The sequence below is a fragment of the Juglans regia genome, chromosome 9 (genome assembly GCF_001411555.2).
Source record: "Juglans regia cultivar Chandler chromosome 9, Walnut 2.0, whole genome shotgun sequence".
Classification (NCBI taxonomy): domain Eukaryota; kingdom Viridiplantae; phylum Streptophyta; class Magnoliopsida; order Fagales; family Juglandaceae; genus Juglans; species Juglans regia.
In genome coordinates, this window is record NC_049909.1 from 20,284,773 (window position 1) to 20,571,713 (window position 286,941).

At 34.5% G+C, this 286,941-nt stretch overlaps 27 protein-coding genes, 2 non-coding genes and 1 pseudogene across 40 annotated transcripts; 20 read left to right on the plus strand and 10 right to left on the minus strand.

The window, feature by feature from the left end:
* The first annotated feature begins 17,189 nt into the window (after positions 1–17,189).
* On the plus strand, positions 17,190–23,855 carry LOC108997095. The gene is made up of 6 exons (XM_018973210.2): positions 17,190–17,408; positions 18,844–18,987; positions 19,083–19,178; positions 19,964–20,080; positions 21,753–21,849; positions 21,990–23,855. Exons 1-6 carry the CDS (start codon positions 17,325–17,327, stop codon positions 23,681–23,683), a joined length of 2,232 nt encoding a protein of 743 aa, XP_018828755.1. The 5' UTR covers positions 17,190–17,324; the 3' UTR covers positions 23,684–23,855.
* Positions 23,856–24,477: 622 nt separating this feature from the next.
* Positions 24,478–25,642, minus strand: LOC108997093 (protein P21-like). Its single transcript, XM_018973208.2, has 2 exons — positions 25,314–25,642; positions 24,478–25,231 (listed from the first exon to the last, which is right to left on the minus strand). Exons 1-2 carry the CDS (start codon positions 25,558–25,560, stop codon positions 24,687–24,689), a joined length of 792 nt encoding a protein of 263 aa, XP_018828753.1. The 5' UTR covers positions 25,561–25,642; the 3' UTR covers positions 24,478–24,686.
* Positions 25,643–33,545: 7,903 nt separating this feature from the next.
* On the minus strand, positions 33,546–34,520 carry LOC108997094 (protein P21-like). Its single transcript, XM_018973209.2, has one exon. It carries the CDS (start codon positions 34,466–34,468, stop codon positions 33,734–33,736), a length of 735 nt encoding a protein of 244 aa, XP_018828754.2. The 5' UTR covers positions 34,469–34,520; the 3' UTR covers positions 33,546–33,733.
* Positions 34,521–41,805: 7,285 nt separating this feature from the next.
* LOC108997169 (protein P21-like) lies at positions 41,806–42,754 on the minus strand. Its single transcript, XM_018973328.2, has one exon. It carries the CDS (start codon positions 42,701–42,703, stop codon positions 42,026–42,028), a length of 678 nt encoding a protein of 225 aa, XP_018828873.2. The 5' UTR covers positions 42,704–42,754; the 3' UTR covers positions 41,806–42,025.
* An 8,343-nt stretch (positions 42,755–51,097) lies between these two features.
* Positions 51,098–56,333, plus strand: LOC108997066 (transcription factor MYB3R-5-like). Its single transcript, XM_035693995.1, has 8 exons — positions 51,098–51,177; positions 51,602–51,739; positions 52,227–52,281; positions 52,626–52,683; positions 53,146–53,240; positions 53,377–53,480; positions 53,767–53,895; positions 54,635–56,333. The coding sequence occupies exons 2-8, from the start codon at positions 51,612–51,614 to the stop codon at positions 55,830–55,832; spliced, it is 1,767 nt and encodes a 588-aa protein (XP_035549888.1). The 5' UTR covers positions 51,098–51,177; positions 51,602–51,611; the 3' UTR covers positions 55,833–56,333.
* Positions 56,334–57,589: 1,256 nt separating this feature from the next.
* Positions 57,590–60,735, plus strand: LOC108997019 (bifunctional UDP-glucose 4-epimerase and UDP-xylose 4-epimerase 1). The gene is made up of 9 exons (XM_018973095.2): positions 57,590–58,039; positions 58,327–58,376; positions 58,626–58,761; positions 59,058–59,159; positions 59,312–59,539; positions 59,735–59,816; positions 59,971–60,053; positions 60,122–60,213; positions 60,445–60,735. The coding sequence occupies exons 1-9, from the start codon at positions 57,845–57,847 to the stop codon at positions 60,527–60,529; spliced, it is 1,053 nt and encodes a 350-aa protein (XP_018828640.1). The 5' UTR covers positions 57,590–57,844; the 3' UTR covers positions 60,530–60,735.
* Positions 60,736–65,690: 4,955 nt separating this feature from the next.
* LOC108997065 (BON1-associated protein 2-like) lies at positions 65,691–66,757 on the plus strand. The gene has a single exon (XM_018973162.2). The coding sequence runs from the start codon at positions 65,882–65,884 to the stop codon at positions 66,467–66,469; it is 588 nt and encodes a 195-aa protein (XP_018828707.1). The 5' UTR covers positions 65,691–65,881; the 3' UTR covers positions 66,470–66,757.
* Positions 66,758–66,980: 223 nt separating this feature from the next.
* Positions 66,981–72,741, minus strand: LOC108997076 (E3 ubiquitin-protein ligase At1g12760-like). Its single transcript, XM_018973183.2, has 5 exons — positions 71,916–72,741; positions 70,618–70,740; positions 69,822–69,954; positions 67,987–68,151; positions 66,981–67,687 (listed from the first exon to the last, which is right to left on the minus strand). The coding sequence occupies exons 1-5, from the start codon at positions 72,482–72,484 to the stop codon at positions 67,514–67,516; spliced, it is 1,164 nt and encodes a 387-aa protein (XP_018828728.1). The 5' UTR covers positions 72,485–72,741; the 3' UTR covers positions 66,981–67,513.
* A 1,295-nt stretch (positions 72,742–74,036) lies between these two features.
* Positions 74,037–75,846, plus strand: LOC108997078 (60S ribosomal protein L24-like). Its single transcript, XM_018973186.2, has 5 exons — positions 74,037–74,164; positions 74,816–74,891; positions 75,023–75,124; positions 75,245–75,393; positions 75,484–75,846. Exons 1-5 carry the CDS (start codon positions 74,154–74,156, stop codon positions 75,638–75,640), a joined length of 495 nt encoding a protein of 164 aa, XP_018828731.1. The 5' UTR covers positions 74,037–74,153; the 3' UTR covers positions 75,641–75,846.
* Positions 75,847–79,851: 4,005 nt separating this feature from the next.
* Positions 79,852–83,438, plus strand: LOC108997077 (RHOMBOID-like protein 2). The gene is made up of 5 exons (XM_018973184.2): positions 79,852–80,381; positions 81,663–81,826; positions 82,154–82,317; positions 82,656–82,906; positions 83,086–83,438. The coding sequence occupies exons 1-5, from the start codon at positions 80,113–80,115 to the stop codon at positions 83,195–83,197; spliced, it is 960 nt and encodes a 319-aa protein (XP_018828729.2). The 5' UTR covers positions 79,852–80,112; the 3' UTR covers positions 83,198–83,438.
* Positions 83,439–84,126: 688 nt separating this feature from the next.
* On the minus strand, positions 84,127–84,200 carry TRNAV-AAC. The gene has a single exon. It is a non-coding gene; the product is annotated as a tRNA-Val (tRNA).
* A 159-nt stretch (positions 84,201–84,359) lies between these two features.
* Positions 84,360–88,389, minus strand: LOC108997075. The gene is made up of 4 exons (XM_018973182.2): positions 87,850–88,389; positions 85,967–86,173; positions 85,334–85,414; positions 84,360–85,247 (listed from the first exon to the last, which is right to left on the minus strand). Exons 1-4 carry the CDS (start codon positions 88,324–88,326, stop codon positions 84,495–84,497), a joined length of 1,518 nt encoding a protein of 505 aa, XP_018828727.1. The 5' UTR covers positions 88,327–88,389; the 3' UTR covers positions 84,360–84,494.
* A 13,040-nt stretch (positions 88,390–101,429) lies between these two features.
* On the plus strand, positions 101,430–106,289 carry LOC108997126 (plant UBX domain-containing protein 8-like). The gene is made up of 11 exons (XM_018973269.2): positions 101,430–101,630; positions 102,581–102,651; positions 102,782–103,337; positions 103,421–103,504; positions 103,587–103,702; positions 103,868–104,078; positions 104,220–104,420; positions 104,525–104,689; positions 105,491–105,634; positions 105,719–105,775; positions 105,975–106,289. Exons 1-11 carry the CDS (start codon positions 101,547–101,549, stop codon positions 106,092–106,094), a joined length of 1,809 nt encoding a protein of 602 aa, XP_018828814.2. The 5' UTR covers positions 101,430–101,546; the 3' UTR covers positions 106,095–106,289.
* A 2,482-nt stretch (positions 106,290–108,771) lies between these two features.
* Positions 108,772–112,189, plus strand: LOC108997020 (scarecrow-like protein 28). Of its 2 annotated transcripts, XM_018973098.2 has the most exons (2): positions 108,772–111,384; positions 111,466–112,189. In XM_018973098.2, the coding sequence occupies exons 1-2, from the start codon at positions 109,745–109,747 to the stop codon at positions 111,803–111,805; spliced, it is 1,980 nt and encodes a 659-aa protein (XP_018828643.1). In that variant the 5' UTR covers positions 108,772–109,744; the 3' UTR covers positions 111,806–112,189. The 2 variants fall into 2 exon arrangements, with proteins under 2 accessions (XP_018828643.1, XP_018828642.1); XM_018973097.2 differs by having other exon boundaries at positions 108,774–112,189.
* A 2,018-nt stretch (positions 112,190–114,207) lies between these two features.
* On the plus strand, positions 114,208–117,919 carry LOC108997100 (F-box protein PP2-A12). Its single transcript, XM_018973222.2, has 3 exons — positions 114,208–114,812; positions 115,418–115,536; positions 117,238–117,919. Exons 1-3 carry the CDS (start codon positions 114,474–114,476, stop codon positions 117,653–117,655), a joined length of 876 nt encoding a protein of 291 aa, XP_018828767.1. The 5' UTR covers positions 114,208–114,473; the 3' UTR covers positions 117,656–117,919.
* A 239-nt stretch (positions 117,920–118,158) lies between these two features.
* LOC108997099 (ribosomal RNA processing protein 36 homolog) lies at positions 118,159–122,786 on the minus strand. Of its 2 annotated transcripts, XM_018973216.2 has the most exons (13): positions 122,506–122,786; positions 122,330–122,367; positions 121,681–121,814; positions 121,379–121,542; positions 121,232–121,298; positions 120,369–120,421; positions 120,184–120,238; positions 120,019–120,093; positions 119,614–119,640; positions 119,441–119,515; positions 119,173–119,290; positions 118,798–118,844; positions 118,159–118,675 (listed from the first exon to the last, which is right to left on the minus strand). In XM_018973216.2, the coding sequence occupies exons 3-13, from the start codon at positions 121,774–121,776 to the stop codon at positions 118,565–118,567; spliced, it is 888 nt and encodes a 295-aa protein (XP_018828761.1). In that variant the 5' UTR covers positions 121,777–121,814; positions 122,330–122,367; positions 122,506–122,786; the 3' UTR covers positions 118,159–118,564. The 2 variants fall into 2 exon arrangements, with proteins under 2 accessions (XP_018828761.1, XP_035549914.1); XM_035694021.1 differs by lacking the exon at positions 122,330–122,367.
* A 2,989-nt stretch (positions 122,787–125,775) lies between these two features.
* Positions 125,776–125,883, minus strand: LOC118349514. The gene has a single exon (XR_004802471.1). It is a non-coding gene; the product is annotated as a small nucleolar RNA R71 (small nucleolar RNA).
* Positions 125,884–137,374: 11,491 nt separating this feature from the next.
* LOC108997125 (lysophospholipid acyltransferase 1-like) lies at positions 137,375–142,002 on the plus strand. Its single transcript, XM_018973268.2, has 8 exons — positions 137,375–137,676; positions 139,039–139,094; positions 139,501–139,721; positions 139,817–140,225; positions 140,355–140,440; positions 141,121–141,184; positions 141,278–141,387; positions 141,527–142,002. The coding sequence occupies exons 1-8, from the start codon at positions 137,375–137,377 to the stop codon at positions 141,665–141,667; spliced, it is 1,389 nt and encodes a 462-aa protein (XP_018828813.1). The 3' UTR covers positions 141,668–142,002.
* A 1,679-nt stretch (positions 142,003–143,681) lies between these two features.
* LOC108997012 (BAG family molecular chaperone regulator 1-like) lies at positions 143,682–146,091 on the plus strand. Its single transcript, XM_018973083.2, has 4 exons — positions 143,682–144,520; positions 144,643–144,899; positions 144,996–145,142; positions 145,256–146,091. Exons 1-4 carry the CDS (start codon positions 144,292–144,294, stop codon positions 145,508–145,510), a joined length of 888 nt encoding a protein of 295 aa, XP_018828628.1. The 5' UTR covers positions 143,682–144,291; the 3' UTR covers positions 145,511–146,091.
* Positions 146,092–163,154: 17,063 nt separating this feature from the next.
* Positions 163,155–165,104, minus strand: LOC108990833 (protein DETOXIFICATION 49-like). Its single transcript, XM_018964933.2, has one exon. It carries the CDS (start codon positions 164,984–164,986, stop codon positions 163,358–163,360), a length of 1,629 nt encoding a protein of 542 aa, XP_018820478.1. The 5' UTR covers positions 164,987–165,104; the 3' UTR covers positions 163,155–163,357.
* Positions 165,105–168,808: 3,704 nt separating this feature from the next.
* Positions 168,809–171,518, minus strand: LOC108990836 (sugar transport protein 12-like). The gene is made up of 4 exons (XM_018964935.2): positions 171,261–171,518; positions 170,792–171,117; positions 169,894–170,523; positions 168,809–169,773 (listed from the first exon to the last, which is right to left on the minus strand). The coding sequence occupies exons 1-4, from the start codon at positions 171,388–171,390 to the stop codon at positions 169,288–169,290; spliced, it is 1,572 nt and encodes a 523-aa protein (XP_018820480.2). The 5' UTR covers positions 171,391–171,518; the 3' UTR covers positions 168,809–169,287.
* A 5,944-nt stretch (positions 171,519–177,462) lies between these two features.
* On the plus strand, positions 177,463–178,778 carry LOC108990846 (ethylene-responsive transcription factor ERF027-like). The gene has a single exon (XM_018964941.2). It carries the CDS (start codon positions 177,611–177,613, stop codon positions 178,334–178,336), a length of 726 nt encoding a protein of 241 aa, XP_018820486.1. The 5' UTR covers positions 177,463–177,610; the 3' UTR covers positions 178,337–178,778.
* A 7,103-nt stretch (positions 178,779–185,881) lies between these two features.
* Positions 185,882–186,767, plus strand: LOC108990835 (dehydration-responsive element-binding protein 1A-like). The gene has a single exon (XM_018964934.2). It carries the CDS (start codon positions 185,954–185,956, stop codon positions 186,713–186,715), a length of 762 nt encoding a protein of 253 aa, XP_018820479.1. The 5' UTR covers positions 185,882–185,953; the 3' UTR covers positions 186,716–186,767.
* Positions 186,768–188,863: 2,096 nt separating this feature from the next.
* On the plus strand, positions 188,864–192,208 carry LOC108990847. The gene is made up of 3 exons (XM_018964942.2): positions 188,864–190,192; positions 191,139–191,247; positions 191,457–192,208. The coding sequence occupies exons 1-3, from the start codon at positions 189,410–189,412 to the stop codon at positions 192,071–192,073; spliced, it is 1,509 nt and encodes a 502-aa protein (XP_018820487.1). The 5' UTR covers positions 188,864–189,409; the 3' UTR covers positions 192,074–192,208.
* Positions 192,209–193,566: 1,358 nt separating this feature from the next.
* On the plus strand, positions 193,567–197,006 carry LOC108990841 (annotated as a pseudogene).
* Positions 197,007–197,966: 960 nt separating this feature from the next.
* LOC108990872 lies at positions 197,967–204,688 on the plus strand. 4 transcript variants are annotated; one of them, XM_018964978.2, is made up of 9 exons: positions 197,967–198,137; positions 199,364–199,512; positions 199,808–199,895; positions 200,528–201,074; positions 201,503–201,577; positions 201,865–201,962; positions 202,211–202,336; positions 202,998–203,087; positions 204,224–204,688. In XM_018964978.2, exons 1-9 carry the CDS (start codon positions 198,078–198,080, stop codon positions 204,356–204,358), a joined length of 1,368 nt encoding a protein of 455 aa, XP_018820523.2. In that variant the 5' UTR covers positions 197,967–198,077; the 3' UTR covers positions 204,359–204,688. The 4 variants fall into 4 exon arrangements, with proteins under 4 accessions (XP_018820523.2, XP_018820524.2, XP_018820525.2 ...); XM_018964979.2 differs by having other exon boundaries at positions 197,981–198,137; positions 199,369–199,512; XM_018964980.2 differs by lacking the exon at positions 197,967–198,137 and adding an exon at positions 198,265–198,341.
* Positions 204,689–211,338: 6,650 nt separating this feature from the next.
* LOC108990858 (DNA-directed RNA polymerase IV subunit 1) lies at positions 211,339–228,574 on the plus strand. Of its 5 annotated transcripts, none has more exons than XM_035693964.1 (20): positions 211,339–211,548; positions 213,631–213,752; positions 214,062–214,177; positions 216,027–216,147; positions 216,250–216,374; positions 217,546–217,599; positions 217,684–217,908; positions 218,587–218,742; positions 218,861–218,956; positions 219,057–220,994; positions 221,970–222,139; positions 222,250–222,316; positions 222,406–222,518; positions 222,874–223,019; positions 223,316–223,575; positions 223,681–223,854; positions 223,978–224,115; positions 224,634–224,899; positions 226,457–226,577; positions 227,736–228,574. In XM_035693964.1, the coding sequence occupies exons 3-20, from the start codon at positions 214,091–214,093 to the stop codon at positions 227,904–227,906; spliced, it is 4,428 nt and encodes a 1,475-aa protein (XP_035549857.1). In that variant the 5' UTR covers positions 211,339–211,548; positions 213,631–213,752; positions 214,062–214,090; the 3' UTR covers positions 227,907–228,574. The 5 variants fall into 5 exon arrangements, with proteins under 5 accessions (XP_035549857.1, XP_018820499.2, XP_035549858.1 ...); XM_018964954.2 differs by having other exon boundaries at positions 213,634–213,752; XM_018964955.2 differs by lacking the exon at positions 211,339–211,548 and adding an exon at positions 211,608–211,870 and having other exon boundaries at positions 213,634–213,752.
* A 3,195-nt stretch (positions 228,575–231,769) lies between these two features.
* LOC108990862 (SPX domain-containing membrane protein At4g22990-like) lies at positions 231,770–242,527 on the plus strand. 3 transcript variants are annotated; one of them, XM_018964960.2, is made up of 11 exons: positions 231,770–232,057; positions 234,151–234,209; positions 235,919–236,039; positions 236,824–237,135; positions 237,239–237,343; positions 237,493–237,947; positions 238,871–239,172; positions 239,514–239,698; positions 240,422–240,612; positions 240,823–240,956; positions 242,111–242,527. In XM_018964960.2, exons 2-11 carry the CDS (start codon positions 234,157–234,159, stop codon positions 242,347–242,349), a joined length of 2,097 nt encoding a protein of 698 aa, XP_018820505.1. In that variant the 5' UTR covers positions 231,770–232,057; positions 234,151–234,156; the 3' UTR covers positions 242,350–242,527. The 3 variants fall into 3 exon arrangements, with proteins under 3 accessions (XP_018820505.1, XP_035549870.1, XP_035549871.1); XM_035693977.1 differs by having other exon boundaries at positions 231,773–232,057; positions 239,517–239,698; XM_035693978.1 differs by having other exon boundaries at positions 231,773–232,057; positions 239,520–239,698.
* Positions 242,528–248,054: 5,527 nt separating this feature from the next.
* LOC108990869 (protein HOTHEAD-like) lies at positions 248,055–253,154 on the plus strand. The gene is made up of 7 exons (XM_018964973.2): positions 248,055–248,266; positions 248,363–248,569; positions 250,661–251,000; positions 251,130–251,431; positions 251,602–251,987; positions 252,243–252,808; positions 252,951–253,154. Exons 2-7 carry the CDS (start codon positions 248,479–248,481, stop codon positions 253,009–253,011), a joined length of 1,746 nt encoding a protein of 581 aa, XP_018820518.1. The 5' UTR covers positions 248,055–248,266; positions 248,363–248,478; the 3' UTR covers positions 253,012–253,154.
* Positions 253,155–274,592: 21,438 nt separating this feature from the next.
* LOC108990829 lies at positions 274,593–277,656 on the plus strand. Its single transcript, XM_018964926.2, has one exon. It carries the CDS (start codon positions 274,773–274,775, stop codon positions 276,720–276,722), a length of 1,950 nt encoding a protein of 649 aa, XP_018820471.2. The 5' UTR covers positions 274,593–274,772; the 3' UTR covers positions 276,723–277,656.
* Positions 277,657–286,941: the final 9,285 nt, after the last annotated feature.

Sequence of the window (286,941 nt, forward strand, 5' to 3'; positions counted from 1 at the left end):
ATCCACTACTTGGACATCCAAAACTGAAGATAATAATTCCTCTTGCTGAGAACTCTCGATAAGAAGTCTCCTCATTCCATAAAGGAGAGAGTCCAAATCTGATGACTCTGCTTCATCCACTTGTTGAGACTTTCTACTCAAAGCATCAGCGACTAGATTTGCCTTTCCTGGATGATACTTAATCTCACATTGATAGTCGCTAATCAGCTCTAACCACCGTCTCTGTCTCATATTGAGATTCTTCTGAGTAAACAGATGCTTTAAGCTCTTGTGATCAGTAAAAACTTCACAGGCTTCACCATACAGACAATGCCGCCAAATCTTAAGAGCAAAAACTATTGCCGCCAACTCCAAATCAACACCTATGCTACAACTTCTAAACCTCCATTGAATTCTACTTTTGGTAACCTAATAGCCACTTCCAAAGCTAACCATCAATAACAAATTGCACAACTAAATTATTAATCTCCAATTACAAGTATCTTGTCAAAATTCAAGTCACCACTAAATCCCCAAAATCAGCACAATCTGAACTCCTGACTACAACCAAAAATACCACGCTCCTGCTGCGCACTCTGATATTCGCAACATGCATAAAACTTATGTCCTCATGAAACTAACACCATCGAGTACAAGGTAGCTCCATTCCTATTGACCAAAAACTCTTATCACATCTTGGGAGAAAAATACTCCCTTTCCAAAAACCACGAATTATAACTCAAATTCCTCAATTAACTCTCGCAGCCTTAATCAAAATCAATTCCATAAAATACATCCACCTCATCTACGATAAGGAACATACCTTAAAATGCTCGATTTCCAACCCAACCAACCAATAAGAGCACCTATAAACTTCTACCTGACAATCTAAACCCAAAAGCTCATCACTTACATTCTGAACAACATCTAATCTAGCGGTGACTAAACTCACTAAGAACCACCATAGATTACACCAAAACATTATCAAAACCTTCTTGGTAACTCCCTCACTTATCTCTACTCCTACAAGCTAGCATTAACATAACTAGTTCCTTCAATAGTACATCACTATTAAACCTCAAGGCAAACCATACTGCTCAAATCTTCAATCCACCAAAAGTCATTGCAAAGCACCCAAGGATCCAAATGCTTTATTAACCGCATACTTGATCATCTTATCCACTGTTGATACCTAAGGTTCAACTTCGAAGATCTTATCATACACCATACATGATGTCCCAACAATCTCTCTTCCAGTTAAATAACAATGTCCTTAATTCAACCAAGTGGATGCTCAATTTCCAAAAGAAAGTATAACCTCAAAAATTTAAATTCCTAGATGAACTCAAGTCACAATTAATTCCTGAAGATAATCACAATAACTATTCCCAACCATGCTTCATTGAGTAACCCACTTCAACTGCACACTTCGATCAACTCACCAAAAACTCCAAGCCAAGGTCTCTTAAATTACCACTATTGTGTTGACTCCTCTTCAACACCTACCAAAGTCTCTTCCTCCAAACCAAAATGAGACTAGGACTTATACTCTCCGAAATCCATAACCACTCACCACTACTATACATCAATGTCACGCACCCTTAGCCAAAACCAATAATCCTCCCAACGTGCAGATGATCATCATTACCATTTCCATCACTAGACCTATATCCTCGAAATCAACAAGAATCATTTCCTACATCCACACCATCTATCATCCTTAAAATTGATATAGATTAAATCCTCAACCTATCACTGAAACATCGAGCTAAAAGCAATAATCTTTCGAATTAGATCAACATCCTCAATCCTCAGAAAATACACAAACTAGATAATCACCTTCAGTCTCCAAAGAAATTCTTTCTTGAAAAAAAATTCTCATATCAGTAACTCAACTCTCATCAATCCTATTTTAATTCAGTCTTTCAACTTTGTAATTCTAAAACCTTAAACAAAATAAAATCATTTTCCGAAATCCTTAAAATCGATGACCTCAAATCTAAAACATTCACCCTATAAAACTTGTAAATTCTAAAACCCCAAATGTTATCAAATTGCTTATTGAACTTACCACCTTAAATCTCATAACTTATTTCCTAAAAACTATAAAGCCTCAAACCTCATATGAACTTATCATAAATCTAACCTTGAATTTTGTTGAACTTACAACCTCCTATCCCAAAAACTCATTACATAAATTCTACGGAACCTAAGACCTTAATTATCCTAAGCAATTTAAAATTATTCCCCTCCTTAGCAGCAATTCGAATTCCTACTCCTAAAAGTTCACCCTGACCATGAAGTTCGAGCCTCGATATTAAAACAAACCAATCACCAAGAGTTCAAGCCTACTACATCAAATATTCAAGCCTAACAATGGCCTTCTCAGACATACTATCTTCCTGTCATAGCGTAATCCTTAACCCGCCTTTCAATTCCGAACAAAACAAAACAAAACAAAATCAAATCATAACAAATAAAATTTCATACATAAAATAGCATACGACAAAATGCATAAAATCAATGAAGTAGCTCACAATAAAATGATTAAAACAATAAAATAACATAACATAAATAAATCAATAAAAAAAATAAATAAACAAACAAGTAATATACAATAACTAAATAAAACCAATAAAAACCACAAACTTTAAATTAAATAATTTTCAAATCACAACTTTTAAAACTTTCTGGTACTGCACCTATGGGACATGTGGTTTTACCCAGAGCCGAACTGCTCTGATACCACCTGTGGCGCCCCCGACCCCCATGTAAGGAAAACACGGGAATCGAGACGTTGGGATGTGTGACCGTGTTGTCATCATCCCGGCGTCTCGATTCCCGTGTTTTCCTTACATGGGGGTCGGGGGCGCCACAGGTGGTATCAGAGCAGTTCGGCTCTGGGTAAAACCACATGTCCCATAGGTGCAGTACCAGAAAGTTTTAAAAGTTGTGATTTGAAAATTATTTAATTTAAAGTTTGTGGTTTTTATTGGTCAACTAAGTACCAGAATTTAAATACAAGTAAACATCAGTAAAAGGGTTTACAAAATTATACAGTCATCCAAAATAAAGTTAACACATGTCCCAAAAATACAAAGGGTAAAATAAATAACAAGCTAGTGATCCCAGATCACTCCTCGGGCGGAGCTGTCTCCTCAGGCTCACCCTCCTCCTCCTCATCTGCATCAAAATCTGCGTTACCACAGAATGGTACCGCAGATAAGTATAACCCAAAAATATACTCAGGAATATAAAATGCATTAATACCACCAACATGCATGCATATGAAGAAATATGCATTTTCCTCAAAAATATCATTTTCCCCGAAAATGATTAATTTATCAACACACGCCAAAATCCCATTTGGCCCAAAAATAATCCGTAAAACATTTTCCCAGAAAATGAATTACACAAAATCCAACACACGCTATTTTCCCAGAAAATAGTCCATTTAATCCGTCAATACCCTATGCACCATGGCCTCCCCTAGGGACCATCCGCACGTCCTGGCTTCGTAGCGATGCCCAGTTCCGCGCCCAGCGCGTTCATGGCCGAGCACCCACTACGCAACGAGCGATGCCCAGTTCCGCGCCCAGCGCGTACATGGCCAGACATCCTCTAGTCCCTGCCAGCAGAAGGACTACGGAGTCGGCACGAATCTCTCGTCCGATCCTATTGTCGCCCGGCGACAATCCAGGGGACGTTACTCAGTATATTCCGCTCCCGAGTAACCAGAGGAGCTCCACCGAGATAATGCCCCATCTCGGCTTGGGGTCGTGATACGCACGCACCCAAATTCCATTCTCACATGAAACCCCAGTTTTCATAAACACATGAACATGAATGCAATACACGAAAACCCAGTTTTCCTTTACAAACATGATCATGCATGAAATAATGATATGCACATGTACCAACACAAATCCACATTCCTCGATAACCAATAACCAATCTAATCAAACCAACCCAAACAACTCCAATCATAAATCCATCCGACCCCCGTACTCCTCGGACTCAGTCCGGCATGCCAAAAAATACAGTGAAATGCGTTAGTGCAAAAATACATTAAATTCACAAGAATTCTTTGGAGAAATACTTACAGTGCAATATAATAATTTCCGGAGGATCACGGAGTTGAAAAAGGCGTCGTCTGAGCAACACCACAGTGTAAAATACACTGTGGCCGTGGGTCACAAATACCCACTTTTCAACGGAGACAAATGAAGACCCCAAAATGGTAGGGTAGGGCCTAGAGAGGTCGGTGAAGCCAATGGTGGTGGTGGTTTGCCGTGGGTGGCGGCGCAAAGGGTGGTTTTAGGCCAAAAATGCTGAAATCGGAGATGGACTTAGTGTGGCTTCACCGGTGACGGATCGGAGCTGGGGTTGGGTCCAAAGGGTTGCCAAGAGGTCAGGGATGAAGTGGTAGGAAGATGGTGGCCGGAGGTGGAGCGACGGCGGCGCTGGAGCGAAAGGTGGCCGCGGCTTTGGAGGGTGCGTGTGGGCTACCGGCGGCGAGATAGGAGCTGGGATTTGGGGGGTGAGGTCGCCGGAGGGAAGGGGTGCTAGTCGGCCGGGCGGTGTCGCGCACGGCGGCGCGACGGCGGCTGGGCTGGGAGGTGGATGGACGCACGGGGAGAGAGAGAAAGAGAGAGAGCTCGCGCACGGGGGGAAAGCAGCGGGAAAGAAAGAAAAAGGAAAGAAAAAGAGAAAAAGAAAAGAAGAAAGAGAGGAAAGAGAAAAATAGAGGGAAAGAAATGAGGTCCAGTCCTCATAACTTGGGTCACGAAAATGATCCAACGGAAATGATTTTAAAACCACAAATTAAATAAAATAATTTAAACGTAATGGTAAAGTCAAATTGAAATAATTAAATCACCCATTAATTAATTTAAATATTAAAAGCAATTTAAATGCATAACAATAAATAAATATTAAAAAGCACATAAAAATAATTTTCATCAAATTAAAAATCCTAAAAATAACCCAATTAAAATCCAGTAATTTTAAAACAAAAGAATAATTTTTTGAATAACATAAAAATAATCCTTCAATAAAAATACACTAAAATACGGGATGTTACAGGGGAGGAGTAGGGGTGTCAAATCGTGTTAACAGGTCATGTTTGTGTCGTGTCAATACATGTATATTATACTATATAGGTCAACTCTAATCCGACCCGTTAAATATAGGTCAACCCTAATCCGACCCATTAAACTTATCGTATCAAAATCTCAAATCCTAATACGACCTAATAACATAACGGGTCGTGTCGTGTCAATTCGTTTTGACCTATTTATGTAAATGGATTGAAACAAATCCAAAATTAACCTCTTTAATCTTAGCATAATTTTATATAAATGTTAAAATCATAATATCTATAAAAAAAATATAAAACTAACTACAAGTCTAAAATTACAATCTAAATAATAAAAATATCGAAATTAAAATCTCAACAATTTTATTTTTTAGGTATAAGGGTATAATTATAATTTTAACTTTCTTAACGGGTCATAACGGGTTATAACGGGTCATAACGGGTTGACCCGTTATCAACCCGTTAAGCTATCGTGTCTTAACGGGTCAACTTATTTTGACTCGAATCCGTTAAAGATAAACCCTAACCTACTTTTATCGTATCGTGTTCGTATTAAATTAATGAGTCATGTCACATATTGACACCTTAGGAAGGAGCGCAGATTTGAAAGATCGTTTGTGAATGGTGAGTGCGTTGACTTTCTTTAATTGGATCTCTAATCTTCCCATTTGGGTTTTTATTATTTCAACTTGTGTCACAATTATTGTCGGCGACTGGAGAGATAGATTTATGGACACGTGCTGCACGATCAAAGTGACAAGTGGGAACTTTTTGTTGCTCCTGTATTAAAGATACAGATATATATATATATATATATATTTTTTAATTTTTTTGCAATTATATTCTAGACGGAAGATATTTATATAAAATAAAATTCTTTTAATATTTTTTATAAAATAAAATTACTAAATTTATTTATTTTAATATGACGGCCCTTGTTTGGAGCCGCCCCTGATACACGTCCCAGGTGAGCTTCACAAGTTCATAACAGCTAAGCAGATGCCTCGTAGGATTGCGTATTGAACAGGATAACCCAAAGAATATATGATTATCACAGGATCCCAATTTAATAAGCATGTTCTTCTACAGTGAGGCTAATTTCTTTGAGATATAAGAACCCTACGGTTGGTGAATTTGGTCATTTTGAAATATAATTTTGTGTAATTATTTTTATAGGTGAAGCATCTTGCATCTTTTGATCCACAATTCTGGTTGCAAAAACTTGAAAGTTTCAAACTTTGAGGTCTTTGCTTACTGGGTTGTTTGCCGCGTGAGCAGAGCTAAGTTGCTCGGACCATCTTCAGTGCTCTGATGTATTCATTCTTGGCATTGTAGGATGAATAATGAATGATAGTCAGCAGCTGCACAACTTGCTAATTCTGTTATAAACAACATGATTATCACTATGCATTATTGATTTCTGAATCAATCGAAAAATCACATCTGGTCTTTTCTTTGATTATTAGAAAGGTCACCGGATGTATGTGTTGTTTTGTCAGTTAACCATTCTATGATGATTTTCCTGGAAACTTCAGAGCCAATGTCTGAAATGATAGTTGTTGTCTTGAGAATATAAGTACTGTGTAATTATTTAAAAATAAATAAATAAGTATGAAATTTATATTAAAATTATATTATATTCTTTTTGAAAATAACTATATAATACTTACACACTACACGACTATATATAACATTACTCTATCTTTTTTTTATCATTTCAAATTCTTATGAGAAATTTCTTGACTCTAGTTTAAACAGATCCATGTATTACAATTTTTTTTTTTTTTTACAAGTGTCCCCTGGATTACAAATGGGAAACTTATGGGGACTGATAACCCAGAACCTTGCAATGCACACTTCATTATATACATCATAAAAGTGAAGGTTGTAGAAGTCATAAAAGGTCCACATTGAAAATAAGAAAAGATCATATAAGTTTAAGGTACTGCTATTTGCAGACAGCATCTCTGCACATTCAAAAGAGCAGATTCTGTGCACCTGTCAAGTTTAGAACTTCAATGATATGAATATCCTTGAAAGGATACATCTTAATGCCATATGAATTGACTATAAATGGAACTAAAAACATAACATTTCACCATGGAATTGACATTCAAATACAAAACTCAACAAAGCAAATTAAAATTAACCACCTTAAAGGTTAATACTTCAGAAACAACCTTATCAAAGATAAACAGTACATGGTTATGAAATGGCATGATATAATTAAATGAACAGTGATATCATTTATAAAGACATGGAGACGCGGTAAGTGACTATTAATCATAGCATCGTAAACTTTCTCAAGTCCCCAAATACTCCATATATAATAATGACGACATAATATAGCTACAAGCAACATCAAGCACTACAAACCTTGACCTAATCATGACACATTAACACTTCACCCTGGCACTCAAATTCATATTGCTACACATTAATCCTATAGATAGTTCATTTACCAATTTGATGTAAGGCTTCAGTTTCATGCGTAAGATCAATCTATTCCCCAACATCTTCAGATTTTTTTTTTTTTTTTTTGTCAGATAACCTCTTCAGTTTCATAAGTTGTTTATTATATTTTATGTAAAAACTTGTGAAAGTTATAAACATGAGATGAGATGAATTGATAGCCCCTCTCAATCCAAACCGAGCCGTCACATCATATTGGTGCATCTGACGCTGAAACTCAAGTAACGGAAGAAGATAAATGCCGAAACTCAAGCAACAGACATAAAGAAGATAACAGATGCCGAAACTCAAGCAACGGAAATAATGAAGAATGAAGTCTAGCATGCGGATGCGGAAATCTTGGGATATCAGTTTTTGTATTTCAAATTTGAATATATACGTTATATCTCCAATTGTATTATAAATAGCAACTCTTGTACACATATCAGTATAACAAGAATAGAGTATATTATCATCAATTATTCTTAAACTTCTATATGATATCCGACCAATAGACCAACGTCAACTATCTATTTCCTATCTTCATCATGCCTGCTCAACTTCCCCTCTTCAATCCCACCTCCTCTCTCAACATTACCAAACTCAGTCGTGCCAACTACCCTACCTGGAAGGCCACCATGCTTCCATATCTGAAAGGCCAAAAGGTCTTTGGCTACCTCGATGGTTCTCTCACGCCACCGTCAAAGGAACTTGTTGCCGAAAATGGCACCACAACTCTCAATCCTCTTTTTGACATTTGGGAAACTCAAGACAATTTAATTGTGAGTTGTCTTAATGCTTCTCTCACTGATGAAGTTATTGCTCAGGTTGCTCTTTGCACAACATCTCATGAAGTGTGGATTGCTCTCACCTCCTCATTTGCTTCTCAGTCCAGGGCTCAAATCATTCAAGTACAGACTCAACTCTCAACAGCTCGTAAAACCAATCAGACTGTCAGTGAATATTTCATACATATTAAACGTCTCGCGGACAACCTTGCAATTGCTGGGCAACCCTTAAACACTGATGACACAATCACTTATCTACTTGCTGGTTTAGGACCAGAATATGATTCTCTTGTCACTATCATCTCTGCTCGTGATGCGTCATTGACGCTGGAGGAGGTCTACTCTATGCTTCTTACTTGTGAAGCCCGAATTGCACACCATTCTCAATCTACTCTAACAATGAACGTGTCAGCTAATGTAGCTACAAGCCAACAGAACTTTTCCCCCTATCGTGGCCGTAGCAACTCCAATAGAGGACGTAGCTCTGGAAATTCTAATCGTGGCACTGGTAAAGGTAATTTCTCACTCCGTAATTCTGACTTGTGGTGCCAATTATGTGACAAATCAGGCCATACTGCCTCTCGATGTTATAAGCGCTATGATCCTCACTTTCTACCCCCACCACCACGTCGGACTGGACAAGCCAATCTCTCCACCAACCACTCAGCAGTCATCTTATCAAGAGTGGCATGTTGACTCTGGAGCAACGCACCATCTGACCAACAATTCCAATAATCTCAATGTACGTGGAGAAGACTATGTTGGCACTGATCAAATCCAAGTCGGTGATGGTTCAGGTTTGCCTATAACCCACACTGGCACCACGTCCTTATCCACACTTTCAAAATCTTTTGTTCTTGATAAAATTCTTGTTATTCCCCAAATCACAAAAAATCTAGTCTCTATTCAAAAATTTACTTGGGATAACCATGTTTATTTTGAGTTTCACAATGAATTTTTTCTCATTAAGGACTACTCGGGGAACGTCCTTCATAAAGGCCATAGCAAAGACGGATTGTATTGCTTTTCACCACCACTTCAACGTGCTGCCTCATCTGCTTTCGTCGGTGTTCGTATTTCCATCTCTGATTGGCATCGTCGATTAGGACATGCTAATTTTCGTACTGTCAATCATGTGTTAAATTCTAATAAAATTTCTGTTGAAGTTAATTAAAGGCAATCTGTTTGCCCTGATTGTGAGATGACCAAAAGCCACAATTTGCCATTTTCAAACTCTGTTAATCATGCAACTCGACCTTTAGAACTCATTTTTTCTGATGTATGGGGATCAAGTGCTGTTACCTCAAGCTATAACTCTCGTTATTATGTTTGTTTCTTGGATGATTGTACAAAATTTATTTGGCTTTTTCCCCTCAAACACAAATCTGAAGTTGAAAATATTTTTTTCCAATTTCAAACATATGTTGAATGGCACTTTGATACAAAAATTAAAGTGGTTCAAACCGATTGGGGAGGTGAATTTCGCCGACTCAATACTTATTTCAAAAATTGTGGTATTGAATATCGTATTGCTTGTCCTTATACTCATGAACAAATGGGTTCGGTTGAAAGACGTCATCGACAAATTGTTGAAATGGGTCTTGCTTTATTAGCTCATTCCAACCTTCCTCAATCCTATTGGAAAGATGCTTTTCAAACGGCTACCTATATTATTAATCGTTTACCAACTAAAATCTTGGCCAACCTCTCTCCATTTGAAAAAGCATATCACAAAAAGCCGAACTATGATTTTATGCGTGTCTTTGGTTGTGCTTGTTGGCCCAACCTACAACCCTATAATCGTCACAAAATTGATTTTCGATCCAAAACTTGCATTTTTGTAGGCTATAGTCTCTCACATCAAGGTTACAAATGCCTAGACTTATCAACAAGAAAAATATATCTCTCGGCATGTGGTCTTTGATGAAACTCTCTTCCCATATCAAAAACCAGATCTTCCCACTCTTAGTCACTCTCAGTTTGACACGGCATCCCTTCCTTTTAATTTGCATTCCACACGTCCGCACCCACTCACTTCACATACAAGTGCAGTGTCATCTCAACCTCATCCAGCGCCACTTGCATTTGATCTCATGCCATATGTCACTCCAACGGTATTGCACCATCCAGATAATGCCACTGCTCCAAACCCGCATGCTGCATCAAGTTTGACGCCTGCTGAAATTCCACTTCCCAGTACGTTGCCGAGCCAAGTGTCTACGTCTGCTACAACCCAGCGCATGGTCACACGATCACAAACAAATAACCTCAAGCCAAAATTGCCGTATGTTGGATACATCAAATATCCTCTTCCAACTGCACTTCTTGCTGAGGTAAATAATTCTTATATTGAGCTGAGTTGTTTCACCGAAGCAAACAAACACTCGCAATGGCGGAATGCAATGTTTTCGGAATTCAATGCCTTAATTCAAAATGGAACTTGGGATCTAGTTCCACCCAGACAAGAATACAATCTTGTTGGGAATAAATGGGTGTACCATGTCAAAAAAAAAAGCTAACGGCAGTATTGAATGATTCAAAGCCCGCCTTGTTGCCAAAGACTTCCATCGACAAGAAGGAGTTGATTTCACTGAAACTTTTAGCCCGGTGGTTAAACCAACAACAATTCGCCTTGTCATCTCTCTTGCAGTCTCTAATAATTGGCCACTACGCCAATTGGATATTCAAAATACATTCTTCATGCATTTCTTCAAGAGGATGTCTATATGCAACAACCACAAGGTTTTATTCATCTGGATTATCCTCATCATGTTTGCAAATTAAAAAAAAAAATCTCTATGGCCTTCGGCAAGCCCCAAGAGCATGGTTCTCTCGCCTCACGGGTCAATTGCAAATACTCGGTTTTAAAGGCTCCAAGGCTGATACCTCCTTCTACACTTTTCAGCAAGACAAAATCTAATTAATCATCCTCATCTATGTGGATGATATAATTGTTACAGGTTCGGACACTAAAGCTGTTGATCAATTAATTGGAACTTTAGCAACAATTTTTCCAATTAAAGATCTTGGGCCATTATCTTTCTTCCTTGGCGTTGAAACTTTACGTATGGGTGATGATTTATTCTTAACCCAACGTAAATACATTAGTGATTTATTACGGAAGACAAATATGGACAACGTGAAACCATGTGCAACTCCCATGGCAACCACCTGCAATATCTCTAAATTTGAAGGTGCCGACTTCAGTGATCCTCAATTATATCGGAGTACAGTTGGAGCCTTGCATTATCTTGGTTTTACACGTCCAGATATTGATTGCAGTGTTCACCGTGTAAGCAAGTTCATGCATCAACCAAAAGAACCCCACTGGCAAGCAGTGAAGCGCATCCTTCGATATCTTAAGCATACCATTTCATTCAGTCTTCATTTTTCCAAACAAACTAATCAAACTCTTCATAGCTTTAGTGATGCTGATTGGGCGGGAGATAGCGATGATCGTAGAAGTGTGAGTGCTTACTGTATTTTTCATGAAAAAAACTTAATCTCATGGAGTTGCAAACAACAACAAACTATGGCAAGAAGCAGCACTGAGTCCAAATATAAATCTCTTTCCAATGCCGCTGCAGAACTTCAATGGATTCAATCGGTTCTACATGATTTACACATCTCTCTTCCTCAATGTCCAACGTTATGGTGTGACAATATTGGTGCCACATATCTCTCATCAAATCTGGTGTTTCATGCCCGTACCAAGCATATTAAAATTGATTTTCATTATGTACGAGATCAAGTCCTACAAAAAAAGTTTCAAGTTGTGTTTGTCACTTCCAAAGATCAATTGGCTGACGTGCTCACCATAGCGTTGAATGCTCCTCGATTCACTATGTTACATGCCAATCTTCAATTGCAAGAACTACCATTTCGATTGCGGGGAGATATTGGTGCATCTGACGCCGAAACTCAAGTAACGGAAGAAGATAAATGCCGAAACTCAAGCAACGGAAATAATGAAGAATGAAATCTGGCATGCGGATGCGAAAATCTTGGGATATCAGTTTTTGTATTTCAAATTTGAATATATACGTTATATCTCCAATTGTATTATAAATAGCAACTCTTGTACACATGTCAGTATAACAAGAACAGAGTATATTCTCATCAATTATTCTTAAACTTCTATACATCACCTCTCTCATCCCAATCGGGCAGTTGTGACATCCAACCTCGCTCACATCTTCACCTTTTAAAAGGTCATAGTAACTAAACACATACTTGCACATTTCAACCGCAAAGTTGGCCGTTGAACGATACCACTCAGGAATGCATATAAATGCTATTACGGTATTTTAATGAATGAAAACACTGAATTCTTAGAAAATAAGTGGAGCTTATTATCAACAACGTCTAGCTCAGTAAAGAACATAACGAAGGATTGCAAGAGGCATGGCCAAAGATGCAGCTAACATACCCTCAAGGCAAACAGATAGAGCAGCCGCCTCCTGTACCCGTGTCATTTGAACATAACCAGCAGCAGTGTGTTGTGTGCCTTGACTGTCATTGAAGATATGCCTCATTCATCAAACCAGTTAGCACAGAGAAATTTCCCATTCAAAAACCCTGATAATCTATACATAATACAACTATACATCGGAAAGACAAATCTATCAATACTTCCTGTGTGGCAATTGCCTATTTATTTAATTCAATAAAATTTTATTTTGCCTATATATATAAAAAAAAAAACAAATCTCCCAAGAGATTAAAAAACTACAGTTTAATACGCCAACGAATGAAATACAGATAAATCTACGGGATTTTAATACAATTTAGTTTTTGTACCAGAAATACTGAGGGGGGTGCATACAAGGATCCCACCCATCCCAGTTCTCTCACAAAAAACACTCTCCTCTTCCAACAGCCGCAGCCGCACTCTTTTAGCGATCTTCATAGAGACGCACTGCTCCCAACCTTCCTCACTCCCCTCCCACCTCACATTCCAAATTTCTCATCCTCCAAGTCCTTTCCAACCACAGTCAGCCTTCCCCACAATTACCCGCGGAATACGTAGCCGACTCTCCCTCGAAATCCAAACCCAAATAATTGTAACTACAGAACCTTCTCCTTTGAACCAAACGTTTCACACTGCTCGAGTTCAAATCCTCACAATTTCCCCCCAAATTTTTTGCATAGGGCTTCGCTGGCTCATTTACTGGACCGTAATCCGAGTCTTCGTCCGAGGTTTCATTTCTCGAAAACGCCTCCGGCTTTGCACAGAATAATTCCTTGTATTTAAGGAATTCGAGTTTGTCAAATTCACATTTTCGCGCCCTTCCCATACCGGCTTCCTCAAGTCGATCAGCGATACGATCGATCATCTCTGTCTGTTCGATCCAATAAACCCTGACCATCCATTCGGTCCCCGCGGCGGCGAGGATTTCAAAGGACCGTCGTCTTCGTTCCATAAATCTTCCGCTCCTTCTTTCATGAAGCGATTGGCTAGGGCTTTAATGTGATCGGTGGTGCTCCTCGAGCCGCCACCGGTTGAAGGGTTCGAGCTCATAGGTGGGTCGGACTTACCAGAGAGTTTAGCCCTTATATAGGACCTAATTCGAGCCTGATAAAGCTCCTTTTCTTGCTCAATGCGTCTCATCTCTTTCGCTCTGGCTTGTTTCTCGTGCATGCGCCTCCATTGCCACTTAGTTACGCCACCGGGGAAGGTCCGGGGCCCACCGCCCATGGGTCTGGTGAATACGAGAGTGCATAGGAGCTTCGAGAAGGTTCTGGGACGTTCTAGAAGGGTCGCAGCGCCTGGGGACATTTGGTTTAGAGCGAAATGAGCGAGTGCAGGAATGGGGTGAAGATAGTACAAAGAGCTAGGGAAAGAAGATGGAGAGAGGAGAGCGAGCAGCAAATACGACCGTACGGTGTTTAAAAAGGACGACGAATATGGGTTTGGGTTTTCATTTAGGGTTTAAGGTGGAGTTATTGGGCCCATATGGGCCCTGATTTTGAGAGTCTCGCCTTTCTCAGTCCCAGCTTAAATATTTGGATTCGTTGGGTTTATAAGATTTTATATCTTTTCTGGCCCGTTTGTATATAGAGGTGTCCTCGCCCCATCTCATATCATTTTAATTAATAATTTTATTATTATTCACAATTCATCTCATCTCATCTCATCTTACTATCTAATCATAATTTTTTTTTATTTTAAGAAATGTGGACAGTATGCCTAAAAAAAATTGTGGACAGTATATTTCTCAATAATTCTTTTTCCTTATTATTTAATAAGAAATTATATTTACAATCGTAGAGCATGCAAACGTCGCGCAATCAAAGTGATTATATTGTATTTACGCATTCTACGACTGTATGTAATATTATTATTATCTAATTATTATTTTTATATACTCGTTATTCATTATTGTTTTTATTATTATTAGATACAATTTTATGGCTTTTTTTTTGTGTATTTATGGAAAGCTTCGAGAGGGTTATTTATTTTTTTGGATTGGGTTATTCGATCTCGTTATACAATAACAGAATAATTATATTTGAAGACTTTTTACATCGCACATCATCTACGTGGTATGATTGATTTTGAAGATAAATTTTAAAATTTAAATCTTATAAATCAAATTATATCACGTAGATTATATGTGGAGTAAAAGTCTTCAAATTACACTACTAGATAAGAATATTCATGCATAGCTGGTTGAATTTTATATTTTCTTTTTTGGTATAGCTCCAAACTTTGGAGTGAATATGATTGCTCAAAGATTTTTTCATATTCAGGCTTAGACAATGGTATGATTATGTACTGTATATTGTATATGAATCGATCTCGATTACGATTACTTTCTTAATGCCCATTACTTTGATGCTAATAATTAAATGTTGGGTGTAGATTATTATTAAAGACTACCCGTTTGAAAAATGATGATCATTATTTGAACTTATATGAAATGGTTTTGCAAGATTCGGCCAATTATATAGATCGCGATATATTATAATTTATTGAGAAATAAGAATCTATGTTTCAAGATATTTTGTGATTATTTCTAGCATGGAATGAATTAATCATCCATCACTCGTTTTAGGCGATATATTATAATTTATTGAGAAATAAGAATCTATGTTTCAAGATATTTTGTGATTATTTCTAGCATGGAATGAATTAATCATCCATCACTCGTTTTAGTTTTAATGTGTGCAAATCTCGAACGTTCCTTATAAAAAAGTATGTAAATCTAAAATTTAAATGAACAAATTATTCTTAATTATTCTTTTAATGATGAACGTTACTTTCCAAGGCAACGAGCGAAACTTATATTCCTTAAAATTTTATCTAATATTAATCTTTTAAAATTAGATTGGTGCTGGTTTGCTTCCAAGACTAAAATTTAAAATTTTGAAAACCTTTCATCTTATCATTACAACTTTTTCAAATCACCACACAAAATAAAATAAACAATTCAACTTTTTCAAATCTCAAAACAAAAATAATATTAAAAAATATATTCTAACAATATTTTATTCAACTTTTTAACTTTAATCTGGACTCATTTTATCTTTGAAAACAAACGGGGCGTCGAAACACAGACCGGTCGAAAATCGATCAAACAGGTCGCCAAAGCACAGAACCAGTGGATAACCGGTCAACTTGCGGCAACAAATAGAGAACCGATATCGACTTGTTCGGCGATGGTTCGAACCTGGTTCAAATCGCTGAACTGGCCGATTAAATAAATTATATATATATTTTGTATATATTTTGTACTCAAAATGATGTCGTTCTACTTAAATTTAAGTGAAACGACGTCATTTTAAGCATGTAGTTATGTTTTAAATACAACTAAAACGACGTCGTTTTATTCATAACATATTAAAAAAAAATTAAGTTCAAACCAAACGACGTCTTTTCAAAATAAAGTTGTCTTCTTCCTCCCCTCTTCTTTCCCAATTCACTTCTCGGTTCTCACACACTCTCTCTCTCTCCTCTGCAGCTCTATTAGACGAAGCTTGCCATTGAACCGCCAGAGAACTGCCGACTTCGAGACGACTGGTGTTTCTCCTCCGACCCGTTTCGACTGATTTGCTTCCCTAAAAATTAAGCATCGGTCGGTATCGATTTTGTCCAAAAATCCTGCCAAATGGGGAAATCCCTAATTTATAGGGAAGATAGATTCCAAATCCAGCAAAGTCCTGGAATTGGACTACTTAAACTTTTTCTGTTACATAAGACTTCGTTTGGATATAAAAACGATTTTATCTCATTTCATCTAATTATTACAATTTTTTTGAATTTTCACACAACATATACTAAATAATTAAATTTTTTCAAATCTTAAAATAATAATATTAAAAAATAATATTTTATTTAATTTTTAACTTTTATCTAAAACTATCTCATTTCATTATCTAAACGAGTACTAAGTTGAAGGTCAAATTTACCAAACTCCATGGTTCTCTAATGATGGCCATATCTTTCGTGGATTTAGATTTTGTTCCGATTTTATGAGCAACCCAGGACTTAGAACTATTGAAACACAAAAATAATTTTATAGTATTTATTCAAAATCATTCACAAATAACAATAAAAAAAACTTTGACAGTCGATTTTTCTCCGTTTTATATTTATAAAATGAGTGCTGATACACTTACAACACCTTATACAACACATTGTACAACAATGTGTTGTATAAGGGGTATTATGGTAAAATTACCTTATTACAACAATGTGTTGTATAAGGTGTTGTAGGTAAATCATTTTCCTTATAAAATATCGGCATCACGTATACATATCCGGAGACCACGTTAGATTCAGCTGTTTCATAAACGGTCCCAACTCCAGCGAAGCCTCTTTAATACACGTGGCCTCGCACGCCTTTCATCCAATTAGTATACACATTATTTCATTTTATCTCATTCTTTAAAAGCGCAGAGCTCTCGGAGACTTTATCGAGAGTGGGAGATTCAACAGTGAGAGAACGTCGGTGAAAGCTTCCCGTTCCGGCAAATTCTTACCTTAGAGCTTAGATTACGGTGCCATGGTGGCTCGGACCTCGCCTAACTGGCTCCCCTCCGGCTGGACAGTCCAATTTAAAGTCCAAAAAACTGGTCGCAAAATTAGGGTAATTTCTAACACTAGAGAGCTTAACTGTTTTTCAGTACTGTACCTCTTGCAGTTGTATCTTCACAGCTGAATATAATCACGACGATGTTAATCGCAGAATGATCGATCCCTTTTGACAAATATGTGTGCTTAACTGCTTATCTCTGTTAGACCTAATCTTATTTTTTTCAACTATATGGATCACGGTGCTTCTTTTATTTAGTTCATACAAGTTCTATAGGTTAGTTGGAATGTCCTCAATCATGTGATATTTGATGTTTTTCTTTTATTGGATGTTGGAAAATTTGTGTATGGTGAAAGGAAAGGGATTGCCTGTAGATTAGCGTTATGTAAACCAATAAATATGTATGGAAGTTTGGAAGTTTTTTGGATAGGGAACGCAATATAGATGAATTTTGGAATTTTTTATAAGCACCCTGCTTAGCTGGTTCTCTGCTGTTGTACTCAAGGGAGGGGCTGTAAACGAGTTCTTGTCTTCGCTTTTCTAGTATTAGAATGGAACTAGGTGTTTCTTTTGTATATTTCCTGTGTACTTGGACTTCGCCTATTTATTTGTGTTCAATAAAGTTTTTTAACTTATAAAAAAAAAATATATGTATGGTTCCGTACTAATTGCTTTCGCATCTGTAGTCTCGAGGGGAGTGTATGTTTTTGTACTAATTACTTCCGCATCTGTAAGGTTGAGGGGAGTTGCTGCCTCTGAATTTGTAGTCTGGCTTAAATAAATTCATAATGATCTTAGTCTTGCTTACTTATTAAAAAAAATGATCTTAATATTGCTTGTTCACTGTACAAGATATTTATATTGCTATGCTGTCGAAATAGTGAAGAGGATTGATGATCAGAAGTCTTTTCGCTTTTCAAAATCATGGAACGTTGGGAATCAATTACCAATTACACTTTCTCCTGTCAATAATTAGCATGGCATGGAAAACCTATACATGCATATAATATAAACAACAACTGTCAGTAGGTGGAAACAGCAATTTCATGGAACCTTGCCTTGTCTGTTGATTTTTTTAAACTTATAAACAAGATCTCATGTAACCATCATATACCAATTAATGTCTCTACACAATTATTTATAGCAACGTTTATGTTAGTCCTTACACTTTTCTGCCACGAAGTAGTTGAAAATCTGTTAATCTCTTAGTTCTGATAATGACATGCAAGATCTTTTCATTTGCAGTATATGTGGGGCTAAAAAGGAAAATTAGGAAGCCTTTGATTACGTTGGAGCTATATGTCCACTTTTACTCTTTCCTCTTGGCAACACTAAGGAGCAACAAATTTAGAACTCATCATTGGCTTAGAAAGGGAATAGGCAGCTATAGAGTGAAGAAAAAAAAAAAAAAAAAAAAAAAAACTAGGATCGGTTATCTGGTTATGGAATTGCTCTGATGCTTATGATATTTTTATTTCCACTCTTGTAGATTTACACAAATTTGGAAACTGGACAGAAGTTATTTTCCAAGGACGATGTTATCCACCGTATAAAAGTTAATAGCAGTCAAGGCAGAAAGCCTCTTCCAAAAAACAGGCACATCAAAATGCACTCTAGAAACAATCCCAAGACAGTAAGTATGAAATTGAAACATCAAACTGTTCATTAGTTTTTTCGCTTACCATATTTTTGTGTACTTTTATTCAGTCATTGTTTGGTTTTTAACAGCTTGCAGTAGAAACGAATGAGAATCCCGAATGGTTACCAAAAGGTTGGAACATGGAGGTGAAAGCCCGAAACAATGGTATGGGAGCAAAGTACAAGGTATGATATTCCTTTATTAAGTAATATTTTTGCATATTTCTTGCATGGAAATTTGGCAAGAGCGTAACGAGTGGACATTCAAAGACAAGGAGCAAACACTAGAGGAGCTTCGTGCTTTATTTTTTCGCACCTTATTTCATTGGGCCATAGCTGTAGATTTTAATGGCCTAAATGTACATGATTTTCTTTCTTCTATAACAACCTAGATAGGTCTTATCTCTTGCATAACTTCTTGTGTACTTGGGCTATGCCTATCCTTATTAATACTACCGTTTACCTATATATATATATATTAAAAAAAAAAAATCTTGCATGGAAGTTTACCATTTTATATTACCAACCCCCTTGCGTGTTCATGCTAGTTATAATACAGAATGACTGGTTCAATACTAAGATGTTACTCCATAGTGCATGAATGGTGCGGCAATGCTCTGGTTTGTTTGCAGTTTAATGCCACCTGTCTTTGGTTTTTAGGACACCACTGGTGGTTGATTTTTTTCCCCTTGTATTATCTATATTGTTGGTTCTAATGGGAACTTCTACCGTGCTGCTAATCATTAATTATCCATAATGGGTGTGTAAGTTGACATAATGTGCCCAGAGGAAAACAACAATGCATCAAGACTCCAGTGTTATGCTAATTAATTTTTGCAGTCAAATTTTATTACTTCTGTTCTTAACACTTCAATTAATTATTCAGAAAACTTAGAGCTATTTTTACTTGTATTGTGCCTACCAACGATAATGCTTTATCATGTTTTTATGCAACTACATTCTTGTTGCAGTGTTACATTGATCCATTGACGGGATGTAGATTCTATTCCAAGCCACAGGTGTTTCAATATCTTGAAAGTGTAAAGCGCAGTAGTCAGACATTCAGAAAGAGGAAAATAGATATTTTGGTGAGCAAAGTTTATTCCCATAACCATTCTCATGATTTGAATTCTATCTTTATTATGGAGTTCCTTTTCTATGTGTAATTCATTTTACTGACTTTATGGTTTTTCTCTTGTTCTCTGGCTACGTACTATAGAACATTCATCAGTAACAATGTTATGCCAAATTTGTAAGTTTTTGCATGTCTTATTATTATTATTATTATTTTGATAAGTTAGAAGACTATATTACTCAAAGAATAGGCCTAGCCCAGTATGTACAATAGGGAACCCTAACTAAGAGGGCGCTAGAGAGACAAGAAAATCATGAAGGGCCATGCCATTGAAATCAACAGCAATGACCCAAATACAAAGAGTGCTATAAAATGAAGCTAACAGTTCCTCTAGTGATCTCTCATTGTCTTCAAACGTCCGCGCATTACGTTCCTGCCCAGGCACCACATGATACACATTGGAATCATCTTCCAAACTCCTTTAATCTGATGCATACCTCCAATGTTTGGCCAACTGGCCAGCGCTGCCCCCACATTCTCCGGCATGACCCAAGCCAACTCAACTCTACTAAGTACCTCATACCACAAAGCCCTTGCAATCTCACAATGCAAGAGAAGATGATCTACCGACTCACCCCCACCCCTACACATACAACACCAATCTACTATAATAACCCTCTGCTTCCTCAAATTGTCATCCCTTAATAATAGACATTATGGACATTTTTCCTTGCTGGCCTTGCTGTAGCTGTTTCGTTTAGTAGAAGGCCAGAATTGGTGAATATGAAACAGTAGTATTAATAGAAAGACATAAAGGATAAGAAGTACAACCACACAAAAAGTTAAGAAAGAACTCTGCTACAAAGGTTTAAGATCTCAGGAGTCAGGAAACAAGCTAGGTGGCATCAAGCAAAGGTAAACATAGTCCACACTAAGATCAAACTTAAAACCACCAAATATCTTCTCAGAAAGAGAAAAGATGACTGTCGTGTGAGTTTCCACTATACTTTTCCTTTCTCTTGCGAGAAATGTCTTCCATTAATTGTACTTATAAAAAAAAAAAATGTCTTCCATTAATTGTGAGGCACTGGCATGCTAGTTCTGCTTATTTTGACTACTTTCCATTAAAAATATGAGCTGAGACTCCAGAAAGTATCTAGGGCATTGAGGTTATATTTATATTTTCCCGTTGAACTATAACAAAAATTATTTTTCCGTTGATGCCTTGCCACCTAGAAGCCAGGTGGCCGTGGTTCATATTTAGAGCTGATATGGAAAGTCATCTATAATCCATTTACCTTCTGCATCCTAAATATCACTAATTTGATTTTCCCCTTGAGTTTCCTAGAATCCTTTTAACTTTGCATCCTGAAAGCTCCTGATTTGGATAATATTGGATTGAAAAAATGCATGTTTGCTCCTAGGAACAGGAGAAGGAAAATGTATGTGAAGACCTTTTCTCAACATTGAAAGTTTTACTTAATTACAGATGGAGGTTAGCATGTCCAAAAGAATCAAAAGGGAAAAATAAAACACGTGGACCAAGTGTATTTTTTTCCCAAATGAAGCCTGATTTCCATTTATTATAACAATTAACCATTTTTTTTTTAGTTAAGACATTATTCTAAAGGATAATCCTGAGTTTATAATCTTGTTTTCTTCTTGGCCTTTTGTCCGTCTTATAGGCACCCGCTGCGGTTAAAAGGCAGAAATTAAATCACCCAGAAACGGTTAAAAGGCAGAAATTAAATCACCCAGAAACCAGACGGAGGCTTTTTGCAGGTGAGAGGTCATGGATGATGATAAATTCTCCCAACATGATTGACTGATTATGTTAAAAGTTAGTCCAGGTCAGAGTGGTACAATAGTGAACCAATTTATCTGATGTTTTATTACTTTCCGTCTTGAAACTTGTACTGCAGATAGAGGAAGGTTTATTAGGCGCGGCTCAGAATTAGCAGAAGCCAAGAGCTCAAAGAGAGGTCGAGGAAATAACGCATCTGATGAACAGAGAGATGCTTTTGCCCCCACAGATGAGATTGTCCAGAAGGATACCATTAAGGATTCTGCTGAAACTAAGGAAAATTGTGGTCCAAGAAGGTCAACATTGCCAAAAGCTGACAGCTCCAAGGGAAAAAGTCAAACAAAAAGTCTCCCTCCTAATAATGTGCCTGTTTCAACACCTGCAGTTGATATCCTGCAAGAGAATGATGACCTTGAGACTGACCTTGAGACTGTGAAGGAAAATGGCAGCACTAGGAAAAATAAGATTACCTCAAGCAAGTCCAAAAAGAAAAAAGAGTTTAACTTGCCTTGCCGTTCTTCAAAAAGACTTGCTGGTTTTGAACCTGAGCAGGTTGTGAACTCAGTTTCAAGTCAACAACCTTTTCAAGTTTTAAGAAGGAGGTTAAGTGAAAGTGGAGCAGGTCAAGATTCAGGTTTGGCTTCATGTGGTTTGCCAAATGGAGCATCTCAGCAGCTTGAGCATGGGCAACAAATGGTGAATGCACAGCATGGTTCTACAGATCCGAGCCATGCATTACATGGAGAGCCATCAGACGAGAGCAAAAAGCATCTTCAAAACAAAGCTGCTTCCGAAGGGCCACTAGAGATGCTGGAAACTGACAAAATGGATGATGAGGTACTAGAACAAGAGCACTGCTGTCCATTTGGGAATTCTTGGTCAGACCCATGCCTAGAGTTCGCTATCAGGACTCTTACAGGTGCATTACCACTTGAGGACACTACTAATTATGGGGCTGTATTGGCTCCTGCTGCCAATATCCAGCTTAAAGAGAACTCGCTTGAGGGTTGGATAAAAAAGAGTAGCACTAGAAAAACTCAGGATAGCTTGAAGAAATCCAAGAACGAAACAGATCTTAATTTGCCTCGTAGGTCTTCAAAGCGGCTTGCTGGGCTTGAACCTGAGATGGTGGCCAACTCCCAATTCAGCGAACGGGCTATTCAAAATGCAAGGAGTAAGTCTAGTGAAAGTGAAACTACTTTACCTGTGGTTTTGGCAGATGGAGCATCTCGACAACTTGAGGACGGCCTAGACATGGAGCTTGCGCATCATGTTTCTAACAACATAAACACCCCAATCTTTATTGGGGAGTCATCAAACAAGAGCGAAAAGCCGCTTGAAGTTCAAGTTGGTCCCAAAGAGCAACTGCCTCTTGGAGTCCAAAGTGTTCACAAAGAGCAACCGCATTTTCCTGAAACTGAAATAATAATGCCAGAACCACAGCTTGCCTTTCCTTTCGGGGATTCTTGGCCAGACCCATGCCTAGAATTTGCATTCAAGACACTTACAGGTTTAATACCAGTGGAAGATAATTTGGCAGTTCAAGAAAGCTTCCAGGAAGAACTTGACATCTCTCACACACACAGGGATAGTAGTTTGGCATTGCCAGATTTTGGCTTACCCAGCTTTTTCCAAAATGATATTTCATCCCATTTTGATTTACCAGAAAAGTCTATGGCAGGACATCAACCGTCCCGAAGTTCTTCATTCCTGGCCCCAGGAAATGTGAGTTTGCCGAGTTGTGGAGGAATCAGTTCTCGACAACCTTGCTCGGAGGGTGATAAGGATCTTCATGGAAAGGTTAACTCTTAGGATAAAGGCCAGCTAGTTGTCTGGGATAATCAGTAGTAATCTACTGTTTAAATCCCTAGCATGACGCTTTTGCTATTTATCTCTTGTAATATTTGTAATCAGAGCTTGATGCTTTGTATCTTCCGGTTAGAAGATCTAGTGGGCGGAGAGAGAAAGAGAGAGATTTCAGTCAGATACCTGTTGTAAGATTGATTATTTCGTTTCTTCTTTCTTTCCTGCTAAAATGGATAGATCTTCAACTTGTTATTCGGTGGAAAATTTGGTCTTGTCAATTATGTCTGAAATGAGAATCAGGCACCAAATCAGACTTGTTCATCCGACCCGACACAAAGTTCCGTTTCCGACCCGATCTGAAACATGAGTATCCGTTCAAACACCCGACCGTTCTACCCGATTGACTGACCCGAATTTTTCCTAAAAATAAAGACCTCGAAAAACCAATAAATAAAAGAAGGGAAAGATCAGCATCTTTGCATGCAAAATTTGCTCCTCTGAAAGATTACAAATTAGAGCATTATTTTATTTTATTTTATCTTAAAAGAACGCATGGCCTGTTTGGTAGCTGTGGCTGAACAATCCACACGAGCATAAAAGTAACTTTTTAATTTATGTCCGATGTTGCACACAAGGCGAAGGAAAAATTGAGTCAATACTGGCTGAGAAAAATCGGTGCAAGACTAAGAGAGTTCCATGAGTTTGGAAAATGAAAGGGCCTGATTCCTGAGTCCCCAAAGACACAGACCAAAAGGACGAGGATTCGAATTTAACCCCCTTTTTGCCTAGGGATCTCTGTCTCTCTCGCCAAAGCATTTCATATTTCAGCTTAATTATTTCATTTTTTCTAATACATTTGAGTCTTCCATAAAGATATTACAGCAACCTAATCTAAATTCAAAAATCAGTGTCTGCAGAGTGCATACTACAACTTGTGCTTGCCAAGTGCCCCTTAATTAAGTTCCCATCCCATCATAGGCATACTGCGGGATAGTTCTGAGCCAGTTCTTTAAGGGCAGAAGGTAACCTTGTAGTTAGTCCCACCATTGCATGTAAATGTGCTGGTTTGGTCATCTTTAGGGTAACTGTAAGCATCGGGACAACGTTCCTTGAAAAATCTGGAATAGTTTGTGGGTTTGCAGCTTCCAGAATTGCAACAATATTGATCGGTCTTGAATACAGTGCATGGATTGTTGCATCCACCAGGAGCGCTCAACTCATTGGGGCATTGCCCGTTGATATCTGCAGTACATCTTATCCCACGGGTGCACCCATTAGAGGTGGGACTAAATTCCATGGGAACATTAAATCCATCAACAAGGGAGATATCAAAGAAATCCAAATTGTTCATCTGGTTTAGTGCGTATTCTGCTAAGGTGTTTGGGGGTGCACCAGAGGCTTGGCAATGGAGAAGCCCACCGCAGTCACCGGTTTGGCAGTTGCCACGCCCACCATTACTGCACATTGTCGACGCTAGGATTCCAACATGGGAAGGACCCGATTCTTGGGAGATGGAATATGCTGCTGGTTTCAATTTTCTTCGAGTAGCAGTAGCTGGAGAATGTTCAAAATCATTTTTTTTTTTTTAAACTGAAGTGAATAAAAGAAAAGGATGAAACAAGAATTAATAATTTACCTTCGTTCAAATCGAGACAGCCAGTTCGTGCCCAGATTCGACCGCCACGGGTTCCAGATGATACATTAAGTATCCATGTTCCACCCCGTGGGTCGAGCTCCATGCCACCACCGGGTATAGCCGCAGCCCAAACTGTGTAGCTGCAATTGTTTGTTATGACAAATGTAGCCTCATGCGTCAGGGCAAAGCAGAGATTGATGATACAAAGGTAGTATAAATTGACGAAGAGGTTTTTGGAAGGGCTCATTGCTCGTTTTGGGGAGGGATGTTAACTTAACATCATGACATATTCAGTCTTAAGTTCTGTAGTTTGAGCTGGGCTTGCGAGGAAATTGCCGGTTCCGTAACACCCACGGTGTTCTTTGCGGACTCCAGCTTGTTCTTTTGGAGTCGGTCAGTTTTGTTGACTTGACTTGACTTACAAAGAGAGAAGTCAACAATTAGGAAAAAAAAAGCTTTTGAAGAAAAAAGGTTGCCGGTCACGCGGACTCTTACCACCAGCCTAATTTATGTAGGATAATGAGGCCTATGGATTTGGGCCGTATAGCCCAATTACAAACTTCTCTTTTAAGGCAATCTACAATGGGTAGCCCATAGAGGACACATGACCTGCTCAGCCTTAACCCATATTATTTTCGCAATGCTCTCTCATCCAAAATTATAAAGGAAGTTGGATTAATTATTATGTTGAGTAGTAATCCTTCTCTTTCTTTAAGACCGCCGACCGGCCCATATTACCTTAATATTTCTGAAAGTCAACCGGAATCCGATTTCGAGTATTAAACCTTGTAGTACATTTCTGAGTTCATTGCCATTGAGTACCTAATCTGACCAAAAGCTAGCTCGATCGTTAAAGTTTCCATGTGGGTCGGGTCCATATATGGAGAAAAGTCACGCATTCATTTACTCCCCCATTAATACACATGCATGACTTGCTTCATGATGATCTTTAACTCAACCACAACAAATAATCAAATTTATATTGAAACACGGGCGCTTAATAGCTAGCTAGCTTGGTTAAGCTACAAAAAAGTAACGAATTTAAAATTGTTATTTTTATAATATATATATATATATAGATATATGAAAAATATTTTATCCACAAATGAATTACACAAAAACAATCCTATAAATTGATGTGATTTGATGTGATTCGCCAGATTGTAAAATTACTTTTATTGTAAAGTAGATCTAATAGAATAAATGAAGTCGCGTCAGTTTATGGTATTATTTTATTTAATTATTTTATAAATGTAATTGTATTCTCTCTCTATATCTATAGTCAAACACGGTAACAGAGAAATTAAATATCGTAACCCTAAAGTTAGCTGGAGAATGTTCAAAATCATTTTTTTTTTTTAAACTGAAGTGAATTGTTTGTTATGACAATTCACGGTGGTAAATTATACGGCATAAGTACAACTGGCCAAGTACTATGACTAGTACTCATGTTCTCAAAAGGATTAAATCCATCTGTTGCCAACCCAAGTCTTACGTTACGCGGTTCTTCAGCAAACCATGGGTGTTCCTGATCAAATTCCTTCCACACCTTGGAGTCAGCAGGATGTGACAAAATATTCTCGTTTCTTACTCTATCTGATGAGTGCCATGTCATATCTACAGCCGTTGCGCGTGACATAAATAATCGTTGTAATCTAGGTATCAATGGAAAGTGGCGGACGACCTTTTGCGGAACATTTGCCTTGTCCGATGTCCATCTTGACTCGTGGCATATAGGATACTCGTTCAACTGCTCATTCTCTCGCCAAAATAATATGCAGTCATTCTTACATGCATGTATTACGTTGTAATCAAATCCGAGTCCTCGTTTCAACTTTTTTGCTTCATAGAAGTTACGAGGTAAAGTATCGTCTGTCGGCAGTGCCTCTTTAAACAGCTCAAGTAACATATTGACTGCCTTAATAGATAATCGACATATTGATTTTATGTGAAGCAATCTTACGGTAAACGACAACTTACTATGTCTTCTGCATCCTGGATATAGCTCACGCTGTGAATCATTCCACAAGCGTGCAAAAGTGTTATGGCCCCCATCATTTGAGCTTGATGTGTCCGTGTCACCTTCATCCATAAACATTCCCGCACCGATGTCACCTAACATTTCCTCCATATCCTCATCGTAATCATCTCCAACAATCTCTAGTTGTACATCTTCATCGATCTCTTCTTCTTCATGTGGAGCCTCAAATGAAGTTGGATATGGTTCGCCGTGTAAGACCCAATCAGTATAACCCTTATCAATACCTTTGACAAACAGATGCTCTCTCACCAAGTCTATCTTATGAGAACGCAAATTCCTGCATTCTCTGCATGGGCATCTGATACGCCCATCACTATGACATGTACCCAATGCAAACTCCAAGAATTTCTTAACACCTTCAGCATATACATCGTAATTCTGACCCAATCGATCGGTAACTCATCCAACTCTTATCCATGCCGACTATATTCATTACAAACAATATTGTAATGCATCAGCAAACAACCATGTATCATGTACCAATTAATGAGTATGCCACCTTTCACCGGGTAGTTGGTCCTATCCCGTTCGGGATTGTAAGATCATAGTCGCCAACCTATGATATATTATCTGTCACGTCCAACAAAATTTCGGTAGCATCTCCTCATAGTTCTCCAAATATGCTCGTTTCGTTGTGTGCACTGACGATTAACACGTCATTGCACCATCACCGAAACTGCATATCCAGAGAACAATGGATGAATCTACCAAAATCATAATGTTGGACGACAACAGATATAGTTCTATAGTTTGCGGGAATGATTTTACAATCCCAAACTGTCCACTCTGGACAATTCAAGAGTTATCAATCAAGCATTCATCCGGATTGATAACTCTCGAACGGGTCTAAGGTTTATTTTGATGAACAAACAATACAAAATATGCTAATATATGTCAAACAATAACAACATATTATTTACACAACAATACAACAAAAACATAATTAGTAGGTATTATTTCAAGATTTATTCCAGATTTTAATTTAAATATTAGTTTTACCTGTTTATAATTAAGTATTTTAATTTAAAGATTTAGTAGTATTTTAATTTGAATATTAATTTTATTAATTTATCTTTAAGTATTTAAGTATTATTAAATCTTAACTATTTCTATTTTAATTTAAAGATTTAGTAGTATTTTAATTTGAATATTAATTTTATTAATTTATCTTTAAGTATTTAAGTATTATTAAATCTTAACTATTTCTATTTTAATTTAAAGATTTAGTAGTATTTTAATTTGAATATTAGTTTTATTAATTTATAATTAAGTATTTAAGTATTATTAAATCTTAACTATTTATATTTTAATTTAAAGATTTAGTAGTATTTTAATTTGAATTTGAATTTTATTAATTTATAATTAAGTATTTAAGTATTATTAAATCTTAACTATTTATATTTTAATTTAAAAATTTAGTAGTATTTTAATTTGAATAATAATTTTATTTATTTAGAATTAACAATATTAAATGGTAGTAGTACATATAATTTATAACTATCCCAAACTATTTGTATTCTGTATACGTTATTGATGAAATGTCATTACCCGTTCGAACGATGATGCCCTATGTTCGAACAAAATGAATACGTTCGAACGGTAATCCTAATCCGTTCGAACGTATTCATTCCAGATTCCAGTCGTCTTCAACAACGCCGAAAACTCCATTAATTACAAACTCTAACAAACACAAACACCAATTTCAAAGTATACAACTTTCTAACATTGCAAAATATTAAGTTCAAATCATACATTTCTATTTTAAAAGAAATACCTGACATTTTGAAGATGAAAAGGAAATAATCCGAGAATAATCCGAAAATAATCACAAACTATCCCAAGTATTAATCCGAGAATAATGGAGTGAGATGAATAATTTTTTTGAGCTTAAGGGCTAGTTTGAGAAAGAATACCTCTGATATGCGAAGGGGTAATCTTCAGGCGACCACACGGAGCGACAGCGCAGGAGGAGAGAAACAAAATTGTGAGGTTCTGTAGTGTTTTTGAAGAACATTTCATGTTCGAACGGTTATTTACTAACCGTTCGAACGTGAAAATATTAAGCGGGAGAAAATTCCCTCCTAATTTTCACGTTCGAACGTATAAAAAGTATGTTCGAACGTTATTGATTTATTCCCGCTCGAAAATTAATCGTTCAAACTTTAATTTCTAACTGTTCAAACGGTATTGTAAATGTTTATTTATATTTTTTTTTTCATTATACTTTTGAATAAAAGAACAACATTAATATATGTAGACATATTAGATGATATTATAGTTTAATTGGCGGGATATTTTCCCACCACTGCAATAATCCGTTCGAACTATAACAAATTACGTTCGAACGATAATCCAGCTGTCTTTAATTGTCGGGATGTTTTCCCGCCATTTGCCTTGTCCGTTCGAATGTTTTATTTTACGTTCAAACGTTAACATATGTGTTCGAACGGTTTATGAGTACTGTTCGAACACATATCCTTTATGTTTAAATATAACTGTTTTCATCACTAAATGAAAAGTACTATAACATCATATTTATTAGTTATATATACTATCATATATAATGTAATATATACTATCATATATATAGTAATCTATACTAATTATATAGTATATATAGTAATATATATTATCATATATATAGTGACCTATACTATCATATATATTATTAAGATCATGTGTATTAGTAATATATACTCACATATATATATAGCCTCAAGTATACTAAGGTCACATAATAAAGTCTAGAGAAATTTATAAGATGATAGTATATTATAAGTAAGCTATACTCTATGTATATATGTTGTATAATATCATATATAACTTTAGTAGGTAAGTATAATGGAATATGTAATATGACATTTATTAGTTAAGTATAAACTCATATCATATAGTACTACATGCTATTATATGGTACTATATATATCTTAATATCTCATATATAACACTTTGATAGTAAAGTATTATGATATATTACTATTATACTATAAGAGAATATTTTATAAGTTATTATGCTTTCATTTAAAGTATTCTACTATTATAATATATATTATAATATTACATATATATTACAGTTTATATAATCTACTATAATAGTATATGTATTATAATAATTTATATGAATATAAATATAGTATACATTTAATATATTTTTTAATAAACTTACAAAACTTCCGTTCGAACGTGAAATAGTAACCGGCGAACAGTTTTATATTAACGTTCGAACTTTAACTATTAACGTTCGAACGGTTATGCACGTATAAGTTATCGCGGGCAGCGATTTCTCTCACCCCGCCGTCCCCACCGTTTGAAAAAGCGACAAAACGTTTGAACGCACTACATTCACCGCCGTCTGCCGTCGTGATCAGCACATACGTCAAACATTTTTCCTCCCAAGTAAAGGTATGTATTTTCAAACTCATTTTGCCGTTTATTTTATAATTTTATGGTTTTATTTGTTTTTTTTTTTAAATTACATTTTTTCATTAATAATTACTGTAGAACATCATAAATCTATCGTAGGATGTTTAGAAATGAAGAGTACTTTGTTTTTTAGTCGAAGAAACCACGGAATCGATTAATTTTTGAGTATTTTCATGCCCGCTGAGTTGACTCAGCCATGGCCGAGTTAGATCTGTTTTACGTTCGAACGGTATTAACCAGTTAGTTCGAACGGGTAAACCTATACGTTCGAACTTGATAGACACGTTCGAAAGTTATTAATTGTCCGTTCGACCATATATTTAGACGTTCGAACGCTAATTATTAAATTAAATCCATTAACATTTTATTAGCTTATTAAATTGTTTTCATCGTTTAATTGATTATATGTTCTATCAATTAATTTATTAAATTGCTATTAGTATATAATTTTGTAAATCTTTTAGTCGTAATTAGATTTTATCACTAATCTTGAATGTATATTTTATTTTTAAAATTGCAGGATCATAATAATGTCTTATCGGGGCCGTAAACGTGGTAGATCAGGAGAATCTTCCATCCAAACAGTTCGAGAGCGGACCGTTTTACTTGAGCGACAAGTAAAACTGTCTGATTTTGTCGCTCTTTTATGGGAGGGTCATTCCCTCCCATCAGTATTCAATGATCGTGGTTGGGCACCAATCTTAGATCAGCGAGAAGAAGGAATGGAGCTCGTTTCCTTCATTGAGATCGTTACTGAGTTCTATAAAGAGCTCGGTGCTGCTAGCCCAGACGATGGAGGGGCATATAGGATCTGTGTCCGAGGAGCTCCTGTTATATTTTCAGCGGATGGACTCGCTGCATATCTGGGTATTCCTAGGCTTCTTGATGCCTATCCAAACCTCCCGCCTAGAGAGTCTGGTCCTTCAGGTGATGCAGCTATGTCTCAGGACGAGGGACTAGATTACACAGATGAGATAGATACACTTGCTGATCACGAGGTCAGAGACTTGATTGTTGGTCCAGATGCTCCAGTGTACGATGGCTCCAAGAGTATTAGGCAGGCAGATTTATCTTCTTTCTTCAAGATTATGAATTTGATCATTGCCAACAATATTGACCCACGGCAGCACAAGACCGAGGTCGGCATGGATCGAGCGAGATTTATGATACGGGTCGCTCGTGGCATCCCGATCGACCTCGTTGGTTATATATTTGAGAGGATCCGATCAGAGGCACGGTTCATTACGATAGATATACTGTCGTTTGGGATCCTCATCACTCGATTTTTGCTACATACCGAGGTTGTGTCCGAACCTACCGAGCGTCCCCGATTTCCTATGGCACCGATCAACAGCACCACCCTATCACGGAGCAAGGGACACTCTAGATTTCGTTTTCGTGGGGCTGTTCCTGACAGGGCTGAGATTCAGAGAGATGGGCAGCCAGGAGATACTGGAGTATCGGCTGGTGAGACATATACACAGGCTGAGACATCACGCACATATATTCGCGAAGAGATGGCTGACATATTGCGTGCTGAGATCGGCGTACACACATCAGCAGTGATTGATGCAGTGCATACTGCCATGTCTGAGTTGCGTACAGAGATTATGGCTACCGTCTCTGGGTTACGTACAGAGGTTGATGAGTTACGTACAGCGATTAATGCCAATAATGCAACTCAGGTCACAGTTAGTACTCGACTGACACATGTAGAGACACAATTAGCTGCAGTCGAGGATGTGTGTAGAGACCTCGCATCACAATAGTTTTTATCTTTTATTTATATTTTCTTTTGTTGTAATTATGAACAATATATATGGCATTTTGATAATTTGCTTTATTTGGTTGATTAATATGTATGTGATTGATAATATTTATTTAACTAAAAATCTTATTTAATGTAAAAGAAATCATTAAAATATTTTAAAATTAATTACATAAAATTAATTAATGAATTTGTATATATGATAGATATTTTTTATATTTTAAGTTTCGTACCGAGATTAATATTATACCTTCGAATGTATAAATGTGGTACTTGAATATGTTCTAACTAAATATATTCCGTTCGAACGGTTTAGAAACCTTCCTGCCAGGATTTGCCACCAAATATTTTCCGTTCGAACACAACAAATTCTCGTTCGAACGTTTTTGAACTTTCCCCGCCATAATAAAGTAATTATCCGCCAAATTTTACTGAAAATTTTTTTGAGACGATTTAATTCGTCGCAGAAAATACTGTTCGATCGGTTATTTTGACGTTCGAACGGTTTTCTAAATTCATCGATTTTTTGGGACGAAATTTAAATTTCGTCCCAAAAAATGACTTTTAGGGATGAAAAAAATTTCGTCCCTAAATAATTTCGTCCCAAAATCTCAAATTTGTTGTAATGTTAATTCCTCGTACATCACCATTGTGGGTCCATTTATGGATAAAATTTACACGTTCATTTACGGCCATTAATCAATTATGCATCATGACTTGCTTCATCCTCAACCACAACAAAGAATTAAATATATATAGAAGCACCGGCTTAGATCACAGTACTTGAAAGTCGAATTTATCGCTCGCTAGCCAGCTAGGTTAAGCTACAAATTAATGGTAACGAGTACTTTAGAAACGTTATTTTATATATTTAAAAAACTATATAATTTTATTAATACTCACTCATTTAATCATTAAATAAAATAAAAAATTAAAAAAAAATCAAATACAAATTAAATAGTAAATAGATAGTAATAAAATAGTAACCATATCATTATTCTTATATATTTAATCTTTCGTCAAAATATTATTACAACCTGATAATCATCTCTGAGCACGAATTAAGTTTGGCATTTGCATTTTGCACACTACGGGGTGTGCTCACCAAGCAACATTAAAGCTTTTATTACATCATCACATAAATACTACGTAGGTAGGTACTAGTTCTTTTATGGCGCCAGCACTGCTTCAAGGGCAGAAGGTAACCTTGTAGTTAGTCCCACCATTGCATGTAAATGTGCTGGTTTGGTCATCTTTAGGGTAACTGTAAGCATCGGGACAACGTTCCTTAAAAAATCTGGAATAGTTTGTGGGTTCGCAGCTTCCAGAATTGCAACAATATTGATCGGTCTTGAATACAGTGCATGGATTGTTGCATCCACCGGGAGCTCTCAACTCATTGGGGCATTGCCAGTTGATATCTGCAGTACATCTTATCCCACGGGTGCACCCATTAGAGGTGGGACTAAATTCTATGGGAACATTAAACCCATCCACAAGAGAGATATCAAAGAAATCCAAATTGTTAAACTGATTTAGTGCGTATTCTGCTAGGGTGTTTGGGGGTGCACCATAGGCTTGGCATTGGAGAAGCCCACCACAGTCACCGGTTTGGCAGCTACTGCGCCCAGCCCCATCGAAATTGCACCCAGTCCTTGGCCAAATGCGAGCCCCTTTGGTGCCTGCGGCAACATCAAGAGTCCAAGTTCCACCCCCTGGGTTGAGCTGCATGCCACCACCAGGTACGGCCCCAGCCCAAACCGGGTAGGGACAATTGTTTGTTATAACAAATGTAGCTGCATGGGCAAGGGAAAAGTAGAGAACGTAATGGAAGTAGCAAGTGGACAGGGTTTTGGAAAAAATCATTTTGGAGAGTACTGAAAAGATATATTTGTTTATATACTTGGTGTTTGTGAGGTGCATGGTGCATGGGTTTATATAGGGCAAGCTCGGTACTAGTTGTTGAATGGTGTACAGACCTACTTCTAGGGCTGAGCAAAAATCCGACAATCCGACTCCGAATCCGACTCCGCTCTGGCTCCGCTTCGAGTCCGCTCCGACTCCGACAAGTCGGAGTCAGAGTCGGAATTTTTTTCCCTATTGGAAGTCGGAGTCGGAGTCGGAGTCGGAGTCATTGAATAACCGACTCCGACTCCGCCTCCGACAATCCGCCTTCGCCTCCGACTTGGTCCTCCGACTCCGCCTCCGATTTTATACATATTTTATAAAAATATGTGTTTTTCTATATATTAATCATTTAAATTTTATACAACTATATCTTATATAGTTAGTTAAACTCAATAATATACTAGTTAAATAATATATTTATACTATAATATATAGACTAAATTGACTAATAAATAAAAATAGTTTAGTATATGACTACATGTAAATATCATACTATTACAAATTTACAATATTACTACCATGTTACATGTAAGTTGTAGCACTAAATTACTAATGTATAAATATAATAACATGTAATACTAATGTATATATAATATACTATAAACACTAAGATGCATAATAACATCAACATGGAATACTAATGGATAAACACTAATCTATAAATTTAGAATAATATATAATACTAATGTATAATAACTAAAGTATTATTCATATAAATTTTATTTAACAATATCTTGTATTAATTATATTTTTTGACTTAATAAATTCTCAACATATTCCTTTTGATAAATATATTAGTAATACTAATATACATTAGTATATTAATTAGATTTATGGTCTAATACTAATACTATTAGTAATCTACTTTAAGTCTATATATAAATTACTATATAAATCACTATAGTATTAATTACTAATACTATATTACTATATGATACTATTAACTATAGTGATATACTAGTATTAGTATACTAATACTATCAGTGATATAGTTAGTATAGTGATTTATACTAATAGTATTATATAGTTATACTAAATTGAAATCACTATAGCAAATACTAATATATAGTTATGCTAATCTCTGAGCACGACTCTTGGGTTATTTTTAGGGTGAAGTTGAAATAATTCAATTATTTTTTTTCAGTGTTGTCTCTTTGAAAGTTGAGATTATTCATTTTTTTTTCAATTCTTTTAAGAATTTTCTTATTAATTGTCTTTTTAATTTTTTAGGTCTTCTTCCATTGTGCTAGCGAGTGGAAGAGCGTTTTAGGTCTTCTCCAATTATTTAGGTCTTCTTCCATCTAGAAAAAGAAGAGGAGCAGCGTTTTTTTTAAAGGATAATGCTGTTTGAATCGATAGATGACGATCGACTTTTGTTTGTTTTTTATTTTTTAATTTTTTAGTGATTAAGTAAGTGAATATTATTGAGTTTATGTAGTTTTTGTAAAAAAAAAAATTAAAGATATTAAAAAAATGATAAAAGAAAAGTAAAAGAACAAAATTCTTAAATGCACTTATCAATTGGACATCGATCCAATGGCATCGTCCTTTTTCGTTTATTTTGAGTAGACTAATATCATCTGACCACTAGTATCTAGCCGGTTCAATTTAAATTGAAATTTAAAGTGAAAGTTTCTTGTATGCTCCGTAATTATAATATAATAAAATATAAATTATTATATAAAATATTTTTAAAATTTTAATAAAATGAGATTTTATTTAAAATATTTATTTACAGATTTATATTTAATACAACAACTTGAATTAAACCTCAAATTAGCAAAATCTTAAAAAAATTATTTAAAAATATAAATAACTCATTAAATTAAATATTAAATTTAATATTATGAATTCTTGTACATATTAAAAAAATTTATATTATTTAAAATTTTATTTAATAAAGTTGTATTTACTTTTTTAAAAAATAATAAAAATAAATACCTCACTTTTATTTCTAGAAGGGAAGCTTAGGCAATGGCATAAATACCACTGAGCCGGCCCCGCCATTAACTACTATTGGAAGCATTTGAAGAATCGGATGAATGAACCGACACATTTTTTTGACAAGTGAACCGACACATTTTTCTAAAGGATAATGTTGTTTTAATCGATAGATGACTCATTTTTGTTTGTTTGTTTTTTTTTATTTAATTTCGTAGTGATTAAAATAATTGAATATTATTGAGTTTATGTATTTTTTGTAAAAAAAATATATATATTAAAGATATTAAACAAATAATAAAAGAAAAGCCTAAAAAAAAATGCACTTATCGGTTGGATTGTTGGTAGTGACATCGATCCATCATCCTTTTGCTATATTCCAAAGTTAGTACCGTTGCTTAGCTTCCAACCAGCTTTTGACTAGACTAATATCAAATCTGACCATTAAAGTCTAGGGGCGGCTCAATTCAAATAGAAATTTTTAGCGAAATTTTTTTGAGTTTATAATTATAATATAATAAAATATAAATATTTATATAAAATATTTATTTTTAAATTTATATTTAATACAATAACTAAAATCGAATCTCAATTTAAAAAGATCTTAAAAAAATTATTTAAAAATATTAATAATTCATTATATTAAATATTAAATTTAATATTATAAGGTCTTGTACACATTAATTTTATATTATTTAAAATTTTATTTAATAAAATATTTTAATTTTTTTAAAAAAATATTAAAAATAAACTCCTCACTTTTATTTTTAGAACCTTTTTTAGAACCTTCATGCAAGGTGAGACTTGGGCAATGAACTAAATACCATTGAACCGGCCCTGCCATTAACTACTATTGGAAGTATTTGAAGAACAAAAAATCTTTATAACCTCTTAACACTCCACATTTTATATTATTTTTAATTTTTATTATTTTTTTTTATTAAATATTTACTATATAAATAATGAATAAAAAATTTGAAATAATTTAAAAAGAATAAACTTAAAAAAAAATTTAAAAAAATATTAAAAATATAAAAAATTTAAAAATGAAGAATCGGATGAATGAACCGACACGTGAAGGTCCCATGGCTTAGAATATGCCAGTAGACTTGTCTCAAAAGTCATTCAAAGACAATGGAACCGAATAATTCCCAGCATCGCTTCAGCATCTGCACAAAGCCCAAGATCTGCTCGCGTCATGATATCAAAAGTAATGGCGGATGAATCTTGCATGTGCGCTTGCCTGCCTCTAATTTATTTCTAGTAATGATAGGTACAGGTTTGAAATGTGGAAGGGAAAAGTCTTCGAGTTTGCATCATAAAATCGCGTACCGATATGATATGTAAGATATCTATTTCTCTCAAAATCTTTTTTTTTAATAAAAAATTAAGTTGTAATTTTATAAAAAATAAAATGAGTTTTTATATTTTTTTACAGTAAAGTATATTTTTTTATAAAAAAAAAAATTATAATATTTATGCAGTTAGGATTTATGAAAAATGTTATATATTAATCATTATTTATTCTTATATCCCATATCTTCAGTTTTTTTTATAAGATGTGAGCGTATTATTTTTTATGAGATGATTCAATTTTCAATTCTTTTTTGAATTTTCTTATTAATTGTCTTTTTAATTTTTTATGTCTTCTTCCATTCCATTGTGCTAGCTAGTGGAAGAGCCGGCCGTGCATAGAAAAAGAAGAGGACCCGCATTTTTTCTAAAGGATAATGCTTTTTGAATCGATAGATGATGACTGATGATTAATCGATTCATGGAAAATGCAATCCTCTATTTTTTTTTTTTATGCATAGTTTGTTTTTAACAAATTTTTTAATTTATTTGATTTAATTATTACAAATTTTTTAAATTTTAATATAAAATAAAATAAATAATTTAATTTTTTCAAATCTCAAAATAAAAATATATTATAATAATATTTTATTCAACTTTTCAACTTTAATTTTTACTTATATTATATTAGAAAAATTTATTTACCTTCTTTCAAAGACAAGTCAACAAATAGTGAGTCAGGAAACAAAAAGCCATCGTGAATAAATTTTGGGTGCGTATGACTATGGAAACATCTCATATTATTATCTAAACAAAATAAAGAAACAAAATACGCTTAAAAAATGTTCTGTTTAAAATATATTTTCATTTAAAAATTATTATTCTTGCTTTTTAAGATGCAAAATTATCAATTAAATTTTTATATTCAAAATTTTCTAATATCTCATTTTGATCAATTAATAATATCTCCAACCAGAAGTGTAATAGTACATGTTTGAACACTATTCTCAATCTCTTTAATTTGTTGGGCTTGTTGTGTTTTACATTATCCCTATATCTCTTTTGTTGTATTTATTTATTTGTTTTTTTCTTTTTTTGATGTATTTCTTGATCATTTACAAATATTTCATCTAAATTTTCTGCTATATTTTGTTTACTCTTAGTAACAAATTTATTTAAAGATCATTTTTGCAATTCAATCAATTTTTCTTTTTCTTCTTCTTGTTGTATGTTTCTCATATCCAAATGCATATTTTCAATTAGACATATTTTTTAATAGAAAATACAGTATCTATATATAATATGAAATCTTATTATGCATATGAGTATTTTAGAATAAAATAAGGGCTTGTTTTGATAAACAATTAAGCTGAGATGAAATAGTTTAAATAGTAATAAAATTTTTAAATTAAGATGAGATAAAATAATAGGTATAATAAATAAATTTAAATAGCAAGATGAAATGATATAAACTTTAATTTTTGAGATTTCAAACAGGTGTGAGTTTCACTATTTTATCAATAATCCGAATTGTATACTGTTTATAGATTGTTCACCTATTTTCATTCAAGTAGTCAATTTTCACCAAGCGACATGTACTGTTTACATTTCAAGTCATTGTACTGTTCAAGTACTTTGTACTGTTTCAGTTACTGTTTACATTTTGATCGTGTCAATTTTTCATTGTTTATTTAAAGAGATATTGTTAAAATTTAAGCTATAAAATATTATATTTGGATAGTTAAAATTATTATATGGTCCAATCTTAAATGAGATGTTTTAACTTTTTATCGGTATTGACTAATCAAACCGAGTCATATATTAACATAGAACATGAATAAAACCTAATTTAGCAAATTAATGAGCTTCACTTTTTTATAGAAATATTAGCCTACACAGTAAAATAAAATTTCTTAATATTAATATTCAAAATAAAAAAAATAAATTATAAATTAGAGGAATTAAAAGAAAAAGAAAAACAAAGTAAAGAAGTGGAATATGTATTTAACAAAAAAAGAAAAAAAAAAGAAGTGGAATATGTGGCGCATGGGCCATGCGAAAGTTGATAGTCGATTGGAGAAGAAGAAGGAAAAAAAGAAAAGAAAAAATTTATTCATCATCTTAACTTCTATCATTATTTCATCATTTTATGATGTGGCATTAAATGATAGGTTTATAAGTGAAATATAATAAATAATTTTTAATCATCTAATAACACATTATGAGATGATGAAAAGATGATAAAAATTAAGATAATTAGTAGTATTGCTAAAAAAAGAATCACGAATTCACCGCGTTCAGCTGGCACTTTTATTGCCACAAAAGCTTCACTGTATATACAAATAGAAGGGGCAGATTTTTTTCGCCTTACATATGCAATTTTGGATACAAAAGTCTTCTAATCTAATTTATCTAATTATTATAATTATTTTAAATTTTTATATCAAATATAATAAATAATTTAAAATTTTTATATTTATAATAATAATATTAAAAAATTATATTTTAATAATATTTTATTAAACTTTTATCTCAGCTTATCTCATCTCAACTCATTATCCAGATTAAAATCTCGTTTGTTTTCGCAGATGATATGAGTTGAGATTAAAGTTAAAAATTTTAAAAAAATATTATTATAATATTATTTTATTTTAATATTTAAAAAAATTAAATTATTTATTTTATTTTATGTTAGAATTTAAAAAAATTATAATAATAAGATGAGAATAATTACGAAAATAAAACTATCCTTACAAACTAGAGACGGGAGCTTTTGAAGAAAAAGATTGCCGCTCACGCGAACTCTTACCATCAGCCTAGGTTATGTAGGAAAATGAGGCCGATGGATTTGGGCCGTATAGCCCAATTACAAACTTCTCTTTTAAGGCAATCTACGATGGGTAGCCCATAGAGGACACATGACCTGCTCAGCCTCTAACCCATATTATTTTCGCAATGCTCTCTCATCCAAAATTATAAAGGAAGTTGGATTAATTATTATGTTGAGTAGTAATCCTTCTCCTTCTTTCAGACCGTCGACCGGCCCATATTACCTTAATATTTCTAAAAGTCAATCGGAATCTGATTTCGAGTATTAAACCTTGTAGTACATTTCTGAGTTCATTGCCATTGAGTACCTAATCTGACCAAAAGCTAGCTCGATCTTTAAAGTTTCCTTGTGGGTCGGGTCCATATATGGAGAAAAGTTACACGTTCATTTACTCACCATTAATCAACATGCATGACTTGCTTCATGATGATCTTTAACTCAACCACAACAAATAATCAAATTTATATTGAAACACGGGCGCTGCTAGATCATAGTTGGAAGTTCAAAGTTTTAGCGCTTAATAGCTAGCTAGGTTAAGCTACAAAATGGTAACAAATTTAAAATTGTTATTTTTATATAATATATATATATGGGAAATACTATATCCACAAATGAATTACACAAAAATAATTTTATAAATTGATGTGACTTGATGTGATTCGTCAGATTATAAATTTACTTTTATTATAAACTAAATCTAATAGAATAAATGAAGTCACGTAAGTTTATGGTATTATTTTATGTAATTATTTTATAGATATAGTGGTATTCTCTCTATCTATTTATATATATAAATAGTCAAACACGGTAACAGAGAAATTAAATATCGTACCCCTTAAGTTATCCGAATTCATTGCTATACCTATTATATTGAAGTTGGGGGTCCTTATCTATGTTATGGAAAGAAGAAGAAAAGTACTATAGAATTAATGAGTGGTGGCTCAAGTTGACCAGCAAGCTGAAATTTACCTAATCTGACCAAAAGTTAGCTAGCTTGATCTCTAAAGTTATCATTGTGGGTCCATTTATGGTTCAAAGTCACATGTTCATATACTTGCCATTAAGCAGCATGATCACTTGCTTAATTCCTCGTACATAACCATTGTGGGTCCATTTATGGATAAAATTTACTCGTTCATTTACGGCCATTAATCAATTATGCATCATGACTTGCTTCCACCTCAACCACAAAAAAGAATTAAATATATATAGAAGCACCCACTTAGATCACAATACTTGAAAGTCAAATTTATCGCTTGCTAGCTAGGTAGGTAGGTTAAGCTACAAATTAATGGTAACGAGTACTTTAGAAACGTTATTTTATATATTTAGTCTTTCGTCAAGATATTATTACAACCTGATAATCATCTCTGAATACGAATTAAGTTTGGTGTTTGCATTTTGCACACTACGGGGTGTGCTCACCAAGCAACATTAAAGCTTTTATTACATGATCACATAAATACTACGTAGGTAGGTACTAGTTCTTATATGGCGCCGGCACTGCTTCAAGGGCAGAAGGTAACCTTGTAGTTAGTCCCGCCATTGCATGTAAATGTGCTGGTTTGGTCATCTTTAGGGTAACTGTAAGCATCGGGACAACGCTCCTTGAAAAATCTGGAATAGTTCGTGGGCCCGCAGCTCCCAGAATTGCAACAGTATTGATCGGTTTTGAATACAGTGCATGGATTGTTGCATCCACCAGGAGCCCTCAACTCATTGGGGCACTGCCCGTTGATATCTGCAGTACATCTTATCCCACGGGTGCACCCATTAGAGGTGGGGCTAAACTCCATGGGAACATTAAACCCATCAACAAGGGAGATATCAAAGAAATCCAAATTATTAAACTGGTTTAATGCGTATTCTGCTAAGGTGTTTGGGGGTGCACCATAGGCTTGGCATCGGAGAAGCCCACCGCAATCACCGGTTTGGCATCTGCCGCGCCCAGCCCCATCGAAACTGCACCCAGTTCGTGGCCAGATGCGAGCCCCTTTGGTGCCTGCGGCAACATCAAGGTTCCAAGTTCCACCCCGTGGGTTGAGCTGCATGCCACCACCAGGTACAGCCCCAGCCCAAACCGTGTAGGGACAATTGTTTGTTATGACAAATCTAGCCGCATGGGCAAGGGAAAAACAAAGAGCATAAAGGAAGCAGCAAGTTGACAGGGTTTTGGATAGAATCATGTTGGAGAGTGGAAAGATATATTTGTTTGAGTACTTGGTGCTTTGGAGGTGCATGGTGCATGGGTTTATATAGTGCAAGCTTGGTGCTAGTTGTTGAATGGTGGACAGACCTATCGACTTTATTTCCATGGAAAATACAATCCTCTATTTTGCTGTTTTATTAAAAGTCTTGTTAGTCTCACTTTCTTTAATCATCTTTGGCTTGTTTCGAAGACAATTCAACAAATAGGGAGCCAAGAAACATCTCATATTATTATCTTCCCAAAATAAATAAACAAAATATGCTTAAAAAATGTTTTGTTTAAAATTTATTTTCATTTGAAAATTCTTCTTCTTGCTTTTTGAGATGCAAAATTATCAATTAAATTTTTATATTCAAGTTTTTCTAATATCTCTTTTTGATCAATTGATAATATCTCCAACAAAAAGTAGTGTAATAGTACATGTTTGAACGCTATTCTCATATCTCTTTTATTGGGCTTGTTGTGTTTTACATTACCCCATATCCCTTTTGTTGTATTTCTTGATTTGTTTCTTTGTATTTTTTTTTTCCTATTTTTAGATGTATTTCTTGATCATCCACAAATATTTCACCTAAATTTTCTGCTATATTTTTTTTACTCGTTGTAACAAATTTATTTAAAGATCATTTTTGCAATTCAATCAATTTTTTTGTTCTTCTCTCTTTCTTCTTTTGTAAGTTTCTCATATCCAAATGCATATTTTCAATTAGACATATTTTCTAATTGAAAATAATAGTATCTATATATTATGAGCAATGCTAGATACAGTCCCCACTTGGGGACTGCATATGCAAGCCTAGGCTATTTTAACTTTAAAATTTTTTAAAATTACAAAATTATCCCTCCTAAATAATGTTTTCTCTCATTTAATAATATGCCTCCACATGCAGTCCCCACTTGAGGACTGCAAATAGAATTTCTCATATACAAATAGAAAGGGCATATTTTTTTCGCTTTACATAGACCCTTTTGGATATAAAAGTCTTCTGATCTATTTTATTTAATTATTATAATTTTTTAAATTTTTATATAAAATATAATAAATAATTCTATTTTTTAAATCTATAATGATAATATTAAAAAATTATATTTTAACATTATTTTATTTAATTTTCATCTCAACTTATCTCATCTAAATTCAAATGAGTCCATAGAATATATTTTTCTTATCTCATCTTAACTCACTATTCAAATTAAGATCTCGTTTATTTTTACAGATAAGATGAGTTGAGATTAAAGTTAAAAGTTGAATAAAATATTATTAAAATATATTTTTTTAATATTATTTTTATTTTAAAATTTAAAAAAATTGAAATATTTATTTTATTTTATATGAGAATTTAAAAAAATTATAATAATTAGATAAATAGAAATAAAAATAACTGTAAAAACAAATGAGTCCGTAGAAACTAGAGACCAGACTACGAGAGCATAAAAATGAGATAAATAAAATGAAATAAATTTCAAGTATAGAAAGATAGTTTTTGAGATTTTCATTTGAAAATTATTTTGAAATTTGTCATTTGATTTATGGTCAATACAGAGTCTCTAATAAATAATTTAATTTTTATTATACTATTTACAAATTATATCAATCCATCTCAACTTATCTCTAAATTCAAATTACTCACTGCCAATGAACTAAATACCATTGAACCAGCCCTGCCATTAACTACTATTGGAAGTATTTGAAGAATCGGATGAATGAAACGACACGTGAAGGACCCATGGCTTAGAAATGTGCCAGTGGATAGTCTCAAAAGTCATTCTACGACAATGGAACCGAATAATTCCCAGCATCGCTTCAGCATCTGCACAAAGCCCTAGATCTGCTCGCGTCATGATCTCAAAAGTAATGGCGTATGAATCTTGCATGTGCCCTTGCCTGCCTCTAATTTATTTCTAGTAATGATAGGTATAGGTTTGAAATGTATAAGGGAAAAGTCTTCGAGTTTGCATCCTAAAATCGCGTACCGATACGATACGTAAGATATCTATTTCTCTCAAAATCTATTTTTTTTAATAAAAAATTAAATTGTAATTTTATAAAAAATAAATGAGTTTTTATATTTTTTAACAGTAAAATATATTTTTTAAAAAAAAATTTATAATATTTATACAGTTAAGATTTATGAAAAATATTATATATTAATCATTATTTATTCTTACACTTCATATCTATAATTTTTTTATAAAATGTGAACATATTTTTTATAAAATATAAAATTTTTATAAAATACGAATGTGGTATAATAAATAATAATTGATGAAAAATTTTTTTTTTATAACTTTTAAATCATTTCTCTTGTTGTACAAAAACAAATAATAGCACTGCACTACTGGACTGGCTAGCTAGAAGCCTAGGAGAGGGAAATTGAACAGTATTGAACGGAATAAATCCCAGAATCATCTCAGTATTGTTCGTGCAATCAAGGTGTAATAAATGCATGAGGCCAAAAAGATTTGTTTAAACAAAATTTACGATCTATTATTTATTACGAAAATTATTATTTTTTATTAGATGATTCAATTTTCAATTCTTTTTAGAATTTTCTTATTAATTGTCTTTTTAATTTTTTGTGTCTTCTTCCATTGTTCTAGATAGTGGAAGAGCCGGCCGTGCATAGAAAAAGAAGAGGACCCGCATTTTTTCTAAAGGATAATGCTTTTTGAATCGATAGATGACGACTGATGATTAATCGTTTCATGGAAAATGCAATCCTCTATTTTTTTTTTTTTATGTATAGTTTGTTTTTAATAAATTTTTTAATTCATTTCATTTAATTATTATAATTTTTTTAAATTTTATTATAAAATAAAATAAATAATTTTTTTTTCGAATCTTAAAATAAAAATATATTATAACAATACTTTATTTAACTTTTTAATTTTAATTTCTACACGTATTATTTTAGAAAAATTTATTTAACCTTGTTTCGAAGACAAGTCAACAAATAGCGAGCCAGGAAACAAAAGGCCATCAAGAATAAATTTTGGGTGCGTATGACGATGAAACATCTCATATTATTATCTAAACAAAATACGCTTAAAAAATGTTCTGTTTAAAATATATTTTCATTTAAAAATTATTATTCTTGCTTTTTAAGATGCAAAATCATCAATTAAATTTTTATATTCAAAATTTTCTAATATCTCATTTTGATCAATTAATAATATCTCCAACAAGAAGTGTAATAGTACATGTTTGAACAATATTCTCAATCTCTTTAATTTGTTGGGCTTGTTGTGTTTTACATTATCCCTATATCCCTTTTATTGTATTTATTTGTTTGTTTCTTTCTCTTCTTTTTTTCTTTTTTTGATGTATTTCTTGATCATCTACAAATATTTCATTTAAATTTTCTGCTATATTTTGTTTACTCTTAGTAACAAATTTATTTAAAGATCATTTTTACAATTCAATCAATTTTTCTTCTTCTTCTTCTTGTTGTATGTTTTATGCATATTTTCAATTAGACATATTTTTTAATAGAAAATACAGTATCTATATATTATTTGAAATCTTATTATGCCTATGAGCATTTTAGAATAAAATAAGGCCTTGTTTCGATAAACAGTTAACATGAGATGAAATAGTTTAAATAATAGTAAAATTTTTGAATTAAGATGAGATAAAATAATTTGTAAAATAAATATGTTTAAATAGAAAAATGAAATAATATAATTTTTAATTTTTGAGATTTCAAAAGATGTGAGTCCCACTATTTTATCAATTATCCGAATTGTATACTGTAAATAGATTGTTCACCTATTTTCATTCAAGTGTCAATTTTCACTTTGAGTTATAGTAAATATATAGATTTTTTTAAATTTAAGTAGTTACTGTTCACTCATTAAATCTATTTTTTATTAACTTTTAATTTCTAATGATCTTTTTTATTCATGTTTAATCTTTAACTATCTTGTAATAATAATGTAAGAATTAAATTAAATTATTAATTAATATATGATTAGTATAATTATAAAATATGAAAAAAAATCAAATATTATTATTAAAAAATAATATTATATTATTATTTTAATAAATTTAATAACTAATTTAATATGAAATTATAGATAAGAAAGTTTTAAATATATAAAAAATATATACTTTTTATTAAAATTTAAAGATAAATTTAATAAATCCAATGGTAACGCTCTTATCGGTTGGATTGTTGGTAGTGACGTCGATCCATCATCCTTTTGCTATATTCCAAAGTTAGTACCGTAGCTTAGTTTCCAACCATCTTTTGACTAGACTTATCAAAGCTGACTATTAAAGTCTAGGGGCGGCTCAATTCAAATAGAAATTTTAAGCGAAATTTTTTTGAGTTTATAATTATAATATAATAAAATAATATTTTATTTAAAATATTTATTTTATTTAAAATATTTATTTTTAAATTTATATTCAATACAACAACTTAAATCGAATCTCAATTTAAAAAGATCTTAAAAAAATTATTTAAAAATATAAATAATTTATTGTATTAAATATTAAATTTAATATTATAGGATCTTACACACATTAATTTTATATTATTTAAAATTTTATTTAATAAAATATTTTTAATTTTTTTTTTAAATATTAAAAATAAACACCTCATTTTTATTTTTAAAACCTTGCATAAGGTGAGACTTCCTTATTTACATTCAAAACTCACATCAACTCATTTCAATTCATCTCATCTCATTTCATTTCATCATTACAATTTTTTCAAATTTTTACATAAAATATAATAAACAATTTAATTTTTTCAAATTTCAAAATAATTTTTTCAAATTCCTACTCAAAATATAATAAATAATTTAATTTTTATTATACTATTCACAAATCATCTCTATTCATCTCAACTCCTCTCTAAATTCAAATCACTCACTGGCAATGAACTAAATACCATTGAACCAGCCCTGCCATTAACTACTATTGGAAGTATTTGAAGAATCGGATGAATGAAACGACACGTGAAGGTCCCATGGCTTAGAATAATATGCCAGTAGACTTGTCTCAAAAGTCATTCTACGACAATGGAACCGAATAATTCCCAGCATCGCTTTGTGCAGATCTTGCCTGCCTCTAATTTATTCCTAGTAATGATAGGTACAGGTTTGAAATGTATCAATTTTGAACCATTTTTTTATAAATATGTAAATTAAACTTTTATAAAAAATAAAATGAGTTTTTAATATTTTTTATAGTAAAATCTATCTTTTATAAAACAATTGTATAATATTTGTGCAGCTAAAGACTCATGAAGAATGCTATACATTAATTACTATTCATTCATACACCTTATATTTATAATTATTTTATAAGGTGTGATCGTAGAGATATTTTTCATAAAAAATTAGATATTTTTTATAAGATGTGAGGTATAAGATTGTAAATAGTAACAGATGAGAATAATTTTTTAGCACTTATAAATCATTTCCCTATTAGTACAAAAAGAAATAATAGCAGCTAGGAGCCTAAGAGAGGGAAACTGAACAGTATTGAACGGAATAAATCACAGCATCATCCCAGCATTGTTCGTGCAATCTAATAGATGCGTAAGTCCAAAAAGATTTTTTTTAAAAAAAATTTATGATCTATTATTTATTACGAAAATTATTATTTTTTATTAGAATGAATTAATTCTAGATGAAAATTGTCGTCTTCTTGACAAATAACTCATAATAAATAATTAGGAAAATACTAAATATATTTAAGAAAAGCTTACAAAAATTTACTTTTTCAAGTATTAGTTATTGATACGTTGAAAATTATAAAATTTAAAATTTCAATTCAAAATAAAACTAACAAAATAAGTTTTATAAATAAAAGAGTAAATTAAATTTTAAGTGTATCATGTAGTACTACTCAAATAATTATTTTATATTTTTGGGAGCGTTAGGATTGGAGGGACAAAGTGTCATGAAATAGGAAGAAATTCAATTTGAGAACATTGGCATTGGATTGGTTATCTCAATCTTTAAAATTTGAAGAATATGTAACTTTTTAACTTTTACTTAATCACTTAACACTTAAAATCTACATTAAATTAGTCATCATATTCTCTATAATAATAAATTATTATTATTTTCTACTATTTATATTTCTTTAATTACTTTTTTATTTTATTTTTATAATCTTCAATAACCTCCAACAATTATAATCATTTTCATTTTCATTTTCACAATCCAGCAATCCATAATATAATAATCTCATATGTACATAGATGATAAATCTCATATGTAAATAAAAATCACATATGTACAATCTATAAAAATCTCATATCTAATATAATAATCTCAAAATATAACAAGATAACATATGAGAAAATGACATGACCACAAGCATATAACCAAAAGAGGGAAGAAGAAGAGCCACGGCAAGGGTGCCGAAATATAATAAAAAAAAATACATTTAGACTTGTTACATTTCATATTTGAAAAGAATAAGAGAATTACTGTAACTCACATTTTAGATGAAATTAGTTTGACTAATTCATGTTGGCCAAATATAAATGATATTAGCTAAATTTGAAGATAAAAATGCACTTGGCTAAATTAATGCCAATACTCTCAGTACTGCAATGGTTTTGAACTAATTTAGAGAAAAAGAAAAATTCTACTAATCATCCCTACATTACACATTATATATTATTTTTTTATTTTTTTCTCTTATAAAATATGTGGTGTATAGATGATGAGTAGAAGAATTATTTTAGTTTAGTAAAAAAAAAAAAAAATCAAGTATAATGTATAATATGAAAATGATGAGTAGAATGATTCAAAGTACCATAGAATATAATTAATTCATCTAGCTAGCAGGATAAAGAGTCAAATATGCATAGAAGCTGAGAGCAAGCATCCAACCCAGAATAATGAAAGCCTGCTAGCAAATAATCAAGCCAAGTACTGTACTAGTCGCTCAGTTTAATTAGCATATATGCATGCAGCAGGAGATCATCATATATAAGAATAATAAAATAAGAATCTCGCTCATTAAGCCTTCATATATGTTACTTTAACAATGGAGAAGTTTTATAAAAATAAACTTATAAATTAGTATGATTTGATATGATAAGTTAGATTGTAAAATTATTTCTATTATAAAATAAATTTAATTTATTATATAAAATTATGCCAGTTTGTGACTGGAAGTGATAAAATATACCAAGCCCATATAAATAGGCCCAACTCACCAAATGGCCCTCACTATAAAATAGTAGAAGAGGGAGAGGGGACAAGGGAAAGAGAGTGTAGGAGGAAAAGATGGGAAGGTAAGGGAGAAAGTGGAAAGGAGGAGAAAATGTCAGACACGCAAGGGAAAGACTGTCAATCACCACCACTCCTTAGGTGCATGCAGAAAGAGGGTTAGATAAAAGGAAATGGTCAGATGACTCTAGGGGTGAGGGACCTTTCGGCCAGGCTTCTCCTTAGGGGCTTCACTTCTTCAACCTCTCGAGAGGGACTCCAGTGATAGAATCTCCAGCAAAAGATAGAGCTCAGATCTCTACTGTATAGTGAGGACGAGAGACCATGAAAGACTGTAAATAAGCATATTATAGTAGACTCTCTCCTCTCCAAAACTCCAGTGAACGTAAGTTTTATGCCGAACCACGTAAATATGTGTCATGGTCTCTTTATCTTCTCTACACTTATTTTTGTTTTACCGCTATGGATGTAGGTACTGACATCGTAAAGTCGCACCGATCGAGGCCTGAATTGTCACAACGGACTGAGAATGAATCTCTCCCCTTCTGGTCTGTTGTGTCATTTTTAGACTTTAATAGTGAGTTTACTTTTATAATATCTCTTTTATAGCTGTAACACCCCTCTTTACTGAAATCTTAATTATTATAAACTTTCGATAATATTTTTCTTCGGCTTGAAAAACATTGCGGGAAGTACCAAATATTGTCTGGATTTGTAATTGCAAACAGGCTTTGTACATGTGGGTAAAAGAAAGTGAGACAAAAAGTGATCCAATGCATGTATATATCTGATTTTTCTTTGGGTTTGTAATCCAAGCCTGAACTAAAGGGCTCACAGACCAAATCAAGCCTGCTTATGGGTCAGGCCAGATTCTTCCCAACATGATCCGAGTCCAGCATCATGATTCTGGACCCGTCCGACCCGTATCCCAAATAACGAAGCTCCTGGGGCGAGTTTAAAAAGGAGCAGAGCCACTGCCAAAACCTCCTCCATGAGTATCCATGCACATTCACGAGCTCTCTGATCAGCCACAGAGCCTCGCTCTCTGCTACTTCGTGGCTTGCTTCCTCCCCAACGACGTCGCTGCTTTATTCTAACGTCTCAGAACTTCTTGCATTTCGTTCACTTCCTTTTCTTGTACTTTTGTTATTATATATTCGATGTCTCATTGGCTCGGGGGGTTACAGTTTCGGAGTCTCATTTAAGGAGGAGAAACCGCTCTGAGAAACTCTTCAAGCTTTCTACTCTCAGGTTGATTCGTTCACTTTTATGCATGATCACGTTATATTTTTTACTTCTGCTTTGTACTATTCATAATTGGACTTGTTTACGTTTTTTTTTTTTCTCATTTTTTTGGTTGATGTTTGGTTCCCGAGAAACGTAGGAAAATGACAGTTTTTAATCGTTCGTTTTCTAGGTTTTTTTCGAGTCTCGAGGAAGTCAAATATTCAAACTTAGCTCTAATTGCTTTTCGGTTACTCGGTTTCCCCGGGAAGCAAACATGATATCGAAGAAATCTGTCTGAATTTTCGTTAAATATGTCTTGCTTTAGGTTTCAGTGGCTTTGCTTGGTAATTTATTTTCATATTCCTTACATGCTGCTGGATTGTTTGCACTTTGTTTGATATTCGAGATCCGCTTTAATTTTGAGGGTGTGTTTGGCTAACTAATTCAGGAGAAAGATCATGGTAGAGATTAAGAATGAGAAGGAGTTTTCTATGGATTCAGATAAAGAATTTAGAGTCGCTTCTTGTTCTTCCTTATCCGATGGCAATTCTGATACCCCTGTTCTGAGAAGAAGATCTGTTGTAGGGTATGCTTTTCTTACTATAGTTCCTCTATAGTGATTTCTGAATGGATTATCTAGCTACCATACCATTTAAGAACAAAATCCTCGAGTGATTTTCTAACATTGAACATCGTTGAATTGTGAATACTAAATTCTTTTTATTGACCAAGCCACCTAATACGTAGTATAGCCACATTTGTAGTGGTGCGGCGGTGCCCGCGGCAAAAGTCAAAACTTGAAAAATGCTAGTCAAGCCATGACTTCTGTTGTTTAGAGATTTTCGAATAGAGACCATCTTCTATCACATGTAAAATGAATCAAATCAGCTTATGATATGGACATCTGTTTGTTGCCGGGCAATAAAAACCTTTGGGATGCGAAGCGGATAAGGAAGTTAATTTGACTAGTGCATTGTAGTGGAATTAGTTTTGATTATTGGTTATCAATGTCCTTTATTTCTGGGTGAAATCACTCCAGTTTGTATTTGATGTGAGTTGTTCTGTTATTGAAGGAGGCGGACTGGTCCAACTAAACGTTCAAGAAGAGGAGGCTGGACAGAAAAAGAGGTCAACCACTGGATATTCTAGTTGAAGTTTCTTTATGTTTTGTTTTTGTTTTTTAGTTTTGGTTTTGGTCTGCAAAATATACTGCCAGATGTTACAGATAGCCATATAAACTTTGTAATAATAACTTGGAGAATATTAGATCAGGGCTTTCACTTTTTGGAGGAACTGTAATACAAAGTTAGCCGGTTTATAAATACATTGCCAGTAGTTGTTAGGATTCGGAAGCATAGCATTTAATACTTTTGATGAGTGCACTTACTCCGATCATTGCTCTCTCTCCCTCTCTCCCTCTACAGCTTTTAAGGGTTTTCTAACGAAAATACCATTGGAATTTTGATGGACAGGATAATGTTCTATTTGAAGCAGTCAAAAAGTACAATGGAAAGAATTGGAAGAAAATAGGTATTGGCATGCATATTAGGCTTTTTCCTTGCTTTCAACTTTGGGCTTGTAGTATTTTTAAGTGCACTATCTACAGTCTACTGCTTCTTTTTGGATGCCAGCCATAAATCATTTATCTATGAGGAAGAAAGTTATAAGGGATAGTCATGACTGACCATTCATCTGGTTTCAGTTGGTTTGATCTGTTCATGACCCTGAATACTCTGGATGTTAGTGGCACCAGAGGTTTTGCAATCGTCCTGCTGAAGTTCTTTGTTTCATCATTGGATAAGTGTAATTAGGGTCAGTCTTTTTGGTGAAAAGTGTCCCTTGTCAATTTCCAGTTTGCCGGAACTTCCTTTATGGATGTTATTGTTGAATAAATTGCTATCTCTGACATAGGATGCAAACAGAAGTAGAGTGCATAAATTTTCATTTTCTTCTGCAAATCTGATCATATAATTGTTTATATTTCTTGTACAGCTGCATATCTCCCAGGTCGCTCAGATATTCAGTGCTTGCACCACTGGCAAAAGGTTCTGAATCCTGAACTTGTCAAGGGATCATGGACAAAGGAGGTACCAATCAAATAATTAAAACATCGAGTATTTTAGCATGTTTTGCTGGCCAGAAGAAATAATTCATTCATTTATATTTTCAATGTCATTGATATGCGATCATGGTCCTTTTTTCCTTTCGTCTTGGGACTTTCAGGAAGATGACTGTATAATGGAGTTCGTCAAAAAGCATGGTTGCAAGAGGTGGTCTCTTATGGCTAAGTTCTTACCAGGTCGTATAGGCAAGCAGTGCAGAGAGAGGTAGGTGCTGTATGTTTCTAAGTAGGCAATCAGTTTTGGAAGGCATTCTAATTGCTGTGCATATTTCCTGTATTTAAGTTCCCATCATATCCTTCTTGTGCAACTTGTTAGTTTTCCAGATACTGTAATAAAAACTTCACGATAGTATTTCTCAGGTCAAGCGTGCAAGCAGCTGAATGGGCCGAATGTTTAGTATCTAGTCTGTCTGCATGTTGTGTGGTGTATTAGTTTTTTTTTTTTTTTTGAGAGTGAAATTAGTTAATAGTATTATATATTAATATTTTAGGTGGCACAATCATTTAGACCCAGATATAAAGAAAGATGCATGGACGGATGAGGAGGAGTCAATTCTTGGTTATTACCACCAAATCTATGGTAACAGGTGGGCAGAAATAGCAAGGTTTCTACCTGGAAGGTATGTATCTAAGATCAATTTATCGACATAGATTACTACTCATAGAATGGTAACATTCTTGGAATACATATTATATAATTGCAACAATACAGTCAAAAGATCCCAATTGAGATTGACTATTGGATTTTGTGGAGTTTCAAAAGCAAACTATTTTGGACGCGTTTCTATAACAAAGGGAAACAATTCAGTTTATATAATTTTTGCAGTCATGCTAAAAGTAAATTATGACAAAAAATTTTCTGAAACAACTCAGTGTGGCAAGCGACTCTTGTTTACAAGTTAGCCAGTTTCGGTTGGAAATTTGTGGGAGCGTAACCTTTTGGTTTCTTGGATATTAGATTGTCCTTATTTAGGGACTGAGCAAGACAGGTATCTGCCAAAATATATTGATAAGGTGGAGAGAGAGAAAAATAACTGGATAAGTTATCTTCTAGGTAGGGATTACCAAATGATGTTGTTCGGCTCCCCATCTGCAGCAAGCTTCAAAAAAGTTACTACATTCGTCTCATTTGATCATTGATGAAATCTTATTGCTGAATGTTTGTTACTAAGATGTTTGGGCGAAAATTCAGTATTGTCATGTTCAATTGAAAAATGGGAAAATGCCGCATGTGTGTGTGCATTTGTACCATATATCAGTTCATATGTTTGCGTGCAATTATCAAATAGAGTAATCCATGCCTTTTAATGGACGCATTAATATTATAATCTTCTCATGGTTCATTAATGTAAAAATCAGCAGGACGGACAATGCAATTAAGAATCATTGGAATTGCTCGATGAAGAAGAAACTCAATTCACAATCTAGCGATGGTTGTCAATGGGATATGTTCATAAATATCTCTCCTGGTTTCTGCAGTCCTGAATCAAAACCTACATCTTCAGATTTCTTCAGTTCTAAAACTAAAGTTGAATGCATGAAGGTTAATGTGGAGGGACAGAGATTTGGAAAAATCTTCTCTCTTAATCACGATATGGGTTTGGGGCACAGTGTTGACACTTGTCCTACTGATTTGGTTCTTGGAAATGCTTATGGAAGAGAGATTTGTTCAATGGCAGAATCTGTAACTGGTGAGATTTCAGAAAGAGGGGAAAGTGAACCATTGGATCCACTAAATGGGACACTGTTTGAAGGAACAGGAACTGCTGCAGCTAGTATCATCACTGGATCCTTTGATGCATCTGCTTACACTAAACCAAGTTGTAATTCTGTTGAAGTTCTTCCTGTTGCTGGCAAATTATTTGAATCTCCAAAAAGGTTAGGGGATTATGCCTCAGGTGTAATGAATACAAGAGTGGGCAATAAATCTGACAATCTATTTACAACTTCGAGAACGTTGGAACTTGATGAGGACATGAGCCGTGTTTGCATTAAAAACAAAGTCCATAGTGATTTGCTGCATGCTGTAGATACAAATCATGGTTGCTCACCTTCTGAGCCACCTTTGCTGAGTGATTTGGTTAATGCCATAGAAACTGGTGGATTTCTAAATTCGAATGATTATTTGAGGCATCCGATCACTCCGTTGTGTTATTCTACTCCAGGTTCCGTTCAACAAGGTATATATGCATCTGGTAGCAGCCCAGAATCCATATTACGGAACTCAGCAATGACCTTTAAAAATACACCTTCTATAATAAGGAAAAAGAGTTCCACTAAGGCTGGTAATGATGTCACCTGCACACCTGAGTGTCGAGTCTCATCTATTCGTGGCGGGCGAGATGTCAATAGTACAGACTTCCAAAACATGAAGCAGGGTTTCAGCTCTTTCTTTCATAGACCTGAAACTTCAGTTGGTTTTGTGTCTCTAGGCAGATGCCTGGAATATGCATTTGACTTGGAAAAGGATTCAGTCCCTGCTAATTGTGGCCGATCAGTATCTGCAAGTGCGTCTCAAAATCCTGATATTGGTGCAAATACAATGTTGATACCTTAAAATGATTGGATTGTAAGTGATTAACTTTACTTCAGATTTTTACCCATTTATCGGCTATCAAACTGAGCCTAAAACCTGTATTGCAAAGATCTACTTCCATTACCAGGGACAGAGTAACTAAGATCTGATCGTATTGAAAAATTCCCAGTTTGTTTCTGTGTACACAGCATCATCTCATCAAATTACATTTTGTTAGGCTTGCTTGAGAAGGAGAGATGACCGTGTTGTGCAGAATAGATCTTGAATTGTTTTATTATTCTTGGTAGGGATTTTCTAGTGTGCATATTATTATACTCTCTTAAGCTATCACATGCTTGGGAACCTTCATTCGATGGAGAGGAATGAATGTAAAGAGGTATTCGTTGCATTTGTTCTTCGAGTGAAAAATGGCTACAGAACTAGGCAGTTGTCAAAAGTGTCACCCGAGACTAACAGTAATTTGTATGCCTGCAGCAATATCGTAGAGAAATTTGGTGGTTGTTGCTCCTTATTCTGAAGTTGACTAGTGCTTACACATGTGGTGCTTAATGATATCTGCTGTGCTGTTAAGTTTGTAATAAAGCAAAGTGGCTATATATATTTCTTCTTGGGATTACGTTTGATGTTGGGCATCTGTAGTCCATGCAGTAAAGCAGCCCTCTTAAGCCTACTAATATATATGGATCAATAGACATGATCGTTCATAGTACATACATGCATGTTTGAATTGAAACCCCCTTGGTTTATTTCTTTTATTCCCATCACCTTAAATAGTATGATTTTTATCCCATTGATTGCCCATAAATTACAGTGTTTTCTTTTCTTTTTCCTCTCTCTCTATATAATTCTGAATGTTTGACGAATCTGTCATTGATCAGAGACCTCGGTTAATAACTGCAAGTCATCGAACATCTTTCTTTTTTTGGGTCCTTTCACATAGTTGTAAATTTTGAACAGCTTGTCGATGAGAGTAGCCACCCTGATTTGCGTTTTCTGTACTCTTTTTTTTTTTTTGTCTTTTGACTTGTTCGTCGATTGGTTTTTAGTTTGTGATCAGCCAGTTGGACTGTTCAAATTTATCAAGTTTTGCAGGTGCCAAATCTTGAATGGTTCTATTTTTAAAAAAAGCAAAGTTCATCCCAATACATTCAAATAAGTCTTAGCCTCGGTTTGGATTGTAAATTCATCTCATCTCATCATTATAATTTTTTTAAATTTTTATATAAAATATAATAAATAATTCAATTTTTTCAAATCTCAAAATAATAATAATATTAAAAAATAATATTCTAATAACATTTTATTCAACTCATATAAAACCATCTCAACTCATCTCTAAATCCAAACGAAACCTCATCTAACAAGGGTAATCGTTTTGCTTGATATAGATAATAGGCCAAATTATTGGAAAATAAAAATTATATTCATAAGTTGGTGTGGATAACATATCTGATAAACATAATATAATTTAATTTAATTTAAAATTTATAAATTAAATTTTACTATTTAAATTATATAGATAATATTTTTTACTGATCGACTTAAAAATATAATAGTTATATATTTGTTTTTAATAGGCGAAAGGTTATAATTATAAGTGCTGAAGATTCGAAGAATGTGCCATAATTTTAAATGTAAAATACCAAATTGCTAATAAATTGGGTTGAAAACATTACTTTTCATTTTCGCTCCTGAGGCTGAACTAATGACAATCTGGAAAAGCCGCTGCCTGAGAGAGACAACGTGGCTAAACAGGACCTATAGTCGCTCGTACTTTTGACCACCGGTCACAGTCACATTCACATGATCAATGGAACGATAAAGTACGCCAAATAAAGCGGCCAAAACTAGCCAAAAATAGAAGGATCCAAACCAACCTGATTCGTTGCTTCTTCGCTGTCCCTCTCTCCATCTCTCCCCCTTACACGCACCGTCTTATCCAAATTCCTATAAGAATCTCCATTCCACTCGCTCCATTCCGATCTGTTCATTTTCTCGAGAAAAATATTCTGTTTGGTGAGTTTGCATCTTAAATGATGTCGTCGGAGAAAACTATTTTGGTAACCGGCGGGGCCGGGTTCATTGGCTCTCACACCGTTGTCCAGCTTCTCAATGAAGGGTTTAGGGTTTCCATCATCGACAATCTCGACAATTCCGTCACGGAGGCGGTTGATAGGGTTCGGGATTTGGTGGGGCCCCAGCTTTCTCAGCAACTAGAATTCCATCTGGTATCACATTTCCCGCCTGTTTGACTCTCTGGAATTTCTCGTGTTTTTGCAGCTGAGAAAATGATGGGAAAAAATTACTCAATATTACTGGGATATTTCTGGCCAATGCTGGTGCTGGTTTTTATTTCTAAAATTAGAATTCAATTTAAGTGGTATCAGGATCAAATGAATTGGTACACCATCCATTCGTGTTTTTATCCATTTTTAACGGTTTATTGGCAACCAAATTGTGGGTTTGGGGTTTTGGCTTGCTTTCATTATAATACTACGTGGTGGTGTGGTTGCAGGGTGATCTTAGGAATAAGGACGACTTGGAGAAGCTCTTTTCCCAAACACGGTACTGAGATGTGTTTTTTTTTTCCCCTCTTTTCTTAATAGACTTCTACACCATCATTTCCTGGTTTCGAAGATTTAATGTAAAAAAATATCTTCAGAGATATATGTATCTTTTCTTTGCAGGAAAATTTTGTTAAGAGTCGTTTTTTGTTGAAGAAAACGAAATTCGAGTCTTTTCTTGGTTTCTTATGTGAATTCACTGTCGCTTATTTTTTGGCATTGGGTTTTGTATCAATGTATACTGAGCCAGATTTGATGCTGTGATCCATTTTGCTGGCCTAAAAGCTGTCGGGGAGAGTGTTGCACACCCTCGCCGTTATTTTGATAACAATCTGGTTGGCACCATCAATCTTTATGAGGTTATGGCAAAATACAATTGCAAAAAGGTGCGCCTCAGATTTAATTTCTTGAGCTTATCTGTCTTGGCCCATTATTTGATGCCAAAGAGGAATAGTGCATATCCGGAAGTGAATAACATATCTAACTGCTAAACTGTGAAGGTTTGTAATCTTCAGTGTCTAGTTCTTTTACCTGCCCTCGGTAGTTATAGCATTAATCTCCGGGTGAACTTTAACAGAGAAATGCTTAATCTTAGCTTGTGCACCTTTTTGCATGAATTTCATCACATGTTGTCATGTTCTGCCCCTAATGAAGCAAATAATGTTTTCATGTGGGAATGTAGATGGTTTTCTCATCATCTGCAACTGTTTATGGCCAACCTGAAAAAATACCCTGTATTGAGGATTTTGAGTTGCAAGCTATGAATCCCTATGGACGGACTAAGGTACTTATATTGCGTCCTTAATAATGTTTCTTTGGCACTTTTTTCTTTTACCACCTTTCAGATTAAATAAGTAATCCCATTTGCTATTTCTTGCGTTCAGAGGAGTATGGGTTCTTTATTTATCTGACATTCAATTTATTCTATCTTTCTAGCTTTTCCTTGAGGAAATTGCTCGAGATATTCAGAAAGCAGAGCCAGATTGGAGAATTATATTACTTAGGTACTTCAACCCTGTTGGGGCTCATGAGAGTGGTAGAATTGGTGAAGACCCAAAGGGTATCCCAAACAATCTCATGCCATACATACAACAAGTAGCTGTTGACAGATTGCCTGAACTTAACGTATATGGCCATGATTATCCAACAAAGGATGGTACTGCGGTATGTTCTTTTCTAGTAAAGAATTTTGAGTAGGATTGGATAGGATGGACCTGTGTGACCTAGACCATGAATGGTTATATATTCCAGTTACAATCCTTTATAAGCCTTGTTTGACTTTCTGTCATCACAGGATTTCAATAGAGACGACAGAATATTATTATTTGGTTATTAAGTATCTCTGTTTTTGATGAACAGGTCCGAGACTACATCCATGTCATGGACTTGGCAGATGGCCACATTGCTGCTCTTCGGAAGCTTTTCATGACACAGAATACTGGTGATCATTCTTCATCATCGCATATTTAGTTGCTAATGAATCTGGCTATTGCATGTTAACTTTTTGTTAGGCATCATCGTGGGGTTACTATGAGAATCTCATTTTAGCATTTGGGTGAGGCAAAAGTAAATTAACCGATAGTTTACTCTCTTAGGTTGCATAGCCTACAACTTGGGGACCGGATGCGGTACATCAGTACTTGAAATGGTCACCGCATTTGAGAAAGCTTCCGGCAAGGTGAGTGTTATCTCTCTCTCTCTCTCTCTCTCTGAGATATTGAATACATGCTGAATTTTTGTCTTCAGAAAATCCCCATCAAACTATGTCCAAGGAGGCCAGGAGATGCTACGGCTGTTTATGCTTCTACAGGAAAAGCTGAGAAAGAACTTGGATGGAAGTATGTGGTTATTCTATGCTTTTTATGCATTCCAAGTTGCATGACATTAATATTCTTTCTTATTTGCTATGATACAACTTTCGACAATGAGATGGATCTTTTCTAATATAACATACTTGAATGTACGATGATTATTCTGTGACCTGAGTTACAAAGCTGTTAATGGCTGATAATAATGTTTGTCTATAAGCAATGCTAGTTCTTTACAACTAAGTTGGTGCCTTTTTCCAGGGCGAGATATGGTATTGAGGAGATGTGCAGGGACCAATGGAATTGGGCAAGCAACAATCCATGGGGGTACCAGTCCAAACCCTGAATGGCATGCTAATTAAGTGCGTAATATACAAAGTTGTACAATCCCTTCGGATCACATTCTACTCGACCACGTCCCACATTCTTTTAAGCTACCTGCCTTTTTCCATCTAGAAAAATAAGATTTGTAAACTTGTTTCTGCAACTTTTGTTTTAGAAAAACAGAAAATGAATATCAAAAGTGGTTCAATCATATTGTTGTCTTGTGAATCAGCATGCCTTTCAGTTGGGGGCAGGTCCTTGCTCCTGTCAACCACTGAAATCTCACGAGTAACTTTTAAATATTGGGTAGAACATTGCGTCCTGTCCAAGCAAACAGAACATGATTAAGAAATCAATGGTATTTCGTTTTTCGTACAAGGAAAGCAGAAAGTGATTGATTGTGGATCAATGGCCTCTGCGAACTCACCAGTATCGTTTCATATTATCCATAGTTTCTATTATAAGATCATTTATTTCGACAAAAGCTTTTTCTTTGTACATGGACTTATTCCTAAAAGATCATATTAAACTTTCATATTTCTAGTACCACACGACTTTTTTGTACTACTCTTTTGGGTCAAGTCGAATGGTAATGTTTGGTTATAAAAAATGTTTGGAAATATTTGAGAATTTGTTTGATACTAGATTTTGAGAAAGGAAAGATAAAATTTGAATAAATATTTTGTTACGAATAATTATTATATTTGAATTTGTGAAAATGAATAGATAAAGTTGAAAAGTTGTTTGAATATAATTTTTTAAGATTATTTGTTGTTTTGAAATTTATAAAAATTGTATTAATTTTTGTATTTAAGTAATGATTAGAAAAAGAAATAAAAAACTTGAAATAAAAAAAAATTGTTTAATTTGAGTGATATTTTATAAAAGATTTGCACGAAGTTTATACATTTTAAGAGCAGGTACTATCTATTGCTTGGATGCATGAGTAATTCATTAAGAAGGACAAATAAAAGTTCATTGGAGAATATTGGTTGTGCACATGATCTCCATCTGAGGACAAACTACTTAGGAGTGTATGATTTTTATTGCTACAACTTTAGCCACAAATACATAATAGTGGTGAGTGGTTTTCAAATTTTCCTACTTTTCTGTCGACTTTTGACACGAGATTACGGATATATTATAAATTATAGAACTTTAATATGTTTCATCAAACTATGGCGTGCTTCACATTTTTCTCCATTATGGTTTTGAATTAGGATATCTTTTTCCCCCTTAATATCCATGTAACATTGATTTTTCAAGTTAAGATCTTTTTAATTAATTGGCAACACATTTCTTTCTTATTAAGGGAAGCAATATCCCCATGTATCAAATAAAAATAAAAACATTGATTTTTCATCACCTCTATTGAGTTCAAATTGCTATCTTGTATTGCTCTCTCTTTCATCATCTCTCTCGAGTTCAAACTAATCAATATATAAATATAGAAATCGAGATGGAGAGGAGGACAATAGGAGATGGATACTTTTGAATAAGATAAACAATCTGTCTGTTATGAAAATCAAATCATATGATTATGATAATATCAATAAAAATTTTATTTTCAAGTTGATGTGTAGAGTTGTAGCATCATGCTCTCCAAATTTAAGAATAAAATCACTTTCAGAAATTCTTAAAGAAGCCGGAGTTCTACTACAAAACTTGACTTCAAAATATTTTCTTTTATTCTAAAGGAAACGACAGCTACAAAGATTCCTTATAATATAATTTTTATTAAATACTTAAAATCTAAAAGAAAGTCTGCGGAAGCGCTTATTTAAATTTAATAAAGTCTTATGTGCTTATCAAAATAAATTATTAAACATTAAATCATAAAATTGAGCATGACATAAACTATTTAGGCCTCTGCCTCGCCTCCCTGGGCTAAGTCATGTCCGATAGTCTCATCCTTATAAATATCATCATTTGGGCCTTGGGGTGGTTTTAAAACATAAAACTAAACTAAAAATGAGTTGAATACTCAATAAGCAACACATCATATAGTAAACATAATAATCATAAGGTTTCTTGAAAAATATGTATACTCATGAATACATACTTAAATAACATGAATATGAACGTATCTTTCACTTGTCATAGGTTGGTACCCATTGTTGACCCCCATGAGTTAGGATTAGTGAATCTAAGTAGATTCTGATTTCATATGTGGCCACAGGGAAAACACACTGGGTGCACTACCAGCATGTACAACTTGGCAATACAATACGCCCATAACATATGGTACCGTTTTCATATCATAACATAGACCGTTACATATCTTATTATTCATACTTCATCATAATCATACTTGCATACTTGTCATATTATGATTTTAAGTGAAATCACATTTTTTTCATAAAATGTCGTAATACATGTTTTCTCACATAAAATCATGCATGACTTTTCATAAATATTTTAATACATAACTCTCACATAAAATCATGATTTTTCATAAATATTTTGATGCATAATTCTCCACGTAAAATCATGAGTTTTCATAATTTTATCATGACTTGGGTACATAAAAATGGCCTTCCTGTGGAGGGCGTACATGCAATATTTTTCTAAAATACATGTTGTTTACTGTACAGGGTATGATTATGCTACTTACCTTGCAACTTTAATCAAATATTTCCGGCATGAAATCGATCAAGTGAAGTAGAAGGAGAGAGAAAACATGAGGGATGTTGGTGGACTAGAGGTGCTCTGCGTGATTTTGGATAAGCAGAAACTACACTAGGACTTGAAGATGAATGAGATATACGTAAAGTGCATGGGACTGAGCGTATATATAAGGCGTCAATTTTAGAGTTTTAATGTAAAGATGATTTATAGAATTGTAAGAGAGTTATATTAGGGCATAAATCCTAATGGAAGGTGGAGACATGCATGACTTAGAGTTTGAGAAGGCAGTCGGTTAAAGAGTTTTAATGTAAAGACGACTTGTAAAGTTGTATCCTCATTGGAATAAGATGTCGACAAGTTTGAGTTTGAGTTTGAGTTGGACTCAGTCACGATCATTCAATAAGAGAGTTTGAATTTAAAAATATGATATAGTTTTTCATTCAATGTAGAATTAGCAATGACTGAGGCTGCATAGGGGACTTCAATCAGTGATATTTTAAATTGAAATAAATTTCTAATGGTCAATCTTTAAATTCTAAAATGAGTATAACTCGTTCAATAAATAATAAATGAGATTTAAGCTACTTATTGAGTCTAATTAAAACTCATAATCAATCTCAAAAATAATATAACATCAAAATTCAAATATTCTTGACTTTGATATTATCTCTAACAAATGAAGTCTTCAAAGTTCAATTAATCCCCTAATCATTTTTTTAAGCCCCTAATCATTTCTTTTGATTATCAACTTATCTAACAAATGAAGTCTTTAAAGTTCAATTAGTTTAACATTAATCTTTTTCCAACACTTTAATTGTCAGTTGGGTCAGTAGTCAACTTTTGATTATCAACTCATCAAGCACAGGAGTCAACTTTATTGTCCATGCTTCCTTCAACTTTGGTTGATGTCTTCAATATTTTTAATAAATTTCTTCTTAGTTATTTATTTATTTTTTTTAATCTTTTTCAAGTATTCTGTGTATTGGATGCAATAAATCTAAGAGGTTAGGGATTGTTTTCAATTAGAGAGAAATTATATTTTTTTAATAATTTTTTACAATGAACTTACGCAAAGTTTCTCTAATGGAGCGTGTACAAATTATTTATCGTAAAACAAATCCAGAACTTCGCCATCATGGGTTCCTCCATATATAGTAAAAGTGGGCACCAAGTCCTGCGAAGCTGAAGTACTCTCTCTTGCACCTGCCTTTTCTACACGCTAGAAAAAGAGTTCTGTTATATCGAGTCGTTTTAACGTAATTTTTGTGCTGATTGATTAAAATAATTATTTTATATTAAAATAATAATACATCTAATTACAATAAAATATTGTAGCGTGCAAGTTTTGTGTATTTTTATTAAATAAAAAATAATTTTTTTGTACTATATTTAGATTTATGTATATTTTTTTTAAAGAAAATACGGAATCTTGTGTTTGGTCTAATGAAAAATAGAAAAAAAAATTTGTTATTCATCATCTTCACATATTATATAGATTTTTATTTTTTTTAAAATTTGTTGATTTTATTTTTTTAAAACTAATTAAATTTTTTTATTTATTATTTATACATTACATATTTTATTAAAAAAAATTATATAATATAAGAATGATGAGATAAATCTTTCTAAAAGATAAAAGAGAAACGTGGCAAGCGTAATAATGCATGGACAGAAAAAAGCTCCGGACATGCACCGTATCGGACAGACAATTTTGTGGAAAATCAGGAACAAAAGGAAAAGTATGCAGCTATTGCCTATTAAAATAACGTGTGCAAGGTGAGTCACGGGACTTTAATCACGCCTTTTCTTTGCCATTTATTAAGGGATAAAATTTAAATTTAAATTTTTAATTTTTAATCACATAACAATACATATATATATATATATATATTGCTTTAGTTATTGATAAATTGAAATTTAAAATTATAACAATACATAAATATTGCTTGCTTTAGTTATTGATAATTTAAAATTTAAAATTTCAATTAAAAACAAAAAGAAATTGATACAATTGATCTTTTATTTAATACGTATAATATTATATCTAAAATTGCAAGACTTTTCACGATGCTTCCTAAGACTCAAAAAAGTGTTTATCAATATAAACCAATAAAATAGAGTAATTCCACTCTACTTTAAAATGTTTTAAGATGCCTTGAAGCTTTTTGGGTAGAATAATAAATATTCTTAAACGTATCTGTCTGTAGATGGTATTTAATACCATCAATAATGTTGATCGGCAAGGAAAAAACAGACATGGAGCCGAATTGAGCAACTTTTACTATAAGAAAAATTTTAAACATCATATTATTATCTTATTTTTTTATTTTATTATATTAAGTATGATATAATATATTTATTATAATTAAATAATTATTTATTATATTTTATTATTATTTAATAATAATAAATATATTAAATATTACGATTAAAATAAAATGAAAATATGATACATAGCTTTACAACGTAATGTTGCTCAACAAAAGATTGAGAAAGGGTGGATAAGCATTACTCTCACTCAGGTCCCAACTAAATGTTGTCGTCACATGTCACTCGTCCCAGTTGACTTCACTTTGTAATCGTGAGAAGAGGCAAAGGCTTTTGGGTTTAAATTTCCATATGGACCATTTCCATTCCACGGGGAAGCTGCAGTGTGAGTAACCTCTGAAATTCCCAAGAAATCCATCAAATGTAATTAATATAAACCCATAACTCTTTCGTCCCCATCGATCGCTACTAGCCCAACATGGCGAGGGAAAATCAACCGGAGTTCATCCTGGAGATCGTCGTGCTTTCAGCGGAGGGACTGGAGGCAACCTCTTTTACTCTCTTTTCACGCCGTATCAGACCCTTCGTCGCCTTCACCATGGTACCACCCAGTCGGAAGAAGTGTCGCGTGTACAAAACAAGGGTGGACAATGAAGGCGGGACCAACCCCACCTGGGGCGACAAGTTCCGTATCCCTCTGGATACCACCTTCTTTGCAAACAGATACTCCGCCATTTATCTCCGGTTATACACCAAGAGGCTCATTGTGGGTCAGGTTCAACTGGGTTGGTGTCAGATTCCGGTCTACGATATTGGGTCGCCGCCGGTTGGCTCCGTCCGGTACTTGAGTTACCGGCTGCGGGTTCGAGACGGTTCAAGGTGCCATGGGATTGTCAACCTTGCCATAAAGTTAGAAAGTTTAGCCTCCGTTGCAGGACAAAGGGTTGTAGCTTCGGGGGGGTCACCGACAAATGACACGTCTCGAACGGTAATTGGAATACCGGCAAGTTTGTTCACACCCATGGGTGAGTGTGAGGGGATTATGTGTATGTCAACCACAAGTTAGATCCTAGTTGAAAAGATGTTTGAGTGGAAAATGAGTGAAAAATGTGAGAAAATAAATTTTCTGCGTGTAATGGCATCGAATATACTGTGTCAATGATTTGGGTGTGGGGTTTGAAGTCTGATTGCTGCATGATTATTAATGCAATGGGGGTCATTTTCTTGTGTCCCTAGTCGGGAAAAAGCATGACCCTTTACCAAGAAACAACGACTTCGCAATCATTAGTCGTTTCTGATACGATGGGGGTGTACTGTTGCGTTAGTTTGCTTGCTAAATGAATGGTTTTCTCAAGTTGTCCTAGTTCACGTTTTATCCAATTTCAGCCATGTGTTCGCATTTGCATTCTCTTGATGGATTACTACTCTTTAACATTATTTATGTTTTCTTAAGCATTTATATACGTTTTCTTTCTGAGGCTCCTCAGACAAGCCGCTTCATTAATTATTGTCATAATCCGGACATATCAGATCAGGTTTGACAGATAAGTTATAGCATTACCTAGAACACCAAAGGATCCTTCCCAAACTGAGATTCCCAGTGACAAATTTTTCTGATTACCCTCAATACCAACAAGCTCTTAAAATGTTTTGAGTTCAAATAGGCAGTTCGTTTCAATCCGGGGGGGTACTGAACCTCAACAAGAGTAAATAGGGGCATAGAAGAGCCATTGACTATAGGAAATACCAAGTTGAATATTTGCCCCAAACAATAACATTCACGTGTGGAAAGGAAAATGCACAGCAGATTTTGAGACAACTAAAGTGGTGATCGATCCATTGGCAGACACCCATGTAGACGAGCACTCCCAGACAGATTCCAAGGCAAGGACAAAGAAAGCTGCAATGTTGATACCACCGCCACAACGACAACGACAAAAGTAAAAAACTGCAACTACATCTAACACAGAGAACATAACCACCACAGTAACAGCAACGGATCTAAAAAGGTTATGTAGTCTATTGACACGCTGCACATAAAGATACACTCAGAGCTAGCACTACCCATCGCCGGCATGCCATGCATGATATCCTGAGAGTGGGAAGTCTACTATACTTCCTCTTGAGCATGGCTGCTACTCTTCAAAATATTGTACTTGCAGAGAGGACAGGTAGCATTAATGTATAGCCACTTATCAACGCAGGCACAGTGGAAATGATGACCACAAGGAAGTTCTCTAAGCTCAACCCCATTGTCATAAGCACAGAGGCAGATGCAACACTCCTACAAATAATTGTCATTAGCATAATGTCAAATATGCAACCAATTTTAATGAGGGCACAGGGTTCTTATAAACCGCCAAAATGTTGAATAGAATTCAGCTTTACAATGAATTATGCTTAATTAGTTGTAGAAAAAGGTTGTAGCACGTGTTTCTAAAAAGAAAAATGAATATGTTAAATTTCATTTTGCCAAAAAGAAAGATAATAAGGAGAATAATGGCAATAATAATAATAATAAGACAATATGAGAAGAAAAGAAAGAAAGTTATCCCCCCCAAAAAGAATTAGTTAACTACATACTGCATCCTCCGGTGAAAGAACATGTTCAGAGGGAGAATCAGTGCCACATTCAGTCATTATTCCTCCATGAAGTCCTTGTACATCACCAGCAAGTTTCTCATTATCTCCAATCTTTTGGAATTTGTATTTTGAGAGCTGCTCAATATCTTCTCTTGTAGCACCTTCCTGTTTTGGGTATAGGTGATCAGATCAGAATTAAAAAATAAAAAAAGACAAGTGGTATGGGAGGAAGAACATCAATAGAAATTACACTATTCATAAAAGCACAAGTTTAGAACTAACTGTTATATATTATCCCAAGTGATACACCACAGAAGAAACATAAAATATGGGCAATGAGCTGTAGTTATGACACTTTCTCTCCCTGTGAGGCAACTGCATTAACTTATTGAAGTTTGGAATATCCAGTTCTTGCAACTGGGTTTCAAAAGCTCCATGAAGCATACACTGAAAAAGCTATGAGCTCTATCTTTAGAAAATTAGAAAATTCAGGGGGTCATGTGTATGACTCGTGAAGCTAAAAAATGTACTGTAAGCTCCATTTACTTGAATAAGACAATATTAGTTTAAGATGTTTCTGAAGAAGATGCCATACGCCAAGGCGGGGGGTTGTTGGAGTTTTTCTTGTCCTTTAAAATCTACTCAATGTGGGAAAGTTGGGCTCAAATGAAAATAAGACCAGAAACCTGGCCAGAAAGAAAGGCTCTATTGGGTTAGGCTCCGTTTGGATGTTGAGATGGTCTCAACCCATTTCATCTCATCTGAACATCCAAACACCACTCAAATACAAACACTTTTTAATTTCAAATTTTCGACTTTTTGATCTAATAATTGCCTAATCATTACAACTTTCTCAAACTCTCAAACAAAACACACAAAAAATTCAACATTTTCAAATCCCAATACAAAAATAATATGATAACAATATTTTAACTTTATAATTTTTTTATTCAACTTTTTCTCTCTCATTTCCCAAAATCCCATAAAATATCTTAACTCAAACCATTTCACTACTATTCATAGATCTCTCATCTCATATGATCTCATCTCAAAATCTAAATAAGGCCTTAGGGGAGGTTTGGATAGTAAGTTAAGATGAGATGAAAGTTGAATAAAATATTTTTAGAATATTATTTTTATTTTGGAATTTGAAAATTTGAATTGTTTATTGTATTTTGTGTGGGAGTTTGGGAAAGTAGTAATGATTAGATGAGATGAGTTGAGAGGCTCTCTCAATCCAAACAACCCCTTAATGTTCCCTCATTAGCTACATCAAGAAGTATACAGTCATATATAACCATATGTGTCATATATTAACTGAGGATTCCACTTGCTTTCTAAGGTGTATAGATATTCAATTCATTGTGGGACTAGAATAGAAGTGGATCCAAACAACAATTTCTATATATTCCCCCATAAAAGTTTTCAAATATCAAAGATCTCAACCAAAAACACTCGAAGATAATAGATTTTACATTTAGAGCTTTGCCAGGATAATAATTGCAGAACCCACTCCATCATAGCAGGCTTCTCATATCTAACCTCCATTTACTTTGATTCAAAAGTAACATGCTTAGTGAATGTTGATAGAATTATTCATAACTAATATTTAATCAGAGCTTAGAATTAAATAAAGACATGATCGGTTGGAAGTTCTGGGTATGATTCTCTTTCTGGTTTCAAATTTGATCCCACATTGAACTAGAATTGCATATTATTCGCAAGCCAAACATAAATTAATAGCATATGTAACTTATGTGAGATGAAAAACTAAAGACGCGTATGAAGTGGTAAAATAAGGTGCTTATGGCAAGAAAGCAGCATATGCAAAGTACCTGGTCTGCCACAGCATATAAAAGTGCTATGATACATGGAAGACAGCAGCAAACAGCAATACCAATTACACATGCCAGTGCAACACAGAAAACGACAAAGAACACATCAAAACCCAAGAAAATTATACATAACCTGCACAACACACCGGATTATCCAACATAAGATTCAAATGGCCATTAAAAAAATAGATGAAGATGCAACTACAACTAGGCCTCGTTTGGATGTTGAGATGAGATGACAAAATTGTGAATAGTAGTGAAACGGTTTGAGTTAAGATATTTTATGGGGTTTTGGGAAAGGAGAGAGAAAAAGTTAAATAAAAATATTATAAAGTTCAAATATTATTAGAATATAATTTTTTAACATAATTTTTGTTTTAAGATTTAAAAAAGTTAAATTGTTTTTTATGTTTTTTTTGGAAATTTGGAAAAGTTTGTAATGATTTCATGAAAAAGTTGATTTGAAATTGAAAAGTGTTTGTGTTTGTGGCGTTTGGATGTTGAGATGAGATAGGATAAGATGAGATGAGATAATCTTACAAACCAAACAGGGTAAGGTTCAACTTCAGATAAATGAAAAATTATATACATAAGCCTCACACTCCTGCACACCACTTAAAAGTATGTGAATTTATTCTTTTATCCTCATGTTTCATGAAATATGAAATATGAGGATAAAAGAGTAAAATCACATATTTTTAAAGTGGTGTGCAGAGTGTGAGGCTTACGTGTAGCATAACTCCAGATAAATATATATATAGAGAGAGAGAGAGCGAGAGAGAGAGCCAATAAGTACCAGTAAAGCTGAGGAGAGCCTTGCGCTAAAGCTTGACCATCTGCCGATACCCAGTAAAATCCAATTATCCACCAGATAAATGAAAACATTGTGTTTGCAGATTCCAGATGCTTTGCAACACTTCTGTGAGGGATAGAAAAAACGATGAGTACATAATGTGCAATACCATATGAAATGAAATGAAATGTTCCATATAGAGAATCAAGTAACAGAATTCAATACAGAATATGATGAACCTCATAATATTTTATGTTATGAATACAAGCATGTGCTCTGCTATCTCAAAAAATATAAAATATAAGTTCATTCACTTTTTTGATAAGTAAATGTAAGTTCGTACACAAACAGCACAATCCTGATCCAAGAGCAAATAAATCAAGAAAATATGTCGAAACCATATTCTCTTTAAAATTCAACATAGCAAACCGTAACGCAGAAATGTCTGTGGTAGAAATGATATATATATTTGGTAAATATTACTAAGTAATTATTAGGAACTCCCATGGCCATGGCACTCCCACCCTATTTTTTTTATTCGCATTGGATGTCCGAGAACAAAGTCCCGACTAATCTTGGGGTTGCACAAGTTTCCCATAAGTGCACATTGGGTAATTCACGGGGAAGTTCCCCCAATTCAATGGCCACTAGAAATTCTATGCACCCAAGATAATTTGAACCTTAGACCTGGATAGCATACCACCAAGACCAAGGCCTTTAACACTTGAGCCAACCCCTAGGGGTTCCCTATTATTGGAAACTAAGTCATTAAAAACACATGACTATATAAGCAATCTTAATCACAAAGTATCTTGTCATACGGTAGTACCATCGCATCCGTGTTTTTGGATTACCTAATAACCAGCCCTTGTAATTATACATCGAGAAAGATATTGACAAGTATAAAACACCCTTTTAATTTTTTTCTCCTTATGTGGTAACAAAGGATTGGCAGATAAGTAAAAAAATTATAAATTGTTTATTAATCATGAAATGATGATAGTTGAAGGATGCCAAATATTTAAACAAGTATACCATAGTTTCCAAGTATACTCAAAAACATTTTCATCCACACAAGCCAATAAATAAACTGCCCCAATTTCGCAACTTGAGATAAATGAAAGGTTTCGTGGTTTGGCAAAAAAAATTAATAGCACAAGGGGCACAACCAGAATGCAAAGGAAATATAAAAGAGCTCAATAGTTTATTCAATCGCGGATATAACAAGAGACCAGAAGGAAATTATCAAATAACAATCAAATTAACCATAAAGCTTGGAAATTTATCTAAAACAAAATTACCCGGTGCCGTCCTCATCCAGATGCTCCGCCAATGTTACGTATTGCCCCGAATCCTCTCTCGACCCCGTGCTCAAATTTCCACCACTTTCCACAGAATTAAATGCCGCCAACCGGCTTCGACGCCTTCTCTGGCGCTTCCGATACTCGACGCAGACGCAAACCATGTGTAGCACGCATTGCAGAGCGTAGCCCACGATCCAGAGCCTGAGAGGCATCCTTGGCGACTCGTTCCGGCTGAGGACCATGACCGTTGCAGCAATTACCACGAAGGCGAAGTTCCAGATGATGTCAAGGACCACCACGGGTTTCGAGTACGCCCAGTCACTTTGCCTCTCCTCCAACTGCTCGGCCGCGGTCTCGCGCACCAGCATCGACGGCTCGCGCATCATCCGGTGGCCGCTGCTGGCTTGCCTCAGAAACCGAGCTGCCTGGCGCAGGCTCTGCCGCTGAACAAATCGACGGCTCGGATTTGTCTCGTCGCCCAACCCGCTCGAGTTGTTGAGCAACGGCGTCGTATCGACGATGTCAGAGCTTGAGGAGGAACGGTTGGAGGACCTTGTCGAATCCATTAGTGAGGATAAAGACTAGGATTTTTTTTTCAGGAGTTTGTAACCCTAACTCGTTTTGTCGAATCGTCAGCCCATGCCAAAACCGACAATTTCGTATTTTGGATGAAGAAAAATGATGAGATTTATTTACAGAACTGGAAGAAAGTAAAGAAAGGGTTGTTTTGAGGTGTTTGGGAGGATGGGGAGGCCCATCATTAGAATGATTTGATGATGTCGATGATGCTCCTGAGAGGGTTTTGTTTCTGTTTCGTTGTTTTTTGTTCTGTTTTGTCTCAGGTACGGTAGTTCCGATACTTACGGTTTTATGTAACCGCGGTAACGGATAGTACGACATAAATCAAATGACATTCCTTAGCTATTACCGATCAGAATAGCTCTCCTGTAAGTCGATAATATATATACGCATTCAATTATTCATTCCCTGCTTTAGTTATAAAATTAAATAGATTCTCATCATATATTAGATTTATTTTATTTTATTTTATTATAATAACTTTATAACTTACGTATCATATATTAATTTGTGATTGTAGTAATTTTCTAGTGACAACCAAAATATTTAACATGGAGGGGCCATGTCATCCTAAAGTTTGACAGCTAACATGAGCAACCAACGGATGTGGATCCTCAATTTTGTCGTGCTAAAGGCCAAAGGGACGTGGGTTTCAGCCATTTGTCAGTTTTAGACCTTCTTGGGTTGCGTAAAGATGGGATGAGATTAAAATTAAAAATTAAATAAAATATTATTAATTAATTTTTAAAAAAAAATTTATTTATTATATTTAATATAAAAATTTAAAAAAATTATAATTATTAATTAGTTATATTTTATATAAGAACAAGGTGGCCGACATTGTGGGCAACGAGAATGCCTAGTCCAAGTTTCAAAGTCAAAGCATCGTTATTGGATTAAGTAAATATAAATGTAAAATTTACATAATATTATATAATTTTATATTTGATTATTTTATTTAAAATTTATTTTATTTATTTATTAGTCAAAATAATAATAAAATATTATCAATTTAATAATATATTTTTTCTATTAATGGCAGAAGCAATAACTCATTAAGTTTATTTGGAGGTAATTAGTAATTAATTATGAGAATGTAACGTACTGTAGAGTAGTCGACGTTTTTTGACTTGGTCCTCTCATGGTGTGAGTTGAGACCATATGCTATAAATGCTTGACGAAGTCATTCGATGATCATTCACTTATCTTGACACATTCAGTTAATAAACTTAATTTTTGAAAGAGGTCATCATATAATTTATTAGTAGGTCTTATTTTTTTACAAATGCTTATATGAAATTTATCTATTTAAAGTTTATACCTAACATTATTTTAAAAAAATTTACTTTTTAAAAAAAAAAAACCTCCACAAAACTTATTCGCTCAAGCATGTACAAATCATTTATCTATACGTATGTACAGAAATACATTTGAGTTTCTATAAAGAGAAAAAAAAAAAAACATTTGAGTTGATTACCTAAATGGGCCCATGAGCCCAAATGGTTTTTTCTTCTTACAATCTTACCAAAGAACCGAAAAACTACTAGAAAAGGTCCCACAACTAAAGGCGTCGTCGTTTTGATCCTTTAAGAATTCTCTCCATTTAAATTGGTGCTAGGGTTTCTGCAACTCAACAGGTTTTGTCAAGCTGCCGCCATGGTTCTCAAGTACGTCTCTCTCTTGCCCTCTCGACTAATTTTGATTTTTTATGATTCTATTCATGGTTTTATTCAAATGAATGAGTCTTGTATCCGAAATTTAATGTCCCCCTTGAACCTTCCAGATCCGAAAAATTGGAAACTTTACAACTCGATAACAGCTCTACATGAAAATTAGAGAACTTATACGCGGAAATATTGTAGAATATTGAACCCGTTAAAATTCCTGACCTTAGAAAAAAAAAAAGAACTAGAAAATGAAGAATTGGACGGAAATTGTAAATTCCTTCGGAATGCTATTAACGAAAAGTCACTTATGAATCAAGCTATAGAAGCTGAAATAGAAAAGATATGCTTGTAGTGATCTTTCAATTTTTAATTTAATCATGTAGCTTTTCAGTGGAGGCCAGCGACTTGCAAAAGTTGCAATTGTGCTGTAAAGGTGTTGCCCTATGAAACCCATTTCCGTGAAGCCTTCTGTACTTGGTGGTTGGTTGTGACTCATGTTCACTTCTTGTGGCCTATGCTAATTGTTTTATATTCGAGGGTTACTTAATATGAATTGAATATATGCTTTTATTCAATCGAGTATGTTATGGATGCATTCATTTCTAAATTTTTCAACGTGTGGTGATTCAGTATGTGATTTTGGTATTTTAGGACTGAACTTTGCCGCTTCAGTGGTGCCAAGATATACCCTGGTAAGGGTATCAGATTTGTCCGTTCTGATTCTCAGGCAAGTTTTTTTCGGTGGTCTAGCTTTGGTTTTCTAAGTTCTAAATCTTTGATTTGTTTTATTTGCAGTTCTAATTTTCTGTCTCCTAAGATGTATTTGTACTGAAACTAGCTCTTTGTTGATTGTTGAAGGTTTTTCTCTTTGCCAATTCAAAATGCAAGAGGTATTTCCACAACCGCCTGAAGCCATCGAAGCTTACATGGACAGCCATGTACAGGAAACAACATAAGAAGGTGAATTTGATGAGATTTTCCTCTTCCAACATTTTGAACCATTTCATTTTTTAGTCTTGGGTGCAAGGCTTTAGATGCTCTAGTTATTGATTCAATCATATGGGTTTTGTTCCTCAATAGGATATCGCTGCTGAGGCTGTGAAGAAGAAGCGCCGTGCTGCCAAGAAGCCATATTCAAGGTCCATTGTAGGTGCCACCCTGGAAGTCATACAAAAGAAACGAGCTGAGAAGCCAGAAGTCAGGGATGCTGCACGTGAAGCTGCTCTCCGGTATTAGTTTCAATCTGTACTTAAATTTTGGCACAATGGGTTTAGTGTTTAATCTCTCCCCTTGTGCTTGATAACTTTCGAAAATTTCAGTGAGATCAAAGAGAGGATTAAGAAGACCAAGGACGAAAAGAAGGCAAAGAAAGCAGAGCTGACGTCTAAGACACAGAAGACACAAAGCAAGGGTAACGTTCCTAAGGGTGCTGCACCAAAGGGCCCCAAGCTAGGAGGTGGTGGTGGAAAGCGTTGATCTCCTTTTTATATCCGTGTTTTTCAATGAGGCCTATAACAAGTGTTCATCTTTCTGTATTTTATGTATGGATTCGATTGCCTTGCCGGCAAAGCTGCTTTAATTATTTTTCCCTTGACATTTTGTTGGAAGAAGGGCACTTCTATAATTATTTTTTTGAAATTCAGCAATCCCATAGTATCAGCTATTGACTCAATTTTAGTTTTTGTGAGCTTGCGCGGATCCATTCCTTTTCTTCCCCCTTCCCTAAAGCTTGCCTGGATGGTTCTTGGTTTGCTCATCTAGTTACCAGCACAAGTTCTAGTTGGCTTTTTTACCCCTAAAGCTTGCTTGGATGATTTTTGTTTGACTAGTATTACAAACAGAGAGTAATTATGTAAAAGCAAAATCCACAAATTCACGTAATTTTATGTAATTTGTTGCTTGGGTTATGCCGTCTCAGGTAGCTGAGCTGCTTGCATGCTGAAAGGGCATACAAGGCTGCCCACAGGTGGTAGTAACATGAAAGATGATTCTATTATGCATTATATGGTGCATTTGGTCGGAAAGAAATGTGCAATAGAGAGCGAATAATGGTGGAACTTCAAAAATTTTTTCAGCATACTTTATTATTATGGTTTTCTGCTATTGTACCTAATGGAAGCATAATTTCTTATCTTTAATTTAGAGCTCTTTAAATGTATTTAAGCGTTTCTTTTTGGGTATATTCTCCATGTATTTAGACTATGCCTATTTATATTCACACCAATAAAGTTAATTCTTACCTATCAAAAAAATATTATATAATTTATTAAATTTATTTTATAATAAAAATAATTTTATAAATTAACGTACGAAATCAAGTCTCGTCTTTACATAATTTATATAATCCCTTTGCTATAGTATTTCTTTTTTGTTTTGTCGTCTATTTACTAACAGAAGTTGGAGCTGGCAAAACCAATAACTTGGTGATATTAGAGCATTCTCATTGGTTTGGTTAAATTCATCTTTAAAATTTAGTCAATATCACACTTTTTTACATTTGTCTATTCCATTTAAACTCAACCCCCACATTGGATTATTCATTCACTCTCTATATAATAATAAAATATTATTAATTTAATAATTTTTTTATTTAATTTATTTTTATCACATTTTGTATCTCTACCAATTAAATGTTAATAATAATTATATTCTAATTAAATTAATATTAAAAAAATCAAATTTTCAAAAATCATTTAATGCTAATAATAAAAAATATTTAATTAAACTCATTTAAAATTCTATCTAAATTTCTTAATTACAAACCAAATAGTATTTTTGCTTAGAGTGAGAAACTAATATTTTAATGTTTGTTTGGAGTGAGAAATTAGTATTTTAATGTTTGGTGAATCAATTGTGGTTCTCTATATTTGGCCAACCACTGTAGCAAAAGTCTAAATTATTTTAAATTTGTCCAATTTAATGTAGAATGTTTTTGACATCAATTATGCAAATTTTAGCCAACCTCCACATTTGGCCAAGCAATTGAAAATGCTCTTAGACCGAACCCACATACCTTTTCAATCGAACTGCAGCCTCGTACCTTTTCCACCCCTACAGGGTGGCTCATTGCTCATCCTCTTCCTCTTCCTCTTCCTAATCTCAACATAGCTCTTATCGTTGGCATTCAGACCGAATTGTATCGATGATTTTCAAGTAACGAATGATATGGCTTGAAAAAAAAACAATATTATTAGTTGTCAGTTTCATTAGTAAAGTTCCAATTGAGTTCATTTATCGGGAAAAAAATGATTTTTAAGGGAGTAAGGTGGCACCCTAAATAAATAGAAAAAGCTATTGATCTTGCTGAGGATAAATAATAATACTATTTATTAGTGTAGGGAGAATCCAATGATTTTGTCTGTTCATAATGTGAGGGGCAAAGCAATTGGATAAAGGGTCGAGAAGACATGATTTGATGAAAAAGTCTACATCTTTTGGGTTTGTCACTGTTCAATTATGAGAGAAAGGGAAAGATTGGATGCGAATAACAAAGAGCCAAAGGCCTATCACCTGATTGCATAACATTCAAAGTCTTTAAAATAGAAGTCTTGAGTTCGACCCCTCTCCCAATATACGTACAAAAAAAAAAAACAATGTAGCCAGGACATCATGATACTTGTTACCAAGAATCCTAAACCATCCTGTGTCGCTTCTTGTCCCAAAACAGACAGCAAAAATATATAGGGAGGAATGTGGAGCAAGTCAAAGTTCAGCAATTTTTGCAGTTATTAATTTCTGGGCAATTGAACAAGTCAGGTTGACACTGTTGGGTGGATCACAGCTTTGATTCCATGTTGTTACTTATCTCGTTTTTAGTTTCTTGTCGTTTTCAATCCTTATTAAGTTATCTGGGAAGACGGCAAGCCTGCTGTCTGCTGTCAATTTGTTCATTTTTTTTATGGGTGGCTGACATGACTGTAAAGAGATAGGCACGACCCCTCCAGATGTCAAACGAACAGACAGTTACTTGCTTCTAAGCAACATATATATCCAAGATCCAACTGCTTCGACCCCTCTATCAACCAAAAACCGCCAACTCACGCTCACACACGACCCCATTTTTTGGGGGCAGCGTGGTATTTGCTGTGACGGACGGTTCCACCTCCACAAAACGCACACGCAGGCACGCACGCGCAGTATACGCGTCAGCTCAGCTTCACGATATTTTTCACGGTGTCAGCTCATCCTCGACATATTCAATAAATATTCTCACGTTCCCATTTTCAGTCCCCCATCTCCCCACGCCAAATCCACGGCCTATCTCGACTTGTTTATCTTCATCTGGTTTTAACGTCTTTTCTCAATAAATAATCACTCGGACGTTTAACGTAGTCTTAAAAGTGATAAATCTCATAAACTCTCTTTAAAAATACAATATTTATTATTAAAAAAATAAATTTTTTAAGTGAAGTCTCAAATTTATTATCTTTTTAAAAAGAATATATAAATTTTATATATTTTAAGACTGTAAATATTATTATTTTTTATTTATTTATAAATAAATCCCATTAATTACTTGAAAAGAAATATTTATGTTTAATGTATAATTGCCGTATCGAGGACATTAAAGTATGGGGATATGGATTCATGCCTTGTTGTAAATAGAATGCTGTTGAAAGGCTCGTAAAAATGTACTATTGCGGGATGTCGTTTTCGTTTGAGATGTTGGCAAAGCTGCGATCGTCATGTTGGTTGTTGGAGAAAGGGTCGTTGCTCCAGTTTAACGTTTTGCACCCAAGAGAGAATTAAAAAAAAAAAAGGGAATATAAAAAAAGAAGAGTTTGCGAAGATAAAGCTACACTAGTTCTTGGACTTACCCATTTTGTCCACGTTCTTTACAATTTGACTTCTATTACCCTGAAAAGCGAACAAGTTAAATTTAGGAACAGTTTAGATAAAATGAGTTGGTATTGAAGTTGAATAAAATATTAATTTTTAATAATATTATTATAATTTTAAAAATTAAAAAAATAAATTTATTTATTATAAATTATATAAAAATTTAAAAAAATTATAATAAAAAAATTAAATGAGATGTTTTAAACTATTGCCTTAATTTATGTAGCCAAAAAAGTTTGGGCGATTGACTAAACAATCAACTTTGACCGGCAATTTTGTAAATTGATGATGTAGTTATTCTGTGATTAAGTTGGCACATCAACTACGTTATCTAAATGATAAAGTTTAATTTATAATATTTAAATTTTAAAATTTATTTTTTAAATAAAATGAAAATATTTATTTATTTACTAAGCAAGCATATGGTCTCTAGAATAAAATATATTTTTTAAGAATGATGAGCCCTTCAAATTAGAGGCCACCGCAAAGAAACATTTTTGAAGTCATCTAAGTTAAAAGTTGAATGTGGCGACCATATTATATATTCATCCTCCCAATAAATAATCACAAGACTACTTAAAAAATTTAAATAATAACAACGAATCATTAATCTTTAGTCAATGTCTAATAATTAAAGCCAACTTAGATGCTTGCAAATGCTTAATATGCTTATAATTTGTCACTTATTTTTTGAAAATAAATAGCTATTAATATTTTCATTTCAAGTATTTTGGTGAGGTTCAGGGCTATATATGTAATTGCGGTGGCTAATTTTCTTTTTCTTTTATTTTTATCTGCCCCCATACAAACCACCTAACCATGACAGCAACACGCGTACAGACAGGCAGAGAGAGTCAGAGACAGAACGAAGCAACGGTTAAATCTGGAACCATTTCTTTACAAAAACTACTCCCTCTTTGGACTCCAACACCGCGTTTCACTTCCTTCCAAGCCACTTCTCAATCTCTCTGGTCCTACTTATTATTATTTGGCTCTCGAATCTCTGCTAGATAATATAAACGCATCCTCTGTAACATTCCATATCTGCACACTTCCCGTATCGAGAAGAGTTTTGGAGAGAGAGAGGGAGAGAAAGAAAGAGATACACAATGGCCAGCGCTGATCTGGAGAGAGGAGGGGCAAAGGCCAGGAGGGCGAACGACAATTTCTATGTTAATAACTCGGATCACGAATGGACTTCTTGGTTGATACCAATCTTTGTGGTGGCCAATGTTGCTGTCTTCATTGTGGTCATGTACGTCAACAACTGCCCAAAGAACAATCTGGGTTTTGAAGGGGGTTGCGTGGCCAAGTTTCTTGGCAGGCTCTCGTTCCAGCCTCTCAAGGAGAACCCTCTCTTTGGACCTTCTTCTTCTACGTGAGTTTTCTGGCGTATCAATTTCCTGTGTTTTACCCGTTTGTTATGAAGTGGGTTGGATTTAATTTGTAGGTTTGCTGCGTCTTTTATATGTGTTTGGAAAGGAAATTTTGTGTTTTGTCTCGCTGATTAGGATTTTGGGCTTGTTTGGGATGTTGAGTTTTGTCTAATATCAATGAGCGCTTTGGGAGTTTATGAAGTCTTTTTCTTTTTAGTGTGTCAGTATTTGTTCTCGAGGTAATTTCTTGTTCTATGTCAACCTGTGTTTTAATTCGTTGGTTGGAGATCTTCTTCTCGGGTCTAGGCTCCTGGAACTATAAGATTCTGTGGTTTGCTTATTATTCAACTTTACGATGTTTATGTGGACTGGAATTTTGAACTCATTTTATGGATAACCGATTCACCATCTATCCTAATGAGGAGTTGAAACAGATACATGTAAATGAACCTTGTTTGTCATACTTCCATCATAGCTTCCGAGTCAACGTTATTACTTTATCATAAGCAGGTTCGAGGTGGTCTAATTGATGTGATATTCCGTCTTAAAGTTCAAATATCGTAGTCAATTATCTCATGAGTCGTTAGCTGGGGTAGTTTGTTCGTTCTTCTTGTTTTGCCCAGGGATTTAACTTACCTCATCTATTCATTTGGTTTATTTATGCCCGGATAGTGAAAGTGTTTTATCTTATCTCATCATTATAATTTTTTCAAATTCTTACACAAAATATAATAAACAATTCAACTTTTTCAAATTTCAAAAACAATAATGATAATAAAAAATAATATTCTAACAATTTAACTTTCATCTCATCTCATCTCAACTCACTATCAAAACAGCACCTTAATCTACTGTTTATAGTTTCCTGTTCTTGTGATCTGCCTCTCTAGATACAATGAGCCATCAATAGTGTTAACGTTCATAATACAAGAGTAAATTGTAGCTGTAGTTAGGCATGGTCTGCTTTGATTTGTGCTAAGAGGAGTGGTGGGGAACAACTTCAACTAGATGCTTTGGAATAAAGTATCTTGATTAATTCACAGCAAGAGACGCATATGGGAAATTCTTTTTATAGTTTGTTTCGTCATTTATACCACAAAGCATATGATCATACTGGTACACATTCTACAGTGTGCCACTATTGGTATGATTGGAAAGGCTTGAAGTTGGAAGTGCCATTCAATGTCTCTGTCTCTGTCTCTGTCTCTGTGATAAGTAGGTGATAACATCAAGCAGTACAGTTGTGGTAATGTCGTAACCTTCATTGTACTTCAACATTGCAGATTGGATAAATTAGGAGGTCTGGAGTGGTACAAGGTAGTCCACGGGCATCAAGCATGGAGACTTGTCAGCTGTATCTGGTTGCATGCAGGTGTTATTCACCTGCTTGCAAACATGTTGAGCTTGGTCTTTATTGGGATCCGCCTAGAACAGCAATTTGGTTTTGGTATGTTGGGTTTTTATTCATGTGACTTGAATTTGAACCTATAAGTCCATCAAATTGGTGTAAGTTTGAAAAAATAGGTGAATTAATATATTGGCCATTTAGATTCATTAAAATGGAATTTTCAAGATAGACATGACTAAGATTTTTCATTAAAATGCTACAAAACCAAAATAAAACATTTTTTGAATTGTCACTTCTGACAATCATGTACAGACCCTAACCCATGGTTGACCCCTTATGAAGTCCTTTTTCATTCACTTCATTGTTCTGATGCCTGCCTTGTGAGTTTCAAGCATTCTAACGTGAACTTTTGTTATTATCTTGCAGTGCGAGTTGGTATACTCTATATGTTGTCTGGATTTGGTGGGAGCATATTATCTTCCCTCTTTATTCAGAAAAATATCTCCGTCGGTGCTTCTGGTGCTTTATTTGGCCTTCTTGGAGCAATGCTATCGGAGCTTATAACTAATTGGAGCATTTATAGCAATAAGGTTTTTGCTTCTAGTTCTTACATCTTTGTCTTTTGGCTGAAGCTCACTTCTTACATGCATCTAATAGTTAGGCTTACACCCCTGAGTTACAATATGAGGGGCAGGTCCAGAGAGAATAATTTTATACATCCATTTCAAATATAGTGTGGGGCTGCCTCTTTCCTGATACCAAGAGCACACAAACTGTTGTGAGAAAGAAACTTTTGGGCAAAAACTGAGAAAAAATGGAGTTGATAGTTGGAAAATGGCCTTTTTCTGTCATAACGGGTTGCTTTTGTATTTTCTGCCATATTGGGTGAGGTTTCTAACCATTAACCTTGCCTCTTTTGCAATTGTAGGTTGCTGCTCTATTCACCCTTGTTGTGATCATTGCCATCAACTTGGCAGTTGGAATTCTTCCTCACGTCGATAACTTTGCCCACATCGGAGGATTCTTGGCAGGTCTTCTGCTTGGATTTGTTTTGCTACTTCGACCTCAATTTGGGTGGGTGGAAAGCCAGTATCTTCCAGCTGATGCCCGTGTCCGTTCCAAGCACAAGTCTTACCAATATGTCCTCGTGGTGGTTTCCCTGATCTTACTGATTGTTGGGTAAGCTTATCATCTCAAGTTTCTGATCAATGGGAGTTGTCTATTTTTCCAAATAACCTTCTAATTTTCATATCTTTTGATACTCTTGAGTTGCGAGTTTCATGGTAAACAACAACATGCATGATGCACTTTTATGAGAAACGATAAATAATCTTTACAATTATTGATGAATTTTGCAGATTTACAGTGGGATTAGTGATGCTGTTTAAAGGAGAGAATGGAAACGATCACTGCAGCTGGTGCCATTATCTTAGTTGTGTGCCTACCTCGAAGTGGAAATGTGATAACTGATGAAAGTTTGCTCTTTCTTTAAAGTCTCCATGTCTTAGCATCTTCCCGTCGCCAATTCTTTTTCTTTCCCCCCCAACTATTTTAATTTTTCATTTCTTACTTTCACTCATGTACATGCATATTTTCGTGGTTCCGGTCCCTGGACATCAAGAGAAGTGAAGTTGGGTACAGTTTATACAGTTAGTCATATTGTACACAAGCTATTGAGTCATTAGAGAATGGATTTTATTTGTTTCTCTCTCTCTCTCTCAAATCTTTTGTGGCTAATGCTGTGTTTGTTTTTGCTTTATTTTTCACGAAACAATCACAATAAAAGGAGAAAATTATTAAAAGACGCGATCCTGCCCATCCATGCCATCCAAGCACCTTTTCTGTCAAAAAGAAAAAAATTAAGACAAACCAATAATTTGGTGGAGAGATCCATTGGGAAGAAAAGGGGATATGTTTGACAGTTTAACGAAAAATTTTACTCATTATCTCACACACCGTAAACGTCTCTTTTAATTTTTTTTTTAATAATAAATATGTAGTGTATGAATAATGAATAGAATAATTTAATTAGTTTAATACTACTTATATCGTCATTTGCATAACATCATGGACGTGGCAGACCCACATTAATCATAAGAAAATTTTGAATATGTATTAATAATAACAGATTAAAAAAAATTATAACCTTAAATATGTCTCACATTGGGTGGTTTCAACTTTCATGGGTAGCATTGTATAGTAAATCCCAATAAAAAAAAGAAAAAAAATCCAATAACAATCCTTAACACAGACTTGGACTTCCAAGATCATTCGTGGGCTTTGAGCGTAGTAGCCGAAATTTGACCATTATTATTCTTGAGAAGGAGGAGGGCCTCGGCCCTCTAAATAATGGACTAGAAATCAGTCAAAATCTCTCTAAAAAAAGATAATGAAAAAGTTGGCGTCGCCCGGGTTCGAACCGGAGACCTTCAGTGTGTTAGACTGACGTGATAACCAACTACACCACGACACCATCTTGGGATGTGAACGTTCGAATTTTTTACTAGATTTCATTGACACAAATAAAAACAAAACAGCATTGATTACTTGACTCGTCAAGTCGCATGCACTTGCTGCAAGATGCTCATGGACATCTTAATTAGTGTTCATTTAGATTTTTAAAACAAATGAGGAAAACCCAAACATGAAAGATCACTTGAGCACTTGACATTCAAAATATCGTAAATTACACATTTGACTACGAAATAAAAGACAACAGTTAGCCAAATTAGATGAAAGGCCAAGAAAACAAATCTATATAGACACATTAGTATTTGTAACCCATTGCCATCCCAAGCTTGTCCAAGCGACCAGATCCTGGATGAGCTTTACTTGCGAAGTCTGCATGCGAATTAGGGTCCTTTGGTGCACTCATTAATCTTGATTCACCAAAGCCATGATGAACATAATGTCTCTTTGTTGAACTAGACCTCTCATACTGTGGTCTTTGTTTAGGAGCACTGACGGATCTCGCCTTGCCCCTCGAGGATTCGGTATAAGCCATGTAGCTCGGGTGGTCCAAGTAACCACTTAAGCAGCTTCTTGAGACATCGGTTCTCTTTGTGCGAGTGAAGGGGCTTCTTGTTGAACCACCACCTCTAGATGATGCAGAAGTGACTTGTGGGCTATTATTGGCAGTGTGGAAAGAGCTGTCTTGATCAGTTTCCTGCAGAGAGAATTTCAACGGGCTTGAAGATTGGACTTCAAAAGAAGATGGACTTGAAACAGTTTGATGGGCAGTTGAGTCCTTCGAAATCGTAAAGCTATGGCTGTGTTGATCAGAGGCCATAACATTATGAGAAGAGTGGAAGAGGCTGTTGCGTTTGGTTGTGAAGTGAGACTTTCCCATATCAATCTGAAGGATTTTATCAGTCTTTTCATCATCCATGGTGCCAGTCCTCATTGAACAACCCCGCCGATCACATGACTGTTCATCACTCCGGCTGTCAGACCTATTCCGACCCAATAGTGCCTTGTCTTGATCTCCAACAAGCCGACTGTTTAATTTTGAGCCATTTCTCTGCATTTGTAGGGGATGACACATCAGTATATAGGTCATGTGTGGAGTTTGAAAGAAAAAGACAAAAAGAGGGACCGAGAACATACCTTGAGTGTTGGTGGCTGATCATACTTTGTCGTACTCTTGCGTCTGATTACATGCTCAGTTTTTTCAGGGGTTGCTGGACCCTGTATATAATTACAGTAAACATGAACAACTGATGCAAGTATCAATATAAGATACTTTTAAGGGAAATCAACCACGCACCGGAAGGTGTCTGGTCACATTTTGTTCTCAATTCACAAAACATATTAGAAAGTGTGTAAATTTTTAGATTGCACCGAGAAATTGTACGACACCTTAGTGTTCGGCATACCAATGACCACGTAGCAATTAACTTGATCTAGTAATCAAACTTTTATGATCAATAGCTTAGGAGGCAGTGTGTCTAGAGGAGGCAAAAACCACCTGTCTCAAGGAAGTTATTATTAAGGGGTGATAAAGTGTTAAAGCTTTGAAGTGAAGTTCTTCACTTTCCACAAGCCCAAGCACATTACAACTTTATAAAAATAAAAAAAAATAAAAAAAAAAAATTAAATTGAACCCTTTAAAGCGACACTCATAAAAGTAACTTTTTGAGGAGCATTAAGTTAAAGAAACGTTGAGTGGAGCAAAACAAAAGTATCCAATGAACCAAAGTGTAAAACTCATATATTAGAGAAAAAGTGAGTTTTTCTTACAATGTGATATTGAAGGTGAGAAGACTTGCTACTCAAATGCAACGACTCTGAAATTTGGCCAGCCCGACCGGCACGCACACGTGCCTTGGCTCGCAGCAATGCTTGCATCCTCTGTAACCACTCTGCTGTCCGTTTCCTCTCAATGTGACCTCTAACCAGTGCCTGAAGCTTCACCAATCCTTTCAATGCTCTCAACGCTCTCCTAGCCTTCAAAACATCAGGGCAAGCGACTCAGCAAATTAACCATTATTGAATAATTGAGCACATCATTAAAATCAAAGGTGGCGACAATTGAAAACTGTTGAGGAGTAATTCTCATATTGTCTATAAAGAAGGTCTTGTACTTGTTTATAAGGAATGAACAATTTTCTTTTGTATAATAAGTTTTATGAGATGAATTACACCCATGAATTTTTTCATGGTATCAGAGCATGTCACAAGAAAAATGAGAGTCCACACTACTTATCTCGTCACAAAGATTAAGAAAAATATTGGCCTGCACGTGAGGGAGGGTGTCGAGGAGTAATTCTTACATTACTTGTGGAGAAGGTCTTATGCATATTTATAAGGAATAAACAATTATCTCTTATAGAATCGAAATCGATTTTATAAGATGAGTGAGGCAATATTGGAATTACTCCCCAACAAAAACAATGCATCATTGCATTATGACTCGATTTAGCTGCATGACATTGACAATTAAATTACGATATATGGTACGGTGGTATCAGGACCACACTTGTTCACTGAAGAACTTCAAAATTGAGGCACTGATCTTCAAGTTATGGCGCCAAGTAATAGCTTTGGGGTAGATCGAGTCACATGAACATTCAAACGTAAAACAGGCGCCAAAGGAAATAATTTTCAAAGCCATGACATGTAGAAGACAAGGACATCTCACTAGCCGCATCGATCACGCTCGAATAGTCAGAAACAAAAAAGTCCATGCACTCTCTGACCATGGTTTCTGCACTTCTAATGAAACATTAAAGTGCCCAACAAACCCAACTTTTATGCCGAGAAAGTCATGATGAAGCCCCTTAGGCATTAAGGTAACACGTTCTAGGACCAAAGGTTACGTGCTTATGCGTGCGTCGCGTGTCTGGAAAGGTCAAACACTGCCTTTCACTCCAAGATAACCTAAGAATCATAGTTACCCAACAAAAAACATTAATTTGAAAGTATAGAGGGCTGGGTATGAAATGCAGAAAACTTGCAGCAAAAATCGAGGAGATCGGTTAAGGGTACGGTCCCACCCCAACTCTTGCATGTATTAGGAAAACGCGAATGCTACATTTACAAGCGCAAGGTTTTGTAGGTAGTAAGGTCTTGGGAAAAACGACACAAATAACAAGAGCTCTCGGGTGAATTGGAATTTGGAATAGTGCAGGCTTCGCAGCGGACAGAGAGGAAGACGACAACCGTTTTGGAAGCGACATTTTACCCTGCAAGGTAACTGGTACCCTCAGATACTCCAAAAAATAATACGGTTCTCTCTGGTCCATAGAAACGACGTGGCATGCAAGAGTCATTAGTTTCTTTTCTTTAGAGTAAACTCGAATCTTGAAGGAATTGAAATCAACTAGCAAAAGCTACGTGCTTGAGAACGCCTTTTTTGTTTTGCTCGACAACCTTTTTTTAGCTGAAAGAAACGTCCTTTCGATGCAAAGCCCAAGAGGTCGAACGACGCCACGAAGATAGACACGTACTGTTTATCTTTTATCGATTACGGCAGCCATTAATTGAACGTAAATCCTTGGAACTAATCCCTTGAATTCATTGGCCAATAATCATGTAGATGAGAATGAGCATTCGAGGAAGAAAAGCATAACGGAATAATAATATTAAACGAGAATTAATGAGAAGAAGAAACGAATACTGACCAAACAGCCTCGAAAAGCAGCCTGAATCTTCACAGCAGCCCACTGATCTTTACGAGCCCCAATAAGCTGGCTCCCGCCACCGTAAGCGGAGGTGTTGCTGGCGCACCTCCCGCTGCTGGTCAGCCTGACCACCGCGGCCGCAGCCTGAGCTGCCGCTTGAGCAGCCTCCGCCACGGCGGCTGTCGCGGCGGCCACGGCGATCGCGTGCTTGCTGGGATCCACCGCGCCAAACTCCTGATGGACGGGGATCATCAGTCCGCACGAATTTCTTCTTGCTGTTGCTGCTGTTGACGTCGTTTCGTAGCTGTGTTGTTTGGTAGTCTGGTACTGGCGCTGGTCGTCTTTTTCTCTGTGTGACTTTACGAAGCTCCATCTTCGTTTTTCTTTGGGAGGTTTTGGAGCTGTAGGAGCTGGAGAGCAGGAATCCTGCTTCTTCATGCCAAGGATACCTCGAAACCACTGTGACGCTTTGCCCATTTGGTCAGTGACGGTGAAGATCAGCAAGGGGGTTTGGAGCTTGCATTTGCAGCAGAGGGAGAGTGAGAGTGAGAGATGAACTGGAGGATTATATAGCATGGGAGGAAAATGAAAATTTACTATCTCTTATGCGTCGGTACGTGGCAGCTGTAAGCCTGTAACCCGTAAACAACTTTGCATGGGATATGTGACATGTCATATCAGAGATGAAGTTAGGTGAAATAAAAAATAAAAATTATTAAAATATAATTTTTATTTTAAAATTAAAAAAATTGTATAATTTATTATATTTTATATAAAAAATTTATAATAATTAAATTAAATGAGACACGAATCAAACCTTAATATATATATATATAAAATCAATTGAGATACGTTACGTCGTTAAATCAACTGAAAAAAATGTTCGACTTTTTGTATGAGCCCGATTTTGTTACGTGTAGCTTGATTTAATGATGATCCGATCTAATAATAATTTATTGTAATTTTTAATAGATTTTTAATAAAGCTAAGGGTCATGGGTATCACTCCTGAAAATCTTTTTTTGATCCAATCTTATAATCTAAACCGGTTTGACCTGATCACTAATTAGGGTTTACATGCTAATTATCCTAATTAGGATTTCACTGTATATATATATATATATATATATATATAATACAATGAGCAGCCTGTATATAATAAGCTCATTGTATTGCAACAATCTGTATTAGACCTTGAAGAGAATAAAATTCTTTACAATTTCATAAATGTAAGTACGTTGCCAAATCACATAAATTTTATGTTCGTATGATTTTATTTTTCATTTTACTTTTTCTTATTATCTTTCTCAACAAAACAGTCCATCGTATAAAATAAATTAATGCTACTTTATGTGATATATTAATTTTATTCTATGATAAATAAATAAAAACTCCAAATTAAGTTTTATAATTTTCTAGTTGATCAGTGATCGATCAAGTAGTTTTCAAAATAAAGATAGGTGCAAACTAATTATTTCAAAAAATGAACATAATTTAAAAGAATAGAAAAAGAAACATCATGGATTGGACAGATCAATCAATGATACAATTGAATTTTTAAGGAAGACTCAAGTCACATCTGAACCTATATTGAGTAGCCAATAATATAATTGAAATTCCACTAAAACCATTAAAAAGAATAAAAATTTTTTCATTCTAAAAAAATGTGAGATCTTATACATTACCTATTCTTATCCTCTAATACCAGATATCACAAGATAAATCAGCATTCTCTATGCAACACGGTGATCTCGACAAGGAGGTCTTTGGGAGGAGATCGGTACGTCGATATTAAGTGGAGTTTGGACTAAATGATTTTTGTGCCTTTCTTAATGATATTATTATTTTGAAATAATATTGGTAGACAAGCTCATATATATATTGAAATTACCCAAGTACCCCTGTAACGCAACGGAAATATCTACCAATTCACTCAACAAATTAGTTAGTAGTCAAGCATGCAATTAATTTGATAAACAATCAAATACATAAAATAAATGAAATGCGTAACACCAAGATTGATATTGAAGGGAAACCCTTTAAAAAACTCTTTAAAGGTAAGATCTTACAGGGTAGCCAAACCCAGAAAAGTCAATTTTATTATTTGAAAATCAATTACAAGTAAAACTCAATTACAAAACCTTTGTTAATTGACACTCTTACTTGACCAAACAAATGACCAATTTGTTTTCTATTGCAGCAGCAGCCAGAACCTCTAACGATCTTCAAACATTGGCTTTTCTCCTGGAACTCCAGTGGCTGAAACTCGACCAATCAATTCTCCAATATGAAGTATGCACGCACAACATCAAGATAATTTTCTCACACTCAAGTATCACTCTCTGAGAAAAACAATATGAAAATTCTCTAAGGAATTTTCTCACTAAAATATGTACTGGAAAGTGTTCTAGAAAATATGAAAATCTGAATCTCTAAAAATCTTAACCAATAGAATCCCTTAAATAAATTATTTGGAAAGAGTTCCAGTTTCAGTAGGATTCTTCTGACGGATAGAATCTGTCGCGAAGACGTCTTTTGACGAATTGTTGACATGTCGCGATAACTCTTCTTTACAGTAACTGATTTATGTTCAGCTTCTGTTCATGATAACTTCTTGATAGTTCGAAATTCTTTTTGCTTGATTTTTTTTTTTTTTTGAATCTTCTATCCAGATCACTTGATATCTCCTATCTTTTCGAACATTCAATCTTGATCAAAAATATTTTGAATCTTTATCTATTTAACCACTTATCTTAGAATTCAAATATTTATAGATAAAGATAAAGACACACCTTTATCTATTAATCTATTTTTCTTTGAATTTAAATATTCATAGATAAAGATAAAGACAAATTACATTAATCAAATAATTCAAATAGGTCTTAGTCATCTAATCTTAGCCAACAAACTTTTACATTAACATATATATATATATATATAACACATTAGCACTGCTCAAAAAAGGATTGGAAGCAAGTAACAACTTGCATATGGGGAACAACAGAAGTGACACTTCTTACTCACTAGGCTCTAACAACCACCTCTCTCTCTCTCTGAAGATGAGTTCTTTCTCTCCTCTAGTAATCTCTACCTTTATGAACCCCACCTAACCTCCCTTTAACCTTCTCTCTAATCCACTCTCCAGCATATTCCACCAACTAATCCTCCGCAACTTTCAACCACCTCATCCTAGTATGACAAGAGATAAATCAAATATCGACCTGCTCATTGAACAAACGAAAGCTTTAACATGGGATGGCATCATCTTGGTATCGACATCTCAAACCATGCTCTCATTTGTAAGTTGGTCTCATCCAAAGCTTTTAACAAATATACTTTTCATTCTACTATACGTGCGGCTTGGAGCTTTGTACTTGGGCTCACCATCAAAGACCTTGGAACCAATACTTTCCTTTTCACTTTTCCATGCCCACTAGAAAAGAGTAGAGTATTTCACCAAAGACCTTGGAATTTTAAAGGATATCATATGGTGCTCAAAGAATGGCCTCCAGGTCTTAGTCTCTAGTAAATAGACCTTTCACCCTCTGCTTTTTGGATCCATATCTATGGACTACCCCTCGAAATGATGACTGAATATAACATTGAGAAAATAGACAGAGTCCTAAGGCGTTTAATTGACATTGATTAATCTTATCTTCCCAACATGTGTGTAAGGCCTTTCTTAAGAATTAGGGTGGAGATTAACATGGATACACCCATTTATGAAGGATTCACTTTGCCTAGAATTAATAAAAGTCCTGCTAAAGTTAGCTTAAAATATGAGCGTTTATCCGAGTTTTGCTACCGTTGTGGAAGACTGGGCCATCTTTAGCAGGCCTGCCCCATCTACATCAGCTCAGCTGAGCAGGCCTCTAGGAACCAAGGCGCATGGCGCAACCTGAGGAACCACCGAGAGAACAACCACAGTTTAAACAAATCCAACAAATCCCTCCCACTCTTCCACTTATGAGAATCAAAGAAACATTTGAAACCTCCATACAGGTTCGTCCAAGGATTACCAAAGCAATATGGAAGAATGTCCAAGTAGAGCACCTCAGAAAAGGTAAAACAGTCATCATCAATACTAAAGAGGGCAACAAGAAAGAATTATGCATCAAACAACTTTTTTTCTGGAGTAACAAGCAACAATAAGGTAAACCTACAAGACATAGTTCACCATACCGAGAGTCAACCCTCAGAAGCAGGGAAAAATGAACCATACAATTCCATTTCACCTCCACGTGGTATCGATCAAAGCTTCCAAACAAAACTGATTGTACCATTAATTGAGAGCAGTAAAACAGTTGCCATCAATAAATAGATCTCATTTATCCCAACCATTTTGACACAAGATGAAAGACCCCCTCCCTTCCTAGTGTCCCCTTCAGGACCAACAAAGCCAGTGCAACAATCTGGTCTGCCGAAGCCAAAGTCTCATCTGACCCCACCCATCATCAATGATACCTACCCCATTTCAACCCAACCAAATGAACCAATTGAGCCCCTTTTAGATGGACCCAAGCCCATTTCATCTTTATTCAAACAAATCATCTCTCAACTCAAGACCAAGAATGGCCCATTAGACTACCCTAAGCCCAACCATAATCTCTCTCCTGGTCAGTTCGTCGAGCAAGGCTTGTATTGCCTTCAACACATTTCAGTTGAGCCCTACCCAAACCTCATCCCAAGCCCACCAGGCCCCACATCAGGACACTCTCTCCCTGAAAGGCTTTTCCTCCAAGGTACAATCCCTAAACAAGAAAAAGATGGCCTCTGCATTTACCATCCTATCCCCTTCCATCAACCTACCTAGCGAGACTATGAAGAAGGGAAATAATTTTTCTGATGAGAAGACCATCCCTTCTTTCCCCCCATAAAAAATGTTATCTTAGTGCAACCATACCTGTGGAAGAAATTGAAAGCGGAGAGGAAGGAATTGGAGCACATGTGATCGGGGCTACGACAAAAACCTCCCGAGGTACTCTAGCAAAAATCAAGGCATCTTGAAAGGCTAAGAAAGAAATTATGCAAAGGAAAAGTCCGAAGAACAGCTCCACTATAGTATGTTATGCACCATACCAGAACCAAGAATTGAAGGCCTCGAGTAACAAAGTTCAGACTCAAACTATGAATCTCTTCCCCATGAATCCAACGACTGAGATGGCAGAGTCCTCACTGCCACCAAAGATTCCATGAGGCTACTAGCATGGAATTGTTGAGGTATTGCCCAACCTCGTGCAATTAGATCCCTTAGGGCAATTATTAGGGTCCATAACCCTGAGGCTATTTTCCTTTCAGAAACTTTACCATCTACTAATAACACTGTTTATATTGTTAATATGTTGAGTTTTATCTTATTTTGTGCACACCACTCCTACTGGAAATTTTTTTTTGGGGGGGGGGGGGGCCTTTTCCTCTTGTATTAGCCTGGTTTCGATATAGACCTTGTAAATATCTTTAGCAATATGATATCTGTGTTGGTGTATTCTGATCCTACCTTAATGCCGTGGCTCTTAAATCTGGTGTATTGCTCTGCTCCTTATAGTAAAAAGCAAAAATTTTGGGACTATCTTAGCATCATTACAGATTCTTTCATTGGCCCAATTCAATCCACACTCAGTCTGACAGGCTAGGAGGTAAACCATTTGCTTAGTCATCAAATCCAAAAGGTCTTCACTTGTTCAAGGATAGGTTTGGTCTTGTTGATCTAGGATCCTTTGGTCCAAAGTTTACTTGGACCAACAACATGCATGGTCACAATTTGATAAAAGAAAGACTCGATAGAGGAATTGCCAACCTCTCTTGGCTTGAACTCTTTCCTCAAGCCTCTCTAACAACCCTTACTCGTGTCTCATCCGACCATGCACTGATCCTCTTAGAAACTTGGAATAGGAAATTTTTTTCCAAATCTTTCAAATTTGAATAATTCTGGATTAGAGACCCATCCATCTTCAAGACCATAAAAGATGCTTGGAACTCGCATTTCATTGGAACCCCATATTTCATTCTTTCAAAAAAGCTCAAAGCAACAAAAAAAGCTCTTCGCGTATGGAATCTCAAAAGCTTTGGTCACATCTAAACTTAAATAAAAAATCTGACCACTGTCCTTTCCTCACTTCAGGACTAAGACTCATCACCTTCTTCTAGCATTTTGGAAGCTGACTTAATGGAAAACATCAATGAATTGCTCAGAAGGGAAGAATCATTTTGGAGGCAAAAATCCATAGTGACTTGGCTTACCTCCTCTGATTTAAACACAAAATTCTTTCATGCTTCCACTTTAATCAGACGTAGATGCAATAACATTGAGTGCCTCAAAATAAGTAGGAATCAATGGACGACAGATCACTCCATAATTATAGCCAAGAGCCAAGATCACTTCCAAAACATCTTCACCTCTTCTCATCCTGCCTCCCCTGTTGGATTAGAAAATCTATTTCCCAGAAAGATTACTGATATTGAGAATAATTTTTTGTGCAAAATTCCAACTGAAGAAGAAATTACTCTCATTGTGAGAAAACTTTCCCTTTCAAAGGCTTCAGGACTTGATGGTTTTACGAGTCTTTTTTACAAAACTTTTTGGGAAGTCATCAAAACTGACCTGATTGTTGTTGTTAAGAGCTTCTTCATTCATGGAAAGTTTCTTAAAGAACTCAACCACACCAACTTGGTCTTAATTCCAAAAGTTGACAATCCAAAAGAAGTAAATCAATTCAGACATATTAGCCTCTCAAATGTTTGCTATAAAATAATAGCAAAAATCATTGCTAATAGGTTCAAATTCATTCTCCCAAATATCATCTCCCCTTGTCAATCCGCTTTCATTCATGGACGACTCATCCAAGAAAACGTCATCCTGGCCCAAGAAATTTTCCACTAAATGGAAAAAAGAAATGGCAGAGTAGACCAAATGACCATTAAAATTGACATGACAAAGGCCTTTGATTCTATGGGATGGTCATTCCTACCTTTTGTTCTTCATCAAGCCAGTTTCAAACAAAAATGGATCAATTGGATCAACGAATGTATATCTACAGTGTCCTATTCAACCATTGTCAATGGTGCCTCATGGTTTCTTTCAACCTTCAAGACGTCTCAGGCAAGGAGACCCATTATCTCATTTCCTTTTCATTCTTGGAACTTAATTCCTGTCCAGACTTATTAACAAAAAGGAAAAGCTCAATTGTATAAAGGGCATAAAACTGACAGGAGGAGGGCCCTCCATCTCCCATATCCTCTTCGCTAATGATTTGTTTCTCTTTGGCTCGGCCACAGCTCAAACTGCTCAAGCTTTTGTAGAATATCTAGAGCTCTATAACTCTTGGTTTGGACAATGCATCAATCAGAAGAAATCTTCCATCCATTTCAGTAGGAATATCACTCATGCCTCAATAAATGAAGTAAAAAACTCTTTCAATTTTAGAGTTTCACCTCCAAACTCAGAATATCTGAGTTTATCTCTCTCAAATGGAGTAGATAAGAAAAAAATTCCTCACTGTAATAATGGAAAAGATACAAACCAAGTTTCAGGGTTGGAAAAGAAAAATTCTTTCTCAAGCAACAAAAATCGTCCTAATCAGAACTGTTGCAAGTACAATTTCATCTTATGTCATGTCCACCTCCCTAATTCCAAAATCTATGGCAAAAAATATGGATACCATCTTCCAAAGATTTTGGTAGGGTTTTGAGGATTTTGAAAAAAATAAATTTACCCCCAAATCTTGGAAAACCATTTGCTTACCAAAGTCTATGGAAGGACTTGGTCTCAAACAAATGTTCACCTTCAACTTCATTCTTGTCACTAAACATACTTGGTCTTTCCTCAATGGGTCTACCAGTCTTTGGAAAGAAGTCAGATCAAAGAAATACCTAGGGTTCAAACATTTCCTAGAAGTTCTCCTTCAGCCCTCTGACTCTTGGTTTTGGAAGTCTTCTTAAACAAAATGAGTTTCCGAGGTCTAGTGTTTGTTTTCAAATAAACAATGGTACATCCACTAAAGTCTAGACTGACCCCTGGATTCCTACCATCCCATCCTTCATGCAACATCCAAACCCAAATAATCCAGTCTTTGATCAAACCATGATAGTTTTCGAGCTCACTCTTGAAGAACCAAGGCGTTGGAACACATTACTTCTAAACACCCTTTTCTCAAAAAATGCATCAAGGGAAATTAAAAAAAAAACCCTTGGCCAACCATAATTTCCACTTTATCCCTGATAAAATCAAATGGCTCCATCATTCATCAGATATTTTCTTTGTCAAATCACCGTATGCAACTCTTGTTAGTGAAAACTATTCCTCCACTCTCAATAACCATTCCATCAATTAGAAAGGATTATGGAAACTGAAACTACAAGATAGATTAAAATTGATTGTCTGGAAAATAAGCCATAACATCCTCCCCACAAAAACTCTGATCAACACGATCATCCCTCTTGATGAGGATCAACTTAGTTGTCCTTTGTGTAAAACTGAACCAGAAGACCTCTCACATATGTTCCTCAATTGCATTTATTCTATAATAATGTGGAGTCATTCAAATTGGCCTATTGACACCACCCTCTTTTCAAGTCAACCAATCTCCAACTAGATAAAAAACATTCTCAACTCATCGGAGATCCTCAAAATCCCTGAGGAAGAGCACCAATCCTTTCAAATTTTTGCCACCATTGCTGTGGATAACCTTTGTTTCCTTAGAAACAAACTAGAGCATAACCAGATGATACCTTCTCCCTCTGTTTTTGTTGAGTCTGTCCACAAAACTTTCCAACAGCATTCAAGAGCATGGTCTATGAAAAGCGAGTAGATAGGCGAAAATGAAGAAAGACACTCAGTTGGTCATCACCTCATTAAGATAAGAAAATAGGGTAGCATCCTAGCATCCATATGCCAAAAAGACACTGGAGAAATTTTATTTGCAAAAACTGATTTCATCAGCAGCGTAAGTCCGAATCTAGGAGAAGCAACAGCAGCCTTAATGACCATCAAAGAAGCGGAAAGATTGTGTCTAGAAAAAATAACTCTCAAAATGGACTCAAACGCGACTATTCAAGCAATTTCAAACTCCTTTCCCATCCTAGAATGGATCATGAGCCCCATCATCAATGACATCAAACACCATTTAAATTCATTCAAGGAATGGACAGTAAGGAAAATCCATCGATTTCAAAATCGATACGCGCATAATCTGGATCAATGGGCAGCGGCGATGTAAGCTTTTGATAACATCCCTTTAATCCAAATTCCTTCATGAAAAAATAACTCTCAAAAGGGACTCAGATGCGACTATTCAAGCAATTTCAAACTCCTCTCCCATCCTAGAATGGATCTTGAGTCCTATCATCAATGACATCAAATATCATTTAAATTCATTCAAGGAATGGACAATAAGGAAAATCCATCGATTTCAAAATCGATACGCATAATCTGGAGCTATCGACGCAAGCTTTTGATAACATCCATTTAATCCAAATTCTTTCATCTTTATTGTAATTCTTTAGTGGAAAAGATCCACCTTCTATATCTATATAACTACTCTATACTTCTGAACTTTGTATTTATTTGCTATGGTTTAATATATATCAATATCAACCTGAAAAAAAAAAAAAAAAAAAAAAACTGCATATGGATTATGGGGAACGTACTTGCACAGAAATCCCCGGCCTTTCCCAGAGATGTTCGGTGTGCAGGAATCCCAAATGTGAATGACGTGAATCAAAAAGAGACAAAAAGGCGAAAAAAATGTCGGTGTTTTGGACTCTACAATCATGGGCCAGTGGACGAACAAAAGCATACACATCACGGATTTTCCTTTAAAAGATACTACTGTGTATCAGAATCCACAAAAGTATATTTTTTTTCATATCTATACATTAATAGTTTGACTCTTTTTGAAAATCAATTAATTAGTTGAATTTTTTTAAAATAATTAATTAAATTTTTTCATGCTAAAATATCTATACATTAATAATGTTCAATTATTTCCTTAAGAGGATCTTTGTACTCTTTATTGTGATTTTCATATAAAATTGAAGAGTAACTTATTTTTTTAATCTTAATTTTTGTCATTTTCAGTTATATTTGATGAGGTATCATATTTTAAATAGTTATTTTATTCTCAAGCCAGTGTGTGGAGTACACAACCCACGTTACTTAAATGATAAAATTTAATTTGTAAGATTTAAATTTTAAAAAAATATTTTTTAAATTAAATTATATCAACACTTAACTATATATATTCTATACAATAATATATTTTTTCTATTTTAAATAGGTGTCATTTAATTAATTAATAAAAAAAATTACTTAAAAATATGATATATGATCACTGTATATAATTAAAAATAATAAAATTTAAAATAGTCACATCAATTCGTCCAAAGTTGTTACGTGGTTATATATTCTTAAAGAAAGATTGGCAGCAGCCATAACACACTTGACGTGTGGACCGGGTTCACTAAACACACTAGACCAAGTTCACTAAACGCATGTCTTTCAGCCCTCAGTCTTCTTCGATCTCCTCCTCCGATTTTTCTCCCAAGCCCATCAATTCCCCCTCCCGAACCTCCTCCATCTTCTTCGATCTTAGCCCTTGAAGCCAAGCACAACCATCGACCTCAACCCTCCCCACCACGACCTCAGCCCTCCCGAGGAGATCAATCCCCAAGCCCTCGGTCCCTAAGTCCACCAACACGAATCCTTGATCAATCCATTCGACGTAAAGTCGCCCTCAGTCCATTGATGTGAAGCCGCCCTCAGTCCACTTACGCGATGTCATGGGGTGCTGTTGGGAAGAGGAAGCCGACTCGATCGGGTCGTGGCGAGGGAGAAGGATGGGCGCTGGATATGAGTCAAAATTCAAATGACTTTCAGAAATGTAAAACCTCACAATGCAAAACGTGCGTTTTGTTTTTTTAAAAAAAAAAAATTAAAGCTACGTGAGGTGTGCAACGGATGATGAGCTACGCGGGTTGCTTATCCCTAGTTTTACTCTCTTAAGAAACAGGAACATACCAGAATGTCTACTTTATTCACGACCACAAACACCAGGAACATCTATATAATAGTAATAGACTACTCTAAACAAAAGAAGCACGAGGCATGTTATGGCCTTTTTTAAGGAGATTTTGCAGGAACAGAATAGCAGTACGTACCTAGATTTGGGAAGACGTTTTCAGGATCTGTCTGACACATTAGCCAAGTATGGAAAACCATTCTTCAACTGTCCATTAAATGTATTAAAAGGTCTATAATTTTATGCTTTTCAGTTTTCACCAACTTTCGCAATCTTCCCGGTATCCACGTACGCTCATGAAGACTACAGTATCTATATCATGTAATGAAGATGAAGCCATGAAATATGCCACACTTCATTCTTTCTCGTGATTCACTCGGCCTCTTTTTTCCTTTTTCTTTTACAGAATCATATCTCTTCTTATAAGATCTTCTTTAGCTGTACGTGAGCGATTTCAAGTGTGTTCTAGAAATGCATGCCAACATATATATATATATATAGTACTGTGTGTATGCTAATTTTGTTCTTATTCCTTGGTGAAAACTTTCACTAGCAGTAGTACTAAGCCATTCAACACAAAAAGCACCGCCCACGTTGAGCCACGCACTTGACCATCACCAAGTAGCTAGCTAGCTAGGTAAGTCCCTCGTCAATGTCATGAATTATGACCCTCCACTATCTGCAGTTCCCAATTACATTAATTACCCTCTAATTGTTACTATTTTTCACCACCACATATATATTTGAGGCAGTTTCACGTGAAAGCCAGAGATAGAGGCCGATGGGAATCCTAAAAGTTTGTCTGATTAGGGTCTTTTTATTCCTTTAAACATCTTGTCATGATGATAGCTGTGACAATCCGAGAATGCAACAAGCAGCTGGAGATCAACAACAGCTTCATATATAATTTACACCCTTTTTACCTGAATTTCATAGTCGATCTCAGAGTTTAGAATAGTTGAGAAAGCAGCCGGGAGATGATGGCAAAGATTTCTCAACTGCTTGGCATGGCCTTGGAAAGGTCTCCTTGATGGGGCACACACACTACTGACAGCTCAATATAGAGTACGTAGTACTACTGCACTGTATTTCAATCAATAACGTATCAAGTTGTTGCCAAGACGTCAACCTTTCTGTTGATCTGTAAACCCTTAAAGATAAGGTTTTTCCTTTCTACAAACCCTTTGAATAGAATAAACAAAGTTTCCTATAATATATATACCATGCAAAATTCACTCATGCTTGGGCTGTCTTACCTGTCATGATTACTATATATATATATATAATACAACAGTACCGATATAGTTGACTTGAAAAGTCTTCCAAACTGCGAGATATGGTTGGTTGGTTAGTTGCTTACATTTCAGATCATGTAGAGCACGTACGCGTCCAGCTGATCAGTCTTGTCCAGTTAATTCAACAAACCGACAAAACTAAACAATTCGGCTAAAATATATACCATATTGCTCCGTTATATTTGATTGATTCATTATTATCAGTGAATTGTCTGGCAAGAAAGTTTAAGATACGGTAGTTTCATACACACCAAGAGGTTAAAAAGAATGCACACCACAAATGCACGTGATTGGGTCTGAAATACTCCTGTTTAGCTAAAGAAAAGTGTTACAACCATAAATAAATATTACAAAATTAAATTTAAATTTCATGTGATATGTTGAATTTAGTTTATAATAAAAATTAGTTTATGATATAACATATTTAATAAAAATAGATTTATAATAATTACAACTCATATCATCATTACAACTTTCTTAAATTCTCACACAAAATATAATAAACAATTCAACTTTTTTAAATATAAAAATAATTTTCTCAAATTTTCACATCAAATATAATAAATAATTCAACTTTTATTCCATTATTCATAAACTATCTCAACTCATCTATAAATTCAAACCTCTCCTAAATCATTTATATCACGTACGTAGAACAATGAAATAAGAATCACTTCAAAATTGAGAAAGTTCCCAAGCTAATTAGTGGGCTTTGAAACCCATCCCACCCTAGTCCAGGCTAGAACAAACAAAAAGGGCCCGTTTCACGACAATCCAAAAGAATCGCCATTGCAGCTGTGCCAATTGCCAAACCACAAGTTATCAGAAAAATAATGAAATATGCATTTTTTAAAACATTTTTTATTTTTCATTATTGTTCAAAGATTATTTCTCAATAATAGTCAATATATGTTTTAAAAGTATTTATGCATTTTTATATAAACAGAGGAAAATACCGATTTCAACAATTTAATGTTTATTCTTTTTGAGTATTGATATTGGAATATTCGAAACTTACCACTCAGATCTTCTTAATGTGATGTCATCACGTAGTATCAAGTGATTTGTCAAAAGCAAAAAAAAAATATATTCAAACAAATTCGAAAATAAAAAAATATGAATATTAAAACTCTAAATTTCCTCTTTACGTTTGTATTTTTAATTTTTTTAATAAATTATATGATATCGTTAAGAGGGCAGTCTGAAATAGTACTATTCTTTTTTTTCTTTTCTTTTTTTTATATATTATTTAGGAGGCGTTTGAGTCTTTTACGTTTATTTTTTAACTTCGGAAGTATATAATGTCCCGTAATAATATTTTTCCGCAAAAATCTCTCTTTCTTCCCTGAGGAAAAGAAAACCCTCACGAAACAGTGAAGGTTTCTTTAATGGCGAGACCTAATCAAGAAGCCATCGATACCTTTATGAGCATCACCGGCGCATCCGAAGTCATCGCCGCTCAAAAACTCGAGGTAACTTTCCTTCTGCTCGGTAAACACCGATCAAATTTGGGGATGGGTTTCTTGGACAATTCTTTTTTTTTTTCCTTTTTGTATAGATAATTTACAGGCTTCAAATTATTGCTCAAGTTTGCGTTTTCTAAATGTTGAAAAATTCGCTAATGTTGAAGTTGGTCTTTGATTAGGGGTTCTCTTCGTTGCCTATTCAGTTTGCTAGTTCGTTGCTATTTGAGTCTCGATCATTTGATTGATATTTTTTGTGTGTATGGTTTATTGGATTGGGGCTTGGTGTTTTTTTGGATGGTATTCAGTTTTAATTTATGGTGATTGACCTGAGGTAATTAGGCCAATTTAGAGGGTGGAAATAAACAATTTTTTTCTGTAAATTATTATTCTTCGATTGACGTAGATGTCATTGATGAATTTCCTTCCAATAGATATTATACATTTTAGTTTTATATGGAATGGGGGGGATTGGAAATATCATACGGTCAAGGATAGATAAGTTATTGGATCTTTTGTGACAAATGGATTTTGTGGGTAGATAAACTATTGGGTTTTGTATGGTACATGATTTGTCCACACATATCGAGGATTATATATGTTGGGAATAGCAATCAAAGCACTGCACTTCAAAAGTATTGAACATGTTATACTCAGTAAGATAATGGATTATAAGTGGGGCATATCTCTCTAGCTATTTTCTGTGCTTTAACAAGAGTCGATGCTTGAAAGGGAGTCCCACCGCCTGTGATGAAATTTTTAAGACATACCCCACTCAGGCAAATGGACTAATGTGCTTGTAACAGTAGTAGTTTTGATCTACTTGATTTATGATATGCTTTAAGAAGGTTTACTTTATATATTATAGAACCAAGTGCCTGACCAACTTTGAGAGTTGCAGTGAACTTAGGTTTTTAGTGTTTACATTTCTATTCATCTGTTATCTTGCTTGCAATCAGGAGTGTGGCGGGGATCTAAATGAAGCTGTGAATGCACATTTTAGTGAAGGAGATAGAAACACATCTGCAAAGTATGCTATTTATCTCTTATTTATCCTTGAAAAGTATCTTTGATTCCCCCATAAATTGACTTTTTATTCCCCCAAATTTTCATACTTCCTGCTTTATTGTTATTATCTTACTTATTTCTTTCATGTTCAGCATGCACACGACCTATGTTGCTGCTCCACAAGATGATTCCATGGATATTGATCAAGTGGAACCCCGGGCACCTCCTTTATCACTTATAGCTACAGATAGAAATACGAATCCATTTTCTCCTCTTAGTCCAAACTTTAGTGGAAGTTTTTTGGAGAGTAGTTCTGATTTTACGAGCTCCACACCCTTTGTGACACATCCAAAAGAAGTTAGGGAAGTTCCCCTAGATGTAAAGGATAGCAATCAGCCATCTGGTCGGTCTGGCCAAGCTCCTATTGTTGGGGATGTCTCTGAATCTGTGCATGCACACGGCTCGGATACTCATGGGAGTGTTCCAATTGATGAAGATGTTGATCAGAACATTTCAGCTGCTGCAACCGCTCAGGCTATAGTGCATGATGGAGAAGATCATATTTTGGGTGATCGTTCTCACAACAGGAACATTAGACCCAATGCTTCTGGATTTGAGAGGTTGCCAGATGATAGCGATGACATAGAAGAAGAAATGATTATAGCTGCTATTGAGGCTTCAAAGCGGGAGGTTGAGGGGGCACACAATGTATGTGACGCTAACCTTCAATGCCTGCAAGCATGTCCTCCAAGTTCTCTGTAGGTACTAAATGCATGCCTATCTTGACGCAGGACTTAGCTGACCTGGAGCCTCAGCAAAGGCAATCTCACTCAGATGATGCTGAACTTGCACATGCAGTTTCATTGTCCCTGAAGGTCTGTTATTTTACACTCTGCACATATGTGTCTTCAAATTTAAAATGGAATCTGGGTCCCATTTAACATAAAATAAATTCAGACGGCAGAGCAAGAGAAAGCATTGCGTGAGCAAGGGGAAAGTGCTGGAGCATCAAATGTTGGAGATTCTGAGCCAGCTGAGGGGGAGCCAGGAAAGTTAGCTGCATCAAATGTGAGGTACATCCGTACATGTCCTTTCCTGCATGGTTTCTTGTTATGGCTATGCCCGTGTCTTGTCTTGTACCCGCCACAAGGGTCATGGTCATAGAATTCTTAATTCCTGATATGTGATTTCTACTGTTGGGATGAGGAAAGATGATTAGGGTATTGTGATCAATCTAGGTTGGAGCCTCGAAGCTCATCCATCCAAGAGGAAGCTGAAGATGTGGAGGAGCAGCCTCTTGCCAGGCATAGGTCCCAACATATGCCTTCTGGCTCTGTGGACTCTGCCAAAGATGTTTTAGTAGTTGAGGATAGCTCACCATCAAGTCCTGTATGGCATGGTATGGGTAATCATCCACAGAACAACGGAAATGCCTTCCAATCTGATGAGGTAAGTTATGAAACATTTGTTTTCGTTATTAAATCTTGATGCAAATTCCTTGTGGCGTTTATCCTCAATAGCTTGTCAAGTATTCTCCACCATTTTTTTTTTTTTTTTTTGCTTTTTAATTGCTTTTTCCCCAAATTGTAGTGGGGAGGGATTTCTTCTGTGGAGCATGATGAAGCTGTCATGCTGGAGGCTGCAATGTTTGGTGGAATTCCTGAAGGGCCTGGATATCGTTCTGCCTATGCACCTCATCATTTCATGCAAGCTGGGGGTCATTATCCCCAGTGGCCACAACGCCCTCCATCACCCTCACTGGCCGCACAGCGCATGATTCGGGAACAACAGGTTTTGCTTTTGGTTTTGACCTGTCATAATGGTTTATTACTTTAATTATCAAACATGATGTGATTTAACTTTCAGTGGTTCTATGATTTGTCTGACACTTGCAGGATGATGAATATCATGCTTCTTTGCTGGCTGACAAAGAAAAAGAATTAAAGGCCCTGGAGGAAGCCGAAGCTCATCGCTTAGAAGAGGAAGCGGCTAGAGAAAAAGCTCGTGAAGAAGACAGACGAAAAGAGGAAGAATCTCGCAGGAAACTGGAGGAAGAACAGGTACTGTTAATTGATATTTGGTTGGCAGAGGTGTGCCACAACATGGATATGAGGTTCCCTTTGCAACTAGAAAAACCCAAAAATATAAATCCCTCTTCTTTCCCAGTTCTCGGTAGCTTTTAGATGCATTTGGTGATCTTAGTTAGGGGGAGATCCAAACTACATGCATGCTTTTGCCATTGAATGCTGGAATGGTCAGTATCTTGTATGTTTGGAAAACGAAGCTTGAAACACAGCCATTTGTATTTGTGTTTCACTATTTTTTTTAATGTCTTCTCTTTTTAATCTGTGATTTGAATAATTATACATTAGTATTGACTTGATTTTTCAAATTAATTATAAGTTTATAGGTTACAAGTTCTCCTTTCATATAAGAAGTGATTGCACTTAGAAACAGAAACTTTTGATAAGTTGGAAAGTTTTCTCATTTCTGCTCAAGTTATGGTTTGGAGCTAAAAACCTTGTTTCAAAATTCTTTGTGAATTTCGGAATTTGATTAGAAGAATGATGGCAAGATGGTATTTACTACGTGATCTGAAATGAGCTTCAATACTCTTAACATTTTTCTTCCAGATGGTTTTTTCTTCATTATTATGGCTCTCAATTATCTCCTCGTAATTGGATATATGATGCATACCCTGCTTGTTTTACATAATTGCATCCCACCTGATTTTTTTTTTTTTCGTGACACAAATTATAACTTAATATTGGTTTATGCCGCTTACCGGACAAGACAGACATGAAATGAATATTTTTTTTCAAGTTGTTTACTGTCACAATCTTTATTATTCTTACTGCCAGGAATTGGAGAGACAACTGGCTGCAAAAGAAGCTTCTCTTCCTGAGGAACCAGGATCGGAAGATGAAAATGCTGTAACCCTTCTGGTACGGATGCCGGATGGTATCCGCCGTGGGCGCCGATTTCTTAAGTCTGACAAGCTACAGGTATGCATATGCTATTTGGAGGAATGATTGTTTTGCTCCATCACTTGGGTCGTTGCTAAACATGCATTCTTATTTGCCTTGCAGTTTCTTTTTGACTTCATAGATATTGGTAAAGGGGTCAAACCTGGCACTTACAGATTGGTAAGTAGACTGTTATTTTCTATTGCTTCTGACTTCTGCGAGTAAACCCTATGCTCATACTGACTACACCTTAAAAGCATATAAGGTTATGTTCCTGAAATGAGAAAACGAAATCCACAATAACTTGTTTATGCAAGCTAGATCTTACAGAAATTGAACTAAAATTAGTGTACCTGTTCTAATTGCTTTGAGGGTACAGGTGAGGCCATACCCTAGGCGGGCTTTCAGTGATGAGGAGAGTGCTTTGACACTGAATGAACTCGGGCTGACCAGCAAACAAGAAGCTTTGTATCTGGAGTCGATTTCTCCCAAAATGTAGAAAATTAATCACATGAATATCATTTAGTTTATACAAATATGTAAAAGATGCATGAAATATGGGATTCCATTTTGGTTTGGTGTTGGGGTGAGATACATTGAATTTGGGGAGATGAACAACAATTATTCTTGACCATACAGGGCAGAAGAACAAACCTTGTCAGTATTTTTTTCTTTTTATTTTTACAACTCTTCACAACTCATCTCATTTAATCTAATTATTATAATTTTTTCAAATTTTTAAATAAAATAAAATAAATAATTTAATTTTTTTAAATCTTAAAATAAAAATAATATTAAAAAATATATTTTTTATTTAATTTTTAATTTCAATTTCAATTCATTTCATCTGTAAAAATACACAGATGAGGCTTTAGTTGATGGGTCTATCATAGTTCATTGCACAATATGGTGCCTGGCAGTGGTAATGGTGTGGTTTTGTGACCCATCATCACGACTTCTTCGGATCTTAGAGAAAGAACTGGAACAAAGATAAAAATAAAAAAATAAAGATCAATTGAGGATAAAAATGAAAAGGTGAGGAGATAAATTATGTTTTTTTTTTTCCTAAAAAAAACTCGAATGTGATTCTGCAGTGCTTTGTTAAAGAGTCCTGCTACAGCCCCCGCTCCCTCTCCCGCTCTCGGTCCCGCTCAGTGTAAAATGTACTGTTTTTTTATTTTATTTTTTTATACATGTATTTTTTAACATTATAAAATATTTTTAAAAAAAATAAAAAAAATTATAATATCATTAAAAAATACTTACTTAATTATTAAGTAAAAAATATATATATATTAAAAAAATAATTTTACATTGAGCGGGACCAAGAGCGGGATCGCGGGATCGGGAGTGGTGAGAGTAGCATTATTCTTTGTTAAATGAAATGAAAAGCTGGTATATTTGCTTTATTTAACCGTCCGTAGTGAATGCGTTGTGCTATCTCTGCCCAGTCATCATGGCAATTTTTCAAGCACCTGTGGGCCCCTGTCTACTTGGACTACAAACTTTCTTTGTCAAATAACGTTGGCTAATGGCTAGTCTTATAGGCTTTCCTCAGACACCAAAGGCGAAGGAATTGGATTCTGGTTAGGTAATACGACATAATTTACAGCTAATCTAGTAAGAATGCAACAAAAATTATATTTATTTTTTTCAAATTAGTACAATACTAAATATAAAATATATTAGTAATGTAAAAAAGTAGAAATGTTCACTAATGTAAAATATATTTGTATTTTAATTTTTTTATTAATTACTAATGTGATCCCATAATAAGTTTACAAAAAGAAAAAAAATTATCTGTGAACCTGTTTTTTAAAACATCCAACACTTCGGTACCGTGGATCTTATAAATAATAAAAAACATTATAATTATTTTGACTTATCCATAATAAACAGTTTTTTCACCGATCAAACTTACAAAATAGTGACATAAATGCTTAAAGGTAATATTATATATAATTTTAAGATATATATTGTTTATGTCATGTTTCGTGAGCCTGGGTAACTTCTCACTTTCAGTATCCACAGCGCAATCCTACACAATTATAACGAAGAAGGGACTTCGGGATCCATTAGTCCTCCAATACTTAAATTAGTATATCAAAGAAGGAGATAATGAAAAAATGGAAGTAAGAACGATGGAGTGTATGAAGGAATATAGCCTTTTCTGTCACCTTATTTGCCACTGGGTTGACCCTTATTTATAGTTACCGTTTAGAATTTTCTCAACGACAGGGTGTTGCGTAGTGCAGGGCGATTTGTTCTGCATACTTTATTACCGAGCAGCTTTCACGTCGTCACCTTGCCGAGCAGCGATGGCCCCAGGCCTTCTCTGTGCACTGCTCTGGTCTTGGACTGCATTTAATGTAGCACACCCTGCACCCTGGGGCACTTTAAATGCGACTTGGCTCCTGCTCAGGGCTGCATTAAATGCGACGTGGCCTCTGCTATGGGCCGTATTAAATGCGACGTGGCCTCTGTCCCGCGTCCCTTCCATCTGGTGACACACGTCCTGCATCACACTTCTCTTCCCCTTTTTCTCAGTCTTCTTCTAGATCTCCCATCCCGACCTAAACTCTTTATCCATATTCTGGTTTGGACTTCTACTTTCCTTGCCCAGACTTAGGTGACCCGGCTGGGCCTCATTGTCGGCCTAACCCCCGCAACGCATCCTCTCTGTTTTATTAGGCCCAACGTAAAGGATTTTTTTCCATTACATATATGTTTTGTGTTTTTTTTTTTAAAAAAAATAAGATATATCATTAAAATAAAATATAAATTTTAGATTTTTTTATTAAAAAAATAATAAAATTTACGCACGCATATAGTTAAGTTTATATACTTGATTAGGCGGTTTGTTGTCTGTATAATGTGCCCCTTAGAAAAACCGTCCTAGACGAGAAAACAAAAGTACTACATTGCAAAATGATGATAATGTAGCCCAACGGTCAAGTTAAAGGACAGCAGACAGGCACGTGCGGGCTTCGTGACATGACTGACACCAGACAACCTCCCCAGGCCCAAACACCCACCCCAGCCTCCAACATTTATTTTACCCCAACGTCGAATATAATCCCGAACACATTATCTCCGTACGTTAACCCCTCCCAACGGTTATATTTCACCGACACCTTCCAACGGTCATATAGACTACCACCCTTCACCGTCGGATCTCTATCCAACGGTTACAATACCGTGTTTCCGCCGACATCCTTTTCACGAAGCCATACATTTTTTTCCTCAACGTTGCTGGTAAATCAAATCAGTCGTAAGAGTCAGGGGAAAAGGGAGAAAAAAGCCACGAGAGAGACGGCCATGAGAGTGGTGGTGGTGTAGCAGTATAGTATAGTATAGTATAGTTTAGTTGTAGATTAAATGGTAGCAGAAGAAATTTACCTCGTTCTATGAAAGCTCGAGTCTCTTATGGTGTATGGTTTTCTTTTCCGGTAGTGAGCGCTGAGAAGAAGTATTTGTCTTTGTAGATACATTTTCAATGCTTGTTTGAGGGGTTCTCGGAGCGCCGGCTTTTCTGGGTTTTGCTTCTGATTCAGTTTCAGCTATGGTGGAGTTCTTCATGGATTTTTCAAATGCTGATCGGGGTCTCAAAATCTCTCACTATCTCATCCATCAATTTGTGCAAGTATGTTTCCGCATTTCCTTTCGTGTAGTGAGTTCCAATGAGAAGCAACAGCATATTCTTTTCCAATGAGTTTTCTCTGAACATTACGGAATCCGATGATCGTTTTCTGGTAGTTCGCTAAATTAGTTATCAACTCTTTCATTCTTTTTGGGGGGTAGGTTTTGCATATATATTCTACTATTTATTGCATACTCATATATCTCTAGCTCATATATATAGGAACACTTAAATTTGTGAAAATTTTTGTTATTCATCGGATTCCTATATACAACTTTTTTGGTTTCTAAAAAATTCACACACACTCACAGTTTTTCTCTCCGGATTTCTCTTTTCAAACATACATTCAGAGTTCATACAAATCCATATAATTCATACAGAAAAAACATACGTTCCATACTTCAAAAGAGTTTATAGAAACAAAAAGAGATAGGGGGGGAGAAAGAACAAAATAGGTGAGTGAACTGAAGTTAAGAAAACCAAGAAAGAAAATAGGAAGGTTATAGAGGATGTTGGCTGGGTGTTCTAGTTCTACATTGCTGTCACCAAGACATAGATTGAGCGAAGCACCTGCACAGTTGCAAGCCTGCCATTTCCAGCTGCCTTCAATGAGCACACAGAGATTGGACTTACCATGTAGTTTCTCCCGCAAAGACACCTCGCGCTCGCAGCCCATTAGGCCAGTTGGCCTTTCGGTGGAGAAGTCAATTGAATCGAAGACTAGCAGCTGTTCTCTTAAGCAGAGTGTCCGCCTTCCACCTTTAGCGACAAGCACTCAGAAGACGAGTGCTCAGACGACATTTATCGAAGCGAAGAGAGAGATCAAAGGTGAGTTTTGGGAGCAAGGAAAGAGCTTGAAGAGGTTAGCAGAGCAGGGCTCTGTTGATGATTCATGCATTAGTAAAGCCAAGAGGAAAAAGGGCGGCGGTGATAATGGGAAATCCGATGAAATTCTGGGAAGTGGACATGATAGTTTGAGTTTAGGCCAACTGGGTGCTGGGAACTTTTGGTTTCAGCCCGGTATCGAGGCGTCTCGCTCAGTTCCTGGGATCACAGGCCTTAACCCTCCCCGAGTTCCGTTCTCTCTGACGACATGTTCAGGGGACGACGAAAGGAACTGTTACGTGCCCGGTGAATTGATTTCACCACCTTTGCCATTGTCGAACAATCCATGGGTGGGATCCGTGGTGACTGAGATCACAGACCTTGGTGAGAAGGACGGTGAGACCAGCTACAGGCTGGTGAAGGAGGCCTCGGGATCAAGTACTTCATCAGATAGCCAAAGCTTGGGCCATAGGCTAAATGAGAATGTCTCGGAACAAGAAGTGGGAAATGGGTCTAGGAATCCTTATTCCCATGAGGACAATGAAGTCGAGGGTAGGGAGGAGGACAACCAAGGGGAGCATCAAGGGTTTGAGCTTGTCAGCTTACTTACAGCATGTGTTGAAGCGATTGGATTCCGGAATATCGCTGTGATCAATCATTTTATAGCTAAGTTGGGTGAGATTGCTTCGCCCCAAGGAAGCCCTATTAGCCGTCTATCTGCATATTACACTGAAGCTTTGGCCATACGAGTCACAAGGCTTTGGCCTCATATTTTTCATATTACCACTCCTCGGGAGCTTGATCGGGCGGATGAAGACTCTAGCACTGCACTGAGGCTTTTGAACCAGGTGAGCCCAATTCCAAAGTTTCTTCATTTTACATCAAATGAGATATTATTGAGAGCTTTTGAAGGGAAAGACAGGGTTCACATTATAGATTTCGACATTAAGCAAGGGCTTCAGTGGCCGAGTTTGTTCCAGAGTTTAGCTTCTAGGACTAATCCTCCAACCCATGTTAGAATCACGGGTATTGGTGAGTCCAAGCAAGAACTGAATGAAACGGGAGATAGGCTTGCCGGATTCGCTGAGGCATTGAATCTACCTTTCGAATTTCATCCAGTGGTGGACAGGTTGGAAGATGTGAGGCTGTGGATGCTTCATGTGAAGGAGCAAGAGTGTGTGGCCGTGAATTGTATTTTTCAAATGCACAAGACTCTTTACGATGGGAATGGAGGAGCACTAAGGGATTTTCTGGGACTTATCCGAAGCACAAACCCCAAAGTTGTCATTATGGCAGAGCAAGAGGCTGAACACAACGAACCCAGGTTGGAAACAAGAGCTTCCAATTCACTAAAACACTACTCTGCCATATTTGACTCTATTGATTATAGTCTTCCCTTGGACAGCTCGGTCAGGCTAAAGATAGAGGAGATGTTTGCACGCGAAATTAAGAACATAATTGCTTGTGAGGGAAGGGACAGGCATGAAAGGCACGAAAGTTTTGAGAAGTGGAGGAAGTTGATAGAGCAAGGAGGATTCCGATGCATGGGAATAAACGAGAGGGAAATGCTTCAGAGCCAATTGTTGTTGAAAATGTACTCCTGTGAGAACTTCAGCGTTAAGAAGCAAGGGCAAGATGGAGCGGCGCTTACTTTAAGTTGGCTAGATCAACCTCTTTACACAATCTCGGCATGGGCGCCCCTTGATGTTGTAGGCAGTTCGTCCTCTTATTCTCAGCCAAGTTGATTGCTTCGGGTTTTGGTTTCGTATGCATTCTACTAGTCTTGCATACAGAAAAGGATACACAATTCTTTGTAGGTAGGAAAACTATTGTCATTCTTTCATTCTTTTGTTGCAGATAACATTGTCATTCAATAGTGTAAGAATTATATGTAGTAATACAGTAGGGGGCGATATTGATTTCAGTGGTTGCAGTCCAGATTCCCTAGATTTCAGACACCAGTATTTCGAGTCAATTTGTGTTTATTCATTAATTCTTTATGTATGCTCAAATTCTTTGTAAGTCGGTCATTATAATTTATTATAGTCTCTGTTGGAGGGTCTCATAAACCATGTAGGACACTCGATTGTCATATATGAAATGGATTTCATTGATTTGCAAGTTGCCAATTTCAATATATATGTGTGGAGTGAGTCATCGCCGTGGAGATTGTTCTCACTTGTGTATATTCTTCTTGTATTTAGATCACGTATCATGTACTGCATTCAGTAACCAAAAACTAAAAGAGTAAGAAAACTGCTCTGTAAGTTTAATGAATTCACGTCAGTTTGTAAATTTACATTTCTAGAATTATTTTTTTATGGCCGTAACACTGTAACACTTCTCAAAGAGGTCTCTTCCATTTGCAAGGATCTCAATCATGTAATATATATTGATAACTCCGAATCATAGTAATGGAGAGAGGACTAATGCTTTCTTTAGTAATTTAGGATGGAATGAGAAGTAGACATGTTGATAGATGATACTAGAGATGTGATGCTAAGCTCTAGTTTCTGCACAGAATTGCACGAGTGTTTGATGACGGGAGTATTTACAGGGATCATTCCCAATTACGGATATGTCTTGGCTGTCCCGGGGCCGGCTGATCCAGGTTGTCACCGGATTATTATTTTGTCCGAGATGAAAACACCAACATCCTGGGAATTGATTTTCTCTTTATGTGTCGTTTTGTGTTCAGTAAGTCAGCACAACAACTCAATTAATTTAATAGAAATAAAAAAAATAAAAAATAAAAGAGGTTTTTTTTTTCTTTTTTCTTGATCTTCTTTCCTCATCCATCTGAACAGACCTATGCTGACTCGATGGCACGTGTTCAAAGATGGCTATAACCACGACTGGCATGTCGTGGTGCCGAGTCAGATCCACGTGGAGGAGGCTGTACTTTTCTTAATCTAATAAAAACAGACACGACCGGATCCATCTAATAAAAAAAACACTACCGGATCCACTCGTTCATATTAATACGAGATTAATGTTATATACTATAATATTATTTTATTTTAATTATATTAAATAATATATAAAATATTTATTATTATTAAATGATTAAAAAATATATAATCAATAATCAATAAATATATCACATCATATTTAATAAAATAAAAATAAAATAATAATATAGTGTATAAAATTTTCATAATGTAAGTGACAGAAAAGCTTAATATAAGATAATGTGAACATAAATCTGCCATTAGATATTCTTCTTAAATAAATAAGCGAAATTACTCAATCTGCATTGCATATTCTTTACTTATATCCTCCACGTCACTTAGGTATAAGATTTTTTTGATAAATTAAATGATAAAATTTGATCTATATATCGTCTAAACACTTTATCAAAATTCTTTTTTCTTAACAGCTTATATATAAGAATTTTGCGTAACCTTCATGGTCATATTATAAGGTTGTGGACTCGTTATGTTCCTATTTTTACTTTTTTTTTTCTTGTTAAAATTAAAGAAATTTTATAAATTAATTTTATTGTTTTATATAAAAAATATCTTAAGACCCAATCAACTGATTAGGCCTCGTTTGTTTTTAAAAAATATCTTATTTTTTCTTATCTCATCATTACAATTTTTTTAAATTTCTACATAAAATAAAATAAATAATTTAACTTTTTCAAAATTTAAAATAAAAATAATATTAAAAAATATATTCTAATAATATTTATTTAAATTTTTAATTTTAATCTCAATTTATTTTATCTCATCTCATTTTTTAAAATAAACGATTCCGAATATGATTGTTGACCTGTAGCAACTGTAATTCCCAGTAACCAAAATAAGAAAAAGGTCGTCCTTGCTACATAACCATAATGTTGTTGTTGACCTGATTTTCATAGTTTTTTTTACTCCATCCTACATAATCGAAAAAAAAAAAAAAGGAAATGCAACAAAATGGAAAAGCAACTTCTTCATTCTTTTATATAAAAAATGCAAACAATACACTAGCTATTTGTATTTATGGATATGATATTTTAGGGATTTTAAATTATTTTATCTCATTTTATTTCATCTAAATATTATAATTTATTAAATTTTTATATAAAATATAATAAATAATTTAATTTTTTAATTTTTAAAATAAAAATTATATTAAAATATTATATCCTTATAGAATTTTATTCAACTTTTACCCACCTCATCTCCTGCCTTTCCGTCCAAATCGTTCTCTGCTGTCTCCCGCTGTTTCTTGGCAAACAAACAAAAACAACCAAAACAAACCTAACTCCCTCCCCCCTCCCCTCCCCTCCCGGGGGCTAACTGTTGCGCGTCCTTCCTCAAATACCTCATGTTGCCACCCCACAACCGCTCTCTGTTTCTATAGGATTCTCTGTTTTTAAAATTAAAAAATCAATCCTTTAGGGGATCATCCTAGTTTCTTCGTATCATGGGTGCCGGTTTATCTGTTTTTTTCTCAGGCATAACTGGGTCTGATTGTTCCAATGGGTCTTTGTCTTTGCAATCGAAACCCAGTTTGGGAGACTTACCTGAGAGCTGTGTAGCCCTGGTTCTGGCCTCCTTGGACCCTCCAGAGATTTGCAAATTGGCGAGGCTGAATCGGGCTTTTCGTGGGGCTTCGTGGGCCGATTATCTGTGGGAATCGAAGTTGCCGTCTAATTATCAAGTTCTTGTTAGGAAAGTGTTCGGTGAGTTGCCGGGGGATTTGGGTAAGCGGGAGATATACGCGAGGCTTTGTCAGGCTAATAGTTTCGATTGTGATACCAAGGTATTGTTCTTTTTGGTTCTTTTTGGTTGTCCTCTGTTTGCGTGCCGAGGAAGTTTGGAATGATTGAACAATGCCCCATCTTGAGCAATTTTTTGATCGGTGTGGTGGGGCTGTCGTTCATGTGGAAGTAAATAAGGATTTTTCCTCGGGAACTAATACGGTTAATTCATAAGATTGGGAATTTGTTTAGTGTTTGTTTTGGTTCGTTTGTATCGAATTCGTTTAATAGTTTTACTCTGTTTGGGTAATGAGAAACAAGGTAAGAAAATAAAATGAACTTTGGAATTCTTAGAATTTTTTAATTAATTGAGCGGGGATGAAATTATTTGGTTTAGTAGTGACATTTTTTTTAGGTTTGGATTTGGAGTAAGCCCGTGACGAGAATGCAAAATAAACATCTCTTTATATTAAGATCACGTTTCTCGTAATTTTAGGGCAGAAGTTTTACTCTCTGACTTGATGGGAATTGGTTTTAAATATAATCACAAGAACATGTAGAATAAGATTCGGATTTTTATTTTCTTCTACTTTCTTGGTGGCCAATCATGAGCTCTTCTTCTTGATTTGGATCTGATGAGTTGGTATAAAAATTGGAATTTTGGCAGAAATTTTGGCTGCATAAAAGTACCGGTGGTGTTTGTTTGTCCATTGCTTCAAAAGGGTTATCGATCACTGGGATTGATGATCGAAGATATTGGAGTCATATCCCAACGGAAGAATCTGGGTGAGATTCATGCACTCTTTTTTTTATTTTTATGTGATGATTTTGACGGAAATGGGAAACATTATATGTTTCTGTCCTATATCTTTTAGACGGTTTTTTCTGAAAAAAAGAAAAAGTTATCTTAGATGGATGATGGAAACTCCAGTCGTTCGGGGAATTCCATTGCTGGAATGTGTCAAAGTAGGTTTCTTCTCATCAATAATGCTTGAAATTTCGAGAATTTATTGCATTGGGAAAATTTGTATGTCTGTTGTAACGTTTTAGGTGGTACTTGCCCCAAAAAAATCTTTTAGATGGATGATGGATACTCCAACCATTCCAAGAATTCTCTTGCTGGAGTTTGTCAAAGTAGGTATTTGATTTCAGAAGGATTTTATTAGCTGAATTCGAAAAGATGTTCATTTTTTGTTTTTGGTTTCAAATTCAGATAGCTTATTTCCGGTTTGGGTTTGTCTGTGGACTGCACATCAAAGTAGGTTTTTCATCAATAATGCTTGAAAAAAGAAAATCATCGGCTCTTCAAAAATTATGTATTTGATTTCAGAAGGATTTTATTAGCTGAATTCGAAAAGATGTTCATTTTTTGTTTTTGGTTTCAAATTCAGATAGCTTATTTCCGGTTTGGGTTTGTCTGTGGACTGCACATCAAAGTAGGTTTTTCATCAATAATGCTTGAAAAAAGAAAATCATCGGCTCTTCAAAAATTATGTATTTGGTTTCATAAGGACTTTATTAGCTTAGGCGGAAGTTGATACACTGCACCTTGTAAACCCTCCTTCTCAGCATAATTTCAGGAAAACAGTTCTTGGAAAATAATTATTGGCTTCTGTACAACCACAAGTTATTACATTCAGGTCATTTGAAGAATTTCGTATACCGTTAAGTTTACCCTCGCCACTAACAGATCAAAGTAACTATGATTAGGAGCTGGTCATGTTAAGACAAGAAGAGCAGAATTACTAAGAAAACTATTAGAGAAGTGAGCTAAATTTAAATATGGAATTCCAGAGTATGCTGAAACGTTAGCAGCACATGAATGGGTAAGAGAGTTGATTACACCTAGACTCTATGAAAATCAGACGCTACATAGCAGGCCGGTTACTTGACTGCGATTGAGGAGAGCTTTGGGGAGAAGTAAAGAAAGACTAACTGAGTTTTAACGTCACACACAAACAAATTGAGATCTTTGGTCTGAAATTGGATTTCACCAGTCAGATTGAAAGCTTTATCAGATATTCAAATTAATTGTTTCTCTTTCCCTTTTCCTTTTTCTTGCACTGTTGCTCACTTGATCTCAAAGTAGATATTCATAGCCTGTCAACTATTATTCAAAGCCAGGGCATTCTTAAAGTCTATGGTAAGATGTTAACTTTTTTCGCTCAACTTTGTGCATCTTTAGATTGATTAGAAAAACTTTCAGCAATTAAAAGCTTATGTTGGAACTTGAGGTGGTAAAGGTTTCATAATCTACTGCACAGCTTCTGTTGGTGAGTGACGTAGCCACACTTTCTTACTTGTGATGGTGATGCTTTCTTCTGTGCTGGTGCAATAATTGCGGTTGTATCACTTGAATATGCTGCTTATTTCTTTATCTACGTGGGTAATGGAGGTCGTATCAGTTGAATATGCTCGTATTTCTTTTATCTATGTGGGCAATGGAGTACTGGAATTGATTTAGACCTCCTCTTCCTTTACATGTAGATTTCGCACGGTTGCATACGTCCAGCAAATTTGGTGGTTTGAAGTTGATGGCGAGGTAGAGTTCCCATTTCCAATGGGAACATATAGCCTATTCTTCAGGCTGCAGCTGGGACGGACATCCAAGTGGTTTGGTCGCCAAATTTCTAACACCGAGCATGTTCACGGATGGGACATAAAGCCAGTGCAGTTTCAGCTATGGACTTCAGATGGTCAGCATGCCGCATCAAAGTGCTTTCTGAATGTAACAAAATGGAAATACTATCACGTTGGGGATTTTGTCGTAGATAAGTCCAATGCAGCAACTAAAATTAAGTTCTCTATGACCCAGATTGATTGCACGCACACCAAAGGTGGTCTCTGTTTAGATTCTGTAGTTATATACCCAAGTGAATTTAGGGAGAGGTTGAAGCGTTTTTAAATTAACCTCTGTAGGTATGAAGTTGTGTCATAAAGAAGTAGGAAAAGAAGAGTTCTACAGATACCAGGTGATTTTTATAAGCCTAGAGTGAGTTTGATTGTTTGTTTGTTTATTAGGCGAGGCGATGTGTATATTTATGTGTTCAATTGGTCTAATCAGAGTGTAAAGATGTGCACTTCAACGGTTTAACATCTCCTGAAAAGGGCTTCTGGCATGGATTTTGTATAATAAAGGCTAGCTGAAGTTTGAGTGCCCTGATATTATGTGCATCTTTTTTCTCTAAGCCTTGGGCAGCTTCGTACTGCTCCAACTTGTGTTTCTGGTTTTGCAACAGTACTGCAGCCTAGAGATGCTGGAGTCCTGAGCAGGATTGAGAACTTACCATATTGGTCAAAGGCCGAGCATATAACAAACGAGGCCGATTTATGAAATGTTATTTTCCTTGATAACGTCTGTATTTTGACCAGACTCGGACCATCAATAATCCCCTACTCAATCATTCATCACAAGCACAAGCAAACAGATTTAATCCAAATTCAAGTGATGAGTACTATTTTACAAGCAGTGTTGTTACAAAAAGACGTCATCAAGGCCATTCAAAAGAAGATTGCGAGGATATCTCTCCCCCCAAAAAACCAGGAAAAAAAAAAAAGATTGTGAGGATATCAATTTACAGCAGAAGATATGTAGCATTGAGCTTCATGTAAGAACAGCAGAAGGCTCAATACAGCTCAATACAACTCAATACAAGTCTATGCTAGCTACTTCCCAGCATTCTGTTACATCCACTAAAAGTCAAACTCACAAACTAACCCAAAATGTAAAACAAGTTCTCTTTCTCTATCAAAGAAAAAACTCCATGGGGATATAGCTCTCCAATGATGCAAGAAACCAAAACTTGTGAGGCCATTAATTTGGTTGCTCATGGTTGTTGGGCCTGCGGTATGGCATGTATCTATGGTCCTTTGCAGCATTCTTCCTTCTTCTTTTCTCGATAAAGGCATCGAGCTTACCAGATGCCTGAGCGAATGAGGGGAAAAAATATATTAGAGAACTCAACCCAATGGTTGTTGTTACACGTGACATTTTTCACATCAGAATAGAAGTTGAATATACACCCTCCTTTATAAAAGAAACCATACCTTGAGATCTTCATATTTCTCAACTAGCCTTTGCTTCTGGAGTGCACCTGCAAAAAAACAGAAGCAAGTGACTGGGTGAGCTCATCCATTTATTTAATCATGCAACACAGAGCAACCACCATATATCTCCACCATCACTATCAATTATGGGACAGAGCCCCCACGCATTAACAGAGTGCCACTGCCACCACTAATTAATCTCATGCCCATGTATTTTAACCAAATATATTTTGCTAGGCAACAGAAAACATTAGAGTGGAGATTTCCAGCCTCATCACTTTGATTCAGAAGCTTGAATTACCAACATCAGACCGTGGTAAAATAGCAGCACTCAGCTCCACACACACGCACACACATAGATGAAGGTAACATTACTTTTAGAGAGATAAAATGGTTGTTTTCCTCTCTTTGCTGCTTCTCTCTCTTTCTTCTTGTGTTCAGCCAGAATTGCTGCATCAGTACGCTGACCTGACTCAGACTTCAACTGCTTTTCCTGAAAAGAAGGTGAACCATAGGAAAAAAATGATATTTAAATCCATTAACATTTCAGATAGACTGGAACGAATCTAGACGAATTTATAACATTTTAAGATAAATGACCACAACCAATGTCACGTTTCTTTCCAAGAAGTCCAGCACTTACAATCCAAGTTATGTGGCTCTTTAATTCACCAATGACTTCTGGGTTATTTGATTTTGCTAATTGCTTCCGTAGTTCCTGTTATATCCAAAGTAGAGTTCATAGAGAAGAAATTAATACATGAGAAGAAAAAATAGAAAACATATTTCACACAGTTCATTAATTCAGAACCTCACCTCTCTTTCAGCAGGAAGATTACCCCTCTTTCAGTAGGTGACAACAGTAGGAAAATTGATCAGTAGAGATCCACTTAAATTTCAGAGACAAAACTTAAGAGAAAAATATAACATGGCGAGACAAAGACCAGGTCAATGGTCATCAGGTCATGGGGTGCTGGGTAAGGCCATGAGTTCAAATATTGCGGAGAGGAGTAATGCTACATACAATCATAGGTTGTGCAAACACCGCACACTCTTTTTGAAAAAGAGTGGGTTCCACCATTAAAAAATTAATTTTTTCATATGGGTCCCATGTTTACTCACTTTTTCAAAAGAAGTGCGCGACACTTGGGCACTCTATGACTGCAAATATCATTTCTCTATGGAGAATGTGTGTTACTTTCCCAGAGGGCAGGAACTTACCATCCAAGATATGCTGTTTTGAAATCTGCTTATGGCATCTGGATCCTTGGATTTGTCTAACTTCTTCCGTTCTTTCTGTCATGTCCAAAACAAAGTTCATGTAAGAGAAACTAACAAGTAAAAATATTGAAAACAAATTTTACACCTCATAAATTGCGTGGATACCTCTATTATATCAGGATCATATTTCTTAAAGAGAAAATTATATTTGCTCCTAAACCTGTAAGATCCAATATACATATTACGCATACAACAACAAAAATAACTGAAAAAAGGTAGTTGTACAAAAGATAGTGGAAAAAGAAGACAGCATCATATACTTAACAAAAGAGAGAGAGCGGGAGACTTACTGTTTGGCATCAAATGCACCACATAAAGATTCAAAACGGGGGTCACGTATGACCTGTGTACATGACAAAAGTTAATGTCATCCGGCATGCAGCTATAAAAGAGCTTATAGAAACAACCACAAAGATTGCTAGCGCAGGTTAAAAAACTTCTACCATAACTAAATAAGACTTTTATTGGTGGTTTTTTACCAATAAATCATGTGGTGGATTCAAGAAACTTGGTGCATTTATGAATTTCCAATTACAAAAGTTATTGAGTGAATAATGTTTTGTTTCAATGTGATTTCCATCTCAGACTCCAAGATCACAAAATTTGACCAGTCCCACCATAGCAATGAGGATTAAAAGAGCCTTTTAGAAATACACTAGCAAAATATGTATCATTATTGACATGCAATAGTAATTGAATTTTGAGAATTAGACTCTATGCATAAAAATTCAATATCGTTAAAGCAAGTTGGCCATTCATTTGCCATTTAAGTATATGCAAAATCCATGCCCTGTCCTTGCTAAAGTTGTTTCTTCAAGAAAAAACTATTTTTCATAACAAGGATTTGATGCCCTATCTACTACTCAGGATTCACAGGTGAAACATAATAAAACCTCGAGTGCAAGCAGCATATCATGGCTGCTTCGTTTAAACTCTGAAACTACCCCACCCTTATTGTGCATAAAACCTTCTTGACAAAACATATCACAGAGCACTAAAGAAGAAAATACTCATTCTACAAAACCCAAAAAAATTATAAATCAGTAAGCATCTGACTCCTTCAGTTTCATAACAAAAAAAACCACAATATTGAACACTATCCCAACAGAATTCTCTGCAAAAACAATATCTTATATTTGCTCAATCAACTCACCCTCTTAGGAGCTTGAACCACCTCTCTAAACCTACGAACCGGCTTCTTGCTACTTGCCTCCATCGGCCTTCACAAAATTCCACAAAATCAGTTATTTTTGCACAATTTAAAAGCACTAATAAGCTCACCAAACCAGCCAACCATTACCTATTCTTGTTGGCCCTCCCAGGTTTCTTTTCCTCATGGTGCTTTTTATTCAGCGAATGCTTTTTATACTCAAAATGCGACCCATCCGAAAGCGCTCGTTGCAATTCTTCGAATGTAGCATCGGCGAGCTCGCGCTCTATCTCCTCCTCCTCCTCCTCTTCCTCCTATTCAAAAATTAAAAAAATTTTCATTATTTAAAAAGATTTATATGAAAAACGCCCAAAAATTTAACTAAAAATTCTAAAATTCAAAACCAATAAATAAAAATGATGCGGTCCTGGGCCTGGGATAGTTATACCCACGTATTCAGAAGAGGACGATTTGTGTTCATCGCTGTCCTCGAACTTTGTCTTGCTTGAATGGGAGACCAGATTATCAGGTTTCTTCATCATCGACATCTGAATCAAACAGATTTGTTGTCCCTAAAGTTGAATTGCTGTTTCAAGGAATACTCGGATTCAGGAATGTATAACTTTTGTATTTTTATAATTTGAGATTAAACTTGAGATTCTATGAGGACACGAGTGAAATAAAGACCAACTCACTTAAATACACTTAAAAAGACCAATTCACCTATAACCCGGATTTAGCCAAACCCATCTATCCAAATCTATTTGTTCTGAATACTTTCACTTAGCCCAAAGGTAACACAACCATTGTACAAACCAAATCCTCACCATTTCAAAAATACTCATGTTAATATAACTACACAAAACTCACTGTTATCTTACACGTGAAAGCCATAACCCTTCATAACATCAACTGCCAACAAAACCACGCCCAATATACTCCACAATGGCCAAACAGTACAAATCCACCACAAACCCGATTTTCCAAATTCGAACTCAATACCAATTTCCACCCTGATCTTAACATCCAACAAACCTCAACCTACCGACTGAACAAGCGCCATAACAGCAACGAAATTTTCCAACTAATCACATATCTTACCTGTGGTGCGAGGTACTCCAAGAAGGGTGTGGCGGAGGCTGTGGAAAATTGTAGGGGAAGGAACTAACAGTGAGACGGAGAGCAAATAAACGGACACAGAGAGTAAAACAGAGAGATAGAGAACGACTGAGAGAGAGACAGATAGAGAGTCAATGGAGCGGTGGACGGGGACTTACCGGCACTGGGGTACGACGTGATTGGCGGCAACGTGCCCTGCAAGGACGGAGTACGAGGCAACGGCAGGGTAGAAACCGAGGGCTGGAAACGGTGTGGGCGGCGGCGTGCGACGGACGAGGCAGAGGGGCTGGAAGAACGGCGTGGGGAAGGGCGGCAGGCGTGACGAAGCTACAACCAGAGACGGCAGGGGATTGCGGCGGCCACGGAAACTCACAGTGGAGAGAGAGAGACGAGTGGGGGGCGGCAGCAAATATACAGAGAACAAAGGAGGAGTTATGTCATGACCCTGGGAAGCTCGGTTGAATCACCATCCTCCAAGTGATCTAATGGTATATGCTGATTGCACGTGTCCCTGTTCTTTTTTTTTTAATATGTTTCCCTGTGCTGTTAATTGCTTTGTAGTGTCGTGGGCCATGTTTGCCTAATGGTCTTGTATACAAGACGTGGGCCATGTTGGCCGAGTCATTAGGGAGATCCAGCTTATATTAGGTTCTGTTGCTTACTTGTCGGCCCATGTTTCGGAAGTCTGTTAAGAGTCCATGTTATTTCCTAATTTTTTGAAAAAAAAAAATTAAGTAAATACGAAAATTTCATAAAAAATATTAATTTCTTAATAATAGATCTCATTCTTTTTCAAAATAATTGTATAGTATTTATGCACTTTATGTCGATATCTAACATTAACGGTTCATGATTTTCATTACTAGTTTGAAAATTTTGGAGTTAATTGCAATTTGAGACGTGGGGAACCGTCAAGCCAATATAGAGTGAGCCATGTTTTTCAATATTGTAATGTCGTGGCTAATTTTCTTGCCAAGTAGAGAGCTGGTGATTTAAATTCGGATTGACCTAGTAATCATATATTGCCTAGTAGTCTTACAGGTCTTCTCTGTGTGAACAAAATTAGTCTCTCTTATTTGCAAGTCTCGTAATGCTATTCCTGGTAAGAAGTTTTTTTGTTTATTTGTTTCTCTTATTCTCAGTTGCACATGTCTTTTCTTGCAGGTTTTAGTTGTTTTGTCTAAGGTTTGTTCTATAATGCCTAGTTTTGGTTTATCCAGTACTTCATTGATATTTTGTTTTGTAACCGGACGTCTTAATAATTTTGATGCATGCATTTTGATTTTTTGATTATATGTATCTCTAGGTGTTTTGTTGTTACAACGGTTTTCCTTTGCCACAAGTTAGGATCATTAATAAAATTTGGATACCGTCTTCTTTTCTTAAAAAAAAAAAAAAAACCTACCAATTATTATTGTTTATTTTAACTTTTAAGTTAGCATTGACAAGTCAGGGCTTGAACCACAAAATGCGCCGTTCGGTACTCTTAGTTTTCCTTTTTTTTTAAGTGGCAGGCTGGTTATGCTCTTGGGTTAGACCTCGAACAGGCGATGATGAGTGTACGAAAGTGCACTCTAAATACCTTATTATTAGACTAAAATGCTAAAATATGAGTAAAAATTATAGAAATTAATTTACATGAATGAATTTATTCTTTTATTTATTCTGAGTTATTTTTAAGCACAAATTTTTTTATATTTAATTTCAGAGTTCATAAATTAAATGGCATACATTTTGACTTAGACCTGGCACCAAAAGACAAAAGAAATGGAGTAGCTTTATTCCTCTTGGAAGGCAAGCAGACTTGGATGACACCTTATCTTTTGGTTGGAGACGAAAGAAATGAAGAGTGACTTCCTTTTTAGAGTGGAGACGTGGGAAAGGAAATGAGAGGTTTTTGAATTTATTTTAACCTAGTCTTCCTTTTTGTTTTAGGGGGGAGACGTAGGAAAAAAAATGTTTGTTTTTGGCTTGGCCTGGTTTGGATGCTCACATACAGATCAAGAATACAAAATTCTCATGGCTGCCATTTGTTTCTATTTTTTCCCTAAGATTTTTGTTGTCCATTATATTTATGGGTAACTAAATTCTCAAGTAGGGTTAGGGATGAACTTGCACAGTAGATGATATTTTTATTTATTTTTTAATTTATGTATTTGATTTTCAATTACTAAAACTTTTTTGTTTTATCATTTTCAATTCATTATTGATGTTTTCTGATCCGAATAATCATAAAATTTATTCTATTTATGGATTCAGTCATGCATTTTCTATTTAATAGATTAGCTATTTGATTATGTTTAAATCAATTATTTATCTATATTGATTTAATTCTTTGCTACAATATCGCTTCCTGAGTATATTGTTATCGTTGAATTTTTTCAATAGTGATAATAATTTATGTATTTTAAAAGTGATGAATGATTTTTCAAAGGGTTACATTTGATTTAATCTTGGTTTATAAATCTATACATTTCGATTGAGAATTTTGGGAATTGAGTTCCCAATTTAGTTATTCAATGAATTAAGAATAATTAAAATATCATATTTGTGCAAGGGATTCCCGACGCTTTACTGTTTGTCAAATTTGAGTACTTTTTCTGTTAGTAATTTTGCTTCACTTTAATTTGTATTTAAAATTAATCTTTGTTCTCCATTAATCATTTAATATTTTTCTTTAGTTTCTTTGTTCCTTCGACTATTCTTTTAATTTGTCTCTCTGTGGAATCGACACTCCAAAATTGTGCTACAACTAACATGTTATTCTTTGGGCATAATCAAATTTTAGTGTCGTTGCTGGGGAGACGGTAGAAGAATTGCTAAATAGGTTTTTATTTCAGCAGTTTAATGCGGTAATTTCATTCACTCTTTTAACTTACTGCATTATTATTTTTCTTTATTTTCATAGTATCTTTAGTTTTTAGTATTTTGTTACCTTACATGCAAAGATATAAAGACGCCTTGGGTAGATTTGTTTGTAGGCCTGTGGTAGAGTCAGAATCAAATTTTTTAAATCATTTATTTGACAATTCATCTAGTCCCGAAGAAATGAGTGAACACGAAAATCAACCCATTATAACTTTTCATGATTACCTCCACCCTACACGCACAAACACACCATCATGCATCATGTTTCTAGCTAATACTCGCCAACTGAATTTTAAGACAGGGATGATACAGTTACTCCCTACTTTTCATGGCTTGGAAAAAGAAAATCCATATGTGCACATTATAGAGTTTGAGGAAGTAGTTACGACTTTTCATAGTCAAAATGCAACTGATGACGTTATGAGATTTAAGTTATTTCCTTTCTCTTTGAAGGATAAGGCTAAGAGTTGGCTATACTCGCTAAGACCACGATCTATTAGGTCATGGAATGAGATGACTCAGGTCTTCTTTAATAAATATTTTTCCCAACATAAGACCAATGTTTTAAAAAGGTAAATCTCCACCTTTGCACAAAACGATAGTGAGACTTTGTATCAATCTTGTGAGAGATTTAATGAGTTGTTGAGTATGTGTCCTCACCATGGGTATGAGAATTGACGTTTAGTGAGCTATTTTTATGAGAGACTTACACCTAGAGAGCGCCAATTTGTGGAGATGATGTGTAACAATAAGTTCTTACAGAAAGATCCTGATGAAGCCATATAATACCTCAATGAACTTGCTGAAAAAGCTCACACTTGGACTAGACCTAGTGCTACTGAAAGCACAAAAATGTCACGACCTACCAGAAACCAAAATGGTGGTGAAATTTACCATCTCAGTGAAGATGATAGCCTAAAGGTTAATGTTGAGATACTCACTAGGGAGCTAGATGTGTTAAAGACTAAGGACTTAAAGCCAACACATGTGGCTAATTATGTAGAGTCTTTTTGACCATGTTTTGTGTGTGGCGGGGTAGATCACCTTACCCAAGAGTGTCCCACATTTGTTGAGATGAGAGGGATGTATTAGGAACAACATTATGTCTTAGGTATGTACAAGAAGCATTTTTCATTTTTCTCTAATACCTATAATCCGGGGTGATGCAATCACTCCAATTTTAGCTGGAAGTTTGAAAACCAACCGTCTGCACAACCCCCTAGATCATATCCTGCACTATATCATGTACCTTTTATATTCTATGAGTCATTTAGAAGACACTTTGCATGCTTTTATTGAGGCACAGTGTAAGACAAACTAAAAGTTTGAATCTTTGATTACTCAGGTTGTTGAAGAAAATAAGGAGATAAAGAATCAAGTGTCTAAATTGATGAGCTCCTTGAGTGTGAATGAGCGAGGTAAGTTCTCTTCTCAAGCTCAATCCGCACCCCATGATCAACACATGACGCAAGAGAATTTGAAGGATGTGAATATCATTGTGACACGAAGTGGTAAGTCCTTACACGTCCCAACAATGAACAAAACAGAGGGTGTGGAAAATAATCAAGATAGTAGTGATACCGAGCTACCTAAGGAACCCGAGGTGACAAAGAGTCCTGTTAAGATACCATTCCTTCAAGTTTTAAAATCAAACAAGTGAACTCTAGATCCTAACAATAAAATCCTAGAGAATTTAAGGCAGGTAAAAATCAATCTTACTCTTTTGCATGTGATTAAACAAGTTCCTACTTATGCAAAAATTCTCAAGGATTTGTGTACAGTTAAGAGGAAGCACCATGTGAATGAGACAACGTTCTTGACAGAGCAAGTTAGTGCTCTAATTGAGTAGCGGATTCCTCCCAAATACAAGGGTCCTGGTTGTCTAACCATTGCATACAACATTGAAAATCATGAGTTTGGACAAGTTTTGCTAGATTTAGGAGCTAACGTGAATCTAATGCCATATTCTCTTTATTTGTAGTTGGAGTTGGAAGAAATCAAACCAACCACTATGGTATTGCAATTGGCTGACCGTTCAGTCAAAGTACCCCGGGGTGTGGTAGAGGATGTTCTAATTCAAATTAACAAATTTTATTATCCTGTTAATTTCTCAATCCTTGACACTAGCTCTGTTGTTGATACTACTTCTAAAATTCCTTTGATTTTATATAGGCATTTCATTGCCACTACTAATGCTCTTATTAATTGCAAGAATTAGCTCATGAAGCTGTCTTTTAGAAACATGACTCTCGAGGTGAATATCTTCCATATTGCAAAACAACTAGAAGATGATGACGAGAGCCACCAGACATACATGAATGACTCACTCATGGATAGGGGAGTTTCTATAGCTTATGATTTTGATCCCCTTGAGTATTTTTTTGTTAATTCTGAGTTTGATTCTATTAGTGATCCATATGATGTAGTTGATATTTGTGCTATTTTTTATAGAACTCTGATTATGGCACTTGGGCATGGCAACTGAAGTTTGAGGGGTTGCCTAAAAAATGTGAAAAACAAATTCTTTCAAGTGTGGAAGCACCCAAAGTTGAATTAAAGCCTCTGCCTAAGGGTTTAAAGCATGTTTTCCTTGATCCAGGTGATACCTTTCCTGTTATTATCTCATTTGAATTGTCTCAGTCTCAATGTGAGAAAATTCGGACCCTAAGTGAGCATAAGTCGACTTTAGGTTGGAGCATTACTGATATAAAAGGTATTAGTCCCCTGGTCTGTTCTCATAAAATTAATTTAGAGAAAGAAACTAGCCCTCGTAGAGACCCCCAGTGTAGGCTTAATCCCTATATAAAAGAAGTGGTAAAGAATAAAGTATTGAAACTATTATATGCAGGAATGATATATCTTATTGCTGATAGTAAATCAGTAAGTCCTACACATGTTGTTCCTAAAAAGTCAGGTATTACTATGGTGAAGAATGACCTGGGAGAGTTAGGCCATACAAAACTTGTGACTGAGTGGCGGATGTGCATTGATTGTAGAAAATTGAATGCTGCCACCCGGAAAGACCATTTTCCTCTCCCTTTTATTGATCAAATTCTTGAGCATGTGGCTGGTCATTCTTTCTACTGTTTCTTGGATGGTTATTCTGGTTATTATCAAATTGAAGTTGCATTAGAAGACCATGATAAAACCACTTTCACTTGTCCTTTTGGTACTTATGCTTTTTCTAGAATGTCATTTGGATTGTGTAATGCACTTGCTACTTTTCAACATTGCATGATGAGTATTTTTAGTGACATGGTTGAAAATTGCATGGAAGTTTTTATAGATGACTTGACTGTTTTTGGATCTTTTTTTATGCATGATTATTGAATCTAGAGAGAGGTTTAACTCGTGAAGAGAAGAAATTGGTTTTGAATTGGGAGAAATGCCACTTTATAGTACCTTCAGATATAGTCTTAAAGCATATTATTTATTCTAGGGGATAAAGATTGATCAACCAAAGATTGAATTAATCTCTAAGTTGCCTACACTTAGGACAGTAAGGGATGTGAGATCCTTTCTTGGTCATGCAGGCTTTTATAGGAGGTTCATACAGAATTTTTCCACCATATCTAGACCACTATATGACCGCATAGCTAAAAATACCTCATTTGAGTGGATACAAGCTTGTCAATAGGCTTTTAAAACGCTAATTGGCAAGCTTACATCAACACCCGTAATGTAGTCACATGATTGGACTTTACCTTTTGAGATAATGTGTGATGCTAGTGACTTTGCTATAGGTGTTGTTCTTGGACAGCGAAGAGAGTGTAAGCCTTTTGTCATTTACTATGCTAATAGAACTCTAAATAGTGTTCAGATTAATTACTCCACCATTGAAAAAGAGTTGCTAGATGTAGTGTTTACTTTGGATAAGTTTCGTGCTTACTTGATTGATTCTCCTATTATTATTTTCACAGATCATGCAGCCCTTAAGTACCTTCTTACAAAGAAGGATGTTAAATGCGTGACTAATATGGTGGATTTTACTTTTGCTGAAATTTGACATCACCATCAAAAATAAAAAAGGAGTGAAGAACGTAGTGGCTGACCATCTCTCGAAGCTCACATTTGAGGACACATCTGACCACCTGCCAATCAGGGATGATTTTCCCGATAAGCATTGACTTTCTATTACTTCTCTACCATGGTTTGCTCACATTGTGAATTATTTGGTTGCAGATGAGATATTGGTGGATTGGAGCACTCAGGACAGGAGAAAGTTCATGACTGAGGTACGTAATTTCTATTAGGATGCCCATTATCTTTTCAAATATTGTCTTGACCAAATTTTAAGGCGTTGCATCCCTGATGAAGAGATTGCTAGCATCTTGGAATTTTGTAACTTCCAAGCTTGTGGGGGGCCACTTTTCAATGAAGAAAACCACTGTAAAAATTCTGCAGTATGGATTTTATTCGCCCACATTGTTTAAGGATGCAAATATCTATTATCGCTCATGTGAAAAATGTAAAAAATTATGAGTTATGTCCCGTTGTAATATAATACCCTTAAATCTAATTTTAGTGATTGAAATTTTTTATTGTTGGGGCATTGATTTTATGAGACAATTTTCACATTCTTTTGGATATCAATATATTATTGTGGCAGTAGATTATGTGTCAAAATGGGTAGAGGCAGCAGCTTGCGGGAGCAATGACAATAGGACGGTAATTAAATTTCTCAAAGAGAATGTGTTATTTCGATTTGGTACACCACGTGCTATCATTAGTGATCGGGATACATATTTTTACAACCGTTCTTTTGAGGTTTTGATAAAAAATATAGGATGGTACATAAGATCTCTACTGCCTACCATCCCAAGACAAGTGGACATGTAGAACTTGCAAATAGGAAAATTAAGCAAATTTTAGAAAAAAGGTCAACCCGAATCATAAAGATTGGTCTTTGAGACTAGTCGATGCGCTTTGGGCCTACCGTACAGCTTTCAAAACTCCCTTAGGCATGTTACCCTATAGGCTTGTTTTTTGAAAGCCTTGCCACTTACCTGTGGAGCTCGAGCATCAAACTTATTGGGCCATCAATCATTTCAATTTTGACATGGGAGAAGAATGTAAACTTAGAAAATTTCAGTTGACCGAGTTAGAGGAGTTGAGAAATAATACTTATGAGAACTCTAGAATCTATAAGGTTAAAATGAAAGCATTTTATGATAAAAATATTTTGAGAAAAACGTCTAAATCTAATGATTGAGTGTTCTTATACGATTATAGACTCCATAAGCACCAAGGAAAACTTCAGTCTAGGTGGACCGGCCCTTTTGTAATGAAAAATATTTTTGCAAATGGGGTGGTAGAAATAAAGGATATTAAGAATAATCAGATCTCTAAAGTAAATGGTCAACAACTTAAATATTAATTGATAGGCAAGTTCTGGAAGTGGAAGATATTCAACTTTTGGATCCGGTCTATCAACCTTGACCACATTATGGATGTATGTTTTTCTTTATTTGTTGTATTTTATTTTTTATTTTCTCTTATTTTCTTTCTTTTCCTTTTTGTTTGTTGTTGTTTTCTTTGTTTTTGTTTGCATATTAGTTTCATTTTATAATTTTAAGTTACTATTTTTAGTGCTTGGCGAGCTACCAACGTCACTCATCAGGTATATTCTACCATTTTTAATTACTCCACATTCAAATTTGATTTTTAAACATTGAGGACAATTTTTTATTTAAGTTGGAGGTGTGGTGCAAATTCAGTATTTAAAATGCTAGTTGAAACTTTGTGGCGTATTTTTATGTGTCAAATTTTTTTAATTTTGCATCACACGTGCATCCTTTTCATATGTATATTTATTCTCATTCATAACCATTTTTGTGAATTTACCAAACCCACCATAATCATTTTTTACTGAAGCATTCACAGAACTCCTAATGCACTCATCTAAATTTTGTGGTAAGATGGTAGTTTAACATATGTAGCTAGAAAACTCTTTTGCTTAAGTATTCATGTGAATTTGGAGAGAATTGAGAGCCTACAAATGCAGTAAATTGTGATAAGTGTTCATTGATATGTTGAATTGGGCACTTCTTTCGAGAATATCATTATATGATTTGTGGTAAGATGATGGATATACTTGGAATATGACGAATGTCAACTTAAGATCAACGTTTGAGTCTTTCAAGCTAATCATTTCCATCATAGACCCTTAGTAGCCAACTTTGAGCCAATAAACACATATAGCTTTTTCTTTTCATATGACCACATTATCCATACCTCTCCATATTAAAGTATAACCTATACACTGATTTTTTCTACCTTTTTTACTTCAAAGTGTATACTAGATGTGGACTTTTTATTTATTTATTTTTTGCACGGAATAAAACAAGGGAGAGAGAGAAAGTTGGAGAACATGAGTTTTAAGGTGTTCAAGTGAGTGAGCTTCAAAGGCAAAAGTATCAAAGTTTGGTAGAAGTAGCAAAATATCAGGGTGACATAATTATTCACCAAATTATGAAAAGAAAAAGAAAAAGAAAAAGAAGCATTATTCGATAATTTGAAAGGTTGAAGAGTGCATCAAGTGAGAAATGTGGTTTATTGAGAGTTTTAATAATATTCCCTTTGTATGTACTTGAAAGTTTTTGAATCATTTTCATCATTTTTTTTATGTAGTCCCAAACTTAAACCACGTTACAACCTTTTGTGTTGACCGTTCTGATCCTAAGTAATATTTTGGAAAGAGTGGTGGAAATCTAATTTATTAGTGTTCCTATCCTAAGATCAATGTTTGCTTGTTGTTTGTACATAATTACCTAATTTCTTATGAGAGTGTGTGTACACTTATTTGTCAACTCCATAGAGAGAATCCTCACACGAAACACTTTTATACCCGTGGGTTATGGAGTTGAACCTTTCGCTTAAGATGTTCTTGATGTTGCATGTGTCAGGACTTTTGGTTAGATGGATGCAATTTGGAGCACACACACATACTGTGGATTGCTATAGGTAGATTGCTTGTGAGAGGGTTATTGGATTCCTTAGATTGTTTTGATATGTGAATTTAGAAAGTGTGAATTGGTGGCTCGTCCTTGTGATTTTCTTTAGTCACTTTCATCTCTTTTGCATATAAATTGGTAGGGACTAGCAATAAGCAAGTTGGAGGGTATGATGAGTGCATGAAAGTGCACTCTAAATATCCTATTATTAGACTAAAATGCTAAAATATGAGTAAAAATGATAAGAATTAATTTACAGGAATGAATTTATTCTTTTATTTATTCTGAGATATTTTTAAGCACAACTTTTTTTTTTATATTTAATTTCAGAGTTCATAAATTGAATGGCATGCATTTCGACTTGGACGTGGGACCAAAAGACAAAAGAAACGGAGCAGCTTTATTCCTCTTTGAAGGCTACTAGATTTGGATGGTACCTTATCTTTTGGTTGGAGACGTAATAAATGAAGAGTTTTACTTCATTTTGACTTTCTTTTTGGAGTGGAGACGTGGGAAAGGAAATGGGGAGTTTTTGAATTTACTTTGACATGACATTCCTTTTTGTTTTAGGGGGGAGACGTAGGAAAAAAAGAAAGAAAGAAAATGTTTGTTTTTTGCTTGGCCTGGTTTGGACGCTCATGTACAGATCAAGAATAAAAAATTCTCATGGCTGCCATTTGTTCTATTTTTTCCTTAAAATTTTTGTTGTCCCATTATATTTATGGGTAACTAAATTCTCAAGTAGGGCTAGGGATGAACTAGTAGGGCTGAAAACCGATGGGTTCGGCGCGGTTTCGGTGCCAAACCGACTCCGAACCGATGTCTGCCATGTGATGAAAAAACCAGCCGAAACCGATCGACTGGGGACAGAAAACCGATATTATCGGTCTTGGCGCAGTGTGGTTCGGTTCCTCGGTCTGCCGTCGGCGTCTCTGTCACGGAGGAGGGATGTGCCGCCGTTTACCATGAGAGAGTAGAAGAGAGTTGCAGGTGAAATGGAGGAAGGAAGAAGACGCGGGGAAGAAGAAGAAGAGGGGAGAGGGGCAATTAAATCCATTTTGAAACGACGCTGTTTGGCTTTTAAGCCAAACAGCGCCGTTCCATATGTTTTTTTTTTAAGTTCCAAGGGAAAAACGACGTCGTTTCACTTATTTAAGTGAAACAGCGTCGTTTTATATAAGAAATATATTGTAAAAAATATATATATAAGATGTCGGCCGGTTCGTCAGTTTAGACCGGGATTGAACCGCAGACCGAACCGGCCGACGTCGGTTTCCTTAATTTCCTACCGTCGGCCGACCGGTTCTCTGCCGGTTTCGGCCGGTTCCTGAATCCGGCGGTCGGTCTGAGTCGGCGGCGATCGGTCCGGCCGGTTTGTGTACAGCCCTATGAACTAGCACAGTAGACAGTATTTTTATTTATTTATTTAATTTATGTATTTGATTTTCAATTACTAAAACTCTTTTGTTTTATCATTCTCAATTCATTGCTGATGTTGTTTTCTCTGAATAATCATAAAATTTATTCTGTTTATGGATTCAGTCATGCATTTTCTATTGAAAGGATTAACTCTTTGATTATGTTTGGATCAATTATTTATCTATATTGATTTAATTCTTTACTACAATATCACTTCCTGAGTATATTGTTGTTGTTGGATTTTCTCAATAGTGATAATAATTTTATGTATTTTAAAAGTGGTAAATGATTTTTCAAAGGGTTACATTTGATTTAATTTTGGTTTATAAATCTATACATTCCGATTGAGAATTTTGGGAATTGAGTTCTCAATTGAGTTATTCAATGAATTAAGAATAATTAAAATACCAGATTTGTGCAAGGGATTCTCGACGCTTTATTGTTTGTCAAATTTGAGTATTTTTTCTGTTAGTTACTTTATTTCACTTTAATTTGCATTTAAAATTAATCTTTGTTCTCTATTAATTTTTTAATATTTTTTTTAGTTTCTTTGTTCCTTCTACTATTCTTTTAATTTGTCTCCTCCGTAGAATCGACACCCAAAAGATGTGCTACAACTACCGTTTTATTCTTTGGGCGTAATCAGGCAGTGTTGTCATACAAGGACCCGTTTGGATACTTAAAATATCTCAATATATTTGTAAATAGTAGTGAAATTATTTGAGTTAAGATGTTTTATTGAGTTTTGGAAAATGATAGATAAAAAGTAGCATGAGCCTAATTTTTATTTTGAAATTTGAAAAAATAGCATTGCTTTTAATTTGACTTTTTGGAATTTGTGAAATTTATAATAATTAGATGAAAATTTGCATTTGAAAGTGTATTGTGTTTAAGTGATGTTTAAGAAGTAAATAAATGAAATATTTGAGAACAATTATGTTTCCAAACGGAGCCTAAGTTTGTGACTTTTGACTGATAAATATAAATTGCTTAGATCTAATTAGGACGTGTTTGGACACTTTACTCTATCAAAATTTTGTGAATAGTAGTAATTGATTTGACTGAAAATGTTTTATTAGATTTCTGAAAATGAGGGAGAACATATTAAATAAAAATATTATAAAACTAAAATTTTCATTGAATATAAATTTTTAATATTATTTTTATTTTGAAGTTGGTATTGAATCTTATCTTTTGTTTTGAAGTTTGTAAAATTTATATTAATTTTTTGTTTAAATAACGATTAAGTAATGATTAGATTAAAATGTTAAAAATTTGAAATTAAAAGTATTTTGTATTTAAATAATGTATGAGAATAAAATTATGAGAAGTTTTAAGAATTCTAATAGTATCCAAACATGTCTTAAATGTTTAAATTTAAACTTGAGTATTTCTCTAGAAAAATTCTACTCATCATCTCTATACAGCATATACTACAATTTTTATTTTTTATTTTTTTCTCTTACCAAATGTTTGGTGTATGGATGAAGAGTAGAAGAATTCAATTAGTTTAAGAATAATAAAATTTAAAAAATTAAAAAATAAATAAAAATAAATGTAGTGTATAGAGTATGAGAATGATGAGTATCAAAACTCATTTCTCAAACACTGATACCCATATGGGTACCCATATGGTTTAAACAAACTCCCTTATTTGAAAGTTAATTTTATAATAATAATCCTTAACTTTTTGTTGTATATAATCTTATAATTTTGAAAAATCATTCTTTGTAATAGGGATAACTTTTATTTCAAACCACAAGTAGTCCTTTTCTTCTATTGTCATCGAATTAGAAAATGCATTAAAAAAATTGTAAAATAGATTAAGAAAAAAAAAGAATAGAAAAAAGATACAGAAATCAAATTCCAGATGGTAGAAACATAAATAAAGAGTACGTAGAGGGAAAAAAAAAATTCTCAGGGAACAAGTTTTATAGCAATGTTGATCTTCATACGATTTCATCTTCTTAGCCCCATCAATTGAGCTGACATTATCTATGTCTTTCTTAAGCTTGTTCTAATCCGTCGTCCGGAGGCTAAACATCGTCTGCGATGCTGCTTCAATATTTAGGGTTTAAGGTTGTCAATCCTGTAAGGTTGAGAGACAAATGCTTTATTTATAAATAAATTATATAAAATATTATTTTTAAGAGAAATACTTTAGAACGGTCAGGTTATTTTTAGCTCTTTAACAGCCCTCCAATAATAAAGTTTCATCTTAGCATTGCATAAGTTAAAGCCAAGAGGAGCACCACATGAGATTACTAGCTAGAATTAAAAGTACTATGAATGAATTGTTTTCCCTTCCCTATTCTACTAGACGAGTTGGGTTTGTTGCTTCCACGAGCCGTTGCCACCACTACCAGACCATCACTAATAGTTCGACACACAACTAGTTTGTCTCCTAAGCAGCCAATCCATGTATTCTATTTTACAGAAATTGTCAATTGCAATAAATTTGAAACAAAACTCTTCAAAATGAAAATACATAATATTTTAGTTTTTTATGTAGGCTATTTTACATAAATTACGAATTTGAATCACAATCAGAGCTAATACTTTTTTCTTCTCCACAATCCAATATTGCTTAGTACGTAGGGTCCCTTTAACATCCTAGTTGTGGTTTGAGGAGACCCGCATCCATGGTTTGAGCATAAGAGCCTTGATGAGCATCGATGTAATGATGATGGATGAATTTTTATAGCTTTGCAGCGTCGATGGGTGATGGCTGAGCGGATAGAAAGGTTATGGGTCTCTATGACGAGGTTCAAAGCGACGAGGTTCTCGAAGAGCCGCGATGAGAGAGATGGTTAGGAATGGTGAGATGAGAGATAGGGGTAATGGTGCGGTATCTGGGAGAGGGGTTGTCGACAAATGAGAGAGAGGAGAGGGGTGAGGGATCTGGTGGAGAGAGCAGAAAATTTTTCAGAAGAGGGTTTGTGTACCGTGCAGTCCTATTAGAGCCTCATGAGTGGGTTACGTGGTAATAAATTATTGGAGACTGTTTTTAATCCCTTAATAATTTGATTGATTAGAATATTTTTTATATTTTAAATATTATTATTATTTTAAAATGTGAAAAGATTAAATTATTTATTATATTTTATATAAAAATTTAAAAAATTTATAATAATAAAATGACATGAAACGATAGTTAACGCAAACAACGGCCCTTAATTGAGGTTGGAGATAGTTGGAGAACCGTACCAGAACAGTTATTAGCAAAGGAAGAGATCAGTAGAGTAGTTGCTCAGTTGCTGTAGCATCAAGAATTCTACAGTTTTGTACGGTGGGCCGCACGTGAGCAGCTCACCATTGAGAGAGCGGGCGGCGGCGGAGGGACCTTCACTTTAACGGCTTCTAGGGAATAGGTCTCTGGCTCTAGTTCTTCGACGTGAGAAGGAATTGCCGGCGATAATCCTGGGCTAGGACGAGGGAGTGGCGACAAGGCAGTCTCTTTTGTTTTCGGTTTTTGAGAGCGAATTTTCGACGATTTCGAAGTTTCATCAAGACGAAAGCGACATTCCCCACTCGAATATACTGCCCGTGAGATCCTCATCCTCGACTGGCCACCAATCGAACTCCGATGTGGACAAACGCTCAGGGTTATTGCGCTAGTTTCGGACAGTTGTAGTATACAGATCAAACCATATAGTTGCTGCTATATATTTGTTCGTACTTTTCCAGAGTCGTCCCTCCACAAAATCCAAGCACAGAGATTTGATTCAGGAACCCGAATTTGAGTCACGCTCAGACTCCGGCCCAAACCGAGTGGACTTGATTAGCCATGGACCTGGACATGGGATCCATGGCTGCCGCGATCGGGGTGTCGGTCTCGGTGCTCCGGTTCCTCCTCTGCTTCGCGGTCACCATACCCGTCAGCTTTCTCTGGAGGTTCGTCCCGGGTCGAGTAGGCAAGCACCTTTACTCGGCCTTCTCCGGCGCTGTGCTCTCCTACCTTTCATTCGGATTCTCTTCCAATCTGCATTTTTTGGTCCCCATGCTGTTGGGGTACGCTTCCATGGTCCTATTTCGCTCCCGGTGTGGCATCATCACGTTCTTCCTGGGATTCGGCTATCTTATTGGCTGGTACTTAATATTTTGCTTAAATTTTCCTTCAAATGATTCTTAAGTCTGGAAATATTTGAATTTTTGAGAACTTCGATTTGCAATGTCATTCAAAAGCCTTTTTTTCTTGTAATTTCCACGGCTCGTCGAAGGACAGAATTTGACATTAGTTTATGGAAGCATCAGAAGCTCTTTTCTTTGTCCACGACGCTACTTTCGCAGATTTTGGTATATTATGGCGTTTTAGTTGCTCTGGTTAGCATGCATTTATTGGAAATTTCGATGCGAAATGTTTATTGATGTTTAATTTGAGATTTTGGTTGCTTGATTGGTTGGTATTCTATTGAATTATGAATTGGTTGGACTTGTTTTGAATCGAATACTACAATGCTTGCTTCCTAGATGGTGAGGTAGATTTTATGGAAGGAAAATTCTACTTACCACGTAATTATCCCACTATCACGAAGTGGTATTGTCCATCAACTTTTTGATATATTTTTTAAATAAAATATAATTGATGATCCAATGGTAATGAAAAGTGCCACATTTACAAAATGGGATGAGCGTAGGATAATGGTGTAGTATATAGCATCACTCTTTTTGGTTTTTCCATCCTTTAACCATTGGCTCAATTTCTAGACATGGTATTTGTCCAGTTTCAACATAAAAAAAGAAAGGCAAATGATTTTCCTGGATTCAATTCATCTAATGATTTTGTTGTTATGCAAGAAAAAACTTAACTTTATTCTTATATTTTCCAAGCAAAGATAACAGTGTGCGGAATGTAACTGGAATATGTCATGTCTTTTGGTTTTTTTTTTGTGGGGGGGGGGGGCGCTCTTGATCATTGAAAGGAAACAAATGTTATTGTAGTCATCTCAGACTTATTGCTCAAGTTGTTCAACTGGTCGAGTTACCTTGCCAATCATGGAAGCCATGAGAGGCATGGTATCTATTATCTAACATCAAATCTGAAAAAGATGAAGGATTGTCCACACATATGATTTTTTGCACGCATATGACCTACAACAGTTTTGTGTTTGTTGTTGTAAAACTTACTTAGATGCTTGCATAAGTTTCATGTCTTTTATTGATGTTTGACAATCGAGCTGTCAGTTCCACGTGCATGAATCTATGGACTACACACATACCTAGTGAGACAAGATTTATGGTCTGCCTGCTAGATCTTATTTCAGGTTTGCTGAAGATTATCAACCGAAAAATATTGTTGCCTTTTCTTTTTGTTTTGCTTAATTGATTTTGACTTTCACTTATTGATGAAGGATGGTTAAAAATATCTTTTAATTCGTTTACTTAGAATCCAAATTCTTCAAGATATGATTCTTTATCTCGGAATTATTGACTGGTCATATATGTGTGTAGCCACGTGTATTATATGAGCGGTGATGCATGGAAGGAAGGAGGTATTGATGGCACTGGTAAGCCCAATTTCAGTCTTTTGTCTCTCGTTTTCTCCTTAGAGGTGAAAAGACGATAATCTATGTATTATTACTTTACATTGCTATGGTACAGACGTTCTGTTTTGATAAATGTGATTTATAAGCATCCGGTTCATTTATATGGCACATAACTGTCATCTAAATAACATCTTTTCTTTCCTGCTTTTTTCCTGGGTTGTGACAAGTGTTATTGCCTTCTGTTGAAAACTAGAAGTTATCTGATTAGTGACTGATAACTTCAAGATCTTTTTTGGTGCTTATTAAATTTACCAACCTTCTCTTGATTTCCGAATTGCACACCGGCATATGTTGATCAACTTCAAATTTTTTTTTTCACCTGCATAAAAACTCATCTGTGCTGCGTATATATGTCGGCTGAAATTAGGAGCATTGATGGTGTTAACTCTAAAAGCCATTTCGTGTGCAATAAATTACAATGACGGGCTGTTAAAAGAGGAAGGCTTGCGTGAGGCTCAGAAGAAAAATAGGTTGATTGAGTTGCCCTCATTGATCGAGTACTTCGGTTACTGCCTCTGCTGTGGTAGTCACTTTGCTGGTCCAGTATTTGAAATAAAGGATTATCTTGACTGGACCGAAGGAAAGGGGGTAGGTCTATCACGTTCCAAGTGTTTCTGTATTTCTTGTTATAGAGAATAACTTCTCTTAGCTTCTCTCTTCTCACTTTTCTTATATATTTCCAGATTTGGAGCCATTCAGAGAAAGGACCGTCGCCATCACCATATTGGGCCACAGTTAGAGCCCTTGTTCAAGCTGCTTTTTGCATGGCCTTGTATCTGTACCTGGTACCTCAGTTTCCTTTGTCCCGGTTTACCGATCCCATATACCAAGAATGGGGATTCTGGAAACGGATGTTTTACCAGTACATGTCTGGCTTTACAGCACGCTGGAAATATTACTTCATCTGGTCAATTTCAGAGGCCTCTATCATTATTTCTGGCCTGGGTTTCAGTGGCTGGACTGAATCATCTCCGCCAAAGCCCCGCTGGGATCGTGCCATAAATGTTGACATTCTAGGTGTTGAGTTGGCAAAGAGTGCAGTGGAGCTGCCACTTGTGTGGAATATTCAAGTCAGCACCTGGCTGCGTCATTGTAAGTTTCTCTCGTAAGTGTTATTCCATTTAATATGGGCATGCAGAACATTTTTTTTGGGATAAAGTATCAGAACATCAAACAAAGAGAGGACTTTAAAGAGAATATCTAATGTGTGTGCTTATGTAGATGTTTATGAGAGACTCGTTCAGAAGGGGAAAAAGCCTGGTTTCTTTCAGTTGCTGGCTACACAGACTGTCAGTGCTGTTTGGCATGTGAGTACAATTTCAGCCTTACGCTATCCTGATTCTCCTGAATATCTTGTTTATCTCCTGCCCTTGTTTTTGAGGTCAGACAATTCAATTTCCTTGCCAATCTTGTTTTGCATATTAAAAACAAATCCTTGCCAATCTGGCTCTATCTCACATTTATATTTGGGCCAATATTTTTGAGGTCTTTCAAACAATTGAATATACTTCTATGTTGAAACATTTATGTTTCTTGTACAAAACATTTTCACCTTATCGAGTCATTTCAACAGCTGTTCTCTTCATGGGATTTTCATCTTGTTCCAATTGTTGCTTCCTGTTTGCCATGTACCTTTTCATGTTTTAGATTAATGACTTCTTTGATCCAGGCATCCTGTATGGTAGATGTAGCAGTAAGCATATGATTGCAAATTAACATAATTCTATGGACTTATAAAAAAAAAAAAAAACATAATTCTATGGTAAATGTTGTGCCATAATCTTGTTTCAGTCATTGACTAGTTTTCATACTTTGTTTCATTAAGAAATTTTTTTCATGTTTCATTTTGAAACTTTCCTTTAATTTGATCAAGTTGCCATCTCAGGTTTATCAATGGAAGTGTGAAAACATTTTTCGTCTTCAATTTCAAATTCTACACCAATTAACCTCTGTGACTCTGTCTTTTCCTTGTCTGTGCAAATTACAGGGATTATATCCTGGGTACATCATCTTCTTTGTTCAGTCAGCATTGATGATTGCTGGTTCAAAAGGTATTGATAAGTCACCACTTATCTCCTTGTCATTTGTTGAGATAATTAACTGACTCTTTGTTTTCATGTACTATTTTGTTTCTATCCAAACAGTCATTTTCAGGTGGCAGCAAGCTGTGTCTGGTCTGATTAAGAAGCTAATGGTGTTTTTAAACTTTGCTTTCACACTTTTGGTTCTGAACTACTCCTGTGTTGGTTTCATGGTAACTTCTTCTTCTCTCTCTCTCTCTCTCTCTCTACACACACAACACACAAGCACAGCCACCCAAACAATTTGTTGGGGATTTATAGTAAAGCTTGTCGCTTTCGAGTTTCTTATGCCTATGTGCTTTTATTGGACAGGTATTAAGTCTGCACGAAACACTTGCATCATATGGAAGTGTATATTTTGTTGGAACCATTCTTCCCATAGTATTGATCCTCCTTGGTAACATAATTAGACCTGCAAAGCCGGTCAGATCTAAAGCTGGGAAAGAACAGTGAGGTAGAAAGGGCATTTTCTTCTCTTTACAATGCTGTGGATGAGATTAGGAGACTGGAAGAGCACTGCAGTCCATGGTTTCACCTTCATCTTGGCTATCTATGATGGAATGTGACCTCTGTTTTCAGCTGTGGAGCCTCTTCACTTATGACTTCAGTGTTAAGATTTTTGCTTTAAATTGTTTAAATTCCAACCACTTGGTTGGGCGTTTAGAGATCTCCACTACATGTTTCAGGACAATTATAAGGTATTTGTACTTGATCACCTTTTGACTTTAAAACCCAAGTTTTTTTTTTTTTAAATAATAATTTAATTTTGATATATTCATCATTCGACACGTATGTTTTTGGACATGTTAAATTCGGGATCACGTGACCATATCTGTCCAATGAGTGACAAAATGTTGACGTGGACAGATAGACGACTTTGAATAGTTTGGATTCGAAGATGATTTGAGATGATTTGAGATGAGCTGAGATGAGTTGAGATGGATTGTGAATAGTAATGAGATGAGTTGTGAATAGTAATGAGATTTGTGAGTTAAAGTTGCTGAATATTAATGAATAATAGTGAGATGAGTTGAGATGAGCTGAGATAACTTGTTTATATCTAAAAAGTTATCCTTAATGATGCCATCATGTCCCCACTTATGTGCATATAAATTCAAATACAGTTAATGTATCTGTTTAGCACTTTTCAATTATATCTCGAAACATCGAATTTCTTTTCTTTTCTTTTTCAATCTATACTTGAAAACACGGAAACTAATTATTGACTGAACCATCAAATTCTAACTTGTACCCTCAATTAAACTTCGATTTCAGTATTGATATAAAATAAGACATGATATATTATCTTAAATCTTAACTAAGAAGGAATGGTATTCTTCATTTTAAAGTTGTCATTCTCAGTCATAGTTGATATTGTGACGTATTTTCAAGAAGTTTTTTCTACCGACTATTTAAATGATAACTAGTTATAATGTGTCATTTCATCAGATATGATTAGGAATGATAACATTTAAAATGTGTAGAACATATCATCCACATTACTTAAATGATAAAATTTAATTTTATCATATTAGTATTTTATTATATCATATAAGTATTTTATTGTGATAAAATCATAATTAACATATACTTCGATGCAATTGGGTCCACCATTCTCATATTAAACAGAGGCGAGGTACATTCAGCGTATTTATTTTAGAGCATCCACATCGGACTCGCTAAAACTTCTTAAAAGCTAAAATATGAATTTTGTGATATTTAAACGAGCTGCATTGGATTCAGTAAAATAGAAGAGTCAAAACTTTCAGTTACAGTAAATCCATCTCATTCTTCATATATAATGAGTCATTGTTAATCATCAAATCATTATTTTATTCTAAAATCACATCTCTTCAACCGTGAATGAACTACTCTGTATATATATTTTGTTTTTCTAAACTAGTTTGGAAGTGAAAATGGTGGAAATCTGTACTCTTTTTTGAATTGTTGGTGGAAATGAAGTTTTAATTGTTCCCAGTTGGGTCAAGTTATATTTTATTTATTAATTAAATTATTAATTAACATATAGATAGTATAATTACAACATATGAAAGAAAAAATTAAAAATATTATTATTAAAAAAATAATATTATATTATTATTTTGATGAATCCAATGTGAGATTATAAATAGAAAGATTTTACATTTATAAAAAATATGTATTTTTTATCAAATTTTAAAAATAAATTTGATGAGTCTAATGTTATTGCTGTTTGGGAGAACTGCAAAAATGAAGGTAATTCAAATCCAGGAAACTATGAAGATTAATTTCACAATAATTACATTTCACGTATTAATATTTTAAAATGACAGCAGTGTCCCTCTGAGCGAACCATTAGGCAACCAGACTGGTGGTGCCAACTGGCCATAGATTTTTCCAAGTAGAGCTGTCCTTTTGAGCATGTGTATAACAGACTTTCCAGTTGGAGAAAATGAAAGCCCATTTTATTTCCTTTCATGTCCTCTCATTTCCTTACTGAGAAGCCAGAGATATCATCCATCTCCTTCACGCAATATTTTCCTTGCGCATTTTTCTCTCTCACGCACTTTTTCTCGCTGGCCACCGGTTTCCTTTCATTTTCTTTCTTCTTTTTCCTCCCTCTTCCCAATGCTTTTTGGAGATCTCAGTTCTCCTGTACTCTCTCTCTCTCTCTCTCTCTTTCTCTCTCTGTGTTGTTTCTATTATTTAAGGATTCGTTGTTAGTTTTGTTGTTTCTCATCGTTCTTTTCTTAATCACTGTTAGATTATGCAAACAATTGTTTTCTTTTCTAGGCATGCAAACAATGATTTAAAACTATTTGCTTTACTCTCACATAAACAATAGTCTATAGTTGCTTGTGATGGGACTCTGTCTAATGTTTAGTCCTTTCCACACCATGTTCTTCCATCTCAGTGGGTCACAACTGGGTTCCATTCCATTTCTCCCAGAAGCGATCTTTTGAAAGGCCAAAGGTTCTTTCTTCACTTCCGGGTTTCCCCTACTCCAAGGGAAGAACTTTGAAGCAACTTTTGTTGCCTTTTTTTTCTCTTGCTGATTTTCATTATCTCGAGCCATTTGGAATCAGAACCAAGAATACATGAATCCAACAAATTCAAAGATTGACAGCATGTTTTCGCTATCCAAAAAGAATTCTGTCGGCGATGGAGCCGGACAGAGTGTTGCAAAATTGGAAATTAGGCCAGGAGGAATGTTGGTTCAGAAGCGGGATTTGAATCAAAATTCTGTATCAATACCAACCATTAAAGTTCGAGTGAAGTATGGCTCTTCGTTTCACGATATTCGTATTAGTTCCCAAGCCAGCTTTGGTAATTAGAATTCTTGATACTTCTAGTCTTTCTTCAATTAAGAATTTGATTCCGAGTTTTCAAGTAATGGAGAGGAATCGAATTTTCTAATGGAAGTTGATTTTTATTTTTTTATTTTGCAGGGGAATTGAAGAAAATGTTGGCAGAACCCACTGGCTTGCACCCTCAGGATCAGAAGCTGATATTCAAGAACAAGGAGAGAAGTTCCAAAGCCTATCTTGATGCAGAAAGAGTTAGAGATGGATCAAAAATAGTTCTTGTTGAGGACATTGTAAGCAGGGAAAGAAGGTGCCTAGAGATGTTAAAAAATGCGAAAGTTGAGAAGGCCTCAAAATCCTTGGCGGAAATCAGTTTGGAAGTGGATAAACTTGCTGGGCAGGTACATTTTTTCATAAGGAAAACATAGAATTGTTTCATCGAGGAATTGAGGAAAACATAGATTTTGATAAACTGTTCTTTTACTGCAATTCGCTAGCTCACTGCTTTGGAAACAACAGCTTCTAGAGGCGGGGAAGTCTCGGAAATGGATGTAGACAATTTGACTGAAATGTTCATGGAAAAATTAGTTAAGTTGGATGGAATTGTTGCTGAGGGAGACCTAAAAATGCCGAGAAGGGTGCAGGTATTTTTGGATTTTTAATTACCTCTTTAGCTCTAGTAACACATTTTAGAGATTCTCATTCCTCATAAAGCCAATAAGGTAAAGTCATTAACTCTGGAATTGACATCTTAAAGGTGGGGAGAGTCCAGAAGCACATTGAAACTCTTGATGCATTGAAGTTGAAAAATTCCAAACCCAGAAGTAGTGGAGATAAAAGCCCATGTCAGCCACAAGCAGATTCATCCAGGCAACAGTCTATGCCAATGCCAATACAGCAGGTACAACTGAGGCAGAGGGAGCCTACAGGGAAAATGCCAATGCTGCTGCAGAAACCTGAGTGGCATTCTGAGTCAATTGTGGTAACAACACAATGGGAAACCTTTGATTAATACATTGAACTTCAAGTTGGTTCTAAGCAAAGTTTGGATCAAACCTTATGCAGATTGGGTTATTTTGTCATGGATTTTATTTATTCTTTTCTTGGGGCTAGTTTGTTTCTTCCTCCACTCTTTTCTGTCTCGGATCTGAAATGATTTCACTTCTTCTCTGAAACATGATGCAGGTGTGCATACATGGTCATCTTTACTTTTCTGCAACTTCAGTTCTCTACAATTTGTATATAGAATATGTTGGATATGAAAAGAGACGAGGGGAGAAATGTACACTGTGGAATCTGGATACAGGGTTTATGTATACTTAAAATGGTCACTTAGATATCAATCTGTTGTACATAATTTGGGGATGATGGTATTTGATTGGAAGAACCTGTTGCAGCAGCTGTCAGTGTTGACTCTTTGTTTCTATGTGTGTGGTGGGGCTTGGAACCATATAAAGTCAATCGTAGCCTTAATTTTTATTCCGAAATAATTAATGTAGATCTAAATAATGGCTTGGGACCATTTCGCCTATCAAGTCCACTTTTTGATAGAGAAATAGCCTCTTGTATATGCAGATTGCAGAGTAGTAAATGCCGAAGTAAATCCTTTTAATTTTTTGTACTTGCTTTTTGTGAGGCTGCAACAGTTCAGAAATAATTAAACCACTACCTCGATATTCTTCTTCTTAATCAAACCATAATGATAAGAATGAAAGAAAAGGCTGTTATCATCTCAATAATACGCGCCACCCCTTAATTTTTCATTAAAATTGGCCTGAAAATAGCTCGTGGATTGGAATCTGCCTTTTCGGATTGCTTGCAATTGTTGTGATTGTCATGTGATTACCTTCTTTTTCTGCTGCTGCCAGAAGTGCAAACTGCAGAATGCGATCAATAAAAGAAGCTCAAGCGCATGCAGTGATGACTTGAATCTCTCATGGTTTTCAAGCATGTATGTCAGTTGCTTCTTCCCATTGATTTGCTTTGGAGTAAAGAAACAAGAACAGGGCCATTGATCTGTACCATGAGGGGAGGGTGCAGAATAACATTTGCCAGCAATGATTTGTACCATGAGGAGAAGTTGCAGTAAAAAATTAACTATCTATATTGGTGACAATAGTTCCACATAGAAGTTTACTGTTGATCATTATCCTCTCTTGTATCTTAAGATTAAAAAAAAAAGACACAAAGATTCACGTAGCTCGACAACGTGCCTATGCCCACAAAACTGCAAAGAATTTTATTTAACGAGCCAAAATGGGTCAAGCCTCTGCTTCATGGGCCATGACTCATTGAAAATCCACCAAAAAATAGCGCCATCAATTATGAGGGGCGCTGAAAATATTCTATAACAAGGTGATAATATTCTAACACATACGATAGAAGATCTAATAATCAATGCAGATTATATCATGCATCCGTTTATATCTCCAATTGCACAGCTGTTAGCCACAGCAGAATGCTTTGATAAAAAACAATGCAATTCAGATGGAAGTTTCAAAGTAAATAATTTTAGAGAATCGAGTCAATTTCATCTGCTCAGTATTAGTATTCCTCAGCATCCATCAAACTAAATAGAATTAAAAATAGCAGACCAGTAAGTGGAAAGTACTCTGTGCCTCATGTACCTGAATATGGAAATTAAGATTCAACGCAAGGTGGAAGTTCTTATCAGAGACTAGTAATGCTAATGAAATGGACCTTACGGGCAGATGGGCATGCAGCCATGACAACACCCAACACGTACACGCCGAATGGGACCGATTAACCAGAAAGCCAGCCTTGCTTATGCAACATAAAGACATAGCACATAATGCATTCCTATAATCAGTGAGTTTTGGACTAATCTGGACCAGATTATCTGGTATCCAACATGGACGTGTCGTGAATAAATTATCTTTTAATTTATATATATTCAAGTGGCAAGCACATGCATGATGTCTGTAGTAGTAGTAGTGGTTCAGGCCAGCAAGTCCCACTGAAACGAAGCACCCAGAAACAACTTGTTTGTTCCCATTTTTTCGGTGAAAAGGAATTTGAGCATCCCTTTTACATGTATTTACAGGTTTATTCACGTAACAATTAATTTAAGGCCGTTAGATGTCAGAAGAAGCGACTTTAAACACCATTTTAAGGTTAGATGTTTTTTTTGGTTGCAAATATATATATATATATATATATATATTTGTTTGTCACGAAAAGCATATCATCGGTAATAAGCATCTTTGTATAGACCATATATAATTTAGTTGCAAATAAATACATGGGTTATCGTTGAGAATATATTACGTAATTGCAACGTCTGAGAAAATATTTTTTTGAGATTAACCTTTGCCCACGCGGTATTTGCGATGACAAATCAACTAATCAAAATCGTTGCAAGGAGTCTTTTACGACAAAAAATAGACAATCAATCTCCATTCTCACCCTGCATCAAGTCGAACTCTTTTATTAGATCCTCCGCCGCATTTACCTCCACACAAACGCTAGCATTAGCAGGTTCTGCATCTTGACACTGTAATATTGTCTGTATGCATGATCAATCTTCCCACCGCACTAGCTAGTATTGTCTGTATTGTAGCATGAAGCATCACTTTTTATATGTGTTAAGACAGTATTTTGTAACCACCAGTTTTGACGACGCTCCACGTGTCTGTAAGGGAGGAAACAATGGTGGTTGGGTGTGTCCGTGACATTTCTCGATGCCAAAGTCAAAATGTATCTTTGAGGGAGAAGAGAGATCTGGAAGAGCTAAGAGAGTTCAGAAAGTGATTAACCTCCTTTTGTTACGAGAATTTTTCTATTTATACAAAATTCCTTGACGGATTCCTGATCCTTTTGTTAATGTAATGATCACTTCTTGTTCTGGGTGCATGGCGTAGCATTTAATGTGGCTGTTCGTAGCAACAACAGGAACTCGACTTTGGTGCCGGTCATTCGACGTTGCATTTAATGTGGTCGATCCTGTAGGGAATAGGATCCCGACCAGTCTTTCCTTTGATAATGCGCCGAGTTCGAGAGAGTGCCACATGTTTCTCCCTTATTGGGCTGGCCTAAGCTTCTTCCCTGTCATCTCCTGACCCTCCAAGTCATGGGTCACGGACTTTAACCCACAGACTTTAGTTGAGTCGCCCAAACTTGGCCCTCCTAGTATAAAAACTTCCTTCCAATATGCATGAATGAATCATGAGAGAGAGATATATATATATATATATATATATGTTGTAATTCTATTTTGCTTATAGTGCCAAGATCATAAACTTATTATGCCAAGATATGTCAAGAACTTGTTTCAAGCTTAGAATGCAGTAAACGAAAGTAACACACAAGAATTACGTGGTTCAATCCTTGGATCTACATCCATAACAGGAAATATCTAGAGATTTTATTAATGATCTATAACCACAGCTTTTGAGAATACAAGATCACACACACACTCAACCTCTCTTTTACAAAGCTCTAAAAAAAACTCTTTGTTTTCTCCTATGAATTTTAGAAAAATGTATATCTATCATTTACCACCAACTCATGCTTATATACAGATGTGTAGGAGCATATCAGAATAGAAAAATGCCCCATTCGATAAATCTAGTATACTTGTCATCGTGATATTGGTTGCAAGGTCCTTTTTCTAATTTTACAGGTGTCTTCTTTTAAATGGTTGACACCACTTTATAACATTTATCCACCTTGGCAAGCATTTAACCTTCCAAGATGCCTCCTCCCTCTTAGATAGTTCCTGCTTGTTCCCCTTATGAGGCGTTGTTTAACAATCCCCCATTTTGATCAAGTCCAGACAGTATCTGAATTTGTCTGTTGGCAATGATTTTGTCAACATATCTGAAGGGTTTTCCTTAGTTGGGATCTTTTCTACCCCAATCTCCCCTCCTACTATGATGTCCCTCACGAAGTGCAGTCTGATGTCTATATGTTTTGATCTCTCATGGTATACCTAATTTTTTGCAAGATGGATGATAGTGCTTTGATTATCACAGTGAACTGTGATATTTCCTTCAAACATACCTAACTCATTTGATATACCTTTCAACCATATAGCCTCTTTGATGGCCTCAATCATGGCAATGTACTCATCCTCAGTTGTTGACAATGCAACCACTAGCTGCAGGTTTGCCTTCCAACTGATAGCTCCTCCATATGCTGTAAACACAAACTCAATTAAGGACTTCCTTGTGTCAATGTTTCCAGCATAGTCTAAGTCCACAAAACCTTTTAGTTCACTTCCTTTTCCACACTTTCACCAAATTTCAATCCCAACCTTTGGCTGCCAAAAAGAAACTGCAATATCCATTTGATAGCAAGCCAGTGAGGTTCCCTGTGTTGCCCATAAATCTACTAACTAAGCTGACAACATAGGCCAAATTTGGTCTAGTGCACACCATGGCGTACATGAGGCTTCCCACCATGCCAACATAGGGTATTTTCTTCATGAATTCCTTTTCTTCATTTGTTTTTGGTGCTTGAGTGACTAAAACTCTTGAGTGTTGCCCTATAGGGGTACTTACTGACTTTAACTGATCCATACCAAACCTTTTGAGAACTTTTAAAACGTATGAACTTTGTGATAGATAGAGCAACCTTTTCTCCCTGTCCCTTACTATTTCCATTCCCAATATTCTCTTGGCTAGCCCTTCGTTTCAAACTCTAACTTTAGTATGCTTTCGACTTGTTCAATTTTACCTCTGTTCTTACAAGCAATGAGCATGTCATCCACATATAATAGTAGATATATTAGATTTTCTTCCTCTTGCTTGTAATACACACAGCTATCATAACTGCTTCTCTTGAAACCATTGTCAATCATGTTAGTGTCAAATCTTTAATACCATTGTCTCGGAGAATGTTTAAGTCCATACAATGATTTTTTAAGTAGACACATTTGATTTCTGTTGACTTCTGTTGTAAAACCTTCTGGGGGCTGCATGTATATAACTTCATTGAGTTCCCCATGCAAGAAAGCTGTCTTTACATCTAATTGTTCCAAATGCAAATATTGATAGACAGTGCAAAATAATAGTAGCCTTATTGAGCTATGTTTCACCACTGGAGAGAAGATTTCATTATAGTCTATTCCTCCTCTGTGTAAAACCCTTAGCTACTAATATTGCCTTGTACCTTAGACCCTCAACCCCTGGTATGCTTTCTTTTTCTCTTATAGATCCACTTGAGCCAATTAGTTTCACTTTCTTTGGTTTAGAAACTAGTTCCTAGGTACTGTTTTTGTTAAGTGATTCCATTTCTTCATGCATAGCAAGTATCCACATGTCAGCTTCTTTACTTGCCATAGCTTCCTTGTAGGACCTTGGTTCCATGTCTATAACTTCTTCTGCAATAGTAAATGCAAATGCAGTTAACTCTTACCCATATCTCTGAGGTGACTTGATAATTCTCTTATGTTTATCCCTTACCAGATTGTAAGAATTTCCTCCACCTTGATCATTTTCCTCTGAGATTGTTACCTCAGATTTTCCAACTTGATCATCAGTGTGAGTTTGTGATTGCTCCACCTCAAGTTGCATGTTATCAGAGATAGGATTCTGAGTGATTTCCTTTTTGCTTTCCTGTGCTCGAGCCATTTTAAGTTCATTGAAGAACACATCCTTGCTGATTATGCATTTTAGTTGCCCAGGTTCTTCAATCCACAGTTTGTACCCTTTTATTTCATCATGATACCCCACAAAAATACACTTTATTGTTCGAGATTCTAGCTTGTCAATTTTTGTATGTGCATATGCCACACATCCAAAAACTCTTCAGTGATCATACTTTGGAGATTTTCCAGACCACATCTCCTGTGGAGTTTTGAAGCCTATGGCTAAGGAAGGACTTTTGTTTATTAGATAAGCTATTGTAGCAGTAGCCTCAGCCTAAAAGGATTTTGATAGGCCTGAGGATGACAACATGCACCTTACCCTTTCCAAAATAGTCCTATTCATTCTTTCAGCAAAACCATTTTGTTGAGGGGTCTCTCTTACAGTTTTGTGTCTTGCAATGCCTACCCTTTTGCATAAAGTATTGAACTCATTTTATAGATATTCTAGTCCATTGTCTGTTTTGAGTCTTTTCACCTTTCTGCCAACCTGGTTTTCTACCAGTATTTTCCATTCCTTGAACTTAGCAAAAGTATCACTCTTGTTTTTCAAAATGTAGAGCCATACCTTCCTCGAGTAATCATCTATGATGGATAAGAAGTACCTTCCTCCCCCATGTGAATTAACCCCTTCTGGCCCCCACAAATTTGAGTGAATAGTCTAATACTTGCTTAGTCTTGTGAGTTGCAATTTTAAAACTAACTCTAGTTGACTTCCCAAATATGCACTCCTCACAGAATGGCAATTCTCCATGCTTATGTTCACCCAGCAACCCTTGTTTCTCAAGTTCTTGGAGACCCCTTTGACTGACATGCCCCAGTCTCTTGTGCCATAACACAGCCATGTCTTCCATTATGATTTGAGCAGATGATGCTTCACCAGTGACTTTTTTCCTACCAGTGCATAGAGACCATTTTTTATAACTCCTTTCATTACTCGAGTCCTTTGCAACTTTTAATACCCCAGATTCTGACTTGAAAGTGCAGCTAGATTGATCAAGTATCCTAAGAGCAATTAAGTTTCTCTTTAGCTTTGGTATGTATCTTACCTCTTTAAGCAGTCTTTCCATACCATCATGTAATTTTAATCTAACTGACCCAATTCCAAGAATTCCACAGGACTTATTATTTCCAAGGATTAAATATCCTCCATCAACTTTTGAGAAGGTTTCAAACCATGATTTAGATGGACACATGTGAAATTAGCATCCTGAATGTAGGATCCACTCATTTCCAAAATCCACACCTAAGACATTTAACATTTCTGCACTATCATACTCATCCAAGAAAACAGATGCCTTGCCTTCATCCTTAGGTTTGTTTTCCCCATTTTGTTTTCTCTCTGGACAGTCCTTCTTGAAGTATCACTCTTTATGGCATACAAAACACTTCAATTGTTTTCCTTTAGATCTTGATCTTACTTTATTCTTTCCCTTGTGATTTTTTTTTTCTGCTCTACCCCTTACTGTCAGACCTTCCCCAGTTTCTATTTTCCCTCTGTTTTGTTTTGCAATTCTCTTGAATGCAAAATAGATTGTACTTCATCCAAGGTTAGGCTTTCTCTACCATACATCAATGGTTTCTTTAAGATTGGTGTATGAAGTATCTAAAGAACTTAGTAGCAGTATAACTTGGTCCTCATCTTCAATATTTATGTGTATATTTGCAAGATCTTAGATGATTTTATTGAATTCATCGAGACATACATGGAGTCATCTTGAAAGTGTAGAGTCTAGTCTTTTTGTGTAGTCAACTTGTTAAGGAATTGGTCATGTACAAAATTTTCAGTTTCAACCATATTCCAACATCATTTTCCTCCTTAGCAACTTCTCTCAAAATCTTATAATCAAGAGATAGAATTATGGTGCTGTGAGCCTTCTGCAAGATCTCAGTTTTCTCCTTGTTTGATAAAGAACTCATGCTCTTTTCACCAAGAAGTGCATCCTACAAACCTTGTTGGACCAGAAGTGCTCACATCTTGATCCTCCATATTCCAAAGTCATTCTTTCTCGTGAACTTTTCAACATCAAACTTGGTTGTGCCCATCGTGAACCTGGCTCTTGATGCCACTTGTTGTAATTATGTCTTGCTTATAGTGCCAAGATTAGAAACTTATTATACCAAGATATGTCAATAACTTGTTTCAAGCTTAGAATGCAGTGAACAAAAGTAACACACAAGAATTACGTGGTTCGATCCTTGGATCTACATCCTCAGCAGGAACTATCTAGAGATTTTATTGATGATCAATGACCACAACTTTTGAGAATACAAGATCACACACACTCAGCCTCTCTTTTACAAAGCTCTCAGAAAAAACTCTATGTTGATCTCTCTGTTCTGTCCTGTGAATTTTAGAAAAATGTATATCCATCCTTTACCACCAACTCATCTTATATATAGATGTGTAGGAGCATATCAAAATAGAAAAATGCCCCCCATCGATAAATCTGGTATACTTGTCATCCTGATATGAGCTGCAAGGTCCTTTTTCTAATTTTACAGGTGTCTTCTTTTAAATGGTTGACACCACTTTATAACAATATATATATATATATATACACATATATATACATACACGGACTATGTATTGAATGGATGTTGTGCATTTATACTCGGGAAAACCTTAAGGCCAGATGGGTGCAAAAAAAACTTTCACACCAGCCAATAGATAAATACCACGTAGACACTCTAAAAAGATTAAAAATGAACCCACCTCCACCCGATTGTCTCCCTCTCCTTCTTCGAATGCGCATCTCCCTTTCCCATCTGTACCATTTCTAAATTGCAAAGTTATTTCTCGTTGGATCATGTAGGAAGAGCAAAAGGATTCGTTCCTATCTCTGGAATTGGGGATTTCAAGCAAGCAACCCACCAATTACTTTTGCAAGACATTGATAGCGAGTAACACTAGTACCCATGGAGGGTTCTCTGTTCTTTGTCGTGTTGCTGAGAAAGTTTTCCCTCCATTGGTAGTGTCCATTACTTCCTTTTAAAAAAAAAAAATTACAAAAAAGAAGAAGAAAAAAATTTGTTGTATTTTCCCTTTCTTTTGGTCCTGCAGAATTTCTCACAACAACCACTAGCTCAGGAGCTTATCACAAATGATCTCCATGATGTTGAGTGGAAGTTTAGGCTATTTTTCGTGATAGATTTTGAATATTGTTCACTTATGGCCTTCTTGGCGTTGAGGCCAGATCGGGGATGGAGGAAGAGAGAGAGAAAGAGAGTTAGGGCTTTCAAACAAAGTATGCAGACGGGGGAGGGAGATGCATTCGAAGAAGGAGAGGGAGACAATGGGATCATTGGGATGGATGCGAGCTCATTTATGATCTTTTTGGAGTATCTACGTGGCACTTATCTATTGGTTGGTGGGAAAGTATTTTTGGCACCCATTCGGCATGAACTGTCTCTCTTTATACTTTTAGTTGTACTATTGAATATGTACCCACTGCCCGGCTAGGATAACTCTACACTTGAGGACGATTGTATCTTACTTCATTGTCAGATGCAATGGATTTCGAAAAAGAAAATTAAAAGTTTTGTAGAAGGGTAGGCTAGGGTGATAAAATACAAACGATTATAAAACTAATAATTCAAAATTTCACTGGGCCAATTTCTAATTTCTATAATATATAATTTGAAAACCTTTCTCATGAAGAGCAAAAGAGGAAATCAACATCCAAAATATAAAACGGCTATTGATTGGGCCTCTCTAAAGCTCAAGCCTAATGGGTTTATCTTGTTCCTCGAACCTCGGAATAACGTATAGCAATAAAACCCAACTTTCTCCTAGTTACTTCGGGCTCATTATGGCCCAACAGATGATGATCAATGGGCCCAGAGCCCAGAATTAAAATTTTGGTCCCACCAACTGTAGTCTACTACTGTCCAATACATGGACAAGATAAGATTTGCCTGATATTTTGAAACGCAATTATAGAGATATTTTATTTTGAAATATCTCCAATTATAGAGATATTTTGAAACGCAAGGATAATAAAAATAATAAAGCAGTAATTTTTTTTTAGTATTATTTTAGAAAAAAATCAGGATATTTTATTTTTGGAACTTAAATGTGCTGCAATTAATAAACTAAATAATAGAAACAAATTAAGAAAAGCAATGCATGCATTTTAAAATTATGAAATATACAGCAACAATTAATGCATGTTTGGATTAACAATTTCAAACTTTTCTATTGGCTTTTAGGAGAGTTGAAGAGTCGCATTTTGAAACGGAAGCAAGCAAGCATGGCTTCATGCATGCATTGTTCAATTATATTTATTTTATCGTCCATCCAGGAAATATATATTTATATATAACTCTGAAAAAAAAAGGGCATGTGATTGCATGGGAGATTATATATTTATTTATTATTTATTGTTTTTGAAAGAGAAAGCAACTAGTTTTCCAGCTTTATGATGATCCCCAAATGAATTAAAATATTAATTGGACGGGGAAAAATTAATTAATTGAAAAAGGTCATGGATATGATCATGAAACCCTAGAAAATTAATTTGGGCACGTGATCAACGATGGCTGTGATTTCGCAGTGGTATCTTTCAGCAGAAAGTGACGACTTTGCCAGCTAGCTAGCTAGAGGTCATGACATATATGGCCGGATAGTGCTAGGATTACCATTCATTGACTATCTATGTATTATTTATAATGTATTTATTTTTTTAAGTATTTTTTTTTTAATATTCTTAATTATTAACAAAATTAAAAATTATATAATTATATAATTTTATTAATAATCACTTCATTAACTATTAAATAAAATAAGAATTTAAAAAAAATAAAAATAAATAAATAAATAAATAGTAATTAACCTATCATTAGCGGTAGGGGGCTGCATGCATGCAGGGGGCCGGCCGGCCGGCCGGCCGGGGCTTCTAAATCGATGCATCTTTTGCTAGCTAGCTTTTACCCCTCCATCGAATCGATCGCTAGCTACCTCTAGGATTAGGTCATGTTTTCGATCTGCCGAGGATGACATTAGCTGCATGCATCCTCGCGCGATCTGAAATTTAATTTTTTTTTTTTTTTATTTGAATTAAGTCCCATGCATGCATGGGCGCGCGTATTTAAACTAAATATTTTTTATAGAAGAGTAGAAGTCACATATTTAATAGTGATTTCATTTTAATTTTATTAATAACTTTCATTGAAAGAATATCGAGATAACAAAACTGATACTCAAGATTTACAAAAAACACTAAACACTAAGACCATCCTTTGTATCCAACCAAAACAAAACCAAACTAACAAAACTACTAAAACCAACCTATAAAAAATCATCTAAAACAAACCTATACAAATAAAACAAGATAACCTTGACATGCCTATAAAAACAAAACTGAAAGTAAAACCCAAAAAACAATAAATAGCGACCCAGCTTAAGGATAATCTGTGATCCGAACAGTTCTAATTTTTCTGTTGGTTTTCCTGCTCGTTACTATTATTGCAGTTAAGAAACTATTCTGCACAAAAACTTTCTAACACATTCCGCACCTATTAAACGCAGCACCCTAACTCTTATGCCTTAGTGCTGGAAGACCTCATTTATCCACTCTGATCAAGCCCCGCAGTAGAGGAGGGAGTTCACTCATGTTTTTCCATTCCACTTCAATTTCTCTTGCGCCCATTCTAGCTAACCAATTCGTAATAGCATTTCCTTCTCTATGAACATGCATAAAATTTGGATCCATATTTGTGAGCAAATCTATGATATATATACATATATATATATAATATATGATCGATATATAGCCGAACAAAAAGGTAATATATTTAATTTTATGGGCCGGTATCCTTACGGTCCAGTTGTGATAATTTTATTAACATTGAACAAAACTCGAATTGAAATCAAAACAATGAATTATTCACAAAAAAAAAAAAGAAAAAAAAAAGAAGGGGGATGTACGCAATGTTTTGAATACCGTACCGGATGGCGTACCGGTCAAGACACTGGAACAAAATATTTCGGTACCGGTACCGTTTCGTATACCGTTTCGAGATAGTCGATATATGAATAAATTATATATATAAATATATATAACAATTATATTCTAAAATAATAGTTTATATATGAATAAATTATATATAAATACATACATACATATAAATTATAAATAGTCTAATCTAAATTAGGGGTCAAAAAATAAACTTGTAGTTTGAAAAAATGAAAAAAAAAAAAAAACACAGGCCGAAATATCGGCCGGTACCGGCCGAAATATAGGTCGGTACAGACCGATACAGGCTGACATTTAGGCTGAAACGGCCGGTATTTTGGCCGGTACGGTATATATCTAGTACCTGTACCGGCCGGACGGCCGAAACGAAAAATTTCAGCCGTACCGGCCGGTACGGTACGAAATTAAAAACATTGGATGTACGTCCACTAATTCAGAAAAATTGAATTATCCTTCGAGCTTTTGTGACTACACATGAAGTGCAATCTCTCTCTGATCTCTGGTTTTCTTCTAACATTTCCGAGCTTTTTAAAGATCTAATTAATTGATCATGCCTTGGCTCTTAATTGGTAAAAAAATGCATTAGATCATGAGTACTATACGTACTATAACGTCGAATCTTTCCTAATAAAGAATGCATGTCAACCTTTATATATATATATATATATATATATATGCCTTTTTGGCATTTGTTTAATTTGAGGTCAACTAATTGGGCATCAATGCATGGACTTAAAATTACAAAATGCAAATTGATTTTGCAAGGAAGGAATATTATTGGTCAAAAGTTGTCGGTCAGTTTTCCTTATAATTAAACAACAATCATGCGTTTTTTTAATTATAATATATATATATATATATATATCTGGCCAAATAATATTAATTATATAGTTGAGCTGATGGTTTTGAAGATGATGATGATAATATATATATATATATATATCTACTCTATTATAATAAGTGGTGAATAATAACTTTTTATTATTTTTTCGTTAACTTATTTTTTTCCTGTTAAGTCTATTAAGTATTGTTTTACTAAAAAGCCCTTAAAACTCTTAACTATCTAACGTGTAACTTCCTTGTAGAATTTAATGAATGATCATGTTTTATCAAAAGGTCTTAAGATTCTTGACTATTTGACGTGTAGCTCTCTGCTTGTAGAATTTAATGAAAGATCATGTTTTACCAAAAGACCCTTAATAGCCCAGCGGTTAGATAATTTGTTGAACTTTAGATTTTTTTTAATCTTAATTTTTTATCTTTCTTTAACCTTATATTATCTTTTCCTAAACAAATAAGTTATTGACTTTTTTATTTAATATTATTTAAATAATTATGTTAGGTGCATCCTGGAATTAATGCATTCGATCGGCTGTTTCCTAATGTGTGCATATATATATATATATATATATTTATATATATATATATATATTTATATATGTTGCACGTGATAACGATCCCACGGGTGATATGTGGCCGGGGCGGACTATTAGATCACTTAATTCCCTCATTCGCGACCTCAAAAGGCCAGGAAATTAACGTGCATGCATGAGCAATTCACATGGCCGGCTTTGGCTTTGGCTTTGGCTTTGTTCCTACGAATTGCTCCAATTACAATATCTTAGTTTCTCGTACTAAAATAATTATGAGCATCTAATTAGTACGTATTCTTTTCATCACTATTCATGCCAACAAATAATTTACTTTACAGCTAACTAGCTAGCTAATGATCATTAATTTCGTCGTAGCTAGGTATATATAAGATCATCAAATCACGCACAATGATCTAGAGGACAATATGTTTTTCGTGTAATATATATATATATATATATTTTTGTTATAAAAAAATTACTTATTTACGATCAATTATTTCTAATAAAATGACTATTTATATATAAAATAAATCTATTTTTATCGTAAATAGTTATTTTTATTGTAAAAAAAAATTACAAATAACAAATTCTCTTGTAATGAATTACTTCCTCAATGGTATCATCAATGTATGAAATTATCATAGTTTTTGACAATTATGAGCTAAAACATACATACATGAATGATATGTGTACGTATGAATCCCATGCACACAATTCACATTTATCTGAACTTGTTTTTGTTTTCTCATAGCTTTTGACAACCAATAGGTTTAGAAAAACAATGATAATCTTCAATCAATGGAGTGGGCCGTGCAATTAGATAATATTGTAGAATTTGGGGTAAGCGGTAAGCCGGCATGAGCGAGTACGTACGTACTTCCTTGTAAAAAATTCAGATAAATTTATAATTAAGGAATAAACAATTTCCGGCGGCATTCACTAGCTATTATATATATAGCTAACTAGCCGGCGTACGAACACTTGTTTTTCTCGAGGTGCATTAATCCTCCCATCCATTTTTTTAGCCAACTAGAAAAATAGTGTATGTGTGTGTATATATATATTAAAAGAATCCTCAAACAGCCTTAATGATCAGAATAAGGTCGTCAGCCATTAGATCAGAACAATAAATTAAAAAGCAAAAAAGAAAAGTCAAATTCATCGTTACATGCTGCAGCTAGCTAGGCAGATCATGTATCAAATAATTAATAGGCTAATTTATAATTTTCCACACGTTGAACATCATAAAGAAACAGATCGACAAGTATATATAACTATTATTTTCCAAGGAGTAATTTTATATTTTTCAAATAAAAAAACATGAAAGTCTAAATATTTTATTAAAAAAAAAACAAAAGCAGAAACATTAGAAAGCTGATTGGTGCATTCAAGTGGTTAATTTAGTAGATTTGAGTATGTTAATTAACTATTTGCAAGTTGAGCAAGCTGTTGGAAATTTGGAACATTAATTGCGTGTACTAATTAAAGCTCGACCGACAGGCATTTATCAAGCAAGGGGCTTATAAATTAGGTCTCGTTTTTTTTCGTAATCTATTTCAACCTATTTCAACTCATCTCATCTTATCATTATAATTTTTTTAAATTTTCATATAAAATATAATAAATAATTCAATTTTTTCAAATTTTAAAATAATTTTCTTAAATTTATACACAAAATATAATAAATAATTTAACTTTTATTTTACTATTCACAAACCATTTCAACTCATCTCTGAATCCAAACCACTCCTTAGTGACGATGGATTAGAAAATAATTCATGCACGGGATCATAGTGTCAGACTCTTAAGTACTAGATATATAAAAGTGTATTTCCCCCGCTAGAAATTGAAACTTGGCCATTTTGACGATCGAGGTTGATCGGGACGAATTAAGGAATCTCAGTTCTCAAGTCGATCATCATGGGGTTGTCCAATGAGCTAGATTTGGATCGCTTTGCCTGCATTGTCCATGCAAGCTGGTAATGCATGGCCGGCTGATTTTGAGAGATCTAAGAGAATTAGGATATATAGAATGAGACGTGAGGTCAATAGCTAGGCTTCCTCCGATCATGAGTTTCAATATTAAACCCTACATCTTTTCTCAGAATTAAAGTGTAATGGTAGATACCATGTTAAAAAGAAGTAGATTTTTTATGTGGACGCTTTTACATTTATTCACTTTATTACTCGAGAGTTACACAGTACTCTATACTATATAAGTCATGTCAATGGAGTTGCAGGTCTTTGTAATGTCCAACCTACCAACCAAACCCATTTATATATCTCTTTCTCAAAAACCCTAACCTATCGTTTCCAACGCTTCCAACGTAAAAAAGGTGGAAGGAATAGTGAAGCTCTGCTTTCTCTCTCTCTCTCTCTTGTCTCTCAGAACTTTAATTTCCTTATAACATTTCTCCTTTCTCCTCCACTCTGTTTTTATTATTATTATTATAAATAGTTTCCCCTCATTTTTCCTAGTTTTTTTGTCATTTAGTTCCAGTCATCCAACGCGTGCCTTGCCACTAGAACCGCCACCCTCTGCACTACCATCACAGGGTGTTTGCTGACAGGTGACTACCATACTCCAGTACCCCTCATTGTGGACCTCACCTTCACCTTACCATGATTTGATTTTACACCTTCAATATACTTGTTAGCTGGTCGCAGACATGTTTTCTATCTCTTTTTCCTCCATGTGTTTTCCATTTTTCTTCTCCATTTTTACAAACTATTGATAATCTGTCTTCATCCGCCCAGTACTCACCACCATCATACGCCCCCTTGTTTGTTTGATCATCCGCGCGTTAGTCATTTAAGTTGTTCCGCCAAATCAAATGATGCAAGCCGTGCGTGTGGTCCAGGCGCAGTCACATGAATGACCCACGCACACTTCTTGATCTGAAGGCATTTCATGCTTTTGTTTTTTCCCTACCTCCGAGAGATCAGACTTGGCTACGTTTGGTTGTTGAAATCATTTAACCCAACTCAAACTAATGAGTTTTATTATTTTTTCAACTTATCATAAAAGAGTTTGACTTATTTTAACATATTTCATACATTTAAATATATATCTCAACATATTTATATTCAAATACGCATCAATAATACCTACATAATACTACTATTCATAGATCAATCCAAATAATCTGAAATCATCTTAACATGATCCCAACACAATTCTTACTTTCTCTCGATGCATTTCCACTTAAAGGTCGGAGCCCAACATTACGCGGGTTGCATGGAAGGTCCACGATGATGGTTTGAGTAGTGATATTGTGCTCGGATATTCATCTATAAAATGAATAATATATAAATTAGCATATAAACTATAAATAAATTGAGAAATACAAAGATTTACATTATTCGGTATAAAAATTTACGTCCACAGATTTTCTGAAGCGAAATCTACCATGGTGAATGATTTTACAGCTTCTCATGTTCTCTCATACAACCTCTCAATACAATGGAAGAAATAAGAATGAAAGGATGTTGAAGAAGATGCCGTAAGCTGAGTAATCCTACTTGTATTTTTGTTGGTCAACATTTTGGATCTTTAATATCTCTGATCTCTCTCCTCTTCTTCTTCTTCTTCTTTCATGAGTTGGACGTTACTTCAGTTCATATCTAAGACTTTCCTCTTAAAATTTTTTATTGAATGTTCTAAAGCAATCAAGTTTAGAACATCCTCAATAGATTAGTCAAAGTTAAAGGACATTTTTTAGGAATGTAAGAAAAATTTAACTTTTGGCTATTCTATTAACATAAATCTCCACATTGAAATAGTTATTTTTTCATTACATAATAATAAAATAATATAAGATGAATTTAGTTTTGATTATTCACATCAAATCTCCACATTGAATTATCCATTTATTCATTATATAGTAATGAATAAGTAATAATTTTAAAATTATTTAATTATTAATTTATTTTATTTTATCATATTTTACTATTCTACCTATTATATATTAATTAATAATCATATTCTAATTAAATTAATATATTACTAACTCAAATTAATATATTAATTGTGATAAAATATGTGCATGATAGAAAGAAAGGGAGAGAGAAATAATTGATAAAATATATATTTAATATATGCACATTAACCTTTCAATTTAAAAAATTTTTTAAAAGTCACTGTAGTTAAATTCTAATTATTTAGAATTTAATTAATCTATTGTGAGCATATTTTGCTCTCTAATAGCTAAATATTCTATGAATTTAACTTTTAGCTAATCTATTGAAGATGCTCTAAGGCATCATTATTTATTGTAGTTTTCTGCTACGATATTGCAATCTCTACGTGTTATTATTGCATTAAAATCTTTATTTTTGAAGGTTCCCTCCTAGGACATGTTGAGGATCAGCATTGACATTCCGGATCAAACTTTTGGCTCCATGCCACTATATTAATTACAACTCTATGTCGGTCTGTTGTTTCCCACAATATTAATTCTTTTTTCTTTTAATTCATACAGGTGGACCGTGGAGCTAACCCAACAAGCATTAGCGGCGTTTGCTAGCTATCACCCTTGTATATCTTTTTTTTATCGATTTATTTACAATTTCTTGTTCTGCTAGGAATCATCTCTAGATCAGAACTTGGATAATATATTTTAGTATTGGGGGAAGCTGTCCAAGTTATAAGCCAAAAAAAGGGACATTTTGAACTACAAAATGAACAAAAACTCTATAGAAAATGAAATTTCATTTAAAAGTTACATAAAAAAATCCCGCATATAGAAAAAGAAAGAGAGAAAAAAAAAAAGAACAAGAAAAATGCTATTTATACTAATTAATTATGTTGTGAATGTTAACGTAAAAAATGTTGGGTCTTATCGTGCCTTGTCGTGATTGCCCAAGATTTGTACAAAAAATTCTAGGATTCGGTGGAGAACTCAAACTAGTGAATTTTGGCTGCTCTCTACTTTATCCAATGAACTGGAAAAGTCCTGAGTTTTATCCTTTAATCCCTCGTCATCATGGCTATTATCATCTGTGGTGGTAATCTCTCTGGTAAGCTCCTTGGCTCTCAGGGCTTGACACTCCCAATCGGTTCGAGCCAAAACGAACAACATGGTCACAACGCACGAGCCCTGCGCTGCCAAAAGACCGAGCCATAGTCCTCTGAAATCAAACCCTGCGTAAAAGCTCAACCACACAGCAACCGGCATTCCCACAAGATAAAAGCAACTGAGATTGATATTGGCTCCCAGTTTTGGCCGAGCTGTTCCACGAAGAACACCGCAACCTGTTGTTTGTGGACAGTTTCCGAGCTCGCAGAGTCCGATAATGGGCAAGACCATAGATGTTAAGGCTATAATCTCTGTGTCATGGGTGAACATGTTTGCCCATATCTTCCTAACCATTACAGCAAAAAGCAATGCCGAGAATCCCAACACGAAGCTGAAAGAGAGGCCGACACTCGCGGCAAGTTTTGCTTTCTTTGGATTGTTCGCACCTAGTTCGTTTCCAACCCTTGTTGACACACCAAAGCTTAAAGAAGATGGGAAAATGTACATCAAAGCCGTGGTTTGAATCAGAATTCCCATTGAAGCAACGGTCGCTTGGGGATTGAGTAAAAGCCCGCAGAGTAAAATCATGATTTCGTACCACCACCATTCCAGGCAAACTGAAATGCAGCTTGGAATAGCTAAATTCAAAAGAGCTCTCCATCCTTTGAAACACTCGAAGGAAATTCCACCCCATGTTTTCTCGTACGCGCCGGAGATTGCAATATAGACCATCAACGATCCTACCAGATTGAAATTAGTCCAGACGCCGCTTAAGGCAACGCCTTTAATTCCAAGTTTCAGCACATAAACAAGAAAGTAATTGATGGGAACGTGGAGAACAATAGAAAAGGCCGCACACAAAGTCAGAGGCAGAGTTATGGATTGCGATCGTAGATATATTCGAATGGGGTGCAGAAGAGATTGTGCAGCGAGGTCCGGGAGGGAATAGAGAATGTAGGTCTGAGCTTCGGTTGCAATTTCGGCATTCTGACCACAAAATAGCAGGATTTTCTTCATATTGAACCATAAAAGTGATATGGGAATTGAAGTAAACAGAAGTAGAATCACTGTTCTTTGCAGAGTAAGGCCAAGAAGTTTGAATCTTTTGGCTCCAAAGGCCTGGCCACAAATGGGTTCCATTCCCATGGCGAGGCCAGAGAGAACGGAATAACCAGTGATGTTAGCGAATCCGATTGCCAGCGAACCGCCGGCCAAGGCAAGGTCGTTGAGATGGCCAAGGAAGAGCATGGAGACCATGGAGCGGAGGTAGAGCAAAAGACCAGTTAGTACCATTGGAAAAACAATCTTGGATATGCATTTGGCTTCGGTGACAGCAAGAGAGAGATGGGTTTTTTGGGGATGTTGGTTTTGATGTTGAAGTGTTGGGTTTTGGGGTATCAAAGGGGTGAACATGTCGGGCTTTTGTGGTTTGGTTGAGGGAAGGAGCTGGTTTGGTTGGTCTGAATTGCATCCACCAGAAGTACTCGGAGGAGGGGAAGATAACTGGCACATGATTTTGGACTTTCTGAGAGCGAGAGCGAGAGAGAGAAAGATCTTGGGAATTTTAAAGGGGTCTGTACTGGGGTTTTAAAGGTGAGATTTGGGGGGGTTCTCTTGGAATGTTTGGACAGGAATGGAATTTAATTCAGGTCCTTTGGACGGCTTTTTTAGCCTTTAGGGGAGAGAGAGAGAATTAAAAAAGAAAAAAAAGTTCGAGAAAATTGAACTTAAAATTAAAGTTCGATTTTTCAAGCGTCCTTTTATGACCCGACCACACATATGACTGTTGGCGCCTGCAAGTTTGCAACCCAAATTACACGTAAACCCAGAGAGAGAGAGAGAGAGAGAGAGAGAGAGTTTGTGTTTACATGTTCGTTTGTCTGAACCTTGATATGGCCAAATTCATGATAAGGGCCCATGGTAGGCTCGTATATGTCGATAACAAGTTTATAACCTCAAGAAGTAAATTGCGGACTTATTTTTTTTAAATAATGATAGGATTAATATTTTTTTATTATTTATTTATTATTTCATTTATATTTAATTTTTAATTTTATTTAATAATTAAGAAAGTGAATATTAATAAAATTATATATTTTTTTAATTTTTTCTTAATGATTAAGGATGTTAAAAAAATAAAAAAATTTGAAATGTACTTTAATAGTAGATAGATAGTAATCCTATTACTACCTTATTTATTTATGGAAAATAATATCCTTAAATATTTAATTTATGACCATGTCGGAGGTATAAATAACGTTTTGGGGTGGTGTTCTGTCAAGCGAAGGGAGGCAAAATAAAGGTGTGAACGGTTTCCATTTTGAGAATTAGGTAGCTTGACTTGCCTAGTTACAGTTTGTTAGTCATGCAGTACCATAAAATTAATTAAATTCCTTTGTCGGTTTCTGTTTGTTTGTTTTGAATCCACTCGGTTCAAAATTTCAAATCCCATGCCACCTAATTCAAGATGAGTCAAAAGAAGGTTAAATTTTTATATTCATGTCATAAAACGAGAGCATGATGTTACAAGAAAGTTATTTCTTTTGTTACGTTATTCAATTACAACAAATCTTGATCCAGCTCCTTGAAAGAGAAAAGAAATAGTATCTTATAGTTAACGCTTCAAGGAAGAGGCAATAAGAAATAATCTCATATTTTATTTATTTTTTTAAAAATAATTATGTGACAGTTACACAATTCACGTTTGTAAATATACTTTCTCATTCTAAAATATTCATCAATGATATAAATATTAGAATCCCTTTAAAACCATAGTTAAGAGTAATAATTGTTCATTCTCAAGTAATGTGTGATTTCTTACGCCACCTAATAATACCCTTATCATCCAGTATGGAGTATCAAATTAATTATAATATCGGAATCAATAAGAAAAAGAAAGAAAATTCTTTATGGAACTTTTTTATTTTTAGTTTTAAATCAATATCATCTACTAATTGGCACATGATTTAAGTCATGCATGAAGTAATTTTCAGGGGTAAGTGGGTTCCAATCTTATCCTTTTAGCAATGTGCATGGTTAAAGCTGACTAATTAAAAAATGAACAAAGTGACAAAAAAAGGATAAGCACTGAGCATCAAGTTAAGCCTAATCGTCCATGCTGCATGCTGCCTCGGACGACTAATATATATATATATATATATATATATATATATATAAATAATTATGCCTAATATTAGCATGATCTATATATATATATATATATGGGTGGTGGATAATTACGCATTTAAAAATGTGTTAGTAATATGAGGGTAGGGCATTCCCCCGGCCCTTTGATTTTTTGTCTTGGTGCAGTAGGTCGGTTAAACTACACTACAAGAAAACTGTTTATTTATGGTCATTTAATTTCAGTAAAATGATTATTTACAGTCAAAATGAGTCTGTTTTAATCACAAATAACATTTTCACTGCAATTAAATGGTCATAAAAGTTCATTTTTCTTGTAGTGCTAGCTGTATAGCTCCATATATACATATGCATGGCGCTTGAAACTACATGCATCAAAGAGAAAATTAAGGATGATCAAAAGTACTAGCTAGCTGTCCCAGCTGCATGAATTGGGGCGGTGGCAAAAGGGTGTGCCATTGGCTGCCAACATTCGTATACGACTGATCTTCTTTCTCCTCACAATGATCGTCTTCGCTTGTCCAATTGAGGACAAACTTTGGTATGCAGCCATATCAAGGATTTCAACTTCCATTGTGGAAACAAATTAGAATAAGAAGAAGATGTATCAAGATCACGAATAACTGCCAAGTTCTTTTTTTTTTTTTTTCTTGTTCTTGTTCTGAGAAATCAAAAGGAATTATTCAACAGCTATAAGGTTGTGAATGGCATGTGGTAGAGCCTAGAGGGGATCAGCCACGTTATATATATACATTAAATAAAAAAATTATTTTGAGACTTAAAAAAATTGAATAATTTTTTTTTTATTTTATTTAAAAAATTGTAATAATTAAATAATGATTAGATAAAAAATTAAAAATTAAAAAATATTTTTAATCTTTTAAAATAAAAAGGTGATTTCACAGTACTTTCATTCCATTCTGTTGCTTTGGAGACCAAATAAAGTCGGTGCAAAAGCTCATTTTAGCGTACAAATCAAGTTCTAGGAGCTAGCGTTGATTTGAGCGGTGTTAAATCTAATGAAATTTGCCAGCCGGGGCAATCCGAGCACGACACGAGCCAGGCAAGTGCCATGCAGGCGCAGCTTGCTTAATTAACTTGGTCAAACTTCGGTGATCAATAGCTGAATAGACCAAAATGGTAACCTCATTGACTCAAAAACTCTTTCCGGAGGACCTTAATTAATTGGAAAAACTAGTCGTACGAACGCGTAAAGAAAAGTCTTCACGTCATTTTTGCATGAAAAGACGTTTGCTGGGAGAATTAAGAACCCTAACTCAGTCAAAATACTATGATCCTTAGAATCCTAGCTACTATATACCACATGATCATCTAATTCCGTGTCGGCATCTCTCAAGTAGTACTACTTTTTCATTGTTCTTAACGTGGAGACATTAGTTTCTTCAAACCATGTCTCGTAAGTTCCACGAATGTGAACCCAGGAATCGTTTTCTTTATTTTATAGAAAAATGCAATGTGCAGTATGTTGACACATTCGTGCGTATCTAGTCAACATGAGTCTGTAATCTAGTGACAAAGCTTGCTTTTGAGAGGAAGTGAGTCAACCAAACGTGTGATTAACGTCTTAATTCGAAGATCAAAGGTTCGTTTGTTTTCAGAGATAAGATGAGATGAGTTGAGATTAAAGTTAAAAAGTTGAATAAAATATTGTTAGAATATATTTTTTAATATTATTGTTGTTTTGGAATTTGAAAAAATTGAATTGTTTATTTTATTTTATGTGAAGATTTGAAAAAATTGTAATGATGAGGTGAGATGAGATGAGATGTTTTTAAAAAACAAACAAGGCAGGTGGGTCGTATTAACTGTCTTTTAATATATTAAAAAATCAACAGCTAATTTGCCAAACTGAAGAAGAAAAAGATCGTTCTAGAATTTTAATTTAGTATCTGACTTTTCTACCTTGTCGTTATTTTCCTAATTCGGCATTTTTTTTACTATAGTTTCGAACAATTAGAGGACGGCTTTTTTATTGGACTGGGAGGGATTATTCGAGGAATGAAGCCTCAGGGATGATCAGCATAGTGATGGAAATGCCACGTCATTTGTATTTCGAAAATACTAGCTGATACACTATTTAAAAGTTTTTATACCATATAATTTAATTTATAACATTTAAATTTTAAAATTTATCTTTTAAATTAAATTATATCACATAAATAATATACGATGTAAATATTGTTAAATAGAATTATTCAAGATTCAAATAAGGTAAAGATAAATACAAATAATAGATTAAATTGTAAAAGCCCAACTAGTTTTCCATGCATTACAGACACGGATCAAGTCCGAAACCATCTCCTAGAAGGCCCAAACATCTGAGAGCGTTGGTCAAACTTGTCCCGCATCTTAAAACGAGGCCCAGTTTGAAGGGCCCTTCTCCTACAGGCCTGCATGTCGAAATAGGGACCATTTAAATACTCAAAAGGCTGGTGCAGACAATCCCCCCGTCCCCGGCGCCCAGAAAAAATGAACCCATGATAATCAAAGCAGAATAGCAGACGAAAAACAATTGTCAAAAAAACCGCAAGCAGAAAAACAATACTTTCAAAAACTCGCTCTATCAAACGTCAGATTAATCGGGGGAAAAAAAAAAAAAAAGGGATGATAAAGTGAAGAGGCTTTAACAACGGGCCTGCATGTGATAATCAAACTTTTTGTTCTCCTCCTTTTTCCAACTGAATATCTCCTGATCCAGGGCCAGAAGCGTCTCCTTCGGAGGAAACAAACTTGCGCCAGTAAGGATGATTTCGCCACACAATCGTCATTTCTTCAATGGGAACGCCCTTAGTCTCCGGCAAGAACTTGTGAATGAAGAGGGTCATTATCACCACCCAGCATGCAAAGAAGATGAACAGTCCATATTTCAAATGGCACAACATCGACGTGAAGACTTGCGCAATGGCGAAGGTGAAGATCATGTTGACGGAGACATTGATACTCTGAGCAGCTGACCTGATTTCAAGTGGGAAAATCTCACTGGGAACCAACCATCCCAGAGGACCCCAGGACCAAGCAAATCCAGCTACGTATAAGCAGATGAAGAAAACCACTCCATATGCATACCATTTCGGCAATTCTCCAGGATTTCCAGTCGTTCCAAATTTAAAAGCAATTGCTATTGTAATTATAACCTGTACATTACATCCATAAATGTACACATGATACATGAAAATCAGACGTACACTTCTACAACAAAAGAAAAAAGGAACCAAGAAGATAGAGTGGCTTTAGATTTATACTAGTGTACGTACCTGACAAATGAACATTTGAGCACCACCCTCTAGGAAAAGGGTTCTTCTTCCAAACTTATCAACACTGAAAATCGAAACGAGGGTTGCGAGACAATTGACGGTGCCGGTGATCACTGCAGACATGAGAGACGCGCTGCTTCCAAAACCAATGGTTTTGAACAAAACAGGCGCATAAAATGTGATCACGTTCATGCCAGTGAGTTGCTGGAAGAAGGGAATGCAGATGGCCATGGTGAGTTGGGGTCTATACTTTCTCTGGAAAATAGAAACCCAAGGGTGTTTTACTAATTTCGAGGCTTCACTGGCCGACACCAGATCGTCGAATTCCTCGTCTACGTTAGGAATGCCACGGATTTTCACGAGTTGTTCCTTGGCTTCCTTAAAATGGTTACGCTCGATCAGGGAGTTTGGTGTGTCAGCAAGACAAAACGAACCTGCAATGATTATCAGAGCAGGAACCATGGCACCCCCCAAGCTCAAGCGCCATCCCCAACCACCCTGAATCTGAGCGAAGAAATAGTTCAGCAGATTGGCAACGAGGATGCCAATAGTAATTGCCAATTGGAACATCATGTTGAGAGCACCTCGGAATCTATACGGCGCCATCTCAGAAACGTAGATTGGCACAGACTGCAAACAAATGTATATATATGAACTCAGGCTACGTATTGAGAATAGTTCTACAATACAATATTTGTAATTGTATATACACATTTTCTAATTTATAATCATCAATATTGGAGAAAAAAGGAAAATTAATTTAGTGCCATTTATTTTCTCCTCGTATGTGAAACTGAGTTACAACTTATAATATACTCCCCAAAACGAAGTCTTTTTCATTTTTTGTTATATGTATGATAATTAAAGAGATGGATATGTATGAATCTTAGTTAATTACCTGATTGGCACATCCAATACCAAAACCTAGTAGCATTCGACCAACAATAAGCATCCAGATCCTTTCAGCGAAGCCATTGAAAAGCGCACCAACACAGAAAAGTATTCCACCCCAAAGCATCGTAGTTCGCCTCCCAAAATGTCTCGTTATTGTTGCTGCAAAAATGGATGCGACCAAAGCAGCAACATACAGGGACGAAGTAAACAGCGTCAATGTCTGGCTGTCAAATTTGCAATACTGGTTTTCAGAAGGTCTGATCGATGCCTCCTTTTCGTATACAGCGGGAAAAAACTTTTCCAAGAAGGAATCCATGGATGTAACTCCGCCTAAATACATGATCACCAAAAACCAACATTAATTGGTGATTTAATTCGAATACATAAAGATATATAGAAAACACTATGTAAAAAAGGGATTGCGCGCAAGGAATAATTTCAAAACGAAAGCGTTTGAACTTTAAGATCGTTACCTGAAATTCCAAGATCATAACCAAAAATTAATCCGCCGGTGGCTGCAACTACGCACGTCACAAAGACCGTGAAAGTGAGTTTGCCCGGATATTCCCGTCCATCCGACGAAGCGATGGCACCTCCAGCCATTATGACCTAGCTAATTTATCACTTCCCTAGCAGAGAAATATAGGAGTCCGCCTGGTGTACTGCAAACGGAGGTCCAGGAGCCAGGAGGAGTTGAAAATAAAATTAGTAAAGGAAGTCGTGAAATTTATAGACCAGGTCACATGCCAGGATATATATTATATTGGAATTGGATAATGATAGTTCATCCATAATGAATTATCCGATTGAAGCGTACGTATCACGTAGATGTCTCAACAGAAAATCTCTAAGTATCGTATCCTTCTGATCAATCGATTTATGCATGCGCGAGGACAGAGTTTTAGGGAGAAGAAATCGTCACGTGCATGTTAGAGTTTGGTAAGGAATCATACTCTTTTTATTTTTGGTTAACATCAAAAGCAGATGAAATGATCAGTTACAGCTTGTGTTTTGACATTAATTAAAAAGAGGCTATGCGATTTTGGATTATAAAAGATAAGCACGTAGTACACAACTAATTAAATTGGAGTTTAAATCATGCGTTGGTAGTACTACTGGCGGCCTGTTTGCCAAATAGATTTTTTTTTTTTTTAGCACTAGTGCTTTTAATTGTGTAGGTTTATTCCAAAATTTCTATTAACAAATTTTTTACTGTTTGATAAACATGTAGCCTTTAAAGTTAGTTACAATAAACATGAATCTAAAATAAAGTTAGTTACGGTGATTTTTAAAAATCTAACATTTTCTGCAGGAGTTTTTTAACAAAAACTTCAATTTGGTGCTCTTTTAAAAAGTGGATTTTCAGTTTTTTTTTTTTCAGTTCTTAATTATTTTTTTTTTTATAAATTTACAAAACATAATTCTTTTCTTCAAAAAAACTTTTACGTTGTAAAAAACACTTTTTAAACTTCCAAATCCAAACCGGCACTAAAGATCATTGTAGATGCAAAAGTTTGACTAGAACTAGGTGACTAAGTTGATAAGTTTAGATATAACTAAGTGAATAAGATGAAAGAGTTTATCTTATTTTTGATATTGTAATTTGGATCAATGTAAAACACTTTGACTTTATCTATAACTATTTTGATTTTATTTAGAGGTTGTTATGAAGTGTTTTAGATAAGTCAAAAGTATAGAAGCCAAGTTCCATGAGATAGATCTTACCTAAAGAAGAGTTTGAATGCGAAACTGACAATGCTGAGAAAATAAGTATCAGGCGCCAGCAAAATCCGTCAGTGTATTTCCACTGTGACTCAAACTTCTATCAGATTTGTTCCGTCGGTAGAGTTCTACTGTGAGTCAAATTCCTATCATATTATTTATTTAAGTGATTCTACTGGTTAGAGCCAAACGGGTCATTTGTCCGGCCAAGTAAAAGAGTCAATTAGCAAAAGTTTTGTAATTGAGAATTACTTATAACTGATTTTTAAATAATAAAATTGATTTTTCTGAATGTGACTGTCACGTAGAGTTTTACATTTAAAAAGTTCTTTAAAGAGTTTTTCTCCATTGCCAAATTTAGTGTAACATACTTTATTTACTTTATGAATATGATTAGTTATCAAATTATTACATTATTAATTACTAACTAATTTATTGAGTGATTTGATAGATCGTTGTATTGCAATACAAGACTACATGGATAATTTCAATCATGATCACATGTTAAACTTATAAATTAGTTTAGAGATTAAAGTAGCCTAGATAATAGGTTCACAGCTTTCATTAATTTAGATATTAATAGTCCTGAGGAAGTACTGTGATTTTGTAAAAACATAAAAGTTTTAAATTGCTATTAATGCGAATTATAGCCTCATTTGTTTTTGCAGATGATGTGAGTTGAGATTAAAATTAAAATGTTGAATAAAATATTATTAGAATATATATTTTTTTTTTGTTTTGAAATTTGAAAAAATTGAATTGTTTATTTAATATTGTGTGAAAATTTAAAAAAGTTATAATAATTAAATGACGTGAGATGAGATGAATTGAGAATAATTATAAAAACAAACTAAACTTGGTCGTTAGTGCATAAAGTATTAATTAATTCATTATAAATGCGCCTTGTATAGTAGCTAGAACGAAGAGAATGAGAGATGATTACACTTTGTAGTTAAAGTTCAGATTAAGTACATTTATTACTTAAATACAATATTTTATTGATTATAGAAAGAAATCCTATCTCTCATTCAAAAAAAAAAGTCCCAAGATCTGAATTTGGTGGAGGAGGAGGCCCTTCCCCCACTCCTTTCCTCATTTCTCATTTCTCATTTCTCATTTCTCATTTCTCATTTTTCCTCCTTCTTTTCTATCTCTTTCCCTCATTTCTTAATTTATTTTTCTTCCTTCAATGTCAAAAAAGTCAAACCTGTAATTTTTTTACAACTCTCAAGAGACACATGCAACATAAGAAGATTTTGAGACCGTAAATCGTTTGGAAGATAGTGGCGGTTTTGAAGAAATCAACATGCGTGGTCCTCACGCACCATCCCTTCCGACAGTTCTTCTCACCATACGCGTTGGATCACTGGAATCGCCACCATCATATCTTTCAGATTTGACTTTTGTGGCTGAAAAAATATAAATTTGTTGTCATCACGCGCTATCAAAGTTTACCAGAATTAGTCCAAACTATAATCCATCATTTTTTGTTCATATTTTCCTTATTATATAATTAAAATAAGAAAAAGTAGTTCGTTTCTTGGACGGTTTGTCCATAAAGGTTGAGTCTTTCATTTCTAGGAAGGGTGATGTTGAGTCTTTGTTTAGGTAAAGTACTGTCTCTTGAACGTTTGTCTGTAAAGAATATCAGTAGCAGTAAAAGCACAATGACTAAATGGATACTTTACTTATCAATTTAATTACTTTTAAAAACACCCTGGAAAAATTAAAGATACTTTATTTAAGTGAATAAAGAGAATCATTATTTGCCAATACCGTACTGAGTCCCAAACTTTAAATCAAATAATATCGTACAAAAGAAATATACTTGTGTTTAACTTTAACAGATAATGCATCCAATGATAGATAATTTTTTTTTTTTTAATAAAAGAAAATCTACTCAGCAGTTAAAGATAAAAAAGATAAAAAAAAAAAAAAAAACTAAGTGTGTGATGCAGGGCTTTCAAGTAGAAGAAGTCTAACTTTTATAATGATAAGTAGACGTCCCAAATTAGATTTCGTGATAATAAGCTTAATAAAAAGTAACGATGTTCAAACTTCTTTTTGAAAAAAAGTGGAGCTCATAGAGATCGTCGATCAATAGATCTCGAATAACACAAATGACTCTACAACGGCTATGAACAGAATTGAAGACTTACCTATTGAAGATCCAGTACCTCTTATGGAAACAACCACAACGGCAACGCGCCACCACCATGAAGATCTGCCCGCTCACAGAACATATGGCAACATCAACCCTTTCAACGGCTAGTACTTTCCTTTTGTACCAAATATGTATCTTTCAATTTCGGCACTTCCTTGTACAATTACATGTAACCAGCGGTAGAGAATACCTCTCGTATTGATGTCTTGTACATTTATAAACACTAACAGTGGGCTCTCACGATTATAACTGAGGGATTTTATCAAACAGTTTGTGTTCATTTTCTTTAGTCTCGAGCATCTAGATTTTATTGTGCTTCCTAATCCAAATCAGTGCATTCCAAGCTGCATGCAGCTTGTTGCTCGACTTTTTTGGATCAAGTGTAAAGACTTGATTTTTCTTTTGCACCAAAAATAGTGTGATTTTCCCATTATTAAAAGAAAATTAGAAAGAGCTAATTATTAGTTAAGATGCAAACTGATGAAATAATGAACAATTGATCATGAACTTATGCCTTTGCAATCTTGAACAATTTCTTAATATTCTCATCTTTCTTCTGCGTACGAATGGTTTATTAGTTTGCTGGCCCAGGAAAAATGTGTTTTTTTTTTTTTTTTTCTGTGAACCCACAAAAAGACTGTAGGTACATATATACATACATCTAAAAGGTTCCCAAAAAGCTTTAATTGTTCAATTTCTTCACGTCGCTTAAGATCGAAGGTACAATCTGAAAAAGGGGCGAAGACGCGATTTTGTTACGGATTCTATGAATTAAAGATATATATCACTCAACACAGACGACATTAAAACCATGTGCAACCCACAAAGAGGTCCATGGTGGGGACTTGGTCGTAGGTGACATAAGAGCACCTCGTTGGCAAAATACTATTCAAGGAATAAGAATCAGCTGAGTCTCTTTTTTTCTTTTTCTTTTGGTTTTCTAAAGAGAGAAAGAGACATATTTCTGCTTTATCTGGAGTTCCATTCCACTAAATGGTTTGGAAGAAATCGCGAAAGTGGTGCCCCAAGGGAAAATCAAAGACACAAATTAATAATTCAACACATAGAGGGACAGATATATGTATATTATACTTTTTGGAGAAGGCCAGGTTGTTCATCCTTCTATATTTTGTTTTAATTTCATTCTTATTATATATTTCAGTTCCTACTAATTATTGATATGATATGTCTTAAATTTCAATCATATTTATTGATGTGATATACTTAAATTACCGTCTCTAAATATAAATGATCTGCATATGTTTTTGAACTTTATTTTAACACTAATAAATCTATATATTAAGATATACGAAGAGATCAACTTGACTGAACAACCAAAATCTTTACAAATCAAGCATATATACCAATGTCCATGATATATGTAAGATATATAGTTCAACGTACGAGGCCGGACGATACATTTTGGAGAAGTATTCATGTTAATCATTTTTAGAGAGATCAAAGTATTCTTAATCATCTTAAATAATTGTGAAAATATAAAACAAGAGCAAGTAATAATTGTGATTAACACGAAAAATATGTTAGATACAGTCCTAGCTAGCTAACTTATGCAATATTTTAAAAATAAAAATCATTTTACTTGTTGCAATTTTTTTAGCAATATGATTAAGATATACGTGGACTACTTGACTGAGCAACAACCAAATTCTATACAAATCAGCATACCATTAATATGCTCCTGATAGATGAAGAGACCCGAGAGATTTCTGGGATGAAATAGACGTAGATATATAGCAGTCGCCAGTCGGTGGTGAAGTAGAGAGAGAGAGAGAGAGAGACGTGACAGACCCTGAATAGGGGGGGGCAAATAAAACCGATACTGGAGAGGTTCTGAGGTGGACGGCTGTTCGGAATTAGAACCTGGACGGTCCAAAACCATCCAGAAAAGAGGAGCTGGGTCCAACGTAAAGGTACCTAAGACTGTTAACAAAACCAAAATCATTGGATATCAGTACTCATCTGTCATGTCAGACTGATTTATTGAGCACATGGAACTTTTACATATGATCTTAAGTTGAAGGCAAAAGTCTTTCAACTTTCTTTCTTTCTGTTCTGCTCTGTGCTCTCTCTCTCTCTCTCTTCTTGGCAACCGATTTTCAGCAATGGATCAGGGCTTGCTTTACGAACATGAAATATTGTATGTATACAAACATCTTGCACAAACCCCTGATAGATAAGAAAGATAATTAAGGAGAGTGATGATCATGATCAGGTTAATCTTTTTCTGGCCCAATTAATCAATTCCGCGGTCCTCAAAATTTCATGCCTTTTTGTGGTACCGTAAACAGAATCATATGCACGATAAGTGTTATAAGTCTTTGAATGGAAGCCCCGGTAAACAGCGAATCAATACATGTATATGCTCATTCCAATGATCCTGTGATATATATATATATATATATATATATATATATAGACTCTAATCTGGGTTACGCATGCAGGTCACAGTTATACCCTAGTTCTCAGCTCCAGAAAATAAGAACATTTAACTGCAAATTTCAAGGGAAAGAGAGAGAGTGGAGACGAAGCTTGATGCAGTAGTACTAGAGAGAAGGTTGAAAACAGCTAATTGCTAGCCTGTGCATAAATGCGTGTCATCAGCGTATATACAGTCTTACACACCAAAGAAGTGATCCCTGCCCTATGTCATGTATCATTTTTTTTTTTCCACTTTTTCGTCTAAAGCTCGAGTAATTACTAATACCAAGTTGGAACCACGATTTTGAGTCTCTCATCATCCCCTGGCCTCTCCGCGATATCCCCACGCTTTCAACTTTTTCTTGGCACGTATACATATAAACAGACCCACATCTACAATCTCAACCACAACCTCTCTATATCAGTGTCTCCACCCTTCTTGAAATTCACTTGGTCCTTAAAAATCCCCACATTCTAGCTTACCTATATATATATAATATGGCTGACCATAACAACTCACCTATGCAACATCGTCGACTAGACCAACCCTTTGATCAGCCACCAGTGCCAACCCTTGACCCTCCCCATCCTCCCACCGAGCAGTACTACTCATTGGAACAAGTCCAACATTCGCACCCTATTCACACGTGTGAATCTCCCTCAGCTAAGCCACTTCAATCTCCAAAGCCCGCCATGGCCTCGAGTTCTTCAAGCAGACACCCAATGTATCGTGGAATTCGGTGCCGGAGCGGTAAGTGGGTCTCGGAAATCCGAGAGCCACGCAAGACCACACGTATATGGCTGGGCACGTTCCCCACCCCGGAGATGGCCGCTGCCGCCTATGACGTGGCGGCGCTAGCACTAAAAGGTGGCGATGCAGTTCTCAATTTCCCTGGGTCAGTTGGTTCGTACCCAGTTCCGGCCTCTACATCGCCCCTTGACATACGTAACGCCGCTGCAGCAGCAGCGGCATTGAAAAAGGCTGAATCGAGTGACAATCAGCGACTCGGGCAGCAGTACTCACGTAGCGATGGGAATCCTACGCATGAATCAGGTTTAACATCTGGGGACGAGTTTTTGGATGAGGAGGCCATATTTGGCATGCCAAATCTGCTGGTGGACATGGCTGAGGGAATGTTGGTGTCCCCGCCGAGAATAAATTCATCGGATGACTCGCCGGGAGGTTCAGATGGAGGAGATCAGAGTTTATGGAACTATTTTTGAGAATGCTCCAGAGTCATTTTAGTAAACGTTATGCAAAATTCGAAAGTAGAATAGAAAAGGGAATAGAAACTACGAAAATGCCTTTGCATTATCTGCCTGTCAAAAAAAAATATAAATGAGGTAATAGGATTAGATCGATGGAAACCATGATTACAAGGTTACTGATAAATAGATAATGAGCACAGTGACTTTCGAACACGTACGTTAATAGAGTTTTGGGACGATATTGGCCGTAGAATTAGAATATTTTCGTTTTGCTTGTTTTTGTTTCTGTGTGTGTACTTACAGAAGTTCAGTGAATTTGCATCTTTGTGAGATTATGCATGGTTTGCCTCCGTGGGAATATATAAGGGCTGCCGTGAGCCATGTTTTCTTGATCGATCTCGGCTGTAAAATAGGAGCTTCGGCTGGCTTTGATCAGGGCGCAAATTGGGTCTGTGTAATAATTAGCAGATAAGAGAGACAGAGAGAAAGCTATATATGGTAGCTAGCTACTTGCAATTTGAAAACCAAATTCGGGGTAAGAAAACGAGTTAGTATTTTGTACTCTGTCGACGTCGAACGCAAATCTCTCCTAATTGTGAAAGAAGTTCGGAAAAATTAAAGTCAATTAAATGGAAAAACAAACTTTGATTAATAATGATATCGGTCACACTTTCGTTATTTTAGATTATCATGAGTCAAAACCTAATGGTTCCTTTTTCGATGTCAATATATTTTTTTGACGAAAGATTTAAAGCTACAGAAATTGGTTTCGAGTACTGATCATCATGATAGAATAGAGAATGTGATCTCTATGCATGATTAAACTGTTCATTTGTCGGGGAATTAATAATGATCGTCATGTTACCATGAACAGCTCTCTCTCTCTCTCTCTCTCTCTCAGTATATATAATTATATATTAATATGTTGAAGTAATCAATTACGTGGCATAATATATCGCGTTTTCCGAGCCAAAGTGCAGTTAGGGTTGCAGGAATATGTGAACTAGGTATCGTAAAAAGATCATCAGTAATCACGTAAATAAAGGACAAGGATCCTCTAGCTCGTACGTGTTCGAATTATCTCTCTAATACGTCCACACTTACATTACATGACATGCAAGGGCTGATGTTCATGTAATAAAAGGATTGATCTCGTAATCAGAGAGTGCAACTTAATTTTAGGCATTAATATTCTCAAAGTATATAATTAATTAGGAGACAATTGCTAATTGCTTCCAGCGGATGAATATACAGCAATCCGAATTTGAGATTACTATAAAAGGACGAATTTATAGGATGGAAAATGTTAAATGTACTTAAGATAAAAAATTTATAAAAAATTTATTTTTTCATCTGTTAGTTATTGATATGTTGATCAAAATCATGATATTTGATATTTAAAATTTGAATTTTAAAAGAAAATTAATAAAATAAGTCTTGTAAGTAAAATAGTAAGTACATCATGTAGCACTACTGATCATGATTTAGGATTATTTGAAATATTACGTGCTAATTATTTAGATTAAGGTTTGGTGAGCACAGCAGATGAAGACGGCCTGCATGACTTTTTCTTTTCTTTAAGGAGACAAGCATCTCGTGCCATATCTTGTAGGGCCAGATGGTATGTGCGCAGCACTCACGGAAGATCCAATTGGCAGCATGTGTTTTACGAGACAAAATGTATATGCCTACATATACATATTGCCAATTGTAATGGCCACGACACAACAAGAGACAATTACTTAATAACTTCAATAACTTCGCTTCTTCAAATCGAAGTCAGAGGTACAGCGAGACACCAGCGAACCATGATAGCTATCTGATGCGGACCTCTTCTCCTCGGAATTGAAAAAACTAATTTGTTGAAGAATTCTCTTTTAATTTTCCATCTCCAAAATATATTGATCTTTTGCTGGTCAAAGTAAAGAACTTAAATGTTTACAATCGAACATGAAGATCATCGCTACAAGAAAAAAGAATATTTATGAAGAATTATTTGAGATAAAAATGATTATTTGTTACGAAAATAAATTTATTTTAACAGAAAAGTTATTTTCACAAGAAATAACTACTCACAAATAAGTAATTTTATTTAAACAAGTTTCAAAGCATGCTTTCGGTTCAAACCGCTAAGTAGGCCGGGCCGCAACCTGCACTCAAAGCAACGGTTAAAAACAGGCAGAGAAGATGCATGCTCTAGAAAAGTAATTATTAGATAATCAAATCTCATCAATATTATAATATAACATTCAAATAACTCATCAGTATCATGTTTATCATTCATGGATGCTTTACTTCTTCAACATCAAAACAAAACGATCCACTTGAATTTAAAATTAATGCAAACGAGCTTCCATCAAGGCTCAAGTGACACAGACATATTCCGGCCAAACACTTATTACCGCCCAAAGCTTAAAAAGGATTAATTTTTAGAATAATGCTACTTAATTTGACACTTTCTTTTGACACTTCATTGTGACATCTGATCATGTATTTTAATTTTTTTTTAATTTAATTTTTACTTAATAGTTAAAGAAGTAATTATTAGTGTATTAATATTTTTTTAAATGTTTTAAAATGATAAAAATAAATTAAAAAAAATAAATAATTGATTTTGGCCAAGTGGTAACTTGTAGCGGGCAGATATGAACGGTAGAGTAGCACCGCTCTAATTTTTAGTATTGGAACAATGCAACTCTTCGTAATAGATCTCATAATATTCGCTTGATATATACTCATTTGTACTGCGACATGTTTTAAATGGCTCCATATAATATAAATTACTCAAATGATAACTACTTAAAATGTGTCCCATCAACTAAACGACATAATCGAAGACAATTAATAATATATATATTTTTTTTTTCTAAAGATACCCCTAATTTTGGTGGGTCTTCCCTGCAAATTTCGGCAGAAATATTGAAAGTAGCATGTGGTTGCAAGTCGGCCATGAACTCTGAAAGGGGGAGGCCTTCAATGTTGAAAAAAGGTTGCTGTTAGTCTTTTTGGATACTTTTTTTATATCAGTAAAATCAAAAAGGAAATGATGTTTGTGGGGTTATGTCTGATGCAAAACAAAGAAGCCGAAATCCATTTAACTTTGAATGAGCTCAAAAAAGGTTTGACTATGGGACCAGCATGGCCGACATGATCGCCTACAATGCTTTTTATCTTCACTACCTTCTCAAGTTGGTGATGCGTCTCTCTCGGCCTTGAGCGAGATCATCACTGTAGATGTAGTAGTAGTACTACTGCTGCTGCTAGCTGCTGCTTATTCATCATCCCCCAGCTCGAAGCTAGCTGACATCTTTTGATATATTTTTCGCCCTTCAAAAATCAAAATAAATAAATAAATTGGTATTATTAATTAACATGTTGTGGCCGACTTGACTAAGTTATCATATCTTCATCTAATCCACTTTGCAGCCATGGTTCCCCACCCACCTTTCAGATGGGAAATCCTGAATATCTCTTAATTGCCAATCGACTAGATTATGATCAACATGATCACTGTAATTCGATTTGTTATTGTCGCTCTAATTAAGAGTGTTTTTTTTTTTTATCTCTATAACTTAGGAATATTAGGTCTTCATGAGTTACATGACCCGTAATTTCAAAAGGGCCAAGACTATACATTGACGTACGTACTAATTAGCTGGATAACACCTGTGATTTTACTTCTTGTGATCTTTGTAGTGGATCGGCCAACATCGATCGAATTGAGCCATCCTGTTTGCTCTAAACAGTATGGATGTTCAAGTGATCTCAACCATCATTTCCTAATTCCCCACTGGGAAATATGATACTATGTACTTGTCCAAAAACAGTTAATTTAATCAACATCCTGATCGATGTGATCAGAAATAGTAGCTAATTTAGAGGTTAATTAGATCAAAAAGTTATATATTCTTTCCATTTCTTTTTTTGAAGTTCAAATGAACTATAAACCCTAATTTCACGGTAAGAAAAACGTTTATATGTAGTCAATTATTTGCAACAAAAATGATAATTTCCTATCAAAATAAGTACATTCTCATTACAAATAGTCATTTTCATCACAAAATAATCATTTTTTTTATATTGTCTTATATGTGTTTCAGTCGGGATCAGATCTAAAATAATTTGAGTATGAAAAGGGGAGATTTGTTTATAAGACATTCCAATTCGAGTAGGCTTTGGGAAACTTTGCTACGTCTAAACCACAAAAAAATATTTCTTTAATGACAAGAATGAAAAGCTAGAAAACTTTTTTTAGCAAAGAAGAAAGGAGAAAGAAGGTAGGTGAAGTATAGTACTTATTGGATTGTTTTGTTCCCACATTAAGACCCTACCAAGAAGAGAGAGAAGAATATATATACACGACCATATATAAGAAAATCTTTCTTTAAAGATAACAAAATGATAACACAGTGAGTAAAAGAACGAAAAGGAAGGTAGGTGCAGTTATTTGATGATTTGGTTCTCAAAACGTCTATGAAGAAGAGGGAACGAGCATCCAATGAGGTTGACAGAGTTATATCTCTTTTCTACCTGATTAAAGAAAGCTGCTCTCTCACGGACCCCCTGCAATAGGCCAGGTACGTACGTGGGGACATCTCAAACTTGGGAATTAGCTAGTGATCCACCAAAGATATATATGTCTACCCAATTATAATCATGGATGGTTTGTTCGATCGATATGCCTTCTCTCTCTTCTACGGTTCTAATCATCAATGATCAATCGTTGGCCTGACTGATTGTTTGTTGCATTTTTCATGCATTTCTCTAATTACATATAATTGCAGCATTTTGAATAAGTTTTATTTGCTTGCAAGTTTGTATAGAGGTCTTAACATTATTGACATGAAAGAACTTATATGTCCTGTTAGCAGTATGAAGATTATAGAATGTGACATCGGACATAATAGTAATTATTTTGCAAGATAGTTTCAACAGATAATTTGTAGGGAATGAATACAAGATAATTGCCCCAAACACAGAGAAAACGACTCTGATGTTCAATTCAAAATTGTCAAAATCCAAGAATGGCCAAATCAACTCACAAGTCAGGCTATAATAGTTGAAAATCGATCATATTAGAATTTTACTAAAAATGAAAAAAAAAATCTCAATAATCACACCAAAAATAAATACGTAATAAAATAAGTAATCTGCCAAAAATCTAACCCAAATCGGGTTCAGGATCACTTCCTAAATGATAAATGAAATATTACCATAAAAAGTAAAAAATAACTTAAAATAGGAATTTAGAGGGGAAAATAATGGATTTTGGTTTCAAAAAAGATGCACATACGGTATAGCTGGGTGACCATGATGTGCGTACTGAAAAGAGCTTTCCGAATTAAGATCATATACACGATTTTGATACTCATAATCAAAGTTATGGTCAAAGTATCAAAAAGAGCCTAAAATTACCCCAATCAAGGAAATATCACAATTTCCTATTATCTTTTTTTATTTTTTTTAAGAAGATGATAGTATCTCAATCAAGGATAGATTACAATTTCCTGCCATCTTTGCACTGATCTGCCACCTCAAGGTATTTCAGTGCAGTCAACGTACAATCTGACAACTCAGCATCATTTAACTCGAATCCTGATGCATCATTTACACTGACATATAAATATATATTTTTTAATTGTATAAATTGCAGAAGTAGTACTTCTCGTGGAACTCCTGCCATCCTAGCTAATGCCTATATATTAACACAGCTCGCATATGGAAGAAGAGCTTGAACAAACACTTCGAGAATTGTTGAATAGATGCATTGAAATTATTATTGCTGTCATATATATTGTATGGGTATATAGTAAAAGTTTCGTTCATCAATGTCATGGTAGTGTTGGCGATCATGATATTGATTAACAGTGATGATGATGATGATGATGATACGATAAATATAATGGCCGTGGTGATGAAGATTGAAGATGTATAGTTGCAAAGAGAGATAATGGCCGTGATGGTGTTTCCTCGATTGTTGTGGATTGGTGGGCAGACATGCATGACTTTAGTTACAAACAACAGCGACAATGGTATTCTTAAATCTATGGATTTGAAATTCTTTTAGACATTGTTTTGGACCCCCAAATTAACTACCTTTGCATATTTTGAAGTAAATTAATTGAACCCAAATGATTCCTCAAAGTGAAACCAAAATAGTTGACATTGCCAACAAGAAGAGAAACCAAAATAGTACTTTTTGACAAGAAAATGGGCTATGAGCCCAAGATATGGGCCAATTTTCTTAATCATGGGCTGAACTTTGCTTTAAGTAGTCAGCCCAGTTTCCTACTTAATATTGGGACGGCCTTTTAATAGTAATCAACGTGAGGGAGAACGCGTGACGGTGACGCGGGGATTACACATAAAATGGTACAAGAGTCCGGACCCATACAGAAACTCTTGTTCGACGTTAGCCACGTGTCGGTATGAATGAATGTGAAGTGTGAACGAAGGAAAACCTCGTACATTATAGTCGGCCGTCAACAGATTTTTTGTGTACGTGGCGTGGAATGGATTTGATGCGCATTAACTACTACGTCACCGGTTCACGATCGAAAGCGACGTCATGGAACTCGACGGGGGCTCCTCGCATTGTTCTAGTAACTAGTGAATACTGTTGACATGATTTGGGAGTCTCGAACTGTGAGCCAATCTACTGAAATCTGGCTGCTTCAGGTTTTACATTCGCCTTTGTAATTTTCTCTCAGCTTTTAGAATTGCCATTTTTTTTTTTTTGAATTGCGATATATTTGCATTAAAAACATATTTTCGAAAAAAATGCAATAAACTCAAAAATTAATATGATTTAACTTGATCTGTTAAATTTTTTATAGTAAAAATAATTTTATAATTTTATATATCATATTAAAATATATGAATTTATAAATTATTCTTAAACAAAAATTATGTTTAAAGTGTTTATCCAATCGTAAATATAATTTATACAGTGTAGGTCTCGATATTGCAATAAAATCTAAATATTATTTGTTTATATAGTAAAATAAAGATTTGTTTCATCAATTACTATTTATTATCTCCTATTTTATATTTTATAAAAAATATTATATATCTTATAAAAAACATTCATATTAAAAAATTATAAATATAAAATATAAAAATAAATAATAGTTGATATATAATAAATCACGTATTAAAATGATCTCACATGACCAGGCCATCATTTACTTATATTTGCTGGTTTACGTGCGTGGTGCTGCTCTGAATAATGCAATGCAACAAGTAGTATTTGAACTGGCCTCCACATTACTAAGAAAGTAAGTAACTAAATAAACGTGCTACTTTTAAGTACTAAACTATATGCCAGGTCATCACCTTCCAACACGTTTCCTACACTTGGTTAGCACTAAAATAGTTTAAGCAAGCTGGCGAGAATGGTAAAGACCATGTCGCAAAAAAATATCTTTTTTAGCTTTCGGCTGTGCTCCAACTGAGCAAACTCCGCGTCCGTGTCCAAGACGCACCCACGTGTCGGAATTACCTTCGACGCTATCTATAAAAGAGCCTCTCTCTCTGATCGCTTATGCGGCTTAAAGACAAACAAATCCAACATCATTCGCAGCCACCAGAAAACATTTGAAAACTTCGTACATTTGCGGCAGTCACTCTCCAATGGATATTTTCCGCCAATACTCAGACCCCAATCCATTTCGGCTGGACCTAGTTTTAAACGACAAGCCAGAGACTTCCTCGTTGTCTGATGCCGGCACCTTCGAGCGCCGAAGCCGTCACTCAGACGAAGAGGTTAGAGTACTAGCTTCGAGCACGCCCAAGAAGCGTGCGGGAAGAAGGATATTCAACGAGACGCGACACCCAGTGTATCGCGGAGTCAGGAGGAGGAACAAGAACAAATGGGTCTGCGAAGTGCGCGAACCCAACAAGACCTCGAGGATATGGCTCGGGACGTACCCTACCGCGGAGATGGCAGCGCGGGCACACGACGTGGCCGCTTTGGCGCTCAGGGGAAGGTCGGCGTGTCTCAACTTCGCCGACTCGGAGTGGCGGTTGCCTATGCCGAGTTCAACGGACGCGAATGACATAAGGAGGGCAGCGAAGGAGGCAGCAGAGTTGTTTCCACCGAGAGATCATGAGTTTGGAGGGGATTGCGGCGAAGAAGCCGGGAAAGTGCTCGTGAAGGATTGTAAAGAGATTTACGGGAGTGTTCATGATCACAGGGTGGAGGCCGAGGAGGAGAAGGCTGTGCAGGAAAATGCGATTTACTTGGACGAGGAGGCCCTGTTCGACACGCGAGGCTTTCTAGTGAATATGGCCGAAGGGCTTCTACTATCTCCACCTCCTTGTCAAGACGAAAAATTGCAATGGGATGACATGGGAAGTGAGGCTGAGTTTTCGTTGTGGAGTTTCTCGACCTGATAATTAAGCTTGTACAGCTTTCAGTTGTAGCAAAAATGGCGGAAAAAAAAAAGAGAGTTAAAACAGTGTCTCTCTTTGACTTCATGCGAATGCTAATGCCCCTTTTATCTTGGCGGTACAGAGTTAAAGCATAGAAAGAGGAAATCTCAACAAAAATATAAATAAAATAAAATAAAATATAGGCAGAAATATATGTATCATGGAGCTGTAAATTTTTGTGCTGACCGAATTGGTAGATTTGTCGGCTGAGTGTAAGAATGGTTTTTCTCATAATTGGGCTTTGACTTGAATCTTGCAGCCCTAGGCTGTTTATCTAACTTGGAGACACCATGGTGGGGTCGCCTAAGAATACGTGGAGGGCTTCCACGCCACGAGTTTCTTCAAAACGTAGGCAGAGGGAAGATGTCCATTACTTTCTATGAAAGTAAAAGTATATAGGTACAAATTTTTAATAGATAAATATATAACGTAAATTTTATATTAAAATATTTTTTAAAAATTATTATTTATTAGTATAATTTATTTTATTATAAAAAATTTATACAAATTTAACTATTTGAAACTAGAAGAGATTCTATTGCACTATTTTCATCATATTATGTTGATGTCATTATTTAACAATCATTAATATAGTTTTATTTTTTAATGTAATAAATCCAAATATTATTAATAATATCATCTAAATATAATAAGATAGGAATGAAAAACAGATCATGAATATGATATGGGATATAAAACTGATGATAAGCTACTAATAGGAAAAAGCTAAACGTAGTCAAGGTGGCGCACGGACTGTGCACCCCATCTACCTAGAAAAACAGGGTGTTTTCGTTTAAAGGATGTGGGGCGTTTCCACTTAAAATGAAATGGTGTGTTTCACTCTTCCTCACCTTTTAGAGAGACCTGTTGGAGTGGAGAAGAATATCTTAGACAAAATAAGTAATGAGCTCGATGTCTCTGAGGACCTCGACTTTCCACTTGCACTAGTAATATAATAAATTTACATGAAATTTTTATAATAAATTTCATTATTTAAAAAAATATATATATGTAAATTTTAATATTTTAAAACTATATTTAACATTAATATTAATCTCGTTGAAGATTACATTTCCCAATTGTTGAGTCATAGACTAATTTTCTAGTGGTCGGCGTCGTTGAAGATTACATTTCCCAATTGTTGAGTCAGACTAATTTTCTAGTGGTCGGCGACGTGAGGGAGGGAGCGAGAAGTTAGGCTAGACGGTGCTTTCGTGTTTTGTTGTCTGTGTTTTTTTTTTCTTTATGTGATGTGACATGAGCAATAGGATTGAACGGTAATACAGAAGCGGCACAGTAGTACTACCACCATTTACAAAATTAAGCCATTGCAGAAGCTCAGAAACATCCTCGATCCTTTTCCTCTCCAAAAGCAGATGTCGTGATGATGAGGTCGTGCTTGCGAGATCAATGGGCTTCTAACTTGATATGCCTGCCTGTAGGGGCCCCTACACTACTGCAATATTATGACCCACTAGTTGCAAGTTGCAAGCAACCATATACTTAAACCTAATGGGCTACAATCCCTGCCATTAAATCTACCTTTGTCACCGACTTTTTGACGATCGATGCATCTGCTTTCGGGTCGTTCTGCAGCTTTAATTTAATTTGCAGCTCACATGTGGAATAAATGTGTCAAGAGGTTTCTACCGGTGATCTCTTCCCGTGGTGAAAAGGCCTGGTTCATGAAACTTTCACCCGGCCGTGTTCTCTGTAATAAACGAAATTACATTGAAATTAATTAACTTTAATGTAGCTTAGATGAATATATATCAATTTTTATAAGATAGCACTCGGGGAAAAAAATAAAACATAGTGCCGGCTCTCCTTTCTCGATTTTTTTTTTCTGGGCACTGTCATATATGATAAATATACCTAGCCTGCAGGAAAAAACATTGAGGTAATTAACGTTGTGCGATAAATGTGTAGCATAAAGGACGTGCGTGAAGAGTGGACAGTCTGCATGGAAGATGCCATATCATTATCATATTCACATTTATTAATATTTCGTATTCGTCAGAGTACTGTAAAAGTAAGGAGCTGGTCAAGTAGTGCATGCTGGTCTCAGTACTCCTGCAGTCCAAACCCCAACAAACCATTTTGCAATAACCATAGCCAGTAGAATTCAAAATTCAAACATTATAATAACCAAACTTTGAAGATTAAAAAATTCACCGGTCAGAAGTAATCCAAGCTTCTTCTTTTTCTTCTTCTTCTTCGTCTCCTTCTCCATTCTTCTGCCAACTGTTTAATTCACACTCTCTGTCTCTCTAATGGGTACGTAATTTGCCCATTCACCTTGAGATCTTCACTCCACTGGACATAACGTACCTCTCACTTTCTAGCCCTCTTATCCTCTCTTCTATTCTCCGCACATAAATCATACACTTCGTCTCTTTATAGCTGTAAATTCCTCTCACTGGGTTTCTGCGTAAGGCCACTGAGCTCGCCTCTGAAGGTGAATTTATGGAGCCTCATCCATACACATACTGCTGCGATATACTTCAAATACCACAGCTTTTTTCGCAATCTGATCTATCTCTTTACAATCTCTGAATTTCCTAGCTCTCTCTCTCTCTCTCTCTCTGTTTACCGACTCAAAACTCTTCAGCTACGTTATAGCTTTCGTCACTGACTGGCGTCTTACAACTTTCAATGGCATCGACTGCTCCCTCCGATGATCAGAAGCTGAGAAAACCAATTACGATTCAACGGAGGCCGTTCATGCTTAAAGATTACCTCAGGGATGATCTCCTCAACTCCTGTTCGTCCAGCGGTTTCAAATCGTTTCCACGCCGACAATGCTGCATCACCGTCCGTTTCCTCCTGGAGGTCGACTTCAAAGAGAACAAGAAACAACGACTTCTCCGTCGAAACCGTTCTAAGGTGGCCGCTTCCACCACAATGTCCGCCCTGCAAAGAGCTTCGAAGGCGGTGATCAGCGCCTTCAAGAAGAGACTTCCGCTTCAGTTCCTCAAGTCTCCGTCCCCGTCCCCTTCCCCGCCCGTACAAAACATTGGTACTAGAAAAGAAACAGCGCCCATAAGCCTCTGGCGGAAGCTCTTCTTCAGACAGAGCTTCCGGAGGAAAGTCATGGACAAGGGAGGGGGCAGTACCAGACGGTGGAGATTGTTTCGTGAGATGCACAACGAAAAAGATAAAAAATCCGATCAGGACACGCATGATTCATCCACCACTAGAGTCGGACGGAGGGTTCTGTCCAGCGGTAACAAGTGGGCCGAAACTCTGAGCGAATTCACTAGTTCGGAAACCAGACGGTCTTCCAGCGGGAAACCCGAGAGTTCAAGAGAAAACGACGTCGTGGATGGTAAATCCGATTTTCTTGAGAATAAGGACAGCAATAACGTCTGCGAAACAGTCGGTGAGTACTCTATCTCAGGAGCGACGGCCACTACTTCCTCCGGAGCTAACGAGAAGGTTAGAGTTTTTTATTTTAGTTTTTGAACAGAAGGTTAGAGTAGAGTTTTTTTATTATAATATATTTTAAGTAGAAATGATATTTACAGATAATTTTGTACTCTTAAAATGTGACACTCTCGCACAGTTTTTAAAAGATTAATAACTTGGACTATTTTAGTTTAGTCTAATTTTATATTGAATCTATAGTTTAAATAATCAATTCTCAAATTATTAAAATTAATCCAATTCAAAAACATTTTACACGTAGTACTCACAATATTTTTCAACTCAATACTTATTTACACGTAAGATTTACTCTTTCTGATCAACTTCACAGAAATATATCTAAACTTATATTAATATTTAAATATATCTAAATTCATCTTAGATGAGTTTCACAAAACTCATTTTACCATTTCAATTTACTTATATTTATAAAGAATTTAACTCATCTAAACTCAATTCAACTTAACATTTAAACAAGACCTAAATTTTATATCCATGCAAAAAAAATTATTTTTTAATAATAGATCTTTTTTTTTTCAGAGAAACTTGCTGCTCATGTATATTTTCTCCTACTGTATATAATATATATATATATATATATATATATATACACACATTTGGATATTTTTTAATTTAAAAATATTAGCATGCAGTATTGGTGGGAGAATATTGATCGAGTTCTTGCTGGGGCCGAGGTTGCTTTCAAATTTTGTTAGCAGATTAATAGGTTTACGGCTTACTTCTCACTTTCCTCTGTCGGCAACATAATGGAGTGGTTTGGTTTTATTACATGGATAAGGAAATTAGGGAGGGACCTCTTTTTGGTGGTTTCGTCTGAGTCTCTCTCTCTGGTTAACAACATTGTACGTAGTAGGATGTCTAGATCTTGCCCTAATGCAGATCAATATTTGTAACATATTTAAGATCAGGTTGTCTTGATTAAACTAATTGACATCAGGAGTACTGGCCCAACGAGGAGAAGGAACAATTCAGTCCAGTGTCCGTGCTGGAGTTTCCATTTGAAGTTGACGAACGCACCGTTGATGTATATCCTGCCTGTATTGAAGGTATCTATTAATTTCTTTCTAAATTTGATAATTGAAGTGATTTTTTTTAAAAAAATTTAGTTTTATCCATCCCCTACCAATTAAATACTAAAAGGGTACACATCCTCCAGACAATCACATGCCAAAAAACTGAGCTATTTGAGAGGAAAAATGGATATAGGATCCATATAATATATGTTTCTGACAGAAATGTGAAATGTGATGGACAGGGTCGAAGCAAATTAAGCTTAAGCACAAAACCCGACGGTTCGAGTGTCTCGCTCAAACAGAACCAGTGAACTTAGAAAAACGTATTGCGCTTTCTGAGCCGAACCAGGAAGCTACTTATAAATCACTGGAGCAACCTAATTGCTCATTGCCCACCCTGCAGGACTACGACCTGTTGGAAGACCACAAAGAAGATCATGAGCAAACAGAAGAAAACGCTGAAGATCAATTATTTCACCTCATCGACACAAAGCGCTCGCCAAATGGTGTTATAATCAAGGCAGATCACAATCCGTTGTTGGATTTATTTAGGGAGAGAAGTGAAGAAAACCATGCAAACCGTGCGAGCACAACAAGATCAGGGAAATGTAATGAATTTGAGCATGAGTACTACTTATTGTCGAAGGTGGCTACAGAAGATTGGCTGAGTGGGAACCCACGAGAATTAATGGTATTGGGATGGGAGGTGAAAGATGGGAGAAAAGCGTATCTCAGGGACATGGAGAAGGGTTGGAAGTGGAGGACATTGGTTGAAGAAAAAGAAGTTGCATTGGACACTGAGGTTGAGGTTTGGACTTGCTTGCTTAACGAGCTGGTACTCGACCTCTTTTCCTCGTAAATAAATGCTTTTGGATCACCTCTCTCTCAGTATTATTTTGTTCCCGTGGAGAAAAACGGTGAACATTTCCAGATCAATAGGGTATAAAAAAGAAAAAATTTATTTATCATTTTAATTTCTATCATCTTCTCATTATCCATAATGTGACATTAGATGATACATTTATAAATAAAATATAATAAATAATTTTTAATCATCTAATATCATATTATAAAATAATAAAAAATAGTGAGAATTGAGACGATGACGAGCATTACTCACAAATGAATGAGAAATTTTGGCAACCAATAGCGCGGTGACACGGATTGGTGATTAGGCCGGACCAATCTAGAAGCCCAACTTACTTTTGAATCTCCAATTGGGCTACCAAAGTGGGACCAATTATTAATCACCGATCTTGACTTAGGAGGCCGACAACTCTGTCTTGACTCTCAAAGCCTCGTATGCCAAATTGGGCATCCGTCCGTGTGAACAATGTTGTTATTTATAGCACTAACACGTAAAAATGACGTTCACCTGAAAAAAAAAAAAAGATAGTTGCAGATATTTGTAGATATTTTTACGTATTCTAAAAAAACAGATAAATTTAAAACTAATATGAATTTTTTTTAATGATAACCCACTTTTGTTAACATTGAATATAGGTTGAGAAAATCAGTAATAAACACGTGGTGGCCCACACAGAGAATTGAGACCAAGTGGGTGATCTCACTTACTTGTGAGATATTGGTGTCAATATATATCGTGGCCTTTCTTTTCGCATTACTTACCTTGCACGTGCACTCCTATTCTTTAGAAAAAGATCAAAAGAAAACAAATTCATATGGATATCTACTATGGATCGTGGAAGATGTTTATCCTAAAGTTGTTCATAATTTCAAAACATAAAGCAATTTCTTATGTAAATGTTTATGAATAATTCTATATTGGTAACACACTCAAAATCGGTGTAACATCATTAACATGATGTTGATTGCATGAATTCTACGTCCGAGATTTTAGGGGTAACAACTAATAAGGTTCAATGTTCACAACCGATATCGTATTCTTCTTGTCTAACTCTTTTTTTTTTTTAAATATTTTCGAGCAAATATATTAATTTATTGTATATAAAGCATAAAATTCACGTCACTTTAATTATAAGATTTAATTTATAAAATTTAAAATTTATCTTTTAAATTAAATTATATCATAACTTAATAATATAATTTTCATATATTAAACATCATCAAAACACACAAATCGCACCAATGAGAGGAGTGGAAAACTTGGCATTATCCATCATAAGAGCATGTACTCAAGTCGCTTGTAAACAGTTTCTTTCTCCTAGTAGTAGTGTTTTTATCTCGTGGTATATTGCTTCATTTAAATCGCGGGCTTCCCTACTTTTAAGCGGCGAAGCCGGCTGCTGATTTCCAAAGACCTCTGTGTGTGTCTTTCTCTCCTAATTTTTTTTTCCATAAAAAATGCCATGCAACGCTGATACATGCACTTCTGCTTGGTATATTTGATCGGAGTTCGCTTGAATCAACGTTACTTTATTTTCTGTTTGCGGTGGAAACAATCCGAAAGTCAAACTCTAGGAGGAAAAAAAATGAAGACCGAGTACCAAACTAGGTCCCTTATTGGGATTTCCCTCTCCGATCGGCCTATATGGTAGCAATTCCTCATTTGCTCTTCTGGATTCTTCTTTGGCTACCTAGTTAATGGCATATGCGAGGTTTGTCCATGCTAAGTTGACTTTTTTCTTTTTTACTCTCCTCTATGAAAAAACTTTCTTGATGGTTTTGTGAGGACTTGCGATTGTTCTGGGTTTAATTTTAATGGGAATTTTCTGTTTTGATGGTTGGTCGTTTCTCAGGATGTGTGCTTGATCTTGCATGTGTTAGGAATTTTGGGTACCCTCTGTTTCGTTGCTAAGAATGCGTGGGACAAGAAAACAAAACGCATTTTCACGTTATTTCGAATTTTGGAAGATAATAATCTGTCTATCTGAGTGGTGATTCCCTGATTTGGGATTGTAAATTATGGGGATTTTAAAATCCAAAGTCTCAATTCGCTTCTCTTTTCCTACGTTTTCTATGCAACCAAACAGAGACTTAAGGCTTTTGCAGTTTAGCCTTCCGCATAATTTCTCAAATTCATTTTGTGCTACAAATTTTGTGAGAGGGGTCTTCAGAGCTATCTCGTACCATTTCATTTGAGTAATCGTTATTTCTATGTTCTTTGGCTACTGTTTAATTGGAGTATATCTTTTTCTTGTCTGCGCACTGATGTGTTATTTTGGTGATACCAGGAATTCGTGTATAATCGGCTCCAGTTCAGGTTATCTGGCATTGCTACCATTGCGAATTTAACTTTTATGCATGACTTCGATTTATCCATTGTGTCAATTACCTAGTTTCTTGGTTTCCAGCTATGGCTGGTATTTCACCTTTGTGCAAGGATTTCTCTACCTGATACTCATATACTTACAAGGATTCACCACCAAGCAAATGGTGAACCCTTGGAGGACATACGTGAAACTCTCTGTTGTTCTTATGGGTTCTCATGGATTAACAAAGGGGTCTTTGGCATTTCTTAACTACCCAGCGCAGATCATGTTCAAGTCAACAAAGGTAAAAGTGAAGGAATCTGTAGTTTCAAGTTTTACCTTTTGCATGCTGAACAGTGCCAAAATTTGTTGTAATTTTGGCTTGTGCATCTGGTATGGTTCAATTTATTTTTGAAATTTTTTTTTTTTTTTGGTGATTTTTACAATATCAAACAGCATTCCACCAAACCATTAAGGTATATACAAGGATATGTATATTACCAAGTCTAAGTTTCCATCCCTTTTTCTAACATATATTTGATGATTGTGTAAGAATTCAGGTCCTGCCAGTCATGGTAATGGGTGCTTTCATTCCTGGCTTGAGAAGGAAATACCCAGTTCATGAATACATCTCTGCAATGATTCTAGTAATTGGTCTGATTCTTTTCACCTTAGCAGATGTTCACACATCTCCTAATTTTAGCGTTATTGGTGTTGGAATGATAATGGGTGCTCTAATCATGGATGCCTTCCTGGGAAATTTACAAGAATCAATTTTTACCATGAATCCCGATACCACACAGATGACTAATAGGCCCTTGGGTTTATGAATGCATACGTACATATAATTCCTAAAAAATCATTATCTATCTTTTTTTGGTTCAAATTATAAGTTTGTGTTTATTATTCTACTGACAGACAGAGATGTTGTTCTGCTCAACAGTTGTCGTGCTGCCTTTCTTGGTTCCACCTATGATCCTAACAGGAGAGCTGGTTGAGGCTTGGAATTCTTGTTCTAAAGTAAGGAAGATGCGGACCTCGTACATTACTTTTTCCCTTTCTAATTGCATTTTACAGCTAGGAATGCTTTTGGATTCTTAAGTCACACAACAACGTGCCCACTATGGCCACTTAAACAAATTTCTTGACTATGTCAATGAATTAGTAGTAGTCCATTTCATTAGTTTAGTTGATGGTGAATAGAACTTCACGGCTCTAAATCAAGAGGGGCATTTAGTAGTTGAATTGTTCACAACTCCTCTCAATTCATTTTATCTAATCATTACAACTTTCTCAAATTCCCACATAAAATAAAATAAACAATTCAATTTTTTCAAATTACAAAACAAAAATAATATTAAAAAAAATATATTCTAACAATATTTTATTCAACTTTTAACTTTAATCTCAACTCATCTTATCTGCGAAAACAAACTAGGCCTTAAGGTTATGAATTCATTAGGCATTTTTATGACCATAACATCATGAATTGGTTAGACAATTGGAATTTGATATTTCATTGTTACCCCTCCTTATTTTCTTCTTTGTTGTTCATCATTTACTGTCCTAATAACTTTCATTAGCGTTTGAAGCCATGGCCACATTTATAGGGCAAGTCTGTTTTGTCTCTCATTGCCTTCTTTGGAGCTGCCACAACTGCTATGGTATATTTATCCTTCGATCTGTGTTTTGCTCTATCGATTATGTTATTTTTTAACATTATAATGAAAACCTCATAAAACTAGTGGTGAATTCCACTATAATGAAAACACTTAAAGCATCATATCAGACAAGTATCTATTTTATCTCCAATTGCCATCTCTAGGACTGCCACTGCTGCCTCGGTAAATATATATATGTGTCCTCCAAACTGCATTTTGGTATATCGATTATGTTACTGATTAATGTTATAATGAAAGTCACTTAAAACTAACTGAGAATTCCATTATATATCTCTGACACAGAATTCGAGTTACGCTATTGTGTTTCTAATGGCATTTGATAGAGTAAATCTGTTTTTATATGATCTGTATTGAGGGCATTTCTCCCTTACGTACCTTACATGAAAATATTATCAGTGAGGAGTGTTTGTTCAATACTTTATGTTTCAAATGGTGTTGGGACATTCAATGAAAACTACTCAAGGATCATGGAAATGCCCTCTACTATAGATCTTAGGATGTTATAACAACACATTTCATGGAATTAACTATTGTGGTTTTGATTAATGTTGGCATGTATGTCACTCTGTTGTTGTCATACTTGATATTTACGAAGCCAATAACCGAACAACATGGGATAAGACTATTGCTCATAGCCATGGGAATCGTTCTGTACATGTTTGCCCGATTACAAACTTACAGGTCGGAGTGCAACGAGATCCACCTTCGTGAAGCAGAGAAAACAGTCCATCAAAGTAGAGAATAGCCTGCTAGAAAATGAAGGGAGTGTGGAGGAAGAGAAACGGCCCTTAGTCTGAACATATATGCATATTAATTTTTCATTTTTCTAATTGAAGTCCCCATAGAAAGAGCATATAGTAGAATGATATTATCCATTTTACTAGGAAAATTGATTGATTTAATAGATGGAGCTTGTGGAATCCAGTTTTCTTAAACAACATGGAAGAAATCTTCAAAACTTTTTTGTTCCTAAGAATCGCAAATCAACCTTGTTTGAACATTGTGCATTATTTCTTAGGCTGCTTGTTGTTTTCATAATTAAATCAAATGATTCGACTTTTCGACAACTCTCGTTTTCATATACTTCAACGAATCATTTTTGCATCAAATCGGTTTTACCAACCAAACAAGTTGGAATCTTTATCAAAAGCTTATCAACTTTTCAATATCCTTCAACCTTAAAGTCTCGTTTTTTTTTCCCAATTCCTCTCAACTCATCTCATCTAATCATTACAACTTTATTAAATTTTCATACAAAATAAAATAAACAATTTAATTTTTTCAAATTTCAAAATAATAATAATATTAAAAAAATATATTTTAAAAAATTTTATTCAACTTTTAATTTTATTCTCAACTCATTTTATATGCGAAAACAAATAAGACCTAAATCTTAAGGCAATCTGGGATTTATTTGGTTAGAACTCAACCTTAAAGCTATGAAAATTTTTTCTTATTAGTCACTATTTACTACCTCATACCCTACACTATATGAAAAATATATTCCATGCCTTATGAAAAAAAAAATTATAAATATAGAATGTGAGAGTGAATAGTAATTATTGCATAGTATTCCTTTAAAGTTATATATATTCCTCCATTTTGGATTCAAAATTGGGTTAAAACTCCTAGTTGGAGGCCCCACTTCAAGGCCTTTAAAGACACAGGCCCACATTAATTGTTGGGTATTTGTGGTGGGCCCCTTAGGTGATGGGCATCCACAATTTTCATCTAAAACAATTCCAGCAGCATGTGGCCCATGTGGACAATGCTAACCTCCCATGACTATCCAATCTGACGGCTCCAATTGAAAGTTTGTTCCCCACCTGATCCAACGGCTCCAATCCCTCATTCCAGAAAAATTAATGAAGATTTGTAAAAAACAAAAAGTCTCTTTCCTTTCAAGCTCAGTGAAGCAGGAAGCAGAAAGCAGAAATTTTTGAAAGGAACCCTAAGAATCATTCCTTTTATCACTTCTAGAGCTTTTGGAAGAACCCCATTGACAATCATGAATGGAACGAAACGCTTCGGCGCATCCGACTCGAGCCCCGACGCGAACGAGACGGCCGTGAGTATCCGTTCTTTCCTCTCCCTCCCTCCCTTCCTCTTCTCTCTTTCCTTACTTCGAACATCCCTCATTTGGATTACTAGAATAGAAATAAACTAAATCTTTGAATCTATTTGTTTATTTGGGGTTCGAGAATATATAAGTTTCTGTTCAGGCGACTTTGGCACGATAATTTCGATCAAGTTTGAACCTGTTTACTAAATAGTAAGTACTCGAGCAATATAAAACGTGAAGTTTTCATTTTTTGATTTTTTTAGCTACCTTGTAGAAGGCTTCATTTTTAGAATACGAATTAAAGCTGGGGAAAATACCCAAGAAAAATATATATTCTTATCATTCTTTGTATAATCGGGTTTATGTATAGTTCTGGTAGCTTCTGAAGTGTTATACTTTTTTTATTAGTAAAATTTAGGCTCAAATGAGCAATATTAACCCCAATTCTCTACCTTGATGTTTGTTTGAGCAAGACTCGGAAAACGAGGGAAGTGAAGGGACTTGAAAAGTAAAACTATACTGCAGTACAATTTAGGTGATTCGTCCCAATTAATCTGGTTGTTGAGAAAGTAGTTCGTACTTGCTAAGTGGAGTATAAATTTAAAAGCCCTTTTAGTGATGCGAACCCCTCCTATGGGAAAGAAAGGAGCCTGTTGATAATTTTTTTTTATGACTAATAAATTTTTTTTTTATCAACAACTGCTCTGGTTTAAGTGTTGGTCGAGGCTTTTATTTTGTAATAGTACATGTGGCAAAAGAGCTATGTTAGTGGGTGTTGATGGAGAGCTTAATGGAATCTACACCTCTCAGCCCCAATGCATGAACAACCTGGCATCACTTGCCATGCATTTCCACATCATGCTGTTTTCATGAGCTCTTGAAGATATTGTAGGTGTTAAAGAAGAGGAGAAAGCAAAATTGAAATGGTTTCCAGAAATGGGGTTTTTTTAGTGTTCAATTGTTAGAATCCTCCAGTGACTTGCAAAATGAATACACAATCTGTTGGAGCTTAAAAAAATACTGGTGGTTTTTTCTTTATAGAGAAGACAAAGGACTGCTGATGGCTGGCGGTGAGACTTTATTTTCATTTTTAAAAAAAAAAATTAATGTGGATGTTTTATGTTTGTTTTTGTCCTTTATATGCATGTATGCGCCCAGTTGTCTTTTAGATTGTTTTTTAACGTCACTGACTATTTGGAGGCTGAATGGTATCTGTGTCAAATGTGATGCAGTTCAGGAATAAAAGAGTAATGGCAGGATCTACCTTTGATGTACCCAGGGCTGAATCGTCTCAGTGGTTGGCGGCAACAGCTCCGTTGGATATGCAACGGGCTAACTCATCTTGGCAGCATGTGAGAGCTCTCAATACCCAGTTTGCAAGGTCCAATATTCTTCCATCCATTTTCTTTTCTTTTTCTCCCCATTTTGACAGTGGCATTTATCGTGTAGCCTGTGGCTATTCTCGAAATCTACAACGTAATTTTACATCATCGTGACTTGATATTTTTCATATCTATTTGGTTCAAATACTCTTCCATGTTCTATTGGTTTTCTGCATAATTAGTTGCATTTCCTATCGTTAGTATTTGGACCTTTGTTGTTCTCGATCTTATGTCCTGCAGAATTGACTCTAATATTCCCTACTGCAATCCCTGGATTTTTTCTTTTTTGAATAGTTGGGTGCAAGAACAAATGAAGAACCACCCGGATGAACTTTGGGAAGATGGTGTTCGGGACTACCTAACTCATGCCTCAAACATTATGGTAATTCTAAACAAATTTTACTTTATTCAGAAGGTTTTTTTTGGTGTATTTTTTTTGTTGCAGTCCATATTTGTACGTAAGTATGGATACTTATATATAAGATGAGATTTTAGTAACAAGTACAAAGGATGAATCCCAATACACAGGCAGTATATAGGATATCCACCTAACTAGCAGAGGGAAAAGGTGTTAGACATTCATGGAAAGTAGAATTAGAAGACTCTATACTATTGTGGGCCATTATCCTATAATGTCACCGAGCATTAGGAAAGGAGGACTTGAGCTTCAAGACCATTTTGGACCTCTTTGATGGTTGAAGATGATAAAATCCCAAAAGCTAAATTAGACAGATTATGTTGATTATTTACTGGATTTAGTTTATGTTAATATATGAATGCAACTACATATTCTTTACTGGATTTACATCTGCATATTAGGCATTGACGTCAAGTGATGGAAACTCTGGGCATTTGCCCTATTCTAAGTCTGGTTGTTTTACTCAAACCTGATGATGATGTTATTCTCCATGGAGCATGGTGCATTTTAGTATTGGGGGTTGGTGAGCATTTTCAGTTTTGGATATGATACTTGCAAACTTAAAAAAGATACTTCTTTCAAATCTCCCTTTTCAGGACAAGTTCAGTGATGTTGTCAAGTGGCTCAAAGCTAACACAGCGAAAGGAAATAGCTTGTTCACTGTAGAATCTCAAAATAGTGAAAATAAAGTGGTGTTTGATACCAACAATGGGGACATAAAGTTATCTCAAGAGAAAACTGGGTTTATTCCATCAGGCACCACTACAAGGTTTGCAACATCATGGAGTTCTGGAGTATTCTCAAGTAGTCAAACCTCTGGGTTTACTTCAGTGAGCACAACAGTGCCTGTCTCAAGTTCCCTGAGCTCTGGAGTATTTTCAAACGGTCAAACTCCTGGATCTACTTCAACAGGCATGGCTACAAACTTTGCAAATTCATTTAGTTCGAAAACATTTTCAAACAGTCAAGCCCATGGATCTAATCCAGCAGGCACAACCACAACCTTTGCAACTTCATCAAGTTCTCAAGTATTTTCAAACAGTCAAACTCCTGGGTTTACACCAGCTGGTACAACTGCAAGCTTTTTGAATTCATGGAGCTCTGGAGGATTCCCAAACATTCAAAAGCCTGTTTCATTTGGTGGTAATATTTTCTTTGATTTTAACAGAATTTCTTTTAGGATCTCTAACAGAAGTGACATGTATGTTATTAGCTTTACGATGCTTAAGTTAAAGATGGTGCTCGCAATGTTTCCACTTTTTAGTTGAATCTGAACCCATCAAAAAATCTATACTCTAGTTGAATGGTAAATGTGTATTTTGTTACAAGTTCTATAAGAGAAAGTGATGCTAAAGTGGACTCAAAAGGTACACATTGAGAATTACGCCAAACCTTTAATATGGTATATACCTGAGTTTCACAGGGTAAGGGTATGTGGTCATTAAAATTGGGATGTATTCTATTGAAAAGCTTAAAGCTTAAAATACAGACTGACTTTCCTAATTATTTCCATCTACCATACTATTTTTAATAGAGCTGTATGAGTTACTTTGATATATTTTTACTTTCAGGAAATCAAAGTCTAGTCACCGTTGCTCAAAGTCCCATTCCAACTAACCGTGACGCTTCAGATGATGTGGATGGCGGTGAGACAATGAAATTTTTAGTCTGTTTTTCTTATTAATTTAAGTTTAAAGTCCTTGCATCCATATCCAACAAATATTGTCCAATATGTTATGTTTCAACTAAAATAGATTAGGTTTCTAGAGCTACCATCCTTTATTTGAACTCAATTGAAGTAAGTGAACATGGGTTTGACCTTTTAAATAAAGTAAATGATAAGTTTGGAAAGCTATTGATGGACAATATTTTGGGACATCTGTCTCCTTTGCTCCTTTGCTGATATGCAAATGAACGTTCCTCTTTTTTATAGAAAATGAATTGGACCAGCCTAGCAGTCCATCTGTTAAAAAGTCTGAAGAGAAGGGTATAGTTGTAGTTCATGAAGTCAAGTGCAAGCTTTATGTGAAGGTATTCAGTTCTGAAAGCTTTTTCTGATAGGTAAAAACACAAGTCACACACCCACATGGGATTGGCTGGTAACGTCACCTCCATCTCTCGCTTACCCAGAAGGAAATGCCATTTGATCTAAAGACGATTGGCTTCAATTGTGGAAAGTTGTATGATATCATCTTATGAAGACAGCATCAATAGATTTCTTTGTTTTGCTATTAATTAATGCTGCTCACCTATATTTTCCGTTCATTTAAATCATCCAGTCAAGTGATCCAGCAGATAAAGATGCATGGAAAGATAAAGGCACGGGGAAGCTTTCCATTAAATGCAAAGAGGGTATCGACAAGGGTACAAAAGAATCTAAACCAACGATTGTTGTTAGAAATGATGTATGTTTACTTACATTCATTCGCTTTAAATATTAGATTTGGTTTACTTATCAAAATATATATATATATATATATATATATATATATATTAGATTTGGTGTGAAAATTTTATCTGGAAAAAGGATTTATTTGCCTCATTTTGTTTTAACGATTTTTGGAGTGTTGGGTTTGAGAGGTAGATGAGTGAAATGGCAAACATTTATGTTTCATGGCTTGTGAAAAAGCAAGGCACACAAGCTACATATTAATTGAAATGTAATTATGAGACGGTAGCGGGGGTTGCTGCTGCCTGCTGATCATAAAGTTGTTTTTTATCATAAAGTTGCATTTTCGTTATACAACTTAAGATTTCTTTCAGCAATATTCAATGAACACGTCTTTTTGGTGCTGTTTGGTGTTCTGGTTGTTAAAATTGCATGATAATTTATTGCAACCTGCTTAGATTTTTCCAGAAACAACTTTCTAACATGGCTGTCAGCTCATCTCCTCATCTTTTCCATCATTTGACCCTTCTTTTGTCTCCCTTGTAATTTGTTGCTATCAGTAATGTTTTATAGTTGTTTTTAAAAGCACATGCATAATGTTGTTGTGGTGGTTGATTCAGCATAGTGTACTTTAAACCATTGTTAAATAAACCTTCTGTAACCTCAACTGTTTGCAGGTTGGGAGACTGCTGCTTAATGCACTGATATATCCTGGCATCAAGACAAATTTACAGAAGAACTCCCTTGTTGCAATATTCCATACCTCGGTAAGAACATTATAGCGATGCATATTTACATTTTTCAATTACATTTTTAGTTTGTTTGTTTGTGGTTTTCATACATTAGTGGTACCAGAAAGTAGCCTAATAGAGCTTAGGATCAAATACTAAACTTAAGTGAACCGCAATTTTTCCCACAGAAAGGAAGTGGATATAAAATACTTTAGGCAGGCATATGGTTCCAAGGATAGTGACCAAAAGTAGTTGGGAGCTCTTGCCTATCTCCTGGTTGTTTCCTATTTGATTACATATTTGGTTAAGTTGACCTATCCTTTTTAAATATTACTCAAAGAAAATCATAATCTTAAAAGTTTGATATATCTTTCGTGGATAATCAAATAAATTCATCTTTTGCGATTCTCTCTTCAAAGTACTTTTTTTTTTTTTTGGTTGTTGGCGGGGGAACCACCCCACGGCAGAGCCCTTAGGACTCACCCATGGAACCTAAACCCACAGGGAGACTAACAAACAACACACTGCCATGGCCTCCCACTTGAATAGCAGTTTGATCCCGGGGAGAATCAAACCTATGACATGGGGCTTATGCACACAAGTTCACTCTTACCACTTGGGCTACCCACGGGTGGGTATTCTCTCTTCAAAATGCTCCAAATATAGTGATATATTTTATTATTTCAACGCTAGTAAAGTGTATATAAATTTATTTTCTGATTTTATATTTGTTAGGTGCATGCTTATAACACATAGGCATGTAGAAACCCATACTCTTGCCTTGAAGAATTTTTAACACATAGGTATTCTCTCTTCAAAATGCTCCAAATATAGTGATATATTTTATTATTTCAACGCTAGTAACGTGTATATAAATTTATTTTCTGATTTTATATTTGTTAGGTGCATGCTTATAACACATAGGCATGTAGAAACCCATACTCTTGCCTTGAAGAATTTTTTAGTCCTGCAACGGAACCTGCTTTATTTGAAGTTAGTTTGTATTTCTGAAATTCGTGGATGTGTTATCAAATAATGACCTAGCTGTAACAGATGATTGGTATCAGTTATGCCGTAGTTTTTTTTTCCCGAGCGGAAGTTATCCTTGAAGCTATTGTGTGATAACTTATATCGTGCATAGTGACATGTTTGGTTTCTCTTGATTTTTGTAGGGTGATGGTGGTGATGGAAATAATGGTAGCAACAACAATAATGTTGTGGCACGTACCTTCTTAATTAGGACAAAAACAGAGGAAGATCGAAATAAGCTGGCCACAGCCATTCAAGACTATGCTCCAGCATCTTGAAAATAACTATAAGCAACGTCTTATTGTATTAACTATTACATCGAGCTTCAACATTGTAATGATGTTGCAGGTGACACTCTTTTTTCCCCACAATATCCTTTTATAGATTTTCATCCAATTACTTGTGTTGGGGCTCCATGACCCCACAGGGTTTTTTTTTTTTTTTTTCCTGATTAGTCTAAAAAATAAATGTATCTAGTCAGAGGCCACTGCACTGTACCAGAAGAGGAATGAAAGTGATTATGTTTTGCTGTGAAATTGGAATATGATCTCTTTGTGCCCCATATATTATCCTTTTGTGTAAATAATAACATCATTGTTGTCCATTCATTATTCTGTGATAGTAAATCCATCTGGTTTGCTGTTGTGCAATATCATCCATGGCTTTTTCTTGCAAGATTGAGAGATAGTGATTGCTAATAGACTTTAAATGATAATAATAACCAATAGTTCTTTTGCTCTCGCATTGCACTTGTTTTAATGTAATAATATCATCCATGGCCGGTCTTTTGCTCTTAAAGAAGTTTAGCAGCGATTTAAGGTAACTGGAGAGTGAGGCTATAAGCCTGCAAGTATTTTCCTTTTTAATTAAATACTCTTTTACTTGTTGGAACCACCGTGTGATGGGATGAGCTACGAAATTACGAGTAATTCTATATACAATTGTAAAGTGTGTAAACGTCACGTAATCATTTTGAAAAAAAATAGAATTAACTATTAAAAATTTAATTTTTTTCATATGAGTCTTATATTTTATTCATTTTTTTTAAAATAATTACACGGCGGTTATACAATTCACGATTATAAATATATTTTCTCCAAAATTATTACATAACCTTTTTTCTTCTTAGTTTTTAACTCTAAATTATTTCTTGTTTTCTACAAGTGACTTAAAGCTTTTATTTTTGTTCCTAGCAGTCGCTTTGATTGCATTTGAGTTTTTTTTTTTTTTTTAGCAGAATATGTAATAATATTTCAGGTGTTCTATCTAAACCCCTCAATTTGTAGTTTTGATAAATGGAACTCCACGTGAAATTTGATTGTCTTTAACAACTCTTTTCTTCATGCCATGTGTAAAGCTGAGGTTCATGGCCAGATGGAGTACGGATTGCTGACATGGTATTTATTAATAGTTTGACCAAATGGAGAGAACATAATAGCAATGAAGAAGAAGAAGAAGAAGATGGTGATGAGGTTGATACTACAATGAACTACAACTGAATTGAATGAAGCGTCCTTAGGTCACAAAGGTAGGAAATAAATGAATGCCAAGATGAATTCAGTAGCTTTTACTTATATATATAAATATATATATATTAATAGGCATCCTTATTAAATAGTCTAAGGATTATAAATACTAGAATCAGGATTTACACACTAGTACATGATAAGAATATTTGCTCATAAATGAGAAAACTAAAGAAAATTTAAATCCCAAGTCCTTGAACCAATTCTTAATAGACAACTACTCCGTCTCTGTCAAATACTGTCACCAAAAAATAATAAACTCTCTGAGAGAGTGTGCATTGAGATGTCTCCATCACATTCAATGCTCATACCTCAAATGGATGGTCCAGTTGATGGGAAACCAGTAAACCATGTAGGATTTTAGGGCACCGCTGCCTGCTGATCTTCTCAAGGGAAAACAATGCTAAACACATCCTACCCGACCGATATATATATATATAAAAATATTTACAAATGCAGTGATCGGTTTTATCGGTTCATGCATTGTCCTTAATGCGATGGCGTTTCTGGCAGTTTCGGCCATCCTCATTAACTATTATTAAGGTAGGGTAGTTCCCTTTCATTAATTTTGAGCCGGTATCAGGTTCTCGTCATTATGAGATTTTCCAGAACTGCCAAACCAGGGATGGGTACTCCTCCAAACAAACCTTTTTTTTTTTTTTTAAATAAAATAAAAAATAAAAGATTGGTATATCCTTCCCCACCAAACACTCCTACCTAACTCCTTGTTTCTTTTAATCTTTTGGGTTCTGAGAAAATGAGGTTTTATTTATTTTTGCATCAAATGTCACGTGTTTCTGTTTCTGAAGAGCATCGAAGTTGAGATATTTGTAGGAGTTTGTCGGGGTCTCATATACCAATAAGTGTTACAAATCGATGAGAGAAATCCCATGCAAAACAAAATAACTTGTCCTCCTTGCTTGCCACACGAGCTTGCCCTATAAAGACACATATCCCCCCCCTCCAATTAAATATCTCAATCCTTTGTTTTATGTTTATTGTCTCTTCCAATTCGTGCTTTCAACCCTAATTTTAAGGTCCTGTAGTTGCCTCCAAACGAGCCCTTAAAAGATTTCAATAATTCAAAATTTTTATTTTCGTCTCGTTTTCATAAAAAGAATATAAATCTAAACTTATCAATCAATCAATCAAAGGCACCCTCCTTAATTAGCCAAAGAAAAAAAATACTAAGGTCTCGTTTGTATTCGTAATCCATATTAACTCAATTCAACTCATCTTATCTCATCATTATAACTTTCTCAAATTCTCACACAAAATATAACAATTCAAACTTTTTTATATTTCAAAATAACTTTTCTAAATTTTCACACAAAATATAATAAATAATTTAACTTTTATTCTACTATTCACAAATCATCTCAATCCATCTCAACTCATCTTTAAATCCAAATTACTCTTAAAATTTGGTAGAGAAGTATTTTAATTCAGAGTAGTAATAATTCGTGTATAACTACAATCTTTTTATATAAGAATAATGCTACTCTCACCACTCCCGATCCCGCTCCCGGTCCTACTATATATTTTTTTAATATTTTTTTTTACTTAGTGATTAAGTAAGTATTTTTTAATAATATTATAATTTTTTTATTTTTTAAAATATTTTATAATGTTAAAAATATATATATAAATAAAATAAAAAACACTATATTTTACACTGAACGGGACAGAGAGCGGGGGCTGTAGAGGCGTCCTTTATATAATTATATTTTAAATTGAGAGTATTGTGATAAAATGATATTATTTTTATAATTTATTTTATAAAAATATTTGTAATTTAAAATATATTATAAAATAAGTTTACTTGTATCATTTTATTTAATAAATATCTTAATTAGTTTTGTAAATAATGTAATAATCAATTTCAATCTGACAAGACAGGACTAAAAAAGCAATGTCAATTATTGGGGGAAGAATCTAAGCTCATCCTCTTGAAATAAAAAGCCCAATTTCCAAATGCCTCGAGTGACTGACGACGTCCTTCGGCTACTTTTCCCGTGCTTGTCACTCACTGCATGCATTCCACGTCGACACCTTTCCTAAACTCTCCGTCGTATCGTACGTTTCCGGTGATTGCCCGTTACTTATTTCAATTATAATTACTTAAGTGACATTCAGTGATAATTTAAAATTAAAAAAAGTATTATTTATGAAGAGAAATGCTTTTGTATATTTTATAAAAATAAATTTATAAATTAATACGATTTTATGTATATCAAATTATAAAATTATTTTTATTATAACTTAAAACTAATATATCATATAAATTTAAGTTAATTTATAAATTTATTTTATTAATATTTAAAAAGTATAATTTTAATTACTCAACTAAAAATATAATGAAATAGGACAACGAGTTTTTATTTTTTATTTTTTTAATGTTAACAACAAGTTTCTTAATTAGATAGTTAAAGATACTTATTTAACATCTTTTTTAAAAAATAAATGTTTATGAAATTATGACGGAAGTAATCACTTTTATTAGAAAAAGCCAATTTTATATGATAACATATGACAACCTCATATTCTTTTATAAAAACTATATTTATAAAGTATATAACATATATATTAAAAGACATAATTTGATTTCAAAAAATTAAAATTAAATATTATAAATAAAATATTATTATTTATATGATGTAAACGGTGTGTTCTATAAGTAGAATAACTATATATTTTATGATCAATATCTATAAGCTGACAAAAAATATTAAAATTTAATAAATTGAACATGTCATCTAGTCATGCAAAATATCGATCTAATAAAAAAAATAAAAAGGAAATTTTAATTTTATATATACACGGAATCATCTTTCGGCAAAAGGCAACAATAGGAATAGGAATTGTGTAAAAGGCTAAAAAGCAGAGACCCCCCCCAGTTTCATAAAGCAAGTGGGCCCCTAATTCTTTTTAATCACATTTTTAGATGGAAAAAAAAAATCTTTTAGATCTCATTTATTTTAGTAGATGATGAATTAAATTTAAATTTAAAATATTATTAAAATATATTTTTATTGGATATAAAAAAATTAAATTATTTATTTTATTTTATTTTATATAAAAATTATAATAATTAAATAAAATGAGATAAATTAAAAAGAATTACCTTATCTAATTTTATGAACAAAATTTCCTGGGCGAGCGAGGCGAGCCCCCTGAGCCAATCACGGGACACCCGCCAAGCCACACGGCTTCGCAGCCTCTCGAGAAATCTAATACCTTCTGATTTACCAGGTTTGCCCTTTGACTGCAGTTCTCACTTCCCGGGACTCATAAGTCATAACGCCACCAATCTAAACAAATGCCCTTCGAACTTCATATTAACAACAGAATTGCCATCAATTATATTATTTATTTAACCAAAAACCTATTATAGTTATAATCATTTTAATTTTGAATTTATTTATTTGAAGTCAGTGTAGGGCACATTATTTATATCATTTAAATTATAAAATTTAATTTATAAAATTTATCTTTCAGATCAATTTATATGATATAAATATTTTATTAAATATGTTCTATATATTAATTTGAGAATATAATTTTTTTTTATTTTTTTTTTATTACTTAATATAGAAGTGTTGAAATATTTATGATAAAGTGTAGCTCTCAATTACTATTCCACCAAACAAATGATACTTTTTTCTACGCTAAACTTTCGAATGCGAGCTAATTATCATTGTTTCTAATAAAGATATTTAATGGGTTTTTATTTTTTATTTTTATGGGATAATGGATTTTTATTAATTTCGCACTATTACGATACAAGTGGCCAATAACGTCACGAGATCACATTGTTTTTTGTTTGGGCTAATTATACAAATTTGATATGTTCTATTTAAAAGAAAAATAAAGTTAATCGGTAAAAAAATAATAAATTTCAAATTTACCTACTTATTCAAAAGGAATATGCAAGAATTGCATATATTGAAATTACAAATGTCATTTCATTTACAGAATAACTTTCAATATCATTAAAATGTCATCAAAGAACCATGCCTATCAAATTTAAGAGTTAAAGATTTATATCATATATATTGCTAAAATGCTTATAATACTCTAATTCACTTTTAACTCAAGCGGCGTGCCTTCGAATGATATAAAAATATATGGCATTAGATAGGAATGACAATATGTGATATAATTCATTAATTCAATACGAACATGACACGATAAAAATAAGTTAAGATTTAATCTTAACGAATTCGGGTCAAAACAGGTTGACCTATTAAGACATCATTGCTTAACGGGTCAACCCGTTATGGCCCGTTAAGAAAATTAAATTTACCTTTATACCCTTAGACCTAAAGGACAAAGATGATGCTCCACTTCCTTATTCAAGTTTTAAATTTATTTAAATATGTGTTTTAATTTTTTTATTATATTTAATATTGTAACATTAATATATTTATATTGTATGTTTTGTTTATTATATTTGAGATGTAATTTTAATAATGAATATCATTATAAATTGTGTGGATCATATTTGTTCTTATTGTAATTTTAGACTTGTAGTTAGTTTTTTATATATATTATTTATGTTTAAATATTTATATAAAATCAATATAGTCAAACGAGTCGTGTTATGTTTGTTCAACTCATTAACGTAAACGGATTGAAATGAAACGGATTGTATTGTGTCAATTTATTTATTATTAATTAACGGATTATAATGGGTCGTGTCAACCTGTTATCTTATTGTGTCATGTTTGGATTTAAAAATTTGATACGAAATTCTTAATGGGTCGTGTTCGTGTTGACTCATTAAATATAATGTACATACTTAATACGATACAAACACGACCCGTTAACACAATTTCACACTCCTAACATTAGATCCTAGGGTGGCATTTTTGTCTCCCCAAGTGCCTCGAGCCCAACAAACTAAAAGCCAAAACAACTTACCAAAAACAACTAACAAAAGAGAAGATAAAAAAGATAGTGTTGGGTACTTGATTCATTGTCGTAGCTCCAAAAGCACCTCACGTGATTTTCCTTTTGCAATGAGCCAATTGTGAACAAAAACAACACTTGAAATGAATGATCATTGATTTTTATTTTTTGGGTCGTGCTACCGGTACCGAGAAATGGTACCGATAGCTGGACCGATAAATGTAAATTTTTTTTTACTCTTTTTCTTTATATATATTTTAAACATATATCTTTTTAAAAAATATAAATTCACTAATAAATATTTCTCTAACCATTAAGATTTAAAAAATAAAAATAAAATATCGGTCAATTTGAAGAGTCCAATTCATCAGTCTCCCAACATTTTCCTTACTTTTTTATTTTTAAATATCAAACAACTCATTTGTCTAGTAATAAATGTACTCAAGAGCTTCCAAAATTCACAATTCACAATTCACATTACTTACATGACAATATTTAATTTGTATAATTTTAATTTTTATATTTATATTCTAAATTAAATCATACAATACAAGCATTTTATCAATCATGTAATGTACACCGACTTATAAGTAAAATTTTATTTTTTATATATCAAATACCTTGAAAACAAACCCAATAATCGTGTTGATTGTCCTGGATGGTAATTTGACAAAAATACAATCGAGGTCAATATCGAAATAAAAACAAAAAAGGGGGTTATATATCTGACACAACCCAAAACCTTTCTTGGACTCCGCGTTTGTCTTTTGGTCGTGGTAACTTACCGGCGGTGTCATCCTTAAACCTCTCTCTAGGTCCCCCAACTCTCATCATCCTGTTCTTACAGAACCCCATGTCTCTGACCTTTTTACCCTCAATTACATCTATATTTACAGCTCTCTGCATATCGGTCCGAGTCAGAGCAATCCCACCATTAGATACTGTTTTGGACTCGCACTCTATCGCCTCTTTCACAGAAGGTGGTCCTACAGAGAGCCTCCATTTACAAAGGCACATCTTTCTGAGACAAAGTGAGTAAAGTTTCCCTTTTTCTTTTTTCTTTTCCATTGAATTCTTGTTTAGTTTTTCAATGATCGATGTTGCATGTTTACGTTCCGTTTGAAAGTGTTTGTCTTTATTCTATTTCTGAATGCGGGGTATTTTTTTTTCTTTTTATGGTGATCATGATATTTTCTTTTGTGTTTGCATGCGGAGATGGTTTCCGGGTTTACAAGGGGTCGTGAAATTGGAAGTATTTTTTTTGCAATGTGCATTGGGGGTTTGTGTTCAAGTGTGTCATATGTGATGTTGATGATGGTTATTGAGGGGTTAAAGAATTAAATTCAGGACAATGTGCGTAGAAATTTTGAGTTATTGATCAGTTCGATTACTGCAATCAGTAGATTTGTCCGGGAACGAGTTTACGTTGTGTTATCGGTTGTTGCGGCTATGATCGGTGTTTTTGTTTGATATGTGAACTTAAGAGCGACTCGGAATTCTGTTAGCTTTCATGAATTTACGATCTACCGTGGCTATGGCTAACTGATCAATAGTGATATTGGTGGCTTATGTTTGATGCTTTGATTGATTAAAGGCCCTAGTTTGCTTGTTGGTTGGTGGAGATTGTTGTTGTTAATATTAGTATTCTAAGAATATATATGTGTGCGCGCGCTCGCGTATTTGTACTTTCTCGAGTTAACAAATTTTCTTCATATACATTTCAATATTTGAGCTATACGGTATTATCTGTGTTTCCTAATTGATGGCTGATGGGTCGTATTAATGGAGTCTGCAATTATCTGATCAATTCGGGATGGATATTGTTTGTTGGTTGTGGTTAGTCACTCTTTGCGGTTTTTCACTGATATCATTCATTAAATTAGAATGTATGCGATTCATTTGGACCGTGTTCCAGGTTATGCACAATCCTTGAGTTTGATTGTCCAGCATAGCATAATCTGTTATTCTGTTATTATCTTTACATTGTTCCTGAGATCATATAGTGGCGACAACAAAATTAGTTAAGGACATTTATATCAATTCTTCCAGCCGGGATTCATGGAACATTGCGCCCTATTGTACTATGACGTCACCACTCCTTTCCATTATTATTTTTACCTTGGTTAAGAGATCATACAGGATAGGCTGCAAAATTAGTAAAGGACATTTAATTCAAGTCTGCCACCTTGAATTTATGGAGCATTACACCCTATCATGTCATGACATCTGCACCTTAACTGATAACAAGTTTACTATTTTAGAGTACTTGTAGTTTTTTAGGTCCTTGGTGTGCTAACTAATATAGTTTGTCAGACATATGTTCTTTCTTTACTTTTTCCTTGTATGTAGAGGCATTTTTTAAATTTTATCTTATATGGTTGAGTTTACTAGATAATGTATGACATGGTTTATTGAAGTAATTCGTTCGCTTATATTCCTTCAAGAGCATAGAAGTTCAGTTTTTGACATCATTGGAGAAGCATGCATGATACAAATATTACTCTGTGGAGTTCTGATCTATAACAATGAGGGAGAGAGTGACTTAATAAAAAAAATAGGGCGAGAGAGTGGGTACGATAATTATGTTGAAGCTTTATACTTGTAAACAAATTTTGTTGAAGGTTTTTTGTGCATGACATGCTCGATAAAATAACCAAACAAGCTAAAACTGAAAGGATTTTCTTTAAACATATGCTTGAAAACTTCATATTATATTTTTTTATATTTAGTTTATTGTGGCATATGCTAGCTACTGTCAACCCACCATTTATGCACTTTGGGTGGAAGAGAACCTTAGACGATATGTTGTGTTTTAATGGTTGAGCATCTTCTTGTTGAGCTTTGGTGACAAGGGACCTGAGTTGTGTGATTCGCATCCAAGTTAGGGAGGTTTGGAATGATTCCAATAAATGGCAAAGAGGACCTTAATTAGGAAAAAAAATAAAGTTTATTGTGAACAAAAAACTGTCCAACTCTGCAATCATTTTTAATCGGTTTTACATCATTTACCATTAACATTAGTTCCATTAGTTTTTTGGATTCTTTTGAAATTTGTTTTGTGTTTACTTAAAAGTTAAAACTTCTTCTATTTATTCACCCTAAATTCTTTTTAGCAGTCAATTCAGAGAGGTAGTTTTATGCCTTTCGGAAGATTTGAAGTCAGGCCTGTAGTGCCACCTACCAGAGACTTTACCAGCTAAGATATCAGACATCTTTGGGCCAGCATATCAGACAGGTTTTGGTGGGATGTGGCTTTCTTATGCTTATAGATATTCGAAATCGTTTTTCTATGCCTTATACAAATTCCCAAGTTTCATTCCAAGTATTTTTCTGACCATCCAAGATTCCTTGGCCGGTGGCTTACTTTACTTTGGGCACATGTATTTGGGCGTGCCATGCTAGGAAAATTTTTGAGTCAAGGACACATTCATAGTGTTTCATGTTATGCCCTTCACTTCACTCATAATAAATACCATGATACTTCTTTATTTGATAACTTTTTTAAGCTGTCCCATTGTTTTAACACTTTTGATTTGCTTCATAGGTTGCTTGTTTTGTTCCATACCAAGCCCCATGGACCATGAGTTTTCTGAAGAGCAACAGGTGCCATCTGGTCACATAACTGCCATAAGATTTAGTTTTTCAACTCAGACAGATACAGTAAGTTCTTTTCCATGATCAATTCGATATTTTGGTGGTGTGCGAAGATGAAAAAGAGAGAGCAAATATAGGAGAACACTATATTAGGCAGTGTCTAGTGCTTGTCTGTTTTTTATTTGATTGGTGTCCTTAATTTCAAGTTGTAACTACCCCTTGGGTTGGCTCAAGTGGTAAAGGCGTTGGTCTTGGAGGTATGTTCCCTCCAAGTCTAAGGTTCGAATCCCACTAGGTGCAAACAATCTCTAGGTCCATCGAACTGAGGGATTTTCCCCCTGAATTACCCGAGGTGCACTTGCGGCCCTGCGGGAAACTTCTTGCCAAGGGCTTGTGCACTCCCAGGATTAGTTGAGACGCTGTTCCTGGACACCTGGTGCCAATAAAAAAATAATTCAAATTGTAACACTTGGAGGTCTTCTGGTATCATGTAATTTAATTTTGAAGAAACGGATTAATTATAAATAGTTGTTCATTCTTGTAGTCTGCAGATTGGGTGCATTCTTGTAAATTGAATGCCTTTGGAACCAGTAGCTGCCAATGCTAATAAAAGTTACTCACCCTTTGATGGCAGTAGGGTTGGTTAATTAATGTACGTATGCAGGCCACATTTCTTTAAAGAAAATATGGGCTTAAGCTAGTCTTGGGACGAGGTTGAACTTCAGGAATCAAAGATGATTCAGGTTCAGGTTTCAGAGAATTTTATTAGCTCAATGTCACTTTATACAAACTTGATATAGACAGAAACAAAATTTCTGTTTTGGTGCATTTGGTTGTAATGGAAAAAGAAAAAGAAATGGACTTTCAAGGGTGAGAAATATAGCTTACTGGAGATGAAGCGCATGTTATTATTTTTGTTTTTCATAAGTAAAATGGAAAACACTTTATTCTGTTTCGTAAATGTAGGTGGTATAGAAAAGTTACTCACCCTTTGATGAATCTTTGTCTCTTTTATTTTGCTCATTCCTTGACGTGGCTGCATTGTCTTATATGCTACAACAATGAAGTTCATTTGTTTCTCTTGGTGTCCCCACTAACTTTCTAACAATTTTTTTTTTGTTTTAATTTTCACTTGATGTGTATGGGATTATATATTGATGCTGAAATTTGTTTGTCCCTTGGTATACTTAATGACTTTATTTATGTCTAATTGACTTCCGTCGTCCTGCCTCCATTTAATGTAGTTTTAGGCTTTCCAAAAGAAATCATTGAAACACTTTTACCAGGGGAGGTGCTCCATATAATGCTCTCTCTCTCTCCCCCTCTCTCTCTCTCTCTCTCTCTCTCTCTCTCTCTCTCTCTCTCTCTCTCTCTCTCTCTCTCTCTCTACTGTATGTGTGGACGTTTCTGCATGCATGTTGGACGCTACTTCTTAAAATAAAAAATTTAAAGAAGTAGGAGAAAACCAATTGTACATTAAGTTGGCGTCCATGCTATCATTGACGCGATGTCATTATTATTAATATATCCTTTTTCTTTGTCATTTTTCTACCTATAGATGCTAATTCTCAGGTTCTGTAAAAATTATATTCTTTTTTAGCCTTGTCTATTGTCAGTTTATTTTATTCATCCCTCTAAAGTTACCCTGTAGTCTCCAACCCCTTCTCACTTTTATATCATAATTTGAATTTTCATTCGTCTATTCCTCCTTTGACTGTTTTTTCATTATGCGTGTTTCTTAATTTACAAATGATGCTGTTAAGAGAGTATGTCACTCCTATTAGAACCTGGAATAAAAATAACTGCTTGGTCAAGCGGATTATCTCTCAGGCATAAATTAGTTTGATGGTTTCAAAGAACTGAGATATCTTTTTCTTGATCAAAGGGCCTTTAAAGCATTGTCATATTGTAACAGGAGAAGGCATCTGTTATATCAATTGACGCAGTTAGTGAGGTCACTGATCCTAAGTTGGGACTTCCAAATCCATCTTCTCAATGCTCCACATGTGGTGCCAGAGATTTAAAATACTGTGAAGGTATAATAGACATTTGATATTAACTTATGTGACAATGAGTCCCTCTTCTATGCTCTTTTCATGGAAATTGTACTGAATTATTACTATAATTGTTTTGTTAAGGTCATTTTGGGGTTATCAAGTTTCCTTTCACCATACTCCATCCTTATTTTTTATCGGAAGTTGCAAAGATTTTGAACAAAATTTGCCCGGGATGTAAATCTGTACGGCAAGAACTAAAGGTCAAGGTCAGGTACTTCACGCCTTATGCTTAAAAGTAGCATTGTTATATTGTTGTCCCATTCAAAGTTTTTACTGTATTCCAGAAACTCCTAGAAGTATTTGTGTCATAGGGCATGTAATGGGTTATGTTTGCAATTTTTTTATCAGTGTGGATGACCCATTAATCATTTGTAATTGATACTTTTGCGATTAATTTCTTATGTATCTGAAGTCATTTCTTAAACTTCCTAGGTGTTTTTGGTTGGGTTAATAAAAGCTGTTCCACTGTTGATGTCAACAGGAGAGCTTGTAAAGCTTCTTTTACAGAAGACTTGTGTTCAATATAGTTTTGACCTTTTGTGCAAACTGCATCTCCATTTTTATTTTGATTAAGAAATTGTTTAAAAAAGAACCCTTTTTCCCCTCAAATAAGATGTTGCTCTAAAAAAACGTTTGCAATGCAAGTACATAAAAAATATTCAAAAGGTCCCCTGGCAACATACAATCTAAACTGAAGAGGTTACAAGAATCTGATGGAGAGAAAATACATAACACCCTGCATCCATGGGAGGGTAGTATATGAGACCCCAAATTGCCTGAGTGGGAGAAGTTTATACCCTTGAATCCTTGATAATGACCCCAAGGAGCTGTAATTGTAACCTTACCTAGTGTATTTGGAGAATAAACCTATAGGTGACTTGAACTTTTCTTGGGTCGTTTTAAATGGCATTAGAGCTAACTTATAAAAAAAAAAAAAAATGGCACTAGAGCTAATCTCAACTAGAAGTGTGGGATTTGAGTTTTGCAACGTCTTGAGCCACACCACAAGGAAATTCAAATTGTAATCTTGACTTATCCATTTGGAGTATGAGCCCAGATCTGCTCCCTTGGGTCATTACAAAGTGTTCGAACCTCCATGTTTTTCATCTGCTCACCATTCAGGAGCGTGCTTTAACTTGTTTTGGGTGAGCTCATTAAAGGTTCTAATCTAATGTATGATCTTCATCGTCTAAAATTGCTCTATTCTTTGTAGTTCTGTTTTGTACGATAAATTCTTAGTATCCAGTTATCAATTACACATACCTCTTCCTGGTGGATAGTAATTTCGGCTACTTTAATTTTATGCTAAATGCTTGTTTCCTAGTTGTCTGCTTGTTGTTAATGGTGTTTTATGTCTCCTCTTGATGTATGTGGCAGGATGGGGATTCGGTTCGTAGCCATCGTCAGTCTAAGAGTTGCAAATATTGTGCTGTGAGTTTCAAGTTTACCATGTTTTTATGTCTTCTTCTTTTTTGGGCCTTTCTGGTTTTGAAATCATGCTTCTATAATAAACAGGGAAATTCAGTAGAGTGGTATCCAACGGTGAAATTTAAGGTTTCCTCTACTGAAGTGTTCAGAAATTGTGCGATTATAGTAGAGATAAATGAAAAGTTGAAAAATAACGTTCAGAAGAAAAGTTTCAGGGGTTTGTCTGCTGACTTTTGGGATTTTATTCCAAAAGATGAACAGCAAGAAGAAAATTGTTTGAAACCAAACAGAAGGGTTCTATCACATGCACAGGTAACATGGCTTTCCCACATGGATTTTTCAATTGCGCAACCGTCTTTGGTCATTTGAGTATATGAGTAGTGCATGATAAATAGAATTTCCTGGATAGTTATATATATATATATATATATTTTTTTTTTTTTCAACAAGTATGGAAAACATAGTCATTTCTTGATCATTGATCAAACTATGACACCCTATCATGCACACAAAGACACAGAGGCATCTTCTCTAATATTAAGTTATTCTTCTTCTTCTTAATAGTATCTTATTCTAGAGGTAGAATCTATGAAATAATTTGATATCTTTATTTCTCTGCCTATTGCTCACCTCTTAAGTACTTGCAAGGGTTTTGGTAGAATAATAAGTAATTAATGTCCATTCTAGCAGCTTTTGCAATGATTGCACAATGACTAGGAAAACTAGTACTAGAGGTAAGTAACTAGGCCTATAAGTATGATAATAGCATCACACCATATTTACTTCAATCAGGCAAATTTTGTTTTCAGTGATTTTGTTTTTTTTTTATAAGTAATTTTTTTTTTGATAAGTTTCAGTGATTTTGTATTCAGAACTGTTTGATTTTTTTTTTTCCTATGGTTGTCACAACTAGCCATACTCTTATTCTTATGCTGATCTGATTGGTCTATGATGTCCCCTCTCTTATGATGCCTTATTTTTGGTTTTCAGGTCCGTTATTTATTGAATGATGTTGATCCCAAGCTCATAAAAAAGTTTGTTTTGAGGATAGAATCTCTTTTTCTCAACTGCTTTCCTGTGACGCCAAACTGTCATCGTGTTACTGAAGTTACACATGCATTTTCTAACGGACAGCGACTGGTCTTTGTAAGAATTCTCTCATTCACTGCTCTCCTTGTCTTAATGCGGGTTACAAATTGCACATAATCTTCTACGATTTCTGGTTTTCATCTCATGTGCTGATTCTACTAATTAAGCATTGTAGGATGACCGAACCAGGGCCTACAAGAAACTGGTTGACTTTAGAGGGATAGCTAATGAGTTGGGTTCTCGAGTTCTGGACTGCCTAAAAATTTCAAAGGCAAGCTGCCCTTCTTTGATTTCCTGTAGTGTTTTAATCAGACGTTTGTGAACCTCTTGATTGTCTTTCTTGTTTTAATTTCTGTACTTTTAACATGCAGTTAAGCTCGGAGAAGTTACCAGATAAATTTTTGGTTTCTGTCCAGCAAAAAAAAGGTGCAGATCCTTCCATCTCCTCTGGGTTGAGATGGATAAAAGATGTTGTTCTTGGGAAGCGAAATGATCACTGTTTCCGAATGGTGGTGGTTGGTGATCCACACATTAAGCTCAGTGAAATTGGTATACCCTGTCATATTGCGGAGAGATTGCAAATTTCTGAGAGTTTGAACAGGTGGAACTTTGATAAATTGAGCGATTGCTGTAGACTGTGTTTCATTGAAAAGGGAGAGGTTTATGTGCGTAGAAAAGGTAGTCTAGTTCGTGTGCGTCGCATTGCCGAACTTCAAATTGGGGACACTATATACAGGCCTCTTAATGATGGGGATATTTTGTTAATAAACAGGCCTCCATCGATACATCAACACTCCCTTATTGCTTTATCTGTTAAAGTCCTACCTGTAGCTTCAGTTCTTTCAATCAACCCACTTTGCTGTTCTCCCTTTCGTGGGGATTTCGATGGCGATTGCCTTCATGGCTATATTCCTCAATCTATTGATGCCAGGGTTGAACTTAGTGAGCTTGTTGCGTTAGATAGGCAATTAATTAATGGGCAGAATGGTAGGAACCTTCTTTCGCTTAGTCAAGATAGTTTGACTGCTGCCCATTTGGTCATGGAGGATGGGATCCTCTTGAACCTCTTCCAAATGCAGCAGCTGCAAATGTTCTGTCCGCATCAACTTCCACCGCCAGCTATTGTCAAAGCTCCCTCACTAAGTAGTTTTATTTGGACTGGCAAGCAATTATTCAGCATGCTACTGCCTCCAGGTTTTGAATATGATTTTCCTTCAAATGGTGTTTATGTTAGTAATGGAGAGCTTTTATCTTCTGAAGGATCTTTTTGGCTGCGTGACAACAATAGCAACCTTTTTCAAAGTCTTATCAAACATTGTCAGGGTAAGGTACTTGACTTCTTGTATGCTGCTCAGGAAGTACTTTGTGAGTGGTTATCAATGCGTGGTTTGAGTATTTCACTTTCAGACTTATACCTCTCCTCTAACTCATCCTCCCGGAAAAACATGATGGATGAGATCTTTTGTGGTTTACAAGAAGCAGAGCAGACATGTAATTTCAAACAGTTGATGGTGGATTCTTGTCGGTATTTTCTTGTCGAAGGTGGTGAAGAGAATGCTGTGGTTCTTGACGTGGAACGTTTGTGTTATGAGAAGCAAAAATCGTCTGCACTCAGTCAAGCTTCTGTTGATGCTTTCAAGCAAGTCTTTCGGGATATACAAAACTTAGTCTACAAATATGCAAGCAAGGACAACTCATTTATGTCTATGTTCAAGGCTGGAAGCAAGGGTAATTTGCTGAAATTGGTTCAGCATAGCATGTGTCTTGGCTTGCAACATTCTCTGGTTCCTCTATCATTTAGAATCCCCCACCAGCTCTCATGTGCTGCTTGGAATAACCAAAAGGTATATGGTTCAGTCCAGGATGCTGATGATAATCCTGAACATGTTCGGACTTACATCCCGTATGCTGTAGTTGAAAATTCCTTTCTGACGGGCTTGAATCCTTTAGAATGTTTTGTTCATTCAGTCACTAGTCGAGATAGTTCTTTCAGTGACAATGCAGACCTCCCTGGGACTTTGAACCGTAGGCTTATGTTCTTAATGCGTGATGTGTACACAGCATACGATGGAACGGTGCGAAATGCATATGGGAATCAGCTTATTCAGTTCTATTATAATCATAATAAGGATGCATCTACTCCAACTAGCAGCATCGATGACTTATTTGGTGAGAGTGTCGATGCTCATTATGGGATAGGTGGCCAGCCTGTCGGTTCATTGTCTGCTTCTGCCATTTCAGAAGCTGCATACAGTGCTTTGGACCAACCGATTAGTGTACTTGAAACTTCTCCATTGCTGAATCTGAAGGTTCTCTCTCTCTCTCTCTCTCTTCCCCCCCCGCCGCCCTTGTGCAACAGTTCAATAGCATTGTCCAAATATGTCAGTCAATTGCCGAAGTTGAATATGGGTAGAATCACGTTAAATAAATACTGTGAAATTATACTTCAATTAGCATGCAGTTCACTGCATCTACTTGCACTCAATGATTCCTGTGGTTAGACCACCCTGTAAGGTGTTCCACATTACCTATATACACAATTGAAAATGAGCTACAAGTTCTTTGGAAGTCCCTTGGCCTATTGCTCTGTAAGTAGAAGCCATTTAAAACAATTTAGTAACAGGAATTCATCTACGGACGTCCAGATGGAACCCAATTGTAGCCTTCTCTTCTAAGCAAGGTTTTCAAGCAGAGTCTCTAGCAACACAAGCAGGTGTTTGTGTCCGGTGTTGAAAATGTAAAATTCTGGGGCTCAGAAAAAGGGTCTTATTCTAATATAATTGAGTGGTCCATGGTCCAAGATGATTTTTCTGCTGGGAAAACTCACCTAATGGAAGATTCCATCAAATTTCAAGAGGTAAATGAAAATAAAATATAGACCACTGCCTACAGAAAAAAGGAACACCACGACTTTATACCATTTCATGGAGAACCCAAGTCCCTTGATGTAATCAAGTAATTCCATTGATTTGCAGCAACTATTTATAATCCTTTTCAAAAGTACTTACAAAAATCCTGTAAAAAATAAGTCAAACAAATCCTACATAACTTAGTCACTGGTATCTGTAGTTTGTGGTCTTATGGATTGTTTTTTACTTATATTGCGTTGAAGTAGGGCGTTACGTATCCATGAACATCCATTACATTGGTTCCTTGGTAGCCCATATGGGGTGATTGAATCCTCAAAGAATACCTAGTGATGTTTTAGTTGTTTAAATTCAATTAATGTTGTCTCATTCTGAGAATTCTTGACAAAACCATTGTATTCTGGTTTAATTATGCAGAAAGTACTGGAGTCTGGGACCAGAAAACGTAGTGCTAACAAAACTATGTCAATATATTTGTCTGAAAAACTTGGGAGACAGCGGCATGGTTTTGAGTATGGAGCCTTAGAAATCAAGAATCATTTGGAGAGACTAATATTTTCAGAAATTGTATCTACTGTCATGATAATGTTAGTTTCCATTTCTCTCTTTTTAGCTTTAACTCCCGTTTCCTGTTTTATTTTAACAATAACTTCATTTTTTAAATTTGATATAAATTGATGTGTCCTGTGGATATTAGCTTTTCCCCACAGACTTGTAGCAAGATGTCTTTCAGTCCTTGGGTTTGCCATTTTCATATATGCAAGGTATTACAATTTGAAAATTCAAATCTTTTCTATATTTTGTGCAAGTTCCAGAAATTGTGAGGAGATGAGGATTTATTGTGTCCTTTCAGGAAATTGCAAGGATGCGAGGATTAAAAGTGCATTCAATCATCAATTCTCTTCAGAAGAGGTATGACTACTTCAGGACAAAATTCAAGCTTCCCAACTTGCAAATAAGAAGCAAGTAAGTGCTTTCTTTGTGTAATTGAAAAGATTAGTTATAGTTAATCATTGGGGATATATTTGTATATTTGTGGATTCTTATTGTTCCTCGTGTTTTCACATATTTTTTTAGTATGAAGTAGGAATAGTTTTTTATACAACAAATTAGAATTTGCCACATCTCATAGACTTGATAATTGGTTGAAATTTATGTCTACATTTGGGAGGCCATATAAGCTAGTTTTAGCATGTATGACATGCATGATTTATTACTTATAAAAAACTGATTTGTGATTTATTGGGCACATGCGAGGCAACATTGCACTGCTGAAGCTTTGAGGTCTACTTTTCTTTTTGACTTGGTAACTAATTGGCAGAGACTGTTCTGTAAATGAAGCACGGGAAGATGATGATATATTTTGCATCAATGTCATGATAGCTGAAGTTTCCAGGAATTCTTCTTTACCATTGGATACAGTTCGAGACTTGGTCATACCTTTCCTTCTCGGAACAGTTATTAAAGGTTGGTAGTGGATAGCATCTCTTCAATCCAGCTTCAATGTTTCTATTTCTATAGATTAAACTATGTATATTTGATTCATTTATTCTGTGTACTTGGGCTCATGTTTTAGATTTCCTTTTGGTATTAGATAGTAGGTATTTCCTTTGTATAAGTCCTGTGTACTTGGGCTTATGCCTATTCTTGGGAATAAAATCTCTTATTACTTGTAAAAAAAAATTATTCTTTGTTGAATGTGTCATTCATGCTTAGTCTAATTATTTTTGTTCTTATTTCTGAATTTCTGAAATGTTCTTTAGGTTACCCAGAGATCAAGAAGGTAAATTTTTTATGGAATGATTGGTCCAAAGTACCAAGATGTCAGCACGGTTCTTCTGGTGAACTATACTTGAGGGTTGCTATGTCAGGAGACTCTCAGATGACAGATCTCTGGAGTTTACTAAAGAATGACTGTCTACAAATAATGGATATGATAAACTGGTCACGTAGTCATCCAGATAGCGTTCATGATTTTTGTTTGGCCTATGGAATAGATGCTGGATGGAAATATTTTCTTAATGTGTGTTCTCTCAACTCTGTTTTTATTTTTTGGGGGTGCAAACCCCAGGAAGAGGGGTTCAACTGTCACTTATATTTAACTACTGCAATGCCTCTTCATGTGCAGAGGTTGGACTCTGCAATATCCGACACTGGCAAGTCTGTTCTTCCTCAGCATTTGCTTCTTGTTGCTGATAGCCTATCAGCCACTGGAGAGTTTGTTGGCTTGAATGCAAAAGGCATTGCACAGCAAAGAGAACACGCATTAGTCTCGTCACCCTTTATGCAGTCTTGCTTCTCTGTTAGTTCTTAGATATGTTTTTCTTTATTTTGTTTTCTTCATTTAGGCATTGCATTATTTTTTGAATTAAAGATAATTGTGTATAACAAAATAATTCATATGTATGTTCTGTTATTTGTGCAGAACCCTAGTGCATGCTTTATTAAAGCTGCTAAGGCTGGCATTATGGATGATCTTAAGGGTCATATTGATGCATTGGCGTGGGGAAAGGTTCCTTCTACAGGGACTGGCAGCCACTTTGATATTATGTATTCTGGGAAGGTACATGGTATATTGTTCTTGCTGATCAAGTCTATCCAGGAGCTTCCTAAGTGAAGGGTTTTAATAAAATAGCTCATTCTAAAACTTGTATATGGATGGTGTCTCCCTACAATGCATTCTTTGATTTAAGTTCAGAAACAGAGGAATTTTGAAGCATGAATTATGGTATTAGAATCAGTCAAGAATGGCGTCTCCCCAAAATACAAAAATTTTGAATTTGAAAGGTCCCGTCCAAATGCAGCAAATGTTTAACATATGTAGTTATTGTGCGGATAAAAAGTTTGTCTTTCTTTTTCTTTTTTGATTTATTTTTGTGGTCTTTAAAATTTATTGGTTTTCCTGCATATAACATTATCATTCTCTTTTGAATATTTTTATGAATTTTTACAGTTGTTTCTCTCTCTCTCTGGGCTTTGGACTTTACTGGAGAGAGAGGAGGAGGTGGATTTTTTGCCTAATACATGGGTTTTTTGGTCTTCCAAAGATCTAATTATTTCAATCCCATTGTTATTAATCAGGGGTATGAGCTTGCACAGCCTGAGGATGTTTATAACCTGCTGGGTAGCCAAATTATTTCTGATGAGCAGAATGTAAAGACCAAAACGCCTGTTGTACACCACAGTACATCTGCCAAATGTGGCACTCAGTTTGTCTACAAGTATGGCGGTCTTGCACCAAAAGAACTTAAAAAGATGGAAAGCATATCGAAATCACTCTTAAGAAGCGTTTTGACATCAAATGATGTTCATAAGCTATCCCATGTGTTGAAGGGTATATTGCACAAGTAAGTTAAGATCTCCAGTGATTCTCCTCTGTTTTAGCTTTGTTTGTTGCATTGCATTCAGTCATTGTGATACCCCATATGATAAGTGAGGGTAGGTGGTGTATGATATCCCATATTGCTTGGGAAAGAGAAGTTCTTGCTCTTTATAAAGTTCTAATGAGGCTCCAATTATATCATTAACTAGTCTTTTTAGAGTATAGGTCATGTGGCTTGGGCCTTCTATTGAAGCCTTACAAATGGTATCGGAGTCTGTCCCAACTAGAAATGTGGGACTTGAGCTGTGCCACCTATAATGGACGGGCTCGACGAGGACGTTGGGAATTTAAGGAAGGAGATTGTGATACTCCCATATGATAAGTGAGGATAGGTGGTGTATGAGATCCCTTATTGCTTGTAAATGAGAAGTTCTTGCTCTTTATAAGGTTCCAATGGGGTTCCAATTGTATCATTGACTAGTCCTTTTGGAGTATAGGCCACATGTGGCTCGGGCCTTCTAGTGGGGCGTTACAGTCATGCTACACTAAGTGGCTTCTCCTTAATTTTATGCGAGTTCATCAACTATTTCACTTATCATTGTCCATTGTTTCCTAGCTCTATGGGACTCTAAACAAGACATTGAATTTTGTGTCTTTCAGCGTTTATGGCATCATCTTGTAAGGCACATGTATTGAAGATTACTTTTAGTTAAAAGAATATTTTATTTCACGTAAATGACTTTTAAATATAGATTATAGTCACTGGCATTCCTAGGGTGTACTTTAAAACTCAGCAAAATGCATAACCATAGCACCTTTTTTTTTTTTAATTACCTTTGAGGTAGACCAATGAGTTTTAGCTCAGAAGATATGTCACCTCGGCAGAATGAGGTGGAAGGTAAGCTCATGGGTTAGGCATTCCAGCTTCAGAAGCAGATGAGTTACTGAGATCCACATCTATGAATTGAAAGGTCCGAATGATCAAGCATTAACTCAAAAGCATTTGCTTAACACAAGCAACTCTTTGTAGCCCTGTCATTTTAACAGAATGGTAGCATGAGGGAATCACATTTGATGATCATCTTCTTATAAAAAGATTGGGTAAGTGTAAACACCCATAACTTTTTTTCTTATACAATTTGGTGAGTGATAAGGACTCACTTCACTCATAACTCATAAATCAAGGAAACTTCTCACCTAAGAACAAGGTGGAAGATGAACTCAGGGGTTCAGATCTTACTACACGTGTACTCCCAGGACTTACTGATCATCTTTAGAAATTGGTGAATTATCAGAAACGGTGTTTGGAAGTTCTCTATAGGAACATTTTGATATGCTCTCATGTGTGTGCAGATTTGCTCGCATACATGTGCAAGGGTGATAATAACTTTGAATCATGTTATTTTTGGCACGTTACTGTCTGCGTTGTTATGATACTTCTGTGAACAACTGCAATGTTTACCCCCTTTCTTTGAGCTCCTTGTCCTTGTGATTTTAAGTTCTGTATAGTTATATGATTCTCTATCCTAATTCAAAAGGGTGGGAATTTCTTGTATAAAAAACTGTACCTGTTTGGCTGTAGGTATCCTATTAATCACAGGTTAGATGAAAAGGACAAGTCAACTTTGATGATGGCTCTATATTTTCATCCTCGAAGGGATGAAAAGATTGGAAGTGGAGCTCAGGACATAAAGGACATAAAGGTATATAAAATGATGTGGTAAAAAAAAATAAAAAATTGTTGGTCATACCTTTGATGAAGTTCTGCTTTCTCTGCAACTGGTTGGCATCTTTTCTTGCCAAGTGTTCTTTCCCATGTGGGTGCCTTAAATATATTTCCCAAGTGTTCTTTCTCATTCATATGTCTGTATGAAAAAAAAAATTATAGCTAAATATTTAAGATTTCTTCTTTTGCTTATCAACTTTTCGGTTTTAATTATTTTATGTATAAACAAGAAAGTTTGGTAATATTAGTTTCAAAGTTCTCATTGTTCGAAATTATTACAAGAAAAGGTTTTTTCCACGGGTTTTAGTTGTAAAAACATATTTTATAGTTAGTATATACTAGTCATAAACCATGTGCAGGCCGGAATTACTAGATTGCTAGTACTATTTAGTCAAGCACCTAAGGTGGAAATTGAATGGTTATTTTTTTTCCAATTATCTGAAAATGAGAGGAAAGGTTGATAAAATGAAGAGTTTATATCAGAGGAGAGAAGGTTTTTTCCAGCAAAAGGAGGGGGAAAAGTTGAGAAACTGAAAGGTTTCTGATACAAAAGAATGAATAACCTTTCTGATATAAAAGAATGAATAGGTAATAAAATCTATGAAAATGGTTGATGACGTGGCTCATTCTTTTGTGAAGATATTGTTTCAGCTTTTATGTAGGTAGTAGATAGATTGCAATACTGTTGAGGTGACCTTTCTTAATTATTATTCATGTCATATTGTATCCAAAAGTGTCCTCATTTTGGTTAGAAGTGTTTTGAATGTTACAAGCACATATCCCAAGAGCTACATTAGCAAGATCAACTAACACGCTGAGAAAGAATCCAATTTATCCATGCGTAGCAAAGTTTTATTTGGTGTCACAATGCAAAATCTCTCTGTACTGTTGCATTTGAGGTGTATGTATACTCAAAACCTTAATTTCCTGCTAGACTAGTTTATATTGAAATGAATGGATGCTTAGGTATGCTTCTTCTCAGCTGCAAGTCATTTAAGTTTGAACAGATGGGCATTCGCGCTCAAACTCCTTGCTAATGAAATGGTCACCACTGTAAATATCCATGACATTTTATTTGATTCTGTTGGATATTTTCCTTGAGTTTCATGATGGCTCTTTCCCCAATCTTTTACAGGTTAGTTCCCACCCCAAGTACCAGAATACACGTTGCTTTGAATTGGTACGAATGGACGGGACAGTTGAAGATTTTTCTTACCACAAGTGTGTTCTTGGTGCTCTTGAGATGATTGATCCTCGAAGGGCAAAAAGCTACAAATCAAAATGGTTACAACACAATAATGTCTAAGCCCACCCATATATGCATGTACATATTTCTGAAGTCAAAACGTGTAAAGCGACCATCATTATGCTCGAGTTCTTCACATCACAGCCAAAGATGCAGGCATTTTGACTTACCTTGCAACGAGCTTGATCACCTGAAGCCTGCCCTTTTATCCTAGGCAATTCCAAGAAATGCTGGGTCTTTGGCAGCAGACCTATTCAGCAGTCATAAAACATATATATTTGCTCTTCTCTAACGATGGTGGACCATCTCAGAATAATAGTTTTGGAGCTTTCGTGCCTTTTCAAGCTGTTCATTTCCAGGGCAAGCAGAATATTGTGCACAACAAGAGAGCTAGTAGAGCAGTCTTAAATTTTTTTTTTTTAGTTAACAATTGTTTTGTCTCTTCATTTTCAAGACAAGCTGCTCTCTCTCTCTCTCTCTCTCTCTCTCTCTCAAATATAGGCAGGCCCCTTACCCATGCTTCTTTTTGCTGCTTCTACTATAACTTTGTTTGCCTTCAATCATCAGGCAAACAAGATCTAGTGGAAGCAGCAACGAGAAGCTTGTAAGGATCAATACCAATATTGGGATGTATCTATATGTAATATGGGGAGATACATATTTACATAAATTCTCCAAAAAAAAATCTTTGACATTTTAGCCGATATGGTGATCTGGTTGTTTTGCAAGTCTGGCTTTGTGAAACTATTCATTCTCAAGTATTCTCAAACTATTTCGTTATTATTTACAAACTATTCATTCCTATTAACAAATTATTCAATATTATTCATAAATTATTTTTTTATTATTTAAAAATATTCTGAAATATTCTTCATATCCAAATGAGTTCTTAAAGTTAGTAAATTCTAAGCTAGTTTGGTGTATAGTGTATGAGAGATCTGGACAGAATATAATTTTAGTTTGGAATTTAAAAAATTTAAATAACTTTCTTGAGCACTTTGATGGTCCAGAGACTGCATATCTGCAATGTCTTTGTTTTTATTACCATAATGACAATAGAGAATATATTGCATATCCTGACCGAATAAGACATTATTGTTGGCTGTACTGTCAATGAACAAGCCTTCATTTGTCGCTTTCACTAAACCCACCAAGCTTATTTAGGGTCTAGATGGTGGTGTTAGGTTCAAAGGCTACAGCAGCACGTTGCAGCAATGTGCTGCTGTAGTCCATATTAAATAATAAGCTCAACACTATATTATTAATGAAATTGCTTCTTTTTGCATCTTTCTTCACAAATTTCAGCATCTCATTCATATCTTTTATAGTCTTGCCAGGGGTTGCATGTGATTTGCCAATAAATTGCTGCTCTGTTCCTTTTTCTTTATTGGCTCAGAAGTCAGAAGGCAAAAGCGTGCTTTGTTCTTGGACCTGTATTATTGATTAGCAAGCCATGAGATTTTGTTTTCTTGTGAATTACTTCTCTAGCAGCCCTATTAGACCTGTGCTGAAGAAATGTCAATACGCAGCCAGTGAGCGAGCCACCTTCTTCTTTGTTTCTCATAAAACTTTTCTTTGACTATCTAAGATGTACCGATCATATAGCCCTCTTGACGTGACACCGTTATCTAAAACACGATAATTATTTATCTAAAACTACGTCGTAAGTTTTAATTTGAGTCTTGCTAATGGACTATATGAAGTTTGTTTTCTTTTGATTTTGACTATATTATGAAAACAAATTATGTACCCTTAATTTGTCCTTAGCCAATAAGATCAAATGCATTTATTTAATTTTATTCGTTTAAATCTGATATAATTTAATGGGTCCATTCCACCCACTATTTATATCCAATTAATTGGCATTCCCATTTCTAACATAATTAAAACATTCTTTTTAATCTCCTATTCTATTCTAATAATTTATGTTAGTTTTGTTACTAATATACTGAATTAATTTCCATCAATTTTATTTATTTATTTATTACTAGCCAGCACACCATGATGGAATGATCATGTCGTCGTTATTAGGACAATGATGATTTTGCTGTAAAGCTGCACCAACCGGTTGGCCGGAGATCACAGTGAATGACTGTAAGAATAGATAAATGTTTTAAAAAATGTGGAATTTTTTTTAATTGAATAATTAAAAAATTATTTTTTAATAATAATATAAATTTTTTATTTTTTTAAAAAAATATTTATGATGATTAAAAAATATATAAAAAAAATAAAAAATAAAAAGATGAAAAAAAATAATACCATTCAAAACATTTTTTAGATTTCGAATTTGAGACAAGTAGTAGTACTAGTAAAAATAATCCTTTCTATGGTTCTGTAATTAAGTACCAAACAGTACTTTTGGCTTCCTTTAAATTATTTTGAAGGTACATGTCGTCGGATTGCAAATTGGCAGCTATTTTAAAGTCTTGTAGTTCGTAATGGAAATGATCAAGTTTGGCCTGATGCTTTCATACACATAACAAATGCATATAAGTTACATCAACTTTCCACATAGATTCATTTTGCAACGAATAATGTCACATGGATTGAACATTATATATACAAATATTTTATAAATGAAATATAATGTAAATATCCCACGTAGCATGCGTTCGTGATTAGTGTGTGTTTTTTTTATGGAACGTATCACGTGGGAATGTTCTACGGATGTGTACTGCGCACTTGAAATATTCGGACGCGAATCCAAAGATTAGATTTCATGATTAAGATCTGATCTGGAGGCATTTTTTTTATAATCTTCTTTTCATTATAAAGTTAACGACGCACATTTCCGATACACGCATTAAAAAAAATACTTTGATGTGAAATCATATAAAATTAAATTTATAATTTAATATAATTTAATGTGATGGTGATAAATTAATATAAAATCGCACTGATTTGTTTTTGTAATTTTTTTTTTTTATGGTTATAACAATTAAGAAAAAGTCATTTAGGAGACTTTACGTATACATAAAACTATTTATGTAGGTTTAAAATAATTTATAAAAATAATATTATTTTATAAAAATATTTTTAATTTAAAATATAATTATATTAAATTTTTTTTTTTTTGTTGACATCATAATTATATTAAAAATTATGAGTGAATCACTGCTCTTGTTCTTTGATACGCCTCTTTCATGTTAAAAGGTGGTGCGGTCATAAAAGGAAGAAATAATTTGAAGGTTACCAAATCCCACTTTGGCACTTACAAAAGAGTACAATTCGAGTTTGTGGGAGCGACACATATAATAAGATTATAGGAGCGACATAATTACAACAATGACCCTACCCCAAGTGCCCTTTTCTGTTGGATATTCTTTCCAGATAATAGTTATCATAGGGTCTTTTTGGGAACGAGTTCCTACTTTTTCTGTTTTTTTTTTTCCCTTTGTCTCTCTTGTGAAGAGACAATCAAATCATTACACTCTACCCTCTAGCAACTGTACTTAAAAAATGCCTTTTTATTTTTTTAACTTATTTTCATACATTTTTTTATATTTTTAAAAAAATTTACAAGATTGTAAAAAAAATACATGTAATTTTTATTAAAATAAACAATTTATAACCAATCATTTTGCTTGAAATCTAGTATTGGGGTGTGTCGCGGATAAGACAAGAGTTGGCTTGTATTTTAATTTTGTATATTAATGATGTGAATGGTGTATCCTCTACATTATTAATCTTTAAAATACTTAAAATCTTCACATAATTAGACTAATTTTAATTATTTCTCATTGATCATCTCTAATATAATTATCGATAAAAAAAACTTTAAATATTATATTTATTATTTAAAAATAAATAAAATTGTAAATGACAATAAAAAAAGTATGTCCAGGTTAGCTAATAATTAAACCCTTTCACGTAATCATATGGTACAAAAAGATCCACTTTCTCCGTGGTCCAAAAAGCGAGGTTTTTTCCGCCTCTCTATCCCGTACAAAGGTTCTTCCTCATACGTGGTTTCTCTGAAGATCCGAATCCCTTTAGCTCTCGAAATTTTGGATTAGGATAGAAAATCCCGCTGTTTCGTGAAGAAAGAAAAAAAAAGATTTCTGTTTTCTCCAGTGTTTCCCGTTGTATTTTTATTTTATTTTTATCTTTTGTTTGGATTGGTGCTGTCTGGCTGTTCGTTGATTGTCATCTAAAAAGTTTCGTTCCTAAAGCAGACTTCTAAGCGAGGTTTCCGAAAATCTGATTCGGTAATGCATCTTTTCACGAATGAATTCTTATTTTATACAGTGTGTTGGATGCCTTTTGTGTTCGTTTTCTCTGAAAATATGCTCTGTTTGGCGACTTAGAAAATTGAATAAAAGAAAATGAGAGTTTCGATACCCTGTATATTCCGCGCCTGAAATCATTTCACTTTTCCATAGTTTTCCGAATACGGACAACGAAGAGCGTACCAGTTGGTACTGATTTTCTGTTTTCCTTTTCCCGAGTTTTCTCGGCAACCAAACAGAGTATCAACAGGAACTTCTAGGCTACGTTTTCCCAGCTGTTTGATACGATTCTGAAGTTGGAATTTTCATTTTTGAGCACCCTGTTAATTTAATGGTCGTTCTATACGTAGGAACGGCATTTGTATATATCATGAATAAAGTAAGCGCTGAAGCGGGCTTGAAAGCAACATGCAAGGGATTGAGCTTTTGAGAGCTGTTGCGCGTTTGCGCATATTGCTTGTTAGCGCTTTAGAAGGATTGCAGGACCCTTCGGCTTTTCTAATAAGTTAGAAATAGTTTCTTATTTCTTTTTGTTTATTCTTGGTTAATTAATTATTTTAATTGCTTGATTTTAGTACGAGGGTAGTCCATGGATATGTAATGGTTGACTTTTAAATACGAGAACTTGATCACCCGATTATTTCATGCTGACTTGGTCCAATCGGGTGGTTTATGAGATGATAATGAACATGTTTTATGGAATCAAACTAAACGGACCGTTCAATGCCAATATCGTAAGAAATCACTGCTCTAAGGATGGGTAGTTTATTCTAAGTTACGTAAACCTTGTGAAAGACATAAGTTAACTGACAAGTCGATATGCATGTTGGATAAGTATTATAATAATAGTTCGATTGAAACTTATCATGGGGAGAAAATGCTATCCTTTTGGATGGTTTACCCTAACTTCCCTGCCTGATTGATGTAGCAATGAGACATACAATTTTTGGCTTAAGGATGGGTAATCAATATTCAAATGCTGCAGAAAAAGTGATGGGTCTTGTTTTGGTTTAGATTGGGGATCAAGATCTCCAGCATTTTCCATTTATTTATGTATCATTGATCACCTAGCTAAATGATTGAGTGTGCAAGATTCTCTCCTGTATTATATTTCCTTATATTGGTTGAATTTTATTATTTTCTGCCAACAGATAGTCACTTTTTATTATTCTTTCTTAGACAATATGCAATTGGTTTTCCTTCAGATGTTCTAGGTGGTTGTGCTCATATGGCTCTATGCAAAAGCGAAGTTGCTTTTGTCAATCTTTCTGAAATGCCATTTTACAAGAATTAAGATACATATGTCAGGGTTTAGTGTGTGTCTGATTCTTGATTTGTCTAAACTCCAATTACCATGACATAGGACTTCTGTTTATCTGTAAAATGCACAAGTTATCTTCTGTTTCTTAAGTTCATTGAAGTTTCTACATTATTCAGTTTGACCGAGATGAATGCTTTGTTCGATATGAAATATAATGTGATATTTGCACATTTTAGATTGGTGCTTGTAGTAAACCGGGTATGTGTGCATATTTTCAATTGTTAGCATGCTTATTCGGTTTAAACTGTTATATTGTGTTCAGCAAATTTGCTTCATTGTAAAGTCTCCATGTTGAATAGCATGTGAGTATTTTCAATGCAAACCATATTTGCCTAGCATTCATATTAAAGGAGAAATATTTCTCTGTTTAATCTGTGCAACGAGGAGACCACATTTTGCACTAGAGTGCCAAATGTTATTCCATTGAAGTTGTCAAATTTTCTGTGTAACTGTCCATTATATTTTATCTCTGACGTGGTAAAAGGTCTACAATAGCCTTGAAATTGTATGTTGATTAATATTTTTCCTGTGGAGCTGGATTTTTTACTTGCATAAACATGATGATTCTATGTGAAGTCTTGTGCAAGATAATGCACAAAATATAACTTCTATTGTTGTCTTCTTTCATTATCCTCTCATGCTGGAACAGCTCCGGGTATCAATAATCACAGATAATGCAAATTTCTGCTGTATATTTTTCCATGTCCCTCTAGCTTTCTTTTCACATAGGTTTCCATTGTTTTCTTTGCAGTGAAAGATGGTTGCCTTTGGGAAAAGGTTGAAGGAAAGACAAATTCAAGAATGGCAAGGGTATGCTTGACATATAATTATATCATTCTAGTTTTAACCGCTTAGAACTTAATCCATTTGGCTTACTTAATAAAAGTATACTCTAACAGACGAGCAAAGAGAAAAAATGTAAATATTTTCTGTTATCAGTTAGTGACAGGCATTCTGTATTTTTGTTATTTCTTTTTTGAAGCTAGGTAATGGTGGTAAATGAATTTTGATAAGTTGTTATGGTTATCTAATTATGAACAAGTCATTGGTAGTAACATAGTAGATTGAACATCTTATCTAATGGCCCTTGTGACTAAAAGATTTGATTTGTTTGTACATCTGTTGTGAGCATATTAATCTCATAGTTTTTTGGAAACAACTTTTCAACTCTACCTATCTACTTTTACAAACCCCTTTTACTTTGGGCTAAGGCCATTGTATTAGAGGCGGCTGATCTTAATGACTTGTATGCTTCTTTTTTTGTTAGTAAGCTGTAATTAGGTATATTTCTCTTGTATATTACCTGTATACTTGGGCTTTGCCTAATTATGAGGATTAATAAATTTTTCTTACTTATATATAAAAAAAAACTTTTACAAACCCCAATACAAGAATTGAAATTTCCTAGTCCTTTTTCAGCAAAACAAAGCCTAGTCTTTTCTGCCTTCTATCCTGCTTTTCCTGCTGGAGACTGTTTTTTATTAGCTCAGTCATGAATCCCCCTGGATGGAGCCATGGTCTATTTTGGTAGTCTTGTACACCTGTTGAAACCCAAAAGGGAAAAAAGAATCCCAAGATCTCACAACAGACCTATATTTTCACAGTATGTTTATGACCCTTCTTTGCCAACTTTCAACTGACAACTGCTTGAATGCATTTTCTAACAGAATCCTTATTTCTTGATACATGGCTAAAATTTCTGCCATTCTGCTTGCTCCAAATTTGATATACCATAGTGGCTGAAACGATGGTTTACTCCTTGCATTCCTTCTGAAAGTGGCTGGTGGCAGCGAGCTATCCCATGGTTTTTAACCAGGCCACAATCTTTATTCTTTCCTCTTGGCAACCAGTCCATGATATGAACCTGCAGGACACAGATTTGTGTAGCCCATTGCCCGAATCCATTTGTAAATTACTGCTCAAAATGATTAATCCAAATTTTTGTTGCCGTCCACAAAACACGCAACCTGCTGGTAGCTTGTTTTGGGTCAGATTTCTCTCAAAAGTTTATCTTATAAGATTTAGAAATTAAAGCTTGTTTTTTCAAATTTCGTAGCTTCATGCGTCTTCTCAAAAGAATATTATCAAACCTTTTGTTTAAATGCAACCAAACCACTCACAGAGATGAGATGAGAAATCTGTGAATAGTAGTTAAATAGTTTGAGTTAAGATTTTTATTGGGTTTTGGGAAAAGAGAGAGAAAAAGTTGAATAAAAATATTATAAAGTTAAAATATTGTGAATTGTTTTTTGTGTTTTATATGGAAGTTTGGGAAAGTTGTAATGATTAATAATGATTAGATGAAAATTTATGGAAGATAAATTGAAAAGTATTTGTATTTAAGTAGTGTTTGGATGTTGAGATGAGATGATATGGGATGAAATGAGACCAACTGCGTATCCAAATGGGGCCTAAGATAAAGATGGGGGTTTCATTGAATATTATTGCACAACAGTTTCATTTCATTGTAATTAGATTCCTGTCATTGATGCTCATGATTTGATTTCTTACTCTTCCAGGTATTACATTAACTATAAACTCATGAAGAAAAGAGTAAAACAATATGTTCAACAAATTGAAGTTGGGACTCAAGATCGACGGCATGTACTCAAGGATTTCTCAAGAATGTTGGATAATCAGGTGCTTTGTGTACATGTTTCTTGTCATGAAACAAAACAGACAATAAGATGTAACAAGAACTAATATTTGTTTTATGTATCAACTTATAAAATATATATATATATATATATATATATGTTTTATGTATCAGTGCTTTGCTTATGCATGTTAAATTTCTGTCTTTCACAATCTGCTTATTGAATCACATATGCATTATGTCAAACTGAGTAGCTTATAGGTTTGTTAATTTTAGAGGATTCCTTTACAGTTGGTTCCAAGATAACGCACCCACCTTGTCATTATGCTCAATTACACAATCCATTGAACTATAAGTAACATAACTATATAAGTATTTGTTATAGTCAAGTTGAAGTAGGTGTTTTCTTATTAACCTTTTTAAGATGGAACTAGGTTATCTTTTCAAAGTGACCATGGCCGATCTGTCAAATCTTTAAGAGAAGTGAAGAAACATCTGATGTTATGGCAGATAAATTAAAAGTTCCGTCAGGTCCCGTAGATATGTAATGGAACATGTGATATCCCTTGAGTAGCTACCTCTCCATACGATCAAACATAATGAGTAAATTTTTTTAGCCTTAAAGGGAGGATCTAAGACATAACCTATGTCAATGTTTTAAGTGGCAGTGGCTCTTGTGCAGATGTATACTTACCCTCTAGGGAACAAAAATTGTTTGTTTAAAGGAACCTCACATGTGCAGTCATCATGGATGACCTAAGTTCTGGTGTTCTTTACTCAAGGTTGATCATGAATGGTGTTTTTACCAATTCCTTATAATTATTTCAGATTGAGAAGATTGTCCTTTTTCTGTTGGAACAACAAGGGATACTAGCAAGCAGGTTAGCTAAGCTTGATGAACAGCATGATTCCCTTCAGCAGCAACCTGATATGTCTCAAATATCTGAATTACGAGAAGCTTATAGAGCAGTGGGACGAGATCTTTTAAAGCTTCTCTTTTTTGTTGAGATAAACGCTATTGGTCTGCGGAAGATACTGAAGAAGTTTGATAAACGCTTCGGTTATAGATTCACTAATTATTACGTCAAAACACGTGCAAATCATCCTTACTCCCAGCTGCAGCAAGTGTTCAAGCATGTGGTAATGTGTTAATGTTGGAGGGATTCTTTTCCTATTAAAAATTTTAAGACTCATAAAAGACTTCTGAAATTTTTTACTCACTGACAGATAATGGAACCTGCAGGGAATAGGGGCTGTTGTGGGAGCTGTATCGCGAAATCTTCATGAACTTCAGAATCGGCAGGGAAGCTACTTATCGATATATGATCAACCTGCTCTTCCCCTCCAGGTTTCTGTTACATATACTGCAACTTGTTCAAATTTTCATGGTCCCCCCCCCACGTGTTTCTCACTCCCTATCATACACACCCACACACACGCTGCGAAGTGGTCACAAAGCTGGTGATTTCCTATGGTATTTACTAGGTTTCTCTACAGGATCCTGTCGTTGACTCAATAAGAGCAGCCGTGGACAGATTGACTCACTCAACAAATTTCCTCAACTTTTTGGCGCAACATGCTCTCATTATGCAAGATGAGCTGCCTACTCCCATTGAGGAACAAGTTGATGATCAGAAATACCATTTTATATCACTTCTCTTGAACTTGGCCAACACATTTCTTTATATGGTCAATACATATATTGTTGTTCCTACAGCAGATGACTACTCCTTGAGCCTTGGAGCTGCAGCAACAGTTTGTGGTATTGTGATTGGTGCAATGGCAGTTGCCCAGGTGTTTTCTTCGGTGTATTTTAGTGCATGGTCAAATAAATCATACTTCCAACCTCTTGTATTTAGCAGTATAGCTCTTCTTGTGGGAAACACCTTGTATGCATTGGCTTATGATCTTAATTCGATAGCGGTTCTCCTAATTGGCCGCCTTTTCTGTGGGTAAGTAGTCTTGTTCTTCTTACTGTGTCATTACTTGATAGGAATAACTTCAAGAATGTGCTTTTCCTGCATTTTGAAACGAAGATCTCCACCTTGCTTTGCATGTTGGGTTCAACATTCTAGTTTACAAATCTATGCATTTCTTATTTACTTTCATCACAATAAAAAATATATACTATCACATCTAAGCAAGTAACAGAGAAAAGACTACTTAATTAAAAAATTCATGAAACCACAAAATTAGTATGAGAAAATAGAAAAATCTCATGGAATTGTGTTCTGTTACAATTGTGTATATACATTTTTTTTATAGGTGAAGTTATGAGATAATAGGAAACTTTTTAGACTGCAAGGTCTATGGACCCATTCACCAAGACTTTGCCACTATAAACTTTTAACTGTGCATGTACATGACAACACATGCCCTAAACATGCACATATTTGTAGGAGAATCTTAGTTGGTGTCAAAACTTGGAGCCTGTACAAAGCTTGGGTACCCAAACAATTGGCTTTACAACATTAAGAGATTGAGTAATAGAAGAAAGACCAGACATAGCTCTTTCAATCAAGGACGTGACATGAAAATGGTCAGATTGCAAGTAGAAAAAGTTTCATTCACCAAACCATTTTTGCTATGGTTATAGATTTATTTCTGTTATGAAAATATTAACAAGATTGGTTTCTGCTCTTTTATTAAGGCACACCATTTGCTTATGGTCACAAGAAACTAGAAAACTTGGTTATAAAAGGGACGGTAATTTTCTTCTTACCGAAGTGTGGTATCAGATTTCGAATTAGGAGATTATGGTCTCTTCTCCGACCAAGAAATGCTTTTCTAGTTTTTTTTCCAGACAATATAACAGTATAGTATTTATAATATGCTCATCATATATATTAACGTAGCCACACTTTTGAAATTGTAGATTGGGTTCTGCAAGAGCTGTTAACCGGAGGTATATCAGTGATTGTGTACCTCTGAAAATCCGCATGCAGGCATCAGCAGCTTTTGTTAGTGCCAGTGCTCTTGGAATGGCCTGTGGTCCTGCTCTAGCTGGTTTGCTTCAAACTAATTTTAGGATCTACAAGCTTACATTCAATCAAGACACCTTGCCTGGCTGGGTTATGGCTGTTGCTTGGCTAATATACTTAATTTGGTTGTGTATCTCATTTAAAGAACCTTCTCATGATTTTGAAGAAAATCAATTGCCTCAGGAATCGAATTCTGGTATGTTGATTCATATGGTGCTGACTTTTTGGTTGATATCTCGCACATTTCTGGCCATGTCTATGTTATTTTTTTCAGACTTTAAATTGAATAACTGACCATTTAATGTGACTGGTTATTTTTTTTTCTCATAGAACTGATTTTGCTATTTTGGAAACTTATAAAGAGTATATAGATTCTAAATGACATCATCAATCTGTCAATCAGAGTGGTGATTTACTTATCCATCATTTTTGGAAAGTGTAACAAAAATTCACTCTTTTAAGTTCTCTGTTTTTTTTTTTTTTTGACAAGTTCTCTGTTCAAGATGTTTAGTTCTGGTTGTGGACTTTGAATGACAGAAGCAGTACAGAATGATGCCCTTGAAGAAGGACTTAAACAACCATTGCTTGTTAGTTCAGAAGATAAGCAACAAGAAGAAGATAGTGAGCAAGAATGTGATGAAAGTGAAGAAGCTTCTGAGGAATCTCGCCGACCAGCTACTTCAATTCGATCAGCATATAGACTACTTACACCCTCTGTGAAGGTATATAGGTGACTTTTATATTAGTTTAAAAAAATTAACAGATAAGTTTGATGTATGTCTTTGATTTCATCATTGACATGAAAAAAAAGTATGTAGTTATTAACACACGTGGTTTTGTTGTTCTGTTTTTCAGGAAAATAGAACTATAGTACTATTTTTATTCTTAAAAATATATATTTCAAATGTGACCCCCCCAATATGTATGCTTTATGGAAACACACACAAACACCACATTGCTGAAACATACTAATGTATATGGATGTTTAAACTTGTTAACCAGCAGAGTATCAATGTTACAACTTCTCTTATTCATTATAATGCAGCTAGAAGTCCCAATTAGGTGAGCAAGCACTTATGCTTCCACATTAAAGCTTTGTCTACTGAGATGCTTTCTTTGAACCGATAGTTGAGATGAGTTATCAAGTCTCGTTTCACACTGTAAAGTAGAACCTGATCATTGACTTTGCTCTGTGTTTTACTTATCCAAAATAAAATAAATTACTATTGAATTGCAGGAGATTAAGCAATCCAGATCCTGCTCATTTATCTTTTGATCGCTGTCATGTATTTTATTGTCCAAGCCTATGGACTGGTTTAAATCATTGAGAAGCTTTTCCTCCTAAAATCTTCTTCCTAATCTCATGTCTGCTATTAATATTTGGTTGGAGCTGAAACACTAGGAACTTCAAAACAATCATTAATTGAATTTCTATGTTTCATCAGGTTCAGTTGTTGATATATTTCATGCTCAAATATGTAATGGAGATTTTACTTTCAGAATCAAGTGTTATTACCACATACTACTTTCACTGGTCTACGAGCACAGTGGCAATTTTTCTTGCTTCCCTTGGCCTGACAGTTCTTCCAGTAAACATCGTTGTTGGAAATTACATTAGCAATATGTTTGAAGACAGGTAATTATTTAACAGTAACAAGCTTTTGATCTCTAATTTCTGGAATTTGTTCAGTATCATTAGTATTTGATTATCTTTATCTCCTCCCCTTCTTCCCCCCCTTCCCCCCAAAAAAAGAAAAAGATAAGGAAAAACATCTGTTCTAAATTTTTGGATGCTTCTCATAAACTGTTGATGCATTAATTTTCATCTGTCTGATTCTGATCGCAGGCAGATTCTATTGGCGTCTGAAATTGTGGTTTGCATAGGCATACTCCTGAGCTTCCATATAATAAATCCGTACTCTGTGCCACAGTATGTCTGCTCAGGACTCATCGTGTTTGTTTCTGCCGAGGTACTTGAAGGTGAGATATTGTTCAGTTCAATTTCATTTTTGTTTCTAATAAGCACCTATAAGGAGGGAAAACTGCACGTCATGACTAACCAAATCCCAATTAAAGTGATATATTTAGGAATAATCAATGTGGTCTAGGATTAGGAGAGGAAATGGTTTTCTGAAGTTGAGAAAAGAAATAACAGTTAATTTATTGTATGTCTGAAGTATTCAAATATATCTAGTTCCACGTTTGTGGATTTGTCTTGTGAGCTTTTCATTTTCAAGAAGCCTGATGCTTCTTTTTTTTTTTATAATCACAGTGACTTTCTTCGGGTATAGCTATCGTCTCTATGTTTATCATCATTGTACACCTTTCATGCTAATCCATTTTGATATTCTATCTATTTGGAAATTGGAATTGGTATGTTATATGTATATCTGCCAACCTCAAGTTCAGAAACTTAAACCACAAACTCGAGATTTTATCTAACTTTTTAAGGTATAAACGTAAGATGAAATAAACCAAAGATCATCTAATTGAATCTGGATATTGGCACAATATAAATGGTATCCATAATTCATCAGATATCGCACTACCTTGATCTTGAATTAATTTAGGCTAAAATATTTACGGTTAAAAAATTATAGAACTGGGAGGGGACTTCTGCAATTGTTCCTGTTTAAAATAAGCCTTTCTCCATTTTGAAGACAAAAGGGCATCAAATCTTATTATTTCATATTTGATAAGAAACTAACATTTCTGTTTTTTAAATTTTTTGGATGAACTCAAAACTTTCTTCTATAAAACTTAGTTCATTTGGGCCATTGCTATAAATTTTAATGGACTAAGCCTCCATGACTTCCTTGTATCAATTTCAAATTATAATTAGGTGTTTCTCTTATATATATAGACTGAAATCACTCAAAAAGTGGTCTACAGTGTTTCCTCGTATACACACATACATATATATATAAGAAGTAAGAAAGTACTGTAACAATCTCACCGCCACGTGATCAGCAAAAATGTACACTTATTAGCTCTAATAATTGTATTGTATTGGAATAATTTAGGAACAATAGTGAACTAGAATATAATTTCTTTGTGAAGATTCAAATTTTGTCTCAGAGCTTTGCATCCTGATGAAAGGAATATATCATGAATTTTCTCTACTGTTGGTTCAGGTGTCAACTTGGCACTCCTCTCTAGGGTCATGTCATCCCGGCTTTCCCGTGGAACCTATAATGGTGGACTACTTTCAACAGAAGCTGGGACAATTGCACGAGTGATTGCAGATGGCACGATAACTATGGCTGGATACTTGGGTCAGAGTAGACTCTTGAATGTCACCCTACTTCCTTCACTCTTCATTTGCATTTCCTCCATTGTTGCCACCTGCTTAACGTACAACTCTCTCTATTGATTAGTAACTCTTGTATCAATAGTTATCCATCCAAGGCAATTCCAGTCCCTGTAAGATCTCTCCATTTCCTCATTATTTTGCCTCACTATCAGCTATCATTGCTGTGCATTGCAAGAAAACGAGCTCATTCATTTTGTTCTTGATCTGTTGGATTATAATAAATTATTACTCCTCTAAAGTTGCAAGCCTAGAAAATTCTCATCTATACCCACCCGTTCAACTACTTTATTTTACATATAAGCCGGACCTTTGAGCTGAATTACTGAAAATTGTGGTTTTTTGCTTTATACTGTAATTGAGTAGAGAATATTTACAAGTATATATGGGTAATTTTACCTCAAAGGAGACTATGTTTCAAGCTAAGGCCATAATATCATTTGTTGCTTTGCCAATATGCGGGTAAATGGTGTTTATAATTTGGTTTGCAAGTGTGCATAAAATCACTGATCAAAAAGTCCCTTTTGGCAGCTCTCGATCTGCAAATTAAGAATTCTCAATGTGAAGAAAGCATGAACGCACAGAGACAAACGGCCGATAAAGGATGTCCAGGTCTGTGGCTAGAATACAATCACCCGGTGTTGTTGTCACTGTCATCATCGTTGTTCTATTATTGCCACCACCAACACCATGACTTTGCACCGCTCCCTTTAAGTACTAGTCATTGTCACCGGCCTCCATTACCATCATACTTTTAATAATTACTATTGCATCCTGATTTTGAGAGTTTTAACTATACTTAACTCCAAAAATAAAACGTAGATTGATGGGATTAAATTCTCAGGAAAAAAAAAAAAAAAAAAATCGACACTAATTTACAGTACCTCCCAAAAAAACATGAGCGGTTCTGTACTTCCTAACTTATTTGATAATCAATCAATATAATTATTCTAATTCATTATAAATCATTTCAATTTACGTAACTGTTTTTAATTTAAATTAGAGTTGTAATTTTAAAAAAATCTAAATTTTACCATTTTTTTGGCATACTAGGACAGCCATTTATAGTACCAACTCTTTCATTTCAATGACACGTAGACGACAACTAGTGATCAACAGCTGACGACACGTGGATATGTAATATAGCTAGCCCCGAAAAGTCTTCGCCGAGGCATCCATGGGCATTAGGGACAAAGCTCGTTATTATTATTATTTTTTAATATGAATAGAATTTTATTCATCATATGCAAATAAATTAGTCATTAAATTATACATATGGATAGAATTTTTATTCATTACATATTTTTTCACTCAAAATTGAATTAAAAAATTTATACAAAATCTTACTCTATTCGCACTTTCTTTTCTAAATATGAAAGAGCTAACTTTGCCAATTTATGTGTCATAGTATTGGCCTCCCGACATGTAAAGCAAATACCCTACTTTGGTCTTTCAATGAGCATGTTTCGAGTATCAACAATCACAATTTCATAGCTTGTATAAATATCTTCCATGTTATTTGTATCATTTACAACTATATGAGAATCTCCTTCCAGTATCACTCTTGACAACCCTGACTGATCAATACATAAATTCATAACTTTTCTCAAGGCAGTGCCTCTGCTATAACAAGTTTCATTACATGTTTTATATTTGAACACAGAGCAGCCAAAATATCACCTGAAGTGTCTCTAATTATCACTCCAAATCCAACTTCTTTTGATTGATTCTCCACAGCAGCATCTCAGTTGGCCTTATAGAACAAACCAATTGGTTTTTTTAATTGCTTAAGGGTGATCTCTAAACTCTTCTTGATGGCATATATACTCTCATGTTGATAACTCTGTGCTAAAGTAAAATCCACCAGACATTATTTTGCATTCAAAAACACCTTTCTCGGATGCTCGAATTTGTTTTAAAAAATTAAGGAATTTTTTCTTAACCATATTCTTCTCATTGAATAAGTCACTAACTCAACCTCTTCGGCATTCAGTCTCTCGTTCAGTTTCTTCCATTAGGGGACAAAGCTCGTTAATTAAGTCCGTAATTAATGAATTAAGTGGGACATGTTGAACCTTAATTCCATTTACAAAGTCGAAGATTTTATGTGCTGATTACGCTTAATTACGTTAAAACTGCCAGCATATATAATATATATCCCTATATTTTGCCAGCTTCTATTAATCACATGCAGCTCTCAAGTGCTGATCATATATCACCGACTATATATGATAATTATATATAGAATATACTTTTTCAATAAGTAACAAAAAATTAAAATAACAAACAAAATGGTTGGAATAGTTTAAAATTAGGAAATATATACTGTGAATGATGCTAAATACAGTTCTAAAAATTTGTAAGTCTCGCACACTTCCTTTTAAAAAAAGTAGAGTCCCCTTTTAATTTTTTTTTATATAGATTTCAAATTTAATCATTTTTTTTAAATAAAATGAGCAAAATTTACACATTAATTTAAGACTGTAAATATCATTTATTATAATATATATATATATATATTTATATATATATAGTATCAATTACAATATATACTGTGATGGACTTGTCATCAATCAATTAGGCATGTTCATCTTTAACAAGACTAGCTAGCTACCACGTGTTTTTATTAATTAAGTGGGTCATCGGCATTCATGATCGTCGGGGTACATTTTTTGGTTTCTGTTGTGATGATTTTTTCAATTCCCTTGCAGACCCTCATCATCATGTAGTACAGACTATATTTAATCACCGAAAAATATGGTTTAGAAAAAATGCTCTATATCAATGTGGTATATATATATATATATATATATATATATATATATATATATACATACGTACAAAACAAAATGCCTTCTTGAATCGAGTCTGATCATCATCGTAGTAACTAGTAAAATAATTAAATCGCGCGGAGCCGTACTTGACTAAAACATGCATGCATGCATGATCTTATACCAATATTTATGGCTGGAAGCATTTAGTGATCAACACGTACGTCTGTCATGGACGTAGTTTCGATCATGTTTCAAACATTCTCATTCTCTCTCTTATAAATTGTTGTAAGAAATACTTAAGATGGATAATTTTGTAGATTCTAAGCTATACGGCAAAGCATGACGTACGTACATGACATTGGATAGAGACTTGAAGATCAATAGTGCTTGGAAGGAAAATAATCAATTGGAAAAGAGTAATACTCTATATATTAATCAGTTATCATTTCATGATGTGATATTAGATAATTAAAAATTATTTATTATAATTTACTTATAAATTTATCATCTAATGTCACGTCTTGATGTGAAAATAGATGATAAATAGATATTTTCATTAAAGAATACTACTAGTAACTAGTAGTTAACCGGTTGACATTTAACCATAAATATTAAGATCATGATACTAAAACGATAGATATATGTACGTAGTTATCCAGCTCGATCAGCAATTCTCATCCATACATGCATGAGACGGCCATATTTTGAGTTTTCTTCTCCATTTTGTACGTAACTCATGAAGAAAAACAAACAACTTTGAAAACAGAGAGAGATCACAGATTATTAGGCTCCGTATGTATATTGAGTTAAAGATACATTTTTAATGGATTATTTAAAAATTAAATATACTGAATATTTAACTATTAAAGAACAAATATTATTTTATTGTTATATAATAAAAAAATAACTATTTTAATGTAGAGATTTATGTGAATAAAATGATTAAAAATTAAATTCATCTTATATTTATAAAAAATATACTATTATTTTACTTAATCCATCGAGAGTGTTCAGATAAGATGAGTTAAGATAAAAATTAAAAATTAAATAAAATATTATTATTTAATATTATTATTGTTTTAAAATTTTAAAAAAATAAATTATTTATTATATTTTATATAAAATTTTAAAATAATTATAATAATAAAATAAAATAAATTGATATTATTTTTCAATCCAAACGGCTCATTATTCCGCCTCCAACGAGAAAGGAAGCCAGGACGTGTACAGAACTTTGAAAAGAAAGGCCAGCGACGTCAGTTAATGCAGAAGCTGCCTGAAAATGCCGGATTTTAATTGGAATGATGGAATCCACGGACTAGAAGAATGCAGACAGTACGTACTGATAAGGGTTCCATCGTGGCGGCATTTAAAGTCTAACTGAACTACTTTCTTCACAAGTTGTTGTATTTCATTAATTTCCCACAATATTATATAAACTACATGTCTCCTTTAACTTAAAAAAGTGGCTATAAACTACAACAGGAATGAACAATGCACAGTATTACAGTATTGAACAGTGTAAACAGTATAAATATACTACAATAATCAACAGTTACGAACAGTATTACAGTATGTGCTACAGTTCTAAACAGTGTTCGTAAACAGTATAAACAGTGCTAAACAGTAAAATAAAATGATATAATTTTATTAAATATTTTTAGAGTAACGTTATATATAGTCGTAGAATATGTAAATACCGTGCAGTCGTTTTGAAAAATTGTGAGGTCTACTATTAAAAAATTAATTTATTTTCACGTGAGTCCTATATTTATTCAATTTTTTTAAAATGACTGCACGGCACTTACACACTCACGACTGCAACTATCATTTCTCATAATTTTAAGAGAGTAAAATCATATAAATAATTAGAGTTTTTAATATTATTTAAATCTCATAATATTCTTAATTAACTAAAATTATTTAGATAAAATGATTTTTAACCATTAGAATATTTTTAAAATTTTAAAAATAGAAAAGATTTACTTTAATGATAAAAAAATGTGGGAGTAATATAGAAATAAATGATTTTATATTTTTTCTGTTCTCCTTGGGTCATTGAGTATTCTAGTTGAATTCTATACAATTCATATATTTTGCTAAGAAAACTATTGTAAAAATATCTAAAATCTTTTAATTTTTATATTATTCATATTACTGTAACGTTTTGTTATCATTATAATGTTTGTTAAAATTTATTTTTTTGTTCCTGTGCATTAAATTATTAACTAATTATTTTTTTTTAAAATATATTATTTTTACACATCATATTTTTTTTTAGACACATCATTTTCAAGTAGATAAATGGACAAACGTGTTGCACGTTATATAACCGTTAGTGTATATATATATATATATACTGATTTATAAATATACACATTATATGATCCCCAACTTCTTGAGATCTATAAATCACTTTGATGATCAATATGATATTGGATTAGATTTTTAATTAATTTACATCAATTTTTATTTTTATTTTTTGTAATATTTTTATATAAATTAAGCATTAATTCTCTTAAAATAAATAAGCAAAACGAGATACAATGGATAATGATATTTTCAAAAGACACATATTCGGACGAACACGAGTTCCTAGTACTACTCATATCACGTACGATAATATATAAATATATATATATATATATATATATATATATATATATATATATCATGAGCAATATTCTTCAATTTTCTTATGTAAAATATTTAGTTAAATTGAATAAGTCGGAAATTAGGTTTCGAACTCCAAACTAATTGACCATGAATGATATCATATAAAATTATTGGTTATCCTAAAATTTTTAAATTAATAAAAAAGAAATAACTTTGAATATTTTTATATATAGCTTAACACTTTCCTAAAGACCCACAATCAAAAAATCCTAGCCGTTGCTTATAATTTAGTGCAATAAATTACAAAACCCAACTGCCACTTGATCTTATCGTGAAACACGAGAGCTAGCTAGCTATATAAACCCAATCAGCCAGTAAGCATAAGCACTACTGGCTAAATTTCATCTCCTAGCTCTCTTAATTTCTTCTACACATGATACACTTGTTCTGATTTTCTGGGCTAAAACTACTTGGCCGAGCCAGCCAGCAGGCCATGCGATCTGGGTGTCTTACTTTCTGCATTTCTTGAATCTTCGCTGCATGCCTAATTGGCCAATACATTTTTTCAACTTCCTGGACCAGTTTCGCCGGTACGACCACTACTACATCTCTGTTAATATTATACCCTCATATCTTTTCGCCATCGAGATCGTTGATCTTTTGAATTATATATACTATATATGCAGGGAAGATCAAGGCTCTGGTTTTTGCTTGTAGAATAAGTATATAGGCAATTATCTACGTACACAAGCTGTTCAAGGCCTTTGATATTCCTGAGGATCGAGCTTTTGAAAGTGCGATAATGGCTACGCTTAGCTGGCGGAGATTGTTTGGTACTGCTGCTTTGGCTGGAATATTGCTCTTCTTTAGTGGCTTTTGCGCCTCTGAAAAGGGTACCTACCCATTTTTCCTGGCTTAATTTCTAAGTATACTTCTTCATATTTATGCTCTCTGATAATAATAACCCTTCCCTCTACGTAAAAAAGTAGAAAATTTTGCTTTCCATTAACTGGAATTGGTAAAATATTTGAGGAAAATTGAGTCTCGATAATCTCTGCATGAGGTTGGAGTACTGACATGACCAACTAAGGGATAATTTAAAGATGCATGTATTTCATATATATTTTTTTATTTAGAAATTAATGCCTTGCGCGAATTTATTCGTTGAAAAAAGTATAAAAATCGCCGCAAAAGTCTATTTTCTAACTTGATGTAAAAAATTAGCAACGATGTAAAAAATCGCTGCAATTAAAGATTATTGCGGCGATTTTATTTCCAACAGACATAAAATCGCCGCAAAAAGTCTTATTTCTTGTAGTGTCCACAAGAACAATTTTTATGTGAAATTACTCTTTAAAACCTGAAATTAATATATATACTGATGCAAATTATTGTCATGATATAATGATATAAAATGTAGGCGATAAGTTGGGCCATCTTCAATTCTTAGATCATAATGTTTTCAAGAAATTGATTTCCAGTTGAATTTTGCAAATTGCAAATGATAAGGACATACATGTAATTATTATAATCAGTCATTCTTAATTATATATGGATTACTAGGGAAAACTCATTATTTAAGAAAAGTAATCATGTTTAGATATATATAGTCTTAGAATGTGCATGTCTTCTACATTTTATTTGAAAAAAATAAGGCCGGTCCACCATTAAAAAAACAATTTTCATGATGTGAATCCTAAATTTATAATTTTTTCAAAGGGAATTAGTGAGACTCATACGATACACTAGAATTATAAATATTATTTCCCATTTAAGAATCTTGTCATTTTCCTTGATCACGAGATAAAAGAGATTTTACATTTTGTGAATTAAAGTTCCATTTTCTTTAGAAAAATAAATAAATACATGAAAGACGTAATATACCAAATGTAGCATTTAATTTCTTTACGCACGACATTACGCGGCACCAATGTACGTAGCATATACTTGAGGCTTGTCTAAGCTGCTAGCTTCTCCATGGCTAGCTCGTGAAAGCTGTAAGTGGAGAGAAATAACAAATTAATGGGAATCAAATGCAGTCCATATATATATATATATATATATATATATATATATATAGGATGAAAATGACCCATTCTGAATATTAATGAAAGCACACAAAAGCTGGTAATATTAATGAAAGTAGGTGACTACGATTAGGTCGAAAACAGTACTACCGTAACTTTATGCATGCCTTATGGTTAATAATACGGCTAATTATTAAGTAATTAATTTCTTCTAATTTGCTCGAAAGAAATTACTCACGAAGTGATATTTTATAAATGAGTAATGTTATTTATCATTTAAATTCTCATCATCTTTTTATCATTACATGATATGACATTAAATTATTAAAAATTATTTATTATATTTCACTTGTAAACTTATAATCCAATATCATATTATAGAATGATAGGATGATGATAAAAAAAGAGATAATGAATATATTTACTTTTTATAAATTTAACTATTTAGGTCGTATTTTATTAATTACTATTTATTCTAAAAACTTATAATGGTCGACTGTATTTCTAGTCAATCGCATGTATTTAATGAATTTGATCATTCATTTGAAAAATTAATTACATTATACTTGTTGGACATTTGAACCTCCTTAATTTCATCTTGCATTCTATATCTAAGTACAAAACGAAATAAATGTAAGACATTAAAAGAATCGAATTCCTCGCTCAGTACTACAATATTAAGGTTGTGTTTGGATGTTAAAGTGAGTTGAGTTGAGTTGAGTTGAGATGATAAAATATTGTTAGAATATTATTTTTTAATATTATTATTATTTTGGAATTTGAAAAAGTTGAATTATTTATTATATTTTGTGTTGGGATTTGAAAAAGTTGTAATGATGAGTTGAGATGAGTTGAGAGTGGTTTAAGTTCCAAACGCACCCTAATACGTACTGCTTTTAATTTTATTATTTTTCCTTTAATTTTTTGTTTAATTTCCACGTACGCTCGCACGTACAGCTCCAAACTACAGCTTCATGCACAAGGCAACCTCAGCCCCACCCACATCCTATTATGACTACATCATTGTAGGCGGAGGTACGGCTGGCTGCCCCTTAGCAGCCACTCTCTCCCACAACTACAGCGTTTTACTCCTCGAACGTGGTGGCTCACCTTATGGCAATCCCAACATCACTGAGTTAGACCTGTTTGGTGCCGCACTCTCTGACCTCTCCCCAACCTCCCCCTCCCAACGCTTCATCTCCAAAGACGGCGTCATCAACGCTCGGGCTCGTGTTTTGGGCGGTGGAAGCTGCTTAAATGCTGGATTCTACTCACGCGCCTCTTCACATGACGTCAGGTACTAATATCATAAGCATGACTCGGATTTTCTCATGTGTCGTCTTCCATTCTAGTACTACATGTGTTTGCATGGCGCCTATATATGTGTTGATAATTTTTGCCAATTAAATTGGCTCATAATTAATAGGGAAATGGGATGGGATGGGCGGCTAGTGAATGAATCATATCAATGGGTGGAAAGGGTGGTGGCATTTGAGCCACCAATGCAACAGTGGCAGACGGCGGTTCGAGACGGAATGTTGGAAGTCGGGGTGTTGCCGGACAATGGATTCACGTATGATCATATGTACGGGACTAAAGTTGGGGGCACCATATTTGATAAAGATGGCCATAGACATACGTCTGCCGACTTGCTCGAATATGCTAACCCTAGTGGCCTTACGGTGCTTTTGCATGCTTCTGTGCATAGAATCTTATTTAGAACTCGAGGTAAGCTGTAGCAAATTGATGGACGAGTGAGAAAATTATTGGATATATTTTCTTAAAAATAGGATAAAATTTATTTATTTATTTATTCACTATAAATATATATAGTATTGTCTTAAAAATAAATGCTTGTTTAATTTTGTTCATCAAAATCAATCTTCATACTTAACCAGGAAGACCAAGGCCCAAGGCCCACGGAGTCATATTTAGAGATGCATCAGGGGCCAGGCACAAAGCCTATATCAAGAAGGGGTCCAATAACGAGATTATTGTATCAGCTGGTGCATTGGGGAGCCCACAGCTACTTATGTTAAGTGGAATAGGGCCTCCAGACCAACTAAAGGCCCACAAGATCAGAGAAGTTTTGGACCTGCCTATGGTTGGCCAAGGCATGTCGGATAATCCCATGAATGCAATCTTCATCCCCTCTCCAGTCCCGGTCGAGATCTCTCTCATTGAAACCGTTGGCATCACCCACTTTGGAAGCTACATTGAAGCAGCCAGCGGTGCCAACTTTGCCGGTGGCTCTCCGAGAGACTTTGGGATGTTCTCTCCTAAGGTAGTGTTTTATAGTCACAACAAAAGTTATTTTGGGCTGAGAGAGTAGTAGAAAAGCCTAGTTTTTTCCCGGATGCTAACTGGGCTCAAATTCTCTACCTGTCTAGAAGCCCAGGCCTGCTTTTAGCCAAGCAGCTCCCCAACAGAGAAATAGTGCAAAACAACAATAAATTATAATACCTTAATTTCGTCAACATTTTTAAGGAAATTTGACCTCAAACATGGTTAATGTGTTTGTATTGATCGCCATTTACAGATTGGGCAGCTCTCCACAGTCCCACCCAAAGAAAGGACCTCAGAAGCCCTAGCCAAAGCAGTGGAACTCATGGACAAACTTGACGAAGCAGCCTTCAGAGGTGGATTCATTCTAGAGAAAATCACGGGTCCAATGTCCACAGGCCATTTGGAGCTCCAGACCCTGAATCCCAATGACAACCCATCTGTCACTTTCAACTACTTCAAAGATCCCCTGGACTTGCAAAGATGTGTCCAAGGCCTTAGCACCATCGAGAGAGTAATCGAGTCAAAGGCTTTCTCCAAGTTCAGATACGACTTTTTATCTTTGCCAGCACTTCTCAACATGACCGCGAGTTCCCCAATAAATTTGTTGCCTAAGCATGAAAATGCTTCAAGGTCCTTGGAACAATTTTGCAAGGATACTGTGATGACCATTTGGCATTATCATGGAGGCTGCCAAATGGGAAAGGTTGTTGATCATGATTACAAAGTTCTTGGAGTTGATGCACTAAGGGTTATCGATGGATCCACGTTTAATCACTCTCCTGGAACTAATCCTCAGGCCACTGTCATGATGCTTGGAAGGTACATAACTATAATCTATTTGCAACATACTAAAATATACACTCATGTTAATTATTATGTGGAATCCTGCAACTGATCATGCTTTGAGTACTGTTTTTATATCAATGACGGACTATCATGTGTTTTAATGCATGCGGTGCAGGTACATGGGTGTAAGGATATTGAGAGAGAGACTAGCTGGCCGGAATGACTCTCATGAGTAAATCATGATTTTAAACATGGTTTTTTTTTTATGAACTTAATTGATCAAAATGCATGGATTTGGAGGAGTACTCCGTTTTACAATGATCTGTACGTTGAAAGCCTAAAGAAATGTCAAATTAATTATAATTGATTCTTGTGATCATGGATTTGAAATGATACATACACATATATATATATATATACATATAAATTAATTAAACGTACGTATACATTGAGGATCGATTATGTTAATAATTTATATATTTTCGAGTCTTCAACATTGTTACTCTCATGTGGTACTTGTGGTACTAATCAAGACTACCATGCACTGTATGCTACTTACCCTATCTATTAATATTCAATACGGTACCCCATAAGAAAAGTATATATATTAAATTAATATTATATTTTATTAGATGGAAAGCTTCACAAACTGAGTGCATGTGATCATGTAATATAACAAAACAAAGTTCAGAAACTTGCATGTATGCGCAGAGTTGGAGCCATTACCATAAGATCATCGATCAAGATCCAGCTACTGCATGTAGAGAGTCATAATTCCCATTAATAGGACAAGCAGAAAAAATAATGATATTTGAAATAGCATTAGTATGAAAAAGAAATATATAGTTTATCCATAAAGAGATTTTGTAAAAACATAAAACTCATAAATTGATGTGATATGTTAAATCTATATTATAATAAAAATAATTTTACAATTCGAATGTATTAATCAAGATAAAAAATAATATAAATTTATTCGTTCAAAGAGTAGAAAAAAGATAAAACTTTATCAACGAGATCAGTACTGTAGCTAATTAGTGAAACGCTATAAAACCAGAGAGATGCAAATTCCTATATAGCTATCAAAAAGATATATACTTTTTTCCAGGAGATCAGAACTAAGGGGGATTTATTATTCCGACGTTACAAGATAATTATTTATTTATAATCCGTTAATTCTAACAAAATGTTTATTTATAACTAAAATTAGTTATGAATAATCTTTTAATTATAATAAATTAATCGTAAAAATCTATTTTTCTTATAGTGCGTTTTCTTTTGCTTTTTTTTTTTTTTTTTGTGAAATAGCCAATAGATGTCAAAAAGCATATTGAAATGAGAGAGAATATGACACAGGATATACCTTCAGGCCCAGGTTTCTGCTGCAATTGTCTCCCAACACGGATAGAGAGAGAGGGAGATAAACAAAAGAAGGCATCGTGTATTCTGATCCATGGCATCTCCCTCTTGATTTTTCCCTCTCTCTCTCTCCCTCACTCCAGCTTGATGAAAGAAACGTTCAGAAGTCGAAAATAAAGCAGAATCCAAAAACATTCGTAAGCAAGCTTTTTTTTTCTCCCTGACAAAAGCAGCCTTGCATGGAATGCGTAGAAAGCAGGCACCGAAGGATATCCATGGCATATGCTTCCCTCGACCGCTTATCCACTGTTGGAAGAGCCTATAAAGCTGTCCGAGCTGCTAGACATCTCCACACAAACCAGAGGTGGTGGTTTTCGAACTGTCAAAAAGCATGACATGAATTAAGATCGTCGTCGCGATCGGCCGGTGAGCAAACTAGTTGTAGGGCTTCTCTCCCTTGGCAGGCATCATATATGCATGGCATGTATATCCGATATTCTAGCTAGCTTTCTAATGACCCGCCAAAGGAGAGTTGCCCTTCAACTGCTTCAGCTTAATTAAATGTAATGATCTCAAGGGGCGCCCTCCAAAGATCGTGTTTTATATATGCAAGACTAGGTATGCTCACAAAACATATATAACGCATGCATTTTGTGTTTTCTTGTTAATTTTCTGCAGTATTGCCACCCATACAGCTCATGCCATTTTCATCCCAACGTCATGTTTGTGACAAAACTAATGATTTTATATTGCAAAGTTCATGCGTGCACGTGTATATTAACCATAGGTGTGAAGGGTGTGGAATCAACATTCAAGGGATTTTAAAGCACATATATTTCAGGCGAGACAGTACGTTCGTTTCGAGCTTAGATCATAAGAGTTCCCAGATCATGAGGTAGATCATACAAAAAGCAGAAGATCAAGGCCCCAGTACCAGTATCTGTCCACGACAAGAGTCTTATTACTGTGCATTTGCTAATTTTGTTTGTTTGAGAGATTTGTTCGAGCATATATAATCTGTGTTGTGTGCTTACTTCTTTATCCTTCTACCTTATTTTTTTGTGTCCGTTTATGTGAAGATATAAATATCTTTTGAGTTTTTTTTTTTTTTTTTTCGATTTGTGTCAGTGGGTCAGTAAGTGTCATTGCATCATTTTAGTTATCGGGAGGGGGATGGTTTTGCTTGTATCATTGATTTTGTGTCTCCGTCGAGTACTTGTGTCAGTACAAATTTTTTTTATTTACTTCTATTCCTCTTCTTTTCATTATGGGCTGTGCTGCGCATCAGCCGGAAGCCGCAGCACACCACAGGTAAATTTTTTTTTTTTCACTCAATAGAGAGAGTGTGCGGCAGCTGATATGCATAGTAGGCTGATATTTATATTTTCTGTTTCATTATTATCCCTATGTTTACCGGTGAGGGAATGTTTTCTCTACCAAGTGCAGTGATATTATCTAAGAATTTGAGAGCATGAGCAAATCCCTCTCTCTCATTCCCGATTCCCTCTCTCCTCTGAGTTATCTCTCAACCTAACATCCTCTCTTTTCTCTATCTCTCTCCACCACACAGCCATTGCCGCCATCAGCAGCCATGGAGTACGGTAGCCCCTAGCGACGTCATGCGTCGCCTCCAGCCACAGATGCAACCCCCTCATCTCATTTCTCTCTCACTCCTCGATTTATTTCATTTTCACTCTCGATAGTCGCTAGCAACGTCATGCATCACCTCCAACCACCAACTTAGCCCCCCACAGCAGCAACGCTGCCAGACACAACCCCCCAAACCATCGAAGCCTTGAGACCCACCCACAATGCCTCTCTCTCCCTCTGTTTCTCTCATCTCGGTCACAACCTAGGCGATTTCCAGCGCCACCACCAGGTGGCCGCCTCATGCCGGTAAACTCGTTTCTGTATATCTCTCTCCAACAACCTCGCCTTATCCGTATCTCACTCTCTATTTCTCTATTCCTCTCTCTCAACTCTCAGCAACGTCACACACCTTCGTGTTGTAGTAACGACTCCATCGTACCAAGCCACGTAGGCTCCCTCCGCCGTGGCCCAGCCCCTTACTCAGTCCCTTTTTCCTTCCTCTCCACGCACGACTAAAACAATGGACAATAATTGGTGTTCTCTAATATGTTTATGTTCTTATTTTTGAAATTAACAGATAGTTATTACTTTTTGCAGGAGATTTGGACTCTTTGGTTTGAAGCTTTTGTTGTTTTGAGGTTGTATGTCGTGGTAGATATTCTTCTGGGTATGAAGAAAAAAGATGCTTTTAAATTTTTTTTTGTTGGACTAAAAGAAGTTGCTATGTTATTTTTTATATATATATTTGGTTGGATTTGTCTATTTTGAGAAATTGCTATGTTATTTTTCTTTTAATCTTTGATGGCTACCATTTCCTCTACTGTAATGCTGTTGATGTTATGCAAGCAGTGGGATCCTCTATAGGCTTTTTGCTCTCGAGGGTGAGATTTGCATTGTTGATACAACCATTTCTGTCGCTTATATTGTATTGCAGGCTCTATGTATAAATAAATTTCTCTTTACCCCACTTCTTTTTGTTACTGGACAAGTCTCATTTTTCACTCAAATGGTTTGTCCTATATGTGTGTGGGACTCAAGGTTACATGCCATAATTCAGAACTTTCATGTGATTTTGTAAATTGATTGTTCCGATGTTTGTAGTTGGATAGTTAAGAGAATGAACCTAACTCTGTAAGATTATAACCTGTTATGGAGTATTTGATTGCTCTTCTGTGTTTTGACAAGTTTAATATGTAGCAGGAAAGGTTGATGACAAAGGTATTAGGTGCAATATTTGCCTGTGATTTCCTGCAATATGTTTTTATATCCGACAAAGCTTGATTTAGGAGGTTTCATTGTCACTATAAATTTAGGAATTAAGACCGTATAGATGCAACCATTTTCTTCCACTTTTTATAGAACTGAGATCTACCCCAGCAACATTTCACGCTTTCACCTCTTGACCCATCACACAAATGGCAAGACCAGTACTACTCCTGCGTTTACAGGATGTCATGATCACTACTATGCTAATACGTGTCTTTCTTGTTTATTACTTCTCTTCTCTTCCATTTTCTTTGTTTACATCTTTTTTTGCTTTGAGGTTGTATGTCGCGACAGATATATATTATTCTGGGTATGAAGAAAAAAGATGTTTTTTATTTTTATTTTTTGTTGGACTAAAAGAAGTTGCTATCTTATTTTTTAATTTATTTTTTTGGTTGGATTTGTATATTTTGAGAAATTGCTATGTTATTTTTCTTTTATATATTTTGTTAAATATGCTTCCATCTAAAAGTGTGTTTTCCAACTTCAAATCTCTATGGCATAATTGGTGCAAAATAAAGATAAAAAAAAGTATCTTCAAACTATACTTTTAATGGTAGAGAAATATAAATTAGGAGGGAGAAAGTAAAAAAAGATGGCTTTTAGGAGTGAAAATGTAGCATTTTTAGTACTGACTATTTTTATATCACATCCAGGGAATCCTGCTTCACGAGATGGGTGAGTTTGGTAGAGTCTATTAGGAGTTTATATTCTTTTTCTTTCACAACCCAAAGTTCTTTTATCATGAACTACATGAAAAAATTGGTGTTCTCTAATATGTTTATGTTCTTATTTTTGAAATTATCAGATGGTTATTGCTTTTTGTAGGAGATTTGGACTGTTTGGTTTAAAGTTTATGCTGCTTTGAGGTTGTATGTTGCGGTAGATATTCCCCTGGGTGTGAAGAAAAAAAGATGTTTTTTAACCTTTTTTTTGGTTGGATTAAAAGAAGTTGCTATGTTATTTTTTATATATATTTGGCTGGATTTGTATATTTTGAGAAGTTGCCAAGTTATTTTTCTTTTATATATTTTGTTGGAATTGTATATTTTGTTAAATATGTTTCCATCTAAAAGTCAAGTGTTTTCTAGCTTCAAATCTCTATGGCATATTTGCTGCAAAATAAAGACAAAAAAAAATATATATATATCTTCAAACTATACTTTTAATGGTAGAGAAATATAAAGGAGAAAGTAAGTGAAAAATGATAGTTTTAAGAGAAACACCAAAAGACCAAGGTGACTTTCTATGGGTTGAATTTTAAATTTGTGGTCTTTTTTATTTTTAAACTTCTTGGTTTGGTTTTTGTAGGGAATTTGCTTTGTTTGGCTTGAAGTTTATGATGCTTCAAGGTTTGTATTATTCTGATTTACACATTGTTTTGCATTAATCAATTGGATTTCTTGATTTGGTTTGTCTTTTTTGTTATTATGATGTTGGATGTGTCTTGATTTACTGAGTCCTACTTTTTTTTTTGGTTGTTTGATGCAATTATTTTGATTTCTAGATTTCTAAAAAAAAAAACATGTCTTTTAGTTGTATTTATAATTAAAAAAATATATTTCTTTCGGTATAAAAAAATAGATGCTTTTTCTCTTCTTCTTTTTTTTTTTTTTTTTTTTTGCATTAATAGAAGTTGTTATGTTTTTTTATTTTAAGAATAGTTGGTATCTTTCTTTTATATATTTTGTTGGATTTGTATATATATATTTTTTTATTTGGTTTCTTGGTTTCATTTGTCTTGTCTGTTATTCGGTTCTGATTTGCAGCTTCCTGGAAAAAAAGATGGCTTTTACTTTCTTATTTTATGATTATTTTTTTTTTTTTTTGTTGCATTGATAGAAGTTGCTGTTTTTTATTTTAAAAATTATAGGTATCTTTGCTTTATATATTTTGTTGGGTTTGTATATTTTGTTATTGATTCTATTTTTTGGTTCCGTTTGTCTTTTCTATTATTGAGCTCTCATCTGCAGCTTTATTTTAAAATGAGTAAACCGATTTATGCTATTTGGATTAATGAGTTTGTGATTTTTATTTATATTTTAAAAATGTTTAAGGAATTTAAAAAATGTTTGAAAAAAAAAAACAAAAAAAATCCACTATAACGATTTATACTGTTTGGATTAATGAGTTCCTGATTTTTATTTTTTTGCATTTTCTATTGTTGGCCTCTCAAGTGCAGATTTTTTAAAATGAGTAAACCGACTTATGCTATTTGGATTAATGAGTTTGTATTAACGAGTTGGAATTAATGAAACATCATTAAATGGATTTACACTTTTTTGATTAATGAGTTTATATGGTCTGTGGCGTGCCTGGAATATCATCCTGATCAGAACTTTTTTGTTTCATTTTGCACAAGTTTCTCAGGCCGATGTCAAACTCTTTTTTGAATAAGTCTGTGGAGAGGTCTGTGATCATCCCTTTGATATAATTCTGAAATTTTATTTCTTGTTGATGCTTGGATAGCTAGATTAGCAATTGCAAGAAATGCACTAAAGGCGACTACAAGCATTCCACTCGTATCGCTTTTGTTGAGCTTGTAATGGTAATTGCTCTTTTTTCTTTATTACTGCATGCTCAATCTTTTTTGTTTTTCATGCATAGTCTTGCTCCTTCAAAGCATCAAGATTTGTAAGAAATGAAGAGTTTTCAAATGACCAGTCACTACAACACAATTGTTTTTTAGTAACGGTTGGGAAATTGTGACTGTCCATAGACCGTCACTAAAAGGCATTTTCTGTGACAGTTTCTGGAAACCGTCACTAAAGATAGAATGAGATTTTTTTACGTTCCAACGTATAGGAAATATACGTTCGAACGTCACATATATGTTCGAACGTTATGTATGTTTACGTTTGAATGTAAAATATTTTGGCACAACCGTTCGCACGTTATTAATTACCGTTCGAACGTAAAAAGTTTCCGCCAATGTTCGAACGTTAAGTAATAACGTTCGAACGTTCATTGTAAATTTAAATTAAATGACTTTAATTTAAAAATTATATGATTTTTATTGTGCATAATTTGTGAACAAGTCTAAAAAATTGAATTGTATATATTTATATATATACAATTTGTAATATATAAATATATATTTATGTTTATATATATTTGAAATACAGTGATTTAGTATTAAAGTTGAAAAATATAACATCAAAGAAGATTAAAAATTGAAATTAACAAACGATAGAAATATTCAATAATATTTTTCATTACAAATATTAAAAATAAAATACAAGATTTAATAAAATGTAGTAAACAACAGTCAGATGATAACGTTATCCGCAAAAGTCGAACTCCGTACCTCCTCAGTCAAGGTATCAACCTTGTCGTTGAGGATAGTTACACGATGGGTGAGTTCGGCAACAGACGCCGATATAGCCTCGAGCGATCGATCGATCTTATGATCGATATGCGCAGTCAGCTGTGAGATGACCGCATCAACCCAAGCAAGCCGCACATCTCCTGCAGATGTGCTCGACGTATGCTAACTACTACTCCCGACATGACCTGGCTCAGGCTGCGTCGGAGGAACTAGATCCTCTACAGGGGGTGGCTGACGTCCCCTCGCCTGTCCAATGCTACGTCGATGCGTGGTCATGTCGAGGGGGCTCATCTGATCTTTGACCCGCTCCTTTGGCTGGGTCGGCACTCCCCGTGTAAGTAATAGTCGGCTGATGAGGACACCGTATGGGAGATTATCCGTGGAGACGATGATCGCCTCGTAACGGATCCTCTCAAAGATGTGCAGTGGCAAATCTATAGGATCTCCACGTGCCACTCGTATAAAAAATTGTGCCCGAAGCGACTAAATGTAGTTTTATGAGCCACGGGATCAACATTTGTTGCAACAATAAGGTGCAACATGCGGAAGAAATGCAGCAGATGGTTCTGGTTGAAGGCGTTCTTCCGCTCGATCTGCATGCGGTCCCTCCCGGTGAGAATGTAGAAATCCTCGTCTCGGTCATCATCCCGAGCCTCGACGCCAGTATCCTCAGCCTCTGACTGGCCTGCATCTCTGGCTGATGCTGGCTCAAATGCCTGGCCAGTAGATGATGTAGAAGTGCCTACATCCTCACGAGGTGTTGAGTGTGCAAATGTCTCAACTCCTTGACGAATCCCAAGGTGCTCGCCGATGACATATAGTAATATCTCAATGGAAACACCGCGTACAGTCACGGTGTGAGAGGATGCATCATGAGGCATGTCACACATCCCTATATAAAATTCTTGAACCATTGAGGGGTACACCTTCCCCCTCAATGTGCAAATATTTCTCCAGCCTCTACTGAGGAAAACATCTCTCAGGTTCGTCTGCTGCTAACAGAGTTCGTCGAACTCATTAATCAGGACCTCTCGCTCTACCATAACAGTACGAGCTCCGATACGGGCAGTGTCCGACGTGGCTCCTTCCCTCCCTCGTTTCCTAGTATGCAGTGGAAGAGCCATATCCTGAAAATAGAAAAGGAGAAAAAATTATTTACATTAATGCATTTTTTTGTATTAATTTGAAGCTGCTCTGCATTAACGTTCGAACATTTTGTCTTTCACGTTCGAACGGTAAAGATAAACGTTCGAACGTTAGTTTATACGTTTGCACGATCAATAATGTAAATAAATTGATGTTCGAATGTAAAACATATACGTTCGAATGTAAAACATAGACGTTCGAACATAAACAGTAAATAAATATTGGCTGAAGTACGTTCAGACGTTTATGTTTTACGTTCAAACGTATTTGTTTTACGTGTGAACGTAAATACGAACATCCGAACGTCGAAGCATGAATAACGTAGAAAATCACTACGTTCGGACGTTATAATTAAACGTCCGACCGTATGTGATTTACGTTCGAAAGTAAAATATTAACGTTCGAACGTATGTCGTTTAATAATATTTAGAGTATACATTAAACGTTTATGAAAATTGATGAATAAAACGTCCGAATGTAAGAAGGTTACGTTCGAACGTAGAAGTCGTAACGGCTCTGTAATTTAAACGTCGTACGTTCGAACTTCTCGGTGAAACGTTCGAACGTTACGACGCAGAGCTGAGTCGACTCAGCCATTATTGAAATCTCGAAAATTTCTCTACAAAGTTCTAAATGCCGAAATGTCACCGTAGAAATGAAGTATACACTTCAAGAAACATTTCTAAGGTGACTATTCGGCCAATGGCTGGCCGTGGTGGCCGGAAAATGAAGTTGAATATCTGGCCACCACTTATCCGATTTTAAACAAAATTCAATCCAAATCTCAATAAAATATATGTTATTTGAATAAAAGATGAATGCCTACCTTTTTGTAACGGTTGTGGCGGAGTTGACGGCGGCAGTGACGGAGGCTTGGCAGCGTGCAACGTAACGGACGTTTGTTGATGAATAGTTTTGGAAATGTCATTTTGACATTCGGTTTTGGCCTTATATACACATTACGTTCGAACGTTTGTCAATTTAATTTCAAAAATAATACCTATAATATATTATATTATAAATGTTTATGTATTATATTAAGATGTTATATAATATTATTGATAATTAAGTTGACGTTTGTAAGTACTTGTTATACTTATAAAGTTTAGCAATATGTTTATACATGTTGTTGTGATTTTATGCTTACTCTTGAAATAATTGTGATTATTGTTTGTAAATTTTGTAAATAGTTTATGAGTTTATGGTGTTTATTGATGAATTAATATGTGTATAAATATTGTTGTAAGAATATTGTGCCCGAATTCTGTGATATGGATTTAATACATAAATATTTTTTATTATATACATTTATGTTATCATTTAAAATATTATACTATCATACTATACAATGTAGTATATAGTTATAGATATATACAATGTAATATATATATTATATTATAAGTTAGTATATAAGTTAGAATTTAATAAGTAACAATTTAATATATATCCTTAAGATTTATATATATAGTATAGTTTATATATTATATACACTTATGTTCTCATTTAAAGTATTATGCTATCATACTATACAATGTAGTATATAGTTATAGATATATACAATGTAATATATATATTATATTATAAGTTAGTATATAAGTTAGAATTTAATAAGTAACAATTTAATATATATCCTTAAGATTTATATATATAGTATAGTTTATATATTATATACACTTATGTTCTCATTTAAAGTATTATGCTATCATACTATACAATGTAGTATATAGTTATAGATATATACAATGTAATATATATATTATATTATAAGTTAGTATATAAGTTAGAATTTAATATGTAACAATTTAATATATATCCTTAAGATTTATATATATAGTATAGTTTATTTATTATATACACTTATGTTCTCATTTAAAGTATTATGCTATCATACTATACAATGTAGTATATAGTTATAGATATATATAATGTAATATATATATTATATTATAAGTTAGTATATAAGTTAGAATTTAATAAGTAACAATTTAATATATATCCTTAAGATTTATATATATAGTATAGTTTATATATTATATACAATTATGTTCTCATTTAAAGTATTATGCTATCATACTATACAATGTAGTATATAGTTATAGATATATACAATGAAATATATATATTATATTATAAGTTAGTATATAAGTTAGAATTTAATAAATAACAATTTAATATATATATCATTAAGATTTATATATATATATATATGGTATAGTTTATATATTATATACATGATTTATGTTCTCATTTAATAAGTATAGTAGGAATAGTACGTTCGAACCTTTCAAGTTAACGTTCGAACGTTAAACCAAGAGCGGGAAATTTCCCGCTCGATTAAGGTATCTGCGTGATTATTCAGACGTTCGAACGTTTATATTATACGTTCGAACGTTAATTAATGAAAATCACAAGAAAATTATGTACATCCGAACGCCAAATCTGTTAACGTCCGAACGTTAGTTAAATTAGTGCGGGAAATTTCCCGCTCAAATATGGCAACACTTTGATGAAATGTACGTTCGGACGTCTTAGTTAGACGTTCGAACGTTCATCTGATTATCTTAGAACGTTCGAACGGAAAATTGTGCTACATTCGAACATAGGAAAGGAAAGTGCGGGAACTTTCCTGCTACATTTTATGTTACATCAGAAGAAGGTTACGTTCGAACGTGTATTTTAAACGTCCGAATATTCTGGGCGGGAAAATTTTAGAATATAACGTTCGGACGTACAACTTAAACGTTCGAACGTATGAACTTATATATTAGAACATAATCAGTACATGCACGGGAGAAACAGATCATTTCTTCTTCTCCCGTGCGCGCAACAGAGAGTGAGAGGGTTAGAAATTCCTTATGGCCCGAGGCTCTGCAGGAGAGAGAGAGAGAGAGAGAGAGAGAGAGAGAGAGAGAGAGGATTAGAGTGAGAGAGAGTTGAGTTAGAGAGTGAGAGAGAGTTGAGTCTTGGTAAGAAAAAATTTTAATTTATTGTCCTTTTATGAATTTTATGATATTTATATTGTGTTTTTGTTATAGAATATTTATAATAAATTAATATTGTATTATTTTGAAGGATTGGTTGTTTTGGGAAGTTGGAAGATTTTGATTTGTAAGAGGCTAGAACATTGTGAGTGCTAGGTATATTTCTAAACTTTATCAATATGTTGTTGCATGTGATTTTATGCTTACTCTTAAAATAATGTGATTATTGTTTGTATAGTTTGTAAATAGTTTGTGAATTATTGTAAAGTTTGTTGTGATATGAAATATGTTAATACATGTGGCATATTATTTTGTGAATATGTTAATACATGCTCGTGACATATTATTTTGTGAATATATTGTGTGTTATTGTGAATAATGTGATTATTGTTTGTATAGTTTGTAAATAGTTTGTGAATTATTTTAAAGTTTGTTGTGATATGGAATATGTTAATACATGTGACATATTATTTTGTGAATATGTTAATACATGTGACAATATATTATGTGAATATATTGTATGTTATTGTGAATATATTGTGATATGAACTTGAGCAATTTAAATTATTATTTGTGAATAACGTTTGAATATGTTTACATTGTTACAAATATATTGTCCTTAAACTTTGTTAATACATGTTTTGTGAATATATACAATGTTATTGTGAATATATTGTGATTATTGTTTGTATAGTTTGTAAATAGTTTGTGAGTTATTGGGAATATCTTGAAGTATGAATTTGAAATATTGTGATAATAATATTTCAAATTAAGTAATAACAAATAAAAGTAACTCTTTAAGAATTATAATATTTAAAATTATATTAAAACTTTTGAAATTTAAGTATAACAATTAAAATTATACTTTAAGAATGATAATAATTAAAATTTTAATATAACTTTTAAAATACTCTTCAATAAAAAAGTCTTGAACCTACTAAATAAGTAGAGTTGGAATTAAGTAAATATACTTATTTATTATAAACTAAAGAGAAAGAAAATAAGGATCAAATAGATGCTTATATAAAAATTATATACTTATTGTCTATAATAAATAAATAACTCACTCAATTAAGTATAACAATTATGATTATAATTGTGGAATGATAATAAATAAAATTATTTAATAATCTCAGAAATTATATATAACAATTATAGTATAACTTTTGAAATTAAGTATAACAATTAAAATTATACTTTAAGAATGATGGTCTTGTATACAACGAAGGAATATAATCTTGAAGAAATGTTGAAATTTTAATTTAATTGCTTGACTGTCATAGTCTCTTCGGCCTTGAGAGTTGTCAAGGTCGGACAGTTTGTGACGGTTAAGTAATTAGACTAAAATTTAAATATTTCTTCAAGATAATTCTTCCTCGTTGTGTACAAGACACGAAACTTAGGGTCACATAATCTTTCATCTCTCTTTAATTTAACAATATAACACTACTTGAAGGTGACATTGTTAATGTAAATAATGTGGAGATATTGTTAGTATGATTTTTTGCTAGATGCGTGTGACATTGCATAAATACCCGTAGACCCGTTTGGGAATCAGTGTACATTTGTGTCCACTGATTCCTGAATTGTCCAGTGTGGATAGTTTGAGATTATATTATATGTATTGTACATTTTTGTTACTCGCTACTTTCCACGTTTAATATGAAGTTTCGGTGTCTTCTTCTATTGTTCTTCGGGTATACTGTTCGTAGGGTTACAATCCCGATATTTAAACATGTATACTTGGAGAACTATGGGGAGGTGTTGCCGAAATTTCTACTAACGTGGAAATTAGTTCCCAAAGGACGATGTTATGACCACTTCAAGAAGTTTGAGAAGTTGGAAGAGGCTGCGCAGTCTCCTTTTCAGCAGATGAAGTTAGATGATTGGAGAAAGTGTTCTGATCTTTTCGCATCTCCAGATTATCAGGTATTTTATATTTATATCTTTTAATTATTTACATTCATATTCGTTCTATATATTATATGCATGTGTACATATTACAATTAATATTTTTAATATATTTTATAGCACTTGAGTTTTACAAATGCACATAATAGATCCGCTCTGACTGTCCATCATCGTGCCGGTTCAAGGTCATTCCACCGTCTTGCTGAAGAAATGGTAATTAAAAAATTATAGAATTCATTTATTTTCCTGATATTTTTTCTGATAAATACTAACATTATCTTTTTAAAATTGTTAATATTGTCGCTTTGTTAGAAACGTGATGATCCTGAAAATTTTTCCCTCATTCATGTCTATACTGCTGCTCACACTAATGAGCATAGTGAGTGGATGGATCCTATCGCTGCAGATAATTATGTAAGTAGTGTTAATTTTGTTCAATAAATTATTTATATAACATTTTAATAGTTTATTTCTTATTTCTATTTCTTTTAATACGTTACTAAATTATTTACGATCATTACCTTTTAAATTGAAGAGAAAAATGATGGAGATGCAGTCGGCTTCTGAGGAATCATCTCCTAGTGACATAGACATATTCACGCAAGTGCTCGGGCCGCAGTCTAGTATGGCAATAGGTTTGGGACGATCTATCAAGCATAAATGTTCATCCTCCTCAACCTCATCGGCTTCACAAATTAATAATCTTACGGCAGATTTAGAAGCTGCACGGCGTGAGAATGAGTATATGAGATCGAGACAGCAAGAGTTAGAATCTCTCTTAGAACGACAGTCTCATTTAGAGACGCGTTTGCAGGACCAACAGAGAGACCAAGAGGAAAGAATACGCAGTGAAGTGCAAGAGTAAGTGCAACGAGAGATGATGGTGCAAATGGAGCGTGTTATGTCGTTGTAACAGAATTCCCGTGGGTGAGGGAAAAAGAAGAAATAAATTTTATCAATATTTCTGACTAGTTTTAATATCTAATTTTGTGCTTTTATAAGACATTGTTATTATTAATTGGGTATGTAATATGATATAACATTGGTATTATGTTTTTAAATTTTATGAAATTAGTATTTATAATGTACGTTCGAACGTTGGTTCACAGAACAAACGTTCGAACGTAAATAATTTGGGTATGTAATATGATATAACATTGGTATTATGTTTTTAAATTTTATGAAATTAGTATTTATAATCTGTACGTTCGAATGTAAATAAAAATCGTTCGAACGTTGGTTCACAGAACAAACGTTCGAACGTAAATACAATTTGATCGTTCGAACGTCAAACTGTACGTTCGAACGTATTCATGCTAAAACGAACAAACCGTTCGAACGATAAAGCGATTAACGTTCGAACAAGGAACTTGCATTCGAACGCTCATTCGTTTACATTCGAAATAACGTCCGAACATTATACGCGCTACGTTTAAACATTTCGTTTACGTTTGAACAAATATTCGAACGTTTATTGTAGTTAACGTTTGGACGCATTAACATTCGAACGTAAATATATTGCGTTCGAACGATTTTCAACGAACGTAAAATTCTCTCATTCGAACACCAATCGGTTGGGTGAACGTCCGAATGTAAATATGATACGTTCGAACGATATTCAGCGAACGTCAAATTATCTCATTCGAACGCCAATCGGTCGGGTATAACGTCCGAACGTTTTATTTTACGTCCGAACGTTATTTTCTGTGACAGTTTATAACCGTCACAAAAACATGAACGTTCGAACGTTGTACCAAACGGAACACTTCCAACCGTCACTAAAAATATTTTTTGTGACGGTTGAACAGTAAAGCGTCACCAAATGTTTTCTGTGATGCACTTTAGGTGACGGTTGTGGTGACGGTTTCAAACTGTCACCAAATATGTTTAGTGACGGTTTGTCCTTTTTTGGTGACAGTTTCCTCTGTCACAAAAGGCACATTCTGTTGTAGTGAGTTCTTGGAAAGAAAGCTAAAATCTTGTTAACGTCGAGAAAATTTTTTTGGTGGACAATAAGGATTTATTGAGTAATGTGGTTGAGAAATCTATATGAGCTACTTTGATAGCAGTGATTGCTACTCCCTTATGCTTATTATATTAGATTCAAATGAGATAGTTCAAAGTATGTTCTTGGGCCTTTTTTCTTTGTATATTCTGTCTAACTTTTGCTGGTTTTGATGTTGGTGTTTATATTTTAATGATAATAATCTTTGAGTAATTTGGGAGTGAATTGATAAATTCTTCTATATGGATTTAAACCTCTTTCTTTAATTATAGCTGCCTAGAATAAGGTTTGTTTACAGTTGTATTCATGGATTGGATGTAGTTGTATTTAGTAAGATCAAGGAATAGTAGAAATTGGTGATTAACAATTTTTGGTTTTAGGCATATGCTATCGATGTCTCAATTTGTAATCTGTATTGATAATTTCTATCATCGTGGTGATATTATCCACAATCATATAACTTAAAAGGATAATCTAACTCTTATGATCTTATGCTAAGGTACTAACAGTTGAAGGATGTGTTGATTGAACTCCAAGAGCTAGGACAATGAGGATATGCTATTTTTTCAATATAATATTTCCCTTCAGCAGATTTGCATTGTATTGTTACTAATTTACTTATTGCATATTACTCAAAAACATTATATTCGACACACATATATAGGATAAAACTATGGATTTGATTATGCCAACAAGTCATTCTGAGTGGGTCATAGATATGTGATATGTTTTGTTCCATTTAATAGTTTTGTATGATCAATTTGCTAAACTTGTATTAAACTATGGTGTATTTTGAACTAATCTTTTTGGTTTCTAATCTATCAAACTTGTAATTATTATACTTCACTAAGTTATCATTGTCCAAAAATATTTGCTAAAATGTGCTCTTTTTTTCTATGCATTAAATTAATCAATTTTTTTTGTAAAAAACATATTATTTTTTGTAAAACAACTGTTTCAGTTTGATTCAACTAGGCAAACATACTTTGCACGTTGCTCTGACCTAATATATATAAATATATCTATAACTAAATACTGAAACTGCAATTATGGTTTATATATGCAACAACATGACAAATTTATTTACTTGAGCTGCCCGAAACTTAAGAATAATACAAGAAAAAGATCAGAGGGTTGATTTCTGATTTGGCTCCCAAATCATCATGTAATTAGTGCAATCATTTTGGCATAAAATTATCTGAAAAGAAGAATTAGTTAGTCATACGTACTTCCCTTATTTGTTATCGTTGGTTGCATCACCTTATAATTACTTCTTTGAGTAAGGACTTCAGCTCATGCTTCACCCGCAACGTCTAATTATTTGAACCGTGTGTGAGTGTATATATATATATATACAGCCCCTTGTAATTTTAAGCACTATATACTCCATGGCAGCTCGAGGGTTATACCTCGGAATATCGTACGTGTGTTGGAGAAAAAAAGAAACCAACAAGAGAGTTTGCCTGTGCAGTTTACATTTGGACAGTAAAAATATCTTAAAAGTAACGAGAATGTTTGTGGTTGATAATAAAAAAGTAATAATAGAATATTAAATAATAGTAAAAAATAAATAAAAAATAATAATAAAGTAAAGAATATAAGGAGAGTGTTTGAGAGTACTTGAAGTACTCTTAGGATATGTTTGGGTACTAAAGCATCCTCAAACACTTTTCAAGTATTCTCGTACTTTTAAAAATACTTCACATGCCAAACAATTTAAAATACTCTCAATAGAACCCACAAACTCACTTCAATTTCTACTCATAACTATTCACAAACATTCTATAATACTTATCACTATTATATATAAATAAAAAATAAAATCACTACAATATTTATCACTATTAAATATAAATAAATAAATCATTATAATATATAAATAAAAAATATTTATCACTATTATATATAAATAAAAAATAAAATCGATATAATATATAAATAAAAAATAAAATCGCTATAATATATAAATAAAAAATAAAATCACTATAATATATAAATAAAAATAAAATAAAATAAAATCACTATAATATTTATCACTATTAAATATAAATATAAATAAAATCATTATAATATATAAATAAAAAATAAAATCACTATAATATTTATCTCTATTATATATAAATAAAAAATAAAATCACTAAAATATATAAATAAAAAATAAAATCACTATTATATATAAATAAAAAATAAAATACTATAATATTTATCACTATTATATATAAATTAAAAATAAAATCACTATAATATATAAATAAAAAATAACATTACTATAATATTTATCACTATTATATATATAAATAAAATCATTATAATATTTATCACTATTATACATAAATTAAAAATAAAATTATTATAATATTTATCATTATTATATATAAAAATAAAATAAAATCACTATAATATTTATTAATATTAAAAAATCATTATAATAAGATAATTATAATATTTATTATTAAAAATAAAATCACTATAATATTTATGGAACTCACACATTTTTTAATTACTTATTCAAAAGTTAACAACTCAACATACTTCACACATTCAAACAACTCAAAATACTCTCAATGGGATCTACAAACTCACTTCAATCTCTACTCATAACTTTTCACAAATATTCTCAACAATTTTTAACATTTTTTACTATCCAAACGCATCCTTAACTGTCAAACCAGAAGGACCGTACAAGTTGGTCATCATGATCCCATGCATCCATCACTATATATGATATCTTGGTATATATCTCAATTGATTCGAACTCCATTAACCCAAATCATGAGTTCTATTTAATGATGTCGATGAACCAGGTCAAGTCAAGATGTCAAGTCAACATGTCACCCTTCTAATTGGGACGATGTACGGTGGGATTAATTATTAATATTGGTGCGCCATTAGATTTGTGGGTTTGTTATATTATTAACAAAAAAAATATACTCAACCTCTTACTATTCACACAACCTCTACACTCAACATTATTTTTAATTTTTATTAATTTTTTTTTATTAAATATTTATTATATGAATAATGAATAAAAAATTTGAAATAATTTAAAAAGAATAAACTCAAAAAAAAATTTAAAAAAAAATATTAAAAATTTAAAAAATTTAAAAAAATGTGGAGTGTGGAGTGTGGTGGAGGTTGTGTAGCAAAGCTCTCAAACTCATCCCAACTCATCTCAACTCATCATTACAATTTTTTCAAATTTCAATACAAAATATAATAAATAATTTAACTTTTTTAAATTTTAAAATAATAATAATATTAAAAAATAATATTCTAACAATATTTTATCATCTAAACTCAACTCAACTCAACTCATTTTAACATCCAAACACAACCTGGTAATTATATTATTTTAAATAAAATAGTAGGAGTTCGAAACTTCATAAATGCAGTTTTCATATCTGAGAATAATACATAATTACAAACTAAATTCAACCAAAACATGTTAATCCTAGAATCTTCCTAAATTACGTTCGATTTCAGTGTGATATATACATGCACAAGGAATACCGAAGCTCAATTTTAGAGAAATGTTTAAACTATAAAAAAATTTTATAAAAATAAATTCATAAATTGATGTAACTTAACGGCATATGTTATATGAGTTCTTCTACAGGTACAGAAAATTTCTCCCAAATACAGTTACCGATTGAAATGTCATGCCACGTGGCATTCCACGTAATTTATTTAATATTAAAAAATAATAATAATTTATTTAATACTAAAAAAAAAAAAGAAACAAATGTGATTTGAACTGAGATGACCCCAAAACCCATATTACAGATGATCCCAAACCCAACCGACGAAATCCCTCTCCCTCTCCCTCTCCCTCCCCCTCCATTCGGCACTGACCTCCACTCCACACCGTAGCAGCCCTCGCTTCTGGAGGAATCCAAACGGTAAATAACATTCCTTCCCTCTTGTGGTCTCTCTTAGAAGTTATTATCAAACATCTTGGGTAGAATATTAAAGATAAAGATTTACGAATCCAAGCCACGGCGTGGGACTAAGGGCTTTTCTTTTCAAATAAACTTTTGAAGATGTTGCTTTTTGCATTTAAACTAGCTCTTTTAGTAAGCTTATTCTGGATTCTATGGCTAGAGGGATTCTCCCATATTTATTAACTACATAAAAAACATGGATTTCTTTCTTTAAAAATTGTTGTTAGAAGTACTCTTTGATAAATATATTTATTTAATATCTCTCGGGTAACATGGTATAAAGAGGACGTTTTTTGTTTTTAAATTCAAATTGATTTTTTCGTAATTAAAGGGACCACGTGGCTCATTCCACGTCATTCGGGATGCAAAATTCGAGACTCTTCTTCGGAGGCTCTAGCATTTTTCATGTTATATTATATAGACTTATTCTAAAGCATATTATATGGATCTTATAAACTTATATCAATTTATAAATTTATTTTAATATAATCTTTTTCTACTCGTAGCACTTTTTTAATTTCTTTTCTAATTTCTATGTCGTGTCTTATTGTAAATCCCATATGAACACACACAAATTCAAGACCCACTCCCAGCATACATTAATTTTCGCTTATCGGCCTGTTTGGTCACGATGACATCATGTGCTTCTATTGCTTTAGGTTTACCCAATATTTGTGCCCGCCCGATCGAGGGCGTAACTTAAATGCATGGGGTCCATGGCGGTGTACGCCCCCCCCCCCATCTGGCTTCTAACTGCAATATTTATGTGGAATAAGTATCAAGTTATAAGTTTGACCCAGGCCTCGATTTACATGGATTCAACTCCAGAAGCAGTCTTTTTCGGCCTTTATTCGACAATTTAAATTTAATACAATAATAAATATTTCCTGTAGGTTATGCAATTCAAGCACGCCTCGCCTCAACAACCATGCACGTACCCTTCAGTCATCAAGAGCATTCCTTCCACTTGTCCTCTGATTGTTGTGTGTGTGTGTGTGTGAGAGAGAGAGAGAGAGAGAGGGGCAAGTTTCCAAGTCAAACTGGCTGAAATTGGCCTTCTTTATTTTAGGGGATTGGTCCAACGTACACCAAAAAGAATATCATATATGAATTAATAAAAAAAACTATATAGATCTCCAAAATTTCTTGATGAATGACATGATGAGTACTCCTACCACTTGCTTCTGATTTACAGTCAGAAGGGTCGGTTCCCTCAAAGTGGAATAAATTGACCTTTGTATGTTATGGGACATTGCTCGTGAATAAAATTAATTAATTCACACCTTAAATTATCAAAATTAACACAATATTAATATACCCTCAAATCATAATTGACTGTCATAACTACCGGTCTCCAAAATGAAAGTTTGGAGTTCGAAACCCACCTCCCACAAATAAAATAAAAAATAAAAAAAAAAATCATAATTGACTGTCAAAAATAGCATCCTCTATATTAAGATTCGATGGCCAAGATTAATGTATCATATCACCGGTTCTTTATTCCATCTAAATGGTAAAATTTGGATGATGAGGGGCTGTATTTAAAAATGAATAGTAGGTGTACCGAACAATGTTGATATTTTATAATGAAAAACAAAAACAAGAATAATTAACTGAGGTATATATGTTCAGAAACATCGAGGAGGCTTCTGGTATGCCAACAAAAACAAAAAGTAAGTGCACATGAGGGAGACTCGGCCGAGAGTCATGATCCATATGACTCGGCCGAGAGTCATGATCTCCTGCTGGTAGTGGGATGCAGATGAAAATGACTTGTCCATGCAAAATTATGGAAAAATATGGCACCCACCAATGGAGACGTTATATACTAGTGAGAACAAGAATTTTGGTGAGCTAAAGCAATTTGGCCACTGAGAAAATTATTCAAAGGGGTTAAGCTTATGGCCTAGCTACATCTACAAAAAGCTTTCTTGAACGCCTTTTTTCTTCTCCTTGCTTTCCATTTTCACGTCTGTAGGACGTCACTACCAAAATATATAGCCTTTATCTCATTCACGTGAACCTCCACGACCACTTCTTTTCTTTTTTTTAAGTTGGGAGAAGCCTTAATTAATTACAAGCTCCTTATATATGGAAAAGAAAACTGCCCCATGACAACGCATCGGTTGATGTATTGATTCTTCTTGCTTAATGTTTATTATATGATGTTGATATTTAGAACAAATTGTCTGATTTCAGTAACCAGACACGTCAGATGGGATTATTGGAAAGATAGAGAAAAGTATATACTCTTCTAGATAGAGGAAAGTCAGGTAGGAAGACGCGTTCATGGTAAGCCGTGTAAGATAACCTGTCTGAAATTTACTATCAAGAAAACTCTGATCATTTATGCATCGACATATGCACGCACAGATAGAAAGAGTATATTTGGTCAAACCAACAAGAATGAAAAGAATCAAACACACGGAGTAATAACTTGGGGGTGGGGAGAGAGAGAGAGATCAGGAAAATGCACTCATCTAGCATCAGAGAGGCCTGCCTTACTGGCTGCTGTCCAACTCCTATTCGTAGCCTTCTTGATTCACAAACTCACGCTCCCAAGTCTACAGGCAGCAGCTCTGCATATCACAGCTTTGTACTGGCCACAGCTTTGTCCCTTTTCCCAAATACCCCATTTACCAACCATGAGTCCCTCCCTACATTCCACGAATCATTTCTTAACTTCGTAAGAACATACCCACAATACTATCAGACTGATCGCGCTGATCAAATCAGAGGCCAAGAATATTACCACCTCACCATCTACAACCGTGTATGCCTCGATTATGTTGGCCACGGTCTCTTCTCACATGCTCAGCAGCGGAGTCACTCTCCAGAAGCTCCAGTTGCTGCTTCATCATCATCTCCTCTTCCATCCCCACACTTTCATGAGGTGCCCTTCTTTGATATATCCTACAAGTCAGTAAACTTGAATTCCCAAATAATCTACGGTGACCAAGAATCAGAACTGGAAACCAAGCTCCGATTGAGAATCATGGCCTTCATGAATATCTCTCAAGTTGATTATAACCTGGTACTCACTGCCAACCAGTCATCAGCTTTCAAACTTCTGGCAGATTGTTATCCTTTTCAGTATAACCGAAATCTTCTTACAGTTTATGATTACCAGAGTGAGGCAGTGGAAATGATGACTAAAAGCTCCAAAAATAGAGGAGCCCAAGTCCTGTCAGCTGAGTTCTCATGGCCCAACCTGAGCATCCAATCTGGAAAATTGAGAAAGATGCTAAAGACAAAAAGGAAGGATAGGAAGAGGGGACTGTTTGTTTTTCCCCTTCAGTCAAGGGTGACCGGATCACGCTACTCATATCAGTGGATGAGCATTGCACAAGAAAATGGATGGCATGTCGTGCTTGATGCATGTGCGTTGGGGCCGAAGGATATGGACACCTTAGGCCTCTCTCTTTTTAAGCCTGACTTTCTCATTTGCTCCTTTTACAAAGTTTTTGGGGAAAACCCATCTGGGTTCAGTTGCTTATTTATCAAGAAATCCAGTGCTTCAGTGCTAAAGGATTCAGCCAATGCTACAAGAATAGGTGTTGTGGGACTTGTTCAAGCATCAAGGACACCTGAATTCACTGGAGATCAGGCAATTACAGAGATGGAAATTGATCAAAAAATGAAGTCCGAATTGTGGAACGATGACTTAGTTGTACCACGCTCGATCTCTGGCCCATTATGTGTTCAGCAGGAAAGTGGTGAAACTTCTAAATGGAATGAAACTGAAGGAGTCTCTCTAAAGCAGAAGGCAGAATTACTCTCTGAAATGGTGGAACTAGAGACACCCTTTGAATCTGCTGGATCAAAATACAAAGAAGGCAGCGTAAATGGGAGCTCAGATATTGAATGTAGAGGCTTGGATCATGCAGATTCACTGGGCCTTGTGCTAATTAGTAGCAGACATAGGTACCTGATCAATTGGTTGGTAAATGCATTGATGAGTCTCCAACATCCACATTCAGAAAATGGGCATCCTTTGGTCAGAATCTATGGACCGAAGGTTAGTTTTAACCGAGGACCTGCCGTGGCATTCAATGTGTTTGACTGGAAAGGAGAACAGATTGATCCCACCCTTGTACAGAAGCTCGCTGACCGAAATAATATTTCACTAAGTTATGAATTTTTGCAGCACGTCTGGTTATCAGACAAGCATGAAGAAGAGAGGGAGAAAGCAATATTACAGGCAAGAAAAATTGAACTTGAAGGAACGGTCTTACATAAGAAGAGTGATAAATATCATCCTCAAATAGTACCAGTGGTCACGGCAGCACTTGGTTTGTTCACAAACTTCGAAGACATATACAGGCTTTGGGCATTTGTTTCGCAGTTCTTGGATGCAGACTTTGTGGAGAAAGAGAGATGGAGATACACAGCTCTTAATCAAGAGAGATTCGAAGTTTGAAAGTTTCGTTCTTTCACATTGTGCAAAATATTTATTTGTTGTGTATTAGTGTGATGTCTGCAGGCATATATAAAGTTGCACTGGACAGTAAGCTGTATAGTGGCACGGCCATAACTTTGGGATTATTTCTCAAAAATTTCAATCCAGAGTCACATAGTGCAAGAATTATGCTGGCTATACATTCCTAGTTTGATAAGAACAACACTACAATCAACGTGTAAAGCACGAAGTATCGATGAGTTTCCTCTTAAACTCACACCAGTAGGGAAAAACTGCGTAACAATCCTGAGGGAAAGTCATCTTAAGAGATCAGTAGGACCGTAGAAGATTAGGAGTGTTGCAGATGAAAAACCAATGCACTTTAGAATTCTGCCATCTAGTTGCAGAATGGTCCTATCAACGATTTCTCACAAAATTATTCATCCAATGTTATATCTTCTTGCATAGCCACTCATTTGATCATGTTGGTTTGAACCGGACACGGCTCATAGGGATTCATGAACTCCCAAATTGCCCCCTCAACACAAAGTCATTGCCAGCCCTATAACCATATAACTCTCTCAAAAAAAAAAAATTTTTTTTTTTTAATTACTCATCTTCAAAATTTAAGTATTCTGCAGTGCGTACAAGACTAAATCAATCAACCAAAAATGGCTTCATTTGGCCCGTAAAAATAATAATAAGGAACATCCTCAACAGAACCAAGCTCATATAGAATCCGCTACAAAGGCACAAAGAAACTTCAAAACGAAATCCTAATATCTCAGCCTCGGAAGAACTACTTTACCTGGATGTTCAAGTTTCGGCTGTTCGCAGCTTTATAATTCTTTGTAGGACAGTAGAAGGCTTCCGGGATGGTGACGCCAAATTGGCCACCACCCAAAAATACAAAATGGATCGTGTTTCGGGTCTGTCGGGTACCCCGGAAGCATAATCTTAAGGTTTGGGGCCTGGGCTACTTTACAGTTTTCAACTTTTCATGGAGCATTAAGGAATCAGTTCTTCTAGGTACAAGCGGGTTGGTTCACCAACCCGCGTACCAATTATTAGTTTAATATTTTATCAGATCTTATTTTTATTTTTTAATAAAAATAAAAAACAATTGAAGAGAAAGAAGACAAGAAAGACCATCTTCTTCTTTTTTTCTACTCAACTTTTGCAGGCCTCTGTATATCGAACTGTACATTTTCCATAGAACTACCACAAAGGTTTTTGACGGAGTCCTATTGACAAATTTCGTTTGCAAATTATTTGAGATAGAAAATCGCAAGCATACAATTAGAGAGACAAAAGGGAGGGGGTGTATTTCTTTTGTTTTATGGGTTTTACAGAAGCTTAACTGCTGCAATTGATGGAATTTTCTCTTGCAGTTTTTGTATAACAGTACTCGAACAGTCCTCACCCCTGCTGGTCCTGTTATACAAATTTTGATTATCGACTCTTCGATTGCCACAAGTTCAAGCGACCCACCAGCTGCTCCAAGATACGACCTTATTTCTTGGAGTACCTTCTCAATATTTTCTTCATTCAGCTCAAGTCCAGTTTCTTCATCAGCTATGGGTTCCATTGCAATTATTTCAAGGATCTTTTCCATCAAACTGGGCTCAATACCCATTTTCATTGTCGTAACAGAGCTGTAAACCTTCTTTTTTTTTTCCTTTGAAGACACTTGATGAAGAATGACAAAGAGATAAATGTCGTTTTAGTTATGACCAAAAAATAAGACGCACCGTTTTACTAAATTTGAATCCACATCAGTCATCGGTGCGCTTCGGTGCGCAAAAGCGCTTGAAAGAATCATTTTCCTTAAGGAATAATTGCAGTTTCGGAAAAATGAAAGGTGATGAAGAAAAATCCGACCTTTTCGGTGAAAGGGAATTAGACATAATCTTGGAAGAGAAATGATATTTGTAGTTATGAGTATGTAAGTATTGTATATTCATTTTGAAAAAAATGAATAAATATAGGACTCACATGAAAAGAAATTAATTTTTTATGAGTAGACTATACTATTTTTCAAAACGACTGCACAGTATTTACGCATTCTACGACTATATGTAGCATTACTGATCTTGGAAATGCCTGTAAATATTATAATATATTTCATATTTATAAGTTTTTTGTTATCACAATAATTACAATTGAGAATAATATAATCTAAAAATCTGAACTCAATATATCCAATCCAATACCGTAATCAATTTTGTATCAAAATTTTAAGAAACAACATTATAAGATAAGTAGTTTGATTATAAATTAGGATTAACATACGTTAACTAATTATATATATTATTATTAAAGTCAGTTCTTTCGAAGCTAATGTTTATGTACCATATATGTCATAATATTTGCAAGCACGTCATTCATCATGTTTTATTTCGTATATTATAATTATGTATGTATTATGTATCTAAGCTTTCATAAAATCAAGTATAAGATAAACTCAAAACACTTAATCAAATAACATTCAGATGCATAGTATCAATACAATTTTTAGGTATATGTGCAAGCCACAACTAAAGCATGGTCCATCATAATATATCATAATACCATCAGCAGCTCCCTTTGCGACCGCAAGACGTGGGGCCAATGCACAACCTCACACACAGAGTTAAGTATGTTGTCCAATCAAATCAGTCAAATAAATCAGATCATTCAGTTAATTCAAATAAATCAGTTATGCATAGAATAAACATCAGTATAATCAGTCATGATTTTGATTATCACTATGAAATATTTTATGAAAACCTTATGTTAAGTATGTTTACGATATAATAAGTTTTTTACTAGGTCATCAACTCATTTTAATTTTAATTTTTTCTTAATGTTTTTAAACCACCTCAAGTCAGAATATTTATGAAGTTAGAGGTGCAGGATGAGACTTAGTCTAGGGAGGCAAGACAATGGCATGTGGCCTAAGTACATGAATTTTAAGTTATGATTTTTATGGTGCGAATTTTAAAAAATTTTAATAAATATTTCTGCGCACTCTCTCTCATGATTTCAGTATTTTAATATAAAACGACTTAATTTATTATAAAAAATCTTTATACTTGATGCTTCTTTTAGAAATTAAAAAATATATATTTTTAAGGCAAGTTCAAGTACAGTAATAGTACACTAACTCTAAAAAATTTTAAAAGTAACTTTATTACTAATTGTAGATAACGGAGAATTACAGACAAGCTTTGCATAAAGTCGTAAACACTTTGTTAAAAGATGATCCTACTAAAAAATATTGATTTTAAAAAAAAAAAATTAAAGTAAAATTCACATTCTTACAAAAGTTTGCACGTGATTTTATTCGAGACTTATGCAGATCATTTCACTATATATATATATAAAAAAATATAAATCTGCTTTTGTTGTGAATCTACCAAATTGTACGGTATAACATATATCAATCTTTTTTTATTGGCGGCCATCGAAAGGTATTAGATTAGGCTAGGCCACGCCGACAAGGCCCGAACTCAAAATTTGACGACGCCCGGAATGGCCCGGAAGTGATATTTATGGCCGCCTGCCTTAGCGTAACAAAAACGGCACATTGTATATGTGTACTTGACTTTAGGTTCAAACTTCAAAATTCAAATACTACGGTGGTGTGAAAGTGGCACCAAATTAATATCAGTCTTAACTGACTACGTTATAGACGTAACATAGATGCATGTTGACTTTTTTCCTCCACCTACCACCTTGGAGTATCCGACATCATGCGCCTCATGTTTACTTGCAAGATATGGTATCTGTTTCTTGTGGAGGAAAAAAAAAAATACATTTTGGTTAAGGAGATCGTTGTTTCCCTCAAGAAACTTTTTAAATTCCAATGCTTGGTTAATACAAAGCTTGAGTATTGATTAATACTTTGACAATGTATCGTATAATGATTTGATTTTTTATATAGAATAATATTAGATATAGTTTTAAGCTGTATAAGATTAGTATAATCATTTTTTAAAAAACACAAAATTTACTTATTTTAAAACTATACAAATTATTTTGGTATGATGTTGTTTCAACATGCAAATGTTTTGATGATAATTATATTTTAAATTGTTTTGGTGTATAGATGTTTGGATTGGGTGTGTGCAAATTCTCAAAAACTCATTGTCACCAACATCACCTTAAATATTTATTATTATTGTAAATATCATTTCTTAAAAGATTTATTTTCATGTTCACTAAATATTTTGGTCTGGTTTGGATAACAAAATCCTTCTAACTCATCTCATCACATCTTAATATTTAAATACAATAATACAAATACATTTCAATTTCAATTCTTCAATTTTTTCATTTAATCAATATAACGTTCATATGCTTCTAAACAAAACACAAACAAAAAAAAAATCAACTTTTTTAAATACCAAAACAAAATTAATATTCTAATAATATTTTAACTTTATAATATTTTTATTCAACTTATTCTCTATCCTTTCCCAAAATCCCATAAAACATATTAACTTAAATATTTCATTACTATTTACAAATCATTTCAATACGATTTATAGATCATCTCATCTTACTATCCAAAACAGACCTTAATCTTCAACCACATATGGGCATTCAACACAATAAAAGTGGATGGCATTACAATTGAAATGTCTAAGAACTTAATCAAATCAAAATATTTAAAAGTTCTAAGGTTTTTAATCATCAATAATTAGATCCTTGAGAATGGAGATCGTAATATTGTGTTACACTGTTACTCAGTCGGTTAAAATGCACCATGAGTACTCATTTCTTGGAACGTGATTAAAAAAAAGGGAGTTAGGTCAAGTCATAGTTCTTCTCCATTACCATGTGCTTAGCAACCAGTATTATTTATCTGAGGTCAAGTCATACTCAGTATGCTTAGCAAAAGAATAAAGAAAAACAATAGCAAGTCTCCCATGATACGGCCCTTTCAAGCATGGTATCACAGTTCACACTGATCCAAAGCAAAGTCACCGTAAAGGCTAGGTTTTTCTAGTCTTTGAAGACTAAACTTATAAATAAATTTATTTATAAGTTAATGAATAAAATATACAACTTTTGCGGCATTTATTAATTATTATAATTATAAAATAAATTAAAATATCAATTATTTTTTTTACCTTAACTAATATTATAAAACTGTTACATTTTTTATATGTTAATATGTGTGTTAATAAACAAGCTGCTTGCATTTTTTTTTTTTTACTTCTGAATATGTTTGTTTTTTGTTTTTTTTATCGTTACAGTTGAGAATAAATTATCTCTTCTCCTCGATGTTCTAATTAACATGACAGATCAAACAATAAGTACTTGATGAGCAAAATCCTGAATCAGATCAGGATGATGAGTCTGAATTCTGGATTTTGTCATCTATACATAGTTTGTTGCATCCTATATTTAAATACATTCTCTTGGGTTAAAATATAAGGATCCTGCTACATATACCCGAGGGAATAGCTCGAGAGATTCTTTCGATAAGATCATTTGGCCTTTTATCTTTTTGATACTTTAAAATATTTTTAAAAAATCACAATATCATTAAAAAAATATTTTCTTAATTACTAAATTAAAAATATTAAATCAAAAAAATATCTCGGAACCACCTCTCCGTAGCACAAACATTTTTTTAAATATAAAGACCAAGTCCGACCTATCTTTTTTCCAAGATCAAGAATTTCAGGATCCAATACTAGATTATTACAAGAAGGTTCAAGCAGCCCCATTTCAATTTTCCTCTACATGAGGTGAAAAAAAGAATCAATGAAGAACCATTCAAACAATTCCAACACAATAAGAATCGCCAAAGTTGAAATAATAATAATATTGTTAGGAGTCTCGTGTAAATAGACTCTGCTAATTATTGACTTTTTCCGGCTGCTACTTGGAGTCGAAGACTATTTGATGTTTAAGTCCGAGTCTCTTTAATATATAAATTATAAATAAATAAATTCATTCATTCTACTGAGTTTAAGCTTTTTAGATAAATAATGATTTAATCTATGACATTATTTTCTTCTAAATTAGGTTGGAAAATTTCCTCCAAATTATCTTTAAAAATTATACATCTACATTGAGTATATGACATACACATTTTTTTCAAGAGAACTGTTACAGACATAAAGAAATTATATAAAATAAATCTATAAATTGATGTGAATTCATGGAATTTGATAAATCTACTTTATAATAAAAATAATTTTACAGTATCATATCAAACAATATCAATTTATATATTTATTTTTATATAATTTTTTTATGATTAAAATATATATATATTTTAAATATCACACGACCGCTCATACCTTTAACCCGGTCAAGCATGTGAAGCGCGGGTCACAAAAAGCAACCATTGATTTTTTTTTTTTTTTCCCATCTGTGCTCTTTTATGGTTGTAAGTTTGAACAAAAGGGTCTCCATATTTTAGCAACAAGTTTATGGTATAGTTTGTTTTCACAATTTTGTTATCTCATTTTATTTAATTATTATAATTTTTTAAATTTTTATATAAAATAAAATAAATAATTTAATTTTTTTAAATTTTAAAATAAAAATAATATTAAAAATAATATTTTATTTAATTTTTAATTTTAACATCAACTCATATCTAAATGATTCAGTCGTACAAATGTGAAACATATTTTGATTCGCATGTGTTTTTTTCTATCCTCACCCCTACCAACTTGTACAAAAACGATGTTTTGTCCTCATTTACAAGGCAGTCCAAGTCCAATCTTCTGTCTACATCATCATACTTGTCTGTGGCCTGAACATGGTCGAAAAGAGGCATTTTTTTTAGGCAAATTTTATTGATGAATTAAAAGCTAATAAATAGGAAGGGTATTTTTTACTGTGAAAATCCAGGAAACATTGCAGGATTGAAATAACGATGATGTTTTCAAATTTGAGTTTTGATGCTGCCAAGTTATACGTGCATTAATTTTGAGATCGATGTATTTTTTTTACCTTTCAGTCTTTAAATTTGAGTTAATATCCCTTTTGATGGTTTGTATTGTCTAACCTGAGGCAGCCTTTAGATTTGATTGAATCTCCTTTTATTACAATCTTTTTAATGCCCTTGATTAGTGATCGCTGGATAGCCATAAGTGCCACTGAAAAGAGGCATCTTGTTTGCAAAACTGGAGAACTGGCGTTAAAAAATAGGTTTTAAGCTTTGGAACTACGTGTGTAATAAGATGATATCAATAATATCCGAGAGATTGTCAGAATGTGATTTAAATAATTAAGTTTATTTATAAGGTTAAGCTAAAAGATAAATATTTTAATTGTAAATTTTTTATAAAAATAAATTTATAAATTAATAATATATTTATTATAAAATAGATTTAACGTATCATATAAAAATATATATAAATTTTATTTGATAAAATTTGTATAATTGTAGCACTGTAAATGATAATTTAATTGAAAAATAAAAAAAAATACTTATAGTGCCAGATTATTTATCTGTTTGCCCCCATCGTATGGGATGGTCCCCATAAAAATAAAATAAATAAATAAATAAATGAATGGGCGAGGCTGCTTTAATATCTTTATGGATAGCAAACAACCTCTGTTCGAGAGAGGTACACTCTGAAATCAGAGCCCGGAAGTCAAGATTATTAAAGTCTGTTGCCGGCTATCTCCTACCAACCAAGTTTCGTGTATTTTCTGATTTTCCCCGTTTTTAAGCCGAAAAACGAGTTTCATTCAGCTTCGTTTGGAACTAAAAATACTCTCAACTCATCTCAACTCATCATTACAATTTTTTTAAATTTCAATATAAAATATAATAAACAATTCAACTTTTTCAAATCTTAAAATAATAATAATAAAAAAAAAAATATTCTAACAATATTTTATTATCTCAACTCAACTCAACTCAACTCACTTCAACATCCAAACGCAACCATATTCCCGTTTTAAAATTGAATCCATTTTATCTCAATCAGTTAGTTAACGTATTATGGTAAGCGAGATGCTCGGTCAATAAATAAAATCATAAAAAATTAATAAATTATATTTACAATCTTAGATATATAAGTATCGTGCATTTTAATTAAAAAAAAATTAGATAAATACGAAAAAAAATTATCTTTTAATTGTAGACCTATTTTTTTTTAAAGAGAATATATAAAATTTACATACTCTAAAACTATATCCACTAACATCATTCTTATCTAATAAAATTCATTGGATTATAAAATTTCCTTGTAAATAAAATTATAAAAAACTATCTAATAAATTGACGTAATTTAAATAAAGTGATGTAATTTGGTCAACAAAGAAAATCACAAAATGATTCAAGGTTTTTCTTTTAACCACGTGACGTTATTATTTTGTTATATAAAATAGAAAATAAACGTTTATTTCATTTATTTATTAGTCATTTGATACTATTTTATTAAAAATATATAATTGAAAATTTTATTTTATTATGAGAACATAAATACTTAAAAATCTATTAATTATATTTTATTAATTATTTGATGTTACGTGTGAAGAAAATAGTTAAAGAAAAAAATAGTAATTATTAAAGGTTACGTGGGAGAAGCATTTCCCTTAAGATTTTTGTTTCGCACACTAACGATCGACCCAACTGCCAAGGGGTGGGTTCCCCCAACTACACTTTAGTTGCATCACTGCCTTAGACCAAGGCCTGGTCTTCATCAATCCCATCTCTCTTTTTTAAGAATAAAATTATATGTAAATGTAATATAATTATTTAAAAAAAATAAAAATTTATTATTAAAAAATTAATTTTTTTATATAAATATTTTATTTATTTATTTATTTAAAATAATTACACAACACTTATATACTAACGACTATAACTATATATATATATATTTTATTGGTACGACTTAATGACATGGAGAAGTCAATTTTGGCTGTCACTCTATAACAAATTGCTTACTTCACATCTAATAAAATATAAAAATATAGAGGCAGTTTGTTATATAATTTTATGGGAAATACTTATTAAGCTAAAATTTAGGTAGTTTGAGTTACGTATTAAATTATAAAATCATTTTTATAGTAAGATAAATTTAATAGATTCTATAAAATTATGTTAATTTATGAGTTTATTTTTATATAATTTTTTTATATTTATAACAGTTTTATAATTTTATTTAAGTAATGATATGTGTACATTTTTTTTATAAATATATTTTAAAATAATAGTATTCATGTAAAATGATATTCTTTTTATAAATTATTTTATAAGAATATTATTAACTTAAAAAAATAATTGTAAAAAATACTGTATGTCTATCATTCTTCAATTTTATTTTATAGTATAACGTTTTAGTTTACTGCCACGTTGAACCCACTTTCGACACCATAATCCAACATTAATTAGTTGTGATTCCTTTTTATTATTTGACTAAAATTATTATGATTACATTCTCATTTTACTCATTTCTCGTTATATTGATATGATATTATTTAATAGTCATTATTTTATTAAATAAAAACTGATATAAGATTTTTGTATAGTATTTTTGTAATTAAATATTGATTTAAAATTGAGTTATATAGTCATAACAATTATATTTTTAAGCGGATATATAAAATACACTTAATAAAATACTTACATGATATAATTTGATTTAGAAAATAAATTTTAAATTTTATAAATCAAATTTTACTATTTAAATAATGTGGATGGATACACTATATACATCGATTTGAAAATAAGATAATTTTGTAATCATTTATTGCTTCAAACATTGACATCAACCGAACCTATAACATGAATTACCATCCATAAAACACCGACACGTAGATAGGTATGTTACTGATTTGTAAGGTTGTCATGAAGGTTAAACCGTAAAATGTGAAGGCGTAGCGTATAACTATCTATTAACTAGAGTTAACAATCGTCTTCAATTAAAAAAAACTAGCATTAAGGAGTGATTAATACCAAATCGGTCGCGATCAAGGATGACGGCCCCCGCTCGGCGTTTGGGTATTGAGATTCCTCAACATTTTCATTATTATTTATTTATTATTATTAATTTTTTATTACTATTCATAAACATTCTCTTATTCTCAAAATATCAAGTAATAGAAAGAGTTTATGAGAATAAATCTATAATTTGAGGTTAATATGTTAGAAATGCTTTATAATGTATTATATTAAATTATTTGAGTTTATAAATTTATTTTTATAAAATTTATTTGTAATTAAAATATTTTTATCATATAAAATATAAGAAAATGATAATATGTTCTCTCATTT

Bases quoted from the DNA above. Each gene is read 5' to 3' on its own strand.
- LOC108997095 (XM_018973210.2), top strand. From the start codon at position 17,325: ATGGTGGCTCGGACCTCGCCTAACTGGCTCCCCTCCGGCTGGACAGTC. The intron at 17,409-18,843 runs GTAATTTCTAAC...CCACTCTTGTAG, and splicing joins AAACTGGTCGCAAAATTAGG to ATTTACACAAATTTGGAAAC. The intron at 20,081-21,752 runs GTGAGCAAAGTT...TCCGTCTTATAG, and splicing joins AGAGGAAAATAGATATTTTG to GCACCCGCTGCGGTTAAAAG.
- LOC108997093 (XM_018973208.2), bottom strand. From the start codon at position 25,560: ATGAGCCCTTCCAAAAACCTCTTCGTCAATTTATACTACCTTTGTATC. The intron at 25,232-25,313 runs GTAAATTATTAA...AACATTCTCCAG, and splicing joins CTGTCTCGATTTGAACGAAG to CTACTGCTACTCGAAGAAAA.
- LOC108997094 (XM_018973209.2), bottom strand. From the start codon at position 34,468: ATGCACCTCACAAACACCAAGTATATAAACAAATATATCTTTTCAGTA.
- LOC108997169 (XM_018973328.2), bottom strand. From the start codon at position 42,703: ATGATTCTATCCAAAACCCTGTCAACTTGCTGCTTCCTTTATGCTCTT.
- LOC108997066 (XM_035693995.1), top strand. From the start codon at position 51,612: ATGGTAGAGATTAAGAATGAGAAGGAGTTTTCTATGGATTCAGATAAA. The intron at 52,282-52,625 runs GTCAACCACTGG...TTTGATGGACAG, and splicing joins GAGGCTGGACAGAAAAAGAG to GATAATGTTCTATTTGAAGC. The intron at 52,684-53,145 runs GTATTGGCATGC...TTTCTTGTACAG, and splicing joins AAAGAATTGGAAGAAAATAG to CTGCATATCTCCCAGGTCGC.
- LOC108997019 (XM_018973095.2), top strand. From the start codon at position 57,845: ATGATGTCGTCGGAGAAAACTATTTTGGTAACCGGCGGGGCCGGGTTC. The intron at 59,160-59,311 runs GTACTTATATTG...CTATCTTTCTAG, and splicing joins ATCCCTATGGACGGACTAAG to CTTTTCCTTGAGGAAATTGC. The intron at 59,540-59,734 runs GTATGTTCTTTT...TTTGATGAACAG, and splicing joins CAACAAAGGATGGTACTGCG to GTCCGAGACTACATCCATGT.
- LOC108997065 (XM_018973162.2), top strand. From the start codon at position 65,882: ATGGCGAGGGAAAATCAACCGGAGTTCATCCTGGAGATCGTCGTGCTT.
- LOC108997076 (XM_018973183.2), bottom strand. From the start codon at position 72,484: ATGGATTCGACAAGGTCCTCCAACCGTTCCTCCTCAAGCTCTGACATC. The intron at 70,741-71,915 runs GTAATTTTGTTT...TATCCCTCACAG, and splicing joins CTGGATGAGGACGGCACCGG to AAGTGTTGCAAAGCATCTGG. The intron at 68,152-69,821 runs GTACTTTGCATA...TACCCAAAACAG, and splicing joins TATATGCTGTGGCAGACCAG to GAAGGTGCTACAAGAGAAGA.
- LOC108997078 (XM_018973186.2), top strand. The intron at 74,892-75,022 runs GCAAGTTTTTTT...TGATTGTTGAAG, and splicing joins TTGTCCGTTCTGATTCTCAG to GTTTTTCTCTTTGCCAATTC. The intron at 75,394-75,483 runs GTATTAGTTTCA...CGAAAATTTCAG, and splicing joins GCACGTGAAGCTGCTCTCCG to TGAGATCAAAGAGAGGATTA.
- LOC108997077 (XM_018973184.2), top strand. From the start codon at position 80,113: ATGGCCAGCGCTGATCTGGAGAGAGGAGGGGCAAAGGCCAGGAGGGCG. The intron at 81,827-82,153 runs GTATGTTGGGTT...ATTATCTTGCAG, and splicing joins AGAACAGCAATTTGGTTTTG to TGCGAGTTGGTATACTCTAT. The intron at 82,318-82,655 runs GTTTTTGCTTCT...TTGCAATTGTAG, and splicing joins GGAGCATTTATAGCAATAAG to GTTGCTGCTCTATTCACCCT.
- LOC108997075 (XM_018973182.2), bottom strand. From the start codon at position 88,326: ATGGGCAAAGCGTCACAGTGGTTTCGAGGTATCCTTGGCATGAAGAAG. The intron at 85,415-85,966 runs GTAAGAAAAACT...AATTATATACAG, and splicing joins CTCACCTTCAATATCACATT to GGTCCAGCAACCCCTGAAAA. The intron at 85,248-85,333 runs GTATGTTCTCGG...CTACAAATGCAG, and splicing joins ATCAGCCACCAACACTCAAG to AGAAATGGCTCAAAATTAAA.
- LOC108997126 (XM_018973269.2), top strand. From the start codon at position 101,547: ATGGCGAGACCTAATCAAGAAGCCATCGATACCTTTATGAGCATCACC. The intron at 103,703-103,867 runs GTACATCCGTAC...TGATCAATCTAG, and splicing joins TTAGCTGCATCAAATGTGAG to GTTGGAGCCTCGAAGCTCAT. The intron at 104,690-105,490 runs GTACTGTTAATT...TCTTACTGCCAG, and splicing joins GGAAACTGGAGGAAGAACAG to GAATTGGAGAGACAACTGGC.
- LOC108997020 (XM_018973097.2), top strand. From the start codon at position 109,745: ATGTTGGCTGGGTGTTCTAGTTCTACATTGCTGTCACCAAGACATAGA.
- LOC108997100 (XM_018973222.2), top strand. From the start codon at position 114,474: ATGGGTGCCGGTTTATCTGTTTTTTTCTCAGGCATAACTGGGTCTGAT. The intron at 114,813-115,417 runs GTATTGTTCTTT...GAATTTTGGCAG, and splicing joins GTTTCGATTGTGATACCAAG to AAATTTTGGCTGCATAAAAG. The intron at 115,537-117,237 runs GTGAGATTCATG...CTTTACATGTAG, and splicing joins ATCCCAACGGAAGAATCTGG to ATTTCGCACGGTTGCATACG.
- LOC108997099 (XM_035694021.1), bottom strand. From the start codon at position 121,776: ATGTCGATGATGAAGAAACCTGATAATCTGGTCTCCCATTCAAGCAAG. The intron at 119,641-120,018 runs GTAAGTTCCTGC...ACCTACTGAAAG, and splicing joins AAAACAGCATATCTTGGATG to AGGGGTAATCTTCCTGCTGA. The intron at 119,291-119,440 runs GTAAGTGCTGGA...CCTTCTTTTCAG, and splicing joins AGAGCCACATAACTTGGATT to GAAAAGCAGTTGAAGTCTGA.
- LOC108997125 (XM_018973268.2), top strand. From the start codon at position 137,375: ATGGACCTGGACATGGGATCCATGGCTGCCGCGATCGGGGTGTCGGTC. The intron at 140,226-140,354 runs GTAAGTTTCTCT...GTGCTTATGTAG, and splicing joins CAGCACCTGGCTGCGTCATT to ATGTTTATGAGAGACTCGTT. The intron at 140,441-141,120 runs GTGAGTACAATT...TGCAAATTACAG, and splicing joins CTGTCAGTGCTGTTTGGCAT to GGATTATATCCTGGGTACAT.
- LOC108997012 (XM_018973083.2), top strand. From the start codon at position 144,292: ATGAATCCAACAAATTCAAAGATTGACAGCATGTTTTCGCTATCCAAA. The intron at 144,900-144,995 runs GTACATTTTTTC...GCAATTCGCTAG, and splicing joins TGGATAAACTTGCTGGGCAG to CTCACTGCTTTGGAAACAAC. The intron at 145,143-145,255 runs GTATTTTTGGAT...GACATCTTAAAG, and splicing joins AAATGCCGAGAAGGGTGCAG to GTGGGGAGAGTCCAGAAGCA.
- LOC108990833 (XM_018964933.2), bottom strand. From the start codon at position 164,986: ATGTGCCAGTTATCTTCCCCTCCTCCGAGTACTTCTGGTGGATGCAAT.
- LOC108990836 (XM_018964935.2), bottom strand. From the start codon at position 171,390: ATGGCTGGAGGTGCCATCGCTTCGTCGGATGGACGGGAATATCCGGGC. The intron at 170,524-170,791 runs GTAATTAACTAA...ATTTGTTTGCAG, and splicing joins GTATTGGATGTGCCAATCAG to TCTGTGCCAATCTACGTTTC. The intron at 169,774-169,893 runs GTACGTACACTA...TGTAATGTACAG, and splicing joins CTCAAATGTTCATTTGTCAG to GTTATAATTACAATAGCAAT.
- LOC108990846 (XM_018964941.2), top strand. From the start codon at position 177,611: ATGGCTGACCATAACAACTCACCTATGCAACATCGTCGACTAGACCAA.
- LOC108990835 (XM_018964934.2), top strand. From the start codon at position 185,954: ATGGATATTTTCCGCCAATACTCAGACCCCAATCCATTTCGGCTGGAC.
- LOC108990847 (XM_018964942.2), top strand. From the start codon at position 189,410: ATGGCATCGACTGCTCCCTCCGATGATCAGAAGCTGAGAAAACCAATT. The intron at 190,193-191,138 runs GTTAGAGTTTTT...AATTGACATCAG, and splicing joins CCTCCGGAGCTAACGAGAAG to GAGTACTGGCCCAACGAGGA. The intron at 191,248-191,456 runs GTATCTATTAAT...TGTGATGGACAG, and splicing joins ATATCCTGCCTGTATTGAAG to GGTCGAAGCAAATTAAGCTT.
- LOC108990872 (XM_018964978.2), top strand. From the start codon at position 198,078: ATGAATGGAACGAAACGCTTCGGCGCATCCGACTCGAGCCCCGACGCG. The intron at 198,138-199,363 runs GTGAGTATCCGT...AATGTGATGCAG, and splicing joins CCGACGCGAACGAGACGGCC to TTCAGGAATAAAAGAGTAAT. The intron at 201,578-201,864 runs GTGAGACAATGA...TCTTTTTTATAG, and splicing joins TTCAGATGATGTGGATGGCG to AAAATGAATTGGACCAGCCT.
- LOC108990858 (XM_035693964.1), top strand. From the start codon at position 214,091: ATGGACCATGAGTTTTCTGAAGAGCAACAGGTGCCATCTGGTCACATA. The intron at 220,995-221,969 runs GTTCTCTCTCTC...TTAATTATGCAG, and splicing joins CTCCATTGCTGAATCTGAAG to AAAGTACTGGAGTCTGGGAC. The intron at 223,576-223,680 runs GTGTGTTCTCTC...CTTCATGTGCAG, and splicing joins GATGGAAATATTTTCTTAAT to AGGTTGGACTCTGCAATATC.
- LOC108990862 (XM_018964960.2), top strand. From the start codon at position 234,157: ATGGTTGCCTTTGGGAAAAGGTTGAAGGAAAGACAAATTCAAGAATGG. The intron at 237,344-237,492 runs GTTTCTGTTACA...GTTTCTCTACAG, and splicing joins AACCTGCTCTTCCCCTCCAG to GATCCTGTCGTTGACTCAAT. The intron at 239,699-240,421 runs GTATATAGGTGA...ATGTTTCATCAG, and splicing joins TACTTACACCCTCTGTGAAG to GTTCAGTTGTTGATATATTT.
- LOC108990869 (XM_018964973.2), top strand. From the start codon at position 248,479: ATGGCTACGCTTAGCTGGCGGAGATTGTTTGGTACTGCTGCTTTGGCT. The intron at 251,432-251,601 runs GTAAGCTGTAGC...ATACTTAACCAG, and splicing joins AATCTTATTTAGAACTCGAG to GAAGACCAAGGCCCAAGGCC. The intron at 251,988-252,242 runs GTAGTGTTTTAT...CGCCATTTACAG, and splicing joins TTGGGATGTTCTCTCCTAAG to ATTGGGCAGCTCTCCACAGT.
- LOC108990829 (XM_018964926.2), top strand. From the start codon at position 274,773: ATGCACTCATCTAGCATCAGAGAGGCCTGCCTTACTGGCTGCTGTCCA.